The sequence below is a fragment of the Haemorhous mexicanus genome, chromosome 2 (genome assembly GCF_027477595.1).
Source record: "Haemorhous mexicanus isolate bHaeMex1 chromosome 2, bHaeMex1.pri, whole genome shotgun sequence".
In the NCBI taxonomy this organism is placed as follows: domain Eukaryota; kingdom Metazoa; phylum Chordata; class Aves; order Passeriformes; family Fringillidae; genus Haemorhous; species Haemorhous mexicanus.
The window spans coordinates 114,924,024-115,212,381 of NC_082342.1; the positions used below are offsets into that span (position 1 = coordinate 114,924,024).

Here is a 288,358-nt window from a genome sequence, read left to right on the forward strand (position 1 = left end):
ATTAGTGCCTGAGATTTCCAGAGGAAAGCTGAGTATAGGGAAAACCAAGCCTGCAATGGCTTCTCTGTAGCTTGACCAGTTTCCCCAGGGAATCAGAATGCCAGATGGTTTGATAAATGCCTATTTGACCTGTTCCGTGAACTAAATTCAATGAGTTTGGATTTCCAGGCTATTTATGAATCCATTAATCTTCTTAAGTGCTAAATTCATCTGAGATATTAAGAGGCTGTTTTTCAAACCTAGTCCAGCCTGGTGCTGTAGAGGCATATTAGGTTAAGGATGCCTTTACAGGAGCACTGTTTCATCCTGCCAGGGGAGGTTTAGCAATAGGCCTGGCACAGATGGCAGGACACAAATGGTTGTATTTCACTTCCTATAAGTACAGATGCCTCACAAGTGAATTGTTTTTATAACCCACAAATTCATTTTCCGTGCTGGGGCACATTAAAGCTGAAGATCACCTCACTGTGCAGTTGCTGAGTGGCTTTCAAGTCAATCAGTGCTTCAAAGATGCTCCTGCTTTATCTGCAAGATGCAGATCTGAACGTGAAGCATCTTCAGCTGTTGGTTTTAGCAGATTGTGCTGTCAGGTGATGGGCAAGAGGGTTGTACATTGTACCCATCGGTGTGACAGCAGGGACACTGACCTTGGGGTCGATGGTTTAAGTGTCTCTTGTGCTCAGACACCTGCCTGGCCCAGAGAGCTTTCCCTGTGCTGCTCTGACACAGCCTGGAGAGAGTGGCTGATGTTGTGCTGGGTGTAATGCCTTCATCTTCCCTGCAGGAATGGGGACAGACTCCATGCTCTTCTGCTCTGAAATCCTGCTCTGAGCTGAGAGATCAGCAATGTGTGTTTCCAGTGGCACAGAGCAGCTGGCACATGGCACCCCGAGTGGATTGGGAAGGTCTGTGAGCCTGTGCTTGCTTTTCTCCTCTACTCTGCGTGGCTCATTCCTTGAGGAGACACTAGAACTGCCTGCTTCATTCCTTCATGATCCTTGTTTCTAAACTCTTAGCAGATGGCTTGTTTCTCTGATTACTTGGGCAGGTGACAACCCATAATTACATTCTGTTGGATAAATAGTTTGGATTCTTTCTTTATTTTCTTAGACCAGACACTCTCTGCAAAATTGTGCTTCAGCTGGTAAACCTGAACCAGTTGTTGGCTACAAGTCCATGGCTCAGAGTCCCTTCACAAATCAATGCTGTTTTCAAAATCTGTCTCTGAACTGGGACACCTCCAAAGATGCCAAACTTTTGTCTCTTTGGAATAACTGCAAATATTTTCAGCAAAGTGGTGCTCCCAGCCCTGCCCTCAGCACGAGGTGCTGAGATTTTATTTGAAGCAGTGGGAAGGGATAGTTGTGAGCTGCCTGGAGTTAGGCTACACCTTCTGACTGAAGTTTATTAGAGAGTTTATTTCTCTCAGGTGTCCCCAGGCACCTGAGGTCCTGAGAGAAAGCAATTTGTTTTAATTTCTAGTACCTGGTGACACTGCGCTGCTCTGCACTGGTGCAACTGGTTTTCATGCTTTATAAGAGTTGGAGCAGAGGGGAGAAGTTGTCAATGTAAATAGAGGAAAGAAACAATTTGATTTTTGGATATAACCTCTGAGACTCGGAATTCTGTTGCTATGTTGCCCCCCTAGGACCATACTCAGTGTTTTAACATGAACACCTTTATGTCCCCTCTATTTTCTTTAAATTTGCAGCTGTTGCCAGTAACCCCCTGTGAAATGAAGCTATTGGCTGTTTTGCTTCTCTTGTGGATTATCATATTTTCCTGCTTTGGAAAGAAACATGATGTGCAGGACATGAGGAATTGCTGTCCTTTTCCAGAGAGGCAGCAGATGCTGTCTGAGACTGGCAGCTGCTGGCCAGCCAGGACTCAGGAACTTCATGGCCAGTTTTCAAGCGTGCTGTATTTTGGCTTATTCTTGTCTTCACAACATCTGGCTGATAGCTTTTAAAAAAATTGAATTTTAATTTGTTGGGTTTTCCTTTGATAATTTTTGTGGTCACAAATTCAAGAGGAACCAAATCAACTGAGTTAAATTCCAGAAAACTCTTGTGCCTGCTGTGGAGGATATTAAGCCTTGCAAGAAAATAGCCTGTCTTGGTCACTCCTGCTCCAGTGTGAGCTTCAGAAGACAAGGCTAGTTTGGGTGAGAAAACAGTGATTGTAAATGCCTGCTTTTACAGAATCAAGGTATGGGATTGCTGCAGAAACACTAAAAATACGGATCCTTCCTCTTCCCCCACCCAAATCTGATAGAGATCGGTGGAGATTGAAGGATCTTCTGCAATAACCTTCAAAGCAGTTTTAAAAGAACTTCAAAGAAAATGCTAACCATGGAATAAAGACCAGAAATTAGAATTTTAAAAAAAGGTATCACAAGTATTACTTCAAAGAAAAACATATAGCTAATATTTAAAACATAAACTTAAACATGTGCAAGATCAGCACCAAAGTTCCATTTCTCATGGGGCAAGGCTGGTAAATTAAACTCCAATATAAAGATAAACACAGAAAATAGATATTTCTGGACAGAGAATTATCTATGCCTCTCACCCAAAGCCTGACTTGTTGACCCTGTGGTTACTTGAACCAGTCTGATCTTGTACTCTGTGGTTAGTTTTAGCCTTGAATGGGAGAAGTTTATTTCTTCTGCAGTTCTTCTCAACTTTGACCTTCACCACATCCTTTGATCTTTGTTGTACTTCCTTCTTCATCTGTCTTTTAAAGGACTGTTTTAGAGTTAATTTTTAACTTGCACATCATAAATCTTATATTCTCAATGAAAAATACTGAGGCATTTCAGAAAGACCTAAAACTACCATTTGTTTTTCTGTACACACCTGATGGTTTACTCTTCATGCATATTCTATGTATTTGCCATTTGGGTGAACAGCTGACTTCACTTTGTGCTTGTTCAGTGGGTTTCGTCCTGTGTCAGGAACTTCTTGACGTGGCTGCAGGTTTGCAATGAGGCTCAAGGCATCCTTGTTCTGCCTCCCCTTGTATTCCACACCCTCCTTTCCACTCCTCCTCTCCTCACCTGCTTGTTTCTGTCTTTGCTCTCAGTGTGCTGCTCCAGGAGGGCCAGCTGTGATTGAAACTGGATCAGTTAAAACCAACATTCAACACTTCCCTTTTTTTTTTTTTTTTTTTTTTTTTTTTTTTTTTTTTTTTTTTGATGTTTAGATTCCCTATTATTTCCCCTGATATTTTTTAAGTCAGGTTGGGCCATGAGTGGGTTAAACTGGGGATAACTGGAATAAAATGTTATTGTTGTATCTGAAAGGGGGACAAGCTAAATGGGAAAGATGCTGCTCAATTGCTGCTCAGTTTGCTTAGACTGAGGGCAGACCCACAGGCACAAGGATATTGGGAAGAGGCTTAGGGAGTTCTTGGACTTTGTGGGGGCAGATCAGGGGACAAGCAAGTAAGCACTGAGCCCCTGGTGAGATGAGGATGTGCTGAACTCACAACAAACTATGGCATGAAGCCAGGTGTAAAAATAAGTGTAAAAATATAAGTGGTTTTACTTCTGGGCCTTTGATGATGAGAACAAGGCTAGGTGCACAGTGCCAGGGTGGGCAAATGTGATAAATCAGTAACAAAGGACAACCAGCTGTGCCCACACAAATTGGGATGGAATTGGCAGCAGCAATTCCTCACAGAGCTGAATGATTATGTGTCAATGTGCTGTGACAATAAGAAATACATCAGCCTCTAAGTGGACAGGCACTTCCTGATGTATGAGACTGGTAAAGAGCCAGAGGGCAGAGCACAGAAACAAGTGATAAACTTGCAATCAGACAAAGCTGGTTCTACAAAGATCCCTTTGTCTCTGTTGAAAGCATCTGTGAGCAAGCCAGAAATCCAATGCTGCATGGATCATGGGCAATGTGGGACACAAATGACCACAAATTCTAGGGATGGGTGAGACATCTCTGCTCTGTGCCACAGGGCACAATGACCTTCACCAGAGGAACCCCTGAGGATGTGAAGTTGATTTTGATTCATAGAGCTTTTCTATTTTCCTAAGAGTAGGGCTGGGTTTCTGTGTTCTTGGCTCACACCTTGTCTGTCTGTGGTGGCTCCTCCAGTGATGCTGCCAACCTTTATGACCAAATCTCACCTGTGGATCTGTGACATCTGAGGGCCAGCTCAGGACACCCCTTGGCCTAAGGTCAATAGAGCACAGGAGGCATTTATGCCAACACAAACCAATAAAAATCACCATGGAGCTCTCAAGGATACAGAACATACCTTTTTGAGAGGAAATTTTTTTCAATAAATCACTAAAACAGGACAAATCACAGAAATTAGGAATGGTTTGGATTTAAAGGGACCTTACAAATCACCTAGGTCAGGCTGCTCAAAGTCCCAACCAATTTGGCCCTGAACACTTCCAGGAATATGAGGCATTCACAACTTCCTTGGGCAACCTGTGCCAGTGCCTCACCACTCTCACAGTAAAGGATTCCTTCCTTATACCTAATCTAATCCTTCCCTCTTTCAGTTTAAAGCCATTCCCCCTTGTCCTATCACCATATTCTCCTGTGAAAAGTCCCTCCTCATCTTTCGTGTAGGTTCTCTTTATGCACTGGAAGGCTAAGATGAGGTCTCCCCTTAAAAAAAGTGTTTGTCAGAAGGAGTTTGGAAAACAAGAGACAAACCAGACAGGAGGCAGATGCAGGTCAGCAGGAGAAGGAGAGTTGCAGCTGGTGTCACACTGGAGAACAAGGTTTAGAAAAACAATGGCCCAAAGCTGTGAACTGGAAATCAACAAAAAAAAGGGACCTACATCCATCCCACAGACTGCAAGGTCCTGGATTTTAAGGACTGTGGGCAGCTTCCTTGGCTCAGTGAAGCACTCCTGGTGAGCATCTATGCTCCCATCTTCCAGCCCTGGGAATTTCTCATCTCTCAGTCTTTGGCCACTGGAGTCACAGAATCACAGAATATTCTGAGTTGGAAGGGACCCCAGGGGAAGGTCTTCCCCAGGATGCTGCCTGTGCAGCTCAGCATTAAAGGTGCTAGTTAGTGTTTCAGTAAACCCACCTGTCTTTGGGGCAGTGGATGCCACACCTGCATCTGCACCACCCACTGAAATCCAGATTTGAACACCAGAGTTACTGAGATGGGGTAAAATCTCTGATGAAACCCCGAGTTACCTCGATGGACCCTGCCTGCAGGTCCTGCTCAGGGCTGGGGACTGCCAGCCTCACCATGGGGATTGGTGACACCTGCACCTTCCCTTGGCCTGGCTCTGTAACACGTGCTGTCAGGTCCCTAAGACACCTGATCAGGGCTGACACTGCAGGAGGGAAGTGCAGGAAGAGGGGAAGGGACCCACCCTGTCCTGCACAGCAGATGACTCCTGCACTCTCTGGTTCCACATCTGCTGCTCTCTTTCTGAGGCTTTGCCTTTTTATTTTCTCAGTAGACAACTTACCTTTCTACCAGTTCATTCAATCCTACTGTTTCATTTCAATTGACAGGTACCTTAAAAATCCAAATTGGGTTGGGTATGAACTCCTGAAGTGGAGTGGATTACTCAAGTTCAGGAACGTTCAAGTGACAAGAGATAAAAAACCTGACAGCTGAACTATCAGCTTAGATTGAGCAGCAGTGTCACTCTTCCCTCAAGCCTCATTACTGCTCACAGCTGGGACTGAGTCTGTGAGCCCCAGACAGGGAGGATTTCATCACTTTGTGGATCCTAAAAGGTCCTTTTTAGTGTGAGACTGGGTATGTGAACCCCAGCCAGCCCCAGAGCCTCCAGAACAGCCCAGCTGCAGCACAGCTGGGACAACAGGCAGGAATGGGGAAGTAGAGAGTGGCATCCCCAGTGATCTCTCACTCTTGAGCTGTTTTAATGATCAAACCAGATTAACATGTTAAAAACATATTAATAAAAGTACATAATAAAAGACAGAAAGTCAAAGATTCTTGAATTATTTTGAGTCTTTCATTGCACTCAGAGGCTTAATATCACAAATTACAGCCAAAGGGATAACACTGAGCCCAGCAGCCCACAAGCCAGTTTAAACATTTTATTTTCTACCTGAAATCTTGCTAATTTAATATCACAAATTGATGATGTTGGCAGAGTGAAACCCTCAAATGGCTGGAACTGAAATTCCTTGGAGGCTGCTCTGGGCAGGTGCAGCTGCTCAAATCAACAAGGAATTTTCCTGGAAGCAGGATCTCTCTCCTCTTCCCTTCTTAACACTTGGGAAATACCCAAAAGCATTTACTGAAATGTTTATTTTGACGAGTGGAGAAACAGGATATTTTACTTGAGGAGGGTTGTCATGATCAGTAACTTGTACATTTCAGAGACAAATCTTTTTTATCCATTATAAAGTTTACTTGTCTGCATTTTTTCCCTTAACAATAAACAACAACAAAAAAGTTTTCAGTTTTCATAATAAACAGAAAACAACCTTGTGGGATTTATCTTCTTTCACCTATGGAGTAACTTCATGAATCTTTACTGATTTATAATCCAATAATCCTTACTGGGTTGTGTTTTTGACACAGATTTGTTGCTCTTGTTGCATCCATCCTAGTAAACAAAAATGGCTGTAAGGCAGAGAAAGGAGATGTTTAGACATTGAAATTGTTGAATTTAGTGGAAAATGACTGAGTTTTAAAAACTTAATTTCTCCATAAGCTTGGGTGGATTCTTCAGCATTCAGTAGTATGTGCTGTAACATTGCTGCAACCAGTAATATTTATTGCTTATTAATGAAATACTCTACACAACAATTCATCCATCTCTCACTCCACAGTTAAGTTAGTTAAGAGATGAGTGCTTCTGTAATTTCATCCCCTTGCTCTGAACTCATCTCAGGAAACTGCTGTTGTGCAGAGGCAAAGCAGACAGTTGTGTTGAAGCCATCTGAAAATTCATGCAGTGGATTAGCCCACTTCCACAAATGACTCTCATCCATCCCTGACAAAAAGGAGCAGATTTTACTCACTTTTAAATAAATTTTAATTCCAATTACAATACTTCCAATTGATAATTCCAGTTTTGATTACAGAGTCATTTAGGTTGGAAACCAGGTCTTAAAACCATCGAGTACAACCCCCTTGGTTCAAGCACTGGTAGCTGCAGCAGGGTTTTCACAACTGTGGGCACTTGAATTGTCTTCAGAACTTTTCTCTAAAGTGTTTTTTTCAAGGAATTTAGGAAAACCTTCTAAAGGTTTTATGCACATGCTGCAGATCCTTGATTTTTCCAGACAAGAATTTCCCTCAACATGCTCATCATGGGCTGCCTGTCTCCCAGTGGGAACTGTGGCATGTTTAGGTTGGTAGCTTTGAATTGCTCTCATGTGTAGCTGCAACTTCTCAAGGAAACACCTGGAGCTATTGTCATGTCAGGTTCTGAAATCTGACCTACCTGCAAGCAGGGTTTGTTAGAATTGCTTGGTACCTGTTCAGAATGTTCAGTTTTTTCACAGTAAGATTAGGTATCTCTTGAAAACTACAAATATATTGAAAGTCTACTGAAAAAATGAGCACATGTAACATATTTCACCACTGCCTTGCTGCCTCACTTTCAACCACAGTTAATATGCCTCTAAATGCCAGGAACAAACTATTTCTCTTTATGGGAAAAGTGACTGGCTAATGCTGGCCATTCTACCTCCAAACACTTTTATATAATTCACTATCCTAGTTCATTTTTAAAGAGTTTTTTCATAGCAAATAAAACAAATACAGTGACTTTGGGATATTAAAAATAAAAGAGCAGGCCATAACATACACAATTTTTGAAAAAAACCAGCAACATACATGGCTTGGCCAGATCACAAGAGAGCAGCCAGCAGCAAAGCTGTTGTTAATGCTATTTTTAAAAGGAGGTCAAGCTGCACCAAGGTTCAGGCAATACCAGCAGCAATTTCTTCACTAAAGGGATGGTTAAACATTGAGACTGGCTGCCCAGGGAAGTGGCAGAGTCACCATCTCTGGAGGAGTTCAAGGAATGACTGGATGTGGCACTCAGAGCAAAGGTTTATTTGATAGAATGATGTCCAAGTTTGGACTCAATGTTCTTAGGGGTCTCTTCCAACTTTAATGATTCTGTGATTCTGTGTAATTTACAAAGTATCTGATTCTCTAATTGTTTTCTTGCATCAAAGATGCTTTGTTATACTTTGAGAATTTCCCAGTTCCTTTCTTTTTCTACCTGCAGTTATTAAAAAAAGTGAATTTAATAAGGTTGATTTCATGAATGTGCTCACTGAAAATAGATCTTTATTTTCTCTCCCATTTGCCCAATCCTAATTTCTATTGCAAATTTAATATGAAGGCTTTAAATATTTTAAAATCTTTTTTGCAAAGGCAAAATTCTTCCTTGTAGACATTTCTTGCTGAGCTTTGCCCCATCTGTGGATTGGTTTTGGATTTATTTTTTACAGTAGTTAATTTTGGTATAAGTACAGTACTATGCATTTTTTAAAAATTTAGGGTGAAGTTTTAATACCTGCTGAACAAATCTCTATTTGACTTGTGGCAGCATAATGACAGAATCTAAATATGAATAATTAAAGTTGCCTGTATATATGAAATATAAGCAAATATGGAGACAAATTCCACTACCTGGACTCTACCATTCCAGTAACTGGATTTTCTCTGCTACAGTTGTTGGTAGAATAATACTGAAGTGCTTTTTGACTACAACTAAATATCTTTTCTTGTATCTATGTGGCTTTGTTGGCACAAAGATTCACATGAACTGAAGATGGCTGAGCTGAGTAATAGTTTTGATTTTTTTGAGATTTTTTTAATAGGGTAATTCAGTTGGAAGAGATCTTTGGAGGTCTCAGGTTTAGGCTGGATTGTTCAGGACTTTATCCACGTGAGTCTTTTAAAACCTCCAGGGACAGAGATTGCACAAATGCTCTGGGAAATTGACTCTGTTACATGTGAACTCTTGCCTTCTGCTATAGGTCTCCAAATACTCTTTTATTGTTCAGAATTACCTAATGCTTGAATTACAAATTAAGACTGGTAGACCCAATATCCGAAGAAAATCTGAAAAAGGAAAAATAAGGCAAGATCAGCTAGTTGATAAGAGGCTTGGTTATCTGCAGTAAAATAATTAAAAAGAATTATCTAAATTAAAAATAACTAAATTAACTTTTTTCCTTAAAAAAGCCTCAAAACAGGCTTTATAATGAAACAAAAATAGATAATTTAATATTCAATTAGTTCAACTTTCTGCATAATTTATTTCCATATGTATGCTTTCCTTTAATAAGTTTTTTTCTTTTCCTTAAGGCAATTTCCTGCTCCTTTTAAAGGCTAGTGGAGATTAAGTTCCTGATGTGAATAGAAACCTGATAGACCCATCCATTTTTAATTTTGTTTACATATAAAGTTATTTAAATCCATTGCAGTAACTTCAAAATCTGTTATATGAAATGGATTTAAAATAAACTGTAACCCTGATTTATCTAATATATTAGTGGTTAGAGCAAGACCTTTGAAACAAACTGTGTGACTGGGAAGAATTAACTGAAGTGTGGCTAACACAATAAAAGTTTTACTACAAGAAAACTGTACAATTGATATGGAATTGAAACAATGAATTATTGACAAGCAGCTTAGGTTTCCCTTAGCTGGCTTGTGGCTTTTGGAAAGAGGGCAGTAATGCTTGTCATACTTTGGTTCTCAAAAAAACCAAACAAAAACCCTATCCAAATTAACCAAAAAATCAAACCAACTTTTTGCATGGTTTTAATTCACATTGCTCTTCAAAACAGCCAACAGCTTCATTTCACAGGGGGTTACTGGCAATTCACATTGCTCTTCAATGCCAAGTGATCACTGCATGGAGGCACCCCTGGAGGTGACCCTGGGGTCTGGGATCAGCCCTCACATCCCTGAGGGAACAGCTACAGACCATGAGACCTTTTTGCCCTCCATGTCCCATTGAAGAGCAAACCCAAGCTGCCCTTTTCTCCTGGGGCCCCATCATGTCCTCTGCTGAGAGGAGGAAAAACACCATTCTGTGTTTCATTGTGTCTGCAGCCTGCAACATCCATTCAGTCCAGGCACTTTCTGGAAACCGTGCTGGATGACTCTGGTTTTCAGGAGGAGGTTTGTTATCAAGGCAGGAAATTGGACAGTAAATAAAAGTTTCAGAATTCTTGATTTCTGTCCCCTTCCTTTTCAGTAAATTCCACTTTGGTTTGCAGAGTGGCACCTTCCCAGCTTAGTGCTCTTTGTGTCCTCCTTTCTCTTCTGCCTTCCTTTGCCTGCTCTGTTTCTTTGACAGTGTCTCACTTCACCCAAGGCAGCTCCAGCCAAAAACCCTCCCCTGATTTTTTCCCCCAGTCCATGTGCTGAAACAGCCCTGGGTTAAGTTATGAAGTCTGGCAGTGAGATGTCATTGTAAGATCTTGCTCCACTTGGGTTTCAGCCCTTTCAGAGCTTTGCCTTAGAGGGCAGGAACATCTTTTCCTTGCTGGAAACTGGAATTCCAGACCATTGCAGTGTGTGCCATGGATCACAGAAGGTTTCCTTAGCTTGAGATGAACATGAACCTTCAGAGACCTTTTAAGTGAAGGATACCAAGTAATACTGAGGGATAAACCACATCCTCTGCCTGGTAGGAAAATGCAGCTTAAAATCAAGTCTGTAAGAGTGTGTAACTGTGTGGGGAAGCAGGGAGCAACAAAGACCCAAGTATGAGGCAATTCTGCTATTTTGCATCAATTTACATTTTGGGAAGAATGCTGAGTGTTCCACGTGGATGGCCAACAATGGAGAAACACAGACTCATGTTCCAGCTTTGAGACAGATGGGCTACACTTAAAAATAAGCAAATTCCACCCTTCCTCATGGGTGTTTCCATTATGCAGACACTAAAACAAGCTATGGCTGCTGCTAAGGGAGAATTTGCAAGTTCTTCTTTGCTCATAATCAACATGAATTCTTTCGAGCATACAGCTACTAGTTCAGTTATCTTCCACAACATCAATGTTGGCTCAAGCTACATTTTAATAAGAACACAGAGATGTGGCCAAATTTAATGTTCTCAATTGTCCCATGGCAGATGCTAAGAGATTCAGCAGGATGCATGGAAATGCATAAACACTCCCCCTCCCACTATTTTTGCTTGGAGTTTAAGATTACATGAGAAACCATCAACTTTCTGCCCAAAATCTTACTAAGAAATGTATTTCTGAGGTAAGAATTAATTATTTGTTCATGTACAGTTTTGAGAAAGAGGTCTTGTTAACTCTGAGGCTAAATTTTAAGGAGTCAAAAAGCTTTTTGTACTTGCTTCAGTCCAGCTTTCACAGGATTAGAGCAGGAGACTGTTAAAAATCACTTCAGGGAGAAAGCAGAAATTACTATAGGTGCACTTACTGTATCAGCAAGCAAAAAACCCCCAAAACACTGCAAACATTTACATGTGGAAAGTGGCTTTGCATTTCTGTTTGGTGTAGCATTAGTAAAAATAGTCTCCTCTCTCCTAAGCTTGTGCACTCATCCCCTTGTGGACACAAGGCACTACTATTCAGAATTTACTCTGTTCTGTTGGCCAATGACATGCTTCCTGTTGTGCAGATATTTTGATTTATATTTGACATAATGTGCAGCAGTTTCCTTGGTAAGAGTTATGACTATCTCTGAGCTCATTAAAGGTAGAGAAGAAATTAGTGTGAAAGACAGGTCTATTAAGGAAATGAATATGCTTTACATAAAAAAGAAGATTTTTTATGGTGCCTGCTTTAGCTCATCCTCTGTCAATTTAGCTTATCAAAACAGATAACTCTTTACTATAATAGTCAGGAAATAGATATATTTTTCTGTAGTTTTCAAAAATCCTTTTCTATGAAGTATTTTAAAGCCTGAAATTGAGCTCTAACATTAAAGTTAGAGCTCAATTTCAGGCTTTAAAATACTTCATTGAAGTTGTTGAATACTATCTACAGTGGAAGAGAACAGGGACAGAACTGTTTGCATCTAGGACTTCAGTGCAGATTTGCAAAGCACCCCTGGAAGCTCTGGCAGCATTTCCAAGTATTTCTTTAAGTAACACACTCTGAAATAATTTCCTTATAGAAAAGGATAAAAATGGAACAAATACTGGTTAGTCAGTGCTTTAACTTTTCCTAGAGGCTCTAGTACCCAGTTTTTGGAGTATACACACCAGCCCAATGTTGCTCAGGTTGCAACACCTCTTCTTTGTTGTGTTTTCAAAGTCAACTGAGTAACCTTCTTCATGAAGTTTCTGAGGTAGGTAGTGGTGTTTTCTCTTAGAGGTGAATGGCACAGCATTGTTCTTGACCAAACCATATAAAAAGAAAACCACTGCTAGAACACATGGAAGAATTTGGGTTTAGTGATGAGATTAAGGATGTCCATCTGGCAGTGGCCAGGAGTCTAAACTAGGCTACCATTTCCATGCAATAATCTTACCACTCTGAGACACTGAGTAACCTAGTGTACTTTTATTAGGTAAATGGAAGCAGAGGTTAATGAACATTTATTGGACCAACTTAACACCTTGAAATCACAGGCATCAGTCAGACTGAGAGGCAGCATACTGATAAGATCAAGTTTTCTTTACAAATCTATGAGCCCCTGTACAAAAATAAAGTATAAAAGGGGCAAACAGAAACATTTGTTTCTTCCCAATCCCAGGGCTGCTTCTGAGGTCACATTCAGCATAAATTTAGAGAAGCCCATGTGGTGCTCCAAATTATGCAGTGATATTTACAGTACCAGAAGGACCCGTCTCCACTTGGAGACTGAAAAAAACAACAAAGTGTAACATCAGCTTTGCACCTGCAGGAGCCTTCCCCATGCAGGTGAAGCTTCCAGCTCAATCTCTGCAGAATTTTGCCCTCTATGTACCACACAAACAACAGAAACATTCAGAAGGGTTTGAACAGGGTGGGAGGATTGGACACGCTGAGGAGTCCTGGGCTTGCTCTGTCTGGGGCTGTGCTGAAATCTGCTCATGGAGCTCACTGTGTGCTGTGGATCTGCTGAACTTAAAGCCTAGGCAGGGCTTCCAATTTATTCTTTTGCTACTGAAGGCTCTAAGGAAAACAGACTGTGGTAGAGAGGAGGCAAGACAGGATGCTAAGTGTGTGCTTTACAGTTTTTGTCTCTTGATGAAAGGTTATACAGTGAGAATAAAAGAAACAAATCTCTCCAAGTCAATCTTTCTACTGTGTAGCATTACTGAATGGTAGTTCCACTTAAGAGAAGAAAAGGTATTTGTTACATCAAATCACCACTTATTGTCATCTACATAAGGCAGGAGCACCCTCATGGGCCTTGTGAGATTTCTTTCCTTATTAGCTGGATACACAGAACTCCAAGAAATTCACATTAACAGAGTCAAAAGTGTAGTTAAACATTTATGATAGACTATACTCAAATTATCAAAATTACTTTACCTGCTTAATGCCATAAACATTTGAGATGAAAAACGTGTCACTGAAGTCAGACACCAATGCTCACCAGAGAAGTTTGTATTTCTAACATCAGAAACACTCCACTGCTTGATTTTCAGTAGGTCTTCTCATCTTTGTGCTTTGCTGGGAAAAGAGGTAGTTCTGAGAGTGAATGAACCTGTCACTTCCACGAGCTCAGCCAGTGGGGACTCACCACTGCAACAGCTGCCTACAGGACACCAGATACAGTTCACCAGGGCTGAACAACACAGCCCCTTGAAAAATTACCTCTTACTCACTAAACAGTTCACAGCTTGCACCATCCCCTCCTTGTGGGGCTAAACCCAGAACAGATGAGCACCTACAACTCCTGACAGCTCCCCTGTTTCCCTCCACGTGGGGCCCACGCTGACTCTCTCATCCCTTACTTCCCACAAAACTACAGACTCAAGGGACTCAGGGACAGCTCTTGTTCTGGGATGCAGCCACAGAACTGTGAGTCCAGCTGTGGCACTAAGGGCCCTCAGCAGGTGGGGTAAAGGGATGGATGAATTTCCCTTCTGTGGGCTGCAAGCTGGGCTGTGGATGCTGCAGGAAATAAACACCTTTGCCTGCCCTGGCTCGGTGGGAGGGGGCACAGCCAGACTGAGATTTCAGCTGTGGATTTTACAAGAATTGTAAACATATTTGGCCACCCAACCTGCAGAAGGAGTAGGCAGGAGAAAATTAGCAAAAGGATTACCCTTGTGAGAAAGATTCAGCCTTGAGAAGCCTTTTCTGATTGCATGTGCAATGGGCCCAAACATCTGGAACAGCCCACAGACCAACTCCAGCTGCGAGTTCCACTGTGAGGAAAAATCCTGTATCACTTTAATATAAACACTAAAATTCATGCTATACAACAGCACAGCCAACCAAACTTTGAGGAGAAGTTCATTTTAAGGAACAGTGTGCTTCTGACACCTAAAAAGAGGTGGCAATGCCTGCTGCCTTTAACCATTTTCAGAGAAAATGCAGAACACGTGGGCCAGCGAGAGCACGAAGAAGGAAAATGAAGGGCCAGGTCCATCCATGTTATACTTTCTTACTTGGCTCTGCCCTAATTCCAGCTTTGTGGAAGGAAGCCTGTGCTGATCCAGGAGGAGCAGAGCCCCTGGGACAGGCTGCAGGCTGTGTCCCTACAAAGGCTTCCCTTAAAGACTTGAAGACACTTTTCCTCACTGCACGACACACTGATTTGCTCTTGAAACTCCCTGTGATGAAATGAAGGACCCAAAAGCATTTAATTGTTGAACACATAAAAGGAAGTATATTTAAAATAAAAAAAAATTGGTCAGACTGTAGAGTCAATTACCATTTTTAAAGGAATTTACAGGGCTGTTGTAGATGAGTCTTTTGGAATAGTCAGTTTATCGCAATGTCTAAACTGGTTTCTTCATTGCACAGTATTTTCTTTAAAATGTGTGCATCTTTAAACAATTACATACATATTAAAAATCAGCATTTCTTTGCTTCAACTTAATTAAAACGTTAATACTCTCAGACAACACAGATCTGAAATGGTGAAACCAGTAATTGCCCCCTCCCACCTTACAACAAATTAAATTGAGACAAAATTACAAACACATTTCACTACATGATTATTATTAATAAAAATCAGTTTTTCTTTTTTTTTTTCTTTTTTTTTAGAAAGTTGCCCAAAATGCAAGGGATGTGCATAGGTTTACAACTTAGTCAGAATAATATTTTGCTTTATTCCCTTGGGTACGTGTTCCCATGAACGGAATGTACTTTGCTGTAGATTACAGGTTTTATCAACACAGATACACCAACGGCATGAACGCTTGCGACTGTCCACATGCATTAAGAGTCAAGACCCAATTTCAAATTTCTAAAACTTTTACAGAGTTCTTCAAAGAGACAGTATCACATTATCTGGATGTTACACAAAAAAGTACTTAAAAATACTATCCTAGGAGAGAAAAAAAAAAAGCATGGAAAAAAAAAAAAAGGCCTTTAAAATTTATGAATTTGTTTTGTAACCACTAGACTAATTACTTCAAATAAATAAAGGAAAGCAAAGTATTCCAATCCATAAAATCAGACTCTAAAAAGAATGTAGTGTTCCACCCCCAAGTTAAGGTAACAGAATCATATTATTATTACTATTAAAATAGATTATAGAAAGCAGCATCTATTTTGTGCAGTTTTTAGGGGCCCTCGAAATAAAAAGCTATGATTTCCAAAAATATAACATTCCAAAAGACTGAATAGTACATATATTTAAAGATACATTTTATTAAAGTTTAGGAGAAATGATTAAAAAAAAGATACTGTCTCTTTAAATTAGTGTTTCATCTTTTGTTCCCCCTCCTCCTATCTATTCGGACATGACAATAATTATAGTTTAGGTCACACTACATCTAGGTAGTCTCTAGGGGCCAAGACCTGTTGACACAAGGTCAATAACGAAGAGGTTTTCCATGTATGAGGTGGTTCCCAGTAATGACAGATTTTTTTTCCTCTCAATTCTCTCATTCCTGGTCTAGTAGACCCAGGAGACCGGGACCCACTGGGAGGCTGTACACACGAGCTCGATGGCTTCCTCCAGGTGCCTGATGGTTTCATCAATCTCATTGTTGATAATTGTCAGGTCAAAGTAGTGTGCATATGTTCTCTGTAAGATCTCGGACTCCTTCTGCAGGCGCTGAAGGGATTCATCCTGTGCGGCGGCCGGGAGAGAAAATGGGAGAAAACAAAAGTTGGATTCTTTCCTGCTCTCCCACAACAGCTTCTCAGCTGACAAGGAAATGGGCAAAAGGGCCTCAGGGAGTTGAGGTGCTTTAGCTCTCCCACCTACAGCTATGGGAATCACATAGGAGAAAGGGCACAGGCTCCCTCTGGAAGCTGACACTCAAACAGCACTCGGTTATTGACGTTCTCGGAGACAAACACAGCTCTAGAGTTAAGCAAGGTAGAGGATGGAAGCTTGGAAAAGCAGCAATGGAGACCACACGTGAATAAATCAGACCTGGTGCACAAGTAAGAGCTACTGGGCCTATTTCCCAGTGAGAATGTGAGAAATGGGAGGAGGGGGAGAGGCTGTCAGGAATCAGCTGTTCCCGATTTTGGTAATGTTTTCTGTTCCACACCAATCCTCGGTCTGCTTCCTTAATGACAATTTACTGATAAGGAAGTTCTCACTCCACATCACTGCTCTGTGGTTTCTATCTCAGAGCAGGGCATTTCCAGCCCCTCTCAGTGGGAGATCCTGGAGATGAACCAGGCAAGCCTGCATATCAGACCTTTGTTGGCAAGGTCTGCCTGCCTGAGGATGCAAAAGGCTTCTTCCCAGGGCTCTGCAGCAATTTTAAGTCTGAATTTTCTTCCTGCAAATTACCTTATGAATTAAAAAAAACCAACAAAACAACAAACTCATTTGCTGTTTTCAGGAACCTTGAAATAGCCACAGGAAAGCAATCAAGTCTTTCCTGTCCCACAGGTTAGGGGTGGATTTGGTGCAAAGTGACTCCTGCTGCTCTGCAGCATCCATAGGCTGACTCTACTTGACCAATCAGCTGGGATATACTTTACTAAAGAGAGTTTTAGGCTGCAGAAATACAGACACAGTGCCCACAGCTTTCTCACTAGAAATTGTTCTGGAAACAGATTTTTATCCAGCTGTTAAGATGACTTCCACCTTTATTTTTTTCTGTTTCAGCTTCCCAAGTATTTGTAATTACAGTGGCAAGCAGCTGTGGAACAACAGCTTTCAGGTCCCCTTAAGGACACAACCTGCTCTGAGACAGTTCTCCTTCCCTGCAGCAACGAAACCAAACACTTCTGGAGGAGAACTTCTCTGCCAGAGTTACAGTTCTGCTTCCCTCCTGAAGCTGCAGCCTCAAATGGGGAGGGGGCTGTGTGGTGTGCTTGTCTTCACTTGAAAATTATTACAAATTTCCTTCCAAGTCAGGCAAACACTCCTCACATGCATTTCTGTACAAGGGATGTTCCCTGGATGGGCCATTATGCACCACCAGCAACTCCTGGAACTTCTGCAGAAAATTCCAGTGTGTCCAAATTTAATTTATGCTATTAATAAAGAGAACAATGTGGATCAACACTAGTATTACATATTTTTGTGGATTATTTCACATGGCCCAGTGGCTTTAAGCCAAAACTCTAGTTAGGTGAACTTCCACCTTCTCAGAGATTCCAAAAGAGACATCAATTTGTATCAGCTGAGCATCAAACCCTTCCTGCTTAAATTAACCTCAAAGGTCAATAACTTGTCATGCAGACTATTTTCAATGCTTTAAATGCATCTAGCTAAGATTAATTTTGTATTTATAGTCTGTCTTGTCCAAATTATAGTGTACCTTGAAAAGAGTTTTGATCTCATGACACAGGGCTAACAGTGCCTGAAAAGCCCCTGGAAGCCCTAGAACTGTTAAATCCTTATGCAGATTTTGAATTATTATTCAGATTTCCCATCAATGTTACTTTTACCTTCAGATAGGGACTTCTCTCACTACAGCATCTATCCTACTGTGACTGACAATGAAAATCTGAAAATCTCACAGCTATCTCAATTTAAAAAAAGTGAACTGGTAAAGTTTACCTTGCACACACAGCTTCCACTAAACTAAGTCTTTCATAAATTCGTTCAGTTTCAGGATTTTTCTGACTTCGCTTCCCCAGATCCAACTTTACTGGGACCAAAGTGGTCTTTATTTTGGAATATCTAAATTTCCCAGCCTGCTGGAAATATAAATCATTACTTCTTTCATATGCTTTAATGGGCAGTAGTAAGTTTGGGATAAGGCCATTGCAATAAGTTTCAAATAGGTTCAAACTTTCCTAAGCTCAGCAAAAGGAAAAGAGATCAAAGCTCTTGATTTTTGTTTCATTTTGGGACTAACTTTCACCTTTGTCTGTGATAGAGTACCTATGTGTACATGTCAGACTTGGCTGTTTTTCTCTGAGTCTGCAAGACTTAAATACCAAAATTCATCTTTGAAGCTAGCTGTAATCAGAGTATTTGCTGCAGGAAGTTCCTCTCAGTTTCTCTAAAATGTCTTAATTAAATTTTGCATACTGAACATCCCAGTTAATGTTCCAAGAAGGAAATTCTTCAGCAGTTGTGCTCTCAGTAGTGTCAAGAAAGAAGATATTTATCAAAATGTTCAGTGAGCTGCAAATGAATGGCCACAACTTCAGAAATTAACATTTGGGAGCACATCATCTGCATTTCCTTCTTCCCTCAGCTCTTGTGCAATAGGAATTTTATGTGGGTATAGCTGCAGTGTGTCCATTATTGGATCAGACTTTTTCTTCCTAATTCAATTCACTTTCCTAATTTCTCCTTTTCCACCACAGCTGAAAGGAGTTAAACATGGCTTTATCCATGAAATACCCATGTGCACAAAGGCCACCAGTGGCACCTTCACTCTCTGAGGGCTGGGTTTTTGGCCTCAAAGTACCTAGAACAACAGCTGCCACTTGTGGCAATCAAAGCCCAGCCCAAAAATTTACTAATATTCCCCTCTAAGGCTGTGGACAATGTGTAAACACCATCAGGCCTTTGCCAGTTTTGCTTCAACAGAAAGAAATTCACAATTTAAACAGCTGGTGGGCTCCACACAACCCACCAAAAATTCCTTTTATTCTTTGGCTGTAGGAAAGGAGGAAGCACAGCTAAAAGTCTGAAGAATTTGGCTCCATAAGGTTTACATCAAACAAATGGAGCCTGTGATCTCTTTGCTGCTGTCTGGGCAAAGGAGGTAGGAACAGCTGGAGGAAAGAGGAACTACCCCAAGGTTTTCTGATGCACTCTCTCCTCTGTTTGAGCACAACCACCATCAGATTTAAGCTTCCTCTGTGATTAGACAGGTGGGGGCACTCGGGGAGATTCCCTGTATGATTTACATTGGTTTTGTGCTTTGCAGGACTGCTCAGGGTGCATTGCTAGATCCACTGGAAAGGACAATATTTTATCTCCTGATTCTTACTGTGTGGGCCTCAATTACTGAAACATTTTGTGTGGTCTTTGACAGGACAGAGTGTCTCAAGAGAGACACTGTTAGGATCAGGCCTCTGCATTGATTTTACCACAAAGTTCAGACATACATCTGGAAGAGTAGAATTTTTTCTTCATAGCCTCTCTTTTTGCTAGCAGATAATTTTAGTGCAGATATCCAAAGTCATTATTATATTAAATTTTGACTCCAATGGCAAAAGTTGAAGTTGAATGGGAACAAGCATATCTACATTCTAGAACTACTGCAATAACCAGGACTACCTTGTGAGCCCCTAGCTGGTACTTACAGGCAGTTTTCTGCACCATTTTGGCAGCTATGAACAATTAGAACGAATGCAGGAAAATGAAAAGAAAAGCAAAGATGAATTTTAAGAAAATGTGGGAAGGGAAAAAAAGGACAGTCATTACAGAAGTGTTCCCAAAAAGTGCAAGTAAAATAAAATAAGGCAGGGCAAGAGGATCAACAGAAAGGGACACTCATTATGCAAATGAACCTTTCAAAAAGGAAGCATGAATGGGAAATAGGAAACACACATTTCTCACCCTTTGCTGCCCTGCAGGCTGCTACACACAGACACACTTTGTTTATCTGCCCAGAAAACCTTGGAAAACAGGATTCTGTGTGTGGGTAAGGGCTGTTGCTATTACCACTGCCTGCCCCTCCCTTTCCTTAGCTTTAATTGATTAATTAAATTAGCATGTCTTGTAAGTGACCTTGGCTCAGCAATTCATGTGCCCGGGTGAAGCCCTGCAGGCACAGAGACTTTTGTCACAGGAGCTTAAAACAGGTTTTACAGCACCAACACAATATTTTACTTCTGCTAATTCTTTGGCATGAAGTACATCCCCACCACTACTGTAAAAGGCACAGTTGTGTTCTCCTCCCAGTGTATGAGGGAATAGGTTTTCTCCCTCACATGAACTGTCCCAAGTATTTCTCTATTACATCCTAACTGGAAGATTAAAATTTAAGTACCAGTGGCAGATGAGTGAGGCCAGGGAAAGACTGTCTGGGAGCTGAGGCAGGTATGGAGCATTTGTGTAATTTTACAGGGTACCTGATGCAATGCTATTTGTTTACACAAAGGAAAATTCAGTGTAGATGACAAAACTCTAGTATTTTATCTAGATTGTACTGATTCACAGCATCACACCAGCAGTTACACTTCACTAACATGGCAAGTTGTGCTGTGCTGACAGATCTTTGTTTTTACACTCTTGGGCTGTACCATTAGGGTGTGGGTCCCTAAGACACAGTGAAATGACATAGCTTAATGTTGTGAAAGTGAACAGAGTCATCTTCCACCTCCTGTCCCTCTTTCACTGCTTGTTCTAGCACTGGTGCTAGAAACTGGCAAAACTCCAATTTAGAGCTAAAGTAGCTCACTAAAGCATCTTAGTGAACTAGCAGAATGTCTCAGCTGTCAGTAAAATCCAGCTTGAGGCCAAAATTCTTCACTTTCCACTTTTGATGTGAATAATCATTCAGGTTATCTGCATTTAAATGTGCTTGTCTGGCTCCTTCCTTTCCTGCAAGCCTCTGCAGTGATGTCACAGCTTCATGCTTGTGACATTGTAATTACATGTTTATAGAAACCTGCTGTAGTGACACGGCTTCTTTGTGTTCTGATGATCAAGGAGACATCTAGGATATTTGGAACAGATTCATGATCCAATCCAACAGATGAAATACTTTAACATCATGGTTAATGGAATACTGAGCAAATTAAGTGTTTGTGAAAATGGAGTTTTGTGTTAGTGCCAGCTAAATCCAGAATTGCTAGGTATCCTTGAAATCAGCAGCAATCTGCAGAGCAGATACCCAATAAAACTTAGTAGGAAATGGATGATGTGGACCTCCATGAATACTCAGCATCATTCCACAAGCAACTACCCCTGGAGTCAAAGATTCCAATTCTTAGAGGACAGCTGTCAAAATGAACAAGCCTATTTCTGATACTTATTTGCTGTGCAGGGAAAATGCCAAAGATAAAGGTGGGATCAGTGCTGGCATTGCAATTCACAAGTGAGTAATTTGTGCCAAAGATTTGGAATTGGATCTTTGAGCTGGAGCAGGGAATGAAAGATAAGAAATGTACTTATAAGAATATGTATTTTTAGCATACAACTCATGGATCCTTCCTCTTGAAGTCCACATTTTGAATTATTGGTCATAAGCAACAAATGTATGTCAATCAACTTAATAAAGCTGTGATTCAATTATTTTTCTGCCTCTTCATAAACAGAAAAGAAAACAACTGAAGAGTCTGAACCTCATCCTTAATTCTGTCTCTGCCAGGACATCAGCTTGCCATGTGCCATACCTCATTAATGCCTGGGGTAATCGTAGGTGCAGCAATAAAAACAACAAAAGGAGCAAACTCTGCAGTTCTCAGGACCTTCAATGCCTAGGGGAAAAAAAATCAGACACTTTAGAGGGAATCTCCAACAATCAATGTGAAGTAAGTTTAGTCACACAAGCAAAAGACACAAATTCATGATCTACCAAAGCTGAATTTGTTTTAACTGGAGTCAAGACCTTAGTAATACAGACACCTAACTTTTTCTATTATTTTATATTTTTGGTGGTCAAAACATGTATTTATCCTTAAATAAAGTGAGTTTATGAGACAGTAAAAGCTTTAGCATTTTCAGAGTGGCTCTCCCCATAGAGTCTCCAAAAGTGTGGAATTCTGTTTACATTTAAACTGACTGATGAAATACCATGTAAAAAAATTAGTTATACCATAAATAGGGAAAAGAGCCAACTGTTTTAGAATATTGATTAGAGTATAAATTTTATTATTATACAATTATTATTAAAAAAAAAAGAAATACGATGTGAGAGGATTGAAGTGTTTAAAAATTGAGCCTAGAACTAAATGCAATAAATACAGCTCCAATCTCCTGAACCAAACCTGTGCAAAAGAGAAGAGCTCTCATTGAAGAGTTTCCTTAATGAACTGAGTGACACAGAGCTGCCATGTGTGACACTCTGTCACAGACCTGGGCTGGACTGAAGTGCAGGACAGTGGGTTAAACACCTCAGCAGAACTCAAAGGGATGGACAAGATAAAGTCAGACTGCTAAAGGTCACCCTGGTTTTGCTTTTTTGATTTCCTGTCTTCTCCACAGCTTTCTCTTTTTAAAGAAACCAACAAAACAAAACCCCATAATCCACCCTCTCCTTGAGCTAAAAGGTTTTCACCTCTGCTGCCACCAACAGGAATCACCTCTGCCAAACTGCTCCAAACAAGAGACAAACCCCATAAATGAAATGTGAGAAAATCCATAAGAGTGCCCAAGGGAGAACAGGCAAGGGGTGTAAGACAACCAGGAACAAATCCACAAACAGGTTGGTCTCACTGAGCTGAGATGGATGAATGAGGAAGCTGGATAGCAAAGTGGCTTGTTGGACATGAGCTGGAGGAAATGTGGCAAAGGCAGCTGTTACCAAATGTAAATATACTCCAACAAAGATTAAAATCTCTTCTGAGAATTGTACAGCTCTTGAATTATGCATATTGAAAAAGTTTATCAAGAGAGTTTGCTGTTAACAGCTGCATTTGAACTAATTATAAATGTTGCTCACCCTGAATGCTGTTAACTGTAGGATTTTATTTTTAAGAACACCACCACACCATCATCCTCTGAACTCTCTTAAATAATTTAGTCAGGTATCTCATTTCTGTTGTGAAATTCTTAGAAAATTTGAACTTCCTGAATCCATTTACAAAGAAGAAACAAGTCAGCAAATTTAAGTAGATAACCCCGGTCACAATTTTGTCCTTCCTCCCATTTCCTTCCATCTGCTAGAATAATATGAACATCACAATTGTCTATATCCATGCTGTTTCACTTAGCAAAATATAAAAACAGATCTCTGTGAATTGAAAGTAATGACTGCACAGATGTTTCAAAGGAAATGCATCAGAATTTTCCACAGATTTTCTACAATGAATAAATAAACTATTAGGGTTTCTTGAGAGCCTGATTTTTCTTTCTCCTGTGTTCTTCTAACCATATGATTACCAGAATTCCACAGACTGATATCCTGGTGGTTCAAGGACTTTTGTTTCACATCACTTTATGCAGCACTTACCTAGTGTGCAATCAATAAAAACATTTCAGTGAAATAAGGTTGAAGGATCTGTGATGAGTCCCATTTTTTTACACTTCTAATTAGTTACCTGAGGTTCTACATCAAGTATTGCAATTAGTCCCTGCTCATGGATCTTTCGTATTGTTTCCAGTTTTGTCCCATACATTGCATCCTCATGGCTGCCATATTCCAAATATTCATTGTTTGATATATCCTGCATCATTTGGTCATGTGATACAAAGTAGTAATTTTTGCCATTTTCTTCATCTTTCTTTGGAGGTCTGGTTGTGTCTGAAAATACAAAATATTTTAGTACAGAAGCAATATTAAGGTTATATGTGGCTTCTTTTTCCTGTTTGTTTCTCAATACTTATTCACTGAACTGAACCTGTCAGATCACACATGGAGCAATGAAGGATGAGGCAGTCAGAATGACAGGCACTGGGAAAAGCAGGAGTTGGAGGGATATGTGGTAGGAAAGCAGCAGCAGAGTCCCCAGGGTCTACTGAACCTAAGATCCTCATATTTCTCCTAAATCCCCTTCTGTCCTAAAAACATTTCTGCATTTTCTTCTTTTTTTTTTAATGTAAGTTTTTATGAGAGTGAAAAGGAGAAGTCTAAAAAGCAGTTGAAAAACCTGATTACTTGTGGTCAAGAGAGGTAAAAGCCACTCAGTAATAACACACATTTTGTGTATTTTGAATATTGCTTCTACAGACTTATGTGGTAAGAGAAGTATGGCCTACTAATCTTTAGAATTAACTGCCATTGTGCATGACCTGATATTTTTGATCTGGTTTTCAGTATGCAGGTAATTTCTTCATAAAGCATTCTTCCAAACTCCTCACCCAATTTAAGGCCCATCTCAAAAGCTACCTACTGGACCATGCTTTTGTAAAGGTATGCAGAAAATGCATCTTTTTAGTCTTATAAAATCAGTGAAACTCTTTCAGTGTCTCCACAGAGCAGGAACCTAATCCAGGCAAGCTAAGGCAAGCTCACCATGGTCCAGGTGAGTCCATTTTAAAAGCATCTGCAGATAAAATCACTAGTTTCTGTGAAGAAAATTAAATGAGTGTCACTTGTGAGCCATGTATGGCATTTCTGAGGTCAGTCTGAAATAGAGTGGACAGGTAGGGGCTGGATGCTCTTGTTTTGTTGTGCTCAGCTTGAGGAAAAAGGATGCATCTCCAAGAGACCATGTAATGGGATCTGTAGTTCCTGCAGGGTATTCATAGAGATTGTCATAAAGGGAAAACACCTCTGTGCTCTTCATAACAACCCACTGGCAAGCAGTGAAATTAACTGTGTTTTCTTTTACTTAGTGTCATCTCTGGAAACTTGAAACTATTTTAGTGCAATACCAGACATTAAGACTTGGCTGTGTGAAGTAATTAAAACACTACAGGTTCCCTCTAAATCCAGCTCATATTTCTTCTCATGAGAATTATACACAGGTAAAAATGAGAAAACTTTTATCCTTCATTCTAAATTAACACAGATTTGGGGTAGAGGGAAGTAGGTCCAACAAGAAGTTTTGTGAATAATAAGGAACATTTGACACATAAGTGGTGTTACTTCCTACCGTCCCCTTTGCAAAAGCAAAAGAACCAGACTCAGTCCTACACAGCTCCCACCTTCAAGGCAGGATTTGTCTCAGCTGAGCTGAACACAGGCAGTAGAACAAGGGGGGTGTTGCCAAGGAGGACACAAACAATTCTGCAGCACATTGAGCCCTGCTACTTACGAGGAATGGGGTAAGCAAATCTGTCCGGGTGTTTTGTGATGAGCGTGTTTTTTATGTGTCTTCTTCCAACACCGTGGGCACCTGAGCCACAACACAAAAAAATCATTTAGAAATATTCCACCAGAAGAGCTTCAAAGCTATGATGCTATGTTCAGAAAAATAACTGAAAATTACCTAGTAGGACTAGTGTTTTCCTTTTGAATGCTGGCAGCTTTACTACTTCTTCATATGTGACGAGATCTAATTGATCAAACACTAAAACACAAAAGAAAGCCCCAAAGGATAAGAAAAAAAGGCATATGAAGGGTGGCAACTAATTCTGCTACAAATAATAATTTTATCAAGATTTAGATTTATAATACAAAGTTACATGTTATGGAAAATAAAACCATTCATTCCTTATGCAATTTTAACAAGAGTGTTCAATTAAGAAACTGATAAGAGCAGTAACAAAGCTACTGAGATGCTCAGCAAAGTTTGCATGTCCTTTCATGCAGTGTTCAGCAGACCACAAAAATCAGCTAGAACAGCATGCCATTCACATTTGCATTCCTAAGAAATAGCAATACTAAAGAAAAATTTGTGGACAGTGACCGACATGAATACAATATGAGAACATCTATTTACACTGAAGATAGGGATACTTTCATAATAATGTTTTAACAAGATCTATGAGAAATGCACAGTGTTAATACTTTGTGGTATTTATTCTTTCAAACCACACCACTTACTTGTAATTAGAGTTCTCTTTAAACACACGTGCTAATTAAACTGACATGCTTTAAAAACTTGTGACAGAATGAAGAATTCTAATGAAAAGTGATGGCATTACAGAAAAGAACCTCCACCATATTTAGGGAAAAATTGTAAAAGTATTATTTCAGATATCATTTCAACTGCAGTTGAAATTGGATGAATTCCATCATGCCTGTCAATCTGTTGTCAATTGCCAGGGAATATAGTGATTGACAAATCAACTTTTGTTCATTAATAACAGCTTATTTCTCCTGTGCCCAGCAACACATCATGTCTGGTAACTCCTGCTGAATTCTAATGACAGAAGCAGGCAGGAGGCAGTTCTTTATATTTGTAAAGATTGCAGCAACCAGCAGCTGTGGAGCAGAATAACAAACAAGAGTTTTCAGTTCTGTATTTCTGCACGCTATGAAAAGGAGGCAGGGGAGACTCCATCCCAGCTATGGAATCTCTCTCTGAGTGTTTCCGAGGCTTAAGTGGTGTATCCACCTCAGCTATATCCAATCCATCCTTTAGGATGAGTTTGGGTACCTCTCCAATTTGATGGCAGTTTTTTCACCCGAGAGAGTCCAATGGCTTCAATTTGGTGAAATGACAAACCAGCCAATTGACACACCCAACTCCTTAAGGCCTTGACAAGATACAGATATGAAAACTTCCTAGTCCATTTGAAGCATTTTGAATTTCATCCTAAAGAAGAATCTCTTTCAACCTTTCCCCAAATACTACAAGCAAGAATTTAGTTATATTTTTATTTCATTCCACAATGGAATTCTTACTCTTGTCCTTTTTGCAACTTCACAGTATTTAAGCAAATCAATAATTCATTTCATAATAATGATCTACAACACACTAAACAGCTTTACCATGGTAACCAACTAAGCCTGCAAGTGTCTTTTTCCATTGAAAAATAATAATTAAAAAAGAAATCAATCCTTTATTTTCTTCTGGAACAAAACAATGTTATGTTAGATACAAACAACAGGAACAAACACCAGAAATGACACATATTAATGCCTTCATCACAAAGTAGTAGCATGGAGAAGATGTGTCTCAGCCTACATGGATTTAACTAATGATTGTGGGGTTCTCAAATGCAAAAGAAAAATGATTCATTTCTTAATATACAAAGATAGGAGGAATACAGGGCACACTTAAAGACTGAACTTCAATGCTTCTGTGTTACTAGCTGATTAAAGAAAAGGAGTTCTTGAAAGGAAACAGTAAGAAGCAAATAAAGAGGCATTGTCACTTGACAGGTTACTTACATGCACAGAGGCCATTGGGAGTAAGACAGCATGAAAAATGTACAGGGGTCATTGAGATATGGCTTGTAATATATTAGTAAAATAAAAAGTATATGCACAAAATAAACTTTACCATGCAATTGTCTAAACACAAGGCAAATAAATCACATTAAGAAATGATAAACATATTTTATAAAAGCTTGGCAATTTTCTACATTATGCATAATATGGAGCATAGTTCTGGTATGTTCTGCTCTTTTCTGAAGCCCTGCAATAACTTTTCAGTAAAATAAATGAAAAATGTATCTGGATATCACTGCAGCATATCTCGAGAGCATTTATAAAAATGTCAGTGAATCTAATAATGGAAGAAATATTTCATTTTTTCTGTGGGCTTTGGTTTAAAACTGACTTTATACTGATAAAACATGATCATGAAATTGTCTAATACTCTAATATGAAGCATGGAGGAAAGAACAACAGGATTACATTTTTCTTGCAAAGGAGAATGTATTTGCTTCTAATTCTAAAAAGTAACTGAAATAATCTCCTGTTTACTTCATAAACTACGTCTGATTTGTAGAATAATCTCATTTCTACTTCCAGTAATATCCCAATATGCCACACCAGCTCTCAAATCATCAGCTGGCCCCACAAATCTGAGCTGACTATGAATTATTTTACTGGGTCATTTCTCAGCACCCCAGACCAGTCTCACCCCTAAGAGAAAAATAACACACAAATCCAAATAGATTACACACTGCTGATCGATTTATTTAATTTTATACTCAGATAAAAGAGAAATAAATTCTACTTTCCTGTAAGAGCAACATTTTGGCAATGATTGCCCTTGTTTTGGATCCAGCAGAAGAAAAGATCTGGTTTTTATCCTGAAACAGAAGCACTGAAAGGTTGTAAGGGCCAGTGCTGCCACATTTCTGACCAACAATCCTGGGAGTGACAGAGCACTTCAGAGAATTCAGTGCCACCTCAGTTAAACCTGAACTCACATGAGCACCAAAGCAATCCATAATGTTCATATATTGAATATCCTATACTTGGTGTCATTCCCTGGAATATTAATGGCGTTACCTTCAGTACCTCAGGGACACTAAGATCAATAACACTTCTACAAGAAATCTTGATTTCAATCTGTGCTTACATTAACTTTTTGACTTAGGGGAAAGGGGAAGCTGTATTCTAAAGGGAAGAGTTTCTTTTATGGTCATTATCATAATTTTTAATGTTGGTATTTCTAATTCTTGGCACACACCTGCTCTGATATAAAGCAAATAAAGATCTAGCACTGCTGGTGAAGGCAGGTGAACTGTGTGAATCAAAGTGCCATCAACCTGCTCCAAAATGTCCCCCTAAGACAAGACAGCAAAGTCCACATTCCTTTCAGGAATTTTACTGATAGAGAATCTCTGAGCTAGGTCTGCTCCTACAGTGCTGCCTGCTCCTCCTCCTTCCCCAGCTGTCCTTCCTTTAGCTCTCTTCCTTGTAGCAGGTCCTGCTTACTCACAAGACATTTTTACTTCTGTATTTGCACTGAGAGATGCATTTATCTGCCCTAAAGAAAAAAAAAAAAAAAATCCATGTTTTTTTGGGTTGTTCCTGATCCAGTTCACAGCATGGCCACAAGTGAAGGGAGGAGCAAGGCTGTGAGAATGTGTGCTGGGAGCAGATGATACCAGTATTGTGAAAGGCTCTGGCTCATAAAATCCAGTTTACTCTCAACAGCTTTTGTTGTAATTATTAAAATGTGGTTGAGTGCTACTGCAATGAGGGGGAAACATTAGAACAAGCAGGGTGTTACAGCAGCAAAAGGAAGGAACCTGCTTAAAGCTTTCTATCTCTGCTTAGGAGAGCTTTCAGGGTAACAAATAGTTCTATATTCACCTGTGAACATCTTAAATGCAACAGTGAATTTAAACAGTATAAACAACAATTACTGTCTAAGAATTTAGGCTTTCTTAGAATTTACTGCCAAATTACTTTTAAGGAAACACATATTCTGTAATAGTGACACATCATGAGCTCTGACACTGCACACATTGTGCATGTAAAGAGAAATACCTGAAAATATGGATTTATATAGTTTACACAGTGTGCTTGAGAATGCAACTGAAAAAAAACCCCCAGAAATTATTGTAATATAGAATACTTTCATTACACTGCTTGGACAGGAATCTGTTCTGATTCTAATCTCTAAAAGCCTCTCAGGAGACCACTACAACAAAAGCATCACAGAATGTGCCACCAAAGCAGGAGCAACAGAAAAGAGTTGAAAAGCAGTTTCAGCACATTAAGTATTTTATATTAAAAGAAGAAAAGAAGCAAATTCAGCTCATAAATGACAGGGTCTGTCTACTTTACCACTAAAACTAATGAATTTTGCTTGACAAGGATCCCTTACTCTACACTTCTAAAATTTTCTAAAACATTTCATTTTTTTCAGCACTCTAAGCAGAAGCCCCAAACTCAGGATCCAGGCAGAAATCACTGCAAGGAGGATAAACCTCCACAGCTGCTTCTATTTGCTAACTGTAAATAACACACTGACTGTGCAATGGCTCTTATTCCACTTCCAGCTGTGCCACTTCAACAAAAATGCTCTTTCATGTTGTTTTCACATATGTAATCTGTAACTATAAATACATATTAACAAGGATGCCACAGAACAGTCTGTTCTAGAGCACAGTACAGTTATATAGGTTGCAAAAATCATATCCTGTTTGTTTCTAATGCTGCTTTACACATAAACCCCCAAACAATCTAAGCCTCTGATGCTCTGCTTCTGTGGCAGCTTGCCCTCTCCACTGACTAAGCTCCATGCTTAAATAGCAAAGAACAAGCAGAGTAATGTTGGCATAATTTGAATTTTACTTATATTTTCCTAAGTAACTCATTAGGTTTACACAACACTGCCAGCTGAACAATTAATGGCAAAATGTAACCTGTTACAGATACCTGCATTCTCTGTTCATACCTGCATTGTGCTTTGCCAAATATTTGTCTTTGTACTGCTTTTTTTTCTTCCCAAACCAAGTACAGCTGGCCTGTTGCTCCTGTTTGGTCTTCTCCATGGCAATACAAGCAACTCGCCTGACATAAGGAGGAGAAAAAACATTTTCTGTTGTAATCAAGGATCTTTAAAAAGCTGCACAGAATGAATTAGAAAAGCAAGACTTTTTTATAGAACATGAGTCAATAAAACTTTTAAAAACTTTTTTAAAATTACTTTAAAGAACATATATGCAGGGGTATTATGATGCAAGAATATTTTCTTAGAGGTAGATGATGGAAGCTCACAGATGAAGTGAGCATGGGAGGAAGGGCAGCTCCTGGAATGAATCCAGACCACTCTGCAGCAGATCAGAATGGAAGAGCACAAGGTCTGGAACAACCACCATGGTCTAAATTCCTGCAGAGCAAGTGGGGCTGTGCCTCCCTTACATCAGGGCTGGCACAGAACTCAGGAGATGGACCCAAAGGTCTTGTCTGCCTCTGTCTCCTGACAAAACCTCCTTTATCCAGCACAGGAGCAGTGCACAACTCCAGCTCTTTGACACAGCAAATCCTGTATGAAGCATTTTGTGCTAAATTATCACAACTTGACTGAGTTATGGCCACACCTCCAAGGCCCAGGACTCCCTTCCCAGAATTTGTGCTGAAACATTTAAAATTTTTTCTAAGCAGCTCCTGCAAGAGGTGGTTTAAAGGCTCTGCATTGTTCAGTGCCACTGCTGTTCATTGAACCTGCCACTGGCACTGTGACTTGGTTCTGCTTTTTGACATTAATATGAAAAATGAAAAGGAAAGAAAACCCTAAAACTCCCCCAATGACCTTTTTGTTTGTCAACTTGCTAAAACCCCATTCCTGCAGCACTTGCATGTAAACAGTTCTAAAGAAACCCCTGATTAGAAGCTGAAAGAGAAATGAATTAGACCCTCTTATATAACCAATTTGCATGTAGCCATCTTCAATCCTAGTTTCCTACAGTATACTAGAAAGCACAATGTTTATTAACATAGGAATTAATTTCTTAATGTAATCACACATAGGAAATTGCAGTTAACCCTAACTGCTGTGCATCCATGAGAAAAAAATACCACACAAATTGAGTCAACATATAGACTTAGAGGAAAAAAAAAAGGAAGAAAAAGAAAAAAAATTCAAAGGCTAGCTCTACAACAATGAAAAGTATGAAAGACAAATAAAATCAAAACTACATTCATTTTATAGAAAACTTAAGTCATACCATTCCTGAAGTTCAGGAGAAGGAATAAGACCTGCAGTACCATTTTTGGAGTTCTCAAGTTTACCCTGCCACCAGTTATGATCGTCTTTGCTAATGATTTGGATAATATCACCAACTCGGAATCTGATGCCAGCTTCTTTGCAAGGAATGAGGTCATCCTTTGCTGGATCATATTCAAATTGTGCTCTTACATAGATCTAGAAAAAAAAGAGTTTTTAAGAGACACTGCAGTATCATCACTGCTATTCAGAGTAACAGGTGAAAATCTGATCTGTGAATGCAGCTACACATACTGGTTGCAACAAGCAAAGAAAGAAATAAAAAAGGAAGGTGCCAAAGCATAAGTGATAGTTGAAAATGAAAATGAAAACGCCCCCTCCAGCAAATGATGAAGACATATGATGCTGTTTCAAAAGCTCATGTTTTCTACATTCTGTAGAACCTGAACAGCAAAAATGTAATAAACTCATGGAGTCCCTCAGTTATTAACTATCACAAATCATTCCAGAACACAAGCCAGCACCTGACAACTCAATCTGTAATGTATTTTCCAACTGAAGTCCCATGGTATGTTTTAAAAATTTCTGTGACAGGAAATTTTACTGGACACTATAATGGACTTCGGCTTTATTAGTTAACTTTTGGATGAGAAGTTTTAAGATTTAGGCCATTAAAAAAATCCTTTTTAGGAAGTCCTGTATTGCTCCTATCACAGTTACCCAGGAGGAATGTGGGAATTCTCTGTATGGGTTTTGCAGTAAAAGTCTGCTCCTGTGTAAATAAAACTCATGATTTGAGCAAGTTATTCTTGAGAGACCGTGAAGAGAAAGAGTCCAGACTCTGACTTCACAATTTAAAAGATTATACCAATCCTTTCCTTGTGTGTTATGGAGGTCTCAACCCTAGAAAAATCAACATAAAAGTGATACCCAGTTTTGGTTGCTAATTGGAGCCCTGATGCACCCAAGGATCTCAAAATCCAAATTAAGTGTCATGCCCTAGATGGGTAATTTCTACAGTCCATGAACTTCCAACATCACCCTGCAGCATCTCAGCCAGCCTTGTCTACACATACTGCTGATTCTCTTACTAAAAATGGACTAGATTTAAAAATCCCCAACAATTTCATTGCAAAGTAATATCCTTAGAAACTGTAACAATCACTTTTCAACTCTGCTCAAATTCTGCTCCAGTAATAGCTATAACTGTGCAGTGTTAGCACCATTCATGGCACTTAAAAAAGTAATCCAATCTGCACCTCAACACATGAATAAATTAACTTAAAATGGCTAATCACTTTTCTCTTGTATCTGATGTATTTTTATTGGTTTGCAGTGAGAGCATCAGATCACAAGACCAATATAGAACTCAACTTTTAATACATTAAATCTGACCCTTGCTTTGCTGTGCATTGAGTTTAAAAAAGCAACTCAACTTCTTTTAATTACTTGAGAAATAGGATATTTTGGAACCAATTAAGTTTACTTAGTAATTTGTTTTTCATGAAGCAATCAATATTGAGACATTCCCTTATTTTGCCTGAAGCTTATTCATACAGGTCTAAAAACATCAGCAGTATTTTTACCATCTAGAAACTTCCCTGCTTTTCAAGTCCCTGCTCCAGTTTGAGCCATTATCTACCATGTACTGGCAGCTCATGGAACATTACAGATTTCCTGACACATAAAAATATATCCATTGGCCAAGCCCTCACTGGTTTCAAGGATGACAAGAAAAATATGCTGGTTCAATGGGAAAAACCAGGTAAAAATTGAAAAAATAATGTAATTATAAATGGTGTGAGAAGAGAAACACCATTATTTTGATATTGTCTTAAAAAAAGTTTCTTCTTCTGGGGAAAAAAAAAAACATTTGCTCCTCATAGGAGTAAATGAAAACCTAACATAAATGTCTGGAAGGTGTTTCATGGAGCCTCTCCAGGTTTACATTCAGGCAGCTTCAGAAGAAAATGGAAAGTTGAAAGAACCATAGAGAGCTTTAAAAATGGGAAGTGAAGTAAGAGCAAACCATTCTTGTAATAGAAGTTCCAGCCAACTCAACCAGACAGCAGTATAAAGATTCTCAGAGACAAGAGTTAATGTAGCTGATTGACTTCTTGAATGGAATTGCAAGAGCTATTATAAAAAGTCCTGGTAGAGAAGGAGGCTGAGTACACAGTTAAAAATTCAAAGGTAGATTCTGGAAAGGCTAGAAATAACTGGAGCAGTTACTGGAGATGAATCTCAAATCACTTGATGGTATGTGCTCCTTTGGAGGCTGCAGAAAAAGAACAAAAATTCTTAAAATTGCAAAAAGAAAAATAGGGAATCCTCTGAGGAGGCCCACATGCTTTCCTGGAATTTTTTGGAGAGGGAAGATCTTTCGTTGGTCTGTGCTGACTTGGACAACCACCAGGCCAAGGTAACAAAGGTAAGGGAGGTTATTGAAAATGGGACTAAGGACTGAAATTTTAAGAGACCATATTCAGATTTATCAAGCATTAACAGAAACTATCCTTAATGTTTTTCTTTGAAAAACTTTGTTAATGTTAATAATTAGTTTCAGATAAACTCAAGCTTTACAACCTTTGTCAGCACAATATTTTAGAGTTTGACACCTGCTCTACTTGTCTCCATTCCAGCTAAAACAGAAATTTCATCTTTCCTCTAAGATTAAAACCTGAACAGGTCACTGCACAACAGGAAGTCTATTAATGAATTCTGAACTAAATCAACATCTCCAGTTAAATTCTCAGTGAATTTGTAACTCTCAGACATTGGACACATGAAAAAAAAAAAGGTATTTTGAATTAGCTACAAACAAATGAGTTAAAAGAAAAATGGAAAAAATGGAACAAATTTTTCAAGCTTAAATGTTTTAGTCCAGCACATACAGAATATGAGTGGGGAAAAGGTGAGCAGGGATGTTTGCTAGCAGCTAAGTTTACAAAAATTCCCATGGAGGATATCTATTCACCTGTCGTCCTTTTGGTTGTGTTGTCGATGGCAAGTCCTGCAGAATAAAGTCAACCCAGGAGAAGAAATTTTCATTTTACTTTTTAAGGGTACACAACACTGTTTGTTAGTGATTCATACTACATTACAGTAAAATGGTAAGTTAGACAAAAGTATAAAGCATTGACTCATATTTAGAAATAACTTTTTTCTTAAAGAAAAATCAAACCCAGGCTGTTTAGCAGCAAGCTGAAGAAAGCAGGTAAAAAGTTTAAGCAGATAGAGAATGTGCTTTTTAATAAATAATTCAGCATCTTCAACACAAAAGCACCACCAAGTGAAAGAGGCTCTTTATGTGAATGCCTTTTCCATTTGAGTATCAAGTTTTGCTTTTAAAGGATAGAGGCTATTATAAATGTTAAAAAACCTATGATTAAAAATGTATAATGTGATCAGTTGTGCTGAGAATTAAGATTATAACTACTTTCATGTTATAAATTTAATTTAATTCACAAAAATGTCCTAAATTTTTCATTCACGCAATTACTTTTTACTCTACTAATTAATAAACACTTTACCTTGTGGCAAATAAAGTCTAAGTTGCAATTTTTGTCAATAGTTAAAGAAATAGTTACTCAGTTTTGGGGTTTTTTTGGTTTGTTTTTAGCTGGTCCCATGAACTCATGATATTGACAGCACTCACTGAAGAAACTTGTGTGTAGTAACTACATTGGTCCAAACAACAACAAATGAGAAACACCACGAATTTTAACATCAATGCACTTTAGGAAGAACAGGAGATCGACAGCACCTTTCTACCTGAATACACACAAAACAGAAGTACTTTGTGTTAAAGATGTGATGGTAATAGCTTGGTTTGTAGTGCAGTTTAAAGCCACTTCCTTTTGCTTTCCATATCCAGGCAAGGCTCATGTTTCACACAGTATGTGCACGTACCATGACAGCAGAGAGCACACCAATTCCTTAACTCAGATAGCGGAAACCAGTACACGTTCCAGAGGGCTCTCAAACACAAAACTTCAAAAAAAAAAAAGGATCTAAAATGTCTTGGGATACCAACTGCACAGTTACTCTCTTCCTTCAAACTCTGTTTCCAAAGTTCAGGATGGAAATAAAAGCTTCCACTTTAAACCTCTGCTCAGTTTTGAGGAAAGTGCTGACAATGATTTAAGGATGACTGAAGTGTCACAGTACAGTTATTAACATTTAATTCACTGTATGGCTTTTAATGAGAAGAACATGTTGGAAAAAGCCCTTTAAGAAAAAAAAAACAAAAAAAAAAAAAAAAAAAAAAAAGAAAATGGGGAGTTACATATGCAATAACCTGGGTTCTCTCAGCAGGACAAAATTTTCCACTGACCACACGATAAGTATAACAGTAATGGCAGATGAGCACCAACAAAACTTTCACACTTTCTCTGTGTGGAACTGGAAATCTTACCGAAACAGAATTGTTAGTGCTGCTATGACCATTAGCAGGGGACTGTCTGGATGTAGAGGGGGAATCTCTCTGAAATAAGACACAAGGTTCATTAACAACACAACACTATCACAGGAACACAGAAATATTTCAAAGAACAGTTACATCCACAGCCTCATAACCATTTGCTTAGCTGCTTCATTTGTGAAACCTTCCACACTACAAACTCTGCAAAGCTGAAAAGCTTTTCCACAGCTTGGGATTCAGGTCTGACATTTTGATTTATCTGAGTTACTAACTATTTCTATGTTGCCTTCAGCTTTTTAATAAATAACTGGGACTTCAGAGATCTCACATGGCTGACAATGCTACCAGCCCTCAGCCACACACCACTCTTGGTTAAAGTACCTGGAATTATACCCTGAACAGTAATTGGAATAGAATGAGGCCCATATCCTGTTTTAAAGATGTTTCTGAATATTTTTTCAGCTTTGTGGTGGTTATCAGTCTCTACTCAGCAAGATGCATCTCCTTGCAGTGCCTCACAGACACTGAGGCTGGGACTTAAGGAGAAAGCTGGATTCTCTCTCCTCCCTTCTCATCCATTTTACAGCACAGTGAGGGTTTTCCTCCAACATTCTTATGGGCTTGGAAGTATCAAACCTTGCCAAAAACCAGCACTTTAAAAAAAGCCAATTCCCCTGACCCAGACTACCAGTGTGGCCCTACAGCTCAGTGCACAGACAGCAGACACAGGGAGCACACTGGGAAATTCTACAAGAAGGATAACAGGAATGTCTGCTGGGTTTTTCAGAGTCATCTTTTTCACATGCCATTTTGACTGCATACTGCTTAAATTCCATGAGGTCAGATAATTGAGCCATCTCTTCTGAAAATAAAATAATCCACTCATATACTGTTATAAAAAAATTCCCCTTTACCCTCACAGGAATTCTGGAATATAATATCCCATGTCAAAGTCAGCTTAGGAATGTCTGGTCATTTTGTGTAACATAAGGACAGCAGAGAAAAAGGGCTAAAACAGTTTTCTAAGCAAAGTTAACCCTGCATATTTTATGAATACAATTATTTTGTGAATAATTAAAAAGCTGGAGCTAAACTGCTCATGCAACACTAATCAGGGGTTAATGCCCCATACATAAGAACAAAACTTGCCTCCCACAAGTATTTGCAGTGTGTAATGGACGGGGAAAATCAGCTCTAATTCTAATTACAAAATCACTTCAGCACAAGTTTAAAACATTCAAATGAGAGTAAATAAACTATTAATTAGTGAAAAAATATTTAAAAATTTAAAAAATACAAAAAAAATTGAAAAGCCTAAAGGAATCAGTATTCCTTTGTTCTTTTGTATATGGATTATCAGCATCACCTTTATCAAACTGTAACCATAAGAACTTTTTTCAAAAAGGCAGCAACTTCCTTGCTTTATAAAGAGATTATATGCTGTTTGTATATGCTCACTTTCAAGAGGTGAAAAATAAATTATAACTTATTTTTAATATGGTTTGTTATGATCTGCTGTCAGTGATGGTTTAGCAAGGGAAAGCTTTGGAAACTGATGCAAGCACCCAAATCATGTGGAGAAAAACAAGTTTAGAGAATGCCACTATTTCTGGACTGTCTTGAAGGATTCTGCCTTTGAAGGAAATTTTCTTGGTTTGAGAATGTTTTGATTTGTATTCCTCCAACAAATCCCAACACAAGACAGCATATTATTCAAAGCAAATGTTCATCATAACATACTGAGGAAAATATACATTTTCAGTGCTACTGGTGATTTCAGTACTGTCAGAAATAATCTAACAAGTTAGTCAAGAGACTTTTTTCTATGTATGACTTTTACATAATTAGGCTGTTCTGTCAGAATTTCAAAGACATTTAGATTCTTAATTTTCTAGGGACAGGTCTTTCTTTCAAAAAATATCAGACTCTAAAGTTAGGAGAAAAACTGTATTATGGACAATCTAATGAGACAAATCAATAAGCACAGAGATCCTTGTAGAATAACAAGACTGCTGAGGACTGGCCTGGAAAAATTCAGTTTGGGTTGTGAGTTTGTTTCTCCAGTAAATCAGCAGAAGCCCTACTTTTCCTGGGAACAGGGGCAGAAAAACACTTGGAGGATCCAATGATTCTGAGAAATGTAGAAAGATTATTATAATTATATTTTAATAAACTCAACTGTCTGGACTTCCCAGCCTTCTCCAGCCCCAAGACAAAAAACACAGAAACCTTTGGGGTCATCACTTTTCAGCTGAAGAGCCACAGAGCCAGAGCCTTAGAGGAAACAACCACACTTGTTTCCAAATGATGGCAAACCCAGCTTCCTGTTGATTCCCCATTTTTAGGTGTGGTTTTTGAATGATAAACTGATGTATTTGAGATGCAAACTATACAGAAGAACTAAATGATGTCTAATAAATATGACCTGATCAAAGTAGATTCTGACAAAAACAGATGGATCAATGACATTGTTGTCAGATGCAAAAAAAGAAACTCAAACAAGAAAACCAAAACCTCCAATAAAAACAGACAGAATTTCCAAAATTCTGGAAATACTTTTACATTTCTGTCTTGCTCAAAGAACACATCTGTCAGTATCTTTAATACAAATTCAAAAAAGGTTTAAGACAATAAAAACTCCTGATGTTTGAGCACTAATGGAAACCATGGAAGATAAAGGAAAAAATCCCTGGTGATTACCACCAGGCTTTTAAAAACTCCCATGTATTAAGGCTTTTCTTCTTAATGAAACAACTTAAGAGTTTCACAAAGGCAATCTGAAACATAAAGAATGTTTGTAAGTATTTTTTTTGGTTAAAAAAAAAAGAGAAAGAAAAAGTACTTCTCTTACCACTCTCACATATCTGATACTATAAAAAGTCACTCTGGGTGTTGTGTCAGTACAAAGTAAAAATGCAAATGTAGCCAGAACAAAATGCTTAATCACTGGGATAAAACTGAAACACACAGATAGTGTACATGGCCACCAGCCATAAGAAGGATGTGTTGCAATAGTTACTTAAGTTCATGTTTATGTAAATCTGCAATTTTCCTGGTATCTGATGAAGAAAACAACACCCTGGCTCCTTGTTATCTAAGTATGTGTGTTAACTCAGGTCATTTGCCATGCCAGTGACTAAACAGGCCACCTCACACCACATCAGCTGATCCAATTTTTACACAAGGGAATTCAAAAGAATTATGTCTTCAAGCAAGGTCTGCTCCATGAAATAGAAGGTCTGGTAACTGAATGGAAGGCATGGGTACAGGAAAAGCCACAAATGCCTAAAACACCTGAAATAATTCAGCTGAGATTTTGCAAGCTGCCTAGTGACCCCAAATTACACAGTGTAGGAAAAAAGACTTCCCTATACATATATATATATATATATATATATATATATATATATATATATATATATGCAGAAATGGCTCAATATTTAGAAAATAACACTTATTTTAAATGACTACAAAAGAAGGCAAATATGGCAAGTGAAATTCAAATCCCAGTTATTAAAAAAGAAACATTCAATGCCCCCATACCTTTGTGAAGGCCTAAGATGGTAAATAAAAGGTACATAATCTCTGATTCTACTAATATGTAGTGTTTTCTTATTCAAGATGAACAAGATGTTTTGCAATCCAATGATGTGATCCTGCTAGGAGCCTCAAAGTCCTCCAGTCCTAAATTCTGTTTTATATTCCTCTTCTCATAAAACTATACTACATGAGCACCAGTTCATGACTAAAGGAGGGGGGAAACCAAACATAGACTGAAATGTCACCATAAATACCTTAACTAGGAAGACTACACTAGTGAAGACCCAATATGTCTCTATTTTTCCTGCTGGAGGGCATGAGAAGCAAGATTTCTGTGTTAGTAATGTCTGTGAACATTGATTTTTAACCTTTATTAATGGTAAGAATTTAATTCATCATCTGAATCACCTTCCTGAAAAATTCTGTGAAAAAAATTCTCTGAGTACCAAAGGACTAGTGATGCTTTAACAGGATGATTTAAGAACACTGGGGTTTTTGTTTACACCTTGAACTGATGAAAATCAAGCCAATGCCTTAGTGTGGCTGAGCAGGTGGAAAAGACTCTCAGACTTTATGAATGCTAAATGTATAAAGTGGGATAATTTCTTTTTCTCTTTGATCACACATTTCTAGTTTAGCCATTTCTTTCCAAAGGAAGGTAAGAGCCTATTTTTCATTCTTCTGTGAAATAAATAGTCATGAAAAGCCTAAGGACACAAAGATAAAGAAAAGAGATTATCTGCTATTACTAATATGACAAATAACAGTATTCATTTAAAGCTGTATGCTGAGTCTTTGCAAATAATCATCTTCTCAGCAAGTCTGCAGTTTCACCAGTTTCTGTACTTCAATATGGGAAGTGAGGTATCTTTTAGTATTACTCCTCTTTGCAGCACAGAAGTCAATACATGACTTTGTCAGCACGCTGCAATTTTTTAAAAAGCCTTTGCATTTCATGAAAAACTTTTGGTTTCATATTTATTTTAAGAAAATTGGCCTCAGAGGTGAAAATCTGTCAAACCTTCTACCACTAACCTCTTTTAGTTTTTGTTGAATTCTACTAGAAGAACCGAAGGCAACTAAAAAGCAGTAATTTCTTTCCTTGCAAAACAGATTGTTCTGACAACCACAATAGCAGTTTCTGTGTATTCTAGCATCTGCTGAGCCATAAGAACAATTAGGGTGAAATCACAGCTCTAATTAAGATAAGGTGCTTGACTTCAGCAGGGGTTGTGATTTCACTTGGGGAGTTCTAATTCGGGAGCTGTTTGCGCAGTAAAGCGCGTGGCTCCGAGACTGGCACCATCCTCATGCTGCAGATGCCATCTGTGTGCTCACACTGAACAGGGGCTCTCAAGTAGCCATTTTATACAATTTAATCCCCTTCAGTTGCAATCTGGAATCTAACTTTGTGAGCAGAAGGGAATTAAACGTTGCTGTGCAAAAGCTGTAATACCAAGTTTCTAGTTCAGCAACAACAACTCAGAATCTGTTTTTCTTCTGTAGTGATGAAGACCATTTCTTCATGGAAACATAATATTAAGCCACATGTAACTGTTACACACAACCACCACAAATTTACCTCAACGGGATTATACAGAAACAGGTTTTTCAATTAACCCTTAACAGCCCAAAGCAGCAATATAATGTTTAAAGCCTAAAAAAGAGGAGGATCGTTCCTCAGCTTAGGAACTTCATAATAGAATTACTGAAGTATGAGTTTAAATGGTCATATTTTAAAGGGGCTTCCTAAATGCATAACTTGAGGATCCCCTTTCCTATTTTTTTTTCTTTAATAGGCTGTAAAGAGTTAGTTAAGGTGCTGATGAGATGAATATGAAGGCAGGGCTGAGTAGGTAGGTAGACCTACTCGTGTTCCGTTATCTTTGTTGTAAAATTGGTGTGCGATCTAACAGGACAGGCAGAAACAATTTCCCAGAAAGCAGGAACATTCAGCCATCAGCAGGCAGTTAGTTACAGGACTGAGGAAGAAAGGGATGGCTCATTAAATTCATTACCTCACAGGATGAAGATTGCGTGCGATAACTTGGCACAATCTTGAAGGTAATACTTCCACGCATTTCCCTCTGTGAAAAAAGAGGCATTTTGAGACTAACACTGAAGAGAAAATCTCCAAATTGTTAATGCTAGAAGGGAAAACATCATAGTCCAAGTATGAAAAGCTAAAATGGTACAGATGAGTTCTCATGTCACCTATAAACAAACATTCATATTGTCCTCCTTAATCTAAAGGATGACCATGCATCACCAGTTTGTTCACCTGGCCAGGCAAATGCCTAGCATCCAGAATTGTATTTTTATGTGAGAGATTCAGAGATGTGTAGGCTTCTTCCATGTTAACCTTTTCTTTGTAGCTATATTCTTGTCATCTACAGTCTTTTCTACCAAGGTGGCATTTTCTTTCCTTTCATAATACATGTTAAATAGCAGAACTGCAGTCAGTTTCTGGAAAGCTGCATTTTCCTGAAGGTAGGAATTTCAAAAACAGACTTTCATCAAAACAGAACACGGGGTCTGCCACTTTGCATTTACTATTGTATAAGAATATTTATAACAAGTAGTAACTCCAGAATAGCAGCAGATTGTGACAACATATTTTCTTAAATGGCAATCTGAATACTCGTGAATACCACGTGGCTGACAACTGCAGGACTTGATCTGGACAGAAATGTGAGCAGATCACTTCAAGAGATCTCAGAGTTTCTCCCCTTTCTCTCTTTGGCTGGTTTACTATGACCTCAAAAAAATCCTGTTTCCCTTGAAGCTTGTCTAGGGATAGCTTCATTAGATTAGTGATACCATCCAAGATGTCAAGGTTAGTGTTGCATGCAGAAAAATTAACAAGTGTTATGGAAATATCAAACAGACTCCACTAGCAAGGTCAAAGGTGGAGTTTTCCTGGAAAAAGACAGACTGTCTGAAATCAAAGTAATGTTTTTTAAATTTGTAACTTCAGTAACTGTGAGCCCAACTGTTATAAACGGAAAGAACTTTTTGTTGCATGGACATGTAGTCTATCTAGAACACAAGAAAAAGGGGAAGTTAGAACACAATTAAACAAAAGTTTTGACTAAATAAGACAGGTGCTTTTATAGAGGATATGAAGAAGACTTCAGGCACTTACAAGCATTTTTTGTAGTTGTTCTACAGTCTGATTTGCCACACTGATTCCATTTATTTCTCTGATTTCATCTCCTACATGTAGCGTACCTGCAGAGTTATCAAAAACACAATCACCTCAGTTTCTACAAACTGAAATAATTATAAGACAGCACTATAATTCATACAAAGGCATAAAAAGAAAAAGAAAACAACATTAAAATAATTTGTTTGCTAGATTCAGAAAAGGACTTTGTATTAGCTACAAATCTGTCTTTCAGAGTGCAGTGAATACACAGCAAGAGATGCCCAGGCATTTCTCAGTAAACAGGAAAAACATGTTTTTGTTATTAAACAATAATATTGAATCAAAACCACCATATGGAATAGTATAAAGATTCTCTGATACTATTCAAAACATAAAACGGATGGTATTACATATTAGACTGAGAATCAGATTCAGTAACATCCCTGTATCAAATAAAATCCCCTTTTCTGCATCATTTCCCATTTCTGTCACTCTGACAGAAGTGAACATTGTTATGTTCATGACTGTAAGGAGAAGTATACATAAAAACTGGGAATAAAGAATGGACATTTTCAGACACGTCAACAAGAATTTTTAATGACTGACACTGGTGTTTCATTTCTACTGAATTCTCTGGAAGGTGTGAGTAGATGGAATCTTTAAAAGCCTTTCTTCCCATTTCAACTCTGCTACCTTTGGAATAAGAACAATTTCAATCACCAGGACCAGGCAGAGCTGGCCTAGAGAAAGGAGGCAGCTACAATTTTGGGACTGGGAACTGCACAGTTTGTGCTTAATATTGCTGGACCTGAAATCATACAGTTCCTGTAACCCTCACAGAAGATTTATTATCCAGACACTGCTGATATTGCCTGGCAGTTTTCCATACAGGAAAAAGAGCAGAGGAAAATGGTCTAACACTCCCCAAAACCAATTCAAGGCACAGGCCCTACCAACAGGATTCAAAGATGGTGCTTGAGATCACTGTCAAATGACACTTGTGTTGTTCAATTCAGTAAAAATATTCTAAATACAGGTTATGCTGAATGCAGCAGTGAATCTAAGAGGCATCTAGAGCACTAACAGAATTAGAAGCATTAAAAAAGTAGATGACCATATGTCATGGTTTGAGAGGAAGTGAGCTTTTTGGGATGCTGTAGTCACACTAATAGGTGCTCAGATTTGAATATTGGCACCTGGTGTGGCCACTGAGGACATGGATATGTCTCTGAGAGCACAGGGGGTTAAAAGCTGAGAACTCCCAGGGAAAACTCTCTTGGTTCTGGTTGGTGAAAGAGAACAGAGCTCCGAGCTGGGCAGGGAGGGGAGGCCACGAGGCCTGAGTGAGGTAGGCTGGGCCTGGGACAGAGAAGGGAGGATGGAGGAACCCTGAGAGGCTTCAGGCAGCTTCCCTCGTGGGGAGAGAGAGAGAGAGCTGGTGCCTGTGCCTGTGCCACCTTGAAATTTGATAGCACAGCCAGCTGTGGGAGTTCTGGACAGGCAGAGCCTGAGACTTTTAACCCTTTTCTTGGATGACAGAAACCTTACAAATGCTGATTCCTCCTGGAGTTGATTGAGAAGAGAGACAGAGATGAGATAAGAGGAAATGGGCCACGAGAGAGGTTGAGAAGAATCTTAGGTGGGAGGAGGTGATGGAGTGGCCTTTGGCTGGACTTTTCTTGTATGGCCATGGACAGAACCATTTTTTTTTCCTGTGACACAGAGACTGCACTTAGGGGGAGGCCATGGCTTGGAGCCAAGAGAGTGCAGTGATGTGATGTGAAGGAGTGGCGTGAACAGACACAATGGGTGAGGAGGGTGGTGGTGGTGCCCTCTGTCTTCAGGGAAGAAGAAGAAGATGATCTCTGTTCTCAGACCCCTCGGCCCCAGGGGGTGAAATTTGGGGGGCACAGGTGTCCCAAAAGTGAGAGACTGCTCTTTTCAGAACTGAGCAAAGCACCCTTTAAAAAGGAAAACCCTAGAAGCAGCTCTGGTCCATGCACAGTGGTGAGAGCACTGGGCATGGAAGGAAGATGTCACCATGGCAAAATGATCTCCGGGCGGTGCCACGTGTGACGTGGAAACACGAGAGGTTTGAACTGTGTTTCCAGGGGAAGCCTATGGTACAAGAGGGACTCCTCTCTCCTTGATGAACTGAGAATTGATTATCTGAAGAGTAGTGACAGACTGCGAGTTGATAATCTGAGGAGCAGATGTATTAGAAATTTACTGGGGGGGGAAGAAAAATGTTTTTAGAAGGTTTTCATTCTGAGTTCTGTGTGTTTCTCTTTATATATAGTTGTAAGTTAATAAAGTTTTTCCCCTTTTATTCCTAAGCTGGAGCCTGCTTTGTTCCATTTCTGATCACATCTCACAGCAGACACCAGAGAGAAGGTATTTTCATGGAGGCACTGGCATTGTGCCAGAGTCAAACCATGACACCATACTAAAGAAACACTGAAGTAAAGCTCAATTTCAAGTGCAGAAGAACTACCTTGGCTAGATAAGCATATAGAGATTAAGTTAAATTTCCCAAAGTTTTAGAAAGAAAAGATACTGTATAATTAAAAAGAAGAGTTGTAATGGGCACAGTTGGATATTTTACCCAGTTTTAGCTGGTTTTAAAAGTTTGATTAGCCCCATTATGGAACACAGCCATGTGAAGCAACACTGTGCAGAGCATCACCACTACCTAAGCACAGTTGGAAGAAAACCTTGCTCCTGTGAATCTTAGAGCAATCTCCTTTAAGAACTCACTTTCAGAAGCCAAATAAATTTCAATTCAGAAGGTCCTCCAAAGACATAGAATTCTCTCTGAATTGCATCTTTGTATTAAAACTTTTGTCTTTCCTGCTTCCTGACAGATTTTACCATATCAGTGAGACAAAGTGAATATGTTTTGTCTTCCCAATCACCTGTTCCTAGCTCCCTTTGAAATAGAACAGTAGGCTGGAGAGAACTCTGGTCTGAAAAATTAAGAAAATTTTTTTTTCATCACAAGAAAAAGATGGCAGTCTGAAAAAACTGGAGTAACCCTTTCATGGCTGCAATCCAAACCTGCAGCCAACAACCTAGTAGGGAAGTTCATCTGTTTAAAGCAGGACAAAACCCAGTTACTTCTGGACATCTGATCTGAACACATAAAATGACAAAAAGGAGAAGACTGAGGATGAGAAAAAAAAGCATATTTGCAGGATTTGCTATGGTTGTGAAAACTGAAAATAAAGATTTTGAATCTAGGCACAAGTCATATTTTTATTTCAAACCCCATTTTTGTGATTCTCAACACCAAAAATATAAAGATCCTCAAGAACTGTGTGGACAAAGCTCTTTCATTTTAGCAAAGGGGAAGTGCTGCTACTTGTGTAAGGATTTTTTTTTTTTAACAGAGGATTAAATAAGTACAGCTCCAAAATTATTGGTGTTTCCATCTCTTGCTGAGCTATACTCACTGCTAGGACAGTAATTATCCTAATTAAGAGCTAAATGAAACACAGTGGGGCCCTCACCTCAAAACACTGGCAGACATCTGCAACTAGAAGGTAACTAAAGCAGTTAGCAGGAGTCCATGCAGGCACAGAGACACTGCTATGGAATAGCAGCAATCAAAATCAGGAGAATGTACACAGTTAGTACAACAGGATCTAAAATAACTGTGTTTGAAGACAAAAGTCTTCATGAGATGTGATTACCTTGCCGGTGAATCATTCCTCCATGCATAATTCTTGCCACAATGCAGTGGTTCAGCTCATTCATTTTTAAAGTGATTCCCTAGAAAAAAACAAATGTTTATACTTTTAAAATAAAATATTAAGCACTGTGATTCTTGAGTGGTTAAGAATAGTCAGGTTTCCTGAAAGCTTGAAGGCAAGGTATAAAATTTAAGATTAAAATAAAATCTTTGTCACTCACTTCAAGATGAGCAATAAGACCAGATACTATTTATAAGTGAGGATGCAATACTTCAACATATGAGCATATAAGGATCTGGTTTGTTAAAAATGTGATTTTATACTGAAGTGTAAAGGCTCCAGTTGGGTTTAAGGACTAATTTGCTGTAGCTTTTACACAAACCCAGCCCTAGTGGCCCAGCAGCAGTGTGAACGCACACAAAGCATTCCAAGGAGCATTACAGTGGCTGCTGAACAATTCCAGTTAATTGACAACCCCTCCTCAAAGTGAGGAAATGACACTAAAATCACCACACCACCAGTCTTTACCAGCACAGAGGGAAATAGTGAGCTTCCCCCATACCATGGGCTCATCTGTGTTCTTCTGGAACTGCACCAGCCGGACGCGCGTGACGTTCTCCATGTCCATGTCGCCGTTGGCGCTCTCCGGGGAGTCCCCGTTCAGGTAGGGAGAGGTGGGAGGAGGGGTGACCCTCAGCGCTTCGTCACTGTAAACTTCATGTGCCACTACATCATGAGTTTGAAGTAAGGCCTGCAGGACAGCACAGCAACAGAATGTCACATGTCCATCATCTCCCATGTGCCTTACTCCTTCCCTGTAAGGGTTTTTATGAAGCTTTTCAAGGAAATCCAAGATATTTGTGCCCCATTTTCTACTGAAGAACTTTTCCCTTAAAGGAGTCTAAGATAAACTTTCAGACTGCAAATGCCTACACACACAAAGAATCTAAAGTCTGCATGAGTTAATGTGATTTTTTGTTGCGGTGTAAAGCAATATCCTGTCCCAGTTCCTCTCAGGTGTGCCAACCTCTTCCTTCCCCTCCCCCTTGCCCCCTTTCTGAAGTGATGTCCTCAAGCTCCACATACCAGCAAGGGCGTCGTGTGATTGGCAGAAGTTCAAAAGATGCTTCTCAGACCTGGGGTCATTGGCTTGTCCAGGTGTCATTGTCCCTTGAGACCCTCCCTCTCCCACCTGGTTGGTGGCTCACCTACCCTTACCCTCCCCCTCCCTGTGAGCTTAAAAGTCACAGAGACCATGCGGTCAGGGTTCTGTTGGAGCTGTTACCAAGATTCAGAGCTCTGTCACCCTGGAATAAACTCTGGATTTAACCCTCCAGCGGAATCCACTCCCTTTCCTCTTCACTGTTGCCTGAACCCTTTCCACTAGAGGTAAACTGAGTTTCCACCATGCCTGGACTCATTCCGAGTGCCTGACTGCAACTTCCAGCCAGCCAAAGGTGTCTCTGAGGTGAAACACCACAGCTGCTGCCTTTGGTCCAGAGCAGGGCTGGACGAGCCCAGGCACGCTCCACCCGGCAATATTGGGATTTTATTCCAATCATTTTTACCATAGGGACTTCAATAAGAATGATGCTGCATCCCTTCCCCTCATCCTGTCGACACCTGCAGGGTGGGAGTGAATCCACCTTCATGTGTATAGATGGAGAATCAGGAATCTACCTTTCTGTGCAAACCATTCTATAATAATTACTTCAGTAAAATGGAAAGCTACTCAGATCCCATGGTATCTCACTCTAATAAAGGCAGACTGTAGATCAATACCGACTGAAAGAAGAAAATACTGTTTTTTGGTTGTTTACTATCATAATTGCTTCCATACTGTCCCATTCCCCTAGACGTTGGTCCCAGCACCACCACCCTGAGTTCAAAATGCTTAAAAAAAATTAAGAGTGCAAACCAGCAAACTGCTAAAATACTGCTTCATTAACTTTCATTAGCTACTTCAGTAGCACTTCCAAAGTGTACTGTGTTATAAAAGGTAATTTCTTAAACACTTATGTTCTCATTTCTCTAACTGATTTGAAACTATAGTTGGGAAGTCAGCACTATGACAATGGAACAAAATTCCCTAAACTAACAATGCTTTGCCCATATTCCCTCCCATTTTCCCAGTGTTTCAAGCCCACTGACATACATACTATCTTTAGTTAAATATTAACCTATATCTGCATTTCCTATTTCTCATCTTATTTTGTCAACCACTAAGCTCAAACTCCCGACAATTCCTCTGCATTAGTCTGCTCTGCTGAAGCAACATTTTATATTGGAGATCTGGACCATATAAGTAAGTCAAGCCACTTACACAATATTTAAAATTTGATTTATTTCTGTGTCCATTTATGTGTGGGTACTCCAATGTAGGTTAATGGCTGGACACAATGACCTTGGAGGTGCTTCTGTGCCCCTGCCTGTGTCTGTTACACTCTCCACACTTTATTATTACATTTCTGATGTAATCCAGGTGCTTACATTTTTATCACATAAAATATTTGCCCTGCTTTGTATTATTTTTAGCAATAATATTCACCTTGTAGGAGGTTAATATATGGCACTTCCAGCATTTTTAAATGTTTGTAATTATACTAAATGACTTCTGAATATGTTCACAAAAATGAACACTATTTCAGAAATACATTAAGGTACACCAACCTCAATTTAATATTTAAAATATTTAATAAAATGATTCCTATTGGACCTTACTTAAAGATGCCTGTTTTCAGGCATTTCTGCTAATTTTGATAATGTGTTTTTTTCCTGTCTGTTTTTCCTTTGCAGAACATGATAATCCTGCTAAAAATTAGTTTAATTAGAAGAACTGCCTTCTGCTGTACTGCAGGATCACTGCAGAGAACAGGAAGGCATATGATGATGGATAAAACTTCAATATATCATTAAGCAAAAGTCTCCTAGCAAATATTTCAACTGTTGCAACATACTAAACTTAAATAATAGAATGTTTTACACATGAAACTGCCATATTTGAAAAACTACTGAAAGTCATGAAATGGAATAAATCTCTTTGAAATGTGTACATGCAATAACAAATGAGGTACTTGACAGTGTACATCTACATGCATAACAAATGAGGTACTTGACAATGCTTTTAGAATTTCTGAAATTAATTATCTACTGAAAGACCTTCATGCAAAATAGACATACATTTCTTTGAATTAAAATGTAAATATGCACAGAATAAATTGATAATTTGTTTCTGCAGCCATAAGGCACATGAGGGCAAAAGAAAATTAGAACAGAACACCTTAAAGATCCTTTACAAACAGATTGTCTTTGGTTCTGTGAAGGCCTGCACCCAGTTTAACCCACTAACACTGTGGTTAAGTAAACAAGACAGGTTATACTCTTTTTTCTTCTGATTAGGGATGCACATTACATTAAAAAAAATTACTAAAATGGTCCATTATCATATAGGTGTTAATGCACACTCCTACTTAGTACACCTAATTGATTGCTGAATTAATGTGCATTAATAACCAGAATATTGCTCTGTACAACACCTGACAAACACATGGAGTGTGGGTTAACAGTATTGGTTTATACAATTACTCCTTTTCCTAACAGTTTCCTTTAAAATATAAAGGCTTTTGCTCTGAAGGGAAGTATAGCAACATGCAACAAATGTAAGAATAATTTTGCAAGTCTGCAACCCATAAAGGTGCATCTGGGAGCAGGAGTGGGAATGATGGAGAGGACGGAGCTGTCCCTTTGGCATCTGGAGACTGTGGTGTCTGCAGGTGTGGATCCACACCAACTTCTGCTGGTTTAATTGCTGCTTTACATTCCTCCCCAACACAAACTGTTTCTGTTCTCCTGCTCATTCTAGCTCTGGCAGCATCCCTGTTATCTTAAATTCTTTTGGCTAAATGGTTAGTTGGGGATTTTTTTTTTTTTCCTTTCGAGCAATTTTCTACTAGTTCAGCTGAGGTCAACATTAAAGTGCAGTTCTAGATGAATGCCAGAACTACAAGTGAGAGGATGAAAGATAGGGAAAAGGGATAATGGGACTTCAGCAACTGGCAATTGCCTGGGATATCACAGATTCACTTGCTGAAATTACTCCTCATCAAAAGTACTTGTTATGGAATTGCAGCTTATTCCTTATGAAAAAATACTTTTCATAGATTTGCAGCAAAAGAATTCTGACAAATGCTTTTAGATTTATGAGCATATCAGGGAGCAGAGATACCTAAAAAAGAGGATTTTCAACTCAATTTTCCTGTCACTTGATACAATATATATGGAATTTCTATATACCACAATCATTTTGTTGATGTCTACTCTGAAGTACTTAAAAAATGCTCATTCTCAACAGTACTTCATATTTTAGCAATACTGTGGGCTAATTACACAAACAAAAAAGTAAATAAAATGAACCTGTCAGGTTCCAAATGAAGCTGAGAGGAGAAAATCAAATTCTTGATTTTAAGCTGACAATAGTGTATAGCAGATTTAAGCAAACATGTTTATTTCTCAATTTATGAACTTCATCTACAGCATAAACAAAAGAAATCCTTTAAATTAGTAGAATTCAGCAACTTGAACCAAGTTACAAAGCAGTAGCATCCCTGAATTTAGGACAATTATTGCCCTCAAATCAGATTTGGCAAACAGACACAGTAAGTGTTGATATGTAACACAAACTCAACAGACTGTACAAACCACTGATTTGTTGTAAAATAATATTAAATAAACACTTATTTTGCAATGAATTCACATCTTTATCCTAAGAAGACCTTTGGAAAAAGAAAAAGGAAGATCCCAGCTCTATCTATGGACATCCAAGAGGATTGATTCTTCTTTCCATGTGCAACATAGACCTCCAAAAACACAGTGAAACTGCTCCATAATTACACTACTCCAAACTGCTGACAGCTTTCAGCACAGTAACGAGGACCAATACTAATTCTTTTGCCAGAGCAGCAGGTTAGAAATACTTATTAATAGGTGTAACGTATGCAGTTCCATCCTCTGCAGATTTTAAGAATTTACTGAAGTTTTCTAACATAAAGAATATAAAAGAAAAAAAAAGAAAGAAAAAAGAAAGGAAAAAACCAAACAAGAGTAGGATCTGCTTACCATGAAATGAGGTTGTGTTAAAATACGCTTTAGCTCCTTTGCATCATTGTTCTCTGGGTAACATGAAATTTCTTCCAATACCTGCAAAATAAGCAGGAGAAATGTCCCATAGTAACTTTTCTTTAAAGCTATTGAAGAAATTAAACCCCTCACTGCTCAGTCAGAATATCCCCAAATGATTATATACACCAACATTTCAGACCCAGGGAAGGGTTTAAGAGAATGTGCCCCTACCCAGCTGCCCCAAGAGAATAAAATACCTTGTTCCAATGTTCTCTCTGAAACATTAAAGCAGAAATTTGAAGGATTTTTGTTTTTTCAACTGACAGCATTCCTCCAACAGCTAAATACATGGGGAGGGGAATGGAGCTGTGTGAATGCTAACAGGTGACATGCAAGGCCTCCATCAGTTGCTGCTTTCATACATGGTCTCAATTTATTAAAACAAACGATTTAAAAGCAGAATTAAACACACTCACAAAATCAATTGTTAAAGACACCAAGTCTAAGTGGGCCATCTGCTACCCCACCTCCAAGCTCCAGATTTTATAAAATCTGAGCCACTTTACCACTGGGGAAGAAGGAGTAAAGAAGCTTTAACTCCTTTGCCTGCAACCTGCTTATTACACCTTAATTTTCAGATGCAGCTAGTTGGACAATGAAAGCAGAGTATTTTGTTTCTGGAAGCAGCCCCCAGGATTAAGTGACAAAAATTTTGCAGAACAGGACTTGAGGGCATCCATCAGTGTGACTTTAGTTGTTACACAGAGTTTTAAAGTCTTCCTCCTTTAATAGCACAATAAAGAGTTTTCCTATGACATAGCCCCTAACAACTGCATGAATTTTTACTGATAATACATAATAAAATACGGGTTTGGGTTTTTACTACTTGCCATAAATAAGCAAATAACACAGTATTTGCAAGGTATAAGAATTAAGAACATCTGTGTCTATCTTTGGTCTTAGAGGGCCACCTTCACTGCATTTCCAAGTCTGCTCTTCTTAGATCTATCTATGATAAACTTGGGTTTTTTTCAATTTAAAAAGCTGACACTTCAAAATATTTTTTTTTGTGACAAAATTTTATAAACATCAGATTTCTGGTGCAGATAAATAACCTGAAAAGGAAAGATACTGCAATTACCCAGCAGGAATGTTCCTTTTAACACCACCACTGTTGAAGAAAAGGTTAAATGATTAAACTGAGTAATATTCATAATCCTTACACAGATAATGGAATTCTGCAAGTTTATGCAACTCGTTACATAACTTGGGTAAGCAATGGTAATAGTCCAGAAATAATTCAGATAATGAGCCAGAATACACATCTTAATGAAGAAAAGTAAATTGCAGTTTAAATACAATCAACCTTTCAAAGTAAAAAAACTTTGAAGCCATTACCTCTTTGGCTCTCTGTACAGCATCACTTGGAGGATTCCTGATTTGTGGTGAAGATTTTGTGTTTATTTTGTCATAAAGCTGAAATAACAAGAAAACAAACTATTAAAATCATATGCCACTTTATATAATTTCATGAGTGTTTACAATAGCCTGCTTATGTTACCAGGATTAGGATGATTGTTAAACTGCAAAACCCCCAGATGTTCTGTATACAAAATCTAGCAGCCTAGGGTTTTGGCTTTTCATTTTTAAACATTTCCTGATTTGAGCAGTGCCATAGATTCAGAGTTCATAGGATGACATGGGAAAGTTCAAGAGGTTAAGGGCTTCTGCAAACCTCTCAAGCTTTTGCCACAGATTTACAGAAACTATATTCTACTAGAAGTGACCCTCTGAATCTTGAATAAATGCTATAAACCAAACATTCCGCTATAAAATCAAGTTAATCTGCATATCTCACTTTTCTCAATAAATCAAACATTCTGCATAGTAATTTAAATAAACCTTGGAATATGGGAAAATGCTCTTGAAGACAGAATGTTATAAAAGCCAAATACTCTGAGAACAGAAAAACAAACTTTCCAAGAATGAGTACTCATAAAAAAGGGTAACCTTATTTTACTAGGATTTTCTGTTAGACAGAAGAATGTCATTGCATTTAAACAGGCTACTGCAAACCTTCCACATTAATTTTTTTTTAAAAAACCCTTTTAAGAACCATTTAACTATGCAAAGCATAACAGAAGAAAGATCTTTCTTCAAGTTTCAAATTAGAGATAAGACATTACAGGCTCTTCCTCATACAAACCTAACACACTGTGCATGTTTTAAAAGAAAAAACATATACTTAAGAATAAACAGGTACTGTAATAAGCAGTATTTTCAAATAAAACCTTTTGGTTTACATTTCAAGTGATATAAACTTGGTCATGCCTGTAATTATTTTCTAATTATGACAGACTATTTCTTTGATATATAAGACAGAAAAAAAGCACAAATAACATTTTTAGGGAATTAGAGACATTTTTATCACAACAAGGGTGGTGAAACACTGCAACAAGTTGCCCAGGGAAGCTGTGGAATCTGTCAACTTTGGAAACACTCAAAATTTAACTGAAATTCAAAATAATGGAAATAAAAAAAGCATTCAAAATACAAAAGTGACTCAAAAACCTAAATCAAACCCTAACACTGCCAAGGATGAGGTGACAAGAAAGCACCATCCAGGCTGCTCAGCAAGGAGTGCTCAGGAGCCTCCTCTGGAAGTTCACAGCTCCACTGTTTGGCTTAGAACGGCCTGGGATGTTTGAAACAGGGAATCCTGCCAGGACACAGAACTGCCCTTTTCTCTTTCTCACACAACATGAAATACCACTCAGTTTTAGATAATAAACTGCCATAAATGCAACCCAACATCATCATCACTTCCCTGGGTTACCAATTTAACAAACATGTTGAACATTTGAAGCCCATACACAAATAAGCACAAAACCAGCAAACAGTGTCACTTCCAGAAAACATTCCCTGCAGGACAGTTACACCACTCCCTTGGGGAAAGAAAAGTAGAAAATTCAAGCTAAATCAGTTTCTTCCAATGCAACAACTTCAGCTTGTGCTGCCAAAACACCACTAAACTCCACAGTTTAAGCAGCCTTGAAAGCTTTGAGATAAAAGCTTTCTGCTAGCTTGTAGTTCAGGAGCCATTTTACTTGTGCACACAATTATTTGTTTTACCTTTTCTTAAATAAATTAACAAAATCTACCCAAACTCCAGCAACTGCAAATTACAAAGTACCACCCTATGCCTGTTAAGAGACTGCACTGAGCACTGCGTACTGACCAAAGCACAGCAGAAAATGCATGATACCCCCCATGAATATTACTGAATGCATTTTTCCTTCTTAAGAGTAATGAAATTACAGAAAAGTTACCTTGAAAATATTTTTATTAGTAATTTCTAGCAATGGTTGAAAAGCTGTGCTGCTGAAGTTGCTGACTTCCCTCGTTACTGTGACCCAGAACAACCAGCAGTTTACAGAAACAGTTTTTTCCCCACTAACATGGGAGAGTTATCTTCTGAGATTAGGAAGGAGGCAAAAAGAAAATTAGGGAGCAGATTTGATGCCTCAAAGAATGTTTAGAAAAAAAAAATCAAGGCAAAGTTCAGACTACACAAGAATGCTTTTATTTTTTCACAGCGCCTTCATGCTGAGGCATGGCACTTAAATTTCATCTTCCAGGATTTCTGCTTACTGAGGTTTGCTTTGAAGGCACCAAAATATCAGGAGGATCTCTGACAGCACTTAAAAGAAAAACATTAATATTTGCATTAAGGTTTAAGGAATACCCAAGGCAAGGGATCTACTGCTCATGTTCTGTGGAGCTAGAACAGTCTCACCCAGAGGAAGGATGTGGATTTGGTAGATTCACTAGTAGGAGGAGATCTCTTCATTTTGAAATGGCATACTCTAATTTAAGTTAGTTCATGGAGTTTCTTTACAAGAGGCAAGAGGAGCAAAGCTTATAACGTGCATTAATGCACCAGAACTGGTGAAGCAGTCCCACCTCCTTTGCAATCTTTGCAAAAAGACTTTTGCAATAGTTTTCAATAGTTTTGCACTTAAATACTAGCTATAGCAAAAGCAATTTAGAATTAAGGAATTCACAGCTTGCATAATTAATTTTTGAAAGCATTTGAATGTAGAGGCTTCATTCAGACATTAAAAAGAACATTTGCTCCCTTGCACGTAAGAACCTAACACACATTTACATGAGTGTTTGAAGAAGTGTGTAAGACAATTTTGAATAACACCTGTTTGCACACATCATAGATTAAAGTGAACATTAATTACATTTCAGTCAGGCTCTGTATGCTCCCTGTGGTAGAGAACACATTACTTTCTGCAGTTAGCTACAACATTTTCATCACAGAAACCCATCCTGTTCACAATGCTCCCTCCTTTCAGCAACCCTGAAAATCTAAGTTCTACAGGGACCACACCAAAGGTGGTTTCTTGTAGAGAAGAATAAACTGGCTCATTCTTCACTGTCCTCTGCAGAAAGCTTTTCTATGCAATAGCAACAGACTTACAGCAGGAAAAAATGTGTGCCCTAATTATGGTTTTATTTTTGCTGCGAGTCTCTATTTTCCAGCAAATAACTCTGCCCCCTCAGCCCAGGAACCCAACCTCCAACAATTTCACTCAGCAATATGCATAAACATTAATTAAAATTTATAATAATTTTTTAAAAAGTAAAATGCCACAGCATATGTAACTTTTGGCATTTCCAGACTTTTGAATACTTTGGATGTCAGGCTCACTCCTCAGCATCAAGTATTCTGCATTTCCCAGAAAGAAAATTGAAATTGAGAGCTTGCTCTTGACAAGATTAACAATCCCAACTGATCTATTAACAAACTTGATATAACAAAGATACACTGACATTACAGCTAATAAACAGCTAATACACAGCTAATAAACAGTATAGTACTGCTTCTCAAAACCACAAGGTTTGATTTCAATCTTGCATGCTAGAACACAAAAGCTATGAAAAAAGTACCCATAAGTTGAGTTGCTATCAGTTCAACAGCTTTTGCAGTGTCAAGATTTTTTGCCTCCTGCCTGTACAAATGGAGCTCCTCTCTTCTGATATTTAAAGCAGACAGCCCAAAGCCTAATCCACAATCAGGCTGCCGAGACAAAACAACAAACTCTTCTCTTCTGACTAGTTTTTCAGATGTGCAGAAATTCCTTTTTAACCATTTTCTGTAAGAGGAGTCAGAATATTGTTCCAATGTAACCCATTCAATGCCACACTGAAAAATTGAGATATTTCACAAGTAGCAGAAATGCAGCCTCACCTCCTGCTCTGATCCTGAATGTAGTAAAGATCAGATCACACAGTGAAATCAGTAAGTATTTTATCTACCCAAACCTCAAAGTTCCTGTGAGGCAAACGAGAAACTTCTTAAAACAAGAGCTACTGAACTGCCAGAGCACAAAGCTCCCTGCCTGTTCAATAGAAATACACATTTTGTGGGGATCCAATTGCAATTCAGACCAGATACTCGGCTGCCAACCTCAAATATTAAACCCCCACATTGAAACACCTAAAAATAATCATTACAGTATGTCCTTATATATCTCACTTTCTGAACAGTTTAACCACAGGCAACACAGTGATATTAGAGGGTTGTTTTAATCACTTTTAGGTTTTGGGACCATCTAAAAAATTCTCATCTGGAGGCACTGCCCCTTGCACAGCAGCATTTACTAACAAAGAGGATTTTTGCTTTGTTACCTCCCACAGCTTTCTGTCCTGGTTCTCCATCCACCCCAGAGGTTTTATGTGCTCAGAGACTGAAAGAAATTCATGAGCCACTGAATAAGTAATACTCACAAGCAGCAGTATCAAAGAATGGCTAAAATTAAAGGGCCAATTAGATTTATGCTAGATCACATCATTCTTTCTTCTGCCAGTTCTGTTTCACATCTCCTTTTCCATGCAAAATATTATAATGTTCCCATGGGTGCCTCTTTTCCTGGGATTCTAAGCTCTCAAGGAAACACATCCCTGAAGCTAATAACTCCTACTGGAAAACACAGAGTAGCAAGGTCACAGCAGAGGCCTTATCTTCAACTTTGTTTAAAGACAGTTTACTCTTCCCAACTCTCTGTTCTGCACTGTTAAGGACCATGCATGAAGTTAATTTTTACCATTTCAGTATCAGAGACATAACACTTGCTTCCCAGCATAATTCCACAGAACATGTTATAGTTCCATCCTGTACCAGAGTCCAAAGCATCTTTCAGACTCTACTTTGTGCCTGCTAGAGCATTTTGGCTACAGCTCTTGACACCTTCAGATCCTTTTCTGTGACACTTGCTGTAGAAGAGGAGCAAAATCAACATCTACATGTCAGTTCCTCACCCAGTGAAATGCTGAGCAATGCAAATAAACTAATTCAACAAAAGGGTTCAGGAAGCAGTTTATCAGCTAAAATCAAGATTCCCTGACAGAGTATTCACAGAAGACAGTCTGAGGCAGAACATTAATTCTGTCTGAACAAGTGTTTGTTTCTGTCATGCCCCAAAACTGGCAGCTGCCAACACTGCAGCTTGTTACTGGAAGCACTCAGACTTTCAGTAACCCTGACAAGGGTTATGCAGATTTGAAGTCCTCAATTCCTCTGTGCATATTCACATTCAAGCAACAGATGAATAATCTTTCCAGTAAAAAATGTTGCAGTGGCAACTGGGCCCTGAATTTAAAATTTAAGTCTGATCATTCACAAGACAGAAGTACCTACTCCTCAAATTTTTAGAGGAACTTTTATCTGCAAAAAGCAGACCAACTGTGCCTTGTTTTTAGAAGTCATCTATATTCCTACATAGTCATAATTTGTCTTTTAGAAAAGAAGCACACAGAAGATAATGCCTGCTTCTTAGGAGTCAGTGCCTTGCTATGGGAGAAGGAGATACAAGAACTTACCTACTTCAAGAACTGAGAGAATAAAAATTCCTGATCCTTCAGTGTGTTATACATGACAACAAACTGCCTGTCAGACAGGCAGAGTTTCCAGAACAGCATCTTGGTAAAACAGATGATGAAGGTTTATTTTACTGAGGATGAACATAAGTGACAGGTGAGAGATACAGTTCCCTTTAGTCAAGGTGGAACCCTGAAATGATTTTAGGCTCCTTTGAGAAGGAAAACACATTCCCAGCCACAGCCAAAGACCATGCATGTACTGCCTTTGTAGTGATCCAAAGGGTAAAAAGGATCCCAGAAAGAAATCCTCTCCACTGCCTTCACAGAGTCTGTCAGGGGCAATCTGGTGACACAAGGGCTGTAAGGAAAGCACCCAGCCTGTGTCAGCAGCAGGGAGACATGCCCAGTGGCATCAGACATTACCAGTCAATATTTTCTCAAGGATATCTTCCACTGACATATTTTGTATGCTTGGAGACACGAGGGGAACCAGAAGGTTCAGGTAAAGGACACTGAAAAGGTTTTTCATCCTGTTATGTAGCTAAGTGTTGGCATATCTGTTGTATATCTTTTGATCAAAACCTTAAAAAGTGAAAATGTATCCGAGTTTATTCTCTTCATAGCTTTTGTGTTCTAGCTTGCAAAACTGAAATCAAACCTTGTGGTTTTGAGAAGCAGTACTGTACTGTTTATTTGCTATAATGTCAGTGTATGTTTGTTATATCAAGTTTGTTGATAGATCAGCTGGGATTGTTAATCTTGTCAAGAGCAAGCTCTCAATTTCAATTTTCTTTCTAGGAAATGCAGAATACTTGATGCTGAGGAGTGAGCCTGACATCCAAAGTATTCAAAAGTCTGGAAATGCCAAAAGTTGCATATGCTGTGGCATTTTACTTTTTAAAAAATTATTATAAATTCTCTCAAAAGGTTATAATGCTGTAGCAGAACTGCAGGCAGACATGAACTGTGGGGAACCACACAAGTTCAGTCTGAAATAAAGACTACACAAATCTCTGCAGCTCCACACACTGATACAGTGTGAAAAGCAGATTCAAGGACACATTTCTGCTTACACTGGTTCAGACCCCACAGATATTCAGTAATATCTGACTTGCACATTCTATTTCTTTGCAAGGGTTGAAGTTTCTACCTTCAGTGTACATGAGCTACAAACAAATTCTAGCTCTGCTGTAGGACACACTGTAAGTGCATAGCACTTGATAATCAGAGATTATCAAGTGCTATGCACTTACTCTGTAAAATCAAAGCCTTAACACTTCAGAGGTAAAAGAGCCAAGGAAAGGACCATATTTGTACAAAATAAACTCCAGGGTGTGTGCATTTCTTCCCCCACAACTGACTTTTTGAATTGTGCCTCTGGATTTGCTTCACAGTTACCAAGAAGATATTTATTTATTTATTTATTTCAAGATGTCTCACAGCAGTACTGATAATGAATGGTTATGCTACTTCTCAAAATCACAGCAGACATTATTTTCTTCTATTTAATTTCAGGTGTCCCTAAATGCCTCATTCATGTATGATGAACCCAGACACTGGTGTCTGACAGCATTTTATTTCCTTACAAAGCAGGACTCTAACCTAGTAATTTGTCTCCTATTTTAAGGAAAGCCCCTATTAATACTCATCATAAAAATGTTATTGACTGTAGAAGCTGCAGCAGATGTTGAAGACATGCCAGACACTACACAGACCTAACCAGACTTCATTCTGTTCACACTGCAAATGTTTAAACATCTTTTGCCAGGATGAAATATGCCAAACTAGGATGAGATAAAGGTACTGCTTTGCACGTGGCAGTACCAACAAAACCAGCACAGCAGTTGGAAAACCAATACAATAAAATTCAAAGGTCCCATTGGAAAAAAGCAAAACACTCTCACTCTGGAATGTACCAGTAGCAATGCTGGGAAAAAACTTGGGCTTAGAACATTACTTCCCAAGGTACTCTAAAATATTAGTGACTTCAAGGAAACAAAAATCCCATTATTTCAATAACAGAGTCACTGTTTTTTTCTTTTTTTACTGCATTGGATATAATTGAAGCTGATCTTACCAAAACCAAGGCAAAGCACTTTTTAGAGATGACACCATGCAGTGGATCAGATAAAAGTAATGTCAGTAAAAGACACTGAGTGGCTGGGAGGAGTTTAGATAAAGGCACTAGATAAAGGGTCTGGAACAGAAGTCTAAACAGGGGGAGCAGAGAACTTGGGGTGTTTAGTCTGGAGAAAAGAAAGCTCAGAGGAGACCTTATCACTCTCTATAACTCACTCAAAGGAGGAACAAGCTGGGGGTTGATCTCCTCTCCCAAGTAACAAGGGATAGGTCAGGAGCAAATAGCCTCAAGTTGTGCTAGGGAAGGTTTTAGATTAGATATTAGAGAAAGTTTCCACCAAAAGGGTTATCAAGCTCTGGAAGAGGCTGCCTTGTGAAGGGGTGCACTTGGCAATGTTGGGTTTACAGCTGACTTGATGACCTTAAAGATTTTTTCCAACCTCAATGATTCAATAAGCACAGGAAAAACGACTCCCACAGTACAGAAGGGCTTTATAAAGAGATTTATTCCATGGACAACACCAGAATAAGCTTTGCTAATGTCTTTCCCCCACCTTTCAATACGGACTAACAACCAAGAACAGGAACTAAGAGAGTTGGGTTAGGCCTGAATGGGCTTCATTCCCAAAGGTACTGTTGGCCAAAGTGCCTGGTCAGGGTTGGATCATCACCCTGAAGAGAAAATGCTAATGACCACAAACCTCATTCCAGAGGGATACAGAACCCATAAAACCAGTTAAATCCACAACAACTAACAAGAACACAGCTCCTCCCCTGCTTTGTGACATGGAGCACACCTTGCACCAGGAGGCGCTAATGCTGGAATTCACAACTATTTTTGTTTCTACCTATTCACATACATTTTTTGCAAGGATATTCTGAGAATAAAAACACACTGCAATGAGATCACCAGCACCTAGAACAGTCAATAGGCCCCAGCCAACTACCTGAAGGACTGGAAGGAGGAGGCAGGGAGTACTGACTGGATTCAGAGACAGAGCTCACTGGGCTGTTTATACATTGCCTTTGGGTTTTTGAATGTAAACTAAGGGCAGACTGAAGTAGCACTCCAAAGTTAAGCTCCCAGCACTAAGAAGCTGAAGCATCATTCAAAATTTGTGGCCCAGGTGCTGCAGCATTTCTTTATTTTTGTGATTTCTCAGAGCAGATCCCAAGCTCTAGGAGAAATAATAAACCTAAGAATCTGAAGGTTTATAAGGAAAAAACCCCAAGCACAACAGGTAGCCCTTAAAAAGAAACTTAAACTACACACAATGCAAGAAGTGAAGAAAATGTAGAAAGCTGAATATGAAATTGATCCTCTTTATCTCAAGACAATATCAGTGAAGTTAATTAAACATTCCACAAGTGTCAGGAATACAATGCTACTGTTCTTTGATGTATCAGGGCCCAGTAATTTAAAAACAGACTGAAATAATGGGGATTTTTAGTTCCACATAAAAAAGAATTTATGGATTTTGGAGTAAGAGCTGTTGGTGCACACAGACACAATGACACACCTTTTACACAGGGGAGATGACATCAGGCCAAGAAGAATGGGCTAAGTACTAAAATTCCCATTTAAAATACATTATCAAGCTGAATTTCACTTGAGGATTCACCACATCAGTATCAAGCTTATAAATACACAAAATGACAGAATATTAGTGAAAAAGAAAACAGGTTAAGCATAACAAAGTAACTCTCACACTGTCATGAAAACCGAGCCAGAATTTTGCACTGTTGTAAAGTGATGGATACATAAATTTCTCAAAAATTACTCTCAATTAATATAAAAGTAACTGTTGGCTCATATTTGTATTAGCCTTAGGTTTAAGAGACCCACTCACTTACCACTATTATATATTATAAAAATGTGGAACAGTGCTTTCTGCTCTGAAGACGAAATATAAAATAAATTCCCCATTTCATTTGTAAGGCAGAGGAACAGGAAGAACAAGAAAACAACGAGAGGATGCTGAGTGGCAAAGTGATCCACCTATCCCAGCAGCAGAGAAAATGAAATGCAAAGGTATGATGGAAGATGGAAACAGAAAGTATTTTACAGAATGATTATGAAATAATGCAGAAGGAATTCCAGAATTCCAGGACAGCCTCTGCTTTTTGTGTTCTTTCAGACAGAGCTTCCAGAGAAGTTACCTGCTGGAGAATAAATGCACTGCTCTGGTGGTGATGATCCAGCCCACCTGCTGAAGGAATTCTCCACAATTCTCCCTAAGGCTTGGCCATTGTTCTGTCTCCAGTGCTTGGGAAAGGAGTTCCCACTGCAGTGTGGGACAGTCCCTCCCACTCCTGGGGCTGAGCACGCTGCCTCTGCTCTGGGATAAAAGCCAGATTTGATTCCCCAAATAGCAAGGTGCCTTCCTGCCAACATACTTTCTTCTGGTCTTTTTTTTTTTTTTAAACAAATATTTTCCATATGTTTTTGTCTTACAATGATATGAAATAAAGGACAACTAAAAAGATGAAAATAATGTGTTTTAAAAATGATAAAGTAATATTTCACTACAGCATAACACGCTCTGAGGGATTTTAAGCAAGACATCCATAACACACTTTGGGGTCTGTTTTTGCAAAAGAGAAGCATTCAGGTTTCACTAAAACACGTTCCCCCATAAGTGCTAACAAAATCAGTATTCAAGAGGGTAAGGACCTCTTGGGTAAGGACCAATGTGCATCCAAAAAAACTCACACCACACTATGTGATTCACATATAAAGTCATTCTCATTCAAATCAAAACACAGTAAAACTGGATGATCTAGGAAAATATTTAAGCTTTTTATAAATATCTGCCAGTTTTATTTTCTACATCATATGACAAATATTCCACCAGTCTATTCATTATTTAAAATAAAAGAAAAAAGGAAATGAAAGCAACCTGAAGAGAAAAATCAAAATGTTTTTTGCTTCCCCCCCCCTTTTTAAAAAAAATTCTAAAGTATACATTAAAATTGTTAAAATAATACACTTTGCTCAAAAAAGAGCAGATCAGGGATAGATGCATGGAGAGTTTAAAACATTGTCAAACAGAGGACTATAGCATCAGCCATGCCTGGACACTGCTGAATAACTGCAGCTTTTACAAAGGACATTCAAATTTACTGTGCCAACATCAAGACTGGGAGGGTAAACAGAACAAACCAAAATAAACCCAGCAGAAAGCTTTAGCCAACCATGTAAGAAGCTAAACTGAGGTTCCAACAACATTCATTTTGGCAAAAGAGAAAATATATTTCCTTAAAAGTCTGGACTTCAGGACCAAATCTGTCTGGATGACAGAGTTCAAAAGAAATCCTAAGGAAACTCTGAAGTGTGCACAGATGCAGGTTCCTGTGAAACACTACCATGAGCAGCAAAGGATAACAGACACAGAAGTGAGAAATTTCTCTTGAGAAATCATGCCTTAAATATATACACTGGGAATATAAATTTAACTGGAAAAAGGAAGAAGTGGCTGCACACATAGATATGATACAAATGGCCAGTGCAAAATTGATTTATCCTCATTTAGTTAAAACCATACGTGTGTAATGCATTAAGCCAGCAAAAATTAAAATAAACTTTTTTGAGAGCTTGTAACAATTCTATCACAGAAATAACAACACTTACCTCAATGATTCCATCTATGAAAATATGTAACAAACTTTCAAAATTAACAGCCAAAAGACATCAGCCTAGAGAACTATCTCTGCCTTGGGACACACAGACTCAGACAAAGCCAGCAGAGAGGCCCCAGCCACACAAAAGCTGATATTGTTCTCCTGCTGGGTGAAAATCTCACTTGTAAATTGAGGGACATCTGCATTCAGAGTCAGCCCAGCCAGGGCCCTGCAGAGGTGACCAAAGCACTCCACCCCACAGGAGAATGATTTCTCTGGTCTCCTTCAGGGCAGGCAGCTGCAGCAAGCAGCAGCTCCTGGGTCTCCATCTGAGCAGAATTCCTTTGATGCACTGACAGAGATGAAACATGATGGATAAAACATCATGGATGAAACTCTTCCCCTCTAAGCACAGCCTTGAAGCCCACTAGACTTTGCAAAACACATAATAATTGAAGCAAAAGACCTCCAAAATTAGTAACCTCTGCACAATTCTCTCTAACTTCTTTATCAGTACTGCTAACACAGGACAGCAGTGTCTCCCAAGATGTCTTTCATGAAAGTCAATAAAAAGAATTTAATTCAAGCATTTGATAAGGCTTCTAACAATCTGTCCATGATAATAAAAAATTGCTTTCACTACTGAAATTTAACTCTGTTTTTCCATAAAGTTATTTATATACTGTACTGCATTCTTTATCATCTAAATTGGGTACTGGAATGAAACAGTCTATAAAGGTTTATACAGTCATAAATCCAGACATTTCTAAGTGACACAGGGAAATGTCCTACAGCATTCACCAAAATTTTGATCATCACACATTTAACAGAGCAAGAGAAAAGAGAAATACATCCAAACAAAAGTTACTCTTTTAATTAAAAAAAATCAATTATTAAACAATAATTTTTTTTAGGCAGTGAATATTCTATATGGTTGTTTCTAGAAGGGTCTTTTCTTTACTCTCTGCAGCAAACACAGTTAAGTTTTTAAGAATGAAAAGTGAAACTTCTGTGCAGGAAAAAACCCACTCAACACAAATAACAGCATTCTGTAAAATGATGAAAAACCCACACAATGAAACTATTCAATAAACCCACATCAGGATATGCTTCTGTATTGCAGAATCTGGCTGAGAGTGGTTAGCTACTTTCTAAGCAGTTGGCACCTTTTTTCCCCTTGTTTTGAACACTTTTGGCCACCAAGTAAATTGAAAGTGAGCCTTAAGAAAGTTACTTTAACAAATTAATCAATTAAAAACAATCAATGGGATGGTGCCTTCTGTGGCCTTTGGAGGTGCCTGTCCTCATAACACCCAAGTTATTGAATTACTGAGAAAGAAGATTTCTATTTTGTAACCTGAAAAAAAACTCAGCACATGGGTAACTTGCACCCTTAACAAAATGACTGTTCATTCCTTTTTGGCCTTCAGAAAAAGTTATTTCAGAGGCAAAATAAGATATTTCAGCAGCAGGCATGATCTACCATCATGTGCTTAATCTAAAAATAAGGATAACTCTTGAGAAAGAGTAGGAACATGAGAACAAATTTAACTGTGGAAAATGGCCACAGAAGAGGAACAGTATTTAATGCAAAGTGACAGCCACAACTTCACAACAGAACAGAAAATTCCTGCTTAGTGGGATATAATGGTTTATAGGTTACTTGGTCTGGAGGCTTCAGTAACCCCAAATACTCTAAGAGGAATAAAAAGTTTCCCTGACAGAACTTCATCCAGGTACAACTGGTGACTTTTTCTGAGAAAAAAATTGGAATAATATTGATATAAAACCAGAAATCAATCTCCCACATGCAAGTTACTGACAGGAAAAAGTTACCCTTTCAAATAATACTGAAACTTGCTTCAGGCTTTAAAAGATGTATTTCAGGACACTGCACTGTTTCAGAATTTTAGTTTGTATTTTTCTAACCAAAGTATCCTTGGGAAGATTCTATCATTGCCCTTCCATATAGCATAATAAAAGAAAAATGCTTTTTGATGGCATTTTGTTCTTACAGGTATCTTTATAAGGTGCAATTAAATGCATCCCTTTCTGTTTATGAGAATAACTGTGATGAAGAATATGAAAATTGTACAAATTCACTGCTGGTTTTTCTTATTTGAAAAGCTACAACAGACCATTACAGCAGTAACAGGTCATGAATGAAGTATTAGGAACCTGACTGGTACTGTCAAAGCAGAAAAAAGCAAAAGCATTGCAGAAGGATGACTCAATGTCTGGCAGACCTGTCACCCTGAAAAATCCTGAAACTAAGGCCATGTGGTTTACCAAAGCCCAGGAGGTTATCTGATAACACAATAATGGTTAATAAACATCCAAAACCTTTCTGCATGAGTGACACAAGTATTTTGGTTCTTACTACACTCATTTTATTCTACTCCTCTCCAGATTTTTTATTTCTTGTTCATATTAACTGAGCACCTTTCTGTACTGCAGCATGCCATATAAAAAGTAATTTAATCATCTGGGACACAAGCTAGGTAAACTTAAAGAGGGAAAAAAATAATATTTTAATGCAAATTGCAAAGATGAGTTCTTGGAGATGCAATCAGGAAAATCATGAGCTCCTAGTCCATTCCTCCTGTGTGCTCCATTTAATTTTATACAGTGACTGTTGATGTAAAATGCATAAACAGTTATCAGAGAACAAAGATGAGAACTGCAGTGTTGTGCCAGGGCAATGCCATCATCACTTAGGAGGCAACTCCCCCTCTCTGGATGCTCCAGTCCCAGGGGCAGCAGTGCTGGGGGAAGCTCTGCCAGCAGCTTTGTGCTCAGGCCAGCTCAGAGCCCAGCAGCTGGGGCCACCTCCAGACTGGAATCCCTTAAACTTCAAGAATGCACAGAATTCAAGGGACTGATCTAACTGTAACAAGTGTTCAAATCATTCACTGCATTTTAAAGAGTCTGGACACCAAAGGACCTGGGGCACTGTTTATATTCAGCTCGTGCTCCTGCAAAGCTGCACAGAGGAACCAGAGCATTCAACAGTTTTGCAGAAACTCTCTCAAGTCTCTGCAAATATCATCATCTACCTGCAGATCAGACAGCTGGAATGACTCCTGCTCCTGTGGCTCTTTCACTGGGTGAAAAACACACCCATCTTGTTAGATCTGTGATATTCACTGAGCTGCTCAGTTTAAGACACTGCACTAAAAAAGTCATCATCCATGTGATAACACAAACATTTTGGTTTGATCCAGGAGTGCATATTTTAAATAAATCTCATTATGCCTACCTGCTATTCTTTATTTTGCACTGTACAGTGTTACCAGAGCATATTTACCCTCAAAAAACATTAAAATAAAAGATGCTGCTCACCTACTAGTGGTTATTCAGGCCACAGGACTGCAGCACAACTGGCATAAAGTAAAAAAAAAAAAAAAAGCCCTCAGAACACACAGCACTGGCAGCCCTGGCTCCTCAGTGCCAGCTGCTTTGCTCTGCAGATGTGCCACTGCTGTGTCACAGCACCTGCCAAGGTGCCTCTGGGCATTTGGTTCCATCTGGAGCTCTTTCTCAGTGCAAGGTGTAGATTGCTTTAGAAAAAGCTGGCCTTGCCTGAAAAGCAAGTCCTCTGTCTTCAACAGAAGTATCCACACAGCCCATAAAAAAACCACCAGGGAAAGTATTTATTCTGCTACTTGTTTTGACTTTTATTTTAGACCTCAGTACTGTGCAGATACAAAGTCACTGACAGCATGGTGTGCTTTTGAATTTGTCATTCAGTGAGTGTTTTGGCACTCCAGTAAGACACTGCTGCCTTATGGACGAGCAGCTCTCCAGAACCACAGAGAAATAGAGATTTTAGGTGACTGAGCCCATTACATACCATGTCCACGTGTGAAAGAGAAATGAGCATACCTTGGCAAGAATTTCACACTTGTAAGAATATCCCCAGAACTGGCCTAACATTAGTACATTTAATGTTAATAATATTAGAATATGTACTAATGTAATATGTACTATGTAATATGAATAGAATATGTACTATGTAATAATAGAATATGTTATAAAGTTGCAATTCACATTTAAAATTAAAAACTAAAATCTGGCCCTTATTAAATGAAAAAAAAAATCTATTTTGATGAGTTATTTTAAGGCAAACCTATTAACTCAAACTCTTAATCACTTACATATTCTAAAATACTCTATATTACAGTCCTAAAAATGTATTTTTGCATGAAGTGCTGGATGATTCTTACATTCTACAACTAAAGAAATTGATTTTGGTATCAAAACAAGAAAAGGGAATATGCTCAGGATAAAATAAAGTATTATCCAGTGAACAACAGATACAGGAAGACATTCAAATTTTTATCCCAGAAAACTTACATCTAGTAACGTGTGAAGATGCTGATCCTGGAAAACACTGTGAAGAAAATCTAAGTCTTTTTCACTGCAGTCTGTAAGTGCATGAATTTCTTCCAGGCTGTCCAGCACCTGTGAGACTGCTCCTATGGGGCAACAGACAGGGGGAAAAAAAAGAGAATAAAAAAGTCAATAAAGCAAAGGCTCATGGTAAACTGAGCTTTGGAAAAGGAAACTTTCAATTTATCTGATACAACTGGAATAGGTGCTTAAAAAAGCTGGAGTTTTAACAGGAAAACTCACTGAATAAATTTTACATATATCAAAAGTGCTCACAGATAATATAGTTATACATAAGAAATGGCTTAATGGGAGAGAGGTTAAAATCTGATTTTATTAAGCTCAGCTTTGCTCTATTTTAGCCTTGCTTCCAACAATGTTTCATGGAGCAACTTGGATTATTGGCCTGTCCTCATCATTCCAACCCCAACCTTCACTTCTCTTTTTGAACTGCCAGACAATTTCAAATACATACTGTAAAATTTGGAAACATCAGTAAGAACTATTTTGAAATCAAATCTGAACATTGGTAAAATAAGGAAGAACCAATGCTTTCAGAAATATTTTTTAAATCAGCATCGGGATAAAGGAGGGAAGAGGGAGAAACACCCAACTGCTGAATCCTCTGGGGGACAGAAAAGGCTGTAATGAGATTTTGTTCTGTTTGTCCTGCTTGCCTGGTTGTCTCCTATCCAGCCATCACCCAGCTTTTTCAGCAGGGCATGGTTTTGGGTCAGAGGATGATGGGGATGAATTTTATATGGCATGGGGATGAGAGAGAGGCGAGAGCTATGGAGACAAAAAGGAGAAATGGGAGGCATTGTGGAAGGTGGAAGTCCATGAGGAAAAGCTGAACTCTCAGCAGGAGAGGACAAAGAAACACAACACAAATCCCCAGTAAACCACCCCATGGTGGTTCTGTGAGAAAGAACTTCTTTAAAAATCAGAGTATCAGTGGTGGCTGCCACCTGTGTGCTTTACTAGAATGCCAGCTTTGGCTTATCTCAACACCCACAGATCATGTCTTCACTTTTTCCACTCTGGTAAAAGCATTTGGTAAGAAGGCAACATATCCAGTGAGAGTCTGCAGCAATGCTGGTGGTGTGGCAGTGAGCAACTGAATGTTTTTTCCTAAATAAATTCTTAATTCTGGATACTGAATGCTAGACATTCTCTATTTCACTAATTTCTCATCAATATGCTTATTCTGTTTACTTATACATTTGCCTGTGTCTTTTTGACAAGACAGATAACATCTAAAAAAAAATTGCTGCATTCCTTGAAGTTCTATCTTCTACTGCATGAACAATTCTTACCAGCCCTCCTTAACTCAAAGCCTTTTGTACTGCATTTTCAGAAACAATATACCCAACTGTCTCTTAACCACACAAGGAAAAGTTAACTTATATCTCTGAAAATCTTGAAAAAGTGGAATAAACATAACAAAATACACAAAAACTACTATACAACTATGCAACCTCATGGCTGAGAAGGAAAAATAAATTACAAATCTAGAAACTCTTGCATCTCATTTAGTACAAACCTCACCTAAGATTCTCCTCACAGTTCTCTGTACAAGGTTTGAGAACCACAATATCCCCCTCACTCACAACTCATGTCTCAGGAGTAATAAAACTTCTTAGCTCTCTCCCATCAAGTGTGTCTGACTCCTTACACCTATTTGATGTACTAATTTATGTTCTTTTAAAAATCTCTGGCTGACAGCAAATAGAACAAATGGTTTGACTCTCAGTAGTTGCTGTGCACGAGGTCGGGTGCACTGAAAAAAGGGAAAAATTTGCTTCCTCTTTGATAATGAACAAGAATGCTCAGCTGAAAGGAACCATCCACATCCCTCTGCCAGAGACACAGCAGGAAACCCGAGGAGATATAAGGACTGGGGATCTGCTGGTAAGAGGATGGAGAGATCACAGCCAAGCCTCAAAGGCAAGGGAAAAAACCTACCCAGGGAGCCCAAAAGGATTGCACTGTTTCCTTTCCATGTTCAGCACATCAGTTACAGGTTGATGGAATTAGAGATCTCCAAGCCTGAAGGAAAGTGCTTGATTTTCCAGGATCCAGTTGGCAGAAGAAAATTTGTTAAAATTTTCTTTTATTTCTGCTCTTTTCACGCTCAGAGTTTGAATTTTTTTATTTTCAAGCAAAGATTCTTTTTCTGGGTTCAAAGCCCTTTCTGTGAATTTGGAGTATTTAAGGAAAACTCAAGAGAAGATTCACTTCAGAGGCCTGGGGATCTTGAGAGTCTCTGATACTGCTCAGTGTTGCCCATAATCCTCAAAACCTGAGCCAAATCTGGAACCAGCAAGAAGTATTCAAAGTGTTCAAAGTTGCCTGCAGTGCTGAGTTATTGTGAAACACCAAATGCTCTGGACCACCACATTCCTTATTTGACAGTATTATTTCCTTTGCAAACTTTATTTTGTGAAATACTTTGAGGGCTTTGAAAAGGAAATGAAAGTTATGATTACTTCAATATTTGCATCTCAACAACCTCTTGAATATTTGGGAATTAAAAAAAAAATAGGGTTTGATCATCAGGTCTTTTTTTTCCCTGTCCATTGGTCACATTGAATAGAAGGCTGTAAAATAAAGTTTCCAAGAATGTCTTTAAGAAATTTGATGAGACTTTCTGACAGTGACTTTGTTAATCTCCCAAATGACAGTTTTTACCTTATGCTTTTAGTTTTTACCTATAATCTTATGCTACACCTACTGCCATGCCCTCACTCATTTACAAAAAATGTGCACCTGCATGAGAAAATGGCATAGCAGCAATGTAGTGACAGCATGTTAATGCTTAAAAAAAGTGACAGAACAATTTTACAGGCATTTCTGTAAACACCTAAACTCTCTTTGTTATAGACATCTGTTAAAATGTCTAAAAGTTCCTTTCAAAAGAGTTTTAAATTCAGGGAAGAGATACTACATCAAATGAAGTTAACCAACCTTTACAGCACACCTGTTTCTAAAAAGTTTCATATTCAAGCTAAATTTCTAACCTTTGGGGAAAGTGTAAAGGCACTCAATATTTATAATTAAAACTTACATCCTCTTGAAACAGGATTTAACATCTTTTCAACATTGCAAGTGCACCCATTTTAACCTCAGCACAGGTGGTAAAGGACTTAAGTGAATTATTACAGTCATACAAACTAAGATCTCAGACTTCTCATGTTTGTAGCAGTTACAGACAGAATCTAGAAACATGAAAATTAGAATGATATATAAATATTAATAAGGCAGGAAAAATCAGGAAGTTGACTAACTTGACTGGCTGTGTTCATTTGTTTCTTAAGACTCCATAAAGTAAACTTTGTTAGAAAATGCTGCTCGCTGCCCCAGAATTTTCAAGCAGCCCCAACTTTGGGGTGAGATGAAACTCACCCTGCACCTTAAGTTACTACAAAACCAGATCCAATTGCACAAGAAAGGCTGCAAATCCAGTGATATAAATAGAAGACTCTTCTCTGCAGAAACAGTAACAAAATCCACACCAAACATGGTTCTGTGAGAAGACTGTGGATCCTCCTGTAAATGCACAGTAAATGACCTCAGTGTCAAAAGGAGCAGGGACACTCTGGGCCATGCACACAACCTTGTCTTCCCTGTATTCCCACAAGAAAACCTAAGAAAGGATGGCTGCAGCTATTCAGAGTTTCCTGGGGACTACCAACTGTGAAAAGTTGAAAACTGTGAGCTGTCATATATAAAAAAGAGGGAAAACCACATTAGAATGCTTCTGACAGTCTCCTGCAGTCAGTACTAGTACATAAAATGCTTTTAGAGTTAGTGGAATGACTGCTTAAGGATGATACCCAATTACTTCTGAGAAGACAGAGATGAATTGAGCAGTTTTCTGCCTACTGAGGCAGATCTGTTATTTATCATAGACATATTTGCCCTGTGAGGCAGAAACGTGGGAATTTCTCTTCTGCAGTGCATAGTCAAAGTTACCACAGGTATTTTGTGCAGGTTCTGCCACCTCATTTTTGGAGATGGCCAGTGAGAATTAGTTTTCTCTTACAGCTGAATTATGCCCCTAGAGTCTGTAGTTGTCATACAGTGCACCTGAAGTTGCTACAGACACTGGTTCATCAGGCTGGAAGTAGGCAAAGCCTTGGTAACATAGTTTTGTGACTACAACATCCAGCTATTTTAGTCTGGAACAGGTGGTTTGACTAGAGAAACTGAACTTTAAAGGTAGGGAGGAGTTGCTTACTTTTCCCCAGAACAGAGTAAAAGAGAATTTCAAATACTATTCCAAAAACTGCCTACATATTCTGCAGTAGTCATGTGTCCCCCAGTACAAAGCATCCCAAAAGTTTGCTTTCCTGAGGCTTCTCAGCACACCAGGGAGGTAAAACTGGCCCCCTCTGTTATGTGACAGGCAGTAAATAGAAACAGGAACCTCTTTTCGTGTGACATGTGATCTGCAACAGTGTACAACTGAATGAAGTGTTTAGGTAAAGAGACTCAGATATTGCTACAAAGCACAGACTACATCCTGGCTGCAAAAGAACCCTTTGACTTATATTTTAACACTGAAGATAACAAATACTCATGTAAGTCTTGGGTCAGTCATAAACCCACTTCTGAGTACTGAAAAGCCAGAACTCAAGAAGCCTGACAGTGTTTAAACACAAACCTATAAACCCCTTTTTGCCATTCTCCTGCAATTACTGTGCCAGGAAATAACTCTGCAGAAGAACTTAAAACAACCATTATACTATTAGCAGGTTTTTATGAAAGAGACATTGGCAAAATCTAAATCTCTTAGATTTGTAGAACCACATAAATGAAATTCATGGCACCAGCCACTCATTTGTATCCTGTTCTTATAAACTATCTTTATTTGACTGGCTTTTCAACTATTCTTTATGCTGTGTAAATAGGTAAGTAACTGTGTCTTGAACATTTTACAGTGGTATTTAAAGACTAAGCAAGGCCTTGCTGTCATTTGCAATTTCTCCATATATCACAGTTCAGTCCTTATGCCAGCCAATCTACAATAAACAGAAGCTGATTTCTCTCAGCCTCATCTTGTGGCTGCCTCCTCATGGGCAGCTGCTGGAAATGAATTTAAAAGACCAATCCTGGCTCTTACAGCACAGGCATTTCAGAAGGCAGGATTTATTTTACTTTGTTTGTGAAGAGGTCTTAGGATAGTACATTCAGCAAGGAAAGATGAAAAATCATCAGAAATTGTTACATTTTTTAGAGATCAAGCATTAGAATCACAAAATGACATCACAGGATTCAATCTCATGAAAAAACAAGCATGGGCATTATTATAAAGTGCAGACCTTTCCACTGCTTTAACTGATGTAACTTCTCAGATTTAGGGAAAGCCAGCTGAGCACCAGCTGCTCTCCATCACTTGCTACAACATCTGCAAAAGTCACTGGAGTCAAGATGTCTCTGATCTCACACAGCAATTTGCTGCTCTTTGCTGTTCACTGTATTCCAGAGCAACTGACTCTGCAGGAACAGATGACAGCCAAAGCAGGTGCATACATGTACATGACTGTAACAGTTTAAAATAAGGTGGCAGATACACACTTCAATATACACAGCAGTGTAATTCAAGTGTAAGGCAAGTAAAGGCTCTGTCCTGCTCATATTTGAGCTATATGGCATTTCATGACTTCTTCCTTCTTGGACTGAAATCAAACAGTGAAGTTTAGGCACTCTATAAATTTACAAATAAGCTCCTACATGCACACAGTTCTCTGAATACTACTGGGAAGCAAATAAGGCAGTGATAAAAGAAATATATGTATATACATACACTGCATGTATATAAAACAATCAGGAAGAGTGTAGTAAGAGAGCTGGAAAGATGGAGGTTTATGGAGATGACAACAACAATTCAGAAAGAGCTGCTGGTGCAATGGAAGGATATTGGGATTTACAGCTACATTGAAGAAGGTAAGAACATCTAAGGAGTACAAGAAAGGAGAGAAAGGCATGTAAAAGTCAGAAAAGAAACTAAAGGAAATAGGTGCAGGAGAGAAAAACAGAGAGAAAGAGACTAAAAAAAAGAAAATAGAAAACTTAAGAAAAAAAGAAAAGAAAACAAGAGATTAAGTGTTTCCAAAGAGCAGAAGGAATATAGAGGAGAGTATTATGTATGGAAAACAAAAAAGGATGGGGGGGAAGAGGAAGTGGTGAGGGAGAGGACAAAGAGGGCAGCAAGAAACTGATGCTTAGTTTTGAAGAGAGACTTTTTTCATCCTGCACACACAGGGGCACTTTCTCTTGTTTCTATACTTGGCACCTTCACACAGTTTGTCAACTCTTTTTCCCAGCTACCCCTCACTGAAAACCCAACCACAGATATGACAGAAGCCAGCCTAGCATGGTGGCAAAGAAACATGCAGGAGTGCTGTTTTACAGACCAGACCTGTAGCTTACATGTAAGTGCACTCACATGCAACTAAACAAATAAATATTTTAATAGCTGAATGCCCTTCACTATCCCTTCCTTAGATCCTTTATTCTTCATTGCAAAAATGTCTATAAACCCCCTTCTGACCAGCATGACAGCAGCACACCCTTACAGTCAGTTTGTGGAAGAAAAGTCTCTATACACAAACAAAAACCCAAAAATCATGATTCTGTATTAGTTTTTTATTTTTTCTTCCCCCCTACAACTGCTTAAAAATAATACTATCACAAAAGTTTTATACAAAAATCCATGGAACTTTCACTCTCATGTTACTGGACAGGCATTCTGAGATGGAGAAATAGGAGGAAAAGGAACAGCTTCCCCCACACTCTGTAAAATCTAAAGAATGAACCAAACAACAACAACCACAAAATCCATGATTGATCAGAAATGGAGACAGGAACAAATGTCCTGCTGACATGTCCTGACCTAGGACAGAAGCAGAGTTGTTAATCTACAAGTCCTAAAATGCTGCAGGAAACCCCCACTTTCTATAGCTCATTTTTGGGGAATTAGTTTTGCTGAATGAGTTGTTTTTGAAATGGTTGTGGTTTTTATCAAAGGGTCTAAAATTTCACAGCTTCTCCTCTGCCTAGTATAGCCTGCAGGTTTTAGAAATGTTGTGGTCCCAGTTTCTCACAAAGTGTGCAGCTGCCTTGCAGCAGAACCTCTTCCCTACATGCCAACAACAACATTCCTTCATTGAGGAGACATTTTGGATAGTTATTGAAATCAAGTGTATGCATATCCACAGTGCATATGCATAGATCAGGTAACACATCAACACAGAAGGATCAAGAAAGTTCATGCAAGCAGAGAGCAAGAATATAATATTTGACTAATATTACAGTATATGTTTGGTAGTAGAAAGAAAAAAAGCAAACATTAGTCCATGAAAACAATTTTGGAATGAAAATGCAAACCCAAAATATACTTTATCAATTCAATGAAAATTAAATTTTAGTTCAGTTGTGTTGCAAATATTAAATATTGGGAAAAAACCCCAAAACTCAGGTAATTTTAATACTGCCTCTAAATTAGAATCTTCAGAATTCCCTGGAAATCATCCTTCTGCTTAATTATACTGTTGATTATATATTACACTGTAGACAGATTTAGTCCATACCATATAATTTTGTCTGAACAGGCAGTATTAAAACTGAAAAGAGCAAAGAGAAGCAAAAGGAAGCGGATTTTTAAACATGCAAAGACACACACCATAGCTGACTGATATGCCTTAAAGGAAAACAAAGGGATACCTACTTTCTGCTGCTAGAAGTCCTAGAAGGAAGGCAGCATTTGGACAAACAACAAACAGTATGAAGATTTCAGAACCAGCCATTTATAAAGCTGCAACCTAGCAGACTAATTTAGCCACAAAATAGTCTCAACAAAGTGACAAGGATCCCCCCAGTTGTTAATATGGATTTTCTATGTGTGAAGCAAATGGCACTGGCAGACTGGGATGGGAGGAAAACAAACACTTGGCATTGGGAAGGCAGCACATGGATGCAGTGTTAAGAGATCTTTTAATACCAGACTTTTCCCAACATTGGTTAAACTATTTTTAAAAACTCATGGACAAAAAAGGATTTTTTAGTAAAAATATTGTAAGAGTTGAAATGATAAAATAATTCAACATAGTGCAAATGATGCATAACATCATATTAATATACTTAGTAAGCAAAATTTAGCAATGTTATATTGAAATCAAAAGTTTCAGTGAAAAATGTTATGTGAACCATTTAGAAATACAACCACTTCTTTATTGCTTTTAATTAACAGTGTCTTTATGCCCTTTTTATTTTTATTTAAACATATCAGAGCAAAGAATCAATAGCTGAAAATCATGAAGTTAATAATGGAACGTTGGAAACACACAAACTTATCATCTCAAAACTGACAGCTGTGCTTGCAATACTAGCAATGGAATTAGTAACAATTATAAGGTGAATGTAGTTTTTTTTCCCCAAGCATTCATATTTTAAAATGTTACACAACACCCTTTGCAAATATTTACAAAATCAATGCTAATTTTTGCATAACAAAAGCGGGGTTTTTTCTTACTTCTGTTGATGAAACGGATGGGTTTTAAGATATGGGCTTGTATTGACAATATTTCATGAATTCTAAATCCCATAAAACAACTAATCATTCTAACTTGTGAGTTCAGCTACTTCCATGTATGTTGGAAACAGTGAGCTCACAACTTGTCTGTATCTGTGCTGTTTGACCCTGCTCTGAAGGACTAAGAGATTTAGTTTTATTCCCATTTTTATTATCAAATTTGAAAATCAAGATCTCATGCTGTTAAAAACTTCTCGTTTGACACAACAACACAGAGTCTGTCAAAATAGAAAAGGATGAAAACTTCAATTTGTACACATCAATCCTGAGACAAAATACCAAAAAGCATTTGCAAAAATGCTGTGTGTGGAGAAAACGAGGCAGAAGCACTGAAGGAGCCTCAGTGTGGCTGCTTTGTGTGCAGGGCAAAACTCTGCTTCTGTTTCTCTGCTTCCAGAGTGACCACAGAGCCCAGCACTCACATGAATGCAGGAACTACTGCAGCACAGCCACTGCTCAGCACAGATGCAGGAGCACATTTGGCCACTCCGGCTCCTTTCTTGCTCTGAGGTTACCCCAAAGCACAGCTTGAGGACTCCTTACAGGAATCCAGACCTGTCTGTGGCAAAAGCTGCTCTGAAACCTCTTAGTCACAGTTCAGAAATGTGTGCCACAGACCAAGCAATTCCAGCAGACATCAGAGAGTAAACAGCCTTTAACAAAAGGTATGGGTTGTTTTAACTAAAAGTCAGTTATGCAGTTTTTCAAAGCCTATGGACTATCCATTAGCTTAACTCCAGCACTGACTGGGTTCTGAAAACGTGGCTACAAAAAGCTTTTGGAAACATAAGTTTATATAAAAAAACCTCTACAATTTATCAGTTTTTCTAACTGTTGGCCTGAAAATGTAACCATTTCCAATCTACTTAACACCCTATATGAAACAGTTGTCCTCAACTCAGCTTCTCAAGTCAAACCCCAAGAAAAAAAAGGAGGAAAAGTTAAAAGCTTTACACTGGTGCTGTTCATTCCCAGCCTGAGGCACTGTTATGAAAACATTTAAAAACTGTATGTCTGTACATTCTGCTGGGGGACAAGTGGCCAGCATATGACAGAAGGAGAGGAAATCCTGTCTAGAGCTAATGTGCAATCAGGAGGTAGGAGGGCCAGGCACTGGGCAGGGAAAGGGAGGGAGGCAGATGGGGAAGGGCAGCAGAGAGCAAATGCTGTGAATTTCCCTGGAACCTCATGGATTTCATGGTCCACTTCAAACACTTCCTACTGGACCAGTTTTTCTTCTGTGACAGATTTAGCCTTCAGGGCTGCTGATTGCTAACTTCTGATTTATGTTTGTTTCAGCATATTAAAAATATCCAAAACATTTGTTGCCTTGGGGAATACACATTTTAGAATGTCTTGAAGATAGGAAACCTAAAGTCAAACGTTACACATTCTAGAAAAGACCATTTGCAGCAAGCTTGTCAGCTGAGCTGCTTGGTGGCTTTGCTGGAGAAGTTACTGAACACAGACTGCTGGCAATAAAGCAGCATTGTAGTTTAGAAGTATTTTAAAAGGTTTTATTGCACTCAAAATTCAGCAAGACTGGTTTCTGCCATGTTACCAACAGGATGGTAGCAGGATTAATTCAAGTTTTTCAGAGGATGGTTTGTGACAAAAGAGGAAACAGACCACCCAGTGGTCAGCAAGTGGCTGGAACCAAGAGTTGTTAACGCTGTACAAGGGAAAGGAAGATGTGTACAGAAAAAAACCTGGTTGACCTTAAATGAAATTTATCTCTGTTCATTCCCATCTAATTTAGCTATGCAATTTTCTGACTTTCTCTGGAAAACTCTCTAACAAGAATATCCTTTGTGATTCTGCATCTACAGAAGTCATCTGACTGGCTGCCTGCAGTGCCTTCCTATCCTGGGAGAGCCCTCTGGTAGCAAAGGAAGATGCTCCAAGGTTCCAGCAACCCCAGGTTTCCATACTGAACTCTGAGGAGGAACACCTCTAGATTAATTGGGTAAAAAGAGAGAACTGAATTTTTCTGTTTCTGTGTTTGGGAAGCCCTGGAAGACAGGAAATGTGATTTGCATAACCTAATAATTCATATTTCTGTATATTTATCTCTGTAGGAGTTCTGTATTTGCCTGTTTCTGACAAACCATTTAATTACAGTGACAGGCTTCATGAAATTTTACAGGAGGAATAATTGGCAACCACATCTAAAATATTAAATGGTCTTCATTAAGAGTTTATGACCTGGAATAACATTATGAGGTACTAGGAAGGAAACTTAAATAACCTTAAGATAATCAAGTTTCTACTGCAATTCTTGAGTTTTAATTTCTCCAAACTAGTTTGGTTTAGAATCATCACAAGACCCATCCTACTAGCCAGAAGTATTTGAAAATACTATTAGTGTGCTCTGAAGAGGAAACAAAATAGATTTTGGTATCTAGGAATTTCAGCTGAAATGTTATAATCTCTGCAAGAGAAAGCTGAGAGAGTTGTAGGGTCTTTTCTTGCAAGGCTTAGTGTTCAATATTAAGCATTTTGTCAGCTAAAGTAGTGGGTCAGAGAAATATAATGAAAACCCACCTAGGATGGTTTCCTGATCACTGTGATCCCCCATCGGTTTGATCAACAATGTCAGGCTAGAGAATAACTTTGCTTTCCTGAGAATTCCAAGCTTTTGTTTCAGTTATTCCAGAGATGAACACAAGCTAACAAAGGATCTAACACAGGTATTCTGAACAATTTACATGTGCACTGGGTTCAAGTATTCTGTGAGCAGAAAAAAACCAGAACTTGGAACTTTCCTGTATAGTGATATCTGCAATTACATCACTCTGAGGAAGACACATGTCCTGTTGATGTGAGACTGAAACTGGAAAGCAGAACTGCTGTTTCCAGATTAGGAAAGTTGCCACTACCAGTCATGTTGGTGGCCATTCACCACTGAAATGGGGGAAGTGGATGGAAACAAAAATTAAGGCACTGCAAGTAGTTCTAGGTGAAGTAAAACTGACTTATTCTTTCTTTAAAAGAATAGGTGGATCCTTAACTGCAAGTACAAGTATGCAAAAGCTGGGGGGCTGAACTGAAGCCACGAGGCTTTGATTACCCATTTGCAATAAATTATCTGGGATTCTCATTCATTTCTATGGGAATTATGAATGGTGCTCATGTCTAAGGACAAAGCAATCTTTTAATTTTAGTACTTGAAGCTGGATTCCAAGAAGTGAAATTAGAGAATTTCAACCAAGAAAAGTTGCCCCCATTCTTATGGGGCATATAATTCTTATACTAATGACACTGAAATAATTTATAAAAATTACTTGCTTATATGAAATAGAAGGGAAGAAATAATTAATATACGCAGTCAATACATCATTTTCTCACCTATAAAAATATTGGGACAGAGAATTATCACACAGCAGATCAACACACACAGTTAAGTTCCTGAAATGTCTTCTAGAGGAATCAGTATATAGCTAAAATATTCTGCCAGTACTCCTAAAGTTTTTAGAAAAACTAAAGACAGTCCTTTTGGGCTTAGGTTTTTCTTAAAGGCTCATTTAAATTGAACCTAAATCCTAATTTTAGATCAGACAAACCAACCCAGACTTTTGCACTGTGAATATTTTGAGCAATGTTATGTCAGAATTAAGGTACATAACTCATACAGGGCTGTGCTAGTTTAGGGACTGACAGGTGATGTAAATTTCTGAATTTGGGCTATGCACAAAAGGATTGCTTGGTAAGGTCACTGTCCTGTCCAAGGCCTAGATCACAGCACAAGTGTTATCTTCCCCTTTGAGTACATGTATTGTCTCTCTCTGAAGATTTGGGGTCAGAAATACTGTCCACTGCTTTAAACAGACACAAACATATTTTTCTCTAAAACAGGAATCAGGAAACTTTGGTACATAATGGCTTCTTTTTATAAATAACTGTTAGTAAGGTATTAGAGCTTTGCTCCTGCCTAAGAATTCAAGACAAAATTTCAACAAGCTTTTATATTCAAGTAATATAAAGAGAAATGTGAGATTATAACATTATTTGTAATTAAATGTACACACACTAAAAAAATAAAAAAAATCAGAATTTCTGCAGAAGCTTAAAACTGTGCCGAGATTTTCGCTCCATTTTTGCCAGCTGTGAATGCCATTGTGACTGGAAATCATTCATCCTTTCACATATAAATGTTAACTTATTATTCAATTTTATGGAATCTCAAGAAATGAGTAAATACTTGGTACTCTGGTCAGGATGGAATGAAGACATGCTGACTGCAGTAAATACACTTTCTGTTAAAATACCTGAGGAGGTGGGGTCTTCAGAGAAGTCTGGCAGCTCTTCAGGGGGGTCACCATAGAAGGAGTTGAATTTGTGGCTTGACACAGCTGCTAGTACTGCCCCCTGAACAAAAATACCCACACAGTCTCAATTACACAAAGCAGGATAACAAAACATTTCCAGACCCCTTGGATCACTCAGTCTCCTGAGGTCTCATGTGTGTTGACCTTTTCAGCAAATATATTTTCTAGTCTTCAGCTCTGCCTCCCTTTTCACAGTGACTATATCTAACAGAAGAGCTGGTCATACACTAACAAACAGTAAAAATATTCTTTGCAAGGGGATTTATCAGAACAGTTCTTTATGTGAATGCATTTTGAAATAACTGTGAGGCATGAATTGACATTGTAGTACAATGCAAGCAAAATAACTAATCTCTTTATCTTTTCCTCTTACCTAGACTCAGTGGATTAGCAGGAATAAAAACTCACTCTTTAAAGCAAAACTGTGTTTTTATTTTAGAAAATGTCATAATTTGACACTGACAGCACTAGAGTACTTTGACACCCATAATGCATCAATATAAAAATAACACATTTATATAGACAATTGCAGAGTCCCAGAATGAGCATTACAGGGGAATTTACAAACCCAGAAAAATGGTCACCTCCTCTGACATATATTTACTTGTTCAAGTAAATTACACTTTAACCACTCAGGTTTTAATGCCTCACAGTTATGGAAGTATGGATGAATTTCATGAAACATACTGCAGAACAGTGCTTTGGATAAAGTGGCATAAAAAAATAATGAAGGTATAAAAGCTCAGGAAACTAAATATAGTGGCCTCCCCAGGAAGAAATCCAGGAAATATCTGAAATTGCACCTAGAACAGGAATCAGGTCATATTCTAAAATGTACTAGATAGCATTTTAATGGAAGGATTACCTGGGCATACAAACCACCTAAGAGAAAGAGCTGTTCATGAAGTGTGGCAGCTGTGCATCCTCATCATCAGCTACATGAAACTTTTGCAAAGCAGCAGCTTAGTGTGAACACCTGATTCTGAATTTTATTACAAATTGTAAAACAGCCCATGAACTGCAATGCTCCATGTTTCTGTCATAATTTTCTGAACCTTTCAGTGAATTCAGAAATGTTTCTGTTAAACATTCCATGACAGGAACAGAAGGAAAACCATGTTGTTTTGGGCTGAAATGTTAACATTCTTTTCAACATGGCTAAGAAATAAACTAGTATGTAGTTAAACATAAATAGGATAAACTGAAGAATATAAATTTACTCTTCTTCCACAAAGACACTAAAAATTGCTATGTTTCTTTTATTCCAAATGTAACACAATAATAACAGAAGTGATTGCATGATTCTTTCCAGTAATTCATACTACACAGAATTACTGAATTATTGAAGATGAAGGCCTCATATACCCCTTGGCTGATACCAGACAATTTGCACTGAAATTTTGAAACGATGCACTAAGAAAGAAAGGACAAACAGCCTTTCTAAGACATTATTTCAATAAACATCTGTCAAGGCCTGCTGCAACTTTTTATTTTATTGCTGACTTGAAAGCATGGATTTATCTTAGCACTTCTTAAATGAATCAAGTATCACAGAAAATTCAAGCTGTGTAATTCTATTGTTTAAACACTACATTGAGTTTACCTTTAGTTTTCGTCTTGCATTGAATTTTCTCAACTGTTCTACTGTTTCTGGAAGATGAATCTTGTATGCATAGCGATCTCTCTCCTTGAAAAGCCCCACAAAAAACAAACCAAAAGAACATTAAATACAAGCTTTTAATATCCTCTTGACACTAAGAAACCAGACAAGAAAAGTACCAGCTCATAAATATCATAAGGAAAATGAGGATTTGTTGGAACTTAAGGAATACTTCCAGAAATTAAGAGGGATTAAAGTACTTTGACAGGATTCTTAACTTGGGCCAAGGATATTTTCTTTTTGTAATTGTTTCCCACCTTGTAGCAAGACCCCAGTCTTTTGTTTTACTGTTGTGCTGTCAGTCTGTGTCTAGCACTGAACTGCAAAGCAGAAAGCAGTTCTGCTATTTGGAATTCAGACTTCAGTGAAGGAACATGTTCAAGCACTCTTTGACAGGGTGCTGGATACTTCAGGTGAGTTTGGAAGGTGGGGTACATGTCCAACAGGGCAGGAAATGCCAACCCAGTGCCAGCCAGGGGATGGTACAGGAAGAATTCTCCATTGTAGGTGCAGATGAAAAATGTGCCAATAAACAACTGCAGTGACAGAAGGGACAGAACTTAGAGCAGCCATCTACCTTTTCCCCCTGAAGCTATATAAAATCATCAATTTAATGTGCTTATCACATTCTTCTCCTGAATCAGAGTGAAACCACAGCAGTCCCTCTATGGCACTAAAGATGTCTCTGTCTCATGCTGTATTTGCTCCTATCTATAAATGGTTTAGAAAGCTCTGAGTCAGCAGAGAAAGCAGTTTATTGTAGGCAGAAATGAGAGGACTGACTGGTAGAATGCCTGGCAAACAAGGTTGTCATAAACTAAACCATGTGACTTCCAACAAATAACAACATGGTCAAAAAGAGACCACAGAGACCAAAAGTGCAAAGCTGCACAGGCAGAGCTTGCACATGCACATTACAGAATTGTCTTTTAACAAACCTAATTAGCTGAGTTGCTCAAACGACAAAAATTACAGGTTTTCTTCCAAAATGACCCTCAACCAAGCTCTAGCTTTGGCATCTGAATGTGGGTATGCTCTCCAAGTGAAGAAAAAGTCCACTTACAAGCAGGTAAAACCAGATCATCTGTGTTTATATAATAGTCTCGGATTCCAAAACATGGTGTTCATTTCCATACCCTTTGATGTTTGACAGACTATGTACATCCCAGACCAACAGACAGAACTTTGCCTCTTTTTGAGTAGAATGGTTTGAACCTGCAGTTTCCCAACACACAGAAGAGCTGCTTTTACCACTTTCATTTCTGAGAGGTGAACACTCCTGACCTCCTCTGAGATAAGCCAGACCATTCTGCAGCTTGGAATACAAGAGTCAGAGGCAGAAAGAGAGCAGAGAAATGAAGAGTGACTCCATTCACTGGTGGTTACACCATTTACTTGGAGGGAGAAGAGCATAGGATCCTGTTCTTCCCAGGTTCTTTCTTTATGGGTTTCTCTTTGTCTCATGTAGAGCATAAAGAGAGGCCAGCAGCAGACACCAGATCAGCCCCCTTTCAAAATAAGTGCCCTGTGTAAGTTAATGATATTATGACTCTTTCTACCCTGGACACCAACTAAAGAAAAGGATAATTAAGAAAATAGTTAATTCATCAACCTCTGCCAAAGAAAATACAGTGCTCTGAATCAGCCCTTTTCACCTTTTAATTCTGCAGCACAACCCATCATTCTCCAGCCCCAGTGTCTAGCACAGACTCAGCAGTGATGGACTGCTGAGAAGCTATAGGTGTATTTTCTCCTGCTGTAGTGTGCAGCAACTACTCTTCCACTGGCTCACAAGTGTGCTGTAAGTTCTGCCATCACAGAAAAATAGTTTGATTACCAGATATCATATAATTTTATGCAGTCACAGTGGCCTTGGAGCAACACTCCACTACTTCCTTCCCTTTTGGTGGGATATTTTCAAGAATCTAATGTAAGGAAGCAGCACAGTTCAGCAGCATAACCCACAACAGTAGAGTGCATGGCTACATGACTAACAGGAAAGAGGTTTAGATATGACTGAGCAAAAAGGAGATCAGAATTACTTCTCTGGAGTTTGAGAGCCACAGAAAGACACATTAACACCTTCTTTAAGCTTGCTTATGTTATGCAGCCCTACTCTCTGCACTCTGGTGCTGCTGAAGATGTCCAACTGAGTTTGCTCTTAAGCAAGAGTTTAAGCCTGGCAATTATTAAAATCTCAGGCTCTAATCCTAGAAAGCATTTAAAGCATATTATCTCACATTTTATACAGTTCATGTCTACTTTGAAAAGCTCAGAAAAACAAAGAAATCCATGGTTTTCTCCCTTAAATGAGAAAGCAGCATGAAAATAGCTGCTTTTACTACCTTTAACCAGGGGTGATTCAGTGCTTCATACACTGTTATCCTCTCTGCTGGATCCAGCATAAGCATGCGGCGCACCAGATCTTTGGCACTTTCAGAAATATGGCTCCATTGCCTAGGATTCATCTGATTAGGAGCAAGAAAAAAAAATAAATTAGTAATAAGAATGTAGAAAATAACCTAGTGTTTATCTACTATAATTGCAGAGATTTAACAGTGGCTGGTGCTTGCAAACATTTCTGTGTAATGAACGTAAAAGGAAATTTCTAAGGGTTTTAGTAACTTGTAAAAATGGAACACTAGTTGTTACTGAAATGGCACAAAAATTGAAAACATAAACCCTGACATGTCCTTAGTATTATGTTATAATCACAGTGTAATTTCTACCTATTCTACATTCTGCTCAGATAAGTGTCCATTCACTAGATAAAGCAAAAAAATAATTAAGCTCTGTTTAACTGTTAATGATGCATATGATAAATGCAGAAATTAAATCTAGTCCTGAAATCAATATATGGCATGAGAATTTATCTGTTTCAACCCACAATTTCATGCCAGTGATTCTGGGTAAGAAGAGAATAAGAGAATGTCTGTTGTGAACTACACTGGTCCTGTCCTAAGGGTGCTATGGACAATGCCTCTTCCCAACAAATTCCTTCCAACTTCACAACAGGTAAAGTTTTTCCACTGGGAAAGCATAAAAGGACAAGACAATACCAGCAACTGCAACACTTTCAGAGCAGAACTTTAGAAAATACAAGGAGCAGGATGATTTAGAAAATATTTTCATTTTGTGCATATATGCAGGCTTGTGCCCAACCAGTCAAAATGATGGACACCTGATAAAACCATACCAAAGTAAGAAAATTCTTTATGTGATATAAAGGATAATATCCTTAAGGTATTTCTAATATTTCTTTAAGTTATGAAGAAGCTAAGTTTTATTTAGATGACAGACAGATAACTTAACAAAGTACTAAATGCTAACTCCAAATTATAACCAGACTCTTTACACTGTTACAATCTGATCATTATAACAGGTCTATTTTATTTAAAATAAGTCTTTACAAAAAATGGTCACTTTGAATTGGGGCACTCAGCAATGTTATCTGGCTATGAAATGCACATTTATAGCTGTGATATAATTTTTTTTTCAGCTCTAATGAAATGAAGGTAATTGCAAATTTGACAGGATTTTCACTGAATAGACAAATTACTGTGAAAACAGGAACAGAAAAGGAACGAAGAGGACACAGTGTACTGGTTGTAACTTTTTTTTTAAAAAAAAGAGAAGTTAACTTGTATCCTTCCAGAAGGTTTTAGCTGCTTAAAAGATTCCATAAAGAAATCTTCCATAAAGTGAAATATCTGTCAGTCTGTGCAATCCCAAAACTAGTTCCATGAAGAAATGCTGCTGTTTCCAGTATTATAAAATGAAAAAAACTAAATAGGTGCTCCTGACCACGTACAGTAACACTGCTGTCACTTAGCAGGCTGTTAAGGTGATCTAATAAATCAGACAGCTTTGGGAGCTTCCATTTGTATTGGCTAATGCACAGCTCATGTATGACCTCGGTTCCAAAGCACAGCAAAGCTGATCTTAGGCAAACCCACAGTGAAGTTGTAGCTTTAAATTTGTCTCCACAATGGTCTGTGGGCTGAGGCTGTGACAGCTTCCCTCGTGTGCACACTGACCTGCCCTTGGCTGTAAGTGGCTCCTGTTCAATCATCAGCTGCACTTTACTGCACTAAGAAGAAAAATGCCTGCCTGCATTTGTAAAATGACATGCATTTTGTTTTAAATCAAGGCAATAAGATGATGATGAATGTTTATGACATCTCTGTTATAAACAGATAACAGATCAAATTTTTGATCTGTTAGCTGACCAAAAATTTTTAATTGTTTATAAATGTGAGGTTACAGTATGTTCTCATTCACAGCTAAATCTCTTGTCTTCCTGCAGGGCTCAATGTACAGTTAGGGGCTGGTTGTAATTATTTATTATTTCATCTGGGCAAATATTTCCATATTCTAATTCCTAGCAATGATACAAAACACATCAGCTACGACACAGACTGGGGAGGGAAAATAATCTCTCTTCCTGTGTGACAGATTTCCATAAACTTTAAATTTAAATCAGGCTAAATAAAAACATCAACTTTCAGAAATGTTACCAACAGAGCTCATCTCATTGGAAAAGGATTCATGTATGCTGTCATTTACCTTGTATTTGCCTTTAATAATGCCTTCAAATAATCTTTCCTTGGTTCCATAAAAAGGCAAACAACCACTTAGCAGGATAAACAGGATCACACCACAACCCCAAACATCTACAGGCTTCCCATATGGTTCTCTTTTTACCACTTCTGGAGCCATAAAGTGAGGTGTTCCTACACGTCCTAAATGGAAATAAAAAGAAAATTGAGTCAAAGTGATGTGTGTCAAACATGGAAATGAAGAATATCACTGCATTAAACAAAAACAGTTTTAATACATTTGGTTCATGGTTTAAAGTTTTTAACACAATTTTTTTAACCTTAAGTTTATATGTTTTTATATATATGTAGTGAGAGAAATCAGCATTTTCCCTTTTGCTTTATTTTTACTTTAATAAATTGAGGAATAGTCTACCCAAGCTGGCAGAATGTGAAACAAGACTTGTAAGAGCACTGGGACTCTTCAGTGAAATGTGCCATATAAAAGTAAACCCATCAATTTGGACAATTTTTGAAACAGGAATTATTTAGAGAGCAAATACAAAGATGCTGTAGAGTTCTAGTCCACACTGTTAACTTGAAAAAGCTGCATCTAACTGGCAAGGGCAGAGTTTGGTCTGATGTTCTGCCCATAGCTTGGCTGGTCTACTGAAACTGCCAGCAAAAATGCAAAATGCCAGCAAATGTGGTATTCATTTATTTGAAGAGGGCAGTATCTTACAGCAGATGAAAAGATAATGCTAATTTCACAGAGTGCTTTCACTGAGTTTAATAATGTTTTCCTGTGAAAATGTATTTAGCACCAACTGATCTTGTGAGCAGATAAAACTGATTAGAATAACTTAATTCAATTTCTATGTAACACATTAGGCCAAATAAAAGCAATGAACATTTTACCTCTCCTTATAAGTGTTTCCAATTGTAAAGAATTTTGTCTCAATTGCAAAATTTAAGCTTGGAATGCTCAGGTTATCACTGACACTTCAAACACTGCAGTCTTTGGACTACCCTGGTTCCACCAAGTACCAACCGAAGAAAGAGAACATCAGTGTAGCAAACTTTCACCCCCAGTGCCTCCTCATAAATTATTGTTGCTTATTACAGTGGATTTCAGAGGCTCCATTCCAGGCTTGCAGCACCTGCTGGTTAGGAGAGCCTAAAATGCAGCCCAGAGGATCCAGGGTGTTTGCAGGGCATGTATTTAACTCAGTCTTTGCAAAGAGACTCTTGCTTGATCAACCTGTCCTGCTCACCCTCTGCATGGGAGTCAGCCAAGTCACAGCACTGAGAACAACACCTGGGGACTATTTGGACATGGCTTCCTCAGCAAACACCATCCTTTGGTTATCCCATTAATCCAGGAACATTATCTGACCATGTTCTCTTAATTTGCACCTAAAGGATTAAAATATTGTCAGAAAGACAGCAGCTTTTCAACCATACTCTTAAGAAATAACACCACCATGGTCAAACTTCTTCACGTGGCTGTCAAACCTTTTCAATCCCAGTTTAGCAGGGAATTCCTCTGCCAAACAAATGTTAGGGATCTGTCTGTGACAAAGGGATGTTACCTCATCACTAGGCTAGGCTAGGCTAGGCTAGGCTTAGGCTAGGCTAAGCTGGCATCTTAACAAGTCTCTGTAGCCCAGGCTGACCTGACAGCAAAGGGGCAGTTCCTTCCTGAGCTAAAAAAGATTAAACCACCAAGATGCTGCAAGTTCAGCTCATCCCTCATATGACAGGGGGAGGAGGAAAGATGCTTAGTCTGGACAGAGAAAGAGATCCACACAGGGAAAGATGAGTCATTCTTCTTGTGGGCTGTACACACTTTGTAGGTGTATGGCATAATTTCAGCCTGAGAAACCTCAAAGGCAAATCTTCAAAATCACATATATGAGGTACAGAATTATCTCCTAAGATGACTCTCTTTTTTTTAGATGCCTGGTGGCAGGGAAGACAAGGAAAATGGAAATCATATACACACACACACATCCAGTATGCATAACTTGCTGTGATTTTTTGTCTTTTTTATGTGCCTAAAAATTTATATCTATACAGTTTTAACTTTTTTTTTTTTCCCTTTGGATGCCATCACTGGTGACAGGAAAAGCATCAACATTTCCAGCTCTGTATCAGGCTATGCCTGTGCATAAGCAGCAACACCTGCCTGTTCAAAGAGCATTTTTCTGTCCCTGAGACTGCTCACGTGATGTTCGTGGTGTGCCTACCATAGACTGGAAACCTTTAACTCAGGAGATCATCACAGACCACAGAGCCTTACCCAAGTCTTGTTTGTCTTAGTGGGAACTTCCTGAGACTTGGGTGCAAAGGAACCCATGTGCAATTTTGGAGCAGGTGTAATCTTTCTTACATGTTGAAAAAAAAATCTTTTGTGGCACTAAAATGAACTTAAATATTTTTCGTAACTACAAATGGAAAATTGTGTATCCTCTGAAAATTTTGCCTTCCCACCATGCTTTATAATTGCTGTTATAAAATCTAACAAGTGTGGAGAAGAGGGATTACCCTGAAGACAAACAGGGGAACTCAGCAAAAGACAAAATATCACATAGGGTAACAAGCTATTTAAAAGAGGCATTAAGGCACAGTTGTCTGGATAAAGTAGATAATGAAACCATGAACCTTAGATATCAAATGATATCTAAGTTGATTTAATGTGTATTTTCAACAATTATGGGCCAGCCCTCTCAGCTCAGGAACTTTCTGTGGTTTCAATAAAAAATTGCAGAGGTGAACATGGTACAAAAATGACTGTGTGCTGTGAGAACAACACTTAAAGGTTTGGGGTTTGGCTTTGGGGTTTCTTTGTCAATGCACTTAGGTCTGCTGGGCATTTCAGTGAAGAATATCTTGTGTCTCTGCAAACAATTACATTTTCTCCTGGTGTAAACAGCTTATTTAGCAGCAACACATGTTATAAAAGCAATCCAATAGCACGATGGAGTGTAGGAATTCAGGTGTCAAGGTGCTGGCACTGGGGCTGCAGGGGTGTTCTCTCTGAGGAGGGGTTGGAGCTGCCCCATCCCACACACACACAGAGTTCCAAAGGGTCACTGCAAGCACAGCTCAGCCCAGCAGTCAGGACAGATGTGTGAGAAAGCAGGGAAAGTGTAAGAAAGGGAAAAAAACCTGCCCAGCAAGTGAGGAGATTGGGAACTGCCATTTCCCATCCTCCCTGAACCATCTTGGGCTGGGGGTGAGTCAGGAGTGAGAGAGTGAAGCTGAACCTGGGAAGGTGAGGAGAGGAGGTGGTTTAATTTCTGTCTTCCCACTATCCAAATCTATTTGATACTTCAAAGCTCCTATTTTGCTTCATCTGGAGACCTCACATCAGAATGTGAGGCTGCACCTTCACTTGGTGCTCTTACAAACAGACAAGTGATGGTTAAAAACCAGTCCCTCTCTGATCATCACACAACCTCTTTCTGGTCCCCTGAAGTTAGAAGGTGTTTCTTCCATCACAGGTAGAAGAACTTGATCTTTGTGGCCTGGTCCAAACCCAGGACACAGTAAAAATCCACTCTGATGAACTGCTTGTCATGAACAGAAGGAATAGAGTGATTTTTAAAAAGGAAACACCACACAGCTGTTTAAGTCCCCACCAGGCTCTGCCATAAACCAGATGAAAAATGGATGTTACTTAAAAGCAAGCTGAAAAACCAGTGCTACTAAACCCTAATACTCACTTTAAAACTTAAAATGAAAACTCCATAAATACAAAATAAATGAGAAAGAAAACTAGGCTAGGTTAATGAAATCCTGTCATTTACCACTGCTAGACTACAATTAGTGGAAATAGCTGGAGACAGATTTGGTTTTGTTAATGTTGATTACAAGATCCCAATACTTCAGATGAAAGGGATGAGGTGGGTACATATAGAGGTGGAAATCACTATTTTATGTCAATGAAAAAGCAAACCCAGAAGAAGCAGAAACTTAACTGGTTGAGACTGAACTGTCCAGTCAAACAGGATTTAAAAATGCATATATATATATGTGTACACATGTACTGGAATCTTAAAAAGGCTATGGAAGTTTCTGGGCCAGCTGTTATCCTTGTGTCCATTCCACTGGGTTCATCAAAGGAACAAATGATGATTTTGAAGTTATTCTAAAAACTGACCTGAGCAAGGACTATTGAGCTGCACCTTTGAACTGAACTTAGCTCAGGAAAATGAACAAAGTGCACACATGAACTTACACAGATGGGGAATTTTCCTATGTTGCAAATATGAGAACTGCAAGGAATATCAGTAACAGCATAAATACAGTCAATAGACAGCAAAGTTGTCTAAAACCATGGATATTCACTGCCCTTCAGATCAAATATCACTTCTGCTGAAAATTGTTTAACAGAAAATCTGCCTTCTAAACATGTCCAATGTAAAATTTTAAAATTCTTCTAAATAGCTCAGTTATAAAATATTTTAGAAACTTTTGAATTGTCTTTGGTATTTTGGGAGAAAGTCTTTCTGGAGCAGTTTGAGAAAGAACAGTAAGCACTTTTCTCTGAAACAGGTGACTTCTGCCTTCCACAGGCTTTTTATTCTTCAGAACATAAGCACACTCATGGATATATTCAAATGACTGTGCAGGAAAAAACAACATTTGAACTGAATATAGATTGCATGCATGCACACACAGAGGATTTTTAGTTGCATCCATATATGAGAAGAAATCATATGGAAGACTGGAATCAATTTTCTCTCTGTGTGCATTTAGGTTCTTCTTCTCCCTTCTAGAGTGGCATTAACTGAAAATCCTCACTGTACAAAGACCCAACAGTGGCGTGTGATACCTGCCTCCACCCATTTCACTGCAAATGCCTACACCAAAGTGTTTGCTGAGTTAGGAAGCACTCAGTGCCTGGACAGGGAAATCCAGGTTGCATTGGTAAGGACACCTTATTTCTTACCAGCCAGTTTTTAAGGCATGTTGTCTGCCTATAAACTTATAAAGTTGCTAATTATGCTGATTTTTCCTGTGGATAAACAGAGAGCTTCAGTCTTCAGGTGCTGTCAATCTGATATAATTTACAAGCACTAAAGATAAATTTTGACTTACCTTTGGTAATTTAGTTTCTATGACTCTTTCCATATTATTCCAGACAATAGGACTATGCTTTCCACAAGAAGAAGAGTATATACAGAGACCCAATCAGATTTTGTCATCCCTAAGGCAGGGGATTGATGACCAAGATATCAGAAGGAGAGTCTTTCAACAGCAGTAGTATCTGAACGATGTATAAGGAAACAACTGGAACAAATAATTTTTAGGAAAAAAAATGTGAGGTACTAATAAACATCACCATCTGACCTCTCACAATAGTGTAATAAGAAATATGCTCACAAATTATGGTGTTTCTAAAAGAGTGGGATGTCCAGAATAATGTGGAAGGAATCAAAGAATCACACACAACAGATCAGAGAGGGCAGCACTTTACTACTATTAATTCCTCTCCACATTACTCCAGACAATAGAGATGTTTAAAGCAGGTCTACAGAGAAGATGAGTAGATTTAAAAAAAAAAAAAAAAAAAAGGAAAAAAAGGGGGCAGAAAAAGGGGTAATTCAGCTTCAGCACAGAAGATTGTCTGAAGAAAATGTGTTTAAAAGATGCATCAGCAGACAACTGGACCACTGGATATGAGTGTTCAGAAAACAAACAAAGCAAAGCTCACAGGTTAACGAGACTAATTATAATTAATTCAATGGCCTTTTCTGTCATAAAACTGTGATGGAGGAAGCAAACCTAAACGATTTCTTAACACATTAGCCTCCTGTAAGCACTCTCAAATCAGCCCAGATGTGAAGTGGCATTTTGTGAGACAGAAAACCACAGCTGTATCTTTTAAATGAAACAAAGTCTCTTAAAGGCAAAGCTGTGAAGAGACTCACATTCTTTTATTTTTTAGGAAAAAAAAAGAAGTGAAAACACTACCCTGTGAGAGAAAGAAGAATAGTAGTGTAGGATCTCAGCTTACAAAATTTTACTTCTCTTTGGAAAACAAATGAAAGCTTCAAAGTACCAATCAGACCCTGATGATGAAAAGGAAAAATCGTTTGCGCAGTATAAAAACCTCCCAACATTAAAAACAAACAAAAAAAAGAGTTTTCTAACCTGGGGTCTATAAAACCACAATGGTTCAGTTTGGTGAAGCACTGAAGACGTTGCCCAGAGTGATGGCAGATGTTCCACCCCTGGAGACATTCAAGATCAGGTTGCTCTGAGCAACCTCATCTGTTGGAAGGTGTTCAGCTCCTACCAAGGGGTTGGACTGGATGAGCTTTAAAGGTCCCTTTTCAACCCAAACCATTCTATGATCATTTTTGCATTGAAGAGAACAAAACAATAAATAAGGAACTCTAAAAAATTCTGCCCCCTTTCCCCCCATTTCATAGTCTTAACTAGAGGGAAATTGTGGCAATGCCTTCCTTTGCTGTTTTGGTAGTAAGTCTAAAAACAAAGCCCACAAGGAACCAAGAGCACTTTGGTATTTATGTGCTGTACTGCCACTAAGAACACATAAGATGTTTTCCAATAAGATAATAATTTACATTAGGATACTACAGGATTTTGGGGCATCTAACTAACTGTATTATTATACATGCAAATTAATACAGGACTGGATTAACATTACGGTATCTGTGACATTTAACTATTGACAGTTAACTATCCCCAGATAAAGAACCTCATCCTGTTTAGGTCTGTACAGTTATCTTTGCACTAGTTGAAATCAGGAGAAATTAAGTAGATTAAGTGAAGGAAACATCAGTTGAGAACTCGATTGTTTTTGTTCCTTCAGACTTTTATACCATATACTAGCTAAAAATCCCAAATCTTAGATTTAGCATCTAAGATATCTGATATCAGATAAATCTGATGTCACAGTTAAGAAAATACTGTGACAATTCTTACTATGCTCTGCAAGAAAACTCTTCAAGGAAGGAAACAGAGATCATGATGTGAGACTAGTCTATGAAATCACTGACTTCCCAGAGGTTCCACTACTCCAGCTGCATCATAACAATGCAACAGACTGTTTATTGACTTATGGAACTGTGCTGTTCCTTAAAGGAATTCACTTATAAATTATGATCTCTAACTCCTATGTATACTGCCAGAGTTCCTTTATAAAGTGCCTACTTCAAGGCTTCAAGCGAAGCCCATAGCACAATTTTCCACTTCTGATCATAAGAACTGAAGCAAGAAGAGACCATCAGAGATTGGTAGCTCATGAAACCTATTCCCTCTAGCTCAGATGACAACACATGATTCTTAGCCATTTATTGCAGCTTAGGGGCAAATGGAGTGGAACAAAGAATATGTCCTTACATCTTCCCCTCTGGCCTTATGAAGAAATGAGTTATGGCTACGTCCCTTTTTTTTTTTGTACTTTATTTTACTTAAAGTAAATAATAACTAATAATTGAACTTTCTTAAAAATAATGTCAACTGAGTTGTTAGCTGATAAAATACAGTCACTCCTAAAATCTTCTCCTTACACATTTTCATCAATGACATCTAATATGATGTCATGGCTTGTCCTCATGAGCTCTCTTACACTTCTGTAAAACAGCCATCTACCTGCTTGAAAGAAAGAATCCTTTAGTTACAATCCTTCTAAACTTCACAAGTTTGTCTTTGGATTTATATAAAAAGATTTTAGTACCTGGGGTTTAATTTAACTTCACTACAAAAATCCTTCCCCAGCAATTTATGCACGCTCTGATAAAGACGCCTTTGTCAAGTCAAAAAATGTTACAGTCCCAAACAAAGCAAAAGCTGTAAGCTTGAAGGCTGGCTTCAAACACACTGAGGGAGAAAATTCCCTTTAGTTTGTTCTCCTGGGGCTACACAGAATCTGGGATTGCCAGGCACAGGTGTGTCAAGGTGTACAGAAGCAGGAAAAACAGCACAAACAAAGCACAGGGAATTTCAGGTGGGTAAAATTATCTTAATGCCATGATAGATTTTATTTAATAGAGAATTTCTTTTTTTATGTACTAACCACCAAATGCAGGCACTGCCATGCTAAAAGGGAAATAATGCCATGCTAAAAGGGAAATAATTGACTACGTCAAGAGGAATCAATGTTTTCCACTAAAAATTAGAAAAGCAATGTGAAAGTGAACAGGTTGGTTATGATGCTGCTCAGACTTCTCCATTTGGAGAATTTCTACTTATTTTGTGAAACAATTGAGAAATAAGAAGTGCCTGTAAATTATTGTTACTATTATGACAAAACTTATCTGTATGAATAACACCCTTAAACAAATGTGTAGATAAACACTGATTTATAAGGAATTTATAGACCAGTTCAAACAGCCAGTATCGACAGCTTTCATATAACACTTGTGTTATATTGTAAAACTGAATAAAAAAAACCTTGCCAGTTCTGTGTAGGGAACTGTCTAGTAATTTGTCTTCAGGTAGGGTTCTGGCAGGGAAAAGAAGTGCCACATAACAGAGGTAGTTTGTGCTTAAAAGACTGGAATGGAAGAGGAGAAGAAAGAGAGGAGTCTTAAGGAGACTTTCCACAGTATAGAAATTGAGTGGAATTACTCTGGGTATCCCTGAAAATGAATGGAATTTGAAGCTGAAAGCAACAAGTACCAACGAAAAGGCTGCAAATAGGAGATGCCAGTTGAGAAAAAGGGAAAAAAATAATTGTGTGAAGGCAGACCAACATGGCAGAAGTTGAGGTGGAAGAAGCAAAAAGTACTGATAAATATCACAGTGATGAGGTTTAAGATCTTCTGTGAGAGCTGCAAACAGCCCCCAGCACTGATCACTGCTGGAGGTTGAATACAGGAGCAGTGAGTGGGATCACAGCACTGGGAACAGTAACACAAAAGGAAGGCCATGGTAAACTTCAGGAAAAATGCAGTTTTTTTTTTTTTTTTTTTTTTTTTAAAGTTGAACTTGAATTTTTCTTGCTAGACAACTGGTAGTCTGAAAGTACACTGATCTGACTACCTCCAGAAGAATGGCTGAAACAGAAGGAGTGGGTAAAGTTGCTCAGGAGAACATAAAGAAGAAAAATGAGATAATTAGAAACAAAAGTGTAGAAACTACCACTAAAAAAGGCAGTGACTGAGGTACAGACAATGTGAATAACACAAGAAAACAATGACCTTTTTATTTCAGCTTAACTGAATGGGTATATTCTTGGAAAAGATGTCTCTAGTTAATAAGATACTTGGATATTTCCAGGGTATCAGCAATATCTGGAAGGGAATGGAAGCTGTTGATATGTTTATATTTGATTTGCTTTTTATTTTAAAAAATGTACAAAACTCATATTGACACAGAACGTTCAGTGATTTAATTCGGAAATCTGAGATTTTGAAGATGCATGGTACTGAAGAAAGTTACTAATTCTGAAGAAAAAAATATTAAAACTAACAAAATGTTTTGTTGTGGTCTCCTACTCTGGCAATGAAAGCATCAGAAAATTGATTGGGTCTTCATCTGTGCAGGCTGATTAAAGCACAACCCTATTGTCTGGAACAATATGGAAGGCAGCTAGAGGAAATAAAATCCACAGAAAACAAAACACAGTCAAAAATATACATACATATCAAGATATTGATGTCTTATGCAATAATTACAATGAAACTGTAAAACACAGAAAAGAATCACATGTGAAAACCAGTAAGATTTTGCTATTAAACAGCACAGCATTCTGACAGGAATTGCCCATCAAACAGGGCAGCACTGTTGATGATGCTGCAGTAAGTCCTTACTCAAATGCTTTAATAACTGCATTTTTGGTTTCTTTGCTTTACCAAGCATGGCAGAATTAAGCCAAAGCTTGTATTAAAGTGGAAAATTCATTGTTTTTTTTCAGTTTTATTTTGATCAAACCAGCATGAGCTCCTGTTGAGTAACATTGACAGGGATTTAATGCTCAATGTGTGAATGCAGGTTATGTTCCACTACCAATTTAGCCTGGCTGTGTGCATTTACCATGTTAACTAAGTCTGTAGTGAAATATTATTTTTGAGCTCTTGTTTTGCAGGCCAGGCTGTGTCAGAAGAACAGAACTCTGCAGTACAACATGCACAATACTAAATAACTTAGAAGGAAAGTTTCTTACCTCCAGCAACTAGCCCAGACTCTCCTAACTGAATTGCTACCCCAAAGCCACCAAGCTTTACTGGGGCTGAATTCTCCTTTGAGGCAAGCAGTACACAGTGTGGCTGAAAAGACAAAAATCCAGACAAATTATTACATTGTTTGAGAAAAACAATCTGTATTTTAGAACCTACTTTCATCCATCTGTGAGCAGAGGTTGGATTTTGGTTTTTTAAAATAATTTCTTAATTTCAGTTATCTTCTTTTCTGGCATGGACTCCTCTTTCTACATTGGCTTCCCTTTTACTGCCCCAGACATAGCAAAATCATTTCTGAACTTATCAGAACTAGCAAGGAACACAAAGTGAAATCATGATAAAATGGTAATAAAAACTCATGTCTATAATTTCTTACCTGGTATTACTTTTCATTTTTGTCTTTCACCCTATTAACCCTTAGACTGTTTCAATTCCCCAGCTGAAATATCTTGCTTGTGATATGTTTTGTGAGGTCTTATCCTTCTCACAGAGAACATAAAATTCTGTTTTGAGCCTTAATCACAGAATTCACTCTGCACTTCTCAAGAGCAGGAAAGAAAAGGAACACCCCTGGAATATTCCAGTGAGGGATATTGTTTAGGTGTCTAAACTGGATTTCAGCCATAGGCATCTATACCTTTGATTTTCCATAAATAAGTGAGGTGTAATGTATAAAAATGAAATAAGATTATACAACAATTCAGATGGGTACTGACTGCTGCAGGAGGAAGCAATATACAGACAAAATCTATCAGAACACAATTTGGTATTAAATACACATACCCAAAAAACTGCATTTAATTTAGAACTTCCTGCATTTACTCAAAGCCCCTTTTTCAATACCATATTATTTAAAACGAAGAAATTCAAATTTGTATACTACTTCCTGAGCATACATTACTGCTTAAATTGCAAAACTAAGAACTCAAAAAAGTGCACAGGACCTACCAGAAGTTCCTTCTGACTACCTGTGAAGTTATCATCTCTAACCACGCATATCCTTCTGTAAAAGTTTAAACTATATGAGAACAAAGACTTCAAAGCAATGTTCTTGAGATCTTAGCTTAATTTAGGCCTTGTCATATTAGGTCTTCTAGAACTCACTCTTAAATTCCCAATTTATAAATGTAATTTTCAATTCCTATGCCCCACTTGGAAGAGTATTAGCAGGTGGTATTACTGCTGCATATTGTATTTCACTTCTGCCTTAGTGAAATGGTTCAGATGCACACTTTGGGCACTTTCACATCCTCTCCTCACTGTCATTTGTAGTGAGAAAGAATTCTAATCCCAGGCAAGGAGAAAGGTAGATGGGAGAACTATACAAACCTTTACAAAATGTACCCTTACACTGTGGTGCTGACTTATCTTTATCCTCTACTGGAGAAAAGTGATGGTATTTCCACGAAGTGTAAACGAGATGACAGACTGTACCAACATTATCATCACCCAAAAAACCACTGGCACTTCTCATGAGAAACAAAACCTCTGAGAAAAAAACTTCCAATCTCCAGTTCAGAGCAAAACTGAGAAGAATTTACTACAGAAATTCTCTCAGCCGAGCCCAAATAAATTTGGTATAGCCAGTTAAAAATGCCTTTAAAAAAACAAAGCAAAGCAGTTGCAACACCAGTTAAAACTTCCCCCTGTTGCCAATTGCACGAGTCAGCTGGAGCTCGCCACTTTCAGAGAGAAGCTGCTGCTGCAGCTTTCTAATAAAAGGACCCGCACGTTTCTCCTCCCTGTCTTCACCAGTGCTTTTGAGAACCAGCAGAACTTCTTACACATAAATGGTAAGTGACTTCTTTTATACTTAAGCTATAGTTCTCTTAATTGTAATTCTCTTAATATCTAGGTTTAAGCACGTCTGCTTGCTTAGAGGTGACACAGCTTATGAGAGTGAAAAGTTTTGTTCCCAATCCATTTGCAGAGTAACCCAAGTTTCTCTCTCATTGATCTAAACTTCCTTGTACAAGTCCCCATAGCAAACATTTTCATGGAAAAGCAACTTAAACATGAAGTCATTGCAGTAGATGGGTTTCAAGATATATTGAAAACATTGCAGTTTGAAATCAATCTCTTGAAATTACTTGCCCTGACAATATCAAGTGGCAAGTATGAGAACAGCTGGTTTGGAAACTGCTCATGTACCCTACCAGTTTAATGCAATTGTAGGGTCAGACAACACAGGATGTTAAAATATTTTAGACTCTGCTCTCAAGAATTCAGATTCTGTAAATACATTAGGTCTTCTGAACAATTTTGCCTAAAGTGTTACCGTTTTCACTGCTGCGGCTGCATCACAGAATTCAATGTAAATTTGCATGTTTTAAGACCTAGCATGCAGATTGCATGGCCTACACACAGTCCTAGCATAAAAGTTATTTTAAGGTTACATATACAGCAGTGGTTTTTTGTTTTTTCTTCCCCGTAACAGTTGCCAGAAAACCAAGTGCAGAGTGCTAAAACCACTTCTGAAAATTTTGTGAGATTATGGGAAAAAACCTCTTTCCTCTGTAAAACAAAAATATTCTAAATAAACTTTTTTTTATGGCATTTCTTGTTGCTATGACAACAAGTTGAAGGCTAAAGTTTTATCATCACTTATCAGTGGTAAACACCTCTCTAAACGCCTTCATGTGACTGCTCTCCAAACCACACACTTCTGGTGTGCCTTTGTTGGTCAAGGCTGATTTTTATCTTTCACATTGTACCTTCCTGGTCAGCAAGAAGCTTAGTGAAATTAAAAACTATTCAATGAAAGCAAAGAAAACCATGAAAACAAGAAAGTTTTGAAAACAACCTATTACTGCATTATTGTGATTTCCAGCTAATAGTAGTTTATTTGTGTAATACTGATTTGTGAATAGCCAAGAAAAGGAAAAAACCACTTACATTTATGTGAAGGTACAGATTATTAAAGACAAGCTACTGCAATAATACTGTCTCACAGGGTTACTTATAACACAGTACACAGCCAAATAAATATTATTAACTGATTAATGCTTTTTTAAGTGAGAACCAGTGAGTCACATGTGAGAGATGTGAATTATTTAAAATTAAAATGAGTTTAGACTTCCTTTAATATACTTCTATGTACTTTGTGTCAACACTGAGAATACTTAGCAATGCTTATATGTCCCTGCACCTTAGTTAAATTTTTTTCTGCGCTAGATATCCTGGTCCTAAGAAGTGAACTTAAAAACCTTATTTATTCTTATAAAGAAAATTCTTAAGTTTGCAGGAAAATGTAATAGTTGACTTTTAAAACAACACAGAACATTAATAACGCTGTAATTACAGAAATATTTACCTGTGAGTACTCTACACTACCTGTTCTCTCTTGCCTGCAGATTACCTAGACTTACGATATCTGACTGAAACTACCTCTATTCAGCTACACCAATACTTGGTGCATTTATTCCTTTTAGCTACTGCCTTTTAAGTTTATACCACATTAGACTGTAGGGTATAAAGGAAACACTGGAATGGAGATCTAATTCTTGAAATCTCTCTTTGTCTTTTTGCAGAACAGCTAAAACCCCTTTTCAAATGATGGCTGCAACTTCAGCTGATTTACCAACTATTGGTCCACACGAGGAAGAATTCTGGAGTAACCAAACCAACCTGACCATAAATGCCTCAGAAAGTCACAATGATGCCAGCTGTTCCTTGGATGACAACAACTCACTCTCACTTGCTTTGATAGTTTTTTACTCCATTATTTTTGTTGTTGGATTGGTTGGAAATATTGTAGCCCTGTTTGCTTTCCTGGGCATTCATCAGAAGAGGAATTCTATCCAAGTTTACTTGCTAAACGTAGCAGTTGCAGACCTCTTGCTCATCTTCTGTCTTCCCTTCCGGATCCTCTATCATGCCACCAACCGCTGGCTGTTCGGGCGGGTTTTTTGCAAGGTTGTGGGAACTCTGTTTTACATGAACATGTACATTAGCATAGTACTGCTGGGACTAATTAGTCTGGATCGTTATATAAAGATAACGAAGTCTGTGAAGCGCCCAAAGATGCTAACCACTACCCGGAGCGTGCAGATCTGTTGCATGGTGTGGGCCATTGCACTGGCAGGATTTATAGTGGTAGTTGCACCATCTTTCTTTAAGGCTGAGGACAGCAACTCCACCAAGTGCTTTCATTACCGAAGCAAAAAGAATGCAAAGACAGAAGCAATTTTAAATTATATCACTGTACTGATTTTTTGGATAGTTTTTTTCCTTTTGATACTTTCGTACGTTAAAATTGCCAAGAACCTTCTAAAAATTTCGAGGAGAAGGGCAAATTTTCCCAACGCAGGAAAATACACCAAGACAGCAAGAAATTCCTTCATTGTTCTCATAATTTTCACCATCTGTTTTGTGCCTTATCACATGTTCCGAGTTGTCTACATCACATCACAGTTACAAACCCCATCCTGTTATTGGATGGAGATCATTCACACCTGCAATGAGGTGATGCTCATATTTTCATCATTTAACAGCTGCCTAGACCCAGTTATGTATTTCCTAATGTCCAGAAGTGTTCGTAAGACTGTGTTCCAACTGATTTGCAGAAAACTTCATGGAGAGAAAAGCCTAAACCTGGAGAGCACTTCAGACATAAAACTTGGGCAATACGCTCAAGATCGATTATCTACTACCACTCCTCACTCCAGCTACTCAAGGAAGAAGTCTGTGATTTGAATGTTTAAATGAATCTCTGTCACTCCAGGTCATCAATTTCAGATCACAAAATCCTCTACTCTGGAGCTACTAATTCTGTCTCTTTCCTCCTGTTAAGAAAAATGAGAAGTCGTACTTCTGCTTGTGAAAATGAGAAGTTACTTTTCAGAAGAATTTTTTCGCTCTTGTTTATCCAAGAAAACAAACTAGGAAGTTCTCAGACATTTTGTGTTGGACTAAACTAGAACACTAACTCTTTAGGGACATTTCCACAAAGGAGTTTGAACCTGTAAAAGTAAACTTGTATATATACATTAATATTAGTAGCTTGTGTATGTAAATAATAGATGAATTTTGCAAAAAGTGAATTCTGTCCTATTTGAAAGATCTAGATACCATTACAGATTTTATGTATTTTATGGTTTTCCCTGTTTTAATAGGTTTCCGAGAGATTAGTATTTTTAGTACATTTACAAATGTATTTTTAAAGAAAATATTTGAGAATTTAGTAATAGGAGTCTTAAAAAATGAGGTGAAGAATACAACAGCTATCAATTCAGTTTTAGGTACAGAAGACACTCTTAGTTTTATTAAGCAGCAAAATTAAAATATTCAATCCTACTAAGACCCTTGTATTTCCAACATTTTAATGAGTGTCAAGGTCAAACACCTGAGGAAAAGCAAGCAACACTTTCAGAAAATTCTAAATAAATGAAGGAGAGATGATGTGGGTATTTCCTAAGATTTCCTTCAATGTGACAAATTTGACAACTGCACAAAGTAGTTCAGCAAGGAACATTAACTCACAGAGTGGAGCAAAAAGATCAGCCAGGTTCAGGCACTGGTCTGCTCCTGGATTTCCAAAGCCACACATTCCAGCTGCATGTTTCCTCCCTGGCAGGAGACTTTTCTTTCCATGTGATTACAATAATCTTGATAATTGCTGATGCCATGTGAACAGCAATGTAATGACAATGTTTCATAGCCACAGCTACATTCTCAGATACTAAACAGCTTTATGTATTAGGCACAAACAAATTTCAAACTGCAACATTTCTCAAAAACCAGAGAGCTGAAGGTGGGGAATGTCTGGCACCATGATGACTAAAGCAGCACAACCATGAACAAATTAAATGTCTGGCATAACAGACCAGAAAGGTGAAAGATATAGAGGCCAGACATCAAACTCTGAAAAAGGATTTATTGTCTTTACACACACAAACAATACTGCTCAAATAAGTAGGTGTAAAGAAGTTGGTTTTAATATGACCACCAGTAACTTCTTTAATGAATCATGCAACTTTTAATCCTAAATCTGTATCAAAATGTGTGGGTTTTTATTAATTCCATACAATATTCTGATTTTACAGAAGATACTCATCATACTCTGAACAAAGTAAACATATGGCTTCACTTCAGCTAGATATAAACTTGGTTTTATTTGGGTGTGATTTTACATAATTAAGATTTGATGGAACTGGATATAAACACGCTAAACAAATTACAATGACCAGCCAGTCTTTTGTTTTCCATTTTTTTATTTAATAAAAAATTATGGAGTTTCCTTATCTTCAAAAGAAAGATTCTCACAAATGTGTAATTTCGTAAAGATATGATGGTAACTGACTTTTTCTTAAAACATTTCAGTATACAACAGAGGTGTTTGTACAATAATTTCTGACTGATTCTCACAGAAATTGCATTTCAGGATCTTTTCCCTATCATTTTGCCATCCTATTATATTAAAGCTTCTCTTGGTTTTGTATTTGTCCAGTGCAATTTTATTATGCAATACTGTAGTTCTACATAATGACATCAATTCTGGTACATCTAGTGGAGTTTATAAACCATAATTTCACAACATTTATATGTTATCTCATCATTCTTTCTTTTCTATGCTTATTGTGTGAGCAGTTGGTTGATTATACTGAACAGCAGGTTGGGGTGAGGGCGTGGGCTGGGGAACTCAGGAGAAGACAGACATGTACAACAGCAGCTTTAACACAATGTGATTTCTAAAATTCTTTTGAATGAAGTGTTAGACCAGAATTTTCATTTACAAGGTTTGTAATTCATGGACACAGCAGTATTGTGAAAATAAACTCAGATCTCTTCAGAAGATCAAGCAGTAGGTACAGGGTTTTGACAGTGAAAAATCCAAACTCCATTAAATTAATTGACTCTCCAGCTCAGAAATGAAAATCTGAGAGGGACAGGTTCATAAGAAAATCTCTAAGAGCAGGAATGGCACAGAAGAGGGGAACAAGAATGACCACACCATCGTGGCAAAGTGCAGCATTAAGGGAGCAACAGTCAGAGCAAAGAGACAACTACAGAAAGCAATCAGAAAATACTTTTGCATTTCTACAACTCTATAAATCAGTGCTTCAAGATGTTAAAGGCCAGATGTATCAACTGGTTCAGAATGGGATCTGAAACTAGACAGCACTGTCATGTAAGAAGCAGTTACTGACCAAGAAACAAAACCAGGTATATTTACTCTTAAAAAAAATATTTAATTCTTACATTTTTTTTTCTGCAATCAGTTTTCCCAAGTGTAAAGGGTAAAACACCAGGCTTTACAAGAAAATATTACTGAAGGACAGACAGTCCTGAAACATCTTGGGAAACCTGCTGAATGTCACACTGTGACGTGTCCAATGACCACAGAATCAGTCACTCAAACAGTGTGGCTTACTTCTCCTCTTCCCATTACCTGAGTCTTCAGGTGAACTTTACCATGAAGGTAATTCTATTTATTTTGCTTTCTGTATTTAAAGGCTAACTCAACACACATCTCTATATAATTGCATAACCTCATTTTCCTCAAATCTATAAACACATGAATTTCAGCTGGTGTATCAACGTGTACCAGTGCTGTGCTGGTTTTGGCTGGGATAGACTTCTTCACAATATGGGCTGTGGTTTGGGCTTGGGAACACAACAGTGTTGACACCCAGGGATGCTTCAGCCATTGCTAAGCAGCCCTTGCACAACAAGCAGGACTTCACTGCCTCTCAGAACACCCAGCAGAGACAGGCTGGGGGTGCACAGGGACATGGGAGGGGACACAGCAGGGAAGCTGGCCCCAGGGATATCCCAGAGCACATGATGCCGTGCTCAGCAATAGAAGCCAAGAAGGAAGCCTGGCTCTGTTGCTATTTTTAGAACTCACTGGGCACTGGTCAGATGGGGTTGCTTTCTATTACTTGAGTTTTTTTGTTTTCTTTTTCTTTAAGCTTATTAAGCTCTTTCTCACAAACCATGATCTCCACTTTTACCCTACTGGTTCTGCCTCCCAGCCCACTGGAGAGGAAGTAAGTGAATGTGTGGGATTTAGGAGCTTTCTGGGATAAAGCACAACCACCTACGTTGGTAGATACTGGCAGATTTGATCAGTGTGTCAGGCAAAGCAGGAGGGAGCACCAGAAGGGGAGGTCTGCTCTGCAGCACAGCAGCCACAGCAACAAGAGGGGGAAGAGGCAAAAATCATAAATGAGTTTTCTCACTTTTACCCTTTTGATTCTTTTCCCCATCCTGCTGAGGGGGAGTGAGTGGGCAGCTGGGAGGGCTCACCTGCCAACCAGCACTAAACCACAACATCAACTTTCATTCTCGCACTGAAATTAAATGCAATTATGGTTTTAACTTGCAAACTGGTGTTTCTGTGGACAGACAAATAGCAATTATAAAAGAGGAGTGCAACCTACACCACTAAAAACAAGTGAGAATCACATTATTCCCATAACTGGGAGCTTCACACATGGAAGCTTTAGTCTGATGCTCTGACAGCACACAAGGCTGTGAGAGAGTGTCAAAGCCTTGCTGAGGTTGAGGAATTCCACCACTGGGAATTTCCTGGGTTTTGTGTTTTTAGGGCCAGAAAACAAGTTGTCTGCATATAATGATTAAATGCAACACATGTTGCCTACTGGCAATATAAAATCTAGAACATGTATAAATTATGAGTGACCATGGTTCAAGAATGGAGAAAATGTAAATCATTGAGGTGAATGATACACATAAAAATAATTATGAAGAGCTTAAGAGTGAATGGCATAAAAATGCATGTGTTCCATTTGAGTATCTTCAAATACATTTAGATAAACCACACCATTTGGAAGTTAGGTGAATGGAAACAGTCCTCTAAAAGAATAAGGGAGGTGCTTGCTACAGCTTAGAACCTACTGCAACTGTATTCCTGGGACAGGTGGCATTTTTAAAAAACTTACAATACTTCATTACTTCACTACTGCTCTTAGTAATCCATTCCAAAATAAAGTCTGATAGACTCTAGTTCACTACAATAATTCAGAAAAAAATGTAGCAGTTACCTCTTCTTACAGCATGAGTTATTATGATTAAATTATAAATACTACAGTCAACAGGCAATAACCAACCAAATATTACTAGCAATTTAAAAAAAAACCTGCTAACTGGAATTGTTCACACCACTCTTAGCAACTTTTCCGAAGTTGTATCTAAACCTCAGTGGAATGCCACAGCAACAAGGACATCTAACACTACTTAAGAAACTATTAAACATGTAATAAATAGAAGACTCTCTCTGTTAGAATGATTTTTTAATATAATATACATTCAGAAGTGGAAAACAGGCTATAATTAAATCCAACCAGAACAAGAACTGAAGTACATGCAAATTGATTACAGCTTCACAACCTAACTACTAATACTCCATAGCAAATAAGTGTAATTGTAAATGAGTTCAGCTATAAATTCAGAATAGGAAGCCAGCTTATACGTCTATTATTTTAGACAAAAAATTAGCAATAATGAGACTGAACAATGCTAACAGATCATGAGGTGAATTTATGCCTAAAAATAAAGCCAAACTAGCAAAACAAGAACCGTACCAAACTTCTGTTCTCAGAAAGGAACCTATTTATAGGTGCTGAAAAGCCTTATCTCACAACCACAGATGTATCGGAAAGCAGAAAGCCCAAAAGTCCCAACTTCTGCAGAGGTGACCAGAGTTTGCCCTGTGATCAGACCTATGCTGTGGAGGAAGGAAACTGTCCTGTGCACACCTCTGGATGATGTGTGTGAAACACTGCATTTCTTGGACAGTCCATTGAGTCCATTTTCCCTGCCAGAAGCCTCGGAGACATCAGGTGTGAACTGCTTGCCCACAATCCATCACCTGACCAGACAAAGAGATGTGTCCATGTGGTCACTCATGAGAGGACAGACATGGACACAGCACTACTGCACGTGGCCTTTGGGAACAGACAGCTTGGTGACAGCTTGGGGAGCTGGAAACCTGTTTGATATGACTGAAAAGACAAGTGTTCATGCATAAAATAGCAGGGTGAAGGAAAGTGGGCAGTCCTAAAGAGAACCCCTCCACCCCCCAAAAGAGGAAAGCACTACATAAAGGATTGCAAGGTGTTTTTTCTGTGCTGTACCTAAAGGACTGTCACAGCTGCTCTTCCCTGCTATTGCCATCTTTTTTTTTTCTAATGGAGCTGATCCTGACTTAATTTCAAAGCCTTTTTTGTACAGACATCATATTTTCTGAACTTTAAATGCCTACCTGCCTCCTGACATTGCAAAAGGAAAGTGTACACGTTGAAAACCTAGTTATGTCAGAGAGAAATTTTTAACTGCACTCTCCAGGTTCCAGTGCCATCATTTTCACTGCAGCAGTGGAGATTAAACAGATATCAGACAGAAATATTTCCTCTCAGCAAAAGAAGGTGCCTGCAACTTCTATAGGTAAGCTTAAAATTACTACTTCTTTGTTTTACCTGATGAAATTGGTCAGTTACACAAAAATTTTCATTAGACTTCTAAAATGAGTAAATTCAACAATTACTTTGTGAATTCAACTCATTATAATAAAAGCATTTTTTACATTTTGGTTCAACAATACGTATGGAACTTAGTGTACATTAAAATGCAAGAGCTATAAAAGTCAGTTTAATTTGCAAGTCTGTCAAACACTGCCTACAGCACAGTTTTTATACTTGGTGTCTGGGCTTTTTATAATTGCTACACCGAACCCTCTTTAGCATCTGAGTTCATTTGTTTACAGCTGTTTAAAAAAATTACTGTTAGTCTTTAAGTTTGAAATCTGTTTTTTTTTAAAATATGATTTGATATGAAAAAAAAGCTAACTAGGATACACTCCACTAAAATATGTATGGATATCTATACATAGAACAGTAAAAACTCTCCACTAGAGGGTTGTAAGCTGAACTGTCACTTTTTACACACAATCATGGCACAGAGCTTTCATTTCTTATTTTCAGTTTCGAAATTGAGAAAAGACTGAAAAATGAACTTGGAAAAAATTAATATACTGCAATTTTTGACAATTACTGTATATATTAAAAAAAATATAGACTGAGTTGCTAAATGTACATCTCACATTAGAGCTGTGATAAAGTAACACCACATCCAGACATGAGCACAGAATAAATATATATAGTGAGATTCTTGCAGTAATACAGACTAATTTATAGTTAAATGGAGGTACAGATACTCTTCTGCATTTCTGGAATTAAAGTAATTCTTTGCACTTAATTTGCTCATTTAATTTTAAACGGTCTGTAAGTGGTTTCCAAATTAGGTTACAGACGTTCCAGAAGACTGAGAAATAAACCAAGATTAAAGAAGTTATTGCCAGACCCTAGCTTGAACCGTCAGCTTCCTAATTTATTTTATTAGATTCTATGCACATAAAAGCTTTGGGTTTTAATTTTTCTTCATGAAATTTCAGTGGAAGAGAATGCCCAAACTGTAACCTCATGCAAACTTAAGGGAACAGCATCAAAGGAACACTGAAAAGTCAGGGAGACAGAAACAGCTGAGATAAGAGCAAAGAAGAGATGTTAGATACACACTACAGAAATATTAATTTTTAAATTGTGTTTCAGCTGTGACCCCTCAAGAAATCCTGCCATAAATGAACAACTCATCATGTCTTCAGCCATCTCCAGCTACCACCGTAGCTCTCCCCATCCTCTACTCCTGCCTGTTTCCCGCTGGAATTTTTGGGAACCTTCTGAGTGCCTGGATATTTTCACGGAAAGCGCCCATCCGAAGGACTCAGTACATTTACCTGGCCAACCTGGTGACTGCAAATCTGCTGGTTTGCAGCACCATGCCCTTCCTGGCCGCCTACTTCGCGGAGGGGCACCGCTGGCCCTACGAGTCGGCGGCGTGCAGGGTCGCCCATCACCTGGGGACGCTGGTGATTCACGTCAGCATGTACGTGACCATCACCATCCTGTGCTCCACTGCCCTCAGCCAGTATGCCACCCTGAAGAAGAACTGTGGCCCACAAGACTCCCCAGCTCTGCCAGGAACCCTCCACGGGCGCCTGCTGCACGAGTTCCGACGGCCAAAGTTCGCTAAATATTTGTGCCTTGTTATCTGGCTGATTGTGCTCTGCATTACAGTCACAGCCATCACCTACAACGTCCAGGAGAGGGTTTCAGGAGAGTTTCCCACGTGCTACAACATCAAGGTAGAAGCTGGTGAACGTCCTGCAATGATTGCAGCTTATCTTGCCACTGTGTGCTTCTTTCTGGCTTTTATGACCGTTTTGTGGTCGTACTATTCTCTTACCAGACATCTGAGCAGAATACAAAAAAACACCTGTATTGGAGAAAAACATCTTATTTACAGAACAGTGAAAAGAAACATTCTTATCATCCAGATGATATTAACTGTCTGTTTTCTTCCATACCATATTTTTAGGCCAATTTTCTATGTATTGCTTACAGAATACGACTGTCCAAGGTTAAATTATCTAGTAGAAATTAAAAATGTTCTTACTTGTCTAGCTGCTACTAAAAGCAGTTTAGATCCAGTTATAACCCTTCTGTTAGATAAAACATTTAAGAAAAGTCTTTATGGCCTGTTTACAAAATCCACACCAGAACATCAAAAACGTAATGATGATATTTTCACTTAAATGGGAAGGAATACGGAAAGATTTTCTCATAGACTACAAATAATAATAAACTAATTTTAACTACCTTTAGGCAGGCTTTGATATAAAATGACAAATATTTAAATAAAATGGTAACATATTGTATTTCTTTCCAAATCATCTTGCTTGTTGCATCAATATTGGCCCTAATAAATCCAATGTGTATTTCCAGATGAATCCAAGGAGTTTGTAGAGTGAACAGTGTAATACCCACTCATCCATGTAATACAAAAGATGTTTTACATTTGACCTATGGACAGTTCCTTTTACCTAAAATGTCAAGGAAGAAGGCAAAAACTAGGCTGAAGTTGAGGACCCAGCTCTCTCTTGTTATCAGCAAGAGTTTTGGACACAGGTTTCCTTTACAAGAAGGTTGAACAAAGCACAGACACTTTCCTTGGGATGGGTGAACCACAACTGTGCTACACATCCAACAGCCAAGTAACCACAGCAAGGCAGAACTGATCAGTCAAAGCTTTCCAGATGGCAAAGTGCTGCTGACAGGACTGGTTTTAGATCATCAGCTCCAAGTCTGGGTGAGCAGAGCTGTTCACTACCAAAGTGCTCTTCTGATTTGCACAGACACAAACTCAAACCCCACCACTTCTGTCCTTCCTGAAGCACACTTTATAGGGAATGTAGCTGCGGTTATCTCAGCAAAATGCTGAGAATGTAGCTGCAGTTATCTCAGCAAAATGCCTGCCTGGGCTTGTTTCTCTTAACACAGTTTTTGAGGGCAGCATAGGCTGAAGACATTTCTCCTACATTTTTCTAGTCACAACCACTTGTTCCCCAGTGCTTATCATCAAAAAGGCAAGAAAATGAATGAAACTTTGGGAACTACTAATCAAATATAACTTTGTAATAGACTCTTAGCAAGATCCCACTCCAACACTTCTACATAGCACCAAAAAATTACATATGCCTGACTTTTTCCCCCATATAATCTGCCCAAGATGATGTCCTTTAAAGTTCCTAACTGCATCAAAGTTTTTCTTGCTTCAAATAGTGGAAAAGCTTTTGTGCAGTACAGGCAATTTGAGAAACTACAAACTGAGTCCTGCATTGGTCTAGCATTTGACAGAAGAGTTCATGGAGGAAAATCCCCCAAAGCTTAAAGGCATGAGGGATGAGGAGAGTTAGAAAAACATTACAGCAAAACAGAGCTCATGTGGAAAACTTCTTGCATTGCTTGTGCCAAAATCAGAAGGTAGCAGGTGACATGTGAATTGTTTAATAAAAACAATAAAACAACTCATTTCTATTGCAGTGAACACAAAATCATAAGGCAAACAGGCACAGCAGCTGGTTTGCAAAGCAGTTTAGAGACCACAAGAGTCTGTCAAATTTTTGGTTAAGCCATTCAAATGTGCTGCATGGGAAGCCAGCTCATCGATCAGAAGACATGAGTTTTCTGACTGTGTGAACAAATGACTGAAACATATAAACTTATTGACCATAAAGTTTGTAAATGTTCAACTCCAGGTAGGCCAAGCAGAATACATACACTTTTCTCAGCAAAACTGCTTCTGAACATACTAACAGGTCAACAGGAAAAGGGCTGGACAAAACAAGCATGGGGACCTTGAGATAGGAAGCAGGGGCACAGGAGTGAAAATAAACAGGGGGAAAAGAGCATTGCCTGAAGAAACACTGAGAAATAATACTGAAAGTTTTGGGTTTGGAGTCTCTTAACTTGAACATTGAATGAGGAAGTGTACCTCAGAAAAAAACGTGGCCAGATAGGACACTTCAACTGCACCTCTGATAGTGGTTTTACAGCCTTAATCACTTTTTAAAAACTTAATATGTAACAAAATCCTCACCAAGAAGCTGCTACTGGATCTCAAGGATCTAGTAAGCTCTAAAAAATACAGACAAAACACCAATTATTACGGCATGTAATAGAAAGCATGAAAGAAGTTTCAAAGTGAAAAGACTGGAAAGAAAGTAACATGCAACAGATTTCTTGTTTTGGGTATTCAAAGATGGAAAAAGATAAAGAACAGATCCTATCCTGGTTATTTTTTAAATAGTCAAATATACAGTTACATAAACACACACAAACAAATATATACTACTTTTACTCATTTTTAGATATGCCTAAAAGCAGAAGTGTAGGAGTGTTGAACTCTACTAGCAAAATCTGAAATGCTGAGCCAGAAGCAGTTCAGGCAATGAAAGAAGTGGTAACTGAGTGCACTCTCAGAATTCATATCACGGGTTAAGTTCTGTATAGTGCAAAAATCACCATGCAAATCTATCCACAGGTCAAGTCTCAGGTCCCCTGGACCAACTCAGATGTGTATATGACACGCAGGGCAGAGCATAACACTTGGTCCTATTCCCTGGAAAAACTCCCTGGTTTTGACTCCCAGTCACAGAAGTATTGAACTGAATCGTAATGACAGAGAAGGCAGAATATGTGTATTTTTGCTTTAGCAGGTTTATCTATTTAGATGATCACATATAGGAAACAAGCATTCATACCTATCAAGATAAAGCTATAGTGAAAATTTTGGATGTCTGCATTTTGCTGACAGACTCACCCTGACCCCAGCTGCACACCAATTTGCTAATCAATAACATACACAGGTACTCAAACTACATGGAAATCATGGAACAAAGTTGGAGTACTTGGAATGCAGTTAAGGATAAAACCCCAGCAATTAAAGCTCTTGATGTGATTAAATTACTTTCACACCTTATATACCCTCACTCTTATATCCCTCAGTTATATGAAGAGGTATTTTTATAACAAGATTTTTGCAACTATGGAAAATTCTACATAACAATAAAGGCTCACAAAAGACTGCAAAACCTCTTGATGTTTTACTGATAAAAACCATTCTGGTAAAGTTATTGCAAAACTAAAGCAGTGACAAATGGTACTCAAATTGCAGCAGGAGTTTTACAGGAAAACACAAGAATCTCATTTCAGAGCCACATCCTCCTATTTCCCTTTTGTTGTTCTCTTACATAAAGATTTCTCTGCACACAAGCTGCTCTGTAATAACATTTGGTAATGGAAAATACTTCCTTTCAATGCTGCTACTTTCAACAGCCACCTTCTGGGTATTCCTGACACAGCAAGGTTATGACAGAAGAAAAGGAATTGCTGAGTCCTCTATCAGTAGGTTAGCAGAACAGGAACAAATGTTGTGGTAAGGGAAAAAGTTCTTGACATTCACATTTCTGATGCACAGCTGTCTTGAGTTTTGTACCTTCCTGCATCTTCTGTTTTCCTTACCGTATGATCCAGCTTCCAAGCACTGCAGGATCATGGTAACTGAGGGTGAAGCAAATTTGTAATTGTCACTGATTATAAAGCCTTTAAGCAACACTGAAGGGGGTCAAATGATGTACACAGGCTCAAGAAACATCTGGTCTCTCAGAGCAATTAGGACAACTGCAGGCCATCCTGTGAAAGCTTTCACATTTTGAATCTGACATCAGATGTGAATGTGGGGCACAGGGAGTTTGCCCCAGGCTGGAGTCACTTGGAAATGTCAGGTGAAGTTTCTGGCACCAGATATAACAGCAAACTTTAATTTTGTCTACTCTAAACTGTCTAACTTCCTCATCAGCCAGGGGCTAGGGGAGCACAAAACAGCTGAAAGACACCTGAACCTTTCATGGACTATAAGGTGCCGATTTTCCTGAGCAGCAAAAAATGACCAAGCATTTTACATTTCAAAATAACATTCAGACAAAGTCTAAAAGGGGGAAAAATGTAGCCTGCCTATATCAACCTTAGAGATTTAATTCAAGCACTTTCACTTCCACCCATTCAGGTAATTTCTGAAGTGGTCATTTAGCCTACTGCCTTTCAAAACAACACCTACAGTGACATCTAGAGCCTGGATACTGCAGTTTAATGTGTTCAGCTCCCAAATCCCACAGCTCTGCACTGCTTTTGCCAAAACAAAACACTGTTGGTTTACACTGCTCTACACTGATACCTTAGACATTTTTTCCTAACCCTTGTAATTTGAACAGGTTCATTTCTAAGGATAGTATTTTTAAAAAACCCCTGTGACTCTGAGATTCTAAGAGACAGGATAAGCACTGAAATAAATCCCCACTTCACCCTCAGTGAAACAGCCTCCCTCAAAGGCTCTTGAAGCAAACACTTGGTTTTCTTTCAAGAATATGGTCCAAGAAAAACAAGTGGAGTTTTCATGAAGACACAGCAACATAAAGATGACGTTAATTCTGAAATTCATGAGGTACCACAACCAAACAATTAGAAGTACCTAGAACCCTCAACACAGAACAGGATGAGACATTCTACCAGCAATTAAGAGCTGTTAATTAATTTTTGGACACTGTTTTAAGAAATGACTATTAAAACAACAAACTTAAAAAGAAAGCCTGTTACATAATGACCTTCTTGATTTTAAAAGGAAAGGAGTAAGAGGTTGTGAATAGTCTGCAACGTCTGGGTACAGAAGACCAAATGACTCCTCATAAAAATCACCAGTTCAGTGGTTTGTACTCTCTCCCCTCACAGGTCACCTGCAGGAGTCTGAAGCACAGTTTACCCTCCCTCCAATCTTCTCTGTTCACTAAAATCACTTCTCAAACTGCACCATCAGAGCTTGCTAGTATTTTCCTTAATTCCTACAATGCTTGACTCACTCTGGATGAAACCAAACTCTTGGAGAAGTGGAATAACTACTTTAGGCAATGACATTAACAAAGAATATGCATATTCAAATTGAAGAGAGTCAAGCCCACTTGGGTTAAAACTCCCTTTAGGATAAACTACTTCCATAAATAGCCATAGAAACAGCACAAAGTTTACCAGATTAAAACCAATATGCACACACACTGATCTTAAACACTGCATTTATCCTCCCAAACTTATTTCTATTAAAGAAGTTTTCATAATAATAAATGTTTATTGGACTGTCTCCAAGAAGCAGCTAATATTACTAATATTGTAGCATTCAAGCCTGTGCATCTCTATGAAATCTTAGTTTGAATGAGGGCTGTCATTATGCTGTCAAATTGATGCCAATAAACTACCAATTCCAGTTTAATTTATGCAATTAATTTATATACACATTTTTCTAACAAGAAGAAAATGCAAGCAGATTCCGTATGAATATTCAAAAACCAGAAATTAAACTGACTTTCAAAGCATGTTGTAATCAAATGCACATATAATTTGTGAATGCAGACCTCCTAAATGTTCTGTATTGATGGAATTAGGGTGAGCTTCAATCTTACATGACACAATAAGAGTAAAGACACACTCAGCAAATAAGAGATTCCTTTTCTACAGCTCCTCCTCTCTCTAAATTACAGAAATTAAAATTCAGTACTTTGCATTATTGTGATGAAGAAAACAAAAGCAATTAAGCCCCCTTACCTTCACATCTCTGTGAATTATATTATTATCATGACAGTAACGTAGAGCTTCCAGTATCTGTCTCATGTAATGACTGAAAAAACAAACACATTATGCATGACAAACCTGCAGGAAAAATTACTATACACATTTAACAATCTAAGTATTACAAGTCTAACTGTATAAAACTAATCAACCAATTCAACCTCAAATATAGAGATTTTTGTAGAATGGAGTTTATGTTTATAGTAGCGAATAATACAATCAAAAGCTTAAGAATTATTCTGATTGAAGATGAGGGAAATTAGAAATTAAAAATCTGTGTTTTCCAGGTTTCTGTAAAGGGTCTAAATGTTCAATAATTCTGCCTGATATGACAAGGAAGTCAGAGACTCTTTTTTTTTTTTCTTTTTTTTTTCTAAATAACAAAACACAAAGGAAAAAAGAAAGAAAAAAAGTGATTTATCTGGAAAAGGACTGCACCAAGGTCTTGGCTTGCTTGGTGCAGACTGGAGAGCAACCTCGTTCTCCCCTGTATCCAAAGGATGCCCAAAGAGATCACTGCCCACAGCAGGGCCAACAGGTGCAGCAGCACCCTGTGCTGCTTCAGAGCATCACTGTGGCTCAGGGAGCCAATCCTTGTCCTCTGGGGGCTCCAGCTGGTTACAGGCAATGTTTTTGTCCATAGGAACATCACAATACACTGGATCAAGCTGCTCAGGGAGGCTGTAGAATCTCCCTGCTTGGAGGGATTCTAGACCCCACTGGACAAAGCCTTGAGCAGCACAACACAAATGCTGTGCTGAGCCTGCCCTGAGCAGGAGGTTCCAACACAGACATTGATGTCTCCTCCAACCTGGTTCCTAGGATGCTGACAAATCTACAGTGCTGAGAAAAGCAAACAAAGAATGCTGTGGGCTTTGAGCTCAACTATCAGGCCATTAGGACAGTGGATTTCATTAGCCTTTTGCAATTTTATAGACTCTTTCATCTTAGTTAATCTCTTAAGTGAGAAGGTGAGGTGACCTTAAATACACTGATACATTAGAAAGAAAAAACCAAACCAACTCCATCTAGAAAGACCAGTAAAATTCTCACCCTGTCAGGCAAGTCACTTAATGTTATCATATGAGAGATCCATAAAGGCAAACACAGCCAATTAGGCATCAGATGTGAAATAGTTTTACTCAGTAATCTTATCCAAATCTGTAACTAGAAAATGGCAAAATGCTCCAAAATTCTACTTTGATTGTGCTAATTATTGCAATAAACATCTAGATTGTGGAAACAGGATTATTTATAGTACAACTTTCAACTTTTAGCTAACAGATTGTACAACACTATATTCCATGCTTTTCTATTTATCCTGAGGGATTAATTAAAATTATAATAAATACCTGGCTACAGCCTCACTGTAGACAAATCCAGCATCTGCTCTCTTCACAATTTCAAAACACAGGTCTGCTCCATCCATACTGCAGGTAAAAAGACGCAAAAAGGCTTAAAACTGGTAACTATAATCAATTACATAAAAATGCTTAAAAAAAATCTATTTATTTCCCTTACATAAATCTTATATAAAGTACTCTAGATATAAGTACAGTGCATTCCTCATTAAAACAGCATTTAATGGCTGATCTAATAGAAAATGGCTTGCCACAGGTTAACCATTTTATGTCCCTTAAGTCATGCAACAGTTCTCTAAAAGCATTACCAATACCAAGCATTTACTTAATTGCTTAAACTGCTCATTGAACAAAGTGTGCAAGAAAAGTCAATGCCCTGCAAAGAGGACACTGCAATTTAACAATGAGCTCCTGATATTAGGTTGTGTGTTCTTATATGCATTACAAGTGCAACTCTATACTAACTACTGTAGTAATAAGAAAATGTTACTCAATTTGAATTTTAAATGAAGAATTCAAAAAACACTCTAGAAATACAGTACAGTCTTGCCAGTTGGCATTCTCCTCTGGATAATTAAGCAGCCAAGATGAGATTTTACAGCTCACAGACACCTGAGAACACTGACAGCCCACATACTGTATCACAGCTCTGTAACTTTATCCCTTTTTCCTCTTCTCCCTCATCTTTCTGATCACCAAACTTCCCACAATGAGGAGCACTACACTTTGGATGCAGATATATTCACAGACCCTAGTCTGAAATTAGCCAGTCCTTTCTCTAAAATGAAAGCAGCCTGGTGCTGCCCTTCTTTTCCCTCTCCTAAAAGGGACCTAAGATTGGTATCTAGAAATGTTCACAGCCCGACGGGGCAAGAAGAGAGTAACAAGAGTTAAGAGGAACAATAAAAATCACATAACTCATGTTTAATAAGGCACTAGCAAAAATATCAAATGTAACATGACATCTTCAGCCTTCACACCTTTTCCTTTTACTCTCCACAAAGAATCAAGGGGGAAAAAACCCAAAAGGCAGAATTTCCAGGACATCTGGACAGCCAACATTCCCAGGGCTGTTTCAGTAAGCTATTCAGAATATCAGCATGACTTCTGCTTTGTTACATACTTGCAATGCCAAACTTCTGCTTAGGGAGCCACAAGCCATGTGCAGAAGCTTTAATTCCCAAATAAATCCCTAAGGTCTCCCTCATGCAAAATGCAGCAGCATGTGTAGAGAGCACTGACAACTGTAAGAGGGACTGGTGACCAAAAGAAAAGCACATTGAAGAGTGCAAAGAGCCCCATACTGCCTAACCTTGTCTGTTCTTCACTGCATCAATATTCCTCGCTGGAGGTTTTACTCCCAGCAGTTTTTCTGTCTTGCACAACTCCTGACACCAGTTCTGCATACAGGGCTAAATATCACCCAGAGGACATCACAGAGTCCATACAAAAGCCATGGGGCAGGGACCTGGAACTCACTGGCTCATTGGAAAAAATCCCTCAGGTCAACCTCTCAACACTCTCAAATGTAGAATATACAAAATGTATGATCAGCTACCAAAAATAAGGAGATGTCATTCTCATGAAGCAGCAGAACCCTTTAGTAGACTAATTATCTGTACTTTATAACAAGTCAGGGAAATTAAAGACCCAGAGGCACTCAAGCTTTTTAGCAGCATCAATAGTTTCTGGGACATGGAGGGGTTTTTACATTAATTTTTCTATTACACAAGGTGTTTATAATCAGCATGGTCTTTAACATCTATTTCTACATCCCACTTACAGATTTCAGCATTTTTAATTGAAATTTTGTACCAGTAAATGCCAGTTTGAATTTCTTCTTGGAAAATATATTTGTAAGTTTTACTCCATTAAGATGAACTCTGTTGGCCTCCCAGGCACAAATATGAGTTAGGTGTATTTTAATCTCTCACTTCAATTGACCATTTTTTCAAGACAAATCTTTTGTTTTAAAAGATTGTGATTCACATGTAAAGAGGGCTTTTATCACTCCATGTGATACAATATATTCAATACGTAACACTGAATTTTACCTGAGAATCATGAGACTTTTGTCTAGCTGAGGCTGAAAAAAAGCCAGAGGCAACCTCAGTTATAAGAAATCCCAGAAAATTCAGTAAACCAACAGACAAAAAACTCAGCAATAGCTCAACCACAAGATGACTTTGCAGAAACTGAAAGCCCTGTAGAATAAAAAAGCAATAAAGTTTTTGAATATTGATGGAATGAAAGTTCAGGAAGTCTCAAGAGTTTCCAATTATCAGCATATGCATGTGAAAACCACAAAAAAAGAAAAAAGGTAAGCTAAAATCCACTGAAGTAAACATACAAATATATTCATGCTGAAGACATAAGTGGATGATGCAAAAAAATTTGGGAAAAATCAGAACACCATCATAACCTGAGAGAATTCCCTGACACCAGCAGAGGGAGCTCATGGAAGGGACATGAACTGCCTGGGAGCGACATATTTAAAATAAATAAATAGATATACACAGTAAGTTAAAAAAATATATATATACATAAATCTGCTCTGACAGCAGCAGTGACTGAAGAACAGACAGCACACTGCATAAGGAATCTATGTTTTCATACTGGGGTATGATAGCTTTGAATTTGCAGACCTAATAGGATGTGGCTTACAATTTAATTTATAGATGAAGAGTGACAAAGCTTTAGAAGCACTGCTTCATTTAGGAAACTGAATTATTACTTAATGAAGATAAGATAAAAATGGCCTCAATTTGTGCTAGGGGAGGTTTACATTGGATAGCAGTAAAAATTTTTTTACTGAGAGGGCTGTCAAGCATGAGAACAGGATGCCCAGGTTAATGGTGTAGTCACCATCCCCAGGGTTCTTTAAAAGATGTGTAGATGGGGAGTTCAGGGACGTGGTTTAGTGGTGGACTTGGCACTGATGGGTTAATGGCTGGGCTCGATCATCTTATGAGGTCTTTTCCAACCTAAATGACTCCATGATTCTATACAGCTGCCAGCAAATAACACCAAAAATGGGGAAGAAAATTGCAAGTCTATTATAAAGAGTAGAACTGGCCTTTCCCAGATGTAAGGTGTCTCCAGAGCCTCCAAGGGAACATTTCCTTCAGAGTAAAGAGCCCCTCTGGGGGGGCCAGCTGGGATGTGTGTGAGGGAAATCATTTTGCACAGGTAGATCCTCTCTCATTTGTAATGCAGTAACACCTGAATACTTTTAAAAACATTTTCAGCTTAGCAATAGGATCTTCTGAGATAGGGTCTGCTTCTTACTCTACACATGCACTTCCTCTATTATGGCCACCTGCTTCACTGCAATTTAGCACAGCAGCACCATGCAGCCTGCTGGTAATCTGAGTCAGGCCAGTCTAAAGAGTGCCTGGGCTTGTGTATGAGTAAGGGGATCATAACAGAGCTCATTTTTTGGTGTTAACCTCATTGCTACTGTGCATCTTCGTGAGTGCTTCTATGAATCATGGTTTGATTTTTAAAATGTTTCTCTTCACAAAAGCTTTGAAAATTGGGCACAAATTGTACATTTTCCTGAGTGGCTCCATCAGTTGTTCCCAGGTACATTTCACTTGTATTTTTCCTGTATCTGTAGGTTTGGCAAGGTACTCAGGGTTCTCCTAGCAGCTGCCCCATGCAGCTCACAGCCTATGGAACAGTAGTGAACCAATGTATCATTTATGTGCAAGTGATGGCACCAAGTTTTAGCTTTGGTTATTCCACACATTTTATGTGCTGGGCCTGCCTTAGTTTCCACACAAAACACCTGCCAGCCCACAAGTCACTCATCACAGCTGGGTTTATGTCTCCTCTGCAGATCTGTATTATCTTCCCCTTTTCAGTCCCTTCAGAGTAACTAGAACCTAATGAAATATATTTTATTACTGCAGACAGAGATTTGCTGCAAATCAGTTGAGCTGGTTACAGTCACAGCATAATGAACAGAAAGCAGTATGGAGGAAAATGAATTACCTGCATGTACAGAGATGCTTTTGTGCTAACTCCAAGTTTGTTTTTCTGGTCACAGTTACAGAGTGTGCCCCTCACTGCTCAGACTCAGACAATGCAGTCTCACTCCACACAAACACAAGCCTGCTGCTGAATCCCTTTACCAAAGCATCCCCTCCAGCACAACAACACATCCTGCCACAGCCCTTCCATTCCCCTCCCACATCGAGCACAGGTGCTCCTACTGCCTCATTTTCTGTCACTGCTACAAAAGACTGATGATTTTTGTGTACAAAGGAGACAAGGACATACATATGATAAACAATCATCATCCCTCAAACAATTTAGCTTTGTAATTCCTTCTTTCATGTGGCCTGAAGTCAGGTGTAGTATTTGTGTAGTAATTCTAATTGTTCAGACTTGCTTTTTATGTGTACAAACATAAATTATAATAGGGTTGTCATTAAAAAATAATTACTGCTTTTGTCTCAGATTTCTGAGCTATCAGCATGTTAAAAATAGAAGCAACCCCCTTTTTTTTTCCATTTCAGAATCTTGTTAATTATCTGAGTATGACTACCCAAGGTGTACATAATTATTTCATAATAGGGTAATTAAAGTGCCTTGGCCAATGCTTTGGGATTTTCAAAATAAAATGCAAGTCAGTACTGAATCAAAATGTACAGAGAGGAAAGCATAGAACAATTATTTCACAAACTGTAAGTTTATAAACTCATTTAAAAAATGCAGAAGACTTGCAAACAACAATTTTCTGCTTTACCTAATGTTTTTATTGTGGATTTTCTACTACCTCAGTGGTAAAACATCTGAAAATTATTTTTTATGTGGACATCTCAAATCAAATTCTTGGCCCTAGTGGGTAAGCCAGTTTTACCTAACAAACCTGTGCGATGTGGTCACTCCAACATCAGCAGCTCAAATCCACCAGAAAACACAATGGAGGAAGATCAGAGACATTTAAGAGGTAGAAATACATATGCCCAGACTGACTAGGAATGAATAGACAGGGAGCATAAAAAGAAGAGCTGGTAGGCAGAGAGAAAGAAAATCAAATACAGAACATGCACAAAAAACCATTTCACATGTCTGGTTGTATCCTTCCCATTTAGATAAAACCTAACTCAGGAAGAACTAATAATTTTCTCTCAAAGAAAGAATGTGATAATTTCAGGGCTAAAGAATGTGATAATTTCAGGGCTCTTCTTTGTTTCTTGATGTTGAATAAAAATACCTGTCCATTGCTGAAAAGTCATGTTTTGTTCCTTCTTACAACTGAACTTTTACATTCAAGCTTCCAAAACGAATTTTGTAGACAAAAGCCTCTTTTCGTATATTGTGAACAGGTATATTGATTTACAAGAACACTTGAAAACACCAATAACTTTACTTTCTTATCTAATAATAGGAAAGCAGTGCTAAAAAAGCAACAGTGTGGAAAGAAATAAACAAAATTTCACAACTGGAACAAAATACCCTCTGTTACCCAAAGGTGATGTCAAACAGCAGATTTTCAACTTGTTCTCTTACCCTGCAGCCATCAAAAAAAGATCATGCCTGTCTTTACAAAGCCCTGGTATTCAGGGATGGGTAAAAAAAGTTCAGTGGGTGAACTTTTTTTTTTACTTGGGACAACCTGAACTTGCCAGAAATAAATATTTTCAAAGTAATCAAGCCCTCTGAGCTACAAAACCCACAGGTAGGAGCAGACATACTTTAAGCAAATAACAACATGGAAAGGTGGAATCAAGGAGAGAAACTTACAACTCAAAGACCATATAAAGCATTCCATCTGAGCTGTATGTCTCCAACAGTTCAACAATGTGAGGATGCTTCAGCATGTGACAAATACTGGCTTCTCTCTTCAGATCTGTGGAAGGTAAGAAGGTAGTTGCAGATTAGCTGTATATTTAAGCTGTTTAGAACACAATTTTTGGAAATATGTACACATTTGAAATTTTGAAAAAATTCATTAATCTTTATAAAGAACTCTGACAAGATGATATTTAATAGTGCTTAATTCAAATACATATTTCTCAAAATTTAACAGATTCTTGAATTCACATATTTATAGAAGATCTCCTTGGTCATAGACTGAAGAACTCTACAGAAATTCCTTGAAAGTACAGTTGCAGACAACATTGAGATTTCCATCCTAAATATTTAACAAAACTGCAGAATTACCTCCAAATGCAGAAGATAGACTTTGACCACACTACAGAATTATTAATAAGTGGAGGTCTTTAAATCCTCTGCTCAAAGCAAGCTGAACTGGAGCAGATTGTGCAGTCACACCCAGCTGAGCTCTGAACATGTCCAGGTGTGGAAACTCTACAGCCTGCCCAGAAAACCTACACCAGTACCTGATCATCCCCAGAAGTAAAGAAGTGTTTTTCTTATGGTTAAATTTCTTGCAGTTTACTTCTTCAGTGTAGTATTTATTTTAAAATCACTTTATATGAAATGACACTGGCATAAATTTTAATTAGCATACATTAGTTTGTATCTCTGCTCTACAGAAGAGTGAATAAAGCAGGAAAAGTTGCAGCTAAAAGAAGAGCAGAAAGCACTCTGAAGTCTCTCAAAGTTTAAAAGCTTTTGTTTTAAACAACACTTCTGCTTCTTCTGATCACAAATCAATCATTCTGCACAAAAAAGAAATGCAAAAAACCAAACCACACTGAATTAATTTTCTTTCCTCTTTGTTAAAACAATTTGGTATTTTTGTTATTTAATCATCCTTACACTTTTTTTTTTTTAACTTACCTACTTGTATTCTAGAAAGAATAGCAAAATCTTGAATGAATAGCTTTGATGATAATTTGATAAGCGAGGAAAATATCAGTCTGAATTCTGAAACAGACATTTTACTTTTCTATTCTCTTTCCATACAATTGGTCATTGTTCAAGAATGACCTACACATGCATTTATGGAGAAATAAAAATATTATTTCTTGGTTTGAGAATACTCACCATATAATTGGGCTATGCTAGAAGGAAATTTACAATGCACTGTTTTCACATGTGCCATCTTACATTCTTAATATGAATCAATTATATTGAAAAATGCAAGCAGCAAGATGAAGATTCCTTTGTGAATGTGAAACATTTAACAAGTAACTCAGATTTATGCTAGACTCTGGATCTTTCAGCCATCTGTAAATTCAAATGAAAAGCTGAGAGTTTGGAAATGGCTGAATTTCAATCCAAGAAAATGTTCAGATCCACAAAGTGCAAATTTTGTTACCTAAACTTTTATATTACACCTGCATTATGTGTCCCCTCCCTCACAACCTTGCAAATACAATCTAAAAGCAAAATGACAGAGCAATCCTTTAGGAACCATCATGTAATGGCACCTTAGGAGGTGCAAGCTGAAGAGCAAACAGAAGTATAATTCAGTGATACAGAAGGAATTTTGATAAAGAAATTAATCTAAAATTTGGCCTTTATTTGTCCATCTATTTATTTAGATGAAATTCTACAACCTAAGGAAACAGCAAGGTGTCTTTCACTATGGAAAATACTCACATTATCAGTTCTTACACCGCCTTAATGCAGAATAACTACTAAAGCCACACTGTACCCTTCCCTTCCATCACATCAGGCAGTGATTTGACATTAAATGGTTCCCCCCCCTTTCCTAGGCAGAGGTTCACTCAAGTACACAACCAGTCCTTTCCAAACAGGATCAGAGATGAACACACTGAGGAGCAGTGTAAGAGAATGAAACTCCGTGATTCTGTGAATGACTATGATCTTCAGAAAACAGGCTGCTTGTATTTTGTCTCTCACTTTGTAACAACTTTAATGCCACCACACTTTGCCGTGGATCCAATATATATTTCAGATGGAAAGTCAAGTGAAATACTCAATGTGAAATTGCAGGAAAAATCTCCTTTATTTAAAGGCAAAAATTGTGTTCAAAATAGTTTATTCTGGCTGCTCCCTTTATTAATATTTTGTGGGCTTTATTTGAAAGGAATTAGAACTGAAAGGAAGAAAGTGTATGCTGCCATTTCCCTCATTCCTCTGTGTAATATTGGATGAGTGCAGCAATTGCTCAGACTGAGCACCAGCACATGAGAAAGGAGAAACAAAGTGAAAAATAAAATCTCCAAACAGGAAAACAAATGAATAGAAGTTACAGAACAAGGCTTTTTATGACTAAGGGGTCTTGGGGCTAAGAGCAGAACAAAGTCCTATTTCAAACACAGCAGGGACTTGTTCAACAGTAGGCCTATTAAGAAAGAGAAAACGAGGTATAAGGAGACAAACAGGCACACACCACACTGATTCAACAAAGCCACAGGGCAGGAAAGAGATGATGGATTCTGAAGCACATTTGGACCGTGACCCAAAGGTCAAAGCAAGTCATGTTTAAGACCAGTAAAAAGGAAAGGGGAGGAGGAGAAAAGGCAGAGATGACACACACGTGTCATTGTTTGCACTTAAAGAAATGACATCAGCATCTACTCAATCCTTTAGCAAATGCTTTTTCTAGACTTGAATTAAATTTTACCTCCTCAGGTCAAAGAGGTAAATAAAGTCCCAAGTACCCACAGACACATTCTGAATGCAACACAAACCCAAGCAGATGCTCCCTTCCAGGTGATTGAGGATATCCCAAGAAAAATCCCATTATTATCTTGTGAGACATGATATCATCTGAGGCATCATTCTGAACACCACATTGTATGAACTATTTGCTACCTCCTGTTAAGTTTTCTAGAATTCTGCTGAGTATTTGAGCCACGTTGTGCAGTAATAAAGGTCCCAGACACACATCCCATATTAAAATTAGCCTTTAGTATTCCAGACACCTACAAAAGATTCAAGACAACTCTAGAATCCTGCCAATGGAGCAAGATGGCTTTAAGCAGCAAGAGGTGATGTGTCATTTAGTAATGGTCATGTGTCCCATATTTACAGCGGTCTCCTCCACTAGAAAACAAAATTTAGCTGAAATAACACACCCTGCATGCCTTGGAATCTAAACCAAACTGTCATCTTTTACTGGCTGGACTATTTAACTTCATTTGAATCCTTTCTGAGCCCTTCATCTATTAATTTTTATCTTGTTCTTGATATGGCTGAAGAAATAACTTTCTGGTTCATTCTTTAAGCCTTCCCTGTCAGGACTTTTTTCAAAACTAAACAAAATTGACAACAACGATAATAAATAGAACTGCAAGTTTTAAAAGCCAAAGTTTTAGAAGTTTCTCTGCCAGCTGTATGAAAGATATTGTCACACAACCAGGAAAAAGATGTGGTGTTCCATTTAACTTGTTTAACACATAGGCTCATACTTTACATCATAATTTAAAAAGCATTTACAAGCTATCCTTGTATACAACTGTAACAAATAAATATTCCAGAATTTCAGTCTGTTTACAAAACTTTGAGGGTTTTTTTTAACAACTGGAGACATGTTAACATTTCCATTTTAGACCTAGCTACTTACTTAGAGAGGCACTCAAGTTGTTTAAAGGGCAGGAAAGTTCAGACTTCAGTAGCAAAGAAGAAAAGTTCTAAGATGGAAAAGGGAATTCCCAGCCATAATCAGCACACAGAGAAAATGCAGCCTCATGTGTGGATAGTGACACTGAAAGTGAATTGCTGGAAGCACTAAAAAAGATAACTGCTCCATATAATTGCACAGAAAGATATATCAGTCTTTGATAAGAAACATAAAACATGAGTATCACTTAAAATTCCCATGGGAATTAACAACCTAATATCCTACAGATCTCTGACAATTCTGGAAAACACCTAATTTCCTTTCAAAATCTGATACCCAAGGTACTAAAATATCTCAAATATACTGAACACACTTTGAAAGTATGTTAATGGAAGAATTAGCAGCCTACATAATAGCACCATTTCATTATTTTAAAAGCAACATGCACAGACTGTAGCAGCCCCATCTTTTTTTGGGACAGACAGCTCCAAGTTTCTTAGCAAGATGGAAGACACATGTCATTTTTATGTATACACAATTCATTTTTATACATACACCATTCTGATTTTCCAGTTTCAGTCCTTTAAAGGATTCGTTTCCCAGCCACAGCTAGGGTATGACAGTATATTGAAAGAATTATCTTCAACAGTAAGCTTCTTGCTTAAAATGCTTCTATATGTTTTGTACAGCAAGATATGATTATTTATAACTTAAATAGATTTGGCAGTACTAAGTTTTAAAGGGAAGTCAATATGCTTTGTTCACTTGGTTATGTCATTCTCACCAACCATCCTTTGGAGAACATCATGGAGAACCCCTGACCACCCAAATGCAATTCTTCCAGAAACAGCTAAACTGAGCTGTGTGTCTTGAAATGTGCCTGATGCACCACCTGAAGCATGGCCAAGGGAGACACTGAGATCTCAGCCCTAGCTGTTTCACCCTACACACAAGTGTCCTGTGGATTATTAGTCTTTGCTAGATGTTAAATTCCCACTCAGCTGGGCAGGGGTAGAAAATACAAGTAACAAGAACAAAAAAACCTCATGGGTTGAGATAAAGACAGGGAGATAGTTTATCAGCTATTTTCAGCCAACCACCCTTGATGAAATTATTTTTTGCAAATTAAAAGAAGATAAACATGAAACCAAGAAATTTCCTCCCCTCTTTCATGGGCTTACCTCCACTCCTTCACTTCAGCCCCTCCAGCCCCAGCTGTGAGGGGTGCAGGGGTGAGTGCCATGCTCAGCACACTGCAGGCTCCTCTCTGCTGCCCCAGCAAGGATTCTCCATCTGCTCTGCCATGGTCAAGCTCCTCCTTCCCTGACCCTGCTGTGCCCTCTTTTTGTTCCACACTTCCTACACTTTGTTGCAGTGTTTCCTACCCCTCCTGAACTGTATCTGCACACAAGCACCACACACCAGGCTGATGGGTTTAGCTTTGGCCCACTGGGGCTGTCTGGGAACCCACAGCCCTGAGCCTCTTCCCACAAAGGCTGTCCCTGCACCCTCCTGTCATCAAATACTTGCCACTTACATTTAATCCAGGCCTAATTCCCTTTCTGCTGTAGGCACCACACACCTCTGCCTCAGATCATCCTGTACCACCCCCATGGAACATCCTGCACAGCACCCAATTCCAGTTTAACCGATCACACCCTGCCTGAGGTCACACTTCCAAAACCAGGTGAACTTCCAGGGAAATACTGACTCAAAAAATTTCCCCATCTCCTCTCTTTGCCCATTCTTGCAGCTCTGTGAAAATTACTTTTAGGCTCTATTATTCTAATAATACATCAGGGAAGTCATAAAAGCTGTCAGTGCAGCCAACACACCACAACAGGAACGAGCAGCTGAGGGGGGAACATCCTGTATTGCCACTGGCAGTGAACTCCTGTGCTGCAGAACCACAGCAACGTTTCAGCCCCAAAAATTTCTTCTTTTTAAGTATTTTTTTTTTTTTCTTCCACGAGAGAGTATTCCCCTTTCCCTTAATTCAAACAGCTCTTCCTGGGATATGTGAGTGATTCCTCACCACACAGACACATCTGACCAGTTAATGACTCGTTGCCTCAACAAGCACTGAAAGCTTTTCCAGCCTCTCCTCCCACACACCTTGGGGTGGCTGAGGCTCTGGGGTAGCCAAGCTGATTTAACTGCTGGCTGTTTCCCCCTTCATCCCACACACATTCCTGCCCTCTGTTCCAGCAGCCTGAAGCTTGTCACACCACACACCAAAACCATTTCAGTGTTAACACAGTTTAGAAAAAATTAAATTTATTTTTGTCTCCACTGGCTTGCTGTTTTGCAGTTTTAGCAAAGGAAATGGCTCATGAGCAACCTCAATTATGGAACTCAACTTGAAAGAAAGAGAAAGAATATGGAACAAGTAACACCTCTCCCTGAAAGTGTCTCCACTGTCACCAAATCCTTACTGCATAATCCATCTGTACCTTAGCAAACATGCTCAAAACATGCACCAAAAAGAAACAAATGCATGTGGCTGGAGTGGCCCTTGATAAAACACCAAGGGAGTCAACATGTCCAATGGCAATGTGAGAGAATCCATCTGCCATCAGTATCTTTAAGAATAACAAAATGCAGTTACAGCCAATATTTCCCTTTCTGTGACCTCCATGAAGAAACCGATGGAAATCTTCATTTTGTGGAATTACATTGGTAGATGTTTGCTAAATTCTGAGTAACTTTCACTTGCTACTCTATTCTTTCTCAGTGTTTGGACACAAATATAACATGTTAATGGCTTTTTAGCTGGAGCTGGGAGTCTTGGGAGACTTAAAGGCAATTTTCCTTCCTCAGTTTACACTCTGTCAGCTGTGATGAACATGAAACTGGGTGTGAAAAAATCCCACTTTTCTCTCAACTTCTGATACATCCACCAGACTTGTCCAGAATCAAGTATCTGACAGACAGTGTAAGTTGGTTTGCATGATTGTGTCCATGAAAACAGCTCCTGTTATTCACTTCCTCATTTTTTACTGACATGCAAATAAGCAATGCTTCATAAATAATATGGTGTATTTTAGGAAATGAATCCATTTGAACGAATAAAAATGTTTAAGAATGCCCAAAAGAGTATTTAACAGCTGCCTACTGCAGATAATCTAAGCCCATTTCATTTAATTAAATGGTGATTCTTAGCAATTTTTTGCAAAGCACCCACCATATTAAAAAAAATCTAACATTTTTCAAGGAAGAACAAAGATTAGATATCTCTCATCTAAGACTTTCCACATTCTGTGTCCTCTTGGTTAATACTCAACAGCAGGTTCAGAGGTAGGGGGAAAAGGGAAAGAGTAAGCATAAGAATGTGTAAGTAATACTTTCTGGATTATTATTGGTTTTTAATAAATTATATGCACAATCAGTTTTTTCTCTACAGCAAAGCAGCAGTTTCTCAAGTGCTTCACAAACTCAAGAAAGAATATAATAATCAGAAGCAGGGTTATAAACTCCATAAATTAATTTAAAAAGGAGTAAGGAGGGTTCTCTCTGTTGTGAGGTTGGCCTTCCAAATAGAAATGGAATTGTTGCTGAAGACATTTTACAACCTGTGCTGTAAAATCTGAAACACTTCTAATGTTGCACTGTTTTCAATAATTAATGAAAGGAAATTGAAAATAGCCGTTGACTCTCAAGTTGTGATCAATCAAGTTATGAAAGTGGGTTCACTACTGAGATCCACATTTATTAAATCCCACGTTCCCACGTTTCCCAGCACTGTGTAACAGCCTGAAACCCAACACCTTCCCAAGCACCACAGACCACAGGTTTTTACACTGCAAACCACAATTTTAAACACTTTGTGATACAATGAGTTCCTTAAAAGAATGAAGTGCAGCAGCAGATCTGTCAAGAGTTTGCTGTGAAATTTCTTTTAAAACCAAAGAAAAATAAAACAGAGAAACAATTGGCCATGAGGTGTGTATTTGATAAAATAATTCTACATGTAGCTGGAGCACTGAACTGGAAAATTCTCACCTCTATGGTCACAGTGGACTTTACTGAAATACTTGCAAGGATGTAATTTCATAAAGTTACACTGATTGTGCTTTCTTGTACTGAAAACTAACACTTTAAAGCAGCAGCCCCATTAAATGCAGCAATTGTTCCCTCTTTTGTCAGCTCCTTCTCCCCTCCTACAACATCTTTCCCTTCCTGCTGGTGCAACGCTTGTGCAACTGCACTATTAACACAATCAAAGAATGATTCACCTCAACTGCAAACAATCCTTTTCCCTCTGCCCTTGGTGGAGCTCTCTGGTTGAGCTGCTTTTCCACCAGACTGGTTCTGGCTAGTCCTGGGAACCTGCACCAACACCTCTGAGCACAACAGCGTTGATAGCCTGGCAACAGAAACAAACGGCCAGATTACAGCAGCAAAACACATCGGACAATATGTCAAATCTCAACAGTTTGTACATTGCTCTCCTTCTCCTAAGGAGTAAAGAAGCCACAAAACCAGATTGCACAATATTATCAGGAATTGCTAACTTGCCTTAGTTTTATGTTGTCATATGTTTAACTACACCTGAAATTAAACTGAAACATGAACTCTAAGTCAGGTGATATCTCTTGTCCCCCTCTGTAATGTCCAGTTCGTGCAGTTCCACGTGGACACGAGTCCCTGCAGATTTCTCACTAGGTGGCAACGCAGCTCCGGCTTTGATCCGCGTGGAGTCAGCAGCTGAACACAGACAGAGCCTGCAGGGATCCAGCTGCAAAGAGCTTTGTGTTTGGCCAGCTCTGCACCCCTTGATGTAATGACAAGTACAGCTCAGGCCTAAGAGCAGAGAAGAGATGCCACTCAAAAATATTGAAGGTACATCCAGTGCTAAGTGCCTTTTTATCCACATTCTGTGCAAGACCAGTCTCTGCTCTGCTTCCAACCAGAGCCCTTTGGAGCTGAGGGCCACACACCAGCATGTCACTGCACTGCACACATTGAGAGGTGTCTAACACAACTAGAATGCATTTAGTTTGCTCTCATAAACCAAAATTCTTCATTTAATCCACAAACTATAACACAGTGTGTGTTTGTTGCTATAAAGCATAGCAAAAAGCTTTAGAAAGCTAAAACCTGCAAGTAGTTCATTTTAAATCACTGGAATTTCTCCTTTTTTAAAGGTGTATTTCTCTCTTTTTTAAAGAACTCCATCCAGAGTGGAGTTCTTTGTTTCATTTTTTGTACATTTGTTTGTTTCTAGAGGGTTCTTTCTGCTGCAGGTGTGTGTGTGTTCAGGGTTTCTCTCCAGCCTTTGCCCATGGCAGCACAGGCAATGTATTATCTCAGAACGTGCTAAAAGCATTATTACCAATGTTATGCTTAGATTGGCACAACGTTTTTGTGCCAAACGTTGATATCTTCTGCCCAGAATTCACTTAGGCTGATCAGGTTAACTAAAGGTTATAGACATTGCAATCCTTTAAGTGAGTTTTTAGTACTCATGTACTAAAATGTAATGACATTAAATCAAGTAAGTGCCCTCGGAGGCAATGGAACATTATGAAGAAGAGGATGTTAGCTGATCCTGAAAAATTAAGTGATTTCTCTTGCTGATCATTCTAACATTTGAAGGTTTTTGGCTTTTCTTTGTTTGAAATGTCTTTTCTTGTGTGACTTAGCCTTTACCTAAATGTAATGACAGGCAAATTTACTTTTTGATATTAAGAGAGAATCTCAGTTTTACAGGAAAAACTCTGGTATTTTAAAGATACAAAGGAAATCTCTTCATAACACATTCAGCTAGTCTAGACAAACTGTCTGTAACTCCTACTCGAGGAAGGGTTAAATAATCCATTACACTGCTTCTGCTGCTGAACACTAACAGTCAGAAACAGCCCAAAGGCACCCACAAAGGGAACTGACTGCCTAAGATGCTTCTCATGCAGACAAAATGTACTTGTTTGCTTTGATCAAAGTTGCTTTGGTCTTGAACTGCTGGGCTCTGCACAGCCTATACAAAACAAAGCCAGTTGCACACTAATGCTAGAAAGGAAATCATCTACTTTGCCCAAGTCTAGACAAACCAAGCAGCACCAGCATCTAAAATTTACTCCAGCTCCACAGTGCCACAGAGCTCAGTGACTGACAGCGTTTAAGCTGGCAAACAGCTTAGGTTAATTTAGTTTTTCTCAGGTAAAATAGTACAAGTTGCAGTAAATGCTGCTGAGAGGGACAGCTGAATTCTCAAAGTCCCTGCACAGCACATGGAACTCGGCACAAACAGCACCTACAGTGCACGCTGAGTAATAGACACCTACCTAGCAAATGTAAGAATGATGCCAATTTCTGTTCTACTTGGAAATCGTGTAGTGGAATGATGTCTGAATGCTGGAGAACAACTACCTTAGCCAAACTTGTTTTCTGGTTCAGTGACAGAACAATGTCAGGAACCAGAAAATTCTTCTCAGGGAGTAATAATCCAGGATATAAGAAAATTTAATTTTGGTTTGTTCCACTTCTGCACATGCCTCTCTTCGCAATTATTACCAAAAGCCAAAAGAATTTTTTTTTGGTTTTCTTTGCTAACTGACATGTTATAAAGCAAGTTTTGTAAAACTTGTGTGCATGTCTTAGTTCAGTCATTAAAAAAATTCACTACAGCACTTTCAGGATTCCATCCCAACAAACCAACAAAGTTATAACTAGACTTGCTGCTACCTACTAAATATCCATAAAGTACTTCTGCATACCAAGTCTGTAATGCTTTAAGAAGCACATTGTCCCTTTTCTGCTTGTGCAGCTGCAATACTCCTCCAAGCCTCTGAAACCAATGCTCCTAAAGCACACTCTCCTCCTTTCATTCCACAGAAATCAGATGTTAATGATGAAGGCAGTGCAACTGAGCTCAAGCCTGTTTCTAGCAACACTGAGGTCACAGCTCAAGGAATAAGGTTTTAACTTGCCTGACTTGTCTCTGAGTTTACAAGAGGCTGAAAATACCACAAATCTTTACAGACTGTCACTTATGCTTTCCTTTCTAAAACAGATTAAGCTGACAGAGGTAACATATCCCCATAAAGAACCAATCCAGTGACAATTGTGCCTATTAACTGAGTCCCAGCACAATTACAGGTCATCAAAGAAGTATATTCTGTCATAACATTCACACACTTCTCATGTTATTTAAAGGACAATTTCTCTTCAACAATACAGACAAGGAAGAGTTTCTCTTCTTTAATCTCAGCCAAGCACTAAGCAAATAATATTTCATTTCCCTTCTTTATTATATGGTGATAAGCAAAAATCACCTAAAATTCATACTCAGCAAAAGCTGAGTTAGAACACAACTAGCTAGTTTGATCAGCTAAAAAATCTGTGAACTTGGAAACTGTATCAAGTAGGAGAGGGGACTTGCAAACAGTACACCTGAATGGCTTTTTACCTAACTTTTGAGAGAGTTTCCCACTGCCTCTGAACTTTCTTTCATGTCATGCCAACAGCAAAAATCACATTGTAATACACAATTTCCTTCACCGTCACAGGGTATTTTGAGGGACTGAAATGGATATATAAAGCTTTGGAGTAGCCAGCTGGGAATAATGGACTGCTCCTCCTGCTAGACAGAGCAAAGATTAAGTTTGAGCACTTGTATATTTCAAATTGAATGAGCTTTCTCAGGTGCTAAAATGTTTGACTCAAATTTTTTCAAATTTCTTTCACAAGTGTCCAAATTTGAAATGATGATCCATTAGACTATGAACAAACCTTTATAAATTCTGCCTGTTTTTCTTGCTCTAAAGTGCAAGAGCAACAATGAGCTTGCATATATATGAAATTATCAAAACATATATCCACAACTATACTTTAGAAGTCCATAGAAGTAAAATAACTGATAATAATCTGTATCGCCTCTGCAAAATATCTTTACAAGAGCACTGTAAGAAACTGTTAGCAGGGTTCTTTTGTTAAAATAAACCCACATTTCCTTTCCTCCCAAGTTAAATGCCTGTCAAGGATAAAGAATATCACTGACATGACAGGGTACATGGAAATGTAAAACGTGACACATCAGTCATCTGAGTTAAAGAGGGCCCTGACCCATTCCACAGGCTTTTTAGAGCATCTTTCCTGTCTGCACAACAAAAATTAAAACTCTCTTAACATGACAATGCACGACTCTCAGGCCGAACGCAGCCTCGTCCGGATTCTAAAAATAATCTGAAGCACAGGGAGTTGCACAAGGTGTTCTCCCCACCCTTTCTTGAAGGAAGAAGCAAACACTATTTCAGAGCCCGACCTCTCTCCCCTCACAAATCTCTTTTGGTGAAACAACCAGTCCAGTGTGTCTCAGGCTGCACAACCTGTTCCCATTCTCCAGAACGCTGCAGCAGGAAAACAAGAAACCAAGGCAGGGAAGGGCAGAATACTCCACTCAGAAGGGAGATGAATTATGCACCTGCTACTTTGACATAAAAACTCAAATTTGCAAACCCATGAGCTGTTTATGCAGGTTGTATATGCATCTGCAACAGAATTAAAAGTCAGCTCAGGTCCTAGCAGAATTTATGAGCTTGGATGCAGTATATGCACAGCAGTTCTGCTGCTTCAGGGCACAATGATACAGAAGAGTCTCTGCCAGTCAATACCTGGATTAATAAACCACAATGGACTTGAGCTGGCACCACATAGGGTCACCTCAAAGTCACAGGAACCCTGATTCTTGAGGATTTATTAGCCCAGCTAAACACAAGCTGTGAAAATGCCAATGAACACCCCTGAAATGGAGTGCCAGGAAAATGGGGCTGACACTCTCCAAAGGGTCAGTTTTGGACTGGTGCTATGGTAGAGCTCACAAACCTTGACAGGTAATAAAAACACACTGTACATGTTTTGCATATCCAAATGCTTTCTAACAATAGCTGTATTATTGTACCTATTTTTTCTTATGAGCTACAGTACACCTCAGTCTCCATTTACATGGAGAATTAAGACTTGACTGGTTAAATCATCCTGCTCCGTAAATCTTCAGTCATGAACAACTAATTAAGGAAATAAAATGGCCTCAGAGCACAGAGAAATTAATACTATATATATGTGTGTGTGTGTATACATATATATATATATTTAAATACTACATATTACAGTCAGTTTGGCTAGCCTATTCATAATTCCTAGGTAAGTAGGATTTAAAAACAGCCTAAGTGCATCATAACATTCTTAAGCTGAAAAAAGAATAATTAAAGCTCAACACATTTTTTATAGCTTTGAACCTTCAGCATTGAACCTGAGCCTAAAGCTTTGAACTTTTCTGCATTCTTGAAAATTTATTAAATTAAACCGGCTTTCCTCTCCTTTTTGTTTCCCAAATGTCACAGAAAATCATGAAACTGGAATCCATTTAAGCCTTTTGTTACCACAAGTAATATCATTCAAGTGATACTTGTGCCAACTTAAGAACAATCATAGACACTAAAGTGCTGTGTGCTGTCAGCAATGAATACTGGAATCAAAGCAAACAACACATCTGTCATAATCCAGTTTTAAGAGTTTTTGCAAAAACACACGTACCAAATAAAACTTGAGGACAGCTACAATGGATGTTAATGAAATAAAAATTGAAGTAAAAATGTAAATACTGCACAAATGTAGCAACCATTTATTCTATAGAGTATTTTCTTGGTTTTGTTGTTTTACAACTGCAAATTTAACTTTAAAATACTGCTAAGGTTCACATGATAAAAATGACACAAACCCAGTAGCCTGCTAGTAGTCATGAAATCTGATTCATCATCTCCAGTTTGGAAAAGGATTTTGAGATACAAATCTTTTATTTACACACAGTATAATAAACAAGCACAAAAACCTCCCAGCCTTGTAAGAAAATTTACAGAAGCTTCAATTTCTTAAATTGAAAAGTGAAATTATTTTCTTCTTTTTCTAGTATACAGATATTCCTCACTACTATAACACATGTTCACTGTACTCACCTGATACTACAGGTTACAAAACATTCAGCAATAATTGATCTTTGAGTTGAAGTTTGATCACTCTTTGCATGGGTAAAATCTGATGGTGAATGGACTTGGACATTGAAATAACTCATCAGGATAGCATCAGATGAAAGGGTAAAAACCACTGACTTTCTATCATCTTTCAAGATCTAAGGAGCCATGGAGTTGCAAGAGGATCCACCAGAGCCCTGCCCAGACAGGAGGCTCAAGCAAGGCCCAGAACAGAGCTGGCTTGTTTGAACAAGCTCCCCTGAGTCCTGATCCCTGAAACACACAGTCCTTCTTGGAAACAGCTCAGGTGGAGAGGAAGCCACCAAAGCCAGCTAGCAGATCTCAGAACACTTTCCCGGTCAGCCTTTGTGCAAAAGCCTCCAGACCAGATGAAAATGACAATTTACACCCAGTAATTTAGGAACACAAACAAAACTGCTCCTCTGTCCCTCCCAGAGCATTTCAGAGAACCAACAGCTACCAGGATCTCCATTTACACAAACAAGTAACAACACATACCACATTGCAAAGTAAATTAGTGTTACATCACTGTAGTCCCTAAAGTCTCTAAACCTCATCAGGAACTGGGCCCTTCTTCAGTCTGTTCAACTTTTCCCATATGCAAATGTCAAAGTGACATCAATTAACTTACTACTAACACAGCAAGGCTGTCTGCTGCCACACAGGCTCCATCCAACTATGAAAGGAACAAGATTCCTTAAGCTCTCACAGTCTCAGACAGCTGCAGTGGAAAGCTCAATCTGTAGGGGTACAAAGTCAGAATCTGGTTCACTAAGAGATGTAAGGAACTCTTACCTTCTCCTCATTAGTTTCAAGAAGGGCAAAACAAAACCATGCACAAGTGCACAACTATGCACCCAGTACCTACAAAACATAAGTGGAACAGGAGTGGGGTGATGCAAAACTTAGAAGCTTTGTACCAACTGATACAGGAGAGCAGAATCTTCGAAGACATATGAAACAAATCCTGAAACTGGCTTTATCTCAGCAAAGCCAGTGCCCCCACATTTATCAGTTCCTACTCATTACAAAAAACCTCAGAATCAGACCAATTGTACTTGATTACTGTTTTGGGCCAGCAGACAAACCAGGACAATCACAGACACAGAATCAAACTGAGGCAACAAAGCATGTACAGGTACTGGAAGTCCAAGGCTTGTCATTCAGAAGAGTAATTGCAAATTCAGCAAAACAAAGGCCTGCAGAGTCCTCTTTCACCTGGTACAACATTCTTCAGAGCAGCTACTTATCCTGTGCAAATCCAGCCATCAGTTTGCAAGAGGCAAAGATGATAGTGAAGTGTAGTGCTGAGAGCAAGGGGGAATCAAGTTATTGCAGGGCCACACGAGGATACAGATTTGATTCAGGATATGAACCTGCCTTCCTATCAGCAAACAAACTGTCACCACAGTGTGACCAGCTCTCAAGCTCTGTTCTACAACATAACATGTCTAAATGCTGACACAGAAGAGACACAATTTTATAAAGAGACCTTCTCTCCCCATCTGGGTTTATAACACTGAAGAAACCAATTTTTCTTGCAGCAGTTATTACTACATGAAAAACAGAAGACGACTTCAAAATGTAAATTATTTTTATAAAAAGAAAAAACCCCTCCAGAATAGATATTAAAATATTATTTTCTTCCAAAGATCTTAGCACATGTAAATGCCCTCAGTCCTCAGACCAGCATTTGCAACGCAGATTAACCTGCCCTGAAGCTGTGAATAGCTTTGACTGTTACTGTACAGCCCATAATTCCTCAGTAGTTACTAAATACAACAGGAGCAGGGCAGAAGATTTGATTGTGTTATAAAACACAGAAGGATAAGCAATGAACAAAGCAGTGCCCTGCATCAGCAAATGACCAAGTCTTCACACAGGAGTGAAAAAGCCAAGGAGTGGCCACTGGGATGGAGACCAGGGAGGGGGAGGGATGTTTTGCTTAAGCTTGAATGTGTTTGTTTCAATACCAGAATAAGTAATTAAAAGTTTGTTAACTGACAATTAATTAAATTGATTGAAATTTCCTTCAAATTAGTAAACTCTTCATTGGGTATGTGATGGGTTAAAGTGAGGATGATGACACAAAAAGAGCTGAATTACTTTCAGTAACCCAGAATAAGAGGAGTTAAGCACACAGACCACACCAACTAAAGAGGACATGACGAAAACAAGGAAATTGGTGGCAAAAAGCCTGGTAGCCCAGACCATTTCTAGAATGAAATGCATATTTTCAAAACTTTAATTGGTATTTATTTGCTGATCAGTTCTAACAAGGAGACAGGAACACAGATAAGCTACTATTTATTGCAGTTTTGATAAGATTTGAGGCTTTCTCCTCTCCCTCCACTGTGTTACGTTGTGCATGCACTTGCTCCAGCTAGGGTACTTGTAGTGTAAGGCAAAAAAAAACCCCAAAAAAACCCAAACCCAGAACAATGCCTATGAGCTATTTAGGAAAGAACTGAGGTATCAGCCATGGCTATTTACAGTACATGCTCCTATAGTTCCTACTCCAAAAGCCCAGACTACATTCCTGTCTTAAACAAAGTCACTGGTAGCCCTTGGAAGAAGTGAATATCTCTTCTGTTTTCTGACCATCTCACACCAGTTTATCTCAGATTCCAGAATAACACACAGCACATAGAATTATCTTCCCCTAAAGGGACTATCAAAAGTCTCAACTGAACAAACTCAAACTATGTTTGCTTGTGCTTTCCCCCTTAAGAGGATAATTCCTCTTCAACCCTAACAGGTTTCTAAATAAGGTGCATTTAAAAAAAGGAAGCAAGCCAATCAACAAGACAGTAAAGACTAGGAAACTTAGGGTGCAAGTCCTCTCTTCACTCTTCCCTCTAACTTGAATTAAAATAAATCAGCCCAAAGGTAAAAAAAGTACCAAAGCAAACCCAAATGAAGTCCCAGGAGTGCAGAGTAAAGAAGATGGAATGAAGAAATAGAATTTTTCCTTCCCCTTCAGCAGCCAGGAGCTGTTCAGTCCTCCTGAGGGGGAAGGGGAAGATGCACAGCACTGATACTCACCCACACACTGCACAGAGAGTGACATCTAATAGTCCTAGATGTTACCATCCTACATTTCCAGGGAAGCCTAGATCCTTTACTGGTTTCCCCCTTGATCAGATAAGTTATTCAGAGGAGGAGATGGTGGGTGCCCTATCAGCCTGCAGCACAAGACTGGCTCTTGTAGAACTGCAACATCAGAGATGAAAAGCTTCTCTGCAAACCTGTCAGCCCCACTTGTCCAGCCCTTGCTGGAAACACAGGCTCCAGCTTGGAACAGCTTTTCAAAGAGAATGGAGGACACAAGAGGATACAGCAATGATAACCTGTACAGACCTGAAAAGAGATGGGTAACATATACATATTGTAACAAACATTTTTGTGGTAGCAACTTGGATTCAAATCCTAATTTGATTTGGCAAAGGAAAAAAAAAAAATGTACTTTGCTCAGGCAAAGCAGTATTTTGTAAGTCATTTTCACTACTCATAAAGCTATAAACTAAGGCAGTATTTTCAGTAAGACCTGCAACTGTAAATTGTCACTACATCACAGGCAATGTTAAAAGTGAGAGAGATTAAGAAATCTACAGTAACTGGTTCTGTCACAGTAGATAAAACTATATTTTTAAAATTTAATTTTGTTTAGTCTTCTAAAGGAAATCAAGAAGCATGGGGTTTAGACTGCTGACTGCGCTAGGAGCTTTCAGTGGAACTTAGAATATATCTGTAAAGTAATTTTTTAGTTATTTAAAGTATTAAAATTAAGTTCTTATTTAACTGCCTTAAAAAATGCTAAGACACTGAACCAACAAAACATTTTTAGCACCAGCCTCTTTTGCAATTGGGCTTTTCCTTCTACAGCAACTTCAAAAAAACAGAAGAAAAACCTGACCACTGAATATTGTAGGCAAAAGAAATACAGAGAACAAACACCCTCCCCCAACCAAGAAACAGACCATAAATCTTACTCATATGATGTGATCTTAAAAAAAACCCAACATCCTATGAAAATCTGTGTCATAGATTTTAAGTAAACCAACCATAGATCACAGTGATTTTACTTACATTGCAATTTACTCACTGTCACTGTGTGTATTTGTTGGTTGGATTCATATTAGGGAATCAAATACATACAATATGTTCAGTGTGAGTAGTCTGTCCCTGGTAAATGTCATCATTAAAATAAATGGCTTGTAGCTGGAAAATGCCATGCCAGAAAGTGCTCAGTAACACACAGAGCTGGTTGACACAGGTCTCTCTCCCAAAGTTACTGCTTATACATGGAGTAGTTTTAAAACACAGAACCAGAAAAAAATTCAATGCAGTGTATTAAAGATAAAATTTAATTAATATAAAACATGTTAATTCAAGGTTTCATTAAGTGAATTTTTACCTAAAATGTAACTGTATAGACAATAATTTATTGCTTGTACCTGACTTCTTTCACTCCATTAAAACCAAGTAATATACTGGAAGAAAACAGATGGCAGGGATGGTAGAACTCGAACATCAGAGAAAATGTAGAAAGTCTTGAAGAAACAAGTTCATAGATCTCCTCAGGACTTTCTGGTCTTAGACTTATTTAAATTTTCATGCTTCTCTCGACTGAGCAGCGAAAAAGCTTCAGTATTCTAGTGTGTATGTTAGCCAAGATATACTTTTACAAGATAGTTTCCAAACACAAGTATTTCCATCTGCCTTCATATCAAGCAGACCTAATTGTTTCTCTTAACATCTGCCTTTTCTCAAAGATTTTCTTTACTCAGAAAGATTACAAATCTATTCTTTTTTTGAAGCAACTCTTACCCTGGGAAACAGCCATTGCTTGGCACTGTGTACAACTGGACTAAACACTCTCCTACAGAATGACATACTATGGAGATCTCTCAGCTTCTACATATTTCGTGTATTACTCATAAGTATTTGCTGATGCAGATGTAAGAATGAAAATTTCCATAGAGATCAGTGTGCAGTTTCTACAACTGCAGTACAATTGTGGCACTCTGTCACTGGTCTTCAGCTTCACCATTTTTCCCATGCCTAATTTTTCAGCTGGAAGAGCAGTTGGATCATAGGAGGATAGTGCTACGTGTGTTCATTTTATTTGGAATATACAGACATATATACACTACAGATGAAAAATATGCTCCCCATTTTAAACTCTGTAACTCTCACTGCCAACCAATTATTTAGGGGGTCCATTAAGATTTGCTAACACCTCTTTACTTTTGCAAATTTCCATTGCCTATAGCTCAAAACCATGTTCATCTCCAATCCCTTTAAAACACCAGTAAGTGCAGAAAAGCTCCAAGAGGAATGTTTGTAGCTGACTGATGGGAAAATTGCCCAAGATTGTGACATACCTACCAAACTTAGTAGAAAACTCTGGACACTACAAAAGAATAACGATCTGTGCATCAGAAACCATAAATTTTACTTTTATAAAATAAATAAATAAATACTTTAGGCAAGATTTGCAAAGGATTGAAACTGTCCCAACCAAAACCCACACAACCAAAAGACAGAGGTTTTACCCAAGTCCTACTGCTATGGCACCATACAGGTTTGTCATTTTAACAGTGTTATTGCACACGGATCATTGTTTATCATACCATAGTGACATATATTTTTAGATTCACAAAACAACAAACCCCAGCATTTAAGAGTCAAAAGAGGTTCTCTCTGGATCAATGAATTAACAGAAACTACAGCTCAGCTGCAATGAATTTTGAATTTTGTTGATTGCACAAACCAGAACAGAATACACACTAGCACATCCAAACAGAAAATATTTGAAAATACAGCTGATGCTTATTATCTTCCTCCCCTGTGTTTGTAACCAGCCTGAATTCCAGCAAGCACAGCTAGAGCCTATTTCTGGACTATTGGCAAGAATCAGGATTCGTTAGATGAGTACAGAGTGTGTACAGAGAAAGAAGTGTTTTGAAAAGCATTTTAATTTTTCAGAACAAGAGTTGGACATACCTCATGAATTCTGCAGAAATTAAAGACAACAATGTTTAAGAATGAAGTCTTGAGAATGCTTATAAAATACATACTTTTAAAAGTGTACTTACAGATTTTTAAAGATAAATTTAATTAAGACTTTGATTTGCAAAGAGGGTGAAGAAACACACCTTTGTCATTTGGCTTATTGTATTGGTAAAAGCTCCAAGCATTGTTTACTGTTCTAGGATAGGTGGAGCAGCAATATCCTTCCTTATCCCTCCAACCTAAATTTCTTTTTCAAATACATTTGCTTTACTCACATTCTGTCTCAAACACTGAAGGATGCTCTAATTAAACCAGGGTTTTAGAAAAGAAAAACATTAGGTTGTGTGATAAAACCTAATCTGCACACCAAGGAAGAGCCCAAATACTGCCCTGCTCAGCTGCTGCCAGGTGCCCACAGGAGAGCCACCACCCATCAAAGTTATCAAGTGGAATCCCAGAATGGCTGAAGGCACCTTGTGGAGGTGATGTGGTCCAAGCCCTCTGCTCAAGCAGGGCCACCAAGAGCCCATGGCCCAGGGCTGTGTCCAGGCAGCTTTTGACCATCTCCAACAATCCACAACCCTCCTGGACAATCTGTGCCAGTGCTTGGTCACTCCCAGTTTAAAAAGTGTTTCCTGGTGCTGAGGCTGAACCTCCTGTGCTTGTTTGTGCCACTGCCCCTGGTCCTGTCCCTGGGCACCCCTGAGAAGAGCCTGGCTCTGTCCTCTTTGTACCCATCAGCAAATCCCTCCTGAACCTTTCCTTCTCCAGGCTTAAACAGCCCTCCCAGCTTTTCCTCACAGAAGAGATGTTCCAGTCCCTTCATCTTAGGGCCAGCCCTTTGCTGGGCTCTCTCTGGTACCTCCATGTTTCTTTTCTGGGGATTCTGAACTGGAGCCAGCAGTGCAGTGTGGCCCCAGGAGTGCTGAGGAGGGGCAGGACACCTCCCTCCCTCCTCCTGCAGCCAATACTCTGCCCAAGGCAGCCCAGGACACCACTGGCTCCTCTTTACTGCAGGGGTAAAGCTCATGGCTGGCTCCTGCTCACCCTGGTGCCCACCAGGGCCAGCACAGGAGCACATCTGCTCTCCTCCAGTCCTTGGGCACCTCTCCTTCTCTTTGCTCACTCAAAGATTATCCTGAATGTCCTCTCTGTGGTATCTCTAAGCTCTGTCAGCACTTCTGGGTGCACATCTGTGTAAATACATTTAACAATTCATTATCCTCAGGTGCTTGAGGCCTGTTTCAGACTGGCACAACACTGAGTTCTCAGACATCTCTTTTGCTGCATACTTCACATATTTAAACACCAAAAGCAAATACATAAGTCATCATACTCAAACCGTCCTATGCATCCAACTAAATACTCAGTAAAGGGACAGACAAGGCTGAAATAGTATGAGATTTTAAAGCATTTTTCGAATAACAGTGAAGTGTGCCTGTGGTATTTTATTTCTGGGCAGAGCAAGGATTAGGCTCTTTAGAATCCTGCTCAGCTACAGTCTCTCACACTATGGTTTGGGAGATATGATTTGCAAAGCAGAATCACATTCAGAGTGCCTGACTGAGGATGCACCTGTAGCTGACTGGGATGAGCATTTCAATGACAGGCTTACCACTGGCAAAAGCCCCACAGAACAAACCTAGGACAGCTATCTCCAAGACTCTTGTAAGCTATTCAGTACACCCACAGGCATCATTCCTGTTTGGAATAAGTGGTATTAACTGCAGCACACCTTTTCACTTCTATGATTCATGCTGGATCACAAGCCCTATCTGAAAATGTTTCTGCCAAATCTACTAAGAATTTAAAGCATTTTAAAGTTTAATTTTCAGTGAAACCTGCATTCTAAATGGTTCTGAGCTGCTGGGAACAGATGGGATTCAAATAACAGATTTCAAGGACCAACCAGTTTTTGTCCAGGTGAGGTGATGTATAAATATAAGTCTTCACTGAAGTTTTCCTGAATTAGCAAATACCCTGTAACACTTGAAATGACCAAAATGAGCATAAATTATGTTTATTTCCCTGAAAAATGGTTCAATATTATACACTATTAGAAGAGATTCACTAGTTATTTCAGTAAAGATTTTAATCAGATGGTCCCTAACCTCTATATTACATGTACAAAGAGGAATTAACTTTTAAGTGAAAAACCTTATTTCACTGAGTTAAATAACATGAAGTTTAAATGAAGTTTTCATCATAATATTTCTTGGCATTAGTCTTATCTTCTTGTTTACAAATGTGAATATATTTTCTTTTGTCACATATATGGAAGTGTGATACAGAATCACAGGATAGTTTGGGCTGGAAAGGACCTTAAAGACCATGTAGTTCCAAACCCCTGCCATGGGCAGGGACACCTCCCACTAGACCAGGTTGCTCAAAGCCCCATCAAACTTAGCCTTACACACTTCTAGGGATGAGGCATCCAAAATTTCCCTGGGTAACTTCTAGTTCTAGTGCCTCTCTTATAAACTGAGAAAAAAGATTACAGAGATGTTACTATAGGAGCACTTTTTAATCAATTATGATTACTTAAAAACCCCAAACTAGGCCAACTGAATACTCAGTTATGTAACAAAAATAACAGTTAAATTATCTATTATCTGCTGCATAAGTTCTATTTAGTGCCAATTACATAATCATTTCCATTATTATATGTGTTCTAAGAATTCCAAGATACAGCAATTTTTTAATTAGCACCCTATTAAGTTATTCTTAGAATGAATATTTATTACAATGGCAGTTAAGCACACTTGATGTAATTGCATTTTGAAACCTGTAAAGTATACCGTTTTTATTTATATAGCTAGGAAATGTTGCCTGCACTTGCTGCTCAGCTGCATGACACCTTTCTCAGAAGTAGCTTCATGATAATGTTAGGCAAACATCTGGCAGCAAGTCCACAGTGGTTTCAGCCACTGGGCACAGCAGTCATTTTTCACACTGCTGGCACCACAGTGAAACCAAGAGCAGAAGAACAAAGCTGTCAGAGCCAGCAAGCAGCCAAGTAGCAAAGATTAAAAGAGAGGGAGGCAGAGGTGCACTCCTGCAGAGCCATTGTGTGTTCAGTGCTGTACTAAACCCAGAAAATCAGATACATGGTAAAGACAAGGGACTGAAGTCACACAGCAAACAAAGCTGTCCTTTATGCCTTCTAATCAGTTTAGAAGGAATAAAGAACCAATTTCTTGAGACACGTAAAAACTTAATTATTTTCCTTCTACTTAAGGAACAGTGCATTAAAAAAATAGGTAAATATGCTTTTATGCTTTAAAGTGGGCGTAATAAATTCCCAAGCTATGCTTTCCCTGCTGGAAAGAGAAATGGAAAAGAGAAATGTGTCATGAACACTGCTGTTAATATGCTTGCATCAGTATTTCCAGAAATTTTATGTTCTTGAAGTAAAGTAATACCATGTAGCTGATCTCTGTAACTCTTTGCTTATGATGTGGATAATAGGCCCTATTTCCCTACAGAACATCATATTTGCTTCCTGGGATGATTCAAATTTGCATGTGTGACTCCAAACAAGGTCAGAACAATGATGATTTGATCAGTGACACTTAGTGTCCCACTCCTGGAAGCCTGTATCTGGGCACATGCCAGGAAATCCTAAAAAAAAAAGAGAAGACCCCCTAACACAAAATGCTGTATTCTACACACACACACAAAAAAGTGAAATGTGGCCCCAAGACTGAATTCTGTATTTACAACCAGAAAAACATGGGCACCATTTCTGCAGTGAACTGACTTCCAGTAACAAGGATAAAATGAGCCCTGAGAAAGAAACCCTTGTTAAGTGTTCATGCATTCCTTTATATGGATCTGTTCTATGGTAAACATGCTGCCACACTAACAGAAGTGTCTGCTGGGGGAAAAGCCTGTTCCATCTCTTATGTTACATTTCTGCACAGAAGTATTTAATTCTAATGACACTTCGTCTATGAAAGTCACAGCAGAGCTATTAAATTTAGATATTTATAATATTTGTACTCCTTATAGAAAGGACTGTATTTATAACCAAACCAGCTGACAGCTTCTCCAGAAAAACAAAGAAACCTCAAATCCTTCATTAAGTTAAAAGAAGCAAACCTCTCAGAAAGGCTCAGGTAACATTCCCAGTACCAAAACAGGACCAGTTCCTTGTCCTGGTCCTACCCCTTTGTGGAAGAAGGAGAGCTGAGAGAGGAACAATGCATTCCCCAGAAAGGCAGAGTCTTGAGATTACAAACATCAAAAGTGACTTCAAGTATCAATCTTCTAGTCCTCCTGAGAGGCATAAATTATTACAGGTCCCTTCCATCATGACCCAGACATACTTAAAAAAAAAATTTCCTAAAAAGCATTATTTTTTACATTTTATATTACCACAGGTACATGATTAATTCAAATTCTTCCTACCTCTTTACCCCAACGTGCTTTATTGTTTGTACAGCCCCCACAGAAACTATAGTGGTATTTTAAGTACCAGCAACAAACTCCATGACAGTCAGACTAGTTTTAAATCAGAAAGATTTTAGAGAGTTTCTTTTCAAAATTTCACATTTGTGCATTTGCTTATGAACAGAGGTGTCACTAATACCATGTGATTTTTGGGGTCTATAAAAAGATGCCTCAAACGTTTCACCACTGAGACACACACACTAGACAATTCTTCAAAACTCCTGTTTTAGTTATACCTGCAACACTACAGTCATTAAATACTTGGATTATGGCTTCTCATAGGGTTAAAATGGTAATTCAAAGCAAAGTCAAGCTGGCACAGAGCTTTTCACTCTCTGAAATATCCTCATATTTTCTGCCTTCAATGAAATGAAACCTATAATGGTGCCTTCCTCCTGTTTTCATTAGATCACAGAAAAGCTGGTGGGAAATGACCTCTGATGGACATTGGGTCCAAACCCCACTCAATGTGAGATTACTGCACACACTGGGTCAGGATTGCTGTGATTTCATTGAGCAAACTTTTGAAAACCATATCCAACCTGAACCTGAGCCTTCCAGGCAACAACTCCTGGCATGTCCCTGTGTTCCATCAGCTTCCACTCAAAGACAGCTTGGCTCTGACATTCTTGTAGTTGAAGACCACCACCCTCTCAGCCTCCTCTTCACCAGACCAAACAAACCCAGCTTCTTCAATCTCTCTTTGCCCATCATGTCCTGTAGGGTTCTGATTATCTTGTCCTTTGCAGGGACCTTTCCAGCTCAAATTATGAAGCCCCAAACTGGGCACAGTAGTTCAGGTGTGGGCCCAATAATGTCACACACAAGGAAGGCACCTGCCCTTGATCTGTGAAATATAGTACAAAACAGAACTGACAACCACCAGAAATTCCAGATTACTTGGTATTTCTAAATCAAAGGCAATGACTCACTTGTTCTTTCTTCAAATCCAGTCTATATATGGTACACTATCAAGAAATATGATGACATACAGATTTGTAGTATTTTTTACTCAAAAGAGATGAGCTCGATGCTGACAGTACATTTTTTTCTAAAACCCTTGAAAACACGCAGGGAGGGAAGTGCAGAATCTTACAGACACTTTTGTGAAAAATAACTTATGATTCACTACAGCCTTCCAGTACCGAAAGCTAAAGATACTGTCATGCAATTCCACTATGAACTAAATAAAGCCTTTTGAAAACACTGCCCCCACAAAATGATTCTAATAAATTAAAGTCTAAATAGATTAAATAAATAAAAATTAGAAAACCGAAAAGGGTAAGCTGTTTAATGAAATAAGCAGAACAAGAGTAAGGTCTCAACTTAAAGAAAATCTCTCACAATCTGAAAGTTAGTCAGGTATAAGATCTGTGGGCCCCTTTGTGGGGAAAAAAACCCAGAAGACAACAAGTAAAACACAACAAAACCCTCCCAGATCTCATTCCGATTCCCCATTAACTAATTTTGGAATTCTTCTCCTGAAGTGGATTGTGCATAGCAAGGCCACTTTAGCTTCTATTATCTTGCCCCTCTCTGTGCTAGAAGCAGTCCAAGAACTGTATTTAAACCACTGCTTTCTTGGTTACAGTTTTGCTCTTTCACAGACAAAAGTATTTTGCAGACTGTTTTCACAGCCTGCTTCCAGAAGAACCAGTTTGGGTTCTGAAGGAAACCTCAATCTGTCCTTATCAGCTTATTCATTCAGCTTCCCAGTGGCCTGAATGTATACAAACCTGTATATCAACCACACACATCCCCCTAATAAATAAGGTGTAGACTATTAGAAGGCTGGAGAAGAACTGGTAACCACTTTCTTTGTGAGGACATTTCTATAGAAATAAACTACAGGTAAGAGAATCTAATAGATGTTGAATTAAATTCTGAAAAACAACTTCAATGCACTATAAGCACAAAACACCACCCTTTAAATTGCTTTAAAAAACACTCAACATGTTACAAGAAAGCAATCTGGATTTAGAAAAGGCAGATAAATAATGTGTATTGGCTTCTAAGTAGTAAGGACTGATCACCATTCTGTTCCTGAGAAATGGTGGCTGCACTTCAGAGATATTTGGTGTTAAGAGCAGGTAACTAAAAATCAGACATGCAAGCTGAGAAAAAAAGACAAGAGAAAATGAATGGGATGTGAAGAGAGCAGCAGAGGAAATGGACAGGCAAACTAGGATGTGAGTTGTAACAAATTCAGAAATAAGGAACACGCTTCTCACAGTTTTCTACACCAAAAGTTCTGAGTGTAGCAACTAAGAGCTGCACTTGAAAATAAGTTTATGTACACTGATATATTTTTTTAGACCTCAATGAGTCTGCTACTACTGGCTTCTGAGAGCATCAAGTACTCTTCCACATGGATTCTCTCAACTGAACAGTAAAAAAGAGACTCTTATGTCTAAAAATATTCAACCTTCACATTTTCTTATTTTTGATTTTTTGTATCTCTGTGATAGGAGTGAACTGTAGTAGAATCTGTCAACATATAAAATATCCAACATTAATCCAGCAGGTCACATGGCCACTTGAGCAGTGACAAGGTGTCAATATACTTCATTAATATGGCTGAATTACAACACTACAGAGATTGATGATACACAATATGCAAGACCATGAATACTAATACATAAATCCAATAGAATTTAGCCTAGATTAGATTTGCTAGCTGTCAGGCATCGTTACATTGCATTAATTTTTCCTGCTATTATCAAACCACTCCAGAGATGCAGCGAGACACAAGAATCACTTGAGATGTCTGTGTCTACACATGCTATGAGTATTGAGCAGCCTTATGGAAAGACCACCATACCTGATAAAAGTTTGTCTTATGAGCTAGAGGCTTCTCCATCATATGCCACAAACGCCCACAATAACACCAACTGGTAACACATCAGCCTAAAGAAGCATTTCAGCTTGTTTTTGTTACCTTGGTAATAGATACCATTATTGTAAGATACCAGTATGCATTTTTCTAAATGAATTGTTTAGAAAACAGTCCCTTTAAAATATATTCAGTGCCCTGCTGTCTCACAGGTTAAAGAAATCAAAACTAGTTTTAAAAGTTGTATCAAAACTAGTTTTAAATTATCTCCTTTTTAGTACAGTAATGCCAAATTTTCTCCCTATTCAGAATTGCAACTATATTGGCCCACAGATTACACATTGCTACAAACACCACAGGATCATCTAGGTTGGAAGGACCTTCTGCAGCTGACCTAGTCCAAACTCTTGCTCCAAGCAGGTCAAAACAGACCTAGCAGCTTGGAGCCTTGTGCAATCCACTTCTGAGCATCTCTGAGGATGTTCTCAACGAGCTCTCTGTGCAATCAAGTGCAGATTTTTCTTTTCTTTGTCTTTAATTGGCATTTCTTCATGTTGCAATTTGTCCACATGGCCTTTTGTCATTTCACTGTGTGCCCAAATCAAGAGTTTGGCTCCATCTGCTCTATATGCTTTTATGAAGTAATTGAAGACAGCACCAAATCTCATCTCAGCTTCTCTTATGAAGGCTTGACCAACTCAGTCCATCTCTGCTGGACTCCTGCCAGCACATCATTGCTTTTCTTGCACTGGAGAAACCAAGACTGACCACAGTGCTCCAGGTGTGGCCCCACAAGGGATGAACAGAGGGAACAATCCCTTGCTTTGCCTTGCTGGCTGCACCTCTGCAATGCTCTGCTCTGCAGTTGGCTGCCTTTGCCACAAGAGTACACTGCTGACAAACACAAATGAAGTTCTTACCCATAAACACATCATCCTACAGGGGTATTTATATAAAAACACTCAAGAACAAAGACTTTTTAGATTTAATCTGGAAGTGTGGAGGCATATTGGGACCTTTAGCTCTAAGCACTCTAGATATATGAGAATTAATGGAAGGAATTGTCATCAGCTCCCTCACATGCAGAATGTCTTGCTCTCCCACTCCCATGCCTCAAAGAAAGACTGGAGGTGGAGAGTTGTGCAAAAATAACCTTCAAGAGCAAACTAAACTTGCAGAGGTCAAAACTTCAAATTAAAGAGTATCTCCAAGGGTTAATCTTATCACTTCATTACAGCTCACACTTTAACACAGTTTACAAACACAGCTTCCTCACAGGTATATTTACTTTATACCAATACCACCATGGTGGCTGCCTACCAACGTGCTTAAGGAATGCCACATCAGAAATAAACAAACAAACTAGAACAAAAATCTTGAAAACCCCCCTAGAACCTAGACAGAGGTGCAAAAAAACCACCCAACTAAAAAACAAGCCAATGAAAAACAGGAAAAACAAAGAGTACAGAAGATGGAAAGAGTCTGTGAAAAATTCACATTCTTATGTTGAGGTAAGAACTTGTTCCATGCTCACTTACACATTTATGTGTCTCTGTGTCTTAATATTACAAATCTAAGGCATAACAATTCAAAACCTTTAAAAGAATCAACCCCGAAACAACAAAAACAAAGAAACCCAAACAACAATCCAAAACCACAAAACAAAAAAAAATGACCACTAGACCCAGAAAAAGTTTATGATCGTACCTCAATGATCTGCTACCTTGAGTTAAAATTACAACAATACAACAAAAGTGGAATTGGAAAAACCCCAGAGCTCTTAATACACTCCCAAGCCTATTCTTTAGACCCAGGCAGAAATTGCAAGCCATCCACATTTATCCTTTTCTCAGTTAATCTATTTTTACTGTCGGCTTTTCTTTTCCTCCTGATGAGTCCTTTCTCTTTTGCCTATGAGTTTTCCCTTTCAGAAATTCTGCAAGGCCTCAAAAGGTTGAATTTTACTGTCATGGAGCCAGGAAGGTAATATTCCACCAAAGGCAGAAATGTGTCCTATCATCAGCAGTTCAAATGAGGCTTAGAAAATAATAATTTGGACACAATTTATTTAAAAGGTATCAAATAATTTTAATAAACCTTCAGTAGCTCAGAATGCAATGGTTTTGGTTTAACTTGCCAAAACCATGATGGAGCTAATCAGAAGCTGAATATTGTGGAAAATGTGGCTTATATTTTGTTACAGGGCTAGAAAAAAGAAACAGGAATGGCATTATTAAATTAAAGTATCTGGTAAAATTCGAAGCAAGACCTGTGATTTACCTTGTAAGTCAAGCTAGTCATTAAGGCTTAAGATACTGTTTGTTATCAACACCAACAAAAGTCATTGATCCTTTTTTGCTGAAGTAGGGTTTATAAGGATTTCGATGGCATCAGTGGAACCCCCCAAAAACAGTACTGTACAAAAGAATATGATCTCCAGAAAAAATATACAGGACATGCAGAATTCAGCAAGTGTCACTCAGTTGGCAATGCTCTTCTCCATGTAGGGTAAAAGAAGAACTTTATGCACACACAGGTTGCGTATTCAACATGGATTGTTTTACTCTAAAGCAGGAAATGTGAGAGAGTTACAGCCTTGGGTTTACACTGTAGCAGTTCTGCATCACTGCCTGTAATCCTGAATATATAAAAATATATTTTTATATAATTTTGCACTTTAATAGCAAGTCTTCACCCATTTATAGCAAATTATTTGCTAAATCTGGACTAGTATAACCAAAACTCATGTGTTCTTGCTTTACTTCCTGTGTATGCTTTTTTGACTCAGAAGTACCTTTTTCTTTACAAAATTCACATTCTTAAGACAAAAAAATCCAAACAAAAATAGAAATGGCTTAGACCTAACTATCAATCTAGTATTTATGATCACCACTGAATATTTGTAGAAACTACTAAAGATTAGAAATGCAAGCACTAAGCTAATTTTAAGATATACAACCTTGCTTTAAAACTTTTAGAAAATATAAACCAGAAAGTATCATTAAGAGAGCAAACATAGGAAGGGCTGACAAATCAAAAAACCCTGTCTGCTGGGAGTTTGCTTAATTATTAATTCTTACCTTCTGTGCTTAAGCCAGGACTTGAAGTGAATTTTGCTACATCGACGATCTTCACAGCGAACTGCTGCCCCGTCTCCCTGTTGATGCATCGCCGCACGACGCTGAAGGGACCCCTGCAACACAGAGAGCAGCAATGAAAAACCATCCTCCTCCTCCTCACTGGGCCACAATTCCCTTGCTGCTCAACAAGGCTTTGATTTGTGCATTCAGGTGTAGTATTTACACAGAATATAGGTCTTGTCCTTGCTGCCCATTAAATGTAAAATTCACAGTCCCGACCATTGAGTGGTGCAAAGAACATCTCTGAGTTCTGTATTTTCCAACACTAAAGACATTTCTCCTGCCCTGCCCCTTTAGAAAGGCTATAGTCTTAGAAACCTTATCTAATATGCAACTAACATCATCATTATTAAATTTTAAGTGGACCTTATTTAGATGCAAAATCCAAACAGAGGGGGAAAAAGAGGTGAGAAACCCGTTTCTTCTGTCAGTCCTAGTCTGAAAGGATAATGGACAACCACAAGAATAACAGATTTGTGAGATGTTTCAGTTCGTCTGTTTGACACAAATGAAGTTTATTTCAAGTTTGGCATCAATAGATACAAACAACCTCCATTACAATACTTTGAAATTCCACAAAAGCTCATGATTTTCTCTCATCTATGACACTTAGAGAATCCCAGAAATTACAAATTAAAAGATTAAAATTAGTTCAGACAAATGTCACTATTGCCTCTCACATAAACAGAGTAGTTATTTTTTTTAATTGAAGTTACATTTGCCAAAACATCAGTTAGAACAATGGCAACCTTTTAAAAACCACCAGCACAAATATTCATTTTCGGAAGCACCTTTTAGTAGGTGATCTAAGTTCTTGGTGCCTTAGTTTCTAGTATGGAATCTTCTGTCCAATGTTAATGACAAGCAATACAATCAGATAAACAGGGTATATCAAGCTTTCAAACATGAAATATTAGTAGGTTATGAAAACAGAATAGGATTGTTTCAAGAGTACACTAGCTGTGGCAAACCAATCCTTTTTTACTGCTACTTATTTAATGACAAACATGGAGTTTAAAAATCCATTCTGAAGTCTTCTCAAAAAGATGTAAGGGAAAAATTGAGGATGGAAAGAGCCTTTGTTCAGAGTTTGTTCATTGAGTGAACATTCACCTGCTGAGTGAAATAAATGCTCTAATATAGCTTGAAAGAAAAATTCTTCCATTCAAACAATGAACTGGAAGTTAGCTGACATGTTCCTGAGCAATGAGATTGCAAAGCAACACCATTCTCAAAATAAAAGGCACCCTGAGGAGGCAGAAATGTCCCTCTGAGGGCACTTACAAACCTTAATAACTGGCTTTTGGTATTCCTTTACACACCAGATGATGTGAAGTGTGTAATCCATCACACTACCAAACCTGTACTCACATAACTAAACTCCAGGTTTTGTACTCTTTCAACATACAACATACTTGCAAAGATTTCTTGAAATAGGATTATTTCTGACAGAGAACATGAATACCAAAAGTAGTCAATGAATCCCAGTCTAAATATTCAAAAGTAAGGAAGATATTTATTAGCACAACTACAGACATGTGATGCACTCAGAACAAGTTACTCAAGAAAATGCATGTTTGTTTTCTTTCTTCTTTCCTTGCTCCAAACACACAATGAAATCCTCCATACTGATGGCTATTTTCTCTTCCAAATCCACACACCACTATTTTTCAGTACTTGGTCTTTTACCAAATATGACCACAGATATTTTTAAAAAGATTATCAATTAAACCTCTCATACATAGAAATTCACTTTCATCATTAAATGAAAAAGGTTCAACTGACTTCATGTGGCATTGGAAGGATACAGCTATTGACTAAGAATCCTCCATGTTTCAAAAAGTGATCTATGAAAAAGTTCCACTCTATACAGATCAGTGTCACCTTCTTATTCCAAGTTCCTTCTTCCTCTTTTAGCATTCAAAGTAAAATTGCTTTAAAATAGTATCAATACATTTAGATTATGCTAATCTAAAAATACTTCAAAACCTAAACCACAGATATGTAATAATGCAACACCTGGCAACCCCTCCTTTCACTCCTAATTGTCATAAATTACTAGAAACTAAACATATTTAATTCAAATGATGCTTTTTCTTTTCATTGTCGTTGTTTCCCACCCCCCCTACCCCCCAAAGCCTTTCTGGATACATGAAATAATGCTTTTAACATATTCTGATATAGAAGAGTAGATCACTAGAGTGCAGACACCTCACAAGACCATATCCCTACTTGCAGGCAGATCCTCAAATTCTGTAAATTCACCCAAACTCTAAAAATATCAGTAACTCTCATTGCTGCCTGAGCTACTTTTTTATCTCCTGGCTTTGCCAAGCCTGGGCAGGAGGGCTTGCCCAGCCACCACAGTGTGTGTATGTGCTTTGAGCAGGCAGAGAGAGTTGGAGGAATCATAATTCAAAAGAAGCCTATAAACTGCAGCTCTGAGAGGATCAGATCTGTGTGTAACCCGCCTTTATCTTGTACCACCATGCCCTGATTTCTCCTTCCATTATCTATTAACATTTTAAAATCCTGACTTGAACAATTTCCTTCCTGCATATTAAATCTGGGACAAAAAAAAAATTAGAGCATTTTATTCAGTTCTGTAACAGAAAAGGTACGGAAACACCCCTATAGTCTCAAAATTTATGGCCATATTGAAACTTCACTATGATTATGACAGAAGCTTCTCTACTTGGACTGAGGAATGTCAAAGACTCTTAAGTAAATGAACTTGTGAAGCACAGAATACAAGAACTGGGGTTGGAACCAAATGATCTTTAAAGTCCCTTCCAAACCAATTCATTTTATGATTCTATGAATTCAGTGACACCCACAATTAACTCATTCCATTGAAACAATACAACCAATTTCATACAGAAATAAAAATATTTTTAAACACAACCTGAAGAAAGACTTAGCTATTTACAAACCTCAGACTTCCAATTTTTCAAAACACTATCTGATACTCAAGCTACACACAGCCTCAAGATAGTGTTAAGACACTACATTAGATGAATGCATCCCATGACAATAACATCACAACAAAAGCTTGTATAGTCCAATTTTAGGTAATTTTAAATCACTCACAAGACATGCCCCGATCAATTAGGCAGACACCATCACTTCCATGTGCCAAGTAACACAAAGGAACTTTTAAATAAATCATGGTTGCAGTTAGTCCTCTCCAGCTGCAATGGCACACAGCAAGTTTACAAATTAAGTTCTAACAGCCCACGGTGATGCTGTATAACCTGAGTCAGGAAACAAGAATCCCTGTTTCCCAACACAAGAGCTTCAAGCCTTATTTAGAAGCTGAGTAACAAAAGTCCTTCAGCCCACCCTGAGTCTCAGCACTGAAACCACCCAGTGAGGAAAGGAACCACAACAATTCATCTCTCAGCTGAGATGAGGAGCTGCTCAACAGTTGTGCCTGCAGATGGGGAATGTGTATCACATCCTTGCTAAATGACAATTTCTAAAGCTCAATTTGCCAACCCTGCAGGCTCAAATTTTACAGATCTGAAGTACAGAGGTGACACAGACTGGGGAAGGAACAACTGTAACCCCAGACAGAGATCATCAAAGCTGTCAGAGATAGATAAGAATGCTTATTTATTAAGAGTAACTGAGTTAAGTTGTGTAAGACTTCATTTCCTAAGTCATACAAACTGTAATCCTGTCATGTGCTTTATATTTAATTTCTCTCTGTGCTACCTTTAACAGACATAACTCAAGCTTACAAAATCTTTCCCTGCAGTCAGCTGGCACACCAGAGACTACAGCAGCTCAAAGATGAGGATCCTTAAAACATGCAAGCAAGCAGTAAGGACAGATGACTTCCTCACTGATATTTTATCAAGGTTGGCAGCAGCACACTCCAACACCTGGAACACTTGGGAGTCCCACCTACAGTGTATGCCAAAATCCAGAATTTATGAACTTAAACTGAAGCTGGGATGCATGACGGGTTTTTCTGTCTTATGCAGATGGAAATCCAAGAGTTACATGACTGAGGAGGACATATGGGCCAGAAAATGTGGACTGAAATGCTAAAGAGGCTGTCTCATGTCTTTTCATTAGTCCAAACTTTCAAATTAGCAAAGCAGGCCTGATGTAACCTTAACCCTACTGAAACTATTTTCTGATGGTAACTTTACTGTCTAGCACAGAGCAGTTCATTTTCTATCAGCTAGACATAAACTTGAAGAAAATCAATTATTAATTACACTCTCCTTCAGGAGTACATCACCTGAATAAGAATAAAACCCTAAAACTTTGATAACATCAAAGCCTTTTTTATCATCTCCTTCCCTTTAAATTATTTTACTTTGTGTGTCATTGGGACTTCAAGGACAATGATCATAGACCAATATATTGCAAACTATCTTTTTATACAACAGTCTTGTCAGTTTATCTGTCTGTTCTGCCTCCTGTCTCCTTTCCTTCAATCCCTGGTGGTCTGCAAGGAGAACTGTGGTTGGAATATACCACAGCCTGTTGCCTTCCCATGTTCCCTCCATGAAATGAGCCCACCTGTGGGAATGGAATTCCTGTAAAGACATTTCCTGAACCCTTTTGCTTCAGAGCCTCAAAATTTGAGCTTTTAGATCATATCAGACCATCATGAACTTGCTCAACATCTCTTCCAAGTGAGTCCTAATTTTTTGAGGAACTTAATATAAAACAATTATTTTTCATTAAGTTAAAAAAAAAAAAAAGTAAGAAATAAAAATTGAACATTTTGACAGGAAAAAACCCCAAATAATGAGCAATATCTCCTCCTTTAAAAATGATCTTCTATTTAGAAGTAAAAGGCCCAGGACTCCTTTTCCTTATTTAACAAGATTTAATAGTTAAGAACTTGAAACATGCAGCACAGGTCTTAAAGTGACCTTAATTCAACATTTTAGATCAAGGGTTTAGATCAATATCAGTGTTTTCTAAAAAGGGTTTTGTCAGTTTGTTACAATAAGATACCATATCAGAATACACATTAAAAAAAGGCATTTATACCCTTATTTTTTTTATTATTTAAAGGCTGTACATTTGGTTACCTAAGCAGCAAACACTGCTTTGTACTACCATGGTTAATACTTTCAAAACAATTGTATTCAAATTGATGACAATTATTGGGAAGAAAACCATTTGCTACTACATTTAAAGAGACAGATCTTTTTCCCTCTTTACTCATCCACAAAATTTATAACATATATTTGTTCTTTAACATTCCCTTTGCTTTCTATTGAATCTCTTTCGAAAATTAAGTATTCCCAAAATTAATTAAACATCCAATTAGTCACTGTATCAGCTCATTTACACATGGCACTGCAGCTTAAAATAGAGATTGAACCTTTCTGTGAAATAGCACTTCAGATTAGAGGGCATCCACATTTAGAAAGCCATCACTGGCAATGCTGGGTTGACACTTTTTGTTTTATTCTCAAAGGAAAATTTAAAATAATGCATTATGATGAGTATGGCACAGAAGAACATTTGGGTTGAAGATCTGATACTTTGGAAAATTAGATATCCCAGTACAAGCCATGAAACTGAGTTCCCAGACAGCAATATTTCTATCCCATTCTATTTCTACTTTTCAACAGCTCATATCTTTGAAACCAAGTCTGTTTAAACTCAGCTTTAGGGTGAAACCTGCAAAGAACAAGATAGCAGTTCACTGAATCTCACCCCAATATGAATACATATTCATAGATACTTTCTAATATTATTCCAAGAGAAAAAAAATAAAGAATATATAGCACCAAATCTTAATCATTGCTTTTCATCCACAAGAAAACCAGAGAAGGAGCAGCACTCCAGTGCTTGTGAAAGGGATATACTCCCCAAGAAAACCTTAGGGTATGCTCTGAATTCATGCAGCAAACTGAAAAAATATTTACCTTCAATTTTAGAGATTTTCTGAAGTAGTTCAGAAGTGTGTTTCTACAGTTTTGTCAGTAAAAAAGCAAAAGACAGGCAGAAAGAGATTTCTTCTGCTGTCCTGTCTTTCATATCTCCAAGCAAAAAGGGGGATAAGCTATCCTTAAATGATCAGCCATCTCTACCAATAAAATGTTAAGTTTGTGGTCTGAGCTTTCTTCTTATCAAGCAAAAAAATCACAACCATTTTATCAGTCACTCTATATATCTACTAAATCTCTTAGGCATCCCTTAGGCATACATTATAAACAGATGCTGGTAGGTAAAAATATCTTTAATGTATCTATAGTTTGTAAACAACTCTTCTTTTACACTGACTGGTTGGGATATTGAGGGGATGGAAAAGGAAGACCACTGAGATAAGATGTTCACTAAATTTGCTATTCTCTTATCATGAAATAAATATTTCAGCACCAGGCACCTGCAACATTCTTCATACAGAAAGGATTCAGAAAGTATTTTTATGTTCACATGTACTTCATTTTCTGAATTCCACAATTCCCTGTTAACATTGACCTTACCCTTGTCAATTCTCCTATTTAATTCATAGAGTCACAAAAGGGTTTAAGCTGGAGGGTACTTCTGAAGGGATGTGCTTAATAAATTTTATCAGAACATGTAGTTGTTGCTATCAAAAATGATACTTCCATTTTTTTTTTAAGAAAACAAACTATCTCCCTCTTCAAAAACAAGCATTTGCAAATAATTATTTACCTCAACACACAGACAAGCAAAATCTGTTTTCAATAAATATTCTAGTAAGAGGTTTCATGGTCTTAAAAGAATTGCAGCTGTGGCAGGTACAAAAATAGGAAATGCAGTTTATCAAGGCGTTTTGGAGAAAGGTCCAACAGGAGCTGCTGGGTGGCTTCCCAGGGGCCACATGGCACACACAGGAGGTCACAGCACAGCATCTCAAGGTCATGGCTGGCTGGCACTGAAGTGTGGGGACTGCTCCAAACAGAAGCAACAGCTACTGACACAAGGCAGCCCTTCAAGAGCCTGTCCTCAGACCCTCCCTTCCTATTCTTCAACTCATTAAAGGCCATTTCCTAGCAAAGGGTCAAGACCTCAAATTCAAGTAGCTACTAAGTAGAACTTCTTAAGGAGCTCAGGCTCTTGGCTCCACAAATTCCTTTTTCAGCTCATTTCTCCCTTGATAGTATGTTTCCAATGATTCAGTGCTAATTTGCTTTTGCTGCAAGATTACACACTAGACACTCTTCACTTTCCTAGAACACACATAGGTCCAAATCTATGATTCCACAATTAATCTTCAAGGAAGTGATTGATTCCCATTACCAGATAGATGAAAGAAGGAACAAAAATGATTTTGGGGCATGTATGTACTAAGCATACACAGGTAAATTATGAGACATTTCCCAGAGGCAGAATTATCAGGACCTTAGAAAATGGAACTTACCAATAAGGTTTTTTTGACTAGTTTTTTAACTCTTGGTACGAAAGAAGAATCAAAATTGGTTCATTAAGCTGAAATGAAACATTCTGCTCCCTCAGCAATAAAGAACTCAAGAAACTGATGACAAACATAACTCTATCTCTGGTTCACCTTGAGGTAGATGAGAATCTATAGCTCACACAGGAAGTGATTCTGGGCCAGTGAAGACTGGTAATCAAAGCACAGATTCTAGTAATTGAACAGGAGAGGGGAGAAATAAGGAGAGCTTTGTCCACTGATATATTTCCACTGTGAGTGTTGGAATAAATGTATAGAATCAAAATCCTCAAAATTTAATTTTACACTCAAACATCCTATAACCCTTCACAGAAAAACACAAGATGCCAGCAGCTGAATCCAAAGCATCAGCCTAAGAGTGTTCAGAAAAACTGATGCTGTTCTAACAGACTCCTTTAATACATGGCAAAGTGTTATGCCTGTTTCTCTTCCTTGTGAAGAAAAAGATGATCAGGAGGAAGTGAATGAAAACAGAGAAAAAAAAAGTAAAATTACTTTATGTATTAAATTATTCAACAGTGAGGAGAAAAGCAGCAAGAATGAACAAATGTGTCAGAAAAAGCACTTCAATTACAGGAACAAAAGGGAGTATATTAAAAATAACAGCTTTGCCTTCAAAAGAAGAGATGTTGAAGAGCACCTTCAGACTCAGCTCATCAGATGGAGATGATGATCATTATTTTTCTCTTTTTCCATTCAGAGAACCTTTTTATCCCATTCATGTGTAGCACAGCCTTGTTCCATCCCAGGCTGTGGCCTCACCAGGATTTCTTCAGCAGAGCAGTGGCCAAACCAGCAGCCCCTCTGGCCACTGCATCATCCCAGAGCAGCCTGGGCATGGTTAAACTCAACCAAATCAAAGAAACTAAAACTACTCAAAATACCCCAAGAAAAACAACTTCTCCCTTTTTTTACTGCATTGTTTTTCAGTCAAGGTAGATGCTTGGTTTGGCTTAAAGCACAGCTGTGCAAAGAGCTGTGTCCAGATAGTCAGACCCAGGAAGGAACAGCTGGGACAGGAGGTCAAACAAAGATCTAATAAAGCAGCACTGCTGCTGCTGAAGCTGAGCCTTGTCTCAGCCCACAATGATCTTTCACAGGGTCCCACAGCCCCCTGTGGTACCTGCACCACTCCTTGACACCTGCAGTGAAGCAAAGGAACTGATCTGACAGCCGTGGGTAAATCCACACACAGCTGCCTCCACTGTGTCAGCTGTGCTGCAGCTACAACTGCCTTTGATTGCATGCACACACACAGAGCAAGATGAGTAATAAAAACAGGAATATGTCAGCCACCACTGTTGTCAAAAACTCCTTCATGGAATTACACCCTCAGGTGATTGCAGATGCATGAACCACTCCCTACGTCAGCTCTCCCCCTGCATTCTGGTTATATCGTAGACTTCTCCTTTATGACTTTTAATGTCCACTTTAAATCTATCAGTCCTGCTAACCAAACTGAGCTTACATACTATTTCTCTACTCTCTCTCACAGATCAATGCAAGCCTAACGAAACACTTTTTTTAATGACAGGATCTCTCATTTCAGAATCTCTTCCTAGCGCCTGCTCCACTTCTAATTTTTCTTAACAAAAGTAACCAGAACTGTGAGTAGAACTCCAGATGAGGTCTTAGCAAGAGTCTGCACAATGCTAACAATATTTTCTTCTCTGCTGGAAATAATGTGCCTGGTACAGAGTCCTGTGCTTGCCTTGCTGACACACAGATCACTGAGCCACCTACTACAGCTGCCTTCTTTTGCTGAGTTGTTGACACTCAACCAGCCCCAGCCCACCCCACAGGCTGTTACTACTTCTTCCATTCTCAAGTGGTGAGTCCTCTTATAGAAGTTCATAATTTCCACTACTAAAGTCCTTTCTGGACGGTGTCCAGGTCCTCCTCTGCATTGTCCTCAAATGTTGCCTTGCAAGAAGGATGCTTAAACTGTAATAGCACAGTTCAATTTGGCACTTTTTAATTTTAAAATAAACTGACAGACATCTAATCCAAAACTGGCCAATGACAAACCTTCGTTTTTACACTATTTCTTCTCTGAATGCCCTGTGTTAATTTCTTCTTTAATCCAATACAGACTACTTAGATTTATCATATTGCTATCCTTCTGTTTGTTTTAAAAAATGCCAGCAACTCAAGGTACAAGAGGGAAGTCAGAGAGAAGCACTGGAAGATCTGATTCATTCATAGAAGTGTTTTTCTCATTGCTTGAAATACACAAGCACTAATTCAGCTGCCCAACACTACTGCCTTACAAACCAGAAGCTTCCTACAGGTTCACTACAAAGGACAAAGGTACATCTAACTTGCAGAGGCCACTACAGAAGTAGAGAAGAAACTCCACATTTTTAATGGAAATAACCTCTTTTAAATATTGATATCTGTGGTAACATGACAGTTCCTCAAAATTGAAAATGTATTACCTTTACATTGTATTATATGCAAAAAACCAGCACTTCTTTAAAGGCCTCTCTGTTCCCTGAATTTGACTAACAACAACATTCCCATTTAATTTGCTACCACTACACAATAAAGTCTAAAACTTGAAAAACAGCCGGTCAAACAAAATAATTTTTTCATAACACACACACAGAGCTAAACAGAATCCACTCTGACAGTCAGTTCAATCAAAATTGCTTTCTGTGTAGCTCAGAATTAATTCTTATTAAAAAAAAAAAAAAAAGCCAACAAAAGCAAACCAAAACCAACAACTCAGTTCAGTCTGGCTGTCACTAACAATCCCAGGCTCAGGGATATTTCTATGTGCATACCAATTCATAAGACCCTTTGGAAGCAATAAAGAGAAGTTACTGAGACCAGTAAGAGAAATCAAGTTTCTAAATGAGGAAGTTCTCCATTGCAGCACTGATCAGTAAAGCCAAATTATCTGAAACATCTTGATCCAGACAGATTTTCCTGTACTTCTTACAGGAGTGTGCCCTCTGAAATACCAAACACATTCATGTGCTAGGAAAATGAAAAGTATCCTGAAAAGAAAGTCTGGCTTGTGTGTTTCAAAATTATTAAAATTCTTAAGTTGTCATCAAAATTGTGTATGAAGTGATGGAAAGCAAAATACTTGAGGTTTTCTTTAAAAAATATTGGAAGACTTCCAGTATTTCAGAAATTGAATTTGCTACTCATATCATCAGCCTTTAGAGTCATTCATAACATTTTAAATTATGGAAGGATTATGGGATTTATTAAGAACATTCAGCTGAATATTGGGAAAAAACTTTCTGGTTATGATATTTATAGAAGGTTGCTGAATTCTCTTTCCAGGGGAGAAATTAATAAATTCTGATCTCTTAAGGTCTGAACTTTTCAACAATGTACTGAAATGAAAAACCTGTCACAGATGAGGAAAATTTAGTTTCTCTGTCTGAATCTGTTGGATTTCTGAACAGCAGTTTCTTGTATTTTTACATATTTAATGCATATAAACTTCTGTTTGAAGTCATGGTATTCTTTCTGGTTTGGGGTGGGGTTTTTTCCTAATTTTTAAGTATAAATTTTTTTAAAGAATAGATTATATTTCAAGAGTCTAGGAATCTCTATGAGAAAAATATTAGTCTATACACCATCTGTATTCTGTTCAGCATTTTCCTGCATTGAAATAAGCTAATTTTTAGTAGTTTATTTAGAGTTGGACTCAATGATTCCCATGGGTCCCTTCCAAAACAGAATATTCTGTGATTCTGGGAAATTTCATCTTTCTTGCTAACTTCAAAAATTAAATTAAAACTATTATATGATTCTACAATTCTTGGGAAAAGCTAATGCAGCGATTAGAAAAAACTTTGAAACTGAAAAGAACCATTTACCTAACTAAATATCTGGATGGTAACAAATACCCTCCCTAAGCATTTAAACATAAAATATCAGCTTCCTGTAAAACAAGTGTTCATTAATTTTAAATTCACCTCCTCTCTCCAGGTGCCAAAGTAAACTGTAAGGTCTGTCCTTAGCAAAATCTTGCCATCATGAAGACTCAGCCACAGAGAATCTCTCATTAACTGCAGGACAATCATTCCTGTGTGAACTATAACCACCTACATGACAATTATTAGTACACATGCAGCACAATGCATTACATGATCATTTCACAACTCCTTTATTAAAAAACCCACAATGTTTTCTAATGGCTAAACATTTAGCAGAACTGTTAAATGAAACCAATTTAGTTTAAGTAAAGCCTTGATTTAAAAGCCACATAAAATATTTCTCTTTTATTTTCCATTACAAAAAGGGAAAGCTGCCTGGATGAATTTCCCAGTGAGCTCTGAGCACAGCTGTACTGAAGTTTGTGCCAGAACCACTGTGAGGAAAGCACAGGGTGCCAGGAGAGGACAAGGGTTTTACTACTGCTTTTCAAAAAAGACCAAACAACAAATTACTCCTGGAAATACAAAAAGCAAGAATCAGAGCATTGACTCCATCAGTGCATGACCAAATAAAGTGCTCATGCTGAAACATCCCACACTCCTGCAAGTCATTATCTGACCTTTGGGCACTGACAAAAATAGGAAGCTGAATCCATGGTCCAGGTCAGGAACAGCATCAGCATTTCACCAGCAGGTTCCAGCTGCCCTTTATTTATGTTCAAGGACTGAACAGTGAAATGAGGCAGCCAAGCCACACCTTGAGTCCATGAGCAGATCTCAGTTTGTTTCCTTATGTTCTCACACCAAAAAGCAGAAAATGGAAGTATTCTTTCAGTCATGTCACTTCAAATTCAAACCAAACCAAAAGTGATTTCACCTGAAGTGATAAATGCTGTGGTTTCTCATTTGGGCCACAGAATCAAATTCCTTCCCTAAATTACTGTCTCAAAGCACCAAGCCACCTGTGCACCAATGTTCTTAAAATAAAACAAAATTAAAAATATCCAGTGACACTGGCAGAAGTCCTAAAGAAGAATTAGGAGACTGATCAGCAAGAAACTTGCTGCTGCCTATTTGAGACATTCCCAAGCGTTGCTCATTTGGCTGCCACAAGCAGTTGGTGCTGCTGTCACTGGAAAGGAGCCCAGCAGCAAAAATGCAGCTTCCAGCTCTGTTCCAGGCCATACACACATGAGAAATAAGCACATCTCCACACCAACTTCCCTGGCTAAAGAATTCAACTGCTCCTCTGGTTTGAATGATGGCATATTCTTAAGGCTATGAAGAATCCCAAATAATCAAAAAATAGGGTTACAAATGTGAACAAAACAGGATTAAAAAGTACCAATTGCTTTTGGACTAATAGTATATACCTACACAATGGAGCCCTACCATAGCAGCCTGCTATTTTATACTAGAAATTGCATTGAAAATTCAAGCCTAACCATATTTTTAGATGAATTGAAGGCTACAGAAAACAGAACCAGAAGTTAACTGCTAAGAAAGGCAACATTTAGGAAAAAGCGAATGAGGAGAAATGCGCTGGCAGTTGAAGACGGGGGAGAAGGAAACAGGACGAAGAAATCAAATTATCATACTATATTTTCTTTATTGTGCTTCTCTAGTCAAAACAATTTGAAAAGGGAAAAAAAGAGAAACACAATTGCTACAGACTGCAGAGAATACACAGCACTGCTCAACCACAGAACACAACTCCCTGTTGGCATGCTTTTCAAATAACTACACAATACTGCTTATAAAGATGTAAAAATATAAATACCCAACACCCAATACTTTGTGTGATACATGTGAAAGAGAAAACCAAAACCCAACCACAACCAATCTCCAAAACTTTCAAGAAAGCTTATGATGGTTGTTAGTCCCTTCAAACACCCATCCAGCACCGCTTGAGTCAGTAACTGGGCAACTGCTTATGCAGGTGAAGTCAGCAAGGGTTTGTTTGGCTTTTAGGAGACAATGAGATCAATTTTGACAGCTAAGGCTTGTTAGGAAGGGACAGGTTCCACAAAACCAGGGCAAAGCAGTTGGGCCAACAGGATAATCACCCTGGAAAAGGAGCACTTTACACTTTTGTGCTGTTATGGGCTGGGGAGAGTTAATTTTCTTCACAGTAGCTAATACGGGGTTATGTTTTGGGACTGAGAGGGAAATAAGGACCAAAGCTGATAATGAAGGTGATAATGTCTCATCACCCTCACTGCAAAGAATGTCCCAAGCCATGTCCAATTTTAACCTGCTCTATTTCAGTTTAAAACTGTTGCACACACTATTGTCACCACAGGCCTGTAAAAAGTCTCTCTCCATTTTATAATCCCCTCTGAAGCACTGAAAGGCCACAATAAGGTCTCCCTGGTGCCTTTTCTTCTCCAGGATGAACAACCTCAAGTCTCCTGGCAGCAGAGGTGACCCAGCCCTCTGGGTACCCTCGTGTCCCCTCGTCCATCAGCCCCACATCCTTCCCATGCTGGGGACCCAGAGCTGGAAGCATCACTGCAGGTGAGCTCTCCCCTGACCAACTCCTCCAACAAGTTATGGCTTCACTGGAACCTCAGCAATGCCCTGAAGGCTGAAACTTTATTGGTTCATAGCACTAAAGTAAATTTCTAATTAAAATCAACACATGGCAACATATTTAAAGCAGCAGTTGCTGCCCACCATGAGAAATTCCTACACTAAATTCCCTGGTAAAACTGCTCTAATATTCAAAACTCATTCAAAACAATAGCAATTTCAAGGAGATTGAAAGATTTAGCCTTTCCAAGCCAGATTTAGCCTTTCCAAGAGTTGAATTAATACATTTTTTGTAATGTATATTGGCATAGATATATATGATGCATATATTCACACCCCAAACCTCCCCCCATATATGCACACATAATTAAAATGTGGTATAGCAAAGCAATTCAAATATATGAATTGCTGTGCTCCTGTCAAATCTCTTGCAATCATTTTAAAACCTGCTTTTCTTCCCTGAAAATTAAGTGCATCTGAGACTGTTACTGGGCCATCATTAAGTAGCTCAGATCATTCTTCTATATTTTAATTTTACTGAAGTTCCTATTCTTCAAAGACCAAGCATGCAAGATACCAGACCAAGTTATTGCCTTCTGAACAAAAAAAACCCAAAAAAGGCTGATACAACCATAATATGTTTTCAGTTTCATTTACTCTTGCATAAAATGCACATCTGAGGTATCAATTTCCCCTGCCTTAGATATTTTAATTATTATAGCACACCAGCACAAAAACATCTCACACAATGGGTCAACAATGCAAAAAACCCCCAGTAATTTAAGTGATATTAAATGTGATACTGTTTGGAAGCCTTTATCAACCATGTAGTGCTGATCAGACAACAAATTGAGCCTTCCTGTAAAAAGAGTTGAGCAAAATTCATCAGTCACAGACTTTAGCTGACTAAAAGACAGAGAAGTGCTTGTGTCTGTGAAGCACATCAAGATTTAACTTCTCAGAACAGCAAAAACCCAATTCAGCAGGACTCACTTTGATACCACTTGTCAGCTGCTAAAAGCTCTTTCATTGGCATTCTGTGTTCTCTACTCTTTTCAACCATTAGCTAAAATCTGCACATTAGTGCAAACAGAAAAACAAGGACAGACTTTTATTGTTTCTTCAGGAAAGTAAAAGAAGTCAAATCCCAATAAAAGTGTAAACTCAGTGCATTGCTGAACTCTACCACACTTCCTGACAATTACTGATGTGTAATTTGCAGAAATCACTATCTTTAGCACGTGGAAAGCTCCACTACTGCAAAATGCAAGCTAAAGAGCAACACAAGGAGCCCATGCCAGTTTTGTGAAGTTTATATTCATGATTTATAATAAAGAGTTTCTTTAGTCCAGCACAGAGTTGGATTTTTGGTTAGAATACACAGTTATGTTCCATCTTCTCTGTCTCCCTATCAATCTTTCCCATCTATTGACAAAAGTTTAGCTTCAGATCACAATCTAACAACAGACAGTCCTACACAAATATTTTAATCAATATTTTTATGTTGTGCATCAGATCTTTATCTGGGAACAAAAGGCCCTGAATTTAGGTTAAAAGAAAATTCCTCTACAGACAGCAGTAGTGAAACAGAAGGACACATTAGAATGCAACTATTTGCAAACAGCTGAGTTACTGGCATAATTTAACAACAACAAATTATCTGAGTACCCAAATTCTCGTTTCCAAAGCTCTTTAAAAAAAGTTAAAGGCTTTGAAAATTGGTTATGTTCCCACATTGGTAAGCACAGATATTCACAAGAGCTCACTGCAGGAATGCAATGATATCTGGTATTCGTGTGCCCTCTCCCTGGCTAAACCCCTGGTATCAGCTACAGAAGGAAACTACAGTGGACATCTCTCCTTCACCTCTCAGCTCTTCAGAAGCTGTGAGTGAAATGCAGAGCCACAGAACCTCACCATCTACCAAAATGACATTGGAGAACCCTTTCCCTACTTTTTAAAAATTTCCCTAAAAAACCGCAAAGATCTTAAAAGCCACATCACAGCCTGCCTAAATTAAAGTTTCCAACTGCTCTACTGAGAGGAAATAAGGCCAGTTTGGGAGAAGAAAAAAAGCAGTTTATGAAGTTTTTCATGTGGAATTCAAGCAATCCTGTGATACCAACAGAGAAAAAGGTACCTCTGTGCTTTCATGTACACTAGTGAAGAAATACAGATATCACAAATTTACCAGCAGAGAAAATACAAATGGACGAGGCTCCTTTTCTCAGAGCATTTTAGTCTTCTGCTGTTTGCAAAAAGTTATGCTGAAAGTTATGAAAACAACTAGAGCTGCCAACACAGCAACAGTGAGAACCTGCTCAGACTTCCTTCATATTAAAACTTTGTAGTAAGCTCTTAAAATTCTTCTTCTGTCCATGGTCATGAAGCTTAGCACGGACAGTTCTTTGGTTGCCTCCCTTGCAGCACTCAAAATGAGCACATTTTCTTGACATCTTTAAAGATAAGCTCCTTCAGTGGTTGACTAAGGATGCCTCACTAATGAAGGCACTTCCTATATGCAACAGCTACAGTTTCAGTATATGTTTTTTCTGTTGTAATTGTAACACAATTAAAAAGTTATCCTTAAAAGATAAACACTAAAAAACTAAATTAGCCACAGGGTATCAACTGCAGTTCCTGGAAATGCATTGTTTTCCGTTTTAAGTTGCCTCTGCCTTGCACAGAGCATCTTTCTCTGCACCTTAAGATGAACATAGGCCACACCAAACTGCCTGAATGTTACAGCTGTGGCTGAATGACAAAGTTAAATGCCCAAAACAAAGCTAAAGGCACAAAAACCTTCCCACTGCATCTGAACAGAAGTCTTTCAAGGCTGGCTGCCTTCCTAGCAGCCTTCCTTCCCAGGAACACCCAGAGAGCAGGTCGTGCATTGGACAGACTGTAAGAGCAGCTGTCCTTAATGCATTAAAATAACAAACAGAACACAAATTTACTAAAAAAAGAGAGTATAAACATTTTCATACATGCCTTAGAGTAATTTAAATGCAATTTAGGCACTGTTTTGGGTCAAAACCAAATACCACCAATAAAAAACTTATTACTGAACATGAATTTCCAGCACAAGCAGAGAGCTTTCCACTCTTATGTACCTACTTTACATGCAAGCAGATTATTTTGGCCAGACTTCAATGACTCTCTTCTGTGCTCTGCTGCACCTCTGGACATTTTACAAGAGCAGAAAAGTTGGGGAAATGCCAAAAGTGACTCCAGCTGCCACCTGGACTATGGCTAGGTGGGTGCTTTAAGAAGAACTATTATACAGGTAATCAGGAAATGAAGAAATCCTGTCCTTCCACTTCTGCCAGGTTCCTCCTGTCATCCTGGGCAAAGGTGTGGTCACAGGGGTGAGACAGGCAAGAAAGGGACCCAGTGAAAAACAACCCATCACGAAGAACTGGGCTTTTATGGGTGGGTTTTCAGTTCTCTTCTGGCCCTTGGAAGGGATCACCTCCTTCAGAAACAGATGTTACTGCCATCAGCTTGGAACAAGGAAAGGAGAGTGTAACTTGAGCACTTGCCAGTGTTAAAGGACAAAAGATTGTTAGCAGAATCAGACAGGTCTCAAAAATATTTGAAAAGTTTTATTCACAAAACAGCATTGGCTTCTCTTTTGTACTGATACTATTTTATTTTACACTAATTCAAATTACACTAAAATTATTCCAGCCAGAAGCAGAATTCACATCCCATGACTTTTCTACTAAAAGCTAATTCACTTATGCCTAAAGTTTAGATTCAAAGAGTTAACCTATCATTCAAAACCACATCTAAATTAGGTGAGAATCACAGGATACAAAATGCTGAAACAAAACCTTTTTGCTTTTCCTAGCTATTAAAAATCCTGAAATTTCAATGATTTTGTATACAAACAGATGACCACTAAAAAGCAGCTCTCCAAAACACTTATTTCACTATCAATTAGATAACCTACACTGCACTTCTGTACTTATGCAAGTTCAGAAGTTATTTTAGGCATAACACCTACCTGAAAAAATTTCCCAAGTTACAAGCCAAATAGCAAATAATTTTAAGTGAGCACTATATGGCAGACTTTCCAATATGTACATATAAACAAGTTCCTAAATTATGTGCACAAACCCCTTCTTTTAGAAGAGAACCAATTGTTTAAAGCAATCCAGTGCTATTTCCCACAGACTTTAGACCATCTGCATTTTCCACATTTGCTTCCATATTTGTTTTTTAACTGTTAAGTGCATTTCTCAGGTGGCAAGTGACCTCTGGATGTCATTTGGTCCAAGCTCCTGCTCCAGCAGGGCCTCCTAGAGCCAAGTGCCCAGGACCACGCTCAGGTGACTTTTGAGCACCTCCAACAATCACGACTCTCTCTCCCTTGGCAGGATGTGCCAGGGCTTGGAACCCTCACAGGTAAAAAGTGTTTCTGGTGCTCAAGTTTGTGCCACTGCCTCTGGCTCCATCCTCTTTGAACCCTTTCTTCAGATATTTGTACATCAGTGAGATCCTTCCTGAGCCTCCCCTCTCCAGGCCCAACAGCCCCAGCTCTCCAGTAATGCCACAATATTTATACAATAGAATGCACAGTGCATTAAACCACAATGTTCTGTTCTCTTCACATCTGTGTTGACATCACTCCATCAGGTTTGTGTGAGTCTTGACACACACCACAAACAACATCTGGGCTGTCACAAACCAAAAAACACATTAAGGCTGGATGGTCAAGAGACTTAATTCAAAAGAGCATTTGTGAACTGAGAAAAAAAGAAAAAACAGCAATGGAGACAACACCCATACTGCAGGCCTACTGATTTTAAACAATATTCCTCTGTTAAAAAGAAATCTAAATCTCACACTGGTAATAGAGAAAAATACATCACATACTTCAAAACAACCTAAACTGCAAACAGAAAGGGATTAACACTGTTAAATCTTTTTTTTGCATTTGTTCTTGGGGAAAGAGAGGCTCATTTTCGAGTACTAGATGGGTAAATTTTGGAGTGTTTAAAGATGCCTTGAGAAAGGCCACAAGTGTCATATGGTTTACACAGTTCTGTTTAAGTCCCACGTTAATACCCATCCTCCTCTCAAACACCATTAAGAATTAAACTCTGATACATACTGATGTGACTTGGAAACATTAAGTCATACCACTCTTAGGCAGACACCTGGAGAAAACAGTAACTAAAAAGAAAAAATATCAGACAAATGAAAAATTTTAACACATATTAAAAATCTAATTGCTTCCCTTTGAAGAATTAATATTAAGAAGTGACTGAAGAGTTCAATTTGCTCTTTCTCAAATTTACATTGTGTAATTAATCTCTTGATTTTCCTTTTTTCTTTTCTGAATTCACAAAGTGAATGCTAAGTTAACTTCAACATTACAATGCTTTGGCAGCAATCTTCTAAAAACACTCTATGAGGAGATACACCATGTAACCTATGGGCAGAAATAGTTACACTCCTTTTCACATTTCCAGTATTATTTGAACTTATTTCCAGGCTTTTTTTAGGATCACAGGCATATGCCCTAAATCATAATATACAGGTGGAGCATCTGGAGGGCAAGATGCATGCAAGTTGTATGAAATCTAGCCACATTCACTGCATGAGCATTAAAATACAGATATATTGAGAAAATTACTTTCATATTCTCAGTACTATTTAATAATGGCACTATGTTGGTAACTGTTGTGGGTTTGATGCCTCAGGTTTTAGCTCTTATGTTTTTCATATTCTGTATTGTCTTAGTATATACTTCTGAGCTTCATATTAGGTGTAGTAAGCTCTCTTCACAGAGTAGGGAGACAAAACAATTCCTTCTCTAGCTGGGAAACCAAAGGACAGCTGATCCAGATCTCAGGCCCAAGAGCACAAACAATGTGGACTGAAGAGAGAAAAACAAGAAGGATGGGACTTGATAACCTAAAGCTTTAATTGGACAATTAGCTCCAATATGCAAATGGACCAAAACTTATAAATAAGTGTGAGACCCTGTGACCCGTTGTCCATCTTGGGTGTAGCCCTGGCTGGGATCTTGTACTGCCCAAGGTGGATCCATTGAGGCTTTTTAATAAATCCCTACTTTATTCTTTAACTCTGTCTAGCCTCTGTTCTAGGTCAGCCTTCACAGGGCATCAGGTAAACCCAGCAAGGAGCAAACACAGGCACTCACCCACTCACCCCCCAGCTCCAGTGGGATGGGGAAGAAAAAAAAGGAAAGTTGTGGGTTGAGATAAAGACAGTTGAACAGGACAGAAGTAAAAGGAGAAATTAGTATTAATAATAATAATAATAGTATTATAATAATAATTTATTATTATTACAAGCCAAACAAGTGATGCACAATGCAATTGCTCCCTACCTGCTGGCTGATGTCCAGCAGCCTGAGCAGCAGCCTCCTGCCATCTTCCTCCCTTTAGTTTATGCACTGAGCACCCTACATGGTCTAGGATATCCTCTGGGTCAGCTGTCCTGGCTGTGTCCCCTCCCAGCCCCTGTGCAGCCCCAGCCTCTCCCTGCTGGGATGGGCTGAGGACCAAAAAGGCCTTGACTCCCTGGAAGTGCTGCTCAGCAACAACACCAACATCCCAAATCCCAAACACTGCACTGTACCAGGCACTGGGAGGAAAATTATCCCAGCTGAAAGCAGGACAGTGACCAATGCAGAAAGAAGTTTTCCAAAAATGACACTCTAGAAAGTGGAATTTGTTTAGCTGTACGCTACAGAAGTTTGTAGAAGTTTTGGTCTCAGGCACTGCTGCTCAAGTTACAGACTTGATGTGCTTTTTTTCCTCACCCAGTTAACATCAGGATGTAAGAATCAGGTAACAAGAGATGTTTCAACTAGAAAGCAACTTCAGTATGTGCCACAAATCCAACAAAATCAGCACACAATTCATTCTGTTCTTCAGTTTGAAGAGTCAGACTCAAAAGCAAAGAGCAAGCTGCTGTAACCTGGGCTTGGAACAAAAGCTATTGCACTGAATACTTGATCAGCTTTGAACTGCAGAGCTATGTACAGATAATACTAGAAACAGAATAATGTTAGATATTAGAGATTTAAAACACAGACCTGCTTTGCTAGTAAAATCAATAAGCCAAGTTTGCTAGATATAACATTTCTCAATTTATTAGTACTGCCAGGGCACAGTTTTTATTTAAAACAATGCAGGCCACTGAAAGGATTTTTTATAATGAAAATGTCAACCCTAAGTTATATTCACACAACCTTGAGATAGATGATATTTACTTCTACGTATTTAAAAGAGATAATACAGAATTCTATTTCAGCAAGATGTAACTCAATTTACCCAAAATGTGAACTGCAGGTGTAAAGCAAGCCATAGTCCAGAAATAGTGAAATCTCTTAAATGTCTGTATACCTGACTTGTAGACCTACTGCTTATCTGAATGACAGACTTAGTGTTAACAATATTGAAGAAATAAAGCAAATACTTCTACCAATACTGTAAAATGTCCAAGCCATAACACCTATGGAAGAACAGTGTTTATAGGAAGAAGTTATGCAAGTTTTACTCAGACTGGTCGAAAAACCATATAGACAATACTTCCTCTAATGAGCTCTGACAGAAGAGTTTAATGTAACTCTAATCCCATAACAACATGCATTTTACTGATTGCATTCCAATTCTCTTGGAATATTTTATCATGAACAAGCAGTAATTCTAACAATTCCCAAAACACATACAACGTCCAAGGCCAAAATCCTTGTTAAAACTAATAAAAATGCCAGGAAACCAGTAGTTTTGTCTCAGGAACAAGATTAAGTAGCTCTCACTCATGAAATTTCACAGACAGGAATGATTACATTAAACAACACAAAGAAGGGCACTCTCTCCTCTGGTCCAGTTTGAACCATCTGTCAGTGCTAGAAAAGCTACACACAAAAGAGGAGTTTAGAGAACAGGAGTCTGCATATCTAACACAGAAAATAAGATGCTACCCTCAACAGTCACAACAAAATGAAAGCCCCTTGCAGTGCTGTGTATTTTAATTTGAGACACATGGAGAACATAGAACTGAGCTCTGCACATATTCCTTATGGCCACCTAATTCCCCTAATGTTATTTCATTACTTGAATCCCTGCAGAGCTTCTGTAAACACATAATGTGGCTCCTCAACAAGAAACGCAGGAAGGGTTGGATGTTGTGTATGTTTGTGAGGCTTTGTTTTGTTGTGGGGGTTTTTTGGTTTGGTTTTCTTGTGTTTTTGTTTTGTTGTGTTTGAAAATTCTTTTTGTTTGGTCATAGTTTGTGCACAGAACAAACTTTTTTGTTTTTAGAAAAAAAAACCTGTAGTATTACTTTGAGATGTATTTTAGCTATTGAAGATGATGTAGAGATCAGTTTATTTTACTAAACAGCAGTAGTACAGAAATTCTTACAGCATGCAACACAGTTACCTGGAAATTGTACAGGAATACCACAGGCACTTCAATGATTATTAGTTCTTTGGTACATATTCCCATCTAGTTTTATTCAGTATCACAAATTATTCTTCAGTTTTGAACAGAAAGATTAACAGATCCATAAGGAATATAAGAAAAGCAGCTACAGGAGAAGTTATAAAGAAGAAAAACCTCAGAGTTAAGGAAGTTGTTAAGAGTTGTCATTGTGTCTAACTTACACCATTGTGCTTGAAATCAAACACAGTAGCACTGTTGGTTTATATTAAAGAATCACTGCTCACTGGTGGCTGATTTGGAAAATATTTCATTTCTGTTTGCACTTAATTGAAAATGGTCTCAGCATTCACAAGTAGCATCTGCTCAGGCCACAACCTTGGGTTTAGAGAACCTTATACAAAAGAAGTCAAAGCACTAAAATTCCTGTCCAAGGACTATGCTCTAAGGCATTACCCGACACAGGACAAACCCATTTAAACAGTGCCCATACCAGTAAGTTGCACTATTTCCAAAACAACAGAATCTGACTAATTATAACACTCATTTGCCTCTGCTAGTGATGCTCCTTGTCAAGAATCTCTCAGACACAGAGGTACAAAGAGCTCCCAAGACCATGAAAAAATGCAATGACAAACGTTCATTTTTCTCCATGATGTTATAAGATGAACCTTCTGACAAATTTATGCATATTTTTCTAAGAGACAGATTAGGTACCCTATAAATTGTGTTTATATGCATACACAGTACACATGACAAATACAGCTCTAGAACACTGTGCTTGGAGATATCAATGTGGACCTGAGAAAACTTTACCTTTTTTATTTCTCACTTATCTTACACTAGAAAAAAATTAAGAGTTCTAAAAAAAATGCCCAAATAATACATTCTCCAATTACTAGTGAAATTATTTTCTTTATTTCCCTGTGTACTTGCCAAAGCAGGACTTGTCAGAATTGGCAGGGGGAATGTGCTCCTGAAATTAATTGTCTTTATGTACTGATATTAAAAGCATTTGCCAGAATAATGTTACAAAACAGTTTTTTTACAGATAACAATATTTTCTATATCATGGCCAGCACTCAAGCTATAACCATGTACTTAAACCCCAAACAAACTATGTTTGGAAGAAATGCAAGTACACATTAATAATACTCACTGCGAAAAGGAGCACAGATTAAAAAAACCCAACTTCTCCCAAATTTTAATTTGCTGCCATACTATTTTTCAGCTCATAAACATAATGAGATATTATTAGTTGGTCTCAGTAGTTTTGTTTTAAAATTAATTTCTCTGTGACTGGGCTGCAAATCAGAAACTTGCCTTAATCTCCTAAGCAGTCAAGACTTCCAAGCACATGACTAGTACAACTAATTCCACTATTAAGCAAAACCAGCTTACAGACAGCACAGAACTGACAGGTTTCAATACTACTAGCACCTAAGCACAAATCTTGGCCCTGTCAATGAAGAAACTGCTTTGCCCCTCACGAAATTCCTCCCTGTGTGTGTCACTGTACTGTACAGAAACCAAGAGATGCTGCTTTGCCTAGAACAGTTACAGTGCACAGCACATCATCACAAACATATTTTTTATGGATAAAGCATAATAGACAACAACTCTGATGCACTTCTGCCACTTTGTATACATGTGTGTTCAACCACTTTCTGAAATTATTCTAAATAGTCCTTCTTTGAAGATCTAATTACTCATTAAATGCCTACAAGGTCATTTAAATTAGAGAAATAGCATTATGCTTTCCTGAAAAGGATTTTTAAATTCTTTCTCTTAGCAAGAAAATTATTTCTATCTGACAACCCCCCATCACCTTAAAATTTCTGTAAAAAATCAAATTATATATATAAACTGTTTAGGTGATTCTTGTATAGCAAATTTTGAGGACATTTGATCCAATTACCACACAAGTTCAAGTATAATTTAACTATGGAAAAGATATTTTACATTTACTCTTCTGGAGCTGCAAGTTTGAAACAGGTGATCCTCTGTACTCTTCTGCATATCAATTTATACTTCTATCTTTTTTTAATCACTGAGGAAATTATAAATTATATCAATTGTGATGGGTGAAGCATGGTATACTCAGAGAAGAGATGAACATTCCCTGGATATTTGACAACGAATTTATCCAACTAATTACTGAGGCATGCTGCTAACTCCTAAAGATTTTAAGAGCTAAAATCACCAGATGGATTCATCCCCCCTCCCTTTTTTTCCATGACTAAAAATTTTTACTTCTTGTCTTATTTACTTTCACCACTGAAAAAAGGTCCATTTAAAAAGTGAGCTTACTCACCAGGTGGGTCCCAGACACACAGGTCAGGCTGTAAAGCACTCACAAGCCTGTTAAGGGGCCTGCTGCCAAGGACTGGCTTTAGATCTATTTATAGCATAAACATGGTGAAGGCCAGATAAGTCTCATTAGCCTATTTAACAGTTGTTTGAAGATTTGTTTATTTAAGATGCAATAGCTTAAAAATAACTGCATAAGCTTCAGTTTCTTCCAAACATTTTAAAGCTTAAGCAACACCCTGTTAAGGTTGTTGGCAACACTACCCTTGAAAGCTTTTCACACCTTTAATAACTGTAGAATATTGCTGCATTAAAGGACCTCCTGAACTCCAACAATCACAGCAAACAAGCCTTTCATTACATCACCTCCAAGTAAAAGCCTATATGCATACTAAATCAGCAAGACAAATTCAAGAACTAATACCTTTTTGTAACTGGATTTAAATAAGCTAATTTTGGTATTTGGCACTAGGTCTCAGTAACAGGAGAGAGGCTTAAAATCACAGACCCACGTGGCTAAAACAGAGAAGAGTAAACATTACTGCTGCACAGACGCCACTGGAGGTGGAAAGATGCAACTCAGAAAAAGAAGAATGTGATGATCAGATTTTTAAAAAGAAAGAAAAATAATCTGAAGTCATTTTATGCAATGGAGTGAAAAATAAGGCACTTGAAGTGCATGCCAGAAAGGCAAACAAAGCCCTAAGAATCATTCATGGATGTGTTAGTGTAAATCAGTCATAAGAAACAACTTCCTCTTAGGAAACAAATTCCTGAGTCACAATTAAGACTGCAAATAAAATAAAGAAAAAAGAACAAGCAGAACAAACTATGAACTGCAAGCAGCTGGCCACATTTAATTACAGGAAATAAAACAATTAATGATGACCTTTTTTCACACCTGACTTTCAATGTGAGGTCTATCTCTGTATAATCCCCCTGGTTCAACATTTCAGTTTAAATTTCACTATCATTTGAAGGGGAGGAAAGAGAAAATCAACTCCATAATTATATAATGGTTTTAAGTTAAGCTCATCTTTTTCCACTCCTGTGCAGAAGACTATCTGCTTCTAGTTTAGCAATGGTGCTCCAGCGACCTAGTCAAATACCTACATTACCTAGCAGAGATTTACAAGCACCTTGTACCCAGCTGTTTTACCTACTGTTGTTATCTCCCTTTCTGAGAGAAGTCCACGTGGAAAACCAAGAGGAACATGCATGTCTATTCATGTTTCTGTGATGGATGCAGTGAAACACAAGCTTGGATAAACATTCCATTTTTTGCTTCTCTTTTCAATGCAGAATTAGAGGAGTCTGAGAAGCCATTAAAACTTATAATTAGGTTTACTAGCACATAACTCCACGCAAACCTTGTCCATTCTCACAGCTTCTACAAGAAATGTTAACTGGAATGTGGTGTTCAAAAGGAAGAAAACATCAGGATCCTTGTTAGCTGCAGCTTTATTGTCTGGTACCCTTTTACAGAATGATTTATTCCAGTTGTTACCAGCTTTACAGAGTTAAACACAATAGCACCACACTGTGGGAGAAAGCATTGCCATATACACATAGTGAATGAGGTAGCAATTAAGAACTGAGACATCATAAGAAATGTTTCCAAATGTTTTGGAAGGTGTGTATGGCCCTCAGGTTTATAAGGATATGAGGTCTGAAGTGCTGTCTAATACCTTTTAGTACTAAATGAAAGCTCCAACTTAAGATGACAAACTTAAGATGACTGGTATATTACAGCCAGATTTTCAACATACTTCTGATCTCAGCAAATATGAGCACGTAAAATTGTGCATTCCATTCCCACTGATTTTATAAACTGCAAGATACTGAACGAAGTACAGAGGCCATTCCACCTCAGAAACATCAAAAGCAGCTGCCACATGCAAACCTTGGCTGCATCCAATTAAAAACTCAATGCTTCAGCCTCCTGCTGAGAAACTTGTCCCAGACCTTATAAAAACCAGGAGTGATGTTTCTCTAAATCATGTACACAGAATAAGATAAGGGTTGAGGCTGGAGGGAAACTCTGGAGGTCATCTGGTCCACCCCTCTTCATCAAGCAGGGCCACACACAGTGAGCTGCCAAGAACCATCTGCTCTGAACCATCTCCAGGGATGGAGACTCAACAACCCCTCTGAGCAGTCTGGGACAATGCTCAGTCATCCTCACAGTAAAAACCCCAATGTTTCCTCTCCTTCAGTCAGTCTCATGTTTCAGCTTGTGCCCATTGCTTCTCTAACCTCCCTCAGCCTCCTGGTGACACTCCTCCTAAGGCAACCCAAGATGTCACAAGGTCCCTTTTTTATCACAAGGGCTCATGGCTAGTTGGTGTTCACCTTGTTGGCCATCAGCACAGACTGTCCTGCAGACACCTCCTGCAGCCCTTCTGGTTCCTGGGGCTGTTCCTCCCTACATGCAGCACTTCCCACACTTATCCTGGTGGGATTGCATGAGGCCCATTGCCCCAGCCTGCCAGGGACTCCCTGGGTGGCACCGCAACCCTCTGGGGTACCAACCATTCGTCCCAGTTTGGTGCCATCAGCAAAGCTGCTGAGAAGCAGACTGTGCCATCACCCAGACCATTCATGAGCGTGCTGAAGAGCACTGCACCCAGTACTGACCCTCGGGGTACAATGATGGTTTCTGGCCTCCAGCTGGACTTTGTGCCACCAATAAACACCCTGTTCAATCCTCCTCACTGTGTGCTCAACCAGCCCCTATTCCTTTATTTCCTCAAGAATCTTAAGGGACACATTTTCAAATGCCCTTCTGAAGTCTAGAGAGACAATATCCTTTGCTTTCTCTCTATCTACCATGATTTCTTTTTCCATAGGGGAAAAAAAAAAAAAAAAGAAAGAAAAAAGATGAGCCAGCTGTGACAGCTGTGAGTAGGGACCAAATATCCTTGAAAACAACTGACAAATCAACCATCCAATTAAATTTCAAACATTTGTTCCATGATGGCAAGCTCAGGAAAATGAACTCGTGTAGCCTAGAGAAGAGGAAGTGTAAAGGACTAGCTGGCACTAGTCTTTCAGCAGCTAAGAGGTTATCAGGAATACACAACCAAGCTCTTTGCTTTGGTCCAACAGCACACATGTTGTGATCATGCATGGCATAACTCATTGATTTCCAAAATTTCATTCACTTATCTGAGTCCTCAAGCTTTTTTTGTTTGTTTTGCCCAAGCAACAATGCAACACAAATCTTATTTATCCACTCTACTGCCTCTGGAATGATGGGTCACTATACAGGAGAGAAAACTGCAACAGCAAAAAAGGTTTAAAAGGATATTCTTTTTTATTCCCACCCACAAATCTTCAGACATTGAAAGAGGCCAGCAGCAAGAGAATTTGCACTGCATTTTTTACTATACAATACATTAAGCATCTCCAGCCTTATTAGTGTGAGGCAGAGGTGACAATGCCCTGCTTCTTTCCAGCAGCATAAAAGACAGAAAAAATCTGCAGGGAGGAGGGACAGAGCACCATTTTCTATTGTTGACTGAATATAAATAACTGCCTGATTGACACAAAACCCCATCTTCTGACTACATCCATACACTGGAATTTTCTTTTTCAGTGACAGATAAGAGCATCACACAATTCTATAGAGACATGGAAAGCTGAATGGCATCACAGTATCTTGCACATTTCTAAGAAGGAAATGTAGAATTACAATGCCTGATTTCTGGTAAGCCACTATACAAAAATACTATATGAGCAAGTGCTGTTTTTTATTATATCTATACAGAAGGTTATTTTACAGAAAAGCAGTGCTTCAAACGGTAATTTTCAGATTTATGTTTGTAAAATAAGTATTTCTACATAGCAACATCCTTTCAAGAACATTTAATCAGCTCTTTTTCTTTGTAAGATGCCAAAAGGAGCTGAAGGTGAATTGTGTCTGCTGCTGACCTTGTACAATCCCACTCTTACTCAGGAACGCTGTGAGGAGAGGATACAGGAAATCAGGATACAAATCAGCCCCTATGCTGATTCCTGTGCCACTCATTCAAGTCTAGACACTAGATTTAAAAAGCCAGTCTGGTTACAGTGTTCACACTGCACATCACAGGAAATGAAGAAAGTGTCACACTTGCTAATTTTAAAAGTCACACTTACTAAGTAGCCCTGGATAATTTTTCAGTTTGCAATACTTGCAGGATAATTTTTTTTTAACCAGTGACTTACATGCGTCATATGGAAGTGTTAACGAAAAACAAAATCCTAAGAATTTCAAAAAGTGGAGAAACTTACTCTTTCAGAAGAAAGACAGAAGAAGTACCAACACATAGATGAAATCCACAAGACTCAGAATTTTGATGTTAATAGAGAATACATTGATCATTCAACTTCAGGAGACTAAAAAAGAAACAAACCATCACACAAACCCCCACCCCAAAACAACCCCACACAATTTAAGCAAACTAAACAAACAAAGAAAAGATCTGCTCTGACAGCCATATTTAAAGAAAAGTCTGTCAAGAGGTACAAAATTCTTCTGTATTTTCTACACTGTCTAAAAATAAGTCTGTCAACTGAGCATGAGTTGACAAATTTTGTCCGAATGTCTTCAAGGCCAGTTGTGCCAATAATGTTTTCATATCATGTTAGCAAGTTTGTATTAATAAAAAAAGGCCCACCTGACTTTTGCTAAATTGAGAATTTCTATCTATTCACAAGACAGCTGCAGTACAGTGCATGCAAACAGGATCAGGTAATCCAAGCTGGCAGAGAGCTGTCAAACAGAGCTACAACCAAGTGCTGCTTCCTCTACTGGAGATGAACACGATTCCATCCCTCACCTTGGGATCCCTGCAATTGCTCCCTAACCTGCTCTAGTCCGAGCAAGCTAGGCTAACATCACAGAATTTTTGAAACATTTAAATTAACCTAGTTTATTTAAAATGAAGGGAGCTGTGCCACAACCACTGGAGACAAGGGAAGAGCAAGAATGAAGATTGAGCAGGAGTAATCTAATCAGTTAAAATATAAGGATTAAGAAAGAGAGAAAATATAACTTGAGATGGCTGATAACAATCAACTACTACCACACACAATTATCCCATGATTCAGCTCAGTACAGTTTTCTGAAATCAACATTTTTGCTCATCTCTTATTTTAACATACTAAGACTCTCTACTCGTTTTGCTCTGCTGGCCAAATGGCACACAAATAAAGAAATAAATCACTGCAATTAAATAATATTCAACTTAAAAGCCACTGAATGCTGAAGGCTTGATGGCAAAAACCTTGTCAAACATTCCATCCCTACTCATAATTCAGTCTTTGCACCTTTCTGCATACTCTACTTTGTTAAAATGGTCTCTCTCATGCTTGATTATCACCTCACTAATCCTAATCCTGCCTTTCATGATTGTCACTTCCATTCCTCTTCCCCCTTCTCCAGCACCAGCTGTGTCTTTTCCACAACCCTTAGCTCATCTGGGATTTTTTCCTTCTTTACAAATATCCTGTTATTAACCAGCAAATCAATTTCTACTTGCTGCTGCTTTTTCCTCCCTCAACTCACTTTGTCTATCCTTGCAGGCTGGCAATCACAAGATCTCCTCTGGTTGTTTGCTCAATTTCACTTTTCAAATTCTGTTCCTTTTTCCTTCCTATGAACCTACTTTACTCATCTTTTTTCCTCTCTCTTCCTCCCACAGTCACCCTCAGTAGGAATCTTTCTCTCAGCAGCTTCCTATTCCAACTTCTGTTCCCCTTCTTTGTCATCCTGCAGCATCAGCAGAAGCAGGCTGGACCATGCTCCAATTAAAAAACAAGCTTCCAAAAATCCACTTGGCCAGGATTTCAATGATTCCTACTTCCTCCCCTTCATGAATAACAGAAAAACAAAAGAGAAAAGGCAAAGCACTGAGAAGTTATAATTTTTTTTTAAACTAGGTTTAAGTTTTTAACAAAATATGTAGATTTTTCTCAGATTGTTACAGAAGCCCTAAACCTTAAAGTCCTTTACTTACCAAACACTCATAAACAATGAATCAGTCACTTCTTTAAAAGCTGCTGCAGGAAATTTTAGAATGATTATTTTTCCAATGTATTGTCTGTACCAATGACTGCTTTTTCATACCTTTTCTATAAAACATTATAACACAGTAATTCTTAGTGAGAACACACAAGAGTTTTTACACCTTTATGCTCTAAAACATTGTTGCTTCTGCTTTTCCACAGTTTTCATTCTTTGTATTTATCCTCCTTACAGAAGTTTTGTATGTTGGATCTAAAATGCAACTATAATCAATTTCACAGAATTCTAGGTCAGTTTTCTTTAAATATTGGCATCTATTCTCCTTCTTCCTTTTCCTACATTTTTTTTTCTGGATTTGTTTAAAGCTCTCTTTATGACCGTCAATGACATTCTTCAATTTTTACCTCTACTACTTTTGTTATGATATACCTTACATCTTTTTATACAAGCTAAAACAGTTATTATTGCACAAAAGACAGTTCACCTGGAAAAATTAATAAACCAAACTGACTCTGCAAAGCAAAAATAAAAAAATCCAAAACCACAAAACACCAAACCAAAACCCAGCATTCATGAGAGGAGTTGTACACAAAAAGCCAGAAGGAGCACATCACACTTTAATGGACTGAAGTGCTCTTCCTTACAGCAGCATGGAACAAGATGAATAAACAGAATTAGAAGCTCCAACCTGTAAACTGCAGTTTCCTTCACAGGCAAGAATACAACCTAAATTCCCCACTACCTGTAGAATTGTGTATTTTTGGGTACAGAATCACCCAGCTAGAACAGCAGGATTGTAGAGCTCCACATCTGACTGACTGCTCCAGAATGTAACCATCAATTCTTTTCAACGCAATGTAAAATTAAGGTACATAGAAAGCTTTAAAAAAGTACTTAAAGACACCAGAACACAAAGTGTTCAGTTACAAAGTGAACCACAGCCTAGAGCCAAAGGTCTGCCAGGCTTCTCCAAATAGAAATTGGGCAAAACCTTTGGTCTAAACACAGCCCTGAATCAATTCCATTTAATACACAGATGTAGATTCTTTGACAAAAGCAGTGGCTCGAAATCACCAGTGACTTTAGCAGGCACATTATATGACTAAAGCTAATTCTGAGGGGGGGGAAAAGAATGAAATAACATTGTAGAAATATAAAGCTGGTTTATTTTCTAATGTACAACTTCATCCCTAGAAACTGCCTATTTACTGCTACCAGGATAAAAAGCCCAATGACTAACTCAATGCCATTAAACTACAGATAAGTATCCCTTCAGCTTGTCACAATAAAAAAGCTCAAACTTTTAATTTGCTTTTATGTGTAATAACCCATAAGAGATGTGAATATGTTCCATAAACATCTGCACTGGGGATATTTGGAAATACATAATCATTTTATTCATCTTAAAGCAGCAATGGCAAAATACTAAGATAAAACTTGGCAGCTCAGTATGAGTGTTAAGTCCAAAAAATGACATCTTTAGCCTGGACAGAGCAGCATGAAAACATTCCAGCAGGTAGTTTTCTCTGAGTATATATTACCTTTTCTGATGTAAGGTATCTGACAGTGCTCAGGCATTGTTGAGACTTGAAGACAAGTCAAGGGGGGAAGTCCCAGAAATGGAATTAAAACAAATTCTCACAAAATATAAACCCAGCTACCTCTATAACAATAACACTAATAACAATAATAATAACAACAACAATAATAACAACAACAGTAGAAGGCAAAAGAAAAGAGGCTTGCAGATGCTACAGTAAATGCATTTACCTGCCTCAAATTTGGGTGCAGACAAGGCTGCAATGAGAAACTGGTAAAAGACAACTGCAATATCCACTGTGACTGGTGGTGAAAGACTTCTATAGACACGGCAGGAGATGATAAATCTGCCACAGCCTTCGGTGCAGATGCAGCTTCAGTACAGCAACAAGTAGAAAAAAGTTTCAAGGCAGTTCCACATGAACCTTCCCAGCTGGAGTAAGGCTGAATGCTGAAAGGAAGGATTTACAACCAAGCAGTTTATATAAAACTCAGTTTTTCTCTCCCAATATACTGAAAATTATGCTATGCATGTGCTTTAAAAACAAGCAAATGAACAAACCCATTTTTGCCCCCACAGACACTTATCAGCTTATTATAAAACTCTCTTGGGTAAGCTTAGGCCGTATTTCAGAACTGAATGTACTAATTAAAATAAGGACTTGAAGCAGCTCAGCAAGGTTTTCTTTCATCACTTTGTTCAAGCATTCATTTCAATTCTATCCTACCTTGCAAAAAACCAAGTCTGATTTACTCCTAACCTAAAGACCCAGTGACAGAACCAGGAAGAATGATGGTCACAGTTATCTGCTTTTTCTCTCCACATTCAAGTGAGAAGCAGCTGAGTAGGTCAAGAGCTGCCACCTTAACTACCCCTACTAATGGAGATCCCATTCCTGACTCTCAATGCAAACACATACTACAGATTGAATAATCAAAGCCCCCTTCCCCATTTTTAAGTTAAAGTTCAACTGAAAAGACTAAAACAATACTGCACACCTCTTGAGATTCAGATCCTGCTTCTTCCCTTCCCTCTGGATGCAGAAAACAATCCATGAAAAGAGTGCTATAAGGTATCTAGAAATCAATTTAGATAATTCACAGATGTCACAGTTCAATTGTATGTCCACGGTAGCAGCACTTGGGTCGAGCCTCACTTACAAAATTGATTATTTCCAACTGTTTGCTCATTTCATCTCTTAAGGAAAAAGGACTCCCTTCATATGGCTAGAAAATTCCATCTTTACAGTCTTCACCTTTCTGCAGGTATCTGCATAAATAAAGCTTTAAAACAATTGCTTTATTGTCAAGGGTTTAGTCCAAATGCGACTTCAAATACAAGCTGGAGGAATACTATGCCAAACTAAAAGCTCTTAAAAAAATATGTATATTCAAAACTGTTAATGACCTCCTGATCCTCCTCCACGTGTTGTTTTTTTTTTTCTTTCTTTGGATCATTCAAGAAAGGTGCTAGTCTGGTTCTCAACAAATGAATTTCTACATGTGACACTCAAGGAATAGATAATTGTGTTAACTATGTGATACCCCTCTGTGACAAACTAGATTCCAAGTACCACTAAGGCAGCATCACTGAAAGGTCCCTTCTCCCACTAATGTTTTCCAGCACATGACAACCACATGTAATCAATCCACTGAGAAGCAGAAAATATTTGTCTGGGAGATTTAAATTAAAAAAAAAAAAAAAAAAAAAAAAAAAAAAAAAAAAAAAAAAAAAGGATAATCTGTGCTCTCTTTCCAAAGATACAGACATGTAATCTTCTTTCTGATAAACTGGTTTCCTGGTTTAACTGTTTTCATGGCTTACATTGCTCCCCAATTCCTAGTCAGGTGAAGATTAAAGTTTTTAGAGTAATTGCAGTGTAGTTGGAAAACTGGCCAAAGTCCCTGAAGAAAATGACCGAGTGGGAAACCTATGAAAGGGGTGAGGGGAGAAAGATACTCTTTAATCCTGTTTTTTTTCACCAGTATAATTTAGGCATCCAAAAGAGCAAGAACATGAACAAAAATGAGAAAAAGGGAGGGAGACACATCTCAAGAAACACTGCTCGATAAGATTTTTTCGGGTTTTTTAAGAACTTCATTGTATACATTTTACTATTAAAAAGCTTTGAAAATGAACACTTGCACAGAAACTCCTTTCTGGACAAGACAAAGATAAACTTGAGCGGTGATATTAATATTGTGAATATCTTCTACTACTTGCTGTTAACTTCCTCACAAGGAGATAATTCCCATTTTACAGAACTGCCTATAGAAAGCTGTAGGATTTTCATTCACTGCATAAACATTACCAACTGTTTACATAAACTAATATGGACTACAATTTAAATAAACTGTTTTATGAGAACTATCTGACTATAGTTAGAATCTCTACTACTAGACACATTTTCTCAAGAACTTAAATCAAGAAACCATTCTAACTGGTAAAAGACCATATGTTAATCAATTTTAATTAGCAACTCACCTTCAACATGTTACCGAGAAGCTGAACACTTTTTTCAGTCTACTCTGAATAGCACCAAACATTCATAAATGCACTGAGAATTTTGGACACTGGATCATTCCAAACCATATTTACCTTGTTGATTACTAGCTCACTAACACTGAACAACAGCCCTTCCCAACCTACCTGACAAAAAGGAGGAGTAACATAAAACATGCTCTGCTGAGAAAGAGGACTGGGGAGGACTGTGAAAACATCTGGAACTACTTGGGGTACAAAACAACAACCACAAAAATAGAGGATACTTTCACATCAGATCCAGCTGTCCTCTTTCTCACTCCTACTGCAGCAGTAAGTATGCCAGGATCAACAATGTGCTCCTGAGTCTGGCTGTAACAACTCAGCTCCCGTCCATTAAAGCAGACAAAAAAATAGGGGTTTTGCATGTTTTGCAGGGTCTTAACTGGAAACAAGTGAAATTAATTAACCAGCACTCAGTCAAATGTGATTTTGGACTTAGCACACCTCTGAGCATTTGAACTGCTCGAAGGTATGCTGATTAAAGACTTTTGCACATCATTAAAGAACAGCATATTTTCTGAAGCTTTATAAACAACATATTTCCATAGGATAGAAGGTAATATTAATGTTTGCTAGAAGTGAAAGAGAATGGGAAAAAAAATGAAGCATTTTACCAGCCCATTTACAGGTGGATAAATTTAAAAAAAACCCAACCCAGCATCAGTGTTGATATCAGCTCTGACATACTAACAGGGCAGGATCACACAACTCTTCCAATGAGTTTACTGGTGCAACATTTTCCACAAAACATGAACTCCTGCAAAAGACATGCTTCAGACTTTGGAGATACCACTTTCTCCTTTTTCTTGGATATTTGTATTTCTGGAAGTCCTTTAACTTGAGCAGTAGGTATGTACATTTTCCTGAGATTTCAGGAGTTATCCTGTAAGACAGCGTCAGCCTAAGGAAAGCAGCAAGGGAAAAAAAACCAGCATTTTTTAATGAAAAATCACAGAGATTAGAGAAAGTAGAAAATGTGAAAAATACAAAAAGCACTTTCTGCTAATTAGAGTATACAGGAAAGAGTGGAGCAGGTTCATACTTTTTAGGCATAAACCACTTGTTTTATAATTGTTGTTGCTGAAAAACCCTTATTTTCCCAGAAACTGACTGGGTAGAGAAGAATGGTTGCTAAGACAAGTAGGCCAAGATCTTATTTCCCACTGGTGAGAAGAGATCAGATAAACTTCCTTCTTCCACACATGCTCACAAGAGCACAATTCCACTGCAGAGAATCACCTCTCTTCCTTGAATTCTAGGCAGAAGCAATGAAGCCACACAACTTTACTTTTTCCATGCTGCAGAGGCAAAGTCAACCTGTGAAAAGAAAAGCACTTTCCTCTACAGCTTTTACAGCTATTACAGGGGAAAAACCCAACCCAACCAACCAAAAAGAAAAAAGGTTACATTAAATACCTGAACTGTCATCAGGACTTTGAGACAGTAACAGAACAGGTTACCCTGTACCACTCCCTCTACAGAAAACAAACACAGGTCTCAACACTACAGACTCAGCTGGTTGGAGATTCAAAGATAAAACTGTAAAATGATGACACTTTTTCAAAGGCTCTCGTAACTCTGAGAATCCTTTTGTTAGCTCAGGTTTCAGACACTGAAACTGCAGTTTGATTTTGCAGCAAGCCAGTTTCCATGGGAGCAAAATTCTGACTGACAGCCATCCTACAGTCTGCTAGGAACACAGTGAGTCTGAAGAAAACTAAAGGAGATCTCAGTCTAAGCCAGAATATACCATGTGAAACTTGGTATACAAGTTGTAAGGAAAAGTTGTTATTGATAAAAGAAATATGAGGAAAAGCAGGGAAAAAAAATCCAGAATGAAGCTTTGGCAGAGCAACCGAGGAGTGTCACGTACAAAAGAAATGCTAAAAGAATGAAAACTGCCAAAGAAACATTTAAAAACCATTCAGGTGTATTGACACTCAAAATGGAAGTAAAATGCTGGTACTGAAGAGACCAGCAAAACCCAAAACTGTTCTACATTCAATAACCAACCAACAGAATATACTGTCTTTATCAAAGTAAATACAGTAACAGGAGACTTACAAAATTTACCAGACAAAATGAGAGCAAAAAATGCAGGAAGTTGGCTTATTAACTAAAGCTGCAACTGAAGGTGAAACAAAGAAGAATACAAGATATTAAGAAAACAAGATATTTCTCCTTAAAAAAATTCCCTAATATATTCTCAGGGGAAAAAACCACAGGGGACAGCTATTTTCCTCACTAATACAAGCTTTACAGAACAAATTCTTCTAACAGCAGTCATGAAATCCAGCCAAAATCTGTCTTTTTAAGAATACAGATGAAAATGCAGGACCAAATAGCAGCTCAAGATAAATTTCATCAAGAAACTAGAGATGGCAGCAAAGTCTCAAGCTAGCATCTGAGTGTAAGAGGAAAAGTTAAATGAAAAGGAAAGTTCTGAGTAATTCTTACAGCTTTGTCCAAATGGTAAACATTTCAAGTTGCTTTTTCCTTTTTTTTTCCTTTTTCAAACAGTGACAAAAAAAGGGGAAACCTATCAGTAAGAACTGCTACAAGCCACTGCAAGGCTCTATTTTTAAATGCAAAAACATCACAGATCAATTTTTAGCACATATGAGAAAAAGAATTTGAAAGCAGCTCTCAGCAAAATACACGTTTAAATTCTAACATGCATCAATATTCTCACAAGTCACTGCTGATTTCTGAATGTTCCAGCCATATATCTGAAACCACATTTCAGGAAGGTATTATTCTTACACTCTTCCTTGTCTTTGCAACTTTTAACAAATACTGAAAAGCTGGATATAGCCTGGGTTTTGAGAAGAGAATTTCCAAAATTAGTTTTCTGGAACACTTTAAATTTTTAAAAAATACAATAGCAAGATGAGAAACTAAGTCCCATTATGAAATACAACTAACATTCAGGGAAAGAATCACAGAACTTTCACAGTGACCTCACCTTTCTGCTTAACTGCATCCCTGAGAATAATTTCAGATTATACTTCTGAGTTTGCTGTTTAACACAACACCTAAAGGATCCTGGATATTGAAAAGCACCATCTCAAGAGACATTGTAGCTCACCAGCATGGAGAATACCCAAACCAACAGTTCTGCTGTGGATTTTGCCTCGCTGCTACCTGGGATATGTTCTCAGAACTTGTCCATGCCACTGCATCATCAGTGCTTGGAGCAATCCTCCCAAACTCAGGGCACTCAAATTAAAATCCTTCCCTAGCACACAGTGCCTGTGAAAGCTCTCATCAGGCTAGAGGATACAAGAATCAAAACTCCCAGCTCATGCTTTATGGAAACATTTAAAAATCACCAGACCCACTAAGAAGGGAAACAAAGCATCCATGATGATAATCTTCACAAAGCAAAAATCTGATTCCCAGTCCCTGTTCTGAGCAAATTTTAAGTATTTCAAGCACACAACACTAAACAACTCTACAGTCAGCAATCTATTTGGAAACACCTCTTATCAACACAGCAAACAGACAACTCAAACTTTTGAAAACTTCAAACTAAGAATCCAAGTAAGAAGATTCATCTGCAAGAGCTGAGGAAGTATCCTCAAAGTGTATCTCAATGGCAGCTATGAAGTTTTGAATACTTTACAATTACAAGTGCCTGCAGCTGATAAAAAAAATTGACACACTTGAGATCTAAGATTAGGGAAAGAACTTCTGATATTTTAAGCACCCTGTTTACTACTTTATGCTTTTAAAGATAATTGAACCTTAAGGGCTGAACATCCGAGAAACTCGGCCAACAGATAACTGCTTTTTCCAGAAAGGAAAAAGTAAGAAAAATAATCTTCATCTAATAGCTCTAACTGAGCAATACAGTTCTGTCTGACCTTCAGTTTTGAAAGCCCCTTTTGATCCTGTTATGTCTGTAATGCTGAAGGTCTGAAATTAAGATACTTCCAGAAACACACTAAGAAAAGGGTTACTTCTAGTTTAGGGTCTGTAGAAAGGAAAACAGTGTTTTCTGTAAATGGAAGTTGGTACTTTTCAATCTAAACTTGATCCAGATGCACTAACACAGAACTTTTCCTCAAAAGACCAGAAACAAAAACCCAAACAAAAAAACCCCAAAAAACAAATTAACAGAAAGTCAGACATTTTAACTGCAAGAAGTTCTTGATCAATACAACACATTATACATTTAAGTTTAGAGCAAAACAAAATCTGAAAATAGGTTGCTCAGGAAAACTTTGGTTTTGAATTTCTTCAACATTCCTAAATATGCTATCAGAGCTTTTGCACACAATCACACCAGAACCAGCAGTAACAGATTTGGTTTCTATAAAGATTAGAATTACCCACAAACATCAAAGCACTCTTGCTATTCAGAGTACACTCAACTGTGAACATTTTAAGTTCTGAAGGACCCAACAAGGCACATGCACATCTGAAGAACATCTAACCATATCAGAAGCTAGTATGCTTCAAAGAATTAATTCAAATATTCAACAAATAAAAACCCCAGACTCAGTTGCCTTCCTAATTTTAATTGGCTGTGTCACCAATTAAAACCTGAATGAAGTGAGGTCCTGATGTAAAGTTAGTGCTTGGTTTTAATTACAGGGAATAGGATTATGTGTATAGGAGGAAGGAAAAAACAAATTAAGATCATAAAAACAACTCTTTTTGTGTGTCTGTGTTAGTAATTGTATGTTAATTTGGAACGTTTCCTTTCCCCTCAAAAAAAGTAATCTGTTTCCCTTTTTTCTTGCACTTTCCTTACCAATGCCTGGATTATTGCAGAAAAGGGTTTGGAAGCTAACTTCCTGATTATACAAAAAAAAGCCAAACATGCTTTAAAAAAAAGCCTGACAAAGCATTTTATGATATGGTCATAGTAATTCACTGTTCCCAAAGGTGAGAAGAGGGGAGAGGTGCCTGCACACTTCATCTCTCCCCATCCCTGAGCTTTCTACCTTGAACAAGCCCTGACTGCACTGTAGGTCTGGTTAAGCCAGTGAAAACAGCAGGAAAACCATCCAGCAAGTGAGCATTTCTGTCGTGCACCTGGCTCATACAGACCAGGTGAATGTGGAGTTGGCACAGGGGAAGGGTGGATCACTCAGGGCACATAAAGAGAGCAAGATCTCTGAGAGCAATGCCTCCTTCTTCCAGCAGCAGCAAACTTAATTCAGCTCCTGTCGCCAAGGTGCCCTCACACACTCCTCACACAGGGCACAAAGAGGAGAAAGGGTACCACTGCCATGTTCACACAACCTCCAGCACAGCTACAACTTGTCACAGCTTTCCTTCATGAACTATGATATACTTGCTGAGGCTGCAGGATCACAAAAGTGCAGGATTTCACCTCAATTCCCACCCTGGTTCCTGCTCTGCATGCAGCCAGACCAGTGCTGAGCAGACAGGTCTCTTCTCTAAACCCACCCAAACACAACCTATTTGCTGCTGCTGCTGCATTTAAGTTCAACCCTGACCTCCACAAAGCTCTTTTCTAGGAAAAATTACTAGTTTGGATCACTACTGATGTAGAAAAGATCATATCACTTATTATATCATTCCCTCAATTGTTTGTCATCTTCCCAGGCCACCTCACTCCCACCTCCTCTATCATTTTCTCCTAACCAGAAGGAGGGGGGTGGAAGAGTGGTTTGAAGAAGGGAGATAAGATTACCTCACTTGCTTCTTCACTATCCCTTCCATTCACAGGTGTATTGATCCCTCTAATTGAGTGTAAATGAGTGCTTTCCCACGGTTCAGAGCTGTTCCCCTCTACTCAGTATCAGGAGCAACATCTGGAGCCACAATAAAAAGGAGAAGGTGGACAGCTGACAACTCCATTTGGATTATCAGGATTTCCCTGGAGCAGTGGGGAAGTAAAGCAGTTACCTCTCCCCAAAATGAAAATGGGAGAAAAAAGGAGGTAGAGGAACATGCCTAAGTTCTGAGATGGTCAGGACAAGCTGAACTTTCTTTTAGGAGAAGTTATTTAGATTTTTTTTTTTTTTTTTTTTTTTTTTTTTTTTGCTTTTGGTGGTGTTATGTCTACTTCACAGACCCACATAACAGGATACCTAGAAAAAGATTTCATGAAGTTCTGAATATCTTAAAGACTGAACCTGAGAAGCCTCAACCTCTCTACAGTTCAGACTTCCTTCCTTACTCCTAGTGATCTTTGGATCAAAAATTCAACTTGCAAAAGTCAACTGCCTTCCAAACTCTGGTAACTGAATTTATATGAAGTCACAAGTTACCCTAGTATTACATGTTCCTAGGAAAGGCACACTTGGAAATTCTAAGGGTTTCTTAATCTCAGCTGCAGCAGAACTGACACTTTGATAAGACAAAACTAGTTTTGCAACTTGCCTTAAAGTGCTTCCAAACAACTGAACAGAACACATTTTGAACCACTGCAAATGCCTGTACACCCCAGCTTTTACTTCTAAAAAATTTGGTCAGAGGAAAGTTTTGTACAACTTTCTTAGTTCACAATTAGTTCATAAATTTTCCTAGAAAATTTACTCAATATTAAATGCTAGGAATAACTGCTTATGTCCACAAAATCCAGAAAAGAAAATGGAGTTGTTAGTTAAAAATGAAATCAGAGTAGCTGCACCCAGTGACCTCCCACTGGGTAGCCAAAGAAACAGGCGAAGGAGCCAAGTAAAAATCTATTCAACCAAATGCTACTTTGAATCCTTGGTGGAAGGCAAATATTCAGAACTTCTTAAACAGACAATGAACTTTTAAAGTTTCTAAGAACTATGCATCAACTATTAATGTTTTCAGGTGCTAGAAACTTGTTCTAACTACTGACTTCTGCAAAAGTTAAGTCAATACAGAAATTGGCAAAATATTGATAACACAAAAATTCTGACAAATCCTAAGCCTGGAAGGAAAGCACAGCCCCACTGCAACAAAAGAACATACGGACTAACTTGCTGGCTACCCCTTCTTATCCTATTCTAAAAAGAAAGTCATGAAAGTAAAAGGTCAAGGCCCCTGTGAACCAAGGTACATTCAATTCTATCCTGTGAGAATACATTAGACAATAGTCTTCAGTCCTTTTAGTCTTAAATTTATCCTGTAAAAGGTTTTAGTAATATGTCTGGAAAGAGATACAAACTGAAAGATATACAAACTGAAGTGAAAAAATAAACCCTGATTACAATGTAAAGGTCTTTTGTGGTCAAGCTCCAAAAATTATTCGAACCTTATTCACTGTTTTCACTTCCAAAAAAGATACACAAAGGTAACTGAAATGCCACAGTTTTGCTGTGCACTGCTGTTTCCAACAAGGGCAGCATTCCTTGCACCAACAGACACCTCCCAAGGAACACTGCAACCCATTCTGAATGCAGCACAAAGTTTATGAAGACAAGGTACTAACTTGGCACACAAAGCACAGTTCAGTTTACAGCCATGCTGAACTCTCTTCCCATGCTTTAGATGCCTTACCAAGGTATCCTCTTACACACTTCTCTGATGTAGGCAAAGAAAAATAAAAGTTTCTTGGGGTTCTGTTGGTGGGAATAGCTGACACACTATCTCAAGAAGTTTAATTTTTTTAACAGGTAGGGATGATAGTTCTGGCCATGCTGATAGTCATGCTGCATATTAAAAAAAAGCACTCCCTTCATTCATGAGAGTTATTTTTATCAACTCCACAATTCAGCATGAAATACCTACTTATAACAACCACTCATTTCTGGAGTCATCCTTCTTTAGATGACACATTTAATATGACTACAAGTTCCTGAGAAGTGATCTTTGGAAACATCATACTGAGGTTAATAATGCTTGATTACCTTTCATAGTAGTGACATCTGTATAAAAGATTATTAAAAAGCACAGTGTATCAGAGAGAGGGCTAAGTAGGTGAGTGGCTGTTGACATAAAATGTGTCTCTCTTCTTCCCCTACTATTTCTTTATCCTAGAGCATTTTATTTTAAGTACTATGTTTGAACTGAAATTCAGGAGATTGAATCAAGAATCACTTGGGTCCTGAAGCCTGGACCCCATTTTTCTGAAGCTTCATACTATTTTAATAAAAAGATCAAACTCCTAACTTAGCAAATCTTCAAGTCAAGGTCACTTTTTTCATCCCACAACTTCTCACAGACATCTGATCCAGAATCTCAGTAGTGAATTGGTCTAAAATCTTCAAACTTTCAGGCTGAAATTACACAGTCTGCTCAGATTTGCTCATTTTCAAGGCTTCCTTCTCTTGGGTGTTTAAACATATAAACATACTTGCAAAGCCCCTGCACAATCTTTCTCAGCCTGTATCTTCCCAGATCAAGTTCCTCCAAACTCCCTTCTTAAGCAGTCCTCAACTTCCCAATCACTTCAGCTGTCTTGTTCACATCCTAAGAATCATAGAATCATTTATGTTGGAAAAACACCCCCAAGATACTGACTCCAACCTCTGACCAATCACCACCCAGTCAACCCAACCACGGATGGCACTGAGTGCCACATCCAGTCATCTCAGGAACAGCTCCAGGGATGGTGACTCCTCCACCCCCCTGGGCAGCTCATTCCAATGCTTAGCAACCCCTTCCATGAAGGAATTCTTCCTCAAGTAGGAGCTACACAGGAATGCTGCTGGTTATCAATATTAGAAAAAGCCATACAAATAGAGTAGTGGTTGAAATGTACTCTGCAACCAGGTTTGCTCATTCTATTCTGTATTCAGCTGCTTCTCTTAAGTAGGCAGAGCCTCTTAAGTATAAATGGGTCACTGCTACAGCTAAAATCCATAGGAGAATAACTTACCTAAGGATATACTCTGGCAATTATATACTACAAATAATCAACCACTATTTTCCTGAAGAAATGCACATTACGACCTCATGCTTAAATCAAATATTTGTAATAATCTGTTACTCTTACATACTGTAACAGTGACAACAGCCAAGAATGTTTTATTAGCAAAGAGTTTCAAATAGTACTAAAAAACTCAAAAGGCTAAGCTAGACAAATCAGTTGCCATATCCCAAAGAAGTTCCCTTCCCCCCCCTTTACAAACAGTGAGTACATACTACAGTTGTTTCATATTTCCATCTGATTTGTCATTAATTACACCCATCAGTTATTTGCATTGGTTTTACAGGAAATGCAAAATCTTAACAGTGTACTAGAGTAAAAGTATGTTTGAGAGTCAACAACATTCTAATTCCTGTGAATGAAAATGGAGGCAATAATGAAAAACAATACCACTGAAACCATCAAAATATCTCTACATAGTTTTGTTACCACAATAATTACAATTATTAAAAGTTTTCAGTATTTCTTGGACAAGGAATCCACAAGCTGTGTCATCCTTTTCCTTGAACACTCCCAGACTGAGGCATAAATCAAAAGCACCTCCAAGTCCAGGTAAGAGCTTAGGATGGAATTGCACCCACCACCCCTTGTCTGACTTCAGTGGGCTAGAAGCCTTCAATTTTTAATGGAAAAAAACCAGCCAACCAACCCATGTCCCACGATTTGCATCCTCAGCTCACATCTGTGGTGTTCCAGCTGTGCTGGTAGTCTGGAAGGAGAAGGGAGAAGGGAGCAATGACTGCTGGCTCTCGCCCTTTAACTACTCTTTACTAGATGGAAGAACCCAAGCAGAGAGATTCATCCCATCACAGAGCAAGGAGGGATGAAAACAAACTAAAATCCTCACCCGTGCAGTGCACAAGAGGATTAGCCTTAACCAAGTTTGCAGAGAATGTCCTGGAAGCTCTGACAGCATTAGCACCAAACATCATGGTATCCTTGGGTACTGGAAATGCCAACAACTGCACTACCACACACACAGTGATGGCACATACAGCCCACAAACAGAAGAAAAAATTACAAAAATGCACAGTTTAAGTGGCTATTAATATCACAGCATGAATCAGGCTGGAAGGGACCACCATGGGTCATCTGGTCCCACCTCCCTGCTCAAGCAGGGTCATCCCACAGCACACAGCACAGGATTATGTCCAGATGGTTCTGAAATAGATCCAGTGAGGGAAGACTCCAACCCTTCTCTGGACAATCAGTTCCAGTGCACAGGAAGGAAATTCTTCCTCATGCTCATGTGGAGCTTCTGGGCATCAGTTCCTGCCCCATCGCTGGGCCCCACGGAGCAGAGCCTGGTCCATGCCCTGACCCTCCCTGCAGACACTGACAGGGATGAGGGCTCTCTCTGCCCTCTCTTCTCGAGGCTGGACAGGCCCAGCTCCCTCAGCCTGTCCTCAGTGAGATGCTCCAGTCCCTCCATCACCTTTGTCACCCTCCACTGGACCCACTCCAGTGTCTCTCCTGTCCTGAGGAGCCCAGAGCTGGACACAGCACTCCAGGTGATCCTCAAAGGGCTGAGCAGAGGGGCAGGATCCCCTCCCTCCAGCTGCCAGCCATGCTCTTCCTAATGCACCCCAGGATCAATGACCAATTGTGACCAAAGCCCTTTTAAACACAAATAAATGACTATCATCTTTATCCCATTGTATTTACAACTTAAACATTTAGAAAAATATTAAGTAAGTCCTGCTGTTAGAAAGGTCAGACGATCTTTATGGTTCTCCTCTAATGATAACATAAACTGATATGGATCTTAAGAGGTACAGAAACATAAAACCAGATAATTTAAAATAAAGTCCTTGCAGAACAAGGCTCTATCACAAAAACCTCGCCTCACTCTTCTAGATTCAACACCTACTGAAGACAGACATTCTCTCTCTGGCATAAAGAAAACTCCTGCTATGTGTATGTGGAGCTTCTATGATAGAACACTCTGCACCTTGGATGAGTAGCCAAGAAGTTTCAATTTTACACCTACTATGTTTTATAAACTACTCAAAGCACTTTGAATGAAAATTCTAATAAAAAATAAACAAGTACACTTAGCACTACTATCTGTGAGCTGTCAATCAAACACATGATCTGATCCACATAGGAATAACCTTAAAGATTTTAAGGCTGTGTACTTCTCAACCAATATACAGGGAGAATCTCTTCAAAGTCACCTGAAAGCAAGTTAGAAAAAAAATGGCACACTTGTATTTTTCATCACTATCACTTATCCTCAGATATGTTAACACATTTTTGAAGGCTAAAAAAGAAATCCCCAATTTATTTCTTTCTGAAGAATGTTTGTGTCAGCCAAGCTGAAGAGATGGTAACCTCAAACATAAAACATCTGGTTAAGTAAAAATACATTACTAATGTTAGTGTCATTAATGCCACTTTAAAAAGTTCAATGAGAAATTTGAATTGTTATTCCAATTTGTATTTTCATATAGCTTTCAGCAATGGAAAGGTATACTGGAAATATATGCAAAATAAGATTTCCCCTAACATTTTTTTCTATTGAAAACATGAACTAGAATTTCTCGCTATCCCTCCTGGCCTTTCTTTCCACCCACACCCCTTAAAAATGAAAAATGCATGCTTGCAGAACTTAAACACACCAAATGTCACATAATAAACAGTTTATCATTGTCATTCCCATCATTTTATTCATATATACTATTACGCTGTAATTTTTCCTCACCAAAAGCTATTATTGCTGCCTTTACTCAAAGTCAGTCTTATCAGTTTATTGTATTTAGAACTGTTTAAAGCTTATCCTAAAGATCAGAATATGCCTCAACAAATTGGACTGTCAACTGTCAGCCAAGACAGTACCTCCTGATTTCTCTGGTAAATTGTATGAGAACTTTGACTAAACACTCAGACATTTTATGGGCAAAGACCTCTTTCCCACACCTTTTACGAAAATACCTTTTACTACCCTAAGTGACAGTAGTAACTACCTGTTTAGGAAAGATAAATTGCACATTTTAGTATTTCATGTGTCCGAAATGCAAATCAGAGCCAGATGTGCTAGCTGCAAGAACTAAATCGCTGTATCAATCAATAACAAATCCCAGGGACATGCAGACATTTAGTGCATGTTTCACTGAAAGATGTTTGGTCAGATGCATATGTAGCAATTCAAAGCAGATTTACAGCAGCTTTCCTGAAGTTTCTTATGGACAGGCAAGGTGGCACCCAGAATCTGTAAGCTAAATAAAGATGCTGCACCTCTGGTCCCTTGGAATTTACCTCTGCAGCATTGCAAAGAAACAGGTACACCACTCATAAATTGCACATGAAAGTTGTGTATCTATATTTTAAATGTTTGGGTATTTTTAGAGGATGGACTTGACATCTGTGCGGAAAAACCTGAGTAATCACAATCAGCTATCAGCCCTTCACACCACCACTGCTGCTATTTTCAGTGATACACCCTGTTTTTGCTACAGTGTTCTTGGCATCACCCTGCTGCTGTGATTCAATATTTATCTGTTAGATCTAGTTACATCACAACACTCTCTACACTACCTAAATCTCGTGTGGAACTTCTGCAGCTAACACTTAATCCACCGGTTTAGAGCTTCGAAATTCTCCAGCCACAGAACAAAAAGTCAGCGGAGATGTGCAAACATCTGGCCCCCTGTGAATCGATCATCCATCCTCTGAAAGGGTGTGCGGTCATGCATAAGCACTGCACCTTCCTGCTAATGGCAATCGGGCAGGAATAAATCCGAGTGTGAACTGCAGTGGTTAGCATAACACCACTCGTGAAAGGAGTGTGCCAAAAATTGTATTCAAAACACCTTTAACAACAAGAGTTCTGCTCCTACAGAAGCTCCTCAACAGCATCGAGTTAAAACAATCATATACCATTTATGATGGCAAACAAGGCCCTTGGAGCTTAATATTTTTAAAAGTTGTGTTAGGAGCAAGGTGGTAGTGTCTTGTGAAACGACACAACTGAGTGCTGAAACTTCTGCTGACAACAAAGCCACCTGCTATGTCCAAGACCAGCATTTCAGTATAATCTCGAGAAAAGATTAATTCTGGAATATTTTTAGCCCTGGTTTTGAAAGCAGACAGCACTCCATATACACTGAAAAGCATCAGGGTGGAGAGCGGGCAAGAGAATACATGCAGGAAACATTCTTTGTTTATAACCAAAACACGCTCAATTATTCTCATAAAATCCATTGTCATGAAGAAGAAAACTCCAGGCACACTGAACAGTGTCACTACTAAGGCTTGTAGAGCAATCTCAGCTTTGGAATCAGACACACAGAAAATTAAGCAGTCTCAGTATCACTGTATCTTTCCTGTCCTTTCTGCAACACGGACATAACTACAGAAAATACACGAAAGACGATGAAGAAATAAAGAACAGATTTCAAAACTGAGCAGTCACAGAAATACGGGGGCAGGGGAGAATAGAGTTCATGTTTAATTCTTTATCACCATCTGATTTGGGGGAGTCTCTGCATATTCTTGGTGACTCGAATTGTCATTTTCATCCAACAGCGGTAACCCGAAACAGCAGCTGGGGAACGCCAGCCGCTGCCTCAACTCCCAGGTTTCGTACAAGCCTCGAGCATCGGTTTAACAGCAGTTGCATAATAAGACTCAAAAGGCCAAGCACTCCTCCTGCCTTGTACATCTCCATTTCCACACGAGCCAGAGTGATGGATCTGGACGAGAACCGAGCACTACCCGAGCGCCACTACCAAGCCGGTTATTATGCAGCAAAGAAGAGGAAAACCCAACACCTGGCGCACAGATATGCAGACACCCAGCGAATAGGTGGATCTACGGAGAGCTATCTTCCCTCTCCCTTCCCCAAGAGGCAATCCTTGATGGGTGTGCCAGGAATGGGATATCGGGGGGGGGAGGAGAAGAAAAGGGGTGGGAAGTGGTTGCCGCTTGCTGCAGCCAGGCTGAGCGATGGCGAGGTGGTTAATCATGGTGGCTGAGGAAACATGGGGTCACTTCTCCCCCTTCCGCCTCCCGTGTGACGAGGACGGTGGGCACCGGCCACGGGGGGGGACCCGGACCCCGCACGGACCCGCCGGCGGCGACTCAGGTGGGTCCCGGGCGGAGCATCCCCGTGCCCCGTGCGGGCGGGGGGCGCGGGGCAGCGCTCCCCCCGCCCAGCCCTGCCCTGCCCGCTCCCCGCCGCACTCACTTGCCGATCACCTCGCAGAGCTCGTACACGTCCTCGAACAGCACGTCGTCGTCGGCCATGGTCCGGGCGGGGGGGCTCAGCCCGAGAGGCGGCGGCCCCGGGGACGCCCGGCTCCCCCGCCGCTCAGCGCCCACCGCCACCACGGTAAATCCCGGCCGCTCCCAGCGCCGCCCGCTCGCCCGGGGCTCCCGCGGCCGCGCCGGGACTCCCCGCTCCTGCCGCTCCTCCTCCGCCTCCTGCCGCGGCCGCCGCCGCTCCCCGCGCGTGTCGCACCCCCCGCGCCCCCGCCTCCCACCCCCCTCCCGCCCCCTCCCTCCCGCGCTCAGCCGCGGCTCCCGGCGGGCGGCTCCGGCTCAGCGGGGCGGCGCGGGAGCCATGGAGGGGATCGGGGCGGGCGGCAACGCCGGGTCACTCCCTCGCCGGGCGGGAGCGGGGCGCGCGTTCCCGGGCGGGCGGGAGCGCCGGGTGGGAGGATAATAGTGGGAGGGGGAAGGGCGGGGGGAGACCAGGCGCGGGCGCTGATTCCGCTCCCGGGCGTGAGGAGGAGGCGGCGGCGGAGAGGCGGCGATCGCGACAGGCGGTCGCGATAGGCGCTCGCAGTACCGAAGGGCGGGTGGGCGCGCGCGCGCGCGTGCTCCCGGTGCCGCCGCCGTCACGCAAACCCGTCACGGGGGCGGGCGCCGCCGGGGGCGCGCGCGCACGCGCGCGGGAGGCCACGCCTCCAACCGCCCGCTCGAGGGGTCCGGGGAGGCGCGAGGCGAGGGGGGGGGGGGGGGGGGGCCGCGCGCGGGAGCGGTGGGGGCTCGCGCAGGCGCGGGGCGCGGTGACGTCATGGCGCGGGGAGGGGGTGTGACGTCATGGCGCGGGGAGGTGGTCGGGGCGCGGGTGCCGCGCGCTCTTATCGCTCCGGCGGCCCTTATCGCCATTGTCGCCGTTGTCGCCCCCATCGCACCCGCGGCAGGCGTGGGGGTCCCGCCGCGTCCCCGCGTTCGCACGAACCGGGCTGTGGCAATAAAGAACCTCTGCGCGAACCGGGCTCGTAGAGCTTTGTGCAGTGCTTTATTTTTCACTCTGCATTCCAGCGGGCTGTGAGTGCTTTCTGCCGCACGATCTGAACCGCCTTTGTTGCTGGGAAAGCCGCTCTTTATCCCTGAAAGTAGCGAATTCACCTTTGGGCGTGCGGCTTCAGCCGCCGCTCCAGCTGTGCGCGTCACCGCTGGCTGGCGTTCCTGCCCCAGCCCCTTAAACACAACGTGCGAGACACCGGGTGAACCTTAAAACACCCGAGTGCCTTCCCCGTTCGTCGTTACACGGTTTTGAACATGTTGCGCGTGTGTGCTTTTCCAAGTTTTTTGAGAACTTGGCTGGTTTGTGGAAGAAAACAAAGCTCTTTTGAAGGAATTAGTCAGGAACTCTTGCAGCTTACAAAAAGTGTTTCTGTCAAGGTGCATTAGCACATGTGCAACTTCCTAAAACTCCTTAACAGAGGTAAATTATGGAATTACTCCCCAGACAGAGGAAAAGACTGTCAGAGCAGAATTATCTGATAAAATGGTTTAAAGGTGGGCTTTGAAAGGTAGAGCTGACAACACTTTACCTTGTTCCTGTCTCCAGACAACTTTAAAAAGAAAAAAAATCAAGAAAAAATAGTGAAAATAATTACATCTAATTAATTATGTCCAATAATTACATCACTGCACAGTGCTGTCTTACAGGGTGAGAGACATTCCTGTGGGTCTGTGCTCCATCCCATACAAACCTTTTAAAAATATTTAAACCACCATCTGCTCTTTGGACTGCAAACAAAAAGCTGATATATTTAAACTGCTCTCTAAATTTAACACAGCTAAACGTGGGCACCCATTTTTTTTCCTCTTTCAGGCCCACAAGGCTGAGTCCCACACAGGTCACTCAGTAAGAATATTTAGAATATGGGTGAGTGTTCACTTGAGCTGAAATTGTCTGCAAAGCTATCATGAGAAACATAAAGAACAATAAAAAAGTGCACAAGGAAGAAAATTGCTGGTGGTGGATCTCCTCCTGAGCTGGGCCAGATGCTTTGGCTGCTCCAGCAGCCTCACCTGAGGTGTTACCTTTCTCTGGATGCCGAGTTCTTGTGTCACACCGGGCCACATTGCCCAGGTGTGACAGTTTAAACTCAATAAAAGTTTACCAGGCATAATATATGGGGGCCTTTGTGCCAAAATATTGAAACAGAGCAAACCCTTAAGAACTTCAGAGGACCCTTGGCTTGGGTTTGGGAATAGGCAGCACATAATTGTGGCTTTCTGCTAAAGGACAAGATCCTGGGGCCCAGGTTGAGGGTTATTTGTGGGAAGGAAGTTCCTGTAAAGGAAGTTGGAAGACATGGAACAAAAATGGGCTTTTGCTGAGGAGAGGTGATCCATTCCCTGCCATCCAGGGAATGCCAGGAGGCATCTGGCTTACTTGAGGAACGAGGGTAGTGACTGCTTTTTTTATCTGATGGACCGAGCTTACTAATTTTTTCGGGGTTTTCGTTTATTTTTTGGTTGGTTTTTTATTTTTTCCCCATCCTTGAGGAAAGAATGTGCTTGTTAGAGGAAGCAAGGTGGATCCATCAAACCTGTCAGTTGTCCATGCTCAGTGCAGGGGGAGGGTGAACACGGGTGCTGCCTCCTGTTTGAGTTGCATGAGAAGAATCTGTCTGAAGCAGGATTTGTGTGTAGATCTGGATCATAAAATGTTGCAGAGTGAGCCAGCAAACGCAGCAAGGATACCACTGCATCAGCAGTTACTGGAACAATTGAGAACTGTGCTGTAACTCTGTTCCACATTGAATGGGCTCAGGAAAATATGAGCATTAGTCTGCCACCAGCCAGGACTCAGTAGCACGGTAATCCAAGCAAAGAATTTACAGGCGTGATTGTGATCAGAAATTCCAGCCACAAGTTCAAAAGTAGCCATTCCCTTTCATAAGCAAGCATTCTTGATTTTCACCCATGTATCCAGTGTGGGATTAAATGAATAATTCTGAAATATGGACATCTAACATCTCATCAAAAAGAGTGTAGCCATAAGGTTTGACGTCAGAGCAGAAGAAACTTTGCACTTGAGACCTGAAATTATTTAATGGCAAGGTAGTGGTCTGAAAACAGGTCAGTTATTTCAGAGCTGGGAGAGGGACTTTTTGATCAGGAAAGAGAAAGAGAAGGCCACTGAGTGTTCACATGAGGACATGGCCTACAGCCCCTGGTAGCCTTCCCCAAAGCACTGGACATGTTTGAGCTGCCTGGCTGCCAGATTCTGGACAGGCTGGTTAAGGTTGTGTATGTTTAGATGAACCACTATTGCATTCAAAATATGCTAAGGAGTAGCTGAATGTGGGCTTGGGCACTAGAAAACTTATTTCTAAAAATTTTGTGGGGTTTTCAAATTTTATTTGCCTTGGGTCTTCTCAGGGTTTCCACATACAGTCTGCACAGCGTGAGCCACGGGGCAGGTAAGTTGTTCAAAAGTTGGTTTTGGAGCAGTAGTTATCAGTTACCCAAAGAGTCTTTATGGTATTTTCATTTTAAAGTTTGATGTAAAAGGTAGATGATGATGAAGACCAAGAAATTTCAGTGGTGTGACAGCTCTGTTCTTTTATCCCACAGATGTAGGAAGCACCAAATCTTGTTCCTCAGATTCCAATTTAACAGGAATTCCAAATATAACAGGGTGCTGTGATCTGTAACCCAGGTATTAATTCCCTCCCTCTTACAAAGTTTGAGAGCAACACTGAAGATGAGTGTGAGCTGTTGTAATTTGTAGGAGAGAATATTGCAGGCCTACCAGGTTTCTGACAAACTGCCATATTGTTTAGGTGTGCATGTTTTATGAGCTGAAAACAGTTCATACTTTGGGCAGTAGGAGCGTGTTTTGATCACAGGCACAGACATTTTCAGTCCTTGTAAAAAAACTGTTAGTGAAAAGAACCCTCAAAAGCCATCAGCTGAGCTGGAGTAGGTCTGGATGACTTCTTACAAAAGTCTGTAATTAAATCAGCTCAGAATCTGCCATGTGGCAGGGTAGGCTGCAGCTGCAGAGCTCAGGTGTAGCACACAAGTTGTGCCACACTGTAATTAAGGAGGCCAGGTTTCCCACGAATGCTTGTCTTAACAGGTGAGTGATGTTTGTCTGGGAAGATAATCTCCAACTGCATTTTTTCCCCCCCAGTGGAGTTGTTTTTAAGTTCCTTCACAGTGTCAGTTCTCCATTGCTCAGTGAGAAGGGGACTCTCAGTGCTACCTTTCCTCACTGAAGCCACCACCAGGTCTCTTTTCTGCAGCCACTTCTCTTCAAAAAGCAGTTGGAGTTTATCTCAGGCATCTGTACCTTGCCCCTGACTGATTCTGTTGGAATTGACCGCCAGGTTCAAAAGTTCCTGGGAAAGTTGGGTGTAGTGTGAGCATGGCAAAACCTCCTTTTCTTGGGCAGCAGGCTGAGAGGTGCCTCTTTGGAACGAGGAATTGCTCTCACTGCCCTTGAGACACGGTGACCACATCCCCTTCCTCTGGCACGGCTCACACTGACCCAGGGCCAGTAACCAGACAGGTCTTGGTCACTTTCCTCATCTGCAATTAGATTTTACTCATAATTAAACAGAAATTATGGTAACACTACTGGAGATAGGCATTAAACTAAACCAAAGGTGACCCAATCTGATACTGTCAGAAGAATCACAAGTCACCTTTCAAAATCAACTTCCAAAGGTGAAACTGTCCCAGGTAAGAACAGCTGACAACATCAAAAGAGAGAGGAATACTTTAAAATTACACAAACCCTTATTTAATTGAATTTCTTTAGCTATTCCTTGCCATTCTGCTGATTTTCCCCTTCCTTGTGTACCATGTAGCTGTGCCTTGATTGCATTACTGGAGGTGTTTATTTATTTCTCCCCAGCTGCAGCTTTTCCTCATTGATGATTATGGATTAAATTATAAGAACTGTAGAGGAAATCTCTCCAGGATGCTTTTATTGAAACTTTTTAAAATTAAAAATGTCTTAGAGGGGTTAAAACCAGGTAATAAAACCAACTGAAAATTCCACTTATCTTTTCATCATTTGCAACCATATGCTGCAGTCATGCACCTATATAGAGAAAAATAATTAAAAATCACATTATAAAGACAATATCAAAATGCTAAGTACTAGCACAAAGAAATGAAAACTAGTTACCTTTTTATTTTCCTTTCATGTCTTTCTTTCCTTCTTTCTTGCATTTCTCACTCTCCTGTGTTTTGTACAAGGTTATTAAGCTCTTTTGATAGACAGGTGCCACCCTAATAGAAACTCCAGAAGGGCCCCACAAAGCAGAGCAAATGAGGAGCTTTGATATAGATGAATGGCAGGGAAATACTTCACTGAGAGGAAATCCTGAGCTGCACCATCCCTGCTGGGTGCTGGGCTTGGAACTGGTGCTTGCAGCTCTGGGAAGATCCCTCAGACTCAGCCAGCAGTTTTCTGAAACCTCGGCTGCAGGGTGCACTGACAGTGACAGTGACCAAAAAAAAAAAAAAAGCCAAGGCAGTGTTGGGTGTGTCAGGAGAGGCATGAAAACAAGGCAGAAAGTGTCATTTTGCCTCCACATAAAACTCTGGTGCACCCACCGCTGGAGGGCTGGGATGTTTTAGGCATTCCCATCTCCAGGAAGATGGCAAAGGAGTTTGCAAGGGAACAGAGAGAGAATGGCAAGAAAACCAATCCAGAGATGACCCAGCTGCCTTGCAAGGAGGGGAAAAAGGGTGGGATTTGTCAATTTGCAGAGAGGACACCTGAGGTAAGGTATAACTGAGGTTTACGAAAGCATGAAGGTGAAAACAGAGTTGTTCAAACCCTGCACTACTGATCCATAAAGCAAACAGGAAGGTAATTTAAGACAGATCCTACTTTCAAAAAAATACACACACACACTGGATAGCAAACTTTTGGAGAACTTCCTGCCACAGGAATCTGTGGACACCAAATAATATCAGGGGGTTCAAAAAGCAATGAAAGCATTTCAGGAATGACACATTATTATAAGAAAACCCCTGGATGGAGTAGGCAGGGTGTGCTGTGGGGCAGACCTGGTACAGCAACAGTAGGTGCTGGGAAGAGGAAGGGTTGCAGATTGTGACCAGGCTTTCATGCACTTTCAAAGCTATCTCCTACTGCCACTGCTCTGTTTCCATTTTTGAAGGTGTAAATTCAGTTTTCACTACAAATTATGCAGTCAGCTTCTCCACATTCAGGTGAGTGCCCAGAGTCAGCACACCTGGAATTCAAATAATCTCCATACCCAGGAAGGCCACTGAGACTGATCTCAGTCTTCCCTCTCAGGTAAGCAGGGCTAGGTGAACCCATTGGGGCATTTCTTGTGTTCTCAGCCTCTTAGTTTTATTCTGTGTTTCATTTTTCATTCCAAACTTTGTCCTCTATTTTGTCCCCATTCTGCCACCAATTTATTTTCCAAACCCTATTTATGAGGTTTAAAATACCAAATTTTTCTTACTGCATTTCCCAGATCACTATTAATGTGCAGTAATGCAATACAAAAGCTGACAAGGTTTACAGTTGAAGGCTTCTAAGACACAGCTATGGCTTTACCACTTATCCTATAGCCTCAGGGTAAGCTAAGCTTGCCACATTTTATAACTTTAGAAGAAAATACTAATTCTGTAAGTAGTTGTTTACTAAGTGTTTCATCTTCCTCTTTGTCATCCAGCTTTTTTCTTTTTCTCCTGGTGTTCTCAGCCTCTTTTTTTTTTTTTCAGATGGGGAATATCTTCACAGAAGAGTGAACACCCTCTGCCTCACCATTTAGTTACTTCCCACTTCCTTCTCCCTCTTATGCTTTCCCTTTCTAGAGTATTATGCTGGGACTGCATGATTATTCACACCCAAACTTCAAGGCTGTTTTATACTTCATGAGTAAAACCACCTGCAATGGAAAGAGTTGGTTTTGACTTCCTGACTCAGACTGGCCAAGTTGCCATTGAGAAAATTCTTGTAAACTTTTTACCTGCAGGAATCCAAGCCATAAATGGTTTGCAACAGATCTTTGAAATTTAGCAGGAGGAAAACTCCTGGAGGGCAAAGGGGTAAGGTTTTCCATGTCCCATGAAATTCTATTCATGTCTGTCAAAGGGAAAAACTGGGAGAAAAATGTCCTTTTTTCCTCTGGCTTATGTTGGCAGCAGGACTCTGAGAGCCATCCAAGGGGACTGGCCATGGGCATCCTCATCCCTGGCAGTGTCCACAGCATTCATTGTGCTGGGAGCCTGACACTCTGGCTGCAGCTGAAAAGCTGTTGTGAAACTGAAGTTTGGAGAAGCAGAGGCAGAAAAAGACTGCCACACTTTAGAACAGCTCTCTGTGGACCCAGTGCACAGCCTCTCTCTGATCACCCCCTTTATGGGCTCTCCCTTATTTTGAAGAAATTCCAGCCATTCTCCCTTGATGATCACCTGTGTACTGCACAGGGTCCAAATCTCAGCAGAGACTTCTGTGAGTAGCTTGGGGCCTTTTCATTTGGAAGGAAAAAATGCTTCCACAAAGGCAATTTTTTCTCCTTGGGAAAAGGCACTTGTGTGCTAAGTAGGAGACTATTTTAGTGATTGCTGCCCTATTTGCTCTCACTATTGGAACATCAGTGGGGAATATAACAGAAGGGGGAAAGAAGTGGGAGAAGGATCTTGATTTAAGGACAGGAGAGTGACACATAGGTGAGCAAATTGTTGTTTATGCTGTAGTAAAGTGTGGTCCTCAGTGATGCTTTCCCTGGTGTTTTTACATCAGGCCAATATGCTCAGCTTTAGGCTTTTCTTGGCCATAAGTGCTCATCTGGAGACAAGACTTGCCCTCAATTTTCTCTCAGCTCCAGGTGTACAGCATCATCAAACACAGCTCTCTGCTCCTTCACTAATGTAAAATATGTTATCATAGAAGCAGAGGAAAACCAAGGATCATGGAAATATGTAAACACTTTCTAAAGAGCTGCAAATACCTGTTCTAACCTCATGTTATGCATGATGACTCCTAATCAGAAGCTCTGTCTGATGCTGGTGATGTCCTTAGCACAAGGAATAAAAAAGAATCTAGCAGAACTAAGTTCTCAGGATTATATTTTTACAGTAACTTTAGAAGGACAAACCTCTAAGAATAATTAATTTTTCTGTGAGGAAAATAGCCAGAAGTAACCCATATTGCTGACAGTCCACCCAAACCTCTATCCTGTAAGAGGCACAGGGACAGAGAAACACCTCTAAGGCCAGCCCAGAGCAGAAATGCACACAGAAGAATGGTGTCCTTCCCATGCTGTCACCCTCAGATCCCTCACTCTCCCTTGCTGTTTCTGTTCTCTCTGAGGATTTTCCAGTGCCGTGGTGTCCATTTTGTGCTCCACACCCACAGACTTTGGCTGTGCCTGTGCTCAGTCATTACAGATGTCAGTGAAGGGCACCTCTTAGACTGGAAACTTGAGTTCAGTCATAATAATTGATTATTTCCAACAAGGACCAGACAGGACCAAGGGTTTTCTCCTTTCAGAAGACAGGAGATGCTGTCTAAAAATCTTTTAAGTAGTTATTTGCAGTAATTGTCAGATCAGTGGGTAAATCCTACCATAAGTGGACAAGCTGTGACTCACCGTACTAAGAGGTTTACATGGGGTTGTGTTGTCCTTCCTTTGGTGCCTTTGGTTGGAAGTATGAAGTTAATCAGAGAGCAGATGTGGCCCAGAGTAGCTGTACCTGTGCAGAATCATGTCAGCTCAAGGATGTGAAGGGCACAAAGACCAGGAATGAATTATGGACAGGGAAGGGCCCTTGGTTGGCCTCTGCTGGGCAGATACAGCCAGTGCCCAGCTGGTCAGGTAAACCAAGATTTTGACAAGCAGTGGTCAATTCTCTTTTCTCATCCTGTAGGTTTCTATCAAAGAATCATATAAAAATAATTTCATTCACTTTAGGCCTCAATGGTCTCCATCTCAGCTAATTGTCTGGATTTCCTTTACAGACAGCCAACAGATAGAGACATTTCTGAGGCATAATCACTCTGGATATGCTGGGGAGGCAGTAAGGAGCTCCAGCAAGTTTCCTTTAAAATAAAATAGAGATTTTTTTCTTTTGATCTTTCAAAGGGGGATGCCTTAAACTCTTCTGTTAATATAGTAATAGATGCCCTAAAAGAAAAGGAGAAGATTACTAGCTTTTAAAAAAGTAATGAGAAAGGTATTTTTTTCCTTGTCTGGCTTTCACAGAAATGAAAAAATGTCTCCTCAATATTTCTGTGTTCTGGAACCAGCAGGCACCACGGAGTTTGATAGGGATCTGTCTGACTTGGAGTGTGAGCTCCTAACAAGAGCAGTGCAATTTGTAGCTTGTTTTTAACAACTGGTTCAAGCCAGAACCTCTTAAAGACAAGGTTCTCAGCAACTTCCCTCTGCATCCTGAAATTAAACATTAACATAATAAGGAAGTTCAGTTCCTAACTTAATCTAACTTAATGAACAAGCACATGTTCAATTAGTCTGAGGTGCTCTGCACTGATTCATGGAGTTGGAAATATCTCCCAGAGTATCAATACTCCTGCTGTCAGATGGCAGCAGGTCTGTTAGCTCCACTTGTGCCACGTCCTGGAACAAATTTATCTCAACCTGTGGTATTTTCTGGGGTCCCCACTGTTGGAAGGAAAGATGAAACTGACTCCATGTTCTTAGAAGGCTAATATGATATGATATTATTATAAAGAATGCTATTCTAAAACTATACTAAAGAATAGAGAAAGGACACAGACAGAAGGCTAAAAGATAATAATGAAAACTCCTGACTCTTTCCAGAGCCTTGACACAGCTGGACCAAGATTGGTCACTAAGTTAAAACAATTCACATGAAACCAATTAAACAATGACCAGTTCGTAAACAATGTCCAAACCACATTCCAAAGCAGCAAAACACAAGAGAAGCATTTAGATAATTATTGTTTTCATTTTTCTCTGAGGCTTCTCAGCTTTCCGGGAGAAGAAATCCTGGCAAAGGGATTTTTCAGAAAAAATATGTCAGTGACAGAGCCTGCTGTGGCTCTTGGCTGTCAGAAATTCTCAGGTGAGATGGCAGTGCTGGGACTTCTCCTTTGGAGAAAGTGTCATGTATTCCTCTGCTTCTGTCCACCTGCTGTGTCAAGGTTATCTCTGGGCACAGGATATTTCCTACAACATCATTGCTGTTTACAGTCATTGCTCCTCATTCCCACAGTTCTTTCTTACAAAATGGTGACAGCTCCTGGTATCCCAGATTATGCTTCCCTTTTACCTTCCCCCACCTCTTATTTTTTCCCATGTATCTGCTGTTTGCAGTGACTTTGAAATGAGTTCCTTCCTAGTAAGCACTCGAGAGCAGGCACTCTTGTTTTCAGTTTTCAGTTGAATAAAATGTAAGCAAGTAACAACTCATGTTACAATGGTGCCACTTATTACCTGCACTAGGTTCAATCAGAATTGTCATCCATTCCTGTGTGTTCTTCAACATTTTCTGCTGGCCTGTGGAGGCTGGGGATGATGGAGGTTATGGTTATATGACTAAACTTATATTTCAGAACAGGATGGTTAAACAGGACCCCGATAGATGTCAGACATTCCTGTATCAGGTATGCCAGGCCTGGCATAAGGGTTCAAATTTGGGATGCCATCTTTCTAGGCTGTTATCTTTTCCAGCAGCACTGTCCCAGGAAAATGAGAATACTCTCAATACACATCTAGGATAAGGGACTGCTGACTGCAGATTTTCCTTTCCAGCCAGGACATGCAAGCTTGTTTCTCCTTTGCATTGGGAACAAGTACTTGCTGTATCTATATGGCAAGTCTTACCACTTCCTTGATGAATTCATTTGTTTAGGATCAGGACAAATCTCTGTACTCTTTTCTTAGCGTTTTCAATCCCTAAATGAATTTCCTTCACTCGTTTTATAATTTTTCAAAGACATCTTTAAAATGATCACTCCAGTGTCTTTAAGCATCCATCTGACATTAAGAGCACCTCCCAATTCTTGATAAAGATTATTAGTAAAGACAGAATAATATACAAGGCCCAGTATGTAAATAGTTTTAATTACTTTTTGTAAAAAACTTGTTTGTAAGAGCAGGTTTGCCAAACAAAGTCTGTATTCTGTGTTTACTTTTTTTTTTTCCTTTTTAATCTGCTTGATTCATGTAAAATCTGTCTCTGGACCTTGAATCAGCTCAGTTTTTAAGTGGATGAGTGTGCCTGCAGCCAGCAAAAGTTTCCTAGGTTTGCATTTAACTTGCAAATCATGTTTCTGTAGCTGAATGTTGTTCTTTAAAGTACTACTTCCCAGGTCCCTGTGGCAGACAGCCAATTTCAGCTAAAACTTATCTCTGGGGAATGAGAGCATGAACCTTTTTAGTTGTGGTGCTGGCAAATATTGACACCCACATGCGACTGAAAGAGAATCACAGAGTCACAGAATGGCTTGGGTTGGAAAGGACCTTCAAAATCATTTCATTCCAGCTCCCCTGCCTTGGGCAGGGACACCTTCCCCTAGCCCAGGTTGCTCAGAACTCCATCCAACCTGGCCTTGAACTCTTCCAGGAATGGGCAGACACAGCTTCCCTGTGCCAGGGCCTCAGCACCATCACTGGAAGAGAGCTTGCACCATTTTCTTTCTTGGAGTGGGTGGAAGAAAACTTTATGTTGAGATGCCTCTCACTCCTTCAGCTTCTCAAGAGCTTTGTCACTGGCAGTGGCACTTGTTTCTTGAGTGCTTTGCTGTGTCCTCTGCTCTGCAGAGTGCCAGGCTTAGAAAGCTGGTTCTGGCAGCTCTGCCAGGCACAAATTTGCATGCAACATTTGTCTCTCCAAGGAATCTTTAAACCCTTTCTTGTCTGTCAGGCTAGGTATACTAATGATAACATCACCCTCCCTCGTGTGATCATTTCCTAAACCATTCTAGAAAATGAGATGGATTAATGAAGACTTATTATTTAAATTGCTCAAGGTACCCAGCTCATTTTTGACTGAACACAGGAGCTTCTGCCATGACTGCTACAACCAGAATGGATGTCTATTGGTCCCTAAGCATCCAGCACATCCCAGTTTTAAGATTATATGCCTTAGTTTAAACCTCATAAACTGAAGCAGCTATGACAAAATTTCTGAGAGTGTGCTCACTGGTTAAGCTGGTTGTACATGAAAGCACAAAGCTGTGCATGGGTTAATTTGCTCCCCTGAAAGCTCACTGATTTCAAATTGCCTCAAGTATCTGTGCTGTCCATTGTAGTCTTCAGTGAAGTTACACCCTTAGTTTTATTTTTGGTCCTGGGCTTTATTCTCTAAGCCTACAGAGCCAGGATGTTTGAGTGATTCATTCCTGTCTGGATCTCTCTGACTGCCATGGCTTAACCTGGCTCTGTGCACCAGCTCTTGGCATTTTCCAGAGCTCTGGAAAGCTGTGGTTCCCTGCCCTGGCTGCTCTACAGCTGCCACTGTCAGCCCACAGTAGCTGTGGCTCAGAAAATGTTCAGGTCTTGCACTTTGAAGTCTCTGGATGTCACTCATAACCAGCCACTCATCTCTGAAACGTTCTCCCCAAATCTGAAAGTGTTTACAGAAATAATTTACTGTGGATAGGCAAAAAAACCTGCTGGCAATTTAATAGTAATTAAAAATTTTCCATTCAACACTTGAGGATTTCCACCTTCAATGCAAAAACATCACAGGTCTCAGGAGCTGTCACCCTCAGCAGACCACAGTGCTGTTCCTCAGCACAGCCTGCTTTCATTGGAATTACATTTGAAATAAAAAGTCAAGGTTTTCAAAAGAACTTCTCATTTTTGTTTACTTGTAAGTTTAACCTCTCACTTCAAATAAGACAAAGCTGGTAACATTTTTTGCCCTGTTTCTTAGACACTGGATTAAGCATTTGCCTGATTTTTTATTTTACCTTTTCCTCTTTATTCTTGATTTTCCATGTTACAAAAATGACACAGTAGCCCTAAATAGAGCAGAAGATTGCTCATGAGACTATCTTAAATTAATCTTATTAAAATAATTGATTAAACTTGGTTCTTGACTAAAAATTAAATCTTTTTTGTTCCTCTTTGTTTGACTCAAGGTCAATTTTAAGCACCTTTGTCATTCTTCGACAGATAGGCACAATGTCCTGGAAAACATTTTGAGGAGAAATAGCACAGAGAAAGAAAGCTTGTTCCCACACAGTTCTAAACCCCTGGGGTCCAATTCTGCAGCACAGTGAAAGATCACATGTGTAATCTGCTCCTTAAACTTGGGACCTCTAATATGTAGGGCCAAGTGTGTGTTTAAGTATCCAAAAACTTTGTGTTGTCTGTTTACCTGAATCAGCCCTCTAGATGGTGATAATTAAATCCAAGTACCCTCTGAAAGCATGCCTGGCTCATTTTCAGCCACTGCAGTAAAGAGACCTTTCTTCAAGGGGGAGATAATGCAGGGGAAATACTAACTGAGGAATCCCCCACCAAATTCAGTATATAGCCTGCCCTGGATAATTTCTTTGCTGCTTCTTCTTTGCTGAATACACCAAACCTTTAGAGTGCACCTTCAGATCATGTAGACTGGACATAAACATGGAGAAATTATTACAATTTTTGTATTTTTTTCTTCTGTCTTCCTAATACACTTGTGGGAGAGATACTCAGTGAAAAGTTATCTTTATAGTATGACAGGCTGTTGCCAGGAACTCAGCACGAATGATCAAACAATTTTACTAATCTGTTTTTAACACAGCATACAGAGGTAAGGAAGAATTGTGTCCTACACAAATATAACACAAAATCAGAATAATATTTTCTGATTCAAGTATCAGCATGTGGAAAAGAAAAAGAAAAAGAAAAAAGAAAAAAAGTTTGCTCTGAAGTCAGCCATTTAGATGTTTTGGCAGAGAGAAAGTCAAAAGTTCTGCTGAAATAAGGAAAGAAATACGTGGAACGTGGAGATCAAAGCCAGCCTACACTGTAGGATAACCAGCTGTCATTGGCTGGTCTCTCTGTGGTGCACTCATTTAAATACCTATGTATTCAAATAGTAATTGTTCTACATTTCTAAAGCTCTCTCTCTTCTATTTGCATATTGGTCTTGCATAATTTTGAATAGGACTAAATTGCTTCACTAATTTTGACTAATATTTTAAATGAAGCTGCCAAAAAGTTACAACCTTAATTTGCCTAATAGATTTGCTTCTATGAACTTTCCTTCAAGCTACTGCCTGAGTAAATATATTAAAAGTTCAAGTGGTGTAATTTATCTCAGACCTTCTGCAGTTAGGGTACTGTGTAATACTTCATGTAGTCAAAAACCAATACAGTGATAAAATGACAATACTGGAGCAAACTGTTCAGATTCTTTAATTATGTTAAATATGTCAAGACCTTGAAACTAATATCTGCAGCATATCAGTGCTTTAATTCTGCTTTTGAGAAGGAAGATTTGACAAAAAATGTTTAAATACTTGATTACAAGACCCACTTAAGGGACAGGAAACAGTGGGGGCTATTGAGACAGAAACCAGAAAAATGAGTGGCATAAAACATTTGTTCTGCAATAATATTTGGTTTCTCATGAGAATTTCCCCCCAGTCCAGCATTAGAATGGTGAAAGTTGAACCCAAATATTTGGCAACTGTGCCCTGCTTGGAAATATTTACAGAAGTCTAATATCTAGCAGGTGGTAAAACTTTCCTACCAAGGATCTCCAAGAATTTTACAAAACATTATTAATCAGGCTTCATAAAAAAATGAAAGCACAGCTTTTCCGGATGTGTCTGCTCCTGGAGGTGGGTGGTTTGAAGCTGTGCCTCTGCTGGTGCTCCCTGTTCCACCCAGAGAGGAAATCCTTGGAAAGCTGTCAGAGTACTCAGGGATGTGCAGAGGAGCAGGACGCTGCTTGCTCTGTGCTCACGTACCCTGGCTTGTGCTGCTCTGATGGAGGCATGGAAGAAACCCCCAGGAATCAGCACTGAGACAAACAGGGATCTGGCAAATCTGTGACCTTGTTAAGCACCACCTGCACTGGAGAAAGGAGAGAGGTGTGGGAAGTTTAGGAAAGTTACTGAAGGTTACACTGCCAGTAGCTGGCAGAGCTGGAGCAAGAATCCAGGGCTGACTCTGAGCCTTGTGCCTGCCTCACCGAGCTGGCTTTTATTCCAGGGAGCTACAGCTCAAATGGGAAATGAGAGACACTGCAAAGGTATTAGACAGCTGAACAGATTGTAAGTGCTCTGGACAATCTTGTGATTACAGCCCTTGTGAGCTTTGCTTAACTGCTGGGTAAATGGGATTAAACAATTATGAATAGGTACGAGGCACCTAAGAGGATATAATGTGGTAGGAACAAACATTTTTTCCATCAAGGAAGATGGAATATTTTCTACAGAAAATAATAATTTAAAAAAATACTTAATTTCTGAAAAATTCTTTGTAGAAACCTGTGAAAAAAAAGCTAGTTGTTGTGGAGGAAAAGAAAGTTGTTATAGAAACAGGGAGAGACGGATACAGAAATGTCAGAAGAAGTGGCAGAATGGCCTGAGGCTGAGTACCAGGACTCGGTGATTAATGTAATTTGCAATCTGTAAAAGAATGGTCAGTGAGGTGGCAACGTTTGCAATACGACAAAATTCTCTGGGATAATTAAAACAAGAGAAGACCAAAGAGCACTACAGAGATAGCTCAGCTAGGTCACTGAGCATCAGATGAAAATTAATGTGGGTATTGCAGTTTGGAAGAATTACCTGAACTGCTGTCAGAGGTCAAAGTTAATGGCAACCAGTAAAAAGAAAAAAATTTGAGTGAAAACATCAGTGCAAACCCTAGGAGGGGCATGGAAGAATTTATGGATTGATATGGAATAAATCCATGGTGTGTTTATTTGGAACCTTTCAATTCTACATATCACATGAAAAGAATGAGTGGCAGAAAAGAAGAGTTTAGAAGCAGCTGGGAGGAGTGACGTGGAAAAATTTCCATATAAAGGATTTCCATATTAGGATTATCTAGATAAGAAGAGAATATGTAGCTGTAGAGTGCACATTAAAAAAGGGAAGATATTTCATGTTCTTGTATTTTTAATTGTGATACAAGAGCAAAAAGATGTTCAAACAATCCAAACATCAAACAAAAAAGATGAAACATCATATTTAACTGAATGGATAATAGGTAGCAATGGATGCAATACTGTACTATACTTCTGAGGCCAGGAGTAGAACCAGATGGAGGAATGTAAAAGATATTTATGTCCCCAATTAGAACATACTAAACAATGCATAGAACTGAAGAGAAAGGATAGTAAAAGAAACCCCTTAAAATAAGGAAATAGAGTGGCTATTTCATCTTTGCATTAAAAAATTGGATTTTGTCTTCCTCATCTGAAGCACCAGGGACTGTCAACAGCTGCTGACATGATCCTAGATGAGCTGGTGCCATTGAGTCTACCCATTTGGAAGTCAAAGGTGCTAATTAGAAGAATGGATATGAGCAATAGAAAAAACCAGCAGACTGAGCCACTTTCATATTTGGGGTAGTCAGATGCTTCATTCTTTTTAACCAGGGAGTTTATTTTCACAAAGGGTACATTAAATTGACTATAATAATTAGTTTAAGCAGTATATTTATACTTAGATGTAGGTTTTTCTGTTTATAAGGAATGCTTTTATGGATATTTTCAGTCTCAGTCAGCAGGAGACAGTCAGTGTATAGGCACAGAGCAGTTCCTTTATCAGGTTGAGGAGCTTGTGACCTATATAGCCCTGCCATCTGCCCATCTCTTATGCCAAGGTAAATCTGCCTCACTAAACTACTTCATAAATAAAGGAAATGCAGCTAAGGCCAATTTATTAATAACCAGAAATCCTCAACTGTCTTATAAACATCAGAACAAGGGTCAGAACAAAGTGGTTTTGCTGTTGCACCATGACCATGGCTGAGGCTATCTGAGCAAACCAGAGGTCAGAAATATTCCCATTTAAAATAAACAATTTGCAGAATAGCAAATAGCCACAGAGACTCCTGTCTCCATCTTTGTTTTCTTCCTGTCTGTTGTAGTGGCTGGGTTTTCCATCCTGCAGAAGAGATCAGAATGTGCCTCAGGTGTATCCCAGCTCATTATCTTGTCCCTTTGTACTGCTGAGTTTGTGTCTTTTCCATTTCCCTAACAGTGTGGGTGTCCACAAACCAAGAAGTCTCATGAGCAGTGTCTTGTCAATTGATCTTAAATTTTGATGGGCTCAATGCAATGTGAAATAAAGGCCATAAATCTCCTGGAAGACAGCTTTCACTTTCTGATGTAATTGGAATGGAGGCAAAAATTAAGCACCACAGATGTGATTTTTTAGCATACATTGCCTTCAGAAAGAGATTCACATGTCATGGGTGCTGGGCAGGCAGAATACATAACTAAGGGGACCTTTGTGGTGACCTGAGTCCTTTTGGTCACATAAAACTCAGCAGCACCTCAGGTTAGTGGCAGAGGTGACTGCCCTGGCTGCCAAGCTGTGAGCCCCCATGTGCCTGGGGCTGCCTCTGGCTGAGTGTAACTGGGTATAAATAACCAAGGGTTTCTTGACCCAGGTGTTACAGAAGCCTTTCTCCCACTCTGCTCTTACTTAAACACCTTATTAAAAGTAGTCACCTTGCCCCCATAAAAGAACTATGTTTCAGCAGAACCTTGAAGAGTTTACATTTTTCTCATAATGAGGAATAGTTTGTTTTTAAAACATGGCTCAATTAGCAAAGAGTTGCATTTAAGTAGCTTGCAATAGCTCTTCAGCCCATACCTATATCCTTTTCTCTTTTTTTTAATTTCTCCTGAAAAACAGCTGGTTCCTGTCTTCTGCTGTATTATCCAGTATGTAGGGACTTCTGCTGAGGGTGTGCCAATGTCACAGCTTCCCAGTCAGGAGCACTCAGCTGACAGCTGCCCCACAGCAGCTGAACTGGGACCCCTTTGCTCTCCTGCCAGAGCGGATCATGCTCCGCTGCTGTGCTCCAAAGGCACTGGAGTTTGCTCAGACTCCACCAGGATGGAGAAAGAAGGAGGTGTTAGGCAGAGGAAAAGACATGGGCATGTGTCTGCTCAGCCATTTGCTGCTCTACAGTGTGAAGTGCACGCCATGAATGAGCTCCACCTCTGCCAAAACACCAGTTAGTATTTCCCCAGCATTCCTGGAGCCATAAAAGTGTCATTCCACACCTCCTCAGGTGTTAAAGCTTACTTAGAAACACCTTCATCCCCTATGGCATGTTATAGCTCTTGCTCCAGAAACCTGAAGTTGATTGGACATAAGGTGGTGAAACCTTATTTTGGGATATTCACAGCTGAACTCCTTAAATTTGAAGGGATTCTGCACTGAGAGCTTGGTCTCTTGTTATAGTTATGCCCAGCCTTTTCTTAGTTCTGTACTTAAAACCAGTACTTACAGTTCTTCGACTAAATTTCGGGTTTTTAGTACTCCTGAGCTCCTTTTGTCCTCTCTTTGGCCCAAAAATGCATAGCTTTGTTCTTTAGTCTTACCTATAAATAAAAACATTTTTCTCTTAATCCTGGTGTCTGTGATACTCTGTCCATATCAATCCTGATAAAGGTACACATTTGAACTTTGAAACTTTTTCTAAAGAATATTCCCATATTTGTCTGTGTGCCTCGTTCTGATTTTTACCTAATTTCTTACATTTTTCTCATACCTCCCTACAATCCCTTCTCCCTCTGTTCAGTTTATCCCACAGCCTGCAGGAGCCTCACTCAGCAGTGTCTGCTTGGCACACTTCACTCCCATTGCCAGGACCTTCTCTTTAATGGGCAGTTCAGGCTTCCAGAATTTCCTATTTTCCCTTTGAGCAATCTTTTCTGAGAAATACCACCCCTTTTAACTCAGCCATTACTGCCTACCAATAGTAGGGCTTTGGGGATTCTTTTTTAAGCTCTACCTTTGTTGCATTTAAACCCCATTGATTTTAATAGCCGAGCCATTAAAGAGTCAGAGAGTGAGAGCTGTAAGAATAATACACAGAATCTTGGCTATAAGGGAGAGTGGTTTCTAACCACCAGAAGCATTGTCAGTGAGACACTGCCTGGGGGCCTGGGACACTCCAGCCCACAGTGTAGGAGTTTTGCCAGGGTGCCAGTGGGGTATGGCAATCACATCCCTACCTGTGGCTGGGTTTGGATGGTTGCTGTGGCTCAGAGCACTGCCTGGCACTGCCAGGGACAAATGTCACCAGCAGGAGGTCACAGCCCACCGTGATTAGGCACTCAGCTGGTGTCAGGGTGTAGTAGGGCCTTTCATCTTCTTCAGGGCCACATTCCTGGGCTGTTCAGTGCCCCCTTGCCTCTGCCTGTCCTCTCTGCTCTCAGGATTGTTTCTCACATGGTGCCACAAAGGCTTTTTTATGACTGAGTGATTAGAAGGTGAGTCTCACCTGCTCTGATTAGATCTGGTTCAGCAGGGTTAAAGCAGCTGCTTTAAAGATTGTCTGGCAGACTGGGGAAGGATCTGTCTGTCTGGGGCTGACTTCAGACAATCCCCTCCCAGAAATCCAGCTGGTTTGATAAGAATTCCCAAGAGTCAGGCCCCGAGTTCCCTGTTTCTGGGTGGGTTGGCTTTCATTCAGCCTGGCTCTTGTCACCCAAACCAAGGGATGTTTCCAACGTGCTGTATGAAATAAATAGGGCAGGAGATCTTTCTCCTTTTTAATGCCTTTATTAAAAATCAGCTCAGGTGGGAGAAATCAACAGGTCACGCTCATGCCACCGCTGCTTCTAGGAGTGGCAGGGAAGAGAAGGAAAAATGCAGCTTTGTCCACTGGTCTGCAGGCAGAGCTGAAGCTTCCAACCTCACAAAAGCACCAGGAGATTCCCCTTTTTTTGGTTTGACATTCGGGGTCCTCTTTCTAGCTGATGTCTTTTGAGGTTAGGGTGAAAGGTGAAAAGGGTCTCAGTGGGCCCTGGGTTCTGTTCCTCATGTCTAGACATCATTCGATCTCTCAATTCCTTGTTGGCTCCTTGTTTTAGGGGTTTTTCCTTCTAGATTTTGTGAGGTGTTTCCACATTTGCATACCAGCCCCGATGTCACCTCCTCCTCACAATCCCAGGTGCCATTTTCCGGGGAGCAGCAGGGTGATACTCGACAAAGGGGGATTTCCAACCATCAACAGCAGGTAATTAATGAAAACTATAAACAACAGGTGATTACGACATGAAATTATTAACAACAAATAGTTAGAACTCCAGCTTGGCAGCAATTGGTTTAACTTGTTAACTCTGCAACCTTTAAAAAAAAGGGACAACTTTTCTACTCATAACACTGTGCACTCAAGAAACCCCTGGCCAGAAGTGCTGTAAGGACTCTGCAGCTCCAAGCTGAGACAAGGTTATAAAAGTGGGGACTGGGGGCTCCAGAAGCCTGCCTGTTGTTCTATGTGTGTCAGATGTGCTGCTTTGTGAGACTCCAGCTCAGCAAATATATCCTGCAACTGAAGGCTGAGCTTCTCTATAGCTTGTGAGTGACCAGCAGCAGCATTTCTGAGCTGGGCACACAGTTAATGACTTTCAGTGAGATTATCAAAGTCCAGTGATTGATAAAAACACCCCAGTTTAGGCTCCCAGGAGTGTACACACTACTCCAAAAGCAAAATGTAGTAAAAACTAACATTTGTCTGTAAAGATTTGGGGACTTAGCCTATAAAGGAAGCAGACCAATTCAACTGAGAATTGCAATTTCTTAAATAATTTCTTTCCATAACTGTATTACAGGTTATTTTATTGGGAGATGCTGTTTACGCAGGAATAAAAGTATGTAATTTCAAATTTCATACCAGGCTATTTAATTTCATAATGAGCAAAGAAAAAAATTGAAATATAGATAGAATAAGTTGTTTGTATCAATGTGAAATGGCAAAATACTCAACCCAATAAAGTCCCCTAAATAAACAGCCATGGATGAAACCCTGTGCTTAAAAGTCAATTGCTTTTTGATGAGGCTGGAAAAAATGTTGTTTTTTCCTCCAGCCTAAGTACTGTCAAAAAGATATTCAAATATACATGCTGGCTGGCTGGCTGGGAGGAGATTGCTACAAGCCTTGCTTATCTGGGTATTTGTGATGTATGTGGTATGACATCATCTCAAAATGTATTGCTGGCAGTAATGGAACTTTGTAGAAGGTATGGAAGTTCCTGATTATATTGTTTAAATTTTTCTGATTTATCCACTCTGCTTGGGGATTCTTTTGTCTAGCAGCCTTGGTGGTGTTTTATCCATCACTGGAGATGTAATGGTGAGCATTGCTAATGGGCAGAGTGAGGCAAGTGCCAGTAGTATTTACAATATATTTACAATATTGGACAAGTTGCAGGTTATCTATTCACTATTAATCTGCCTAATATCCAAGTGCTAAATCAGAAGAGGGCAGTAAAGGAAAATTACATTGGAGATGTAACAATGGGGAAAATATTATTCCCTAAGGAAAAATAGCAGAGGGAGGAAAAAACCTCAAATTCTTTCTTGGCTGGCTTCATCCAGTCTAGGAGTGTTTACTCTTCCCAGGACTTGAAATTAAAAAGAGAATGCTTTAACCTCACAATTCTCATCCCAGAAACAAGAAGTAGGTTTATAGCACATAGAAGCTGATAACTACACAGAGAAAGAAGTGGAGAGCAAGAAAAGTGCATCTAATATTACAGCTTGTTAATTCAGGGATGGGTAGAAGTGGGAACTGAGGGTGGTAGAGATTAAACCAGGGCAAGGAGATGTACATCTATGGACATCAGTGACTGTGTGAGTGCTCTTTCCCAAATATCTTGTGCCTTCCAGGACAATGGATTTTCAGTGCTGTGTTTCCTGGCATTGGTTTGAGATGTCATTGTTAACTTGGCTGGGCACTCTACTGGGTTTGTGTGGCCAGGTTTAGGAAGCTGGGGGGCTACAGGGGTGGTTTCTGTGAGAAGCTTCTGGAAGCTTCCCCCATGTCCAGCAGATCCAATCCCTGACAGCTCCAGGATGGATCCACTGCTGGCTAGGGCTGGGCCAGCTGGAAAAGGTGGTAACACCTCTGGGATCACAAATTTAGGAAGGAAAAAAAAGTTATAGTGCAGATGTAATTGCAGCCAGAGAAGAGCAGGGTGAGAATGTGTGAGAGGAAGAGCCCTGCACACACCAAGGTCAGGACACAGGGAGGGGCAGGAGCTGCTCCAGGGGCTGGAGCTGGGATTGCCCTGCAGCCCTGGTGAGACCCTGGTGGGGCAGCTGTGCCCCTGCAGCCCAGGAGGGCACAGGGGGGCAGAGATCACCTGCAGCCCAGGAGGGCACAGGGGGGCAGAGATCACCTGCAGCCCAGGAGGGCACAGGGGGGCAGAGATCACCTGCAGCCCAGGAGGGCACAGGGGGGCAGAGATCACCTGCAGCCCAGGGAGGAGACCCAGAATGGGCACGGGGATGCTGAGAGGAGGCTGTGACCCCATGGGAGGCCCATGAAGAGAAGAGCCCAGCCTGGAGCAGGTTTCCTGGCAGGACTTGTGACCCTGTGGGGGACCCACATTGGAGCAGGCTGTGCCTGAGGGACTGACCCTGTGGAAGAATAACCCACAGTGAAGCAATTTGTGGAGATCTGTTGTCTGTGGGATGGACTCACATTGCAGAAGCTCATGGAGAGCTGTCTCCCATGGGAGGAATCCCACACTGGAGCAGGGGAAGGACTCCTCTCCCTGAGCAGTGGCAGCAGCAATGTGTGCTGAACTGACCATAACCCCATTCCCCATCTCCCTGTGCCACTGGGGGGAGGAGGGAGAGCTGGGAAAGAGGGAGGGATGGGAGGAAGTTGTGTTTGCAATTTATTTTACTTCTCATTATCCTGAGAGAAGTAATTTATTACTAATAAATTTTATTACTAATAAATTCAATTAATATCCCCAAGCTGAGTCTGTTTTGCCTGTGATGGTTTTTTGTGAGTGATTTCTCCCTCTCCTTAACTCATGAATCTTTCACTGTATTTTCTCTGCCTTTCCACCTGAGGAGGGGAGTGACAGAGTGACTTTGGTGTCTGTCTGGCATCCAGCCAGGGTCAAGCCACCACTGTCTTTTTGGTGCTGAAACCCAGGATCACGAGGATTTTGAAATAAGGATGGTAACTGGGAGAGATAATGGGAAAAACATGGATTGAACAATGTCAGAGAGTAAGAAGATCATAGGGAACTTCTGTTGTAATTGTGGTGAAAGGACAAGGGGTGGTTTTTGTGTAAATTGCCCATTTTGTTCTGTGTTGCATTGATGTTATTTTGGTTTTTATGTGTGGGGAATTTTTTTGTTGGTTTCTTGGTGGGTTTGTTGACATACATGAAGGTTGTGCAATGAATGTGGATTTTAATGATAATTCTTTAAGAAATGATTCACAGAGATGAGAGGTGGAAGGGGAGACACAGGGGGGACAGCAGGGTGACAGGAGAGTCAACCTTCCACAGGTACCCAGACCCCCTGTGGTACAGTGATTTTATTACCTGATTTCACCTGGATGAGGGTGCAGAGAGTCATACCCATCACCTACCAGTCCAAAGAGAAAAATTGACATTGTTTCCCCTCTAGGATATCTATACACATATTAAACTAAATCATGTGAAAAATGATGTGCTTAAAGCACTGTGTCTATTTCAATAGAAACTGATTCGAATTCTAACACTGTTGGTAATTTATTATGAAAAATTAAATTGCAATCTAGACAAGAGGCTTCTTTGCTGAGTTACAAATCATATTAAGAGATAATTTTTACAAAACTAAAATGATAATCATCACTATTATTATTAAAATGGCATTGCTGCATCATAAGCCCTCATAAATGCAGAGCTGTTTGGTTTATGAAAACCTCCATGTAGTTCCCTGTACTCCTGCTCAGAAGGATTTGAAACAGAAAGATTTTAACTTTCTATAGTCAAAGTGCCACTTTTTACCTCTGGAGTTTTTAACAAATGCCAGGTTGGTTGTTTGGGGTTTTGGGTTGGTTTTTTGTTTGTTTGTTTGGGGTTTTTGTCTGGGTTTTTTTGGTTTTGTTTTTGTTTTTTGTTTTGTTTTTGTTTTATTTTGGTGGTGTTGTTTGGTTTTTGGTGTTTGGTTTTTTGAGGTTTTTTTTTTTGTGGGAGGGTTGGGTTTTTTTTTTTTTGGGTGTGTTTTTCTGTTTGTTAGTGGGTTGGATTTTTTGTTTGTTTGTTTTCTTCATGACAGTACTTCTTTCAGCAGCCTAGTGCTGTTCTGGCCCCTGTGCCTTGGGATTTGTCCAGAAGCCATCCTGGTAGGACACAGGACAGATGGGCTTGTTCATTCAGGCAGGACCTGAGCTTGGGTATTCAGGTTTGTGGATCCCAGATCTCCTGAAAGGAAAACAACTCTTAATTAAAGAAATGGAGGCTTTATTCAGGTAACATCACATTCCCATCCTGGCTGCCATTGGTATTGGGGTCCTTGCTTTAATCTCTGAACCTCACACCAGGAGATCAAGTTTACTTCTGTCTCTGAGTTTGTAGACCCACTCTGGATGGTTGCATGCCTGGTCTTATCTCAGGGAAGAAATGGAAGGACCAAACCTTTTCCAGCACAGCTTCCCTCCCCCTGGCACACAGACCCCCCTGGAAGCACAGTCAATAATTATTGCTTTTTGCAGTCGTGTGAGTGTTAGAAAATGGAGCCAAATATTTCTTACCAGTTACTGACCACAGGTAACAAGAGTGCAGGGTGAGGGAAAGAGCAAGATTCAGCCTGACCCTGCACACTCCTGTTCTCATGTAACCAAGGACACCAATATCTCTGTATTTCTCCCTAAAATGGCTGGTGCTTTTGGGCCTGGAACATACATGGCTCTTGCTATCCCTGAATTTTCTATTTACTGAGCATCACTGGAACACCACTGGGAGCATCCTGGCAGTTGGCACTTTTAGGTACCCTAATTGCTTTTAGGAGTTATGGGTTAACTTGTCTCCTTACTCTTATGCCTCATTACTGGACCACACTCCAATGAAAGTCTGCAGTATGTCTCTCCAGGTTGAAAAAAACTAATAGTCCAATTTAAAATCTAGGGAAAACACATGACTGTGTTTTTATTGCTGCCTAAGCAATTCTTTATGTTGTATGAAGTGACAATTATAGGCTGCTCCTGTGAAGAGTTGCCCATATTCACTTGCCCATATCACTGCCTGCAAAGGGCACCAGTGGTGAACCTGAATGTAAAAGACCCATCAAAACCATTTTCACTAACACAAGATTCCCCCAGACTTCTGCTGGAAATTTCAGTTTTCTTCTCTGGCAAGAATTTCTTCCATGTATTGTTAAACTGAGTGTTCTAAAGCTTGTATTGTGTGGTGCTGAATGTTGAAGCTAAATACTGAGTACAATCCAATTTTGTTTTGTAAGTTGCAGTTTAGTGTTTGAAGATGAGTTGCTGTAGCTCATCTGAATAATGGTTTTGTTCTTAAGAGAGCTAACAGCAGTGCTGTCCCAAAGCACCAAATTAGGAAGCAGGAGAGCATGTAGGAGTTTAATTTGTAAGCTTATGATGGGGCACAAAACCAGCTCATCTGTTAGGAACACACAGATAAAAAACAAAACTGGTGGATCTAATAATCGTGTTCAACACTAAAGTGTTTGGGGACTGTAATAGTTGGAAAATTACAGAAATCTCTCTAGGTTTCCCTGAAACCAAAGCTGCTTTGGAGAAGGAAAGTATTTCCTGGTGTATTCTGCCAAAAGGAAAATATTGTAATTTAACAGACAAACTTTCAGAGGCAACTAGTAAGTTAGGTTTATTTTCATTTTTCAGGTAGTAATGATTTTTTTCTGTACTTAGTAGCTCAATAGAAACTAGTTGCAAAAATGTCAAAAAACATTCTTATGCCTTATTGAGGAAAATAAAGATAATTTATATAATTGAGGTTCATTTGGCAAAAAGTACCGAGATTATTGTACCAGATTTTGATTAGCTTCAGTTACCATGTTAGAGTTGAAATTCCTCCTATTCTTCAAGACTGCTCTCCCACATGTAGGATCATGTGTGGCTTCAGCCTTCTGTACTCATCTCTTGCTGAAGTTGCATTTTTTGTTGAAAATTCTCTTTGGAGATTCTTTAGCTGCATGTTTTGTTTGCAAATCCACTTGGTTTAATGGTAGAAGGCTTTGGTCTTGTCATGGCCTCCAAATATCTTCTGGTCATCTTTTAGAAAAGTAGCCTTGAAATCTTGTGCTGTGTTTGTTCATTTCTTAAAATGAGGCTGTATTAATTTTTTCTTTCATGATTCCAGTGTGTGAGCAAACCTTTAAAGAGATGAGAGGGGCCATGTGTGTCCTGAGGCAGTGTGCCTCCAGGAGAGTGGGAATGAGGAATTTCCACTGGTGGAGGAGCAGGTGACCTGTATGAGTTCACATTGCCATATCCCACCTCCTCTTCCTTTCCTTTCTGTTTCTGACTGCAGACCTGTGCTGCTGGTCATCCCTAGAGCCTGTTCCCTACCAGCTCCTGCTCTGATTAGCTGAGAAAAGAGACGCTGAGCCCATCAGATGAACAGACACCTTCTGCCAGTTCTGCTGCCTGCCATGAACTTCTTGTTTCCCCTTGTGTGCAACATCCTTCTTGAAAGATTTGGTGCAGTTTATCCCCATGGAGTTTTGTGGCAAAGTGTCACATGTTCCTGTATGCTAAACATTCTCCAGATGAGAGGAAGAGTTTTTAAATGTGATGCAAGAGTCAAGCATCTCTGAAGTGTGGGAGGTATCAAGGCTCTGTCTGCCCCCAACCTCTGGCTGGCAGCATCTTGTTGCAAGACAAGCAGACTTCTAAATATAGCAGTGGCTAATTGCTTCCTGGATTCAAAAACAATCTTTAACATTGGGAAATTCTCTCATGTTGCTTTACAGCTCTGTCCAGCTGGCAGCACCTTCACTTGAACCACAACGACAGCAGGTAATTGTAACAGAGCAGTCCCTGTCAAAACAAGGAAGATCTACTATGCCACTGGATAATGAAATGGAACAACTCATGCAAGCAATAAAGAAAAAGCACTGCTGGGAAGATGGAAAGTCATACTCAGGCCTTTAAAGACTATAAAAACAGTTCAGGAAAAGAGTGGGCTGTTGAGTGTATCACTGCACAACAGGAGAATTGTGCTACCGAGCAGCATCCGTGGACTCGCTTTGCACCAGGAATTCCTGCTGAGCAACCGTGGTGTTCATTCCCAGCATCATTAGCACTTCCTTCATGGAATCCCTTGGTGGACACTCCCCTATTCCAGTACACTGGCAGTTGCTGACACCAGTCCATGCCAAACAATTTAAGAAATGGTGTAGAAAACAACAATGAAATATATAATGTGTAGTCTTCCTAAATCCTCAGAGTTAAAAGGGAGTTTTTGCTGTTTGCTTTGCATTAGTGTTTTTCAATGCTTTGTGATCTGTCTCTGTTCTTTGAAGTGATGCAAACTTCTACCCTTTTCTGGAATTATTTTATTTTTTTTATGCCTAGCAATGTGAATTCTATCAACAACTATGCCTTGTGTGCAAGTCTGAGTGTGTTTCTTTTCTATTTTACTGACACTGTCCTAGTGCTGGCTTATGTGAAAAAGTAATTAAGGAGCATCCATCCACCTGCTGTACATGAATCATTATTTTCTGTGTAATGCTATTATACTTTTTAATGGTAACTGAAGTCAGTGCTCTTGCTGCACTGTGCTGGGAGGATGCTCAAGTCAGTTTCCAATCAACTCTCAGCTGCTGCTGCTGCAGCTCGGTGGCTCCAGCTGTGAGCACATCTGGGGCTGCCAAGCCCATGCCAGCACAGAGTCAGACCTGCACTGCTGCTCTGCCAGGAGCAATTCCAGCTCCCTCAGCCAGGGCTGCAGTGGGGCTACAACTTCATCTTTCCCCTGCTTCCCCCTGCAGTGGCTTTGTCACCTAATTCAGTGACCAATTCACCTAATTTGTTCATTTGTCACCTCATTCAGTGCTTGTTTATTAGCAGCTGCCTTTCTTTCTCGGACCATGTTTTTCATATGTTTATGCACACTTCTTTTTTCAAAGAACATGCAAAGACCAAGTTCTTGGGTGTTCTAGAAACACCACACATCAGTCATACTGTGTGTATACATGGGTAGGAAGGACTTCCCTTTCACTTCATTACTCTCAGTATCTTTTCCCTCTGGTAAACCACAGTGTTTTTTCTAAAGGACCTTCCAGTGGCAATATCCTTAGGATCACAGCAGGAGCAGATGACTGTGACATTGTGTGAGGGAAGAGGTGAAGGCTGCCCAGTTCTTTGCCCTCTGAGCTGTCTTGGCCCTGCTCCCCCTGGAGTTTCTATTTTTATTTCTGCTCCCAGAACTGAGAAGAAAAACCAAGGGTTGTGTGTCCCTCTTTGCAGTTGCACAATACCACTTCCAATGAGGTCTTCTGAGTGTACTGGATTTTTATCTAAGATTTAGTGTCAGAGGCATTGTATATTATATTATTCACTATGTAATGACAGCAATTTCTTACTATTAATTGCTTTTTCAACTTCATGGTATTCAGGAGTCAGAAAGTACCAAAAGAAAGAAACAAACAAAAAACCAGAAAACCCCCTTATTTTTCTGAGGGCAACAATCTAACTTTTATTTAAAATTTCATTGTATATATATTTGTGTGTGTATACAAATGTATATATATATATATATATATATATATATATATATATTCTCCTGTGTTCAGCTCAGGCAGCCTACATTTATTATTCAGACAGTGTCACCACTAAAATCTTTACAACTTTGCCTTTGAGAGAATATAAGATTACAATACTATTCCTTAAGTGCTTTCTTTCCCTTAACTGAGGGAATGCTTTCCTTTTATTAATTACCTGGAAAAGCATTTATATAGATTTTAAATGCTGACAACTATAATGTTTACAATGTCAGCCTATGATTAATTGCACTTTGGCAGTGTGTATAGAATGGATACCAGCTATAGTCAATAATATTACTCTTTGAGGCACGTTTCACAAAAATAATTGCTTTTTATATTTGTGTTTTGGTCTAATGAAATGAACAATCTCAAAGCATAGGACAAGGTCAAACAAAGCATCTTCAGCTGCATCTGGGAGACACCATTGGAGAAAATAATTTATATTGCTTCAGACTCCTTGGCTGAGAGAGGATCTGTCTGTCCCTTACTCTCTTCATTCCATAGCCCTGCTCCCTTTCTCCACTGTCTCTTGCCCTGCTGACCTGTGTTATGTGGCTGTGTTGGGTGCAGTAAGAAAGTTGATATTTGCATTTATTTGTATATGTACAAATGATAAATTGTACAAAGGGTGTTGATACTTGCCATCACTTGGAATTTTTAGTTCTCCTCCTGGTAGCTGTTCTCAGATGACACAAGAATATGGTTTAAAGGTATAATTTTTCTTCTTCTTTCTCTAGCACTGCCTGTAATTCAATAAAGCTAGGAGTTTGTTTTATTTAGTGTCAAAAAGCGCTTTATTTTAAAATGAGTCCAACTTAGACTTTGAGAAGTCTCCAATGGCAACTCCCTGGAGCAGAAGCACATTTTGAAGAATGTTTGCAGAGTATTGGGCCCGTAGCTGTGTGCCCTCAGCACTCAGAGATTAAATGCCTGCATGGCCTTTTGGTTGCTGTAGCATTATTGATGTGGAATGTGGTGCAAAAACCCGTCAGAAATGTGCAGTGCAAAGGTTGCTGGAAAAACGCTGCTTTCTTCTTGTGCAGCCTGTGTATTTGCTTAGAGGTGCTTTTGCAGGTATCTTTTAATGAGAAGAAAACACAACAATTAGATGAACCAGTTGTCTGTCAAGCTGGCAGTATGGACAGTCAAAAATTAATATAATTTAGATACAGGCTATAAATGCCTGGCAACAGTGAGTTTAGATTGACAGCGTGCATTAATTTGCCTGCAGTCTTTTCTGTGCAAGTTCCTTCTGCATCATATCTGAGATTGACACCGTGTAACCTTTCTGCTGGTTGCAACAGTCAATATCCTCCTGTTAAAATCAAGAATTCCCAAAGAAAAAAAGAAAAAAAAAAGAAAAAAAAAGCAGGAAAGAAGGCTTTGGATGCACAGGAATTTATTTCTACCTGTCAAAAAGACTTCATGGAAAGTATTTCATAGGCAGCAAAAAAATGTCACAAATCAGTCCCATCATCCTCACTGTGGAAGCAGCCAGTGAGCAGCCTCAGTGAGCAGTGGGAAGGAAGGGGGAAGGAAAAGGGGACAGACACCAGGAGCAGGCTGCAGTGGCACTGCCATGTGCAGCTTTGCTCTGCTTGCCTGCTTCATGCCCCTAAAGTGAAGGACTCCAGTTCAGCCCCTTGCTGGGTCTGCAGCCTGGTGTGATTTTCTTGGGAATGCACAAGGATCAGGTGCTGTGAGGGCTCTCCCTTCAGGGTGCAAGTGACAAACCATGAAGTGTTCTCCCTACCCTCCACAAGGCACCAGGAGCTGACATTCTGGAATGAGTCTACGCTCAGGAATGCACTTTTCCAGTCAAACTGCTGAATGAATATGCTCTGGCTGATGCACCCTCCAGGTTCACACACAAAACACAAGTGATTGTTTCAGACAGGGAAAGAAAAGAAAAAAAGAAGGAGAAACAATCAAAATGAAAAGTTAAAAAGAAAGCTTGCAAAAAGATGGAACTAAATATGTGTCAGGGAACTTCAGACTGGACATTAGGAGAGGGTGGCTGGTCACAGGAACAGGCTCCCCAGGGAAATAATTGTGGCACCAAGCCGTCCAGAGCATCAGAGTACAAGGAGCATCTGGACAGCATCCTTAGTCATATGGTTTAGTTGTAGACAGTTCTGAAAGGAGCAGGGAGAATTGCTTGGTGATTCTTATGGGCCCCTTCCAACCTGAGACATTCTGTGGTTGTGTGAAATGTGAGCTCTGGTGCAGAATCAATGATCCAGCACAGTCTGGTCCATTTTCTGAATACAGAACTACCAGGTCCTCTCTGGTTTCACTCATTTATGTGAGATATGGATGAATACATTGACAGAGGTGAGGAGAAATCACAACCTCATTCTCCTGCATGTGTTAATATTTGTATTGCCATCCATTTGTACCTTACTCTTTCCAATGCTGGAATAGCCACTTAGGCCCTCTGCCATTGGTTTTGATCTGTAGTTATTGTTTATAACTATATATCTTCACATGAACTTGCAAACATATTGTTTGCCTTTGCCTTTTTTTATAAATAAAACATTTTTAGAAACATTTACAGGGAAAAAAAGGTGCTGTGAATATCAAAGCAAATTCCTGATTTTCAATCCAGACTTAACACTTGGAAGTACACTTCAGCATTGTTCTCCCAAGTCAAACTAATATTTTTAATAGAATATCTTTGCTAAATATCTGAAAAAGATACATTTGTGAATCACTGAATTGCTGGGCAAGATATGGAGGTGAAAGGAAATAAAGTACTGTTTGATGGAGGGAAATTAAAAAAACCCCAAACAATGGAAGTGCCTTGGTTGTAGCTTCTACTCATGTCACAAACAATGCTGGATTGATAGAGTTGGCTGCTGTTTTAAAAAAGACAGAGGGCAAAAAAATCTGTTTTCAGTTGTACCAACAACCCCAATCAGCCTAGGCCTGTCTTGATCAAGTCACAGGAGGGAAATTCCCTTTCATTCCAATGTTTCCAAAGAACTGAGAACCTCTGAGCAGTGAACAGGGACTGTACAGGGGAATTAACGTGGTGCATGCTACATTCTATTCCTTCTGCTCTGAATTGCACTGACACTTTGCAAGTTGTCTCCATTAGTCACTTGGTGTCAAGAGATGTCCACTGCTGACAGCCACTGCCAGGAAGCTGAGCAGATAATACAAACAAGAAATTGTGCCTTCTTACAGTCTGGAGACAAAAAAGGGAGGCTTGGGAGCCGTGTGTTTGGTGAGATGTGAAAACAGAGGATTGCTGAAGCCAGAAGCTGTGTCAGCAATGAAGTTAATTCATTTAATCTCAAGTGTTCTGTTTTCTCAGTTTCTGTGTCTGCTGTGACCTGTCATTATACTCAATGAAGATGCTTGGTTGCACTTTCAGCTCCTCTGTCTGTCTCTGCTCCACTGCTGCCTCAGACCATTTCCAGAGACAAGAGGAGGGGTTTTGCCCCAGGCTGAGGGGCTTTTCACCCCTGATTTCACCAGGGGTGCTGGGCTGAACTCGTGTTTCACTGGGCAGTGACAAGCAGTACTTGGGGGCTGAGTGTGACTGAGATGTCCCAGGGATGGGATTTGAGAATCTCCATTAATGCCAGACAAACTGGATGCTGAGCACCCCAGAACCAAGTGATATTTTGTCCTGTCTAGAAGAAGGACTTGCCTTGAAGACAAGGAAACTAAAGGACTCTCCCCACACTCCCGTAAGGCAAGATCATATCTTGATCAGTTCCATTACATACCAAGTTTAAAAGGCACCTTGGGAATTTACTATACAGTAAAAAGAAGTGAGACTTACAAGATAAAAATGAAAATGATCAGGATTTATACACACTCAACTGTAAGAAATGCTTTCCTGAAGAGTGCAGTTAAGCAATTAACAACCCTCCCACACCCTGTTATAAAGTGCATGTGCATTTTGGAATTTGAAGCAGGGCTTGTTGCAGCAGAAGACATTTAGCTCAGAATTGGCAGCACTGACAATTAGAGCCTTAAAATACTGTCAGTTCCTGCTGGCAGAAAGCAAATCCTGATCCCCTGTGCTGTGGGTGTAAGGGATTTGCTACCTGGTAGCTCCACCTGCCTTTTTCTGATCTGGGCACTGTTCTTGCTCTGACTCAGATGAGGACATCACAGCATACACCTTTCCACACTAAAAGTGAATAGTTTTGGTGCTCTGATGTTAGTTTTAACTGTATTCCAGAAATAGTGGCCATTATTGCACACAGTTTGTGTTGCAATAGCCCACAGAGACTTTTGCCCAGGCTAGTCACAGCTTTGTGCAGTGTGTGCCCAGTGACCAACAGCTCCTGCCTGAGAAAGGAACCAGCCAGGAGGAAAGAAACCTGGAGAACTGTGTCACTGTGTCCTTGTGTCACTGGCCAGTCATGCTGGAGGTCCACACTTAATTTTCTGAGGCTCTGGCTGCTGTGTCACTGCCAGTTTTTTGGATCCAAAAGATACCCTCCTTTCCCTCCTCCTGGTGAGGTTCTGCATGTGACTTGTGTTGGGGTTTTTGTGTTTCTTGTCATGGAATGGCCACTGTCCTTTGTTGCAAATTCCTTTCACATCACCTAATCCTTGCTATTTTTCAACCCCTTCCCTGATCTCTCTTGTGATTATTCCTTCAAGTCACAAAGAGACATCCTCAATCCTGCAGTGCCAGACCTGCAGGGGCCACACTGCACGTGGCCTCCCAGGGGCACTGAACATTGTTCCAGACTCCTGATATGGTTTTGGTACCTTCCCTTAAAGACTTATTTCAAACCCTTCTTTGACTTTGAAAATGCTTTTAAGGAGCACAAATTATTGAATAAAGTTTTAAATAAGGAAAACCTGATTATGTTCTATAAATATTAATCTCAGAGTGTAATTGCTTTACTACTGTATTATATTGCAATAAGCTTGCTGGTGTTGCAGCATTCAAAATGAGTGTTAGATGATTTAGTTTGTTCTTATACTCTGCATGGAAACAATCTTCAGTCTGAAACAAGATTGCAATTTGCTGATTAGAGTTGTATCACCTCATCAAGTGAGAGTGGGGAGATTTTTTTTTCACTTTTTTCTTTTTTTTTACTCTTACTAAATATTTCATTTTTTAGCAACTTATGCCTTTTCTACTCCTGCTGTTTAATTGTCATTAATAAAATGTAAATGTTCCTAATCCCATTCACCTGGAAGGTATCACATATCCAAGGCACATAGTCAAGGTTTGGTTTGGAAATGAGAGCTCTAGGAAACTCTTGGGTGGCAGCAGACTCTCAGGATGCAATCTCAGTGTAAATTTGGATGTGGTAAGGTTTCATATTAGTTTTACTGATTGCTTCTGGGGCTAGTGGGAAGACTTTGGGAAGGGGAGCTGAGAGAAGTGAATTATATTTAGAACTATTTCTGCATCAGAATTGTCTGGAAGTGCATTGTGAAACTTGTATTTGGTAAAAATACCAAAGTATCATTCAACTGACAGAAGGCATTTGGCTCTTTCCCCCCTCATGGAGAAGGAGCTGTCTGTGAGATGTGAAGAACAATTGAACACAATGAACAAGGCCACAGCAATTTTTCCTGGACCAAAACAATTGATTTTAAGCTGGTATTTGCTTCCTTCAGCCCAGATGGAGCAGTGGTGGAATCCATGCCATGCCCAGAGATGCGTTCCCCATGACATCTCCTTCAGTTTAACATCTTATTAGTTGCAGTCAAATATTTTCATCTCTCATGCCTCTGCTCTTAATGATCTATTCTTCACACATAGCTGGATTGGGAAATGAGCCTGCACATACAATGAAAGTGAGTTTTTACTTTTAAGTAGGCACACTTATAAACATTCATGCACCATTCTTTGCCCTGTGGCCCATGCTACTTTTCAGCCAAGCCCTTCTTGCAAGCTGAAAACAGATTATTAGAAAAGATAAAGGGAACTGGCCCTGTGGAAGTGACTCAGAATGAGTTGACTTCTGGCACAGTGAAACACCTGAGGCTTTTAATCTATATTTTTGGTGTGGCTTCTCTTATTTTCTCTTTCCCATTTCTCTTGATATTTGCCATGCTACAAATGCCTTTATTTATCATCAAACTGAAATTGCTTTCAGTACTGTGGAGCACCTCCCTCATACATTGTCATGCAGCTTTTACACATCTTGAAGAAGTGATGACTGCATGTCCACTTCCATGTGGACAACCTCACTGGAGAAACTTCCCTTGGTGGAGTTTGACTCAAATGTGAGGCCAAGCCCAGTCTAAACCAGTGGCAGGAAAATACCATCAAGTCATGGGCATAAGACTAAAAGTTACCACCCCTGTGGTCAGGTTTCCTAGTTTCACATTTCTTGGGATAAAGTGTCTTTGCAGGCCTTTGCAGAAGGAGCACCTGGCCTTGCTTAGCCTGGAGCCTTGCTGGTTAGAGTGGCTCAGTAATCACACTCAGTGGTTCATCTGTGCCCCACACTGATGGAGAAGGATCAGCACAGACACTGGTACAAAGAATGATAGAACCAGGGAATCACTCTGGTTGGAAAAAAACTCCAAAGCCATCAAACCCAACCACTAACCAGTCAAGTTCACCACTTGTCTCCAAGCATCCCACCTTCCTGTCTCTTTGAATGCTTCCTGGGACTGATTTCACCATTTACCTGGGCAGCTTTTTCCAGTGCTTGACCACCCTTTCTGGGAAGAAATTTTCCCTAATATTCAGTTTTAGCCTAGCACAACTTGAAGCCATTCCCTCTCCTTCTTTTCTGGTTACCTGGGAGAAGATTCCAACCCCCAGCCTGGTTACACCCTCCCTGTCAGGGAGTTGTGGAGAGCAATAATGCCACCCTGAGTCTCCTTTTCTCCAGAACAAAAAACACCTTATTTTTTGTTCATGGACTAGCTTAAATACACCCTTAATAGTCTTGAAAGCACTAGGTTCTGATCTGGGGTATAGCTGTGAGTGGAGAGCAGAACAGCAATCCACAGCCTAATTGTGAATTGACAAGATGCAGTGGTCTGGCTGTAGCAGTGCCAAGCCCAGTGTAATTTCTCTGATGATTCTTGCCTTTTAATTTTAATAGACAGTGGTCAATCAGGGAAATTATTTCAACTGTGGAAACATTAAAGAAAGAGAACTGAAAATATCCTAGCTGTTGCTTTCCACTGGCTCTCCAGCACATTGCTGTTAGAACCAGGTGACTTTAGCTCTGTGGTGGCAATCTGAATGAGCCACAAGAACACAGAATGCTTCATTAGGGTCAGTTATGCTTTAAAAAAAAATCTTCACAGTCATTGTAACAAGTGGGTGCAACTGTGGTATCACACACGTTCATATTACAAAACAGAGTAAATGAGTGTGTTCTTTTGGCCTTTTGCTCAGGTATATCCAATTGTCAACTAGAGGATGAATATCCATTTTTTCTTAAGAGCAGGTCGTCATTTTCTCTTGGAGTGAAAGGTTTTCCCAAATTCAAGCACGTTTCCTTCCTGCAGTTAAAAGCTGACTGAACAGAACTGTACTTTTCAACTCATAAATCCTCTAAAAAGGAAATCTCATTAGTGTAATGAATACATTGAATGGTTGTTTGTTATGGACAATTAACCTCCATTAATTGGAGTGGTGTGCTCACAGAAGAGAGATTGTTTATTTGACAGAATGATTTTATTTTGTGGGGATAAGAAGACATTTCAGATAACTTGCCAAAATAACTTCATCTCTGGATGATGGCACCAAGTTACTGAGGGCAGTGCAAATCTGTCTGCAGAGCTGACACTGCATGGCCACAGAGTGAAACAGCAGGTGAAAGTCAGTGCTGATGGGTGGAAAGCAGGCCAAGAAGAGAATTTTTCCAAGATTTACATGCACAACAACAGGGTCTGACCTTACTCTTTCTGCCTGGGAGGAGTCCAGTTCACCCACTGGGGAGGTGTTTTGGAAGGTTTGGGATATTAGCAGGTAGAAAGGGGAAGCAGGGTGTTACAGTTCACTGAGGGGAGTGCCAGGGAGATGTCTAATCCTGCCATCCCCTGATATCCTTGGGAAAGAAGTGTTACTGCTCTGTCTCCCTCTGTTTAATTTATTGGCCTTCAGGGACAATTGCTCAGTCACAGAAAGATGAGCTTTAGAGTCTGGGGCCCTGATATCACAATCTTTCCTGCTTTTGCAAGCAGCAGAGTAGGACATATATGCAGCAGAATGGAAAAGGCAATAATTACTATATTTTATATTGATCTTGCATTTTCTTCTGCTGCTGGATCATTTTACTTTCAGCTTTGATTTTATTAATAGGTCTAGATAGTTTCTTTTTCTGCTGTTGGCTTTTCCTTGTTTGTGAGGCAGAATTGATGTTGCTGCTGTTAAGGATCTCTGTTGTTTGCTGCCATCACAAATGTAAGGGAGGCATTATTATCTTTATAAAACTTGCATTAGCATTTACTGTTGTGGTTAATTCTTAGGCATTCTGTATCACTGTTGCTGCCTATTGTGAAGCTGAGAAAATGTTAATGGAAAATGGTCCAGTTCTAAAGTGCTGCAATCAATATGCAATCCTTCTTACATGTTAACCTTTACCATATGGATTTAATATCACATCTGATTTACACCTAATAAAACAAGAGCCTGCCTCTAGAGTTATTCTCTCTCTCTGTTTTTTTTTTTTTTTTTTTTTTGGTTTTTTTTGTTTTGGTGTTGTGTTTTTTTGGTTTTTTTTTTTTTTTTTTTTTTTTAGGCTGGAGCATTTTCTGCTTTGGATATTACTGCATGTTAAACTTTGCTTGAGGAGAAATCCAATGGCCTTACCCAGTTCCCCTTACCCAAATTCAGCAAAAAACTTCCTGATCTCATTTATCTGACAGCTCTGGATGAAGCTGGATCTTTTCTTCCAACTCTGTTTGCTGTTCTGATTCCTTAAACCTGGCAAAGAACAGACCATGTAAGGAGCATATCCCATGGCAGCTTCCTTGGTACAGCTAAATAATGGAATGTGTTTGCAAGCAGTGCATCCTATTTCAGACCCTGGGTCTTTTTAAACAGATATTTTGTGGCTTTTCTCCTCAGTGCTTTGTCTCTTTAAGTTAGAATACTTCAAATCTTGACTGCATTAAAAAGATATGTATTGGCTTTCTTCTGTTTTGTTAATAAACGTTTAACTCCAAGTCATTCATTCACCTTCTTCACTTGCTTTCAGAAAGGATTTGTGATTTTTCTCCTCAGCAGGCCTTACACCCTCTACAGAGAAAAACAACAAGGACTAGCTTAATTCCTCACATACTCATCTATTCTCTTCTCTTCCAGCTTCCTCTGAGCTCAGTATCACACCTGACCACTCACACTGTTAGGAGTCAAAAAAACACAGCAAAGGCTTGGAAAGCACCAATTATTTTAGTTGTGCTACTGAATACCAGACTGGAGAGCAATGTCTGGAGTGCATCAAAGGCCCAGTGAAGGTCTGCAGAGACTCCTGTGTTATTTTAGGGATAAATATGTGCAGCCTAAGTAATGTATAACTACTGCATTTAAAGATCTGTGGCACAAAGAGAACACAGGGTGCTTCCAGTGACAGGAGCTTGAGAGCACCCTTGGCAGAGGAATAAAGTGCAATAACTACAAAGCATGTGGATATTTTCATGATGGAAGTAGATAATCAGTCAGAGAAGCACTAAAAATGGTGAGAGACAGGAAAAATGTAGATGGAGAGAAGCTGTAGGGTTGGGGTGCTGGACAGTGAGGTACCTTTGCTGTTCAGTGCAGGATCCCACATTCCATGAATTCTGCCCTCAGCAGGGAAACCTGGGGGAGGGTCTTGTGCTGAGCTGGGCAGCAGGACAAGGAGAAGGGTGCATTGTCCCTGCATGAGAGGGGTTAGAAACAGCCTTGGTGCTTCCCACTGGGTGAGCTGCTGCCCCAGGGGTGCCAGCAATCCCAGTGGTGCCCTGGGGAGAGGGGGCTGTGGGGAAGGAATCTTTGGGAAGATGCACGTGGCTCTGCTGGGTGGTCCAGGATGCACAGCACGGGCACTGCTGAGCCTGCAGCTGCCTGCTGGTGGTGTCTTTAAGGAATTTTAATTCCTCCCTGAAAATGCAGTACCTAGAGAGGCTGCAGGTTTAGATCAGTCCCTCCTTGACAGCCAAGAGTGGCTCATCCAGGAGCAGTGGTTCATCCAAGACAAGTGGTTCTCCAAGACCAGTAAATCCTCTTACAGACTTATCTGAAGTGTGTGTAATATTGCTGTGACCTTGGGGTGTCTGATGCCAAGGATGGGCTCAGCGTGAGAGGAGGAACAGGGCTGAGGTGGTGCCTTGTGTCTCTTGTTCCCCCAAAACTTCTCAGACAGGCAGTGAGCACCAGGCTGCACTCTGAGACCAGAGAGGCTGGTGTTACATGAGGCACAGTCATATTATTCGAGGCACAGTCATACTATTTAAGCAGGTGTTAGTGAAGCCTGAGATCCTGATTATAGCATTTCAGTGATGAATTAATTCTTTATGGCCAGAGGTGGACATGAAAAAAGCCCCCAGGAGGGCAGACAAGCCCTGTGCAGCCTCTGTGGTGAGAGGCAGAGCTGTTTGGGAGCGATAAACAGCTGCACGCTGTGCTGGCCTTAATGCAGCCGCCCAGAGAGCCTCTCCCGGGGTAATCTATGGATTTCATAGCCCAACACTCCATTACTCAGTCACAGATTTACAGTCCCCCCACCTTCCTTTCCCCCCAAGCATCTGGCTGCTGTATATGAAGCTCGTGGTGGCAATTATAGAATGTCTCCTGAGAAGCCATCCCCACCCCTGTGGCACCGGGGGGAGCAGCAGCCAGGACCTGGCGTGGGGTGTGTTGGATGGGCACTTGCTGGCTCAGGAGCACCTGCTGAGCACCCAGAGCCCACCCCAAACTCTGGTTCAAGTTGTACCAGAGCTGGGACCAGTTTCTGCACCATGGTTGCAGGATGTGACCCGTGGGCAGGGACCATTTCCTCTGGCAGCAGTGGCAGAGGTCTCTGTTACACCACACAGCTGGCTTTGGTCCTCCTTAGTGCCCAGGTCAAAACAGAAATAGATCAGTTAATATATTTTGTGTCTGATGCTCCATTTTCTCCCCTGTGCAGTTTTTTGTTCCTCATTGGATCGATGGTCCCACAAGTGGCCAATTTGCTCCTCTCAGGGCCTGTGCCTGCCTCCAGGCTGGGGTGGGATGGCAGGGTGTGCTGTGCAGGCTGTCTCTGACAGGATTCTGTGCATGCAGTCCAAGGTTTTAATCCTTGCTGTGAGGTGCATCTTGAGCTGGATGCTTCACTGACTGCAGGAGCTGGGATCCTCTCCGGAGCCCTGAGGGAGGAGAGGCAGCTCCTGGGCCGTGGGCCATGCTGGAGCCTCTGTGGCTACTGGCGTTTCCAGATGTGTCCAGAGGAGCCAAAACTCTGCTGCTGCTGTGAGAGATTCAATGAGGGAAGTGATCTCTGGTGGATAAATGTGTTGCACATGCAGAAGGGGGTTTGGAGGGCAGCTGGCACCTCTGACAAGAGCCAGCAGCAAGCAGACAGCGAGGAGAGAGCCCAGCCATGCTCGTGTGCCCCACAGGAGGCCACACACATTATGCTTTCTGCCAGGAGAGATTTCTCTGCACGTTTCAAAGGTAGCCTGGAGAAAACCTGTTTTTCAGCAGGCAAGACGTGAAGCTAAAAATGCAAAGAATAAAAGCTGCACAGTCACTGGCAGAGGTCAGCATTCACTCCCTGTTATCACGTTGTGCTTTCTAATGTGTCTCTGTTATTTCCGCAGCGTGTGCCGTGCTGGAGTGCAGAGATCTTGGTTGTGGCAGCTCCTTTCCTTGCAGTGCTGATGGAGGGTTCAAGGGCCTGACATCCAGCTGATCCCTGGGCCCTCAGTGTGAGTGTGGAGCCTTTAAGTGCAGCTGCCTCACAGTATTTTATTTTACCTTGCAAGTGCTTCAGCTGGGACGTGTTATCCTGCAAAGCTCTTTGTCGTTTTAGCACTTCTGCTTTATCTGCACTTGTGTTCTCATTGAATACATTTGTGGTGTCTAGGTGTAACTGCTGGCACCTTTGTGTTTTTCTGAAGGTGAAGGATACCACTTGGATATATTCAATTTTCTCCCATCTATTTGTAATGATTCATTTTTAAAGATATCACACTTGTCTTAAAGGTTATTGCAGAACTGTTCTGATGCTGTGTACAAAATTGGTGTAGAATATTCTTCTATGGCTCTGTGAGTACTTCATTTAACTTGTAAAAAATCATGTTCTATTTAATTGAATTTGATTTTTTGTTACCCATTACCTTCCCAAGTATTTTTATATAATTGTTTTACTTACAGAATAATTAAAAGAATATTTAAAAAAATATTTTTTTTTCTAGTCCAGGAACATTTACAAGTCTCAGTAGGAAGTTGAATGGCAAGAGCTGAGTAAAATCGAGAATCTTTGTTTAGCACCTTTAATGTTACTCTGAAAAGAACTACACAGATAAAGAGCTCTCTGCACCTGTCAAAGCCTCTGTCGTAGTCATCACCTTATTTATTTTACAGCATTATTCAAGTCCTTAGAATTCAAGTCTTCTGCACAGGAGAGCTGTATCTCATCTGCCATGAGCTGAGTAGGTGAGATACACTCATTTTCCTCGAAGGAGGAGTTTCAGAAGGAGAAATTATCAGTGGAGGAAGAGAATAATTTCCTAAGTTTTGATGCATTTGTAACACAACTGTCATCTTTCAAATTCAAGAGTTCCATCTAGAGGAATCCTATTTCATGAGCTTGGTTTTGCTGGCCTCTTGAAGTGTGTCATGTTCTGTGGCTGAAAATAGATTAATTTAGTCCCCTTTCTCAGTTTTCTGTGTTGAATACCTGTGAATTTTGTTGTTTCTTCCTAGTAGTTTTTATAACAACAATTCAACATCAGTATTTTCTGCTTACATTTAAAATATCATTTCCATGTTTCTGTTTATTGTGGTGCTGAAGAGGTAGAGAAATTTTGTTCATGTCTGACTGTCACTTATGAATTTGTAGCCCAGGAGGTTACAAGCCTCAGATTTTCCCATCAAGAGATATAAAATATATACTTGAGCAAAAGAAATTTAGAGTCACCAAGCAGAATCTGGCAACACTGAAAATATGTAATAATACAGAAACTGCTGAATGCAGACAGACCCACTGAGAACTAATACTTCTGCAAATAGATATAAATCTTTGTTCAGTTTGTTTTAGGAGTCACTGTTTCCAAGTCTTTTTTTCTTAACCTGTAGAGAGATCTGAAAAAAATCCATCTGAAATGCCAACAGAAGCAATTTTCTATTATCCTTTTGGGTTAGGAGCTAAATTCCTGTTGTTTTTTTATCTAATGAACCTTTTGAGACCCTCCTGTGGCTCAGATACTCCAGCTTATCTTTTTTAATATTGTTTGTCAAACAGAGATTAAACATCTCAGTAATGTTTAATAATGAAGTCTCATATCTAATACTGGAATGATCTTTGTATTCAGATGTGTGGAATTTGTCTAAGACAGAAGCCAGTCAGAAAGAAAAGTTTTGGCTTTTAAAATCACATTAGCAAAAGTGTGGCACGGTGCAATGGATGGGATTGAGCTGGAGAAATCCTCCTGAAAGCAAAATAAATCAGAACAAAATCACTGGGAACTTCCCCATGGCTCTACTTTCCTGAGCAAAATGAACCATGCCCTGCAGATCCTACCTGTGCAGAGAGTGCAGCAGCATCCCTGGGCTGCAGCATCTCTGCTGGGGTGGCTGAGCTGGCAGAGCTTTGCTCTGATCACTCTTTGAAGAAAACCCTTTGAAGAAAACCCCTTGAAAAGCAGTGACACAGCTTCCCTGACCATGCCTGGATGGATCAGTGAAAGGAGACCAAGAGGATGCTGCAGCTGAGTTCTGTGGAAGGGCCTGAAAGTATAAAATGCTAAGAGTGAGTTCCTCAGCAGCAATTCTGTGTTGGAAATGCCTGGCTGGAACAGCCCAAAACAGATCAGTGCCTTGGGAGTTAACTGGGCTGAATGGTCAGGAGTGATCAGTGATTGCCCTGGATCATTGGGTACCTTCTTCTAAAAGTGCAGATTTCCCTTTGCTCACGGGGTTCACGTAGGAAACATAAATACCTTTGAACAGATAAGCAACACAAACTCAGCCAAGAACAGCAGGGAAAATGCATTTCATCACTTAGTTATGGTTTTTTTTCTTTCAACTCAAAGCAGCATGAATTAATTTTTACTTAATTACATGATTTTACCCAATTAATTGGAAACCAGATCTTACTTCTGATTTTCAACCTAAGGCTTATTTCAATTTTGGTTATATACTGACAAAAAAAAAAAAAAATAGAGCTTCTTTACAGTTGTCTTTAGCTTTTTTTTCTGCCAACATTTTCTGAAAGTTTTAGGTGTTGTTATGAAGACAAATTAAAGTAAATTCCATAACCTCAGGCTTAAATTTGTTTGTACCTTTAATGAAGTCACATTGTAGTATGCAATCACAAGTTGTTTTATCTAATCTGACACCTGGCACCTTTTCCTGTCAGTGTTGACTTCAGAGTTTATTGCAATTTTCTATAACTTTCTGTCTCTTCATTTCACAACTAGCTTTGCAATTGGGTAATTTTGGGAATTCAGCAGATTCAAAAATGTAAGTTTTTATGATTTTTATTACCCGTTACACTGCACTTATGGGATGATAACCACATTGATGTTTCTGAACAATTGCAGTCTATGGTGAGATGTTTGTTTAGAAAGTATTTCACGTTCTGGTTAAAAATGTGGATGATTTTGAAAGGTTGCTTAAGGACTGCTGAAGCCTTCTGCTCCTCAGTGTCCAGAACTGGGGTGGTGAAATTCTTGTTCACTGCCTGCAGAAAGACAAATTAATGGACATGTCCAAAACTATTCAGAAATAAGTTGCTCACTGAAGAATGTCTATTTATTAGTGCATCTATTTTGTTTACTCACTAAGCTTAATTTACTCTCACAGGTAATAATTGCACAGTGTAATTTCAGGAAACACTGTGATCCATAAAAAAATTCCCAAACAAGAAAGAAGTAAAGAAGATTTAATTGTAACAATTTATTATTCTTCAAAACAATGAGGCTGTTTAATAAAGATGAAAAAAGCATTAGAAATCCCAGAAGCAGGCAGTGCAAAGCCTGCAATGTCCTTTAGTTTTACCCCATGTCCATCATGTATCAGCTGAAGTTCCTAATTAGCTGTCACATGAAATGTCACTCCAGAGTGTGCCTTTGATTTCTGCACAATGGCATTTCTACCCAAACCTGCTGTCCATTGAAAGTTAAGTTGTGATCTAAACTGAGAACTCCAACCTGCAGAAGGGTTTAAATATACTTTAGCTATTAAATTAGGCACAGTAAAGTGTTCCCTTAGTTGGGACCCAGGAACTGACCTTTGAATCTCCAGGGCCTGGTGACTCAGCCCAATTTTTTAAGGCAGTAAACAGCTGATTGGTGCAAAGTGCAAACTTCCCTAGTCTGAACTGCAGAGAAACCTCAGCAAGGTGGACTGATGCTTCCATAAATAGAGAGTGGAAAATGGATTTTTTTTTTCCAGTGGGAAGTGTGTAATTTAATCAAGGTGGAAACATTGCATAGGAATATGCTGTTTTCAGGATAATTTTTTTTTTTAGAAAACAAAATCAGCAATTCAAGTATTTTCACTGCTGAGTCTTAGAGTCTCAATGTTTAAAGAGGAAGTTTTTTACATGAACATTCAAACAGGATCAGGCTATAGTTGGCATTTGAAAGAGAATGAATGAATTAGTAGATGCTACCAAATATAATTTGTAAAGAATTCCCTTCCTGAGAAAGTAGCAAAATTTAAATGACTGCTTGAGTGTATTCATTGCCAGCATCTGCCAAGAATATTCATAAAAAGAGATAGGCTAGAAGTGAATTTCAGGATGATCTTTGGAGGCTGAGGCCTTCACTTTCCGTGAGATAGATGCAAGGGCACAGCTAGGGGACCTTTATGGAAATTTGATTAATATAATCCCCCAGACATATATAAAATATAATGTATCTCCAGCAATCAAAGTAGGATAGAATTAGACACAGGACAGGTGATGTACTTTTACCCTTTTACTAAACTTCTCATGGGGTTATACTGGGTGAGATCACTTTTATACCTCTTTCTCCCCCAGGTTCATGGCAAAAAATATTCATATCTTCATTGTCAGCATGACCAGTGAGAAATCTTCTGTTCAATTTTGCCTGTTCTGAATTATGAATGCACCAAACTTTTAGTATGGAAAGTCACAAATTGCTGATTCTGTGTTCTGAAAGAGCAGCTCCTCCTAAAACCTGCAACTTTCAAATATTTTCCTCTGATTGGGATCTAACCACAGAGCAATGCAGGGAGGAATGTGCTGAAGCATTCTAATGAAATGAACTTTAAGACCAAAATTGTTCTGAAACCTTAAATAAGTGGTAGCTCCTGTGACTGTATTATTATTTACCTACAGGTCAGATGACTCTTTATTTTTGCATTAGCATCGTGTGGCTAAACTTAACTGCAAAAGCAAAACGTTGGTGAGTCAGGTAGCTCAAACAAGATGCAGCATGCAGCATGCTTCAAGTATTGCCAAACATTTTCTGTAAGATCTATCTAATTACAAGTTAGTCCCCTATTTAGCAGCAGACAACAGATGTCTCCAGAAGTGAAGTGGGCTTTTCTTCACCATTTTTATCTGCACAGGCTGGATCAGGATTCTGACCATGTAAACGTATTTTCTGTAGTTATACATAAATATATTTTATGTACTTGGGTGAGTTTCCCTTCTTTTAATCAAACTAATTATGAGATCCTACTTCTTTTCTTACCATTTCTTGCTTCAAAATGAAAAATATAATAAAAGTAGTAGTATCAGTAAGAATAAAGAGCTTTGTGCTAATGGTCCATACAGACTTTATAATGTGGACAGAAACCCAACCATTTTAATTTTTTCTGCATTTGGTTTTGTGTCAGCTTTAGAAATTAGCTGTGGGATTACAGATAAACATACACCATGCAGAAATTTGCATTCCACCAACTGAACCCCACCTCAAATGACCCTGATGTTGTGTCTTTCAGAAGGAAACACTTCCAGAGCAGGAGGGTGATGTGGAGCAGCTGGGAACTCTATGAAATCCCCCAGGGAAGATCTCCATCTCCAGATCTGAAGGCAGAAAGTGGTGCTTGCCTGATGTTGGCGCAGGGAGTGGGGATCCTGTGCTGCTCTGACATGTTCAAAAGTGTAGCCAGCTGCAATGGTCTTTTGTTTGACATCCTTAGCTACTCATTGCCAAATTTCAAAGGTGGGCTTTTCAATGTAGAACAATTCCTTGAAAAATTAACCTTTCCAAAAGATCTCAGGACATGTTGATAACAAATCTTTAGCTCCTTGCCCTTATGTTTGTACAAATATCTTATTGCAGGTCCCTCACTGCAACTGAAATAGTAGAAGGTGATCCTTCTCCTGTTCTCAGTGCAAGATTTAAAGGGCAACATGTGGCTTTATTTCTTGCCCAAAATATGTGGGATTTTTTTTCCCTTCTGGTAGTCATTTCTACTTTTTGAGTCATCTTCTCTGAAGCATTAAATAAATGAATCCCAAGGATATTCAAAGCTCACAGCAGTGAGAAGGTGCAGAATACTGCTAAAGCTTTAAATGCTGTACACCAGGTCCTTGTGGCATTAACCAATGAATCCCCACAGCACCTCCAGAACTGCAGCTTGCACTAAACATTTTGTTGTCTGGACCCCATCATAATTTGTGAAAATCGACACACAGATATTCAAAGTAACTGCACCTGTGTCATGAACAGGAGCAGCCAGCTGGTGACTGGGCACCAGGAGGAAAGCTTAGGAAGCAGGGATCTGATTTCAGGTCCGTGTGGGAATTGTTATGGCTTTTCTGTTTCCTAATGCCTGAAGTGCTTTCTGATTATGCATGCACATGTCAGAGCAGAACGTGGACAGAGACCAGCCCCTCTAGCATTTCTGTTCTTTGTAAAAAAACCCCAGGGCTGGCAAGCTGAGCAGAGTGGTGGTGGGCTGTAGATCAGCAGAGAATGAGGATTACAGAGCTCATATCCTGGCTGTTAAATCAGTAGCACCTGTCTAGTAAGCCTTGACAGGGCTAATTACTGTAGGGCAAGTCCTTTTTCCTCTGTTTTGCTTCCCCTTTTTAATCACCTCATATTTTTATTGTAGTCTCTGGAGGACAGGGAGAACAAATGTTGCTTAACAGTGTGGACAGGAGTTTAGCATGACTAGCTGTTGCAAAGCCTGGAGTGACTTGGTAGAACTTCCCAAGAGACAATCACTACCACTTAAGGCAAGGCAGCACTGTTCTGTATCCTCTATAAATCTTACTCTGCCACACTCCTTAGATATTTTAAATATACCATAGAGATGCTCAAACAGTGTATTAGCCCTGTGCTTTCCTTGTATACATCAATAAGTAAGGGACTGAGGAAGTTCCTGAGTTACCATGGAGCTGAACTGCACAGATCTTAGGAGACAGTGAAAACCAATAAAGCAGAATGAGAGAAAAACTCCCTGGGAACTGGATTTCCAAAGAGCAAATAACTGAACGCTGCATCAAATATACTTTTACCCCTTTCTCAAAAGACAGCAGACGTGGATGAGCTTTGCCAGTCAGATTCTTTGTCAGGCACATCCGTGATGTAAAGCTTAGGTGGTTTTTTTTCAGAGAAAATAAAGCCTAGGTTTCCCCTGAGGTGAATTTCTAATGCCTTTGTGTCTCCCTTGGTGTCTGCTAGAAACTCTTTACTTGGACACATGCAATTTCTTCCTCCTTTAATCCTGGCAAGCACTTCCCCAGTGCTCCCCATCAGGGGCACTGCTCTTTCCAAACAAAGTTTGAGAACCCACACTCCTCTCAGGCAGCTGCAAGTGCAGCAGAAAGGGAAGAGTGTTCTCTCCTGAGCAATTCAGGGAATGCAAGCAGCCTTAGGAGAGGGTGGGATTTATTTTGCTAAGTGTGATGCTTTCATGTGAGCAAGAGGTCCAAGTCACTGGAGAGAAACACCTGCATTTAAGCTTCTATTTTTGCCTGAGATGAACAGCAGCAGAGACCCCCAGCACTGTATTGATCCCCTTGGCATTGATTATCAGACCCTCAGATCCCACTTCTGCTCTGCCCCCCAGCAGCCCCTGGACTGCCTGTCTGGTTGCACTGAGCCTTTTATTCTGGATGTTCACGTGGCCATGGACTTGTTCCTTGATTGACAGTATCCCCTCTTGCCACCATCACCTCTTCTCATTAAACCATTTAATTCTGCTCCTTCAATTCTGAATCTGGGGAGGGGAGATAAAGCTTGAAGGATGGGAGCAGGGACTCGAAGATCCCTGGAGACAAGAATGTTTCATTCTCTCTTCACAGAAGTAAAATGTAGAAAAGCTGTTATTCTTCTGTTTCTTCTGGGCATTTCATATATGACTGGGTGGATTAATTTGTTTTCCAACCCAAGCAGCTTTGTTATCCAATTTAGCATAAATTCCTATGTGTATTGGGAGAAAGCAGCTATACTCCAATGGATTTTGTCAAAAGGCCTCAGAAAACTTACAAATAAAATCCACAGAAATGTCAAAAATTTTTAACAAGGCTAGAAATGACTTAATAATCATAAGTAAATGTTATGAATGCTTGTCAGTCATGTACTGCAGGAGAATTAACTAGCAAATAAGATTTTAACAACTTTTTTCTCATGAACAATAGAAAAATCTGAAATATTGAAATATTTCTACCCCAGAAGAGCTGACATCAAGCTTCTGGTCAAATTACTGTCTGTGTTGGACTTCTTGATCATATACAAGGAACAATCAAAACTCCACAAGAAAGCTGAATGAAAACCCTGCAAATCAATTGATTCTACCTTGGTATGGTTTGTTGTCCTGGCAATCACAGGGAATATTTGAAAGTGGAACAGATATAATTTAATTTTTTGTATTTTTACAAGAACAGGACAAAAGGAAACTATTTGGAAGAAAATAGCAAGAAAAACATGATGTTTTTTTCCCAGGGGTCTGCATGAGAAACCTGCTCCCAGGAAGTTGGATGTCTCAGAGCAAGAAAAGGGAAAAAAGCACCAAGGTAAAGGCTACTGGCACTTTGTGACTTGTCATGCACTGGCTCTCCTTAAAAACCTGTGGAGGCTCTCTAGCTTTCATGGGCAGCATCTAACCCTCATTACTCTGAAAAGGGATCCTTCTAGGCTGCCTTAACCCAGAGAACTGGAGGATTATGCCAGTGCAGTGGGGAAGTTCTGCTCCATCTCTGGCAGGACCCTGCCAGGAGGAGAAGAAAGAGGAGGAGGAGGAGGAGGGAGGAACACGATGACATTTCTGAACTTCATAAAGCTTCCCTGTAATCCATCATGAAAATTGGTGGATCATGAGGGATATCAGTTAATTTAGCTAGAGTTCAGCTGAGTTTGTTTTTCCTAGAGAAGAATTTTTACAGCATCCATTAGGGATTTTTAAATTATTTTCAGCGAAGGAGATCGCTGAGGTTCCCGTTCCCTTCTCGAGAGCCAGCAAAACAAACAAACAGCAAAATTCACTTTGCCTCAAACAATTTGCAAACTATAAACAAGTGCAGAAATCAGCAAACAGATTCAGCAAACAGGCTGGGGAAGCATAAAGTAACAGCCAGACAGTTATGGCCAGCATGAGATTATTATGATCAACAATCTAAATTATTATTGTACATCCCTAAGTAGCCTATTTTGGCAGCCCCATAATGTATGTAACACACTGTACCTTCTGCTGCTCCATATCTTCATAATTGGTTGCCAGTAATTTCTGTTTTCATCACAGTATTTGGTGCATTTTTGATTGTTTCTTCTGCTGAATGCAGGCAGCAGATGAAATTTACATTCACAGCACTTGCAGTTGCCTGGCTTCTGCAGAATTTTTAAATTACGGCAGTTGAAAAAGAATCTTGATTTGAGTTTAAAATAAGTAAGATACAATTAAAATAATTTAATTGACCATCAAAAAGCGTAACTTCAAAGGAATTAAAGCCCTCTCTAAGATATATTGGCACCTCACAGTCCATTTGCTATAATTTGAGCACTTTTATCAACAGAGAATCTTACCAAAGGCTTCGTGGACATGAGAGACGATTAAAAATAGAAGATCAAAGCACGCAAACAAATCCTGTTAATATACTCTAACAAACAGGGATTGTTTTATAACTAAATATGAAGCCAACTCAAACAAATATTTGGAAACACTGAAGACAGATCCCATTGTAGCTTTTGGCAGGGTGTGCTTTATATATTATGAAGACATTTTTGTCCCGTTGCCACTGCTCTGACCAGAAGCCACATGTGTGGACCTCCCTTCTCTCCCACCAGCATTTTCCTTTCTCAGTGCTCTGCTTCAAGACAATCAGGAGCTAAATTCAATAAAGAAGCAGTGAGCTTCTTTGAAAATATTGCATTAAACCCCTCAGCTCAGCATCAATACATGGAGTGCCTGCTGGGAAGAGGGACAACTTGATCATCTCCATATTCCACAGTGGAGTACCAGTCATCTGGGGGGTTTAACAAAGTTTCTCATGCCTTCCAGAAAAGGTTTAAAAAGCAGAATTTGAACTATGGGGTTTTGCAAATCCTTTTCCCACTAATGGTACTACTATTAAACAAACATTTTGAGGTAGCACATGAAGGCTGTGACTAATTTGCCTTTGCCCATGGTTAAGCAATACAAACTGCTTCCCTGGACTCAGAATAATAGACTGAAATATTCCCATTTCCTGCAGATGAGTGAAAATAAACAGATCCAATCTGAGTTGAAAGAATGTAAGTAGAACAGGCCTTCGTTTGTAGGGGAAAATAAACTTTGCTGATCCCGTAGGCCTGGAACTATAAACAGCATCCTTTTTCTCCCAGGGCAGTGTATAATGTGAGTGCATGGTTTGAACATCCTCAAAATAAACAGCTAATCACCCTTTCTGGCCTAATTAGGTTATGCTCTGGCCGCTGGCTCTAGGTCTCATGCGAAGTGGCATTGAGGGAAGCCCTGCTCCTCTCCCAAGAAAGAGAGCCTGTCCAATTCTCTCTTTGTTAGTTAACATTTGCTCCTTGAGGATATCCAGCTCTGGGATCCTCCTTGAAAACCTGGCAGATCCAAGCACAAGAATATTCTTGTCTCTTTCCACTGAGAACAGGAGTAACCTTTTCTTCCTCTCTCTGCTCATTGCACAGTTGCAATGGGAGGATGAGCAAACAATATTTTTTGTTCTTTTAAATTTTTTTCATTTCTGGATTTGGACTGTCTGCCTATTCAATGTGTATCAGCAAGTTGTAACTGATTAGATTTTTTGCACGGACATTTAATTCACTCTTTGCAAAAAGGATATTTGTCCTCAGTGCAGCTGTGCCCATCCACTGCAAAAGGTAGCTAAACAATCCATAGGGATTGCATAGGATCCACTATTATTATTATTGCAGCCTTGCAGACAAGGGGCTGGAGCACAGATGTGCTGTAAAGCCTGCCCAGGCTCACACTTTGCGAGGAAAGACCCAAGAGCTCAGAAGTTGCTGACTGAAGCTCCCAGGCTGGATCCCGGACTGCTGGGTCCTTAATGGGGCTGCTGCGAGTGCTGGTGCACTTCAGCTGCTGCCTGTGTGTCTTGAACAGACAGGTGTCTGCTAAGGAAGGCAGCACCCCCTCTGAAATGGAAAATGTAAATGCCTTCCCTCTGAATTATTATAATTTTCAAATTAAGGGGGCTCTCATGCAAAGATATGGGAATAGGAACAACAGTTCTTTACTAGGAAAAATAAAAATGCAAATGTAATAGTTCAAACAACAAAAAACCCCTACTGACAGAGTCAGAGCATGCCCTGGCCCCCTGTGTGTCAGGGTGGTGGCACAGTCCCAGCCCAGGGGGGCTCAGGGTGGTGGCACAGTCCCAGCCCAGGCTGGCTCAGCCCTCCTGCAGTGCCAGCTGTGGTTCTGCTGGAGCAGGAATCCTGCACAAAGGGGGAGTTTTCCTCTGGAGCTCCAGGGCTGCTGGAGATGGGCCTGCTCTCCCTCTGGGAATGCAGGGCAGAAGAAAGCTGCTCCTCTGGGAATGCAGTGGGCAAAGGCTGCTGCGGTGTCCCAAACCTCAGATTGTATCCAGGTAGGAATGCTTGGCTCCTCCCCTGGGTGGAGCATCTCCCCATGGGATGATGGAATTTGATCAGCCATGCAGGGACACTCACTGGCCATGAGCAGAAGAGATCTCCTGGAGGGAGGATTGGTTGTGGAAGAGGTAAAGAAAAAACTGCCCAATTAAGAGAGGATAACTGCCCCACCTCTGACAGATGGCAATGGAATACACACATTGTCTTTCAATCCAGGATGCTGTGATTCTTAGCAAACAAGTAATACTGAGAGAAATCAGCAGCAAAGGCCAAGTGGACTTTTAGGCTCTGGTTTATCAAGTACTTCTGGGCTGCAGCATAGGGCCTGTAAGAGGAGAAAGATCTGATCAGATTCAGAACATTTCCATATTTGCACTTTTCTAGATTTCTCTGAATGTATGCTTAGATCTTGAAATATGTTCCCATTTTTCATTGCTCTTTTAAAATCATTGTTCTTCTGTATCAAAACCAGACCATCCTACCTTTAATCCCTTTCAAAGTTTCTTTTCATCTTCAGAACAGCTAAAGGTGCTCTGAGGACTGTTTAAACTGTAATTCTCAAGGTGCTAATTTCCTCTCTTCTCCTTTCTGGTGAGACTTGCAGAGCTGCTGAGGATGCCAGCAGGGCCCATCATTCCCAAGCTGTCCATGGGTGGGGACCAGCCTGGCCATGGCCAGTTTCCTTCCTTGGCCCCACTTCAATGTCCAGTGAGTGCAGGAAGCAGTTCCTGCATCCCATGGTGGTTCTAAAGGCACAGGCCCATTTTCAGTGCCCTTTCTCCAAACGGAGAAGAGCGTAGCACAAACTGCTCTTTTCAGCCCCTCTGATCTATACCCTCACAGTTTTTCTTGCTGTGACTTCCTTTTAGGAAGTGCAAACCAAGGAAGATAAAAACAGCTGAGCAAAGGCATTTCTGAGCCACAGGCGTTGAACTCTCCAGGTGAGACACTGATGCTGTCCTGTCTGCTGCCCCCAAGCAGCCAAACCATCCCTCCCCTGCTCCCAAAATGCGTTTTCCCACTTTCACCAAGGAGCTGTGTCTCCACCTGCAGCTGGGACCGGCTGCAGGACCCTGTTTGTGTCTGAGGCAGTGGTGGGAAGGGAGGTGAGGCTGTGACAAGCCCGTGGCGAGGGCTCTGGTGGGAGGGGACGTGTGTGCTCAGCACAGGAGACACGAGGATGCAGCAGCAGCAGCAAGAGTGTTCACAGTTTAATATTTCACATATTTCACACTGCCTCAGCATCCTCACAGGAGCTCAGATCCCAGTGTAGGTATCTGAGCAAGTGACAGACTGCACGGAGGGGCTGTGACAGGGAGGCCTCTCCCCTCGAGCCACGCTCTCAAAAATCTTGATGACGGATGCAAATCACTTGGAACCAAATTAAGAAAAGTATATTTAGGAACCTAGAGCAGTAAAGAGGCACTTAATAGGATTTTCAAAAGTGTATAAGCAGATTAGGCATCCAGCTCCTGTTGAAATCAATGTGGATGGAGCCTTTAAAAAAAAAAAAAAATCTTGAGATATCTCAGCACTGCTACAGCCGGGGTGCATTGCAGGGGGTGGTGAGTGGGCTCAGAGATAAGCCTTACAAATAACAGGGCTCTCTGGTTGTACCCAGTCTCCAAAACCACGGGAGCAAGTTCTTAAGATCCCACAAAGGCTGAATTACACAGGGCCTGTGGGAATCAAAGAACAAGGCCTGGAGAGAAAGGTAATGATCTTCGTGTGCCTGCCAAAGGAGCAGCAGGACTTCTGCGGAGACAGAGGCAGAAAGTAACACAAAACCAAGGAGACAGACCAATCACTGGATCTCTGCTCAAGAAAAGGCCTTGCAACAGCTTTTTTTTGGTTACAGAATTGGCCAAGAGGGGCTCGGTGAAGAACATGCTGGTTGTTTGATTTTGACAGGGGAGCAGCACTTTTGCAGTCCTTGTAAATAAATATATTTGACCCAAAGAAACATCTTCTGTAGCCAGTTTCTCTCTTGGGTAGAAAGTGCTTGTCAGGACCTGGATTTTTCCTCGTCCTGTGATTTATACATGGAGTATAATGCTGTAAAGTCAGTTCCCTGCCTTGTCTGAAATGCAGCACAAGTCTGTCGAGCTGAAATCAGTCCTTTTTTGCTTTACTGAGCAGGAGTGATGATACATACATTAAGGACTGCAGGCTCTGTGCTAACTGGGGCCAATTAGCTGCTACCCGAGGGCAGTAGCTCCCAGATGTGGGATATCAGACAACTGAAAACCTACAGAACTGCTAACAGATCACTCATTATTCTCCTCCAGAGGCTTTTAATTGGGGGATTAACACACGGTATTTTTAGTGAGTGTCCTCAGAACATTTATCTTCTTCTATGGCATGTCAGTCCCTCAGGGAGCACTATTTGGGAAGCAACCATTGCTCGAGGTGACAGGGAGGAGTTATCTCCTCTGAAATCCCTGTTGACAGGAATGGCTGGTGCAGACAGTAGGCAGAAGATAGGCTTGCCATAGCTGCATTCCCAAGCACATGAATAACACTGAATAAATGCAGCAATCTCAGGTACCTCATGGGCTGCTGACTCCAGCCTCCTGCCAGTGGTTTCTGAACTGAACTTGGCTACAAACCTCTGCTACAAAGAAGAGTAAAGGAAATGAGAAGCTGGGGAATTCAGAATGGTCATTAATGGGAAACATGCTGGAAGAGCCAGGAGAAGGAAAGAGATTATATAGGGGTCAGCAGACAAGATTCAGCTGGGAAAATCCAAGTTGTGGTCAATAAACCTGAAGGCAGGGGAAGAAGACTTCTCTGGGAAAAGGAATTTTTAGGGCTGCTCTCCTTTCAGCCTCCTAGCCCCTGTAAAAGTTAGACCCTTCTGACCTGACAGTAGTGGTGAAATATCTGCAGTTCTTTGCCCACCTGGAAAGAAAGCAGGAAGGAGCCTTAGAAGGCACTGCCTGCTTATATTTATTTATAATATTTTCTCTGAGTTTTAAGTGCTGAATTATTAGTGTTATGCTAATAAAATCCATTTAAGCTCATGGAAAAAGTCTTTCATTTAAAGAGAAGTGATTCTGGCAATTTGCCAGCAGGCTAGCAGGATATTAATCAGACAATACCTAGGGACCAACACAACTATATTGCTTTTAATCTTTTGACCAGCTAGGAAAACAGGAAGAAATCCATTTCCCTCCTCTCTTTGCTCAATGGGATAACCAGCTGGTATAGACAAACTACAAGCAGCTCAATTTGGGAGTAAATATTTGGGTTTTAGCTGGGTAAATGGGAGAGCAGTGCTACTTTCATGCAGCCAGGTGCCTTTCTTGGTCACAGTGGGGCCCTGCAGGGTTTTGGCTCCCAGAGTCACATATTAATAACAGAATGTCACCTTGCAAAGGAAAAGTCCAGAGCTCTGCTCAGATGTGCCTGGAAAGGAAAAGTTTGTTTGACTGTGCCAGACAGTCATTTAAGGTGATTGTGGGGGTGCTCAGGGCTGGATCTTCAGCCTCTCCACTGACTGTGAGAGTGCAGAGCCAGGGAGGAGAGGCTTCCAAAGCAGGGACCACACCAGGGCAGGGGACCTGGCACTGCAATGTCAGGATTATATTTTGTTTGTCTCCAGACACCAAGAAATAGAGTAGAGCAAGAAATGTGTCCTATTTTACTGTCCTCACAGATCTACCCTGTAAAGATGGTGGAGATGTCCTCCCTGAACCTGCAGCCAGTGTGCAGGCACACACTGCACAGGCACACACAACCTTCAGGGTTTCCCCATTTCTTCAGAACCCCACTTCTTTGGTTCAGGGCCTGAGCTGGTCTTGCCTTGTTTCGTGCTCTCAGATGAAGAACAAAAATTAATCACCCAGATCTTTAGGGCAGATGTTGAAATGCATGGAACAGAAACCTCTCTGAGTCCTTCAGAGAGACAAAGAAATGCAGGGTTTGAATTAGAGCCTTTAGAGAAGCTGAAATACATTAAGCCACAGAGACATGAAATAGAAGGGTAAGTTTTAGGTAAATAGAAATATATTTTAAGTGCCTTAAGGAACTGTGTTAGCCAGGGGTCCAGAGCAAACTGCTCCTCCTGAAGCCCTGAAAAAAGAGCAAGCCATCTAAAAAGAAAATGCATAATTTAATTTCCTTTCCACATGGTCAATTAAGAAGCTTCTACCTGGGGAAGAAAGGAAAAGTAGTTTTTTGTTAGCTTCATCCAGAGAGGAAAAAAAATCTTTGAGGAATTTTCTGGCACGTGGCTCCAGTTAGGTTTCAGCCAGCTGAGCTGTTTTCAGAAGCACTGGAATGTAATTTCAGCAATAACTGATCAACAGAAAGGAAGGCAGTGAGGATGTTCTGTTGCAGAGAAGTGCATACATGAAAATCCATACATTGTGTCTAGCAACAGAGATTTAACAAATGTGAATATGGAGAGCTGAATTCCTGGAATCAGGCTCTGCCCTGAACGATGGAAAAATGGAGCCATTGCTGGATGGGGGATGATGCTTTTCAACTCCAATTTCAGTCAGTTGACTCAAACTCATCTGGAAACCATTGGCACTGAAAGAAATTTAATTTCCCACGATTTTTAAAAATTTATTGCTCAGAATGCCTAAGTCCTAAATGAGACATAGAGCTTTTGGTGTAAGCCAGCATAATCCTTTTACCACAGAATCATTCTGTTCTATAGTACTTTGACTGCTCTGTGAGTGTGTGAAATTGTTGTCTAAAATGCATTCCTTAATGCTGATATTTTCCTGTTTTAAACAAATCTGTTAAAAATTTTGAGATTAGATACTTACCCTTTAGTCCTTTGGGTGGGAAACACTTGTGTTCTGCATAGTTTCAAAGTGCTTTTGAAAGGACTGAAATTGCTCAGTGTCATGCTACAATGGTGTTATTTTTTTAAGGGTTAGTTAAATTACTTTCATGGGCTAAGAGGTCCCTTCCACAGTGCTATATCTGCAAAAGAACACAAAAATTGTTCTCAGTTGTACTGGGATGATGGAGTCATGCTGCTCTCAATGAGCTGAGCTCTGTAGTCTGCTGAGGAGATTCCTGTTGCCTTTTGGAATCCTGCCTTTGCACCAGTCCATCTATGAAAGAATTACTTATTCCTGCCCCTGGTAAGAAAAGCATTGAGAATTCTGTGTGAGGGAACTTGGAGCCATTCTGCTGGTACTCATGGCTGTGCAGTTCTGGGAAGAGAAGTTCCTGTTTTTTCTAAGAGAAAAAAAATCCCTAAAAGATCTGGCCCTTCATGTGATTTGCTTATACAACAATTTTCTTCTCCTGAATGAAGCCAGGAAAGAGTTTCCCGTTACATTTCAGGGACGTTAAGTCGTGCAGAGCAGGTATGTCAAATAACAGGGCTCTAGTGTGTAGAAACCTAGTCAACATTAATAAAAGTTTGCTGTCTTTCTAAGATGATCTTATACATGAGAGTGTCAAATGCTCTAGGACTTATAATGCAGGAAGACGGGGTGAATGCAAGGCAATGAAATGGAACTAATTAAAATGTCAGATAACACAACTTTGGTTGTTTGAAACAGACCTTTATGTAAGATAGTGAGATCTTCATTACAGGACCACAAACTTAACTTTTTTTTAAGAAATAATCGTAATAATTTTTTACATCAAGTCTGGCCTCTGCTGCCTACAAATTTGGATTGATATATCAAAGTACATGTTGCCTTTAATGTTCCTGTCAAACCTGAGCTGTGATGCATGGAGTTATTCCCTACTTGGAGGGATGATTCTGTGAAACTTAGCTAATAAAAACGTGACACAGCCGGTGACTGATGTCTGTTCTCTCAGGGTGTGCTAGCGTGGGACAAACTCTGCATACACATTCTCTTCTTGACACTGAAAAATGAGACACATCTAGTAAAAAAACATAATAGATGCTCTAATGGTCTTGCATTGACCTTCTCCTTGTCTTTCTGCCTCCTTAATGCACCTTTCTTGCCTCTCGACTCTTTCCCTCCCTTCCCTTGCAGGCTCTGAGCCTACAATTTATCTTGCTGCTCTCTGCTGCCTCTGAGTGCACAGGCCCTGGCAGGGGCTGGGCTTCCTCTGTGGGAGATCCCAGGCTGCTTTTTGCCAGCTTGGACCACGAGCAGACAAAGAAAAAAGCTTTTCCTGGTAAAATAAAGATGCACTTCAAAAATCAAAACAAACCTCAGCAGCCAATCCAAATCCCAGTTCTAGCAACCTGGTAATTTGTCAGTGCCAGGCGTCAGCCCACTATTAGTCTTTTTCTGGATAGAGATGACAGAGCTCTGTTGACAAGCTGCAGGACTTATTTTGGGAGCTGGCACCTGGCTCCTGGCACGTCCCCCTGCGACTGTGTCACGCTCTCAGAGCTGCCTTTGGCTCTGTAGGGGCTGGAGCTGGGCTGGGCTGGCACTCCCTGGCTGGGAACCTCGCTCTTTGCTCCCATAATTACAATGCTCCCATGATTACACATCCCTGCTGTCCCCAGGGCTGGCAGGAGGGGTGTCCCAGTGCTCATACACACAGAACACAAGGCTCCTCACCCTTCCCCAGAGAGGCTGGAAGGTGCTTTGGCCCCTCTCTCCCAGCCTCCCTTTCCTCCTGCATCCCTCTGCTCCCATCCCCCTGAGCTGCTCCCCTTGTCCTTGCTCAGTGCCACAGTCAGGGCCATTAGATGTGTGTGCTTCCCCTCCTTCCCTTCCTGCAAAAAAAGGCCACGGCATCTGATCTGGGGCCTTCCTGCTCCCACTGCAAGAAAATATTTAGCACTTTAATATATTTTCCACATTTTTAGAAGTAATTTATGTATGAATATACACAGTGCTTAGTAATCATTTCTCAAATGAACGTGGAATTTTTCTAAAATTAAACTATCATTCTTTTCTCTTCACACTTGGCTGTCATATCTTTCTTAATGCAAATCAGTCATTGACTAGAGACACCTACTGTCAGAAGCTATTTTAGCTGTCTGATTGGTTATAAATTGATTCTGGAAGTGAAGACCATTATGGGGAGATAAGCTGGGATTGCTAGGGAATGGAAAAAATAATTCAAAGGGGAAGTTTTTATTTGAATGTAAGTGACTATTTACCTGTGTGTCAGAGCAAAGGCTGTAATCCAGGGGTCCTATCTCTCTTTCCTCTTGCTTTAACTTCTAGACCACAAATCCTTCACCTGTCTTGGCCCTATACAATGCAGAGCCCTTGAGGACCAGAGACAGGTGCTCCAAGGAAAAAATATTTCCCCTTTCAGTCTCCATTTGATACAGGGAACATTATCTCTGAAGGAGCCAGGCTACTCTTGTGCTCTGAAGCAAGTCCCTTAGTGCAGGAATGAAAAGGAATCCATTATGTTAGTTCCAGAGAAACCTCTCTTCCCCGCAGTAATTCCTCCTGCTATGCTTCAAGTGCTCTTCAGAGGGAATATTCACATTTTCCAGGCAAAGAAAATGCCTTCACTATCACAGTAGTGGTCTGCACAAAGTGAGAGCAAAGCAAAGAATGTTCACTGGATGCAAGTTGGGAAGTTGGGCAAAATGAGAGCTGTTTCCTGGTTTTCTTTTTTCTGCTCTTTATTCTTCAGGGCCAGCTCTGATGTTGTCTACTGGGGCTTGAACAAGGAGCTTAATTTTTAAGGCATAACTTTTCTGTTTGCATTTTTTTTTTAATTTTCTGTTACTTACACTGCCAGTTCTTTCTATGTAATTAAAAGTATGCAAACAGTGGCAGAGTTTTTAAATGAATTCAGTTTGAGGGAACATGCTTATCAACTTCAAGATTTGCATGCTGTGTCTATAGGAACAATTGTTATCCTGGCAGGAGTTTTGGGAGTCAGTTTTGAAACCACAAAAAGCAAACATTGAAAGCAGCTTCTACTACCTACAAGTACTTCAGTGGTTTCCAGGTTTGTTCAAACATTTCTTTTTTTCTCCCAGAAAATTACTAGTACAACACTATTGAGGTTTTGATTGCTTCTGATCAATCCACCTTGTCAAAGCCTCTGAACACTGTTAGTCAAATGTATTTGAATAAACAAATGCACGTAACACTTGCAGCAGGTTTATGGATATTCATAGAGCAGAAAAACAACCTAATAAATCACATCAATTACAAATTGCCTTTCCCTGCACAGCTCTATTGTCCCCTGAACGTTTGTAATTGAGAGCTCAAAGGTGAACATGCTTACTTCTGTAACTTTTAAGGAAGTATTTTTTTTAATGCCTGGGCTTGTGGTTTCTCAGATATGTACAGGATTTTCTAACATGCACCATTTAATGCAAAATTCAGGGCAGTTAAAATCCTCCTCTACTCCTGAGCTAGAAACAGAGTCCTGGATCAGATTGCAGCTCTGGAGTGAGGCCAGTTGCTGAAGGAAGCAAATCTCCTGCCCCTCACCTTCCCTGCATTAAGAGATACCCCTTGCTGGCTCCCAAGGAAGCTCCCTGGGAGCCCAGAGCTGCAGATGCTCCAGTGGGAAGGTGTGATGCCTCTGGCAAGGATGTGTGGCATCTCCTGGAGCCACCCAGTTCCACCACCCTGAAAATGGAAAGCACATTCCAGTTCCTTCTGACAGCTCTGCACATCAGCTGAGCTCAAAGCCTTCTGCCATCTGTTTGCATCTCAGCAGGAACCTATCCGAGCCTGTTTTGTTGGGAATCCAGCACCAGTGCCCCAAGTGAGCACAGCACAGGGCTTTGCTGTAGAGGCTCAGGAGCAGTGCAGCAGGGCAGCCTGAGGGCAGTGTCCCCACTGTGCTGTTTGGTACCAGCAGCCTGTGGGGTGGGAGGGCTGGCCCTCCCTGAATCAGGGGACAGATGTGCCACCACAGCCAGGGGTGGAAGGACAGCCTCGGTTCACAGCTGAGCCCTGTCCTGTGGGGCAGGGGCTGAAAACCACTGCAGCCCACCCCCCTGGGACACAGCACGGTCCACCTGGCTGTGCCACTCCCAGGCCTTCCACCAGGCTGTCTGCAGGCAGGTTCTGGCTGTCCCATGGGTGCTCTGGGGGCACTCTGGGCAGTGCAATACTGCAAAGCTCTTGAGCTCCCACCTGTGTCATCCAGCACAGGGCTGCTCTTGTGTGGCCATCTCTGCTTCAGGACCTTGCTGCTCCTGTCTTGGGAGAGCACGAATGGCACAGGCAGTGACTCAGGGGACAGTGCTCCTTGTCCCCTGGAGCTGTGACAGCCCCATCTGTGGAGCTCTTCCAGGGCTGTGCCTGCAGCCTCCTCTGCCTGGCTCTGTGGGGAGGTTTGAGCTGTGGCTGGGCAGGGGTGGGTGTCAGTCCCAGGGTCACACACGGCACTGTTCTGTGCTCTGCCCCTGCCAGTGGTTTATTCTTGGCTCATCTTTTGGAGGCCAGGACATCCATGGGATTGCAGAGATGGGTCTGCAGCTCCAGTCTGGCTGCTGCAGCCAGACACTCACACACACACAAGCATGCACACACTGGTCCTTCTGTAGCTTGTGCTGACCTATTGTCACTGCCTGACCTCTGGTGTCTCTCTGGTATCCAGCCTCCCTGAGAGCTGCCTCCAACACCCCTTATCCTACATGGACACTCCCAGCAGTGATGTTCCCTAGGGAAAAGCACACAAACACATGCTGGTATCTCCAGATACTGGTGCCCAGACACACAGGCCTTCTGCTGCATGGCTTGTCTCCAGCTGCTGCTCACAAACACACACACACATGCACACAGAACACCGTCCCTGACTCAGGCCAGCAATCAGAAATGCAATTTAACAAGAAAATCAGGGCATGACCAAACAAGCATGATGACCAGCAGCCTGTTCATGTGCAACTGGCTCTTTTTATCCACTTATCTCTGTATTTTTCATGCTTGTTCCTTTGCAAGCAACCTTCACCCTCCTCTGCTTGCCTTTGGTCTTTAACCTTAAAAACCCTTTAAAACCCCAAAGTCTCACATGTTCCCTCTAACTCCTTGAAGACATCCTGCAGTGGATTTCACACCATTTCCCAAATGCCCATCCCACAATGAGTCCTGAACACCTGGAGGCAATACCCCTGCTCAGTCTGCAAGGCTGTCTGGTGGCAGCAGCTCCTGCAGACTTGTCCAACACCCAAACCATGGTTGGGCTGTCGTGTGCTGAGGTCCCTGGGAGTACCCAGGACCAGGTGCTATGGGGCTTCCTCTGATTGGTGCTGTGCTTGTGGTGATTAGCTCTTCATCACATCAGCTAACAGTTCCCACCACTGTAAATGTGGATGGCTCTCAGAAGAGTAATCCCTGAATTTACAGCATTGCCAGTAGATCTGAAGTTTGATCTTCAGAAATTGTGTGACTCCTGAGTCTTCATTTGATAGACTATGACTTCTTCAGCCACTAGAGTTTTTACAGTATCACATGGAAAAACTCATCTCCTAAAGCATATTTACTGCTGCTTTTTAGGAACTCACAGTTTGAGGTTAATGAGGAATGTGTACAGCATTGAAACACTAAACAGGCTGGGCCATCATTCAGGAGCAGGAGGGGAAGGCAACTTCTGCCACTGGCTCTCAGCAAGACATTGTGCTGCTGCTGCCTTCTGTGCCAGAACAGTGTGGGTGAGAATTCTGTAGCCTTCAGGAGGTGACTGGGAGAATTCCTGCTACTGTGCAAGGGCAGTTCTTTTTCTGTTGCTCTTTGAAAGACTATATCCAGAAAATTTAAGACTCTGCAGAAAACTTGCAGTTTATTGCTGTAAGATGTAAAGAGGGGACACTCAACCTCAGAGACAACCAGCAGGGCTGGGCATGGGATGGGTCCTCTCAGGTTACAGACCAGCAGAGCTCACCAGGGATGTGCATGTAGGAGAGGACCTGGCAAAGACATTAATTTGTTGTATTAAAAGCTACCCAGCAATAAATCACCATTTTGCTGACCACCTGCCCTCTGCCTTCTCCTCTGGAATAGGCAGAGATGTTAAGTACCAACATCTCTGGAAATACAGAATCTGCCAATATCAATGTTTTGGATTAAACTCTGTGCAGAGGCCACGTGCATAACCTCACAGGATACATGGAAACATTACCAGGGTGGTGACTTCAAAACCACATTTGCAATCTTCTGTTTGCTATTGGCAAACATTTCCAGGAGACATGTTTGTGAGGAGTATGTGTAGAATTTGGCACCATATAGCTGGAGGCTTTATCCAGCAGCTGCTGAAGGGATGGCATAATACCTGTGTTGTCAGGCTTGACACAGTAAGAGCTGAAGCACTTCTTTAGATTAGTATGGAATTAATTCCTTTCTTGGCTACAGAATAGTTATATTTGATGTTGCCCACTTGGAAGGGATGCTTGAATGGATCAACAATGTTTTTGATAATATCTGCCAAGACCATTTTGACTGAGTCTTTTACTCATTTTTACTCATTTTTATAAATCAGGCATCAGTTTAGAGTATAATCCAGATAATAAAAAGGTGTTGAAAACCAAAATCTAATAGTGTTTTGCATTTCTTACATTAATGCCATAGACTTTATTTTGGAATGAATGAAGTTGTCTGGAGAAGTGGGCCAGATGTGATTTTAAAATCCCATCACTACTTTGATGATCTGGACTCTTTTGTATAATAAACTATTTTGGAAGACAGATTTACTCATTAACCAGTCAGTTAGCAAAGTCATTTAAGAATGACTGATAGCATGAGGAGCACAGAGGCTGCTGAGGAATACCTTGATGCATCCAGTACAAACACACAGCCTGTGGTTGCAGATAGGGATTGCAAGACTCAGTAGCGGAGAAAAATTGAATCAGTCACTTCTCATCCAATTCTTTTTCAAAGACAGAGGGAAAATGCATTTGGAAGATAAAAGAGATGACATCACTCTCTAGAGCTCAGGCACATGTCTCTGCTCCCAGCCAAGCAGCAATCACTGTGACAAACCCAACTTCTCCAACTTTGCAGTGAGGAGGCAGGTGAGAACATTTCTGTGCTTGTCCTCCAGCTCCGTGATGGTGGATTTAAACAGTTATAGTCACTGCTGAAAACAGTGAGCTATTTTGGGGTTCAGCAAATCTATTTCTTGCCAGTGCACTGGAAAAGCAGAATGTAGACCTGGGAAAGATTCACTTAGAATCATAAAGTATATTTTGGCTTGGTACTTGCACATAGACAAGCCACCGGTTGTCTGTGTGCCTTTTAGAGAGGCAACACTGTTGGTATTTTTGAAGACAGAGGAATTCTGGGAATCTAAAACCTGTGCAAAGGGATTATATTTAATAGAATTTTGCTGATCTCGAGCATACACAGGAGCTTTTGACACAGCTTTCAAGATCTGCAGGGATTCTTGAGTCATCTGTGCACCCCTGAAGCTGCACCAGCAGACACCAACCACTGCTGATTGCAGCTGCTGTGACAAATGGGGTGGAAAAGGCCCTGATTATCTTCTGCCATATGAAGGATATTTAATGCAGCTTACACTGATAATTCTCTCCCAGGCACGAGGCTGGAAATGGTGCTTGCAACAGGTGAGCTGCTCTCACCTATCCTAGCACTGAATGGCTGGGTAAATGATGCCAGAGAGAGTTGCAGCCAGGGAATGCCTGGGCTGCAACATCCACAACTGCTGTGACTCCTAAAAAATACACCTGCACCCTTGGCTGCTAAGGCAAGGACTTCTTGTACCTTCTTTATGAAGAAAAGTGAAAAAAAAAATAAATACAGAAGCTGCAAACTGGAGGATGCAACTGAAATACAAATTATCAAGAGCGAGATGGAGCTCAAAATAACTTCACTGAAGATGCAGAAGGAAAAAAAGTAGAGTGGAAATTAAGTGAAATATGTGGGGTTTTTCTGTATATGCAAGCAATGAATTTTATGGGGTACTCATGTCTTTTAAGAATTCCTTTTGAGCTATATGTTTGAAAACTAAAAAAAAAAAATATTATCAAATTAAGGGCTGCCATTAGGTGTATGCTCATCATGAGTAAGCCATCTCTTAGAAAAGGTTATATCTAGATTAAGTCTGCTAAGAAACTTGCCACCAAAGCACATCTTTCTTATTTTTCATGACAAGCAGTGACAATGGCTAAAGTTTCTCACCTTACTTCACAACTAAATATGAACATCCTTTCTGTCATCAAAAGTTGAGTTTGCTGGCCTATGAGGGAGGCCTGAACACACACTCTTTAGCCATTAGTTTTGTTTTGTGGTGGGCCTGTTTGAAGGTTTTGATATGTTTTATGTATTTTGGAGTTATTTGCCTTATTTTTGCTTGGCTGTTGCATGGCATTTTTGTTATAATCCATTGCAAATATGCCCACATTATATGTAATTGGCATATGTGAAATAGATGCAGAGCTGCTGAAAGTAACAGAAATGTCAACAGCAATTGTGTAAAAAGACAGCTACTACTGATTTACACATTTACAGGACAACTGCATTTCCCAAATAGTCACCTAAATAAAATTGTGGTTGGATTTAGAAATATTTTTAAATTTAAATTTTATTTTTTAAAGTCTGCAGACTTTCCTCTTTCCAGCTGAAATAGTGCAACATGGAAGTTGATTAGAATTCTCTAACAGTGAACCTACAGGTTGAATCCTGTTGTTACATTCTATTTTATTGAATAGTAAGATGATGAACAGTTCAGGTAATGCTGGTAAGAGCAATAATCCTTTATTTAATTTTGCAATTTGAAGTTCAGATCATTCTGGTTAATGGAAAGTGAAGACAGTGTTAAGGAGGTTATTATTTATTGGTGATTTCTATGGCAATGGGATTGTATTGCAAAGCACTGAGTTAGAAAAACTGACATGTTGAGTTTCCTTAACTCTTAGGCACTTCCCCTTGGTTCTAGCTGAAAAATACAAATTGGCTGATATAAACAAGATGCAAACTGTGTCTAGGTTCATTTAGAACTTCCAGGTGAGAAAATCTGAGCAGGTTTTTAATGAAGACTCTATTATTCCCTGGTAACTGGGAACATCACATATGAAAACTATGGCATCTAAAATGAGAAATCTTAAATTCAGCCAGTGCTGGCTGACAATGCCATATTCAACTTGTTGAGCTAATCATTGCTTTTAATTACCAGAAATCTTTTTGTAATGGTAGCCATTTCTCAGATGCTCTAGTGAGCTGTTGGGCTAGTAGAGATGAAAATTTAGCAAATTCCTATTAGTGATATGGTGATGTTTTATTGCTAAAAAACAAAAATGAGAAAAAAGAAAACCCTCTTACTGGTTGTGTTATTTTATCATGTCTAAGATAACTCATCTAGTAGTCTGCAAGTTCCCCAGGACAAAGACTTCATGTTTATATTTGTGATCTGCCATTCAGACCAATGGGACAATGTAGTCCATAACCAATAACAGAATGCCAGTTAATTTCAGATTATAGGCTGTACGAGAAATTCAGTCTGTAATTTTGCTTTCTAGGCACAGTTGTATGAGACTTTATGTGATGATTATCATTAGAGCAGCAAAAAAATTTCATGTGATCTCATGCCAGCAGAATATCCACAATCAGTCTAAACCAAATGCCTGTGAGGACTTGCTGGATCTTTCAATGTAAGTGAGTGTTGTTTTATTTTGACAAACTTAATCAACATACTAATCCAATAACTAAAAAAATTATTCATTTTCCTAAAATAATATGTAAAAGAATAAGTGCTTATGAGGATGCATCAGCAGCACATATTATCTGGCATGGAAGCAATGCTGTTTTATCAGAAAGTAAAGGCATATTGGTGTGATAGTAATTTCACCTACTTCTAAAACATATAAATATAAAGGATAGTAAAAGTCAGAAGATGAAGATACCAAGAGATGCTGAAGCACAGGATGGCAGAACTTCAGTGCTGAAAGATAAGCAACCACCTCTTACTCTTCAGGTGTGTCACATGAGGCTGCCTGCCAGAATGAAACCAGAGAAAAGTCACATTTTCAATACTGTTTTCTAATTTTTATTACTGTTTCAAATACTCCTCTCTTTAATTATGGCAACAGCTGTTGGCAGCACTGTACAGTATGTGTCTGCACAGTATGTGTTCTCTCACATTTTGTTTTGTGGAGAGTGGGGCTTGGATTTATTTTTATTTAAAGCTAAAGAAAGGATTTTATAGGCTGTTCAGTAACTGGAATCCTTGAAAATTCACCTTACAAGGCATGAGGAAAGCCCACAGTTCAAATGTACCACACAATGCCAAGGGAATTGTGGATTCCTCCTTCTCCTCTTTCTCTCCTCTCAGTGATGTAGGGATATTTTTCAACAAAGAATAAGTGACAATCTCATGTATTTTATAGCTTGCTCAAGCATTAGTCAAACATCTGCTGTACAGTAACACTGTGATGTGAACTGCAGTCAACTAAGGATTGTCCCTAACAGAAAAGTTATATATTTATTGAAGAAACCCACAGAAGATGCAAACTTCAGTCTGATCCTGTTTTCTACCTTTGTTGCTCATTTTTTACATGAATATAGATATGGATATAGATATAGATATGTACACACACACATACACACACATATATACAGTCTACGTGCTCCCAGGCCAAAAGCTGAAATGAAGTGACAATGATGTAAGGATATAATGATGTAGGGATATGGACTCTGGGCAATATTAAAGAAAAATCCTGTGTGCCTGTGAAATCCAGATCCCCTTTTCCAGTGATATCTGGAGAATGCCAAGTGACTTAAAGGTAACATTTAGGCTTTGCTGGCCTGTGTGCCCTTGTCTGAGCATGATGCCATTTAAGCATCATCTCCACTCCTCCTCACTGACCCTCCTTTGTCCCTTCTGTCTCCCTGTCACCCTGAGTCTGGCTGCCAACAGAAATGCCTAATGATCTGAAAAATGCTGGGAACGAGCTGTTTCCATCTGGATCTGTTCCGTGACGTGTCTCCAGTGTGAGCACACACAGCTGTGCTGCTCTGGGCTCAGCAGGGGCAATGATTTTAGCTGGGTGAAGCCGATCTGCCACCACCCATGAGACCACGGCCCCAGCCATCTTCCTCCTGAGTCTCACTCCAGCAATTAACTCATCAGCTACTGGCACAATGTCTCCTGTCATTCTTGAGCAGCTTTTTGATATCCACAGGGGGGCTCTGCTGGGAATTGGGGAGCAGAAGGAGAAGCAGAACTGGGCTGGTCCTTTCAGGGAAGGGCTGCCCTGTGCAGGGAATCCCTCACACCACAGTGGCAGAAAGATGCTCTTGGTCACTCTCCAAGCTTGGTTGCTGCACTGGAGCTGGCCACTGAGCCCAGGCTGCATTTCACCTCCCAGAATCCCAACTGCAGCAGGAGTCCTGACTGATCTGTCAGTCTGGAGTGAGCTAAGTCTGAGGTGACCCCAGAAAACTTGAGAACTTCTTTGGGGACTTGCTGAATGGCAGCCTTGAACATTCTGTTAGCATATAAATGATAGTCTTCAGTGAGCAAAATGATCGATTGGTGTCAAAGTGTCTTTCAGGATATGTTCTCACTTCTTCCTGGTGAAAGCCAAGACTTGAAGGTGAAACTTGAGTCATGGGAGAAAAGACAGGGCCAGAGAGTGCCCACAGGGACAGCTATTGGCTCACAGAGGGACATAAATTCATTTTTCCCATCCTCTCAGTTTCCTCCAAGCAAATGAAATGATAATCTGACCCTTTTATTCTGATAATCTTTGAAAAGGAATTAGAGTTGCCAAAAACCTCTGCTAATGCACCAAAGGAAAAGAAAGCAAGTCACAACACATGTTTTGGATCAAACAGTAACATTCTGTTGCACACATCTAAATCACAGTGGAGGGAACACAGTGCAGCTTTGGAGTGTGCCTGGGGACATGAATCACATATTAGCTCAATATTTGCCCAAAGTGTATAAATCACCAGGATTCAGGCAGCTAAACTTTGTTTATAAGAGCTGCACCAGTAAATGTGCACACTGCAGCCTTGTTTGTCTTAGCTCTGCATTTTGAGGCTTTACCTATACACCAAGTAATATTTAGTGGGCTTTCCCCTTCTTTTTGAACAAGGAAATTGTGTAAATAATTGTAAATAACACAACAACGAAAGAAATGCTCCACCTCAGAGACAGCAAAACATCAGCAGCATAACCAAGTTTGACATTCTTATGGGTTTGGGTTGACAACTTTGACAATAATAACCAACAGATATATTTAATGTAAATTTAGCACTGGACATCAAAAAACCAAAAAGGTGGTTGATGCCATGTAAAACTGCTTCAAGAAGAAAAGCAGTCAGCCTAGTGAAGACCATGTGCAGTTGTGTCAGTCAGCTGACTACTGACTGAAGAGCAGAGTGTGGGGTGGGTCAGCACGTTTTTGGCATTGTGGTACTGGGAGAAGGAGGTGAGGGTTTTCTGTCACCTGTCTGATGGCCCTCTGGGAACCTGTGACCCTCTTGGGCACTTCAAACCAAACCTGGGAACGGGGAGTTTTTCCAGGCATCCTAATTTATCAATCCCACTGGCAGATGGGTAAAGAACAGAGGTTTTCTTCATGTCCTGTCTGAACAAATTAGTGCTCTGTGTTGGGTTTGGGGGCCCCACAGCTGGCCAAGTGGCAGATCAAATCTCCAATCTGTTTGTCCATCCTAGTCCCTCTGTCTCCTGCCCCACTGTCAAGACAGAAAAGAGCAGCAAGGGCATGAAGGAGAAATGAGTGGAGTCACCAGATAGCCTGGGAAATGTGAAGGCAACAGGAGAAAACTGCAAGGCAAAATATTCCAGGGACATGTACCAAGGGGGCATGTGGTGAGCTGACAGTGCTGGAAGCAGAGAGGTGTTGTTTGGGGTTAAAAAGGAAAGCTCTGGGACATTGAACTACAGGAAATCAAGGTTCAGTAGTTCTGCTCCTCAGGGAGCAACTTGTCTTCAGAGCTTGGCAGTATTGCATTGTGGTTAAATGTGTCTGGAAGGATTGGTTTATTGCTATCATGATATATGAATCTCCTCCAGATACTTATCTCAGAGGTAGTGGAGGGGTTCAGTAAGCAATGGCAGGCTATAAATGGGGGAGGAGAAGGATGTCAAGCTTAACATCAGGGAGGAAGGAAAGCTAAAATAATAAATATTGATTTGGAGTACATCTCTTATTATCTCTGAGTGAACAGGAAAATGTTATTATAATGTGATATTTATGTGAACCATAAATTATCCACGTGGAGCTCTTCTGCATTGGTGTTGACTAATCAAGGAGCCAGGCTGGGGGGTGGCTGGCCATGCTGCTCATCCAACAGCTCAAGTTCATTGTTGTATTTCACTGTATTCCTGCAGGCTGTATATTTTTATTACTTTTTAGCCATTTGTGGGATGCATGCCCCAGACTCAAGGAAATCACTTTGCCAGGTGGTTTGAGTCAGTGAGAGACTTGTCCTGACTTTGGTGATCCTTTGCTCTGTTCCCTGCTTTACAGCTGAAGGGAGCTGAATAAATCCTGATGACAACAGACATTGGACTGAGTTAAAATCTTCCATGTGGATTTTGACCACACAATGAAAGGGAGTTGTAAAGCCAAGCCAGGCACTGGACATGCAAATTTAATGCTGCATTAACCCATTGGCAAGAGGTGCTGTCAGAATAGGAGACACAATCTGAAATTTATTTCGATGTTAGCAGGGAGTCCCCACTCTTCTGGACACACAGCTTGGGGTTGCATTTCTTCACCTTCAGATTGAGGTGCTAAAGTTTCAGGATCAGGGATTACATGTGCAGACCCTTCATTGCTTCAAATTCATTAAAAAAAATCCATGCAAAAATTTTTGCTTAGAAAGTGTTCTTCATGTGAAGCAACATGAAAAAGAAAGTAAGATTTATTGTCCAAAAAAAGAATTCCCAAGGAAAAAAACTAATAACGTGGCAACCTGTGATTCCTTAATGCATAGATCAGATGGAGGAAATGTTAATGATGGTATGAATATCAAGCTTTCCCCATGCCAAAGTCAAGGTGGAAAAGTCATCCAAAAGGCAGTGCAGATGTTCACCACGTGGTCACATGCCTTTATTTTGTAGTCTGGGAACAGATCAATACATGCAACAAAGGCATTGACATCTCATTAACTCTGAAAGCACTGATATGGTGTCAATGCCTTAGCTACATCTATTGAAGAGGGTACATTAAGGTTATTTGTGTCTCTTAGTGTCATTTTGTGCAACTTGCAGAAAGACCTGGTGGGTTTAGGGTACACCTCTGCTGGTATTTGGTTCTGTGCAAGCTTCCCAGTTATGCTTTTGTCCAATTTCCATTTTTTAAAAAGGCTTTGCTTGGATTCAAAAATTATAGTGCCATTCTGAGATGAGCCAGGTCTGCTTAAATCTGTGATATTTTCTGATTTTGGTAACCTCCCTGTCCCACAGGCTTTGAGCTGCAGGATGACTGAAGGATGCACCTTCACCCGCGCACATGTGAACACAAAGGAGGATTTTCTTTTGCATTTTCCACTCTAAAATTCCACTCTTTTGCTTATTCAGCATAGCTTGTGAGGCTCAGGCCATCTCCTGGCTGTGTACAAAGGATGTGGAAGCTGAGAACGTACATTCAGTCCCAGCTGAGTTCTCTGAACTGTGCAGGAGCAGTGCTTGTGCAGGGGCTGTGTGGGACTCCTGCAGATCCCCATCGCAGGCAGAGTCTGGCAGCAGATCCATGATCAGGCACCAGCCCAAGCCTGAGGAGCCACGAGCCCTTCCCTCTCCCTCTCTGCCACAGCAGAAATCAGCTCTTGTGTTGGTCTGCACAGGAGGGTAACATGGCCAAAGAGCAAAGCCAATTTACTGGTGCAAAATCAGATTGCATCATTAACAAGAAGAAAAGAGGATGCTTTGGTTTTAGACCTTTTTTTTTTTGTGTCTGTGACATTCCATTTGTACAATTTCTTCTCTCAGTTTATGATATTTTTTTTCCAGTGCACTGGTCTGGGGAATTGTGTGCAGATGTGCCTATATCACAGTGCAATTTGCATGTACTGTGTTGCATGGGCCAGGAAATGTGCTGTGTTCAAGGCTTTGAACTTGGAACACATCTGAAGGCTCTGGTTTTGCATGGTGAGTGAAAATCAGGACCCTGTAAAGTTCCACCTTAGATGTCTAAAGATGAGTTCATGCAGGATCAGTGACCACTTACAAATGTATTTCCCCTTACCAGATCTCCTCAATTAGGAGAAGACCCTGTAAGAGACAAATTATGGGGTTTTTAAGAGTTATTTTATTTTATTGGAGCATTGCTGCTCTGGGTATTTGGGAAGGGCTGTTTCTACTGATGCTCTTTGGTATTGGGACTGCAATTCAAGTTAACAGCAGAATTTTTTTGTCTGAGCATTGTTCTGTCTTACACTACACAGTTTTTCAAAAGGAATTCTTGTAAACCTTTGATGATGATTTCTTTGATTGAATGTCTGATTGCTTTGAAGTTTTAACAGTGTCACATATTTTTTTGAAACTGGGGACAGTAAGATGCATGCTGAACAGCCAGCTCTGCCCACACAAACAATTTTTTTTGCATTTTCAAATGTTTCTGCTATTGGAACTTTGAAAAGTCTTTCTAGTGCTTGAAGTGTGACACAAACAAGGGACTCTTCCATTTTTCTTTTTCAAAGATGAGGAAATTTCAAAATTATTGAAGGCAATAAAAAGGAAAATGAAAAGCAAAACCAGAACAATTTTGATGTTATCGATTTTACAATGTCAGTGTGAAAGGGAAACAGGAAAAAATAGAGAAAGTCTCTCTCTGTATGTATCTTCAATTTGTCAGCTTTCACATTGAAGATTTTTTGTTTGTTTGTTTTTTTTCACAAAAAATTTTCGTGTTGGACAATAATATCCATTTTTCTTTGAAATACAAATTTTAATTTTCAGATAGTTCTGAGGATAAGTCTGCCTTATTTTTAGGAAAAAGGAATCCCTTCTAGCTATGCAGTGAAGTGGCTTTTGATGTCTAAAGAATTTTACATTTGGACAGTTAAGTTAGAAATAACTAATAATATGTTCATTGATTATATGCCTTTGATTCCAAAAATCTTTCTTCCCTGAATTATGAGAGAAAATTAATTAAACCTTCTTGATAGAAAGAGCTATCTTGTGCCTCTTCCTCTAAGCTGTCCTCTGCAAATATGAATAAAGACTAATAATGTTACACACACTAAATTTCAAGGAAATGTCTTGCAATATGTAAAAGTAATCATGTGCAAATGTGTTTGCAGACTGGGATTGTATTCTCACCCAAATATATAATGCAGTTTCCAGGTGGTAGCTATCTGATATTATGTCTATTTTTGTTTTAACACAATGAATACTCTGCAGCAGAGTAATACTGCTCACTGCCTTTTCCTTCTAATATTGTTCATGGCAGAAATCCAATTTATACAGTGCAAATAATCATTATTTCCAATAGGTTGAGGATCTTTCCTGGCAAGAGCATAACCAATGCCTTTTACTCCTACTTGTGTAATTCATGGCATTTCAGTGATGTGAGTTTGCATATAAAATCCATTACCCATGGAAGGATTGTGGAAGAGAGGGGGAAAGAAAAGAGAAAAGAAAACAGGGAGCTTTCCTAGTGCTGCCAGGGACAGGGAGTTAAAGCAAACAGCAAAGTAGGTGGAAAAAAATACAACGAGGAAGTTTAATACCCTGAAGTAGTACAGGGATCCTGTGGCCCTGGGGATGGTTCAGTGCCCTCACACCCAGGGAATTTGGCTGTTTCTCAGCAGCTCATTACCAGGGGCTTGCCACAGTCCCCAGGCCCTTTCCTGGATTGCTCTGGGTGCACACAGAAAGGACTTGAGCAGCAATCCCTCTCTCACCTGGAGGGCTGTGGGGGCTCAGTGCCAAGCACTGAACTCCTCAATTGTCTTTTGCAAGAAGCCTCCAGCAGGATGCTAAAGCAGGAGCATGTTTTCATCGCCGACGTCGCGAATGGGAGTGACTCATGTGCCATCTGTTTTGTCCCTCCACCCCTTCATATGGGCTCCCTGTTTGTGCTGGATAATGCATTTGCCATCTATTAAAGAGAGAGGAAACTTTGGAACAGCCAAAACAAACATGCCTGAGAAAGGCTGAAGTTTTTGAAAGGGTCTGGTTGGAAAGCCGCTCTCACTTTGCACTGAAACGTGGTTCTGGGGCAGGGACACGCCAGGTGACAGGGCAGCAGTGCAGGAAAAGGGACAATTGGCAGGTTCAGGAGGGCTGAGGAGATATTCAGCACCTCTCTGAGTGGTGGGACTTGCTGCAGGATGCTGAAATCTTATCTGGTGCTTGAAAGGTTCTTGAATAAATGAATGGAACAAAATTTCCATCAAGAGCACTAAAGCACAATGAGAGCACCTCGGGCTCGTTCTGCAGTGTAAACTCTGCGTGCTGCTGGCACTAAAACTGGGACTCTGAAATCACTAAGCCTTGTAACAGACTCAAGATACTGATGCCAGAATAAACTGGAGATCTGCATTCGTGGTGCCTTGGATGTTCATAGGCTGAAATGTTACCAGACTTTTTGCCTCTGAGGTTGCAGTGCTCAGTTAAAGACTGCACCAAGGTGGCAATAGCCCCATCTGAGGAGGACTATGCTGAGGGCTAACCAGAACATGGCACACTCCACCCGTTTCCTAAAACACTGTCTAATACAGCCACAATGTGCTGCTGACAGTGCTTGCTAACAGGACATTCATGATGGCATCATTGCAGGAAAATCAGTGCAAACGTGGGCTTTTCTTAAGCATTACTTCAAAACAATATGCAAAAAGCATAAGCAAGGCCAAGGAATGACTTACAATGCCTCAACAAACACCATCTTTCCCTTCCTGCCTTTCTCTTACATGCTGGTACACCATCCCTCCCAGGGTTAAAGGTGTTATATTGATACAGGAGTGCAAGAGGTGCTGTATAAATGTATTAAAAATGTGTCTTGATTTTCCTGTTGTTTCAGGTCTGCCTCAGTGGGCAGCCTGACCCCATCACATCTGACACCCCACAAAGAGCTCACAGGCTTGGTGACAGTTTCAGCCTCCCAGCTCAAGCCTAGACATGAGCCAGGATGTGTCTCAGCCTTGCCCCACCTGGTTTGTGTTTCTCCCTAATGAGTGAAAATGTTACCTAGCTAAATGAGTGTGAGGAACAAACTGTACCTACCACCAGAAAAGCTCTCTTGAAAACAGTTTCCAAACATATGCATGAGGTAATGAGCCTGTTTCCCTGCCTGTGTGTCACAGCACTCTGTGCTATTCTGGTTGTGTTCCTCAAGCTGGCATTGCTTTTTTAATGCGCTCGCTCCTGGTCTGCTCTGACTCAGTCTCTGCACAATCTCAGGCTGCTTTTGTGAGGATGAGGAGCTGCTGGGCAGCCTCTGCCATCCCCAGCCAGCTCTCCTGCCCCTTAGTTATTACCTCCCCCATCTCCAGCCATGTCTTTTTTCAGTGTGACGTGAGAGTGAAAGGCGCAGGAGCCATCCCAGGGTTCTCCCTCCTCTCCCTTGCCAGGAACAGCAGCAGCAAACCCACAGGGGTGCAATTCAGCACAAGTGCATTCAGAAAACAGGTGTGAGGTGTTTAGAAAGCTCAGCCTTTTGCTGATGAAATCTCCAAGAGCTTCTTGTGCATTACATCAGTTTTCTCAACAGTTTGTAAATGGGTTTTTTTCCCCCCTCTGGAAATATTTGTCACAGTAGATTATTTTACCTTGTGCTGCTGTATGTAAAATGCAGAATGTTAATACTTTATTTGGCTAAACATGTATAATTTGGGAAGACAGGTGAAGTGATGGATTAATCACCAGGCTTTAAGTCTTGTTAGCTGCTGTTTTAAATGTTGTTTATTTGAAATTACAGTGTGAGTGTGAAGTCTAAGTGGAAGCTCTTTACATATATAAAATAAAGCTGCTTTTGCTCTTGGTAATTAGTGAGAGGATTTATTTAAAATCTGTCATTTTCCATCATACCTGGATGTTCAGATAGACTTATCACAAATAACTCAGTAGCAAAGCAACAGCTACTAAAATGCAATAACATTTTCCTTCTGCTTTCTATGAATGTCTCTAAGCCTTGACCTACAGGACCTATCCTACTTATTCTGGGAAGGAAATTTTACAGACAAAAAAAATTACAGACATCTGGATAAGTGGCTATGAGTTGAATCCAACTCTGCTGCTCTCACTGAGTAGGGAAATTGCCCTTTATACAACTCACAGTTGTCCCAAGTCACCTTCCTCACCATCTATTTATAGTTTTTTTTGCTCAAGACGACTCAGCTTCAAAAGAAATCCTTTTTAGGAGAGGATGCAGTATTGTCTGGGAAGATAGGGGTACTCCTGCTTTGAATTTGTGCAGTACAAGAGAGAGGTGAGTATTAGTTTTGTCAGAATGGCAACTGAAGCAAAACAATGGAAAAATGTTCATCTGATGCTGAGCCAAGAATGGTATTTTAAAAAATTCTTTATTGAAACTCAAATGCTTTATTTAAACTAAAAAGAGATTTTTTCATTTTGGGATTATTTAATCCTTTTAACCTTTTTCTGCTTTAGATTTTATTTAGATAAATAGTGTTCTTGCAGAGAAATTGTTTGCTTTGTTAGACAGAACATGTTGGTATTTCTGAGATGAAACATCAATCAAGCAGCATTCAAACACTGTGTTTTGGTGTAATATTCCCAGCTCTGTTGCACAACAAACTTTTTAGTTCCCAGGGATGTTTTGCTCATTTGAGGCATGGGCTGGTGGCAGTCAGTCAAAGAAATGAGCAGAAAATCCTTCCTAAAAGAGAGACAAAAGAGTATTTTGAGAAGCAGATTCTTCTTCCTTGACCAGTGCTGGAGGGAAGCAGTTGATGTAGCAGTTGATGAAGCAGTTGATCATCTTTAGTGATGCTGGGTGATGCTCTTCTACATTCCACTCCCAGGAACTGGCATTCCTTATCTTTCAGCTCCAAGGGAAGGCACAAAGTACCTGTATTGCTGAGTGGTACAGCAGCTGGCATAGAGTAATTTGTTGTCACAGACACCCACTCTGCATTTAAGGGTTCTAATGTTTCAATTTCATTTGTGGCTGCCCTGTCTAGAGGTGAAAGCTGTGATGTCTGTGCTCAATCCCAGCCTCTTCATGACACTGGAGATACACCTTGGCTGCCAGAGTGTATTTTCCCTTCCCTGGGAAATACAATTACCCTGAACAAGAAAGGGAAGGGTGAGGACATCATGCTGAGCCTCACAGTGGCCTGAGGGCATGGTGCTGGAGCAGCCTTGTCCCCACTAGCAGTGCACAGCTTGGCTTTGTGCTTCCACCCAAGCTCATGTCCACCTTAGCATGGCTTTGACAGGAAAAACTCTGGAAATCAACATTTTCAAGGGTAAAAACAGGAGATGAGGACTTGCCAGCATTTATCATCTGACAATAAGTAAGTAAACAGGCTGGCAGCCACATCTAAGATTATCTCCTCTCTGCTTGGGACTGTGCTATGTTTCAGTTGAGCTTAGGGTGGAAAAGAAGAACATGTGCTTAATTTTATCTTCAGCTTTCACATTCATAGTTGTCTGTGTTCCAAGACTCTGTGGTGCTTGTGGCTGGTCCAGGCTGCAAGGTGTTGGGGTCCAACAAAGGACTTCAGGGGAGTCCCACTGCTGGGAGGCCACAAGGACACTGTGCCACAATGTGAGATCATCACCTCCAAAGCAGCTCAGGCACACCCTTTTCCCAGAATGTGTGGTTAGATCCTGGCATCATTTGCCTTCCTGGCAGGAATTTCTTCTAAACTGTCTGTTACCTGCTTTCCTCCTTTTAAATCACTGTTCATAGCTGGCTGGGTATAGTTTGTACTCATACAGCTTTCCTGCACTGAATAGGCAGGTTTTTTGTTTCAATTATTGGAATACCTCAAGAAAAAGAGTTGGGAGAAAAGGAATCAGCTGTGAAATTATCTTTTCATATCATTGGTTTCCTGTATTTACCAACCAGTTTTTCACTTGCCCAGATGAAGGTATTTTATCCTACTCGTTCCTGTTTTCTTGCATCAGAATCCTTCCTTCCTTCCTTCCTTCCTTCCTTCCTTCCTTCCTTCCACCACTTCCTTCCTTCCTTCCTTCCTTCCTTCCTTCCTTCCTTCCTTCCTTCCTTCCTTCCTTCCTTCCTTCCTTCCTTCCTTCCTTCCTTCCTTCCTTCCTTCCTTCCTTCCTTCCTTCCTTCCTTCCTTCCTTCCTTCCTTCCTTCCTTCCTTCCTTCCTTCCTTCCTTCCTTCCTTCCTTCCTTCCTTCCTTCCTTCCTTCCTTCCTTCCTTCCTTCCTTCCTTCCTTCCTTCCTTCCTTCCTCCCTCCCTCCCTCCCTCCCTCCCTTCCTCCCTCCCTCCCTTCTTCCCTTCTTCCCTCCCTCCCTCCCTCCCTCCCTTCTTCCCTTCTCTCTAGGAACCTTAATTAAGCAAATGAGCAGACCTCTGCTTTAGCATACACAGTCTTTTACCCATGTTAAATGAGAGTTTTCTGCATCCAGTGTCATCACAATTCTGAAATTCCACATGGAGCACTTTTCAATGAGCTGCATTCAATTATTTATTCAGGCTCTGGTTCTGTCCTCACTGAATGCAAGAGCAAGGACTTCAACACAAGGAGTAGCTGGCATACAGCTGGAAAAAGAAAAAATGTGAATTAAAAGTAATTTAATCTCATTTAATCACATTTCCTCTCCTCCTTGACCAAAAGATTTAGAAAATAAACAAACTCTCTGAAAAGGAAAACTATTAAGTAAGTTTCAAAGTCAAGTTCATGCCAACTAATATTATCTATTTCAGGACTTCCTGCCCTGCTTATCTCCTTTTAATTAACCTATTTCTGACCTGGAGCATGTGTTTGCCTGGCAGCCACAGTCCCATTCTGCAATTGCTCTTGGCTCAATAAATGAGTCTGTAGTGGTGTTTGTGATCAACATTGCTGCTATGTATTTCCTGTAGCAGAGCTAAGGGCAGCCTGAGAGGGAGGCTGGGCAGCAGATGTGGAGCAGGAGCATTGCAGAGGGAAGGCAGGGCTTTCTTCTCAAAATGCTGCACATTGGAGCTGTTGTTAAAACAACGTGGTCAATCTGCTCTGTCTCCTTTTTCCTTCAGCTCAGATGTCTGGGCACAACCCTGGAGCCAAGGGGAGCACAATCAGCAGAATTTCTATTCATTCTTATCTTCTAAAGTGCAGATTTAACATCCTCCTGTGCACAGTGACAGCCAGGCCATGGAGGCTGATAATAAGCTTGCTTCCCAAATGGAGTCCATCCCTTTATTTAAAATCTGAAAATAAACCCGATAAAATTCTCAGACTCCAGATAACACCAAGAGGTCTCAAATGTGTGTTATGCAGAGGGCAACAGCCCTGAAAATATGTAGTTTTAAGTGCCAGAGATCCTATCTCATGATTTTAGTAGCAATTTGATGCAGCCCTGGACAGCACAAAGAAAGATGTTAATCCACTTACCCAACAAATCCTATCCTCCAAAAAGTATGGAGGGAGGGAGGGAGGAAGTGGCGGAAGGAAGTGGCGGAAGGAAGTGGCGGAAGGAAGTGGTGGAAGTGGTGGAAGGAAGGAAGGAAGGAAGGAAGGAAGGAAGGAAGGAAGGAAGTGGCGGAAGTGGTGGAAGGAAGGAAGGAAGGAAGGAAGGAAGGAAGGAAGGAAGGAAGGAAGGAAGGAAGGAAGGAAGGAAGGAAGGAAGGAAGGAAGGAAGGAAGGAAGGAAGGAAGGAAGGAAGGAAGTGGTGGAAGGAAGGAAGTGGCAGAAGGAAGTGGCGGAAGTGGCGGAAGTGGCGGAAGTGGCAGAAGGAAGGAAGTGGCAGAAGGAAGGAAGTGGCAGTGGCGGAAGTGGCGGAAGTGGCAGAAGTGGCGGAAGGAAGGAAGGAAGGAAGGAAGGAAGGAAGGAAGGAAGGAAGGAAGGAAGGAAGGAAGGAAGGAAGGAAGGAAGGAAGGAAGGAAGGAAGGAAGGAAGGAAGGAAGGAAGGAAACCTGTGCCAGCTCAAAGCATTTTCCAGAGAAGGACAGGAGGCAGCATCAAATCTCTCCCAAGTCCTGTCACCTTTTCCATGGGCAGGATTTATTTCTGTAAATCTACAACCAGAGCTATCTCATAATTTATGCAGGCACCCACATATGAGTGTCAGGTCTGGTTTACCTTATGCACACTTAAACTTGCTTGTTCCAGTAAAAACAAGTCTTTTTCATCTCTCTCATTGTGCAGAGAGAACATTTTTACTCTTCTCCAAGGGGGAAGTGCCCTTTGGTGACACAAATAACTGTTTGGAGGTGTAGATGACCTATAGAGGTGGCTCAAAAATCATTAGAGAAAGCTATTAATGAAAATAATTTTCAAAGTGTACTTCTAGGGAGATGCAAACAGCAAAGCAAGAGGTGCACCTGCACCAGGGTGTCAGGACACCAACCCACAGCCTTGTCAGACCTGACAGAGCCTTGTCAGGGTGTAGCTATCCTGACTGGGATGTCAATACTTTCTGAATTGCATAGGCTGAGTTAGTTGCTCCTGAGACATTCCCTGGCTGGCAAATTCCATGTTCTCTGCATTGTAGGTATCTCAGAACTGAAGTTTAGACTGGAAAGCTGTAATTTCTTCAGTCACACACAAATGAGGAAAAGAATTTATTTTCTCTAAAAGTGAGATCCTCCATGAAATGAACTTCCCAAGGCTTTTTGGCAGCAAGAGGTATGTTTTTCTCTGAGTTGCATTCTTCACATATTGACTGTGCTTCTCGTGAAATTACAAATACATTTCACATGCAATTGGCCAAATTCCCATATCAATTTTCTGATTTTCACCTTCAGAGAAGGATCTTACAATGCTTAGTGATTGGGCAATAAAATGATAGAAGAAATTCAATGCCAATAGATGCAAAGTGTTGAATATGGGGGAAAAAACCACTCCAGGATGACACAGAATGACAGTTTCTAAATTAGCTTCTGATGTTCAGGAAAGAGATTTGGGAGTCATTACTGACAAGTCCCTGTGAAAATCAGTTCATTGCTCAGCGGTGGTCAAAAAAGATTGTTAGGAATTGTTAGGGAAAGAATAGAGAACAAACAGAAAAAATTAGTTATGCTACCACATAAATTCATGATGTGTCTTTATCCTGAATATTATGCAGTGAACTCATCACCACAGCTTGGAATGGAGAGCTGAAAGTGCCCCAGAAAAAGGAAGAAGCAGGCTCAGTGAATGGAGTGAGTTTTGTGTAGGAAAAGCAAAATATACTGGGTATTTTCAGCTTGGGGAAGAGATGAAGCCTGATAACGTCGTGAGTGGTAATGGGTAGTTGAGGAAAGAGACTAATTATCATTCCTGACAATGTAAGAATAAGGGCTGATGAAATCAGCTGGGCTTTTAAAAAGGGAACACTTCACCACCCAGCATGTGCTGAAGTTGTGCAAGTCATGGCCACGGGATATTCTGGAGACCAAAATAACAAATGGGTTCAAAAGCTGGTGGGGAGACTTGGCAGAGGATGGGGCCATCAGCTTCTGCTCAAAATTGTGTCCAGGATGAAACCCCAGAAGTTCCTATGTCACCAGAAGCTGTGAGAGAGGGGAGGTCACTCAGTGCCTGCACTGCTCCTTGTGTGCTTCACCTGAGTGTTCCTTTCTGACCACACTTGGGGCATGGAGCCAGGTGAGGCTTTGCTCTTTGGTGTGACAACTTCTGTTATGCTGCTATACTTTTAAAATTTATGACTGACATTTATTTTTATTTTTTCCACATCTTCTATCACTGCCCAAGAGGGAAGCCTAGATGGATCAGTGTGTTTGTCCCTTGCAGCTCTTCCAAATGGCAGAGAAGCAGCCCACTCCCCATTCACAAAGGGATTGTTGACCCAGGAAGAGTCTGCTGGGATGGGAAAGGTCCTGAGGGACTGACAGCCCCCTTCCTCCTCCTCACACTGTGTGGTGCCCCAGAGCAAGGGCCATGCAGACCTTGCCATGCCAGCACTTCCCCCACCAGCCCTGGGCTGCATCCAGTTCTTATGAGTAAGGCACAGAGAGAGAGGAAAATAAAACCCCTCAGTGCAGCAAAACCCTCAAGTTCTTAGTCAACACTGAAGTGAAGCCTACGTGGTTTGGTCAAAATCCAGCAGTACATCTGTGGAAGAGGTGGGAGCTGGATCCAGCCCTTTTCTGGCTTGGATGGTAACCTGTAATTAGACTTGTCAGACTGCAAGACACCTAATATATCCTTCTGCAATATTTTTGCTCTTTGTGTAACTTTTTCTTCTATCCAGTGTGCTGTAATTCTGGGTTTTTCTCTTTATAGCAGCTAGTTTCTCGGCATAGTCCCTGGCCACAAATACTTTTGAGTGGAACATCTGGTTCTAATGTGTGCTCTAGAAATGTTACTTTCTGCAATGTTCCATTTGTCTCCCAAACAATATTCTTCCTCTTGTGTTTGCCCAGAGAATCTTGTAAGCTGATCAATATCTGAAGCAGCAAAGGATCCATTTGAGAACAAAGGCTCCAAAAGCCACATAAGCAATTTCCCAGAACTCGAGGCAGTTGAGGAGAGGTAGTTTGCAGGGCATCCAGGCACATGGGAACTCTGCAGGGCTGCCTTCCTCATCTTTCTCCATGCTGCCTTTCCCCACTGCTCCTACCAGTTACCACAACTGCAGGAGCAATCCTAGCTTGTTTCCATGCTGGTGATCCCATATAACTTTTTGATTTTTAGTTTTCCTTCACTTCTAGCCAAACCCTTTCAAATGTTCAAAGGAGGAAATACTGCTATTGCCTGGATCCTTCTGTTGTTTCTTACTGTCATCAGAGCTGCCTTTTCAGCTGCATTATGTGAGTAAACAAACTTTCACCTACACAGAGGGGGAGCACTGCCCTGCATAAAACAGGCTGTGGAGTCAGTAAAGTAGAGGTACAAGAGGAAGCAGGAATGTTTAATATCCTTTCAGGCACGGGGAACATGAAAAGGCTGCTGAACTCCAGAGAAAACTCCAGTGCTCTTCTGGTATGTTTGCAATATAGATGATGTAAATAATATATAACTCCTGGAAAGAGTGTAGGAATATATAAAGTTTTATGTAGGGGAGCACTGCAGGCATGTGGGAGATTCAGATGCAAATCACGGGCTGGATGCCAAGCCCTGCATGCCCACTGTAAACGAGGCTTGGGGACTGAATTACTTAAGTAATTAAAGTGGATTGTGACTCACATGCTGAAAGGGTAAATTGTGCACTGCCACAATCCACCAAGTTATTTAATTCTGGAAAACTGAAGCTCCTCAGTGACAGGGAGGAGGATTTATTGTTACATTATTTTACCTCTGCAAGCCAAACTGTAGGCAAACATGATCATGGCTTTTAAGACTTTTCCTGGGCAGGGTTGTGTTGCTGGCCAGCCACCTCATCATTAACATAAGGCATTGAGACATGAGCATGATTCAAACATGTGAAAAAAATGCAGCTTGACCATTTAAAATCCTTTCGGGCTTTTGCTGTAGGTGAACAAAGCTAAGCATGCCTTGAGGAGCCTGCTGCCCAGATGTGCTGCAGCTGTGCCAGGTGGAGCTTCCTCTGCTGAGGTGTTCCCACCCAGCCCAGGGTGGGCACAGAAACACTGGATGGAGGGCCTGGGGGTTTCAGCCTTCAAGGAGCTGAGGCTGGAACCCCACTCAGCTCCCAAGAGCCTGACTCATGGACTTCTGTGTCCTGGAAATAGCTTCGTTTGCTTTCTGGAACTGCAGACTTGCTTTTCCAGCTCTGTGTTCTGGGGCACACATGGGATTCAGCTGCCCTGTCTCTGCACAGCTCCCTTCCCACACCCCCCTTCTTCTTCACAAAAAATAAGAAAGTAGAAGAGAAGGTCTCAGCCCAGCTCCTGCCTCCCACTCCATGGAAGGTGTCCTTGGCCATGGCAGGAAAGTTGGAAGTAGATGACCTTTGATGTCCCTTCCAACCCAGGCCATCCTAGGATTCTATGAGTCCCAATTCATCCTTCTCATCTTGTTCCTCTCTCCTCTCAGACCAGAGAACATGCCCAATGTCCTCTTCAGTGTTAGAATCTGCAGGTCTTCTTTTTCTCCTCTGCTCATCCATCCATTTAATGCTTAGCATCACCATGAATGTTTGCCATATGGGCCTGTCTCTTGATATTTTAATCTGCCCTGAATTTAGGGTCAGTAATAAGCAGTAGGAACAATTATTAAAAAAAAAAAAAATTGTCACACTTGAAATAAAACAGAATCATTTATTTTATTCCTCTGAGGCTGTATTCCTAATATAGCTTTTTGGACACCTGAGCAAATGCTTACATTGAGATTTTGTTCTGACTCTGCTGAAGTGATGCCAATAGGACAGAGATTCCTGCTATGATCCAGTTATTAAAAGGTGCCTCTGTCCAAATCAAGGTGCAAATAGGCTGAAGTCAATGGTAGAGACTTTATTTAACAGTAAATGTGAGGAAGAGAGAGAGAAAGAAACAGGAAAGGGGTCAAAGAGAGTGAGAGAGAGACAGATTTAGCAGAAAGTTATCACCATCCCATGGATCCTGTGGTGTTCCACGGGTCCTTCTTCACCCTGGTTTTTGGTGGTGGAGATCCCAGAGCTGTTCTTTTGGGCTATCACCTTTATACAGTCCAAATTCTGGGTATCTACAGGGCGTGGGTGCCATTCCCATAACTTGGGATGACATGAGTGTAAGCAGTTGTTTCTTTCCCAGTTTGCCACAGGGAATTTTTGTCCAGGGGCAATAACTGGGAGGTTACCCAGATTTGCCTCACCAGGCCTGGAATTAGTGCCTTCCTGTTGCAAATTCCTTTCTTCTGTGCTTATCTCAAGTTCTTGCTGTGGTGGCTTGTCTTATGGCAAGTCCCTTCTGTGGCCTTGACAGTGTTTTGAGACAGGAAACTGCATTCCTTAAGTCCTTACAACCCCCTCTCTAATCATTTGCATGTTGTTCATGCCATCCAGCACAGGGTAAATATGATAAAACAGAGGAAAATTATTTGTGTGGCTGGAGGTCAATAAAAATTTCAGTGATTTTAGAAAGCATGTCTGGGAAAACAGCTGGCTGACATTATTGCACCAGAGACACCTTGGTCACTTTGCACAGCAGCCAGCAGCCTCTGTGAAACCTCCCCAGCAATATCTCAGCTTGAAGCCTGGGTTTGGTGGTTGCAGCACAGGCATTGCAACTGCTGTGGGGCAAAACTGCTGTGTGTGCTTCCCCCAGCAGCTCCAGAAGCTCTGTGGCTGGGGGAGAGCCTCCACTGTGATAGAGAAAAATGAGGGGGATTGTCTGAGAGAGCTCTGAAGGAGCAAGGATGCCACATTTTGGTGTTTTCTGAAGCTGCATGACCTTTGATATCAATAATTCAATAGGCAGGTGCAAAGCAGGCACTGACTTCATCTGCTGCATTTTCAGGTGATCACAACCCTGGGTCAGCCCCTGAGTGCTGCTGATGGGATCTGACCTGGGGGTCCTGCACAGCAGAGAAGCCCCAGGAGGGATGGGTTGCTGCCAGTGCCTGCCCAGGAAATTCTTCCCATAAGTCAGAGGGATCAGGTTAGAAACTGAAGAAATTTAATCACTGTCTTTAGTAAGAAATGCTCCTATAGGTGTCCTCGTTTATTAAAACTATTCTTTGATCTGAAAAGAAAAAAAAAATCTCATTTTATAGGAATAGTGATATTTGGAAAAGGTATTTTGAACTCCTTTAGGCATAGCTGGCAAATTTTAATTATATATGAACTCTTACTTTAGCACTTTTTTAGTCATATTTTACTCTGAAAACGTGGTGGGTCTGAGTCAGCAGGATGCACAGCTGAATCCAGCCCAGGGAGGAGGCTGGGCAGAGCAGGCTCAGCAGCCTCCAGATGTTGTGCTCTATTTCCTTTTAAGTGGTCTCTTCCAACCCTCTTAGAGAATGAGGTGGTGTGCAGATGAAGAGTATTATTTTTTTAAGGCAGACTCTAGATAGCAAAAGTGACTGGGAAGAGTACAATTTCTGCAGGTCTGACTCAACAGCATCTGCTTCACTGAAAGCACTGAGAGATTATTGAAATAAGGCAGGTGTCCAGGTTTCATTGAGGAAAATATTTTAAGCTGTTTTCATAAGGAGGACTGTCTGGAACAGCAAAGTTGGCTTATTTTGAGGGAAATTGAACAAATCAAAACAAACACAAAAATGGGAGGAAGTGGGATTTTGATAAAAGCTTTTAACTCTCCTTGTTTTGAGCGGATTAGAAGGTTGGTGTTTTGGACACTTACCTAAAAGACTGACATTTTGGAAGGAAAGGAAATGAAGGAAAGAAGGAAACCTGTATCCTGGGTACAGAAACAGGATTTTAATATGCTTTGGAGGGGTAGAAGTGAATTTGTCTTTCTCCAGACCCTCTCCAAAACAAAATGTATGCATGCTATATCCGCATGCTATATCCACATGCTCTTAAAAGACTGGAGGTGCATCTATTTTTGACAAAAGTTCAGTCATTTTACCTGTCATTCTGATTTCTGTTTCTTAGGAAACACAGAGCTGCAGTTGGAAGAAAAGAGAAAAGCCATATGGCAGACAACTGCCAAACAAACAAACACATACACTAAAGATGCCAAACAGCTTTTATACAAACAAAAAGAGCAGAAAAACAGCCTTGTCCCCCTTTGATGCATCTACATGTTCTGTGAAAGAATATGTACCTGGCTTTTAACCTCCCTTCAGTCCTTCTGGAGAGACTGTCTCTTTTACCATGTGTGCTCAAAGTATTTCCTAAAGCAGTCAGGTTTTAATAAGATCTCAATTTACAGAAATAAATATGCCTAACCCTGTGAATAACTCTGGAACTGGCATTAATTTTAAGCGTTATCACATATTTGGCATAGCT

The 288,358-nt window shown here is 39.9% G+C and overlaps 3 protein-coding genes and 1 long non-coding RNA gene across 8 annotated transcripts; 3 read left to right on the top strand and 1 right to left on the bottom strand.

The window, feature by feature from the left end:
* Positions 1 to 12,476: 12,476 nt before the first annotated feature.
* Positions 12,477 to 201,983, bottom strand: CASK (calcium/calmodulin dependent serine protein kinase). 5 transcript variants are annotated; one of them, XM_059839997.1, is made up of 26 exons: positions 201,760 to 201,983; positions 153,007 to 153,119; positions 122,938 to 123,043; positions 117,175 to 117,252; positions 115,799 to 115,871; positions 97,772 to 97,874; positions 87,656 to 87,831; positions 85,435 to 85,557; positions 83,033 to 83,116; positions 81,370 to 81,469; positions 68,470 to 68,591; positions 52,921 to 52,998; positions 51,520 to 51,600; positions 46,967 to 47,155; positions 46,405 to 46,483; positions 42,710 to 42,795; positions 41,583 to 41,651; positions 36,019 to 36,087; positions 34,579 to 34,614; positions 31,603 to 31,799; positions 30,330 to 30,445; positions 25,509 to 25,589; positions 25,335 to 25,415; positions 23,676 to 23,878; positions 21,810 to 21,893; positions 12,477 to 16,167 (listed from the first exon to the last, which is right to left on the bottom strand). In XM_059839997.1, the coding sequence occupies exons 1-26, from the start codon at positions 201,816 to 201,818 to the stop codon at positions 15,991 to 15,993; spliced, it is 2,763 nt and encodes a 920-aa protein (XP_059695980.1). In that variant the 5' UTR covers positions 201,819 to 201,983; the 3' UTR covers positions 12,477 to 15,990. The 5 variants fall into 5 exon arrangements, with proteins under 5 accessions (XP_059695980.1, XP_059695981.1, XP_059695982.1 ...); XM_059839998.1 differs by lacking the exon at positions 34,579 to 34,614; XM_059839999.1 differs by lacking the exon at positions 36,019 to 36,087 and having other exon boundaries at positions 201,760 to 201,982.
* On the top strand, positions 99,283 to 104,324 carry GPR34 (G protein-coupled receptor 34). The gene is made up of 2 exons (XM_059839994.1): positions 99,283 to 99,580; positions 101,318 to 104,324. Exon 2 carries the CDS (start codon positions 101,340 to 101,342, stop codon positions 102,480 to 102,482), a length of 1,143 nt encoding a protein of 380 aa, XP_059695977.1. The 5' UTR covers positions 99,283 to 99,580; positions 101,318 to 101,339; the 3' UTR covers positions 102,483 to 104,324.
* On the top strand, positions 107,414 to 112,027 carry GPR82 (G protein-coupled receptor 82). The gene is made up of 2 exons (XM_059839995.1): positions 107,414 to 108,197; positions 109,361 to 112,027. The coding sequence occupies exon 2, from the start codon at positions 109,390 to 109,392 to the stop codon at positions 110,401 to 110,403; it is 1,014 nt and encodes a 337-aa protein (XP_059695978.1). The 5' UTR covers positions 107,414 to 108,197; positions 109,361 to 109,389; the 3' UTR covers positions 110,404 to 112,027.
* On the top strand, positions 201,490 to 231,254 carry LOC132324042 (uncharacterized). The gene is made up of 2 exons (XR_009485498.1): positions 201,490 to 201,657; positions 228,688 to 231,254. It is a non-coding gene; the product is annotated as an uncharacterized LOC132324042 (long non-coding RNA).
* The last annotated feature ends 57,104 nt before the right edge of the window (positions 231,255 to 288,358 follow it).

What these genes read in the sequence shown, in the direction of transcription:
- GPR34 (XM_059839994.1), top strand. Translation starts at nt 101,340, where the DNA reads ATGATGGCTGCAACTTCAGCTGATTTACCAACTATTGGTCCACACGAG.
- GPR82 (XM_059839995.1), top strand. Translation starts at nt 109,390, where the DNA reads ATGAACAACTCATCATGTCTTCAGCCATCTCCAGCTACCACCGTAGCT.
- CASK (XM_059839997.1), bottom strand. Translation starts at nt 201,818, where the DNA reads ATGGCCGACGACGACGTGCTGTTCGAGGACGTGTACGAGCTCTGCGAG. An exon ending in AGAACACAGATGAGCCCATG is followed by an intron (nt 46,484 to 46,966) that starts GTATGGGGGAAG and finishes GTTTTTTTCTAG; the next exon opens with GGAATCACTTTAAAAATGAA. An exon ending in AACAACTACAAAAAATGCTT is followed by an intron (nt 41,652 to 42,709) that starts GTAAGTGCCTGA and finishes CTTTTTTCACAG; the next exon opens with AGGGAAATGCGTGGAAGTAT.